This window comes from Syzygium oleosum, unplaced genomic scaffold (genome assembly GCF_021117445.2).
Source record: "Syzygium oleosum isolate NSW1041296 unplaced genomic scaffold, Sole_v2.1 Sole_v2.22, whole genome shotgun sequence".
Classification (NCBI taxonomy): Eukaryota; Viridiplantae; Streptophyta; class Magnoliopsida; order Myrtales; family Myrtaceae; genus Syzygium; species Syzygium oleosum.
The window spans coordinates 3,741,579-4,023,464 of record NW_026607506.1 but is presented as its reverse complement, the minus strand read 5'-3'; the positions used below and the strand labels follow the sequence as shown (position 1 = coordinate 4,023,464).

The 281,886-nt window shown below is 41.8% G+C and overlaps 24 protein-coding genes, 1 long non-coding RNA gene, 2 other non-coding genes and 1 pseudogene across 53 annotated transcripts; 11 read left to right on the top strand and 17 right to left on the bottom strand.

The window, feature by feature from the left end:
• The first annotated feature begins 9,168 nt into the window (after positions 1–9,168).
• On the top strand, positions 9,169–12,013 carry LOC130134534 (probable inorganic phosphate transporter 1-8). Its single transcript, XM_056321372.1, has 4 exons — positions 9,169–9,244; positions 9,414–9,717; positions 9,796–10,101; positions 11,182–12,013. Exons 1-4 carry the CDS (start codon positions 9,169–9,171, stop codon positions 12,011–12,013), a joined length of 1,518 nt encoding a protein of 505 aa, XP_056177347.1.
• Positions 12,014–21,633: 9,620 nt separating this feature from the next.
• LOC115669947 (probable inorganic phosphate transporter 1-8) lies at positions 21,634–23,976 on the top strand. The gene is made up of 4 exons (XM_030591127.2): positions 21,634–21,772; positions 21,966–22,269; positions 22,388–22,693; positions 23,133–23,976. Exons 1-4 carry the CDS (start codon positions 21,697–21,699, stop codon positions 23,974–23,976), a joined length of 1,530 nt encoding a protein of 509 aa, XP_030446987.1. The 5' UTR covers positions 21,634–21,696.
• A 47,727-nt stretch (positions 23,977–71,703) lies between these two features.
• LOC115670072 (probable inorganic phosphate transporter 1-8) lies at positions 71,704–74,360 on the top strand. The gene is made up of 4 exons (XM_030591270.2): positions 71,704–71,943; positions 72,134–72,437; positions 72,545–72,850; positions 73,397–74,360. Exons 1-4 carry the CDS (start codon positions 71,868–71,870, stop codon positions 74,208–74,210), a joined length of 1,500 nt encoding a protein of 499 aa, XP_030447130.1. The 5' UTR covers positions 71,704–71,867; the 3' UTR covers positions 74,211–74,360.
• Positions 74,361–75,437: 1,077 nt separating this feature from the next.
• LOC115670073 (uncharacterized) lies at positions 75,438–77,675 on the bottom strand. Its single transcript, XR_004004470.2, has 2 exons — positions 77,340–77,675; positions 75,438–75,699 (listed from the first exon to the last, which is right to left on the bottom strand). It is a non-coding gene; the product is annotated as an uncharacterized LOC115670073 (long non-coding RNA).
• Positions 77,676–81,969: 4,294 nt separating this feature from the next.
• On the top strand, positions 81,970–88,276 carry LOC115670097 (monosaccharide-sensing protein 2-like). The gene is made up of 6 exons (XM_030591297.2): positions 81,970–82,895; positions 83,157–83,277; positions 83,385–83,945; positions 85,418–86,352; positions 87,079–87,266; positions 87,603–88,276. Exons 2-6 carry the CDS (start codon positions 83,199–83,201, stop codon positions 88,045–88,047), a joined length of 2,208 nt encoding a protein of 735 aa, XP_030447157.1. The 5' UTR covers positions 81,970–82,895; positions 83,157–83,198; the 3' UTR covers positions 88,048–88,276.
• Positions 88,277–92,124: 3,848 nt separating this feature from the next.
• Positions 92,125–92,792, bottom strand: LOC115669946 (RING-H2 finger protein ATL80). Its single transcript, XM_030591126.2, has one exon. The coding sequence runs from the start codon at positions 92,759–92,761 to the stop codon at positions 92,138–92,140; it is 624 nt and encodes a 207-aa protein (XP_030446986.2). The 5' UTR covers positions 92,762–92,792; the 3' UTR covers positions 92,125–92,137.
• Positions 92,793–94,773: 1,981 nt separating this feature from the next.
• Positions 94,774–97,224, bottom strand: LOC115670099 (outer envelope pore protein 21, chloroplastic-like). The gene is made up of 5 exons (XM_030591299.2): positions 96,914–97,224; positions 96,398–96,472; positions 96,133–96,285; positions 95,773–95,871; positions 94,774–95,010 (listed from the first exon to the last, which is right to left on the bottom strand). Exons 1-5 carry the CDS (start codon positions 97,004–97,006, stop codon positions 94,927–94,929), a joined length of 504 nt encoding a protein of 167 aa, XP_030447159.1. The 5' UTR covers positions 97,007–97,224; the 3' UTR covers positions 94,774–94,926.
• Positions 97,225–99,086: 1,862 nt separating this feature from the next.
• Positions 99,087–104,164, bottom strand: LOC115670098 (dolichyl-diphosphooligosaccharide--protein glycosyltransferase subunit 1A). Its single transcript, XM_030591298.2, has 10 exons — positions 104,006–104,164; positions 103,408–103,452; positions 102,554–103,191; positions 102,318–102,465; positions 102,056–102,232; positions 101,363–101,431; positions 101,150–101,239; positions 100,493–100,651; positions 100,185–100,409; positions 99,087–99,485 (listed from the first exon to the last, which is right to left on the bottom strand). The coding sequence occupies exons 1-10, from the start codon at positions 104,138–104,140 to the stop codon at positions 99,294–99,296; spliced, it is 1,878 nt and encodes a 625-aa protein (XP_030447158.1). The 5' UTR covers positions 104,141–104,164; the 3' UTR covers positions 99,087–99,293.
• Positions 104,165–105,194: 1,030 nt separating this feature from the next.
• Positions 105,195–109,265, bottom strand: LOC115670095 (probable LRR receptor-like serine/threonine-protein kinase At3g47570; annotated as a pseudogene).
• Positions 109,266–111,948: 2,683 nt separating this feature from the next.
• On the bottom strand, positions 111,949–114,756 carry LOC115669074 (peptidyl-prolyl cis-trans isomerase FKBP18, chloroplastic). Its single transcript, XM_030590400.2, has 6 exons — positions 114,423–114,756; positions 113,236–113,306; positions 113,066–113,152; positions 112,785–112,934; positions 112,558–112,617; positions 111,949–112,313 (listed from the first exon to the last, which is right to left on the bottom strand). The coding sequence occupies exons 1-6, from the start codon at positions 114,676–114,678 to the stop codon at positions 112,245–112,247; spliced, it is 693 nt and encodes a 230-aa protein (XP_030446260.1). The 5' UTR covers positions 114,679–114,756; the 3' UTR covers positions 111,949–112,244.
• An 835-nt stretch (positions 114,757–115,591) lies between these two features.
• LOC115670076 (uncharacterized) lies at positions 115,592–118,668 on the top strand. Its single transcript, XM_030591272.2, has 5 exons — positions 115,592–115,860; positions 116,763–116,892; positions 117,567–117,663; positions 117,934–118,020; positions 118,310–118,668. Exons 1-5 carry the CDS (start codon positions 115,794–115,796, stop codon positions 118,448–118,450), a joined length of 522 nt encoding a protein of 173 aa, XP_030447132.1. The 5' UTR covers positions 115,592–115,793; the 3' UTR covers positions 118,451–118,668.
• Positions 118,669–119,488: 820 nt separating this feature from the next.
• LOC115669944 (glyceraldehyde-3-phosphate dehydrogenase GAPB, chloroplastic) lies at positions 119,489–122,984 on the top strand. Its single transcript, XM_030591125.2, has 9 exons — positions 119,489–119,716; positions 119,843–119,956; positions 120,946–121,107; positions 121,205–121,372; positions 121,462–121,622; positions 121,705–121,766; positions 121,872–121,921; positions 122,040–122,446; positions 122,563–122,984. The coding sequence occupies exons 1-9, from the start codon at positions 119,615–119,617 to the stop codon at positions 122,699–122,701; spliced, it is 1,365 nt and encodes a 454-aa protein (XP_030446985.1). The 5' UTR covers positions 119,489–119,614; the 3' UTR covers positions 122,702–122,984.
• Positions 122,985–127,654: 4,670 nt separating this feature from the next.
• On the top strand, positions 127,655–130,968 carry LOC115666773 (probable protein phosphatase 2C 27). 2 transcript variants are annotated; one of them, XM_030588433.2, is made up of 4 exons: positions 127,655–128,711; positions 129,065–129,256; positions 129,664–129,869; positions 130,068–130,968. In XM_030588433.2, the coding sequence occupies exons 1-4, from the start codon at positions 128,526–128,528 to the stop codon at positions 130,624–130,626; spliced, it is 1,143 nt and encodes a 380-aa protein (XP_030444293.1). In that variant the 5' UTR covers positions 127,655–128,525; the 3' UTR covers positions 130,627–130,968. The 2 variants fall into 2 exon arrangements, with proteins under 2 accessions (XP_030444293.1, XP_056177396.1); XM_056321421.1 differs by lacking the exon at positions 127,655–128,711 and having other exon boundaries at positions 129,035–129,256.
• A 1,331-nt stretch (positions 130,969–132,299) lies between these two features.
• LOC115669794 (uncharacterized) lies at positions 132,300–136,131 on the bottom strand. The gene is made up of 9 exons (XM_030590922.2): positions 135,933–136,131; positions 135,703–135,729; positions 135,523–135,602; positions 135,216–135,288; positions 134,810–134,867; positions 133,741–133,792; positions 133,514–133,538; positions 133,339–133,430; positions 132,300–132,736 (listed from the first exon to the last, which is right to left on the bottom strand). The coding sequence occupies exons 1-9, from the start codon at positions 136,035–136,037 to the stop codon at positions 132,685–132,687; spliced, it is 564 nt and encodes a 187-aa protein (XP_030446782.1). The 5' UTR covers positions 136,038–136,131; the 3' UTR covers positions 132,300–132,684.
• Positions 136,132–140,041: 3,910 nt separating this feature from the next.
• Positions 140,042–143,015, top strand: LOC115669792 (F-box/kelch-repeat protein At5g42350-like). 2 transcript variants are annotated; one of them, XM_056321430.1, is made up of 3 exons: positions 140,042–140,246; positions 140,577–140,702; positions 140,927–143,015. In XM_056321430.1, the coding sequence occupies exon 3, from the start codon at positions 140,982–140,984 to the stop codon at positions 142,704–142,706; it is 1,725 nt and encodes a 574-aa protein (XP_056177405.1). In that variant the 5' UTR covers positions 140,042–140,246; positions 140,577–140,702; positions 140,927–140,981; the 3' UTR covers positions 142,707–143,015. The 2 variants fall into 2 exon arrangements, with proteins under 2 accessions (XP_056177405.1, XP_030446779.1); XM_030590919.2 differs by lacking the exon at positions 140,577–140,702.
• Positions 143,016–145,068: 2,053 nt separating this feature from the next.
• Positions 145,069–151,436, bottom strand: LOC115669791 (U-box domain-containing protein 44-like). Its single transcript, XM_030590918.2, has 4 exons — positions 151,103–151,436; positions 148,019–148,590; positions 147,605–147,914; positions 145,069–146,916 (listed from the first exon to the last, which is right to left on the bottom strand). The coding sequence occupies exons 2-4, from the start codon at positions 148,571–148,573 to the stop codon at positions 145,343–145,345; spliced, it is 2,439 nt and encodes an 812-aa protein (XP_030446778.1). The 5' UTR covers positions 148,574–148,590; positions 151,103–151,436; the 3' UTR covers positions 145,069–145,342.
• Positions 151,437–153,263: 1,827 nt separating this feature from the next.
• LOC115669793 (uncharacterized protein At5g43822) lies at positions 153,264–156,272 on the bottom strand. 2 transcript variants are annotated; one of them, XM_030590921.2, is made up of 6 exons: positions 155,969–156,270; positions 155,745–155,863; positions 155,093–155,272; positions 154,519–154,575; positions 154,195–154,259; positions 153,264–153,639 (listed from the first exon to the last, which is right to left on the bottom strand). In XM_030590921.2, the coding sequence occupies exons 1-6, from the start codon at positions 156,098–156,100 to the stop codon at positions 153,596–153,598; spliced, it is 597 nt and encodes a 198-aa protein (XP_030446781.1). In that variant the 5' UTR covers positions 156,101–156,270; the 3' UTR covers positions 153,264–153,595. The 2 variants fall into 2 exon arrangements, with proteins under 2 accessions (XP_030446781.1, XP_056177253.1); XM_056321278.1 differs by lacking the exon at positions 154,519–154,575 and having other exon boundaries at positions 155,969–156,272.
• Positions 156,273–158,896: 2,624 nt separating this feature from the next.
• Positions 158,897–168,630, bottom strand: LOC115669790 (uncharacterized). The gene is made up of 13 exons (XM_030590916.2): positions 168,325–168,630; positions 166,589–167,630; positions 165,292–165,510; positions 164,975–165,201; positions 164,279–164,353; positions 163,275–163,346; positions 163,087–163,185; positions 162,213–162,284; positions 162,003–162,117; positions 160,906–160,974; positions 160,431–160,755; positions 160,242–160,317; positions 158,897–159,587 (listed from the first exon to the last, which is right to left on the bottom strand). Exons 1-13 carry the CDS (start codon positions 168,469–168,471, stop codon positions 159,162–159,164), a joined length of 2,964 nt encoding a protein of 987 aa, XP_030446776.1. The 5' UTR covers positions 168,472–168,630; the 3' UTR covers positions 158,897–159,161.
• A 2,786-nt stretch (positions 168,631–171,416) lies between these two features.
• On the bottom strand, positions 171,417–178,555 carry LOC115666373 (putative pentatricopeptide repeat-containing protein At5g43820). 20 transcript variants are annotated; one of them, XM_056321273.1, is made up of 6 exons: positions 177,497–178,555; positions 175,150–177,127; positions 174,956–175,046; positions 173,902–174,271; positions 173,721–173,818; positions 171,417–172,111 (listed from the first exon to the last, which is right to left on the bottom strand). In XM_056321273.1, the coding sequence occupies exon 2, from the start codon at positions 176,942–176,944 to the stop codon at positions 175,238–175,240; it is 1,707 nt and encodes a 568-aa protein (XP_056177248.1). In that variant the 5' UTR covers positions 176,945–177,127; positions 177,497–178,555; the 3' UTR covers positions 171,417–172,111; positions 173,721–173,818; positions 173,902–174,271; positions 174,956–175,046; positions 175,150–175,237. The 20 variants fall into 20 exon arrangements, with proteins under 20 accessions (XP_056177248.1, XP_056177250.1, XP_056177251.1 ...); XM_056321275.1 differs by having other exon boundaries at positions 173,721–173,801; XM_056321276.1 differs by lacking the exon at positions 173,721–173,818 and adding an exon at positions 172,931–172,971.
• On the bottom strand, positions 172,894–172,957 carry LOC115666376 (small nucleolar RNA snoR101). Its single transcript, XR_004003898.1, has one exon. It is a non-coding gene; the product is annotated as a small nucleolar RNA snoR101 (small nucleolar RNA).
• LOC115666375 (small nucleolar RNA snoR101) lies at positions 177,669–177,733 on the bottom strand. The gene has a single exon (XR_004003897.1). It is a non-coding gene; the product is annotated as a small nucleolar RNA snoR101 (small nucleolar RNA).
• A 9,666-nt stretch (positions 178,556–188,221) lies between the features above and the next one.
• LOC115669979 (probable serine/threonine-protein kinase PBL21) lies at positions 188,222–192,159 on the top strand. The gene is made up of 6 exons (XM_030591152.2): positions 188,222–188,508; positions 188,633–188,668; positions 188,773–188,957; positions 189,185–189,374; positions 190,509–190,900; positions 191,547–192,159. Exons 1-6 carry the CDS (start codon positions 188,406–188,408, stop codon positions 191,814–191,816), a joined length of 1,176 nt encoding a protein of 391 aa, XP_030447012.2. The 5' UTR covers positions 188,222–188,405; the 3' UTR covers positions 191,817–192,159.
• Positions 192,160–197,476: 5,317 nt separating this feature from the next.
• LOC115669575 (probable serine/threonine-protein kinase PIX13) lies at positions 197,477–200,968 on the top strand. Its single transcript, XM_030590758.2, has 6 exons — positions 197,477–197,817; positions 198,213–198,604; positions 198,789–198,924; positions 199,648–199,784; positions 199,941–200,064; positions 200,219–200,968. Exons 1-6 carry the CDS (start codon positions 197,745–197,747, stop codon positions 200,698–200,700), a joined length of 1,344 nt encoding a protein of 447 aa, XP_030446618.1. The 5' UTR covers positions 197,477–197,744; the 3' UTR covers positions 200,701–200,968.
• Positions 200,969–222,674: 21,706 nt separating this feature from the next.
• Positions 222,675–243,443, top strand: LOC115669675 (uncharacterized). Of its 2 annotated transcripts, none has more exons than XM_056321208.1 (39): positions 222,675–222,869; positions 223,580–223,655; positions 224,158–224,257; positions 224,597–224,704; positions 224,979–225,095; positions 225,591–225,741; positions 226,755–227,002; positions 227,088–227,270; positions 228,522–228,598; positions 228,677–228,794; positions 228,940–229,023; positions 229,391–229,486; positions 229,601–229,702; positions 230,734–230,802; positions 231,954–232,049; positions 232,158–232,265; positions 232,809–232,922; positions 233,104–233,187; positions 233,313–233,441; positions 235,155–235,353; positions 235,516–235,659; positions 235,826–235,869; positions 237,280–237,363; positions 237,474–237,542; positions 237,627–237,703; positions 238,036–238,105; positions 239,567–239,716; positions 240,119–240,184; positions 240,361–240,505; positions 240,624–240,688; positions 240,783–240,848; positions 240,975–241,068; positions 241,466–241,502; positions 241,629–241,686; positions 241,806–241,916; positions 242,064–242,131; positions 242,593–242,659; positions 242,745–242,813; positions 243,104–243,443. In XM_056321208.1, the coding sequence occupies exons 1-39, from the start codon at positions 222,806–222,808 to the stop codon at positions 243,194–243,196; spliced, it is 3,900 nt and encodes a 1,299-aa protein (XP_056177183.1). In that variant the 5' UTR covers positions 222,675–222,805; the 3' UTR covers positions 243,197–243,443. The 2 variants fall into 2 exon arrangements, with proteins under 2 accessions (XP_056177183.1, XP_056177185.1); XM_056321210.1 differs by lacking the exon at positions 222,675–222,869 and adding an exon at positions 222,954–223,444 and having other exon boundaries at positions 223,579–223,655.
• A 3,606-nt stretch (positions 243,444–247,049) lies between these two features.
• On the bottom strand, positions 247,050–252,988 carry LOC115669975 (protein NLP4-like). Of its 4 annotated transcripts, none has more exons than XM_056321232.1 (6): positions 252,268–252,988; positions 252,167–252,235; positions 250,650–251,622; positions 249,782–249,829; positions 248,733–249,684; positions 247,050–248,247 (listed from the first exon to the last, which is right to left on the bottom strand). In XM_056321232.1, exons 3-6 carry the CDS (start codon positions 251,562–251,564, stop codon positions 247,334–247,336), a joined length of 2,829 nt encoding a protein of 942 aa, XP_056177207.1. In that variant the 5' UTR covers positions 251,565–251,622; positions 252,167–252,235; positions 252,268–252,988; the 3' UTR covers positions 247,050–247,333. The 4 variants fall into 4 exon arrangements, with proteins under 4 accessions (XP_056177207.1, XP_056177206.1, XP_030447005.1 ...); XM_056321231.1 differs by having other exon boundaries at positions 250,650–251,619; XM_030591145.2 differs by having other exon boundaries at positions 252,167–252,988.
• Positions 252,989–256,926: 3,938 nt separating this feature from the next.
• LOC115669899 (catalase isozyme 3-like) lies at positions 256,927–261,471 on the bottom strand. Its single transcript, XM_030591062.2, has 8 exons — positions 261,293–261,471; positions 260,857–260,953; positions 259,387–259,664; positions 258,287–259,063; positions 258,007–258,096; positions 257,446–257,513; positions 257,276–257,369; positions 256,927–257,135 (listed from the first exon to the last, which is right to left on the bottom strand). Exons 1-8 carry the CDS (start codon positions 261,305–261,307, stop codon positions 257,076–257,078), a joined length of 1,479 nt encoding a protein of 492 aa, XP_030446922.1. The 5' UTR covers positions 261,308–261,471; the 3' UTR covers positions 256,927–257,075.
• Positions 261,472–265,166: 3,695 nt separating this feature from the next.
• LOC115669898 (catalase isozyme 3) lies at positions 265,167–270,002 on the bottom strand. Its single transcript, XM_056321239.1, has 8 exons — positions 269,821–270,002; positions 269,393–269,489; positions 267,949–268,226; positions 266,572–267,348; positions 266,276–266,365; positions 265,703–265,770; positions 265,534–265,627; positions 265,167–265,386 (listed from the first exon to the last, which is right to left on the bottom strand). The coding sequence occupies exons 1-8, from the start codon at positions 269,833–269,835 to the stop codon at positions 265,327–265,329; spliced, it is 1,479 nt and encodes a 492-aa protein (XP_056177214.1). The 5' UTR covers positions 269,836–270,002; the 3' UTR covers positions 265,167–265,326.
• Positions 270,003–270,801: 799 nt separating this feature from the next.
• LOC115669900 (catalase isozyme 3-like) lies at positions 270,802–275,397 on the bottom strand. Its single transcript, XM_030591063.2, has 8 exons — positions 275,238–275,397; positions 274,806–274,902; positions 273,620–273,897; positions 272,546–273,322; positions 272,253–272,342; positions 271,401–271,468; positions 271,232–271,325; positions 270,802–271,117 (listed from the first exon to the last, which is right to left on the bottom strand). Exons 1-8 carry the CDS (start codon positions 275,250–275,252, stop codon positions 271,058–271,060), a joined length of 1,479 nt encoding a protein of 492 aa, XP_030446923.1. The 5' UTR covers positions 275,253–275,397; the 3' UTR covers positions 270,802–271,057.
• Positions 275,398–281,886: the final 6,489 nt, after the last annotated feature.

Below are 281,886 nucleotides of genomic sequence, written 5' to 3'. Positions count from 1 at the left end.
TGTTCTGATTATATGTGATGTATGCTACTTATTTATGTGATATTATAACGTGTCGTGTGCAGCAAGTGTGCCAGGACCAGGTAGGGTTGCCTGTGTGTGGATGTGCTTGGTTAATTTATTATGTTATGATTGAGTTGCCAACCTGTATTGTAACTAAGGTAGGGTGCGAGGCGCCTTGCTATTGATCTACCACTGTCATTTAAGCGTGGGAACAAGGGATGCCTGAGGTGAATCAGCGTCCTAATTGGGGATTAGTTAGTTGACTCATTGAGATTTTATCTCACTTCGCGTTGTTTAACATTTTTCAGGACCGTAACGATGAAGGTGCATACGGTCTACTTTATGGAAGCCCCTTTTTGGAGTAGAAGCGTGACGTTAAACCCCTAACTATCAATCCTTTTTTTTTACTGGTTGGTCCTATAGGAAGTACTGTAGTGTTGGTTTGTAAAAATACTAATTTTATGAGGTAATGATGTAAATGCACAAAAGCATTTTGTTGATATGTTTATGGATGGTTGTTTTCCTGCGCTATCCCTGTCTTTTTAATTGTCAGGAGTTTAGTACACGTTTCCGCATGCTAATAATTGAAAGATGAAATGAATAGATCGGCGACGTGTCCTGAGACGTCGCAACATAACGACCGCGGTGAGATATTCGTGTGCCCGTGGGTGCGGGGCGTGACAAAGTCAACTGAAAATACTTTCCGGTCAAGGAAAATATTCATGTATAAAATTAAAAAAGTGAATTCCCTAATCTAAGAAAGTGAAAGCACTTTTCGGAATTGATTATTTTGAATTTGTTAATATTTTTTCTTTTCTTTTCTTTTCTTGTCTTTCTAAGAAGGAAAACATTAACATATTTTCTTTTCTTAATAAAAATAATTTAAAAACAACAAAAAATTAAAATAATTTTAAAATACAAATGTTTTTTGATAATTTTCACCATCAGATTTTCCTCACCAAACAACTGAAAATACTTTCCAAGTCTTTTTTAGGTTTTAGCCAAACACTGACAAATCATGGAAAATATTTTCAAGAAATGGTACATTTTCCGCGGGTGTGTTTGTTTCAGGGAAAGTGTTTTCCGGGAATCAGTAAATTCCCTAATCTAAGAAGGTGAAAATACTTTCTTGGAATTGCTCATCTTGAATTTGCTTATATTTTTTCTTTTCTTTTCTTTTCTTTCTAAGAAAGAAAACATTCATGTATTTTCTTTTCTTAATAAAAATAATTTAAAAAAAATATAAATTTTTTTGATAATTTTAACTATTAGATTTTCCTCACCAAACAACTAAAAACACTTTCCAAATCTTTTTAGGTTTTAGCCAAACATCGAAATGAACTCATTTTCCTAGAAAATGACTTCTTGAAAAGTATTTTCCAAAAATGGTACATTTTTTGCGAAACAAACGCATCCAGTTAGAATTTCAATTTCAAATTAGGTCAGGTTTCTTGTTTCCAATGTTTGTCTTTGACTATGAATGCTTTCCAGTCGTGTCTTGTAAACTTTGAACTTTCTCTACGCACTTTATTGACATCCATTAAGAAGTTTATATTCAATTTCAATAATCGACCAAGCATGAAATCTAAGAATGTAAGCCATTTGTTTAGATTCGCTGAAGTCCCTTGCAATTTCCTTATTTGTTTTCAATTTGCTGTTTACATGTTATTTTAGTGAGGGAATAAATCACCAAAAATTCCAAACTATGTCCATTATGACAAATTTATCCTAAACTTTTTTTGTCACACCAAAAACCCCAAATTGTGCACATTGTGACACATTTACCATTCGTTACAATTCCATCTAAAATCTCCATTAAAAAGTTGACGTGGATCCCACGTGGCACTTTTAAAGACATGTGGCTTTGATGTGGCGCCACGCGAGCGCCACATTGGAAAAAGAAAAAAAAAAGAAAAAAGAAAAAATTGCATTGTTTACTGTCTTCTCCACAACTTCCTGAAGTATTGTTCATTACATTCATCCTCTTCCATGGCTTGGCCAACTCCTCCGATGCTCTTGCTTCGCCGGCCACCGCTACCTAGACCTCCAGCAGCTCTCATTGACGGTTGCCCGATCATCCATGAGCTTCGAAGATGGAGGTCAGACCCTCAAGCCAAGCTTCGAGCTCGAACGGCCATGGCGGCGGTGAGCTTCGAAGCTCGACCTTCAAGCTGCTTCGAAGCTTGGTCTTGGCTGCTTGTGACCACCCGTGAGCTTCGAAGGTTGACCCTCAAGCCAAGCTTCGAGCAAGAGCGGTCATGGTGGCCGCAAGCTTGGAAGCTTGGCCATGGCGGCTTGCGACCACCCACAAGCTTCGAAGCTTGGCCTTGGCTGCTAGCGACCACCTGCGAGCTTCGAAGGTCGAGGTCAAACCCTCAAGCCAAGCTTGGAGCAAGAGCGGTCATGGCGGCCACGAGCTTCGAAGCTTGGCCATAGCGGCTTGCGACCCCCCACGAGCCTCGAATGTCGCGGTCAGACAAGCCAAGCTTCAAGCTAGAGAGGCCATGGTGGCCGCTCAAGCTCGACCTTCTTGAAGCTTCGTTTTCTGGACAAGAAAGTACAGTTCTTCCTCGCGGAGAAGACGATAAACAGTAATTTTAACTTTTAAATATAATAGATTAATGTCATAGAGTGCTTGCAATGTATCTAACTCAAGGACCAAGAACTAATGACAATCCCTGATTTTGATAGGAATAGCATGACTAAAGGTGTGTTTGTTTGAGGAAAGGTGTTTTTCGGGAATCCATTTTTCTAGACTTTCACCCGTTTGATTCGCCGAAAATGGTAAGTCAATTGAAAATACTTTCGGGTCAAGGAAAATATTCATGTATAAAATTAGAAAAGTGAATTCCCTAATCTAAGAATGTGAAAATACTTTCCGGAATTATTCATCTTGAATTTGTTAATATTTTTTCTTTTCTTTTCTTTTTCCTTCTTCCTCCCTATGCATGGCCGGCAACCGGCCACAAGCATAGGCCGGCGTGGCCGAGATCACTAGCCTACGCCCGGGACCATCAAGGCCAGGCTCGAACCCCTCGTGCCCGTACCTAATGCTCCAGCACCCGAACTTGGGTCCACAAAAGCCATGCTCGTTCTCCGACGCTCGAGCTCTAGTTCGGTTCAGAAAGACCATGAATGGGTCCTTAATTAATGAAATTATTCTTATAAATCTTTTTTTAAAAAAATCAAAATTTCAATTATTTTTTATTTTTTTAAAATCGAATTTTTTATTATTTTAAATATTTTATTTTATTTTATTTTATTTTTCTTCTTTCTTTTTTTATTTTATCTTTTCTTTCTTTTCCTTCCTCCTTCTTCCTCCCCCAGTCGCGCGCCTTGGCGACGGCTGGCAACTTGGCGAACGGCCAAGACACAACCCGATGAGCCCGAGCTTGCCAGCCCGAGCTCCGTCGAGGTTGGCGAGTTGCGAGCTCGTTGGCCTCGGCTCGAGCTCGAGCTCGATCTGGTGAGGAGAGCTTGCCCGAGGCCGCGCCAGATCCCGGCGAGCTCGAGCTCACTCGAGGTTAAGGACGAGGCAGCCGAGGTGGACGGAGTCGGCACAGAGGGAGGTGTGGTTGTCAGAGAGCGGCGGGTGAGGTGGAGAGGAGGAAGGAGTGGCGGGTGAGGTGGATAGTAGGGGTGAGCGGTTCTAGGTTCCTTACAGGTTCCATTTGGAACCTGAAACCTACCATCGGGTACAGGTTCCTCATTTTTTGGAATCTGGAACCTACCCGTCGGAACCTAGAATCTGGGACCTATCCTGTCATAGTATCTAGGGTAAGTTCTAAGGTCTAACAAGTTCTTTTTTTTATTTCATTTTTTTTAAACAAAACGAAAATGAACGCAACAATACCAAACAAACTTTTCATTCACTAAAGAAAATACAAAAAACTAGTTTTCCTAGCATTACGATTTAAATAAATACAATTAAAATGAGAAGTCATTGCGTGAATCGATACTAGGGGTGAGCGGTTCCATGTTCCGTACAAGTTTCACCTGAAACCTACTCATGAGATTATGTTCATCATTTTTTGAAACTTGGAACCTACCCTATCACAGGTTCTAGGGTCTACCCAAATTTCACAGATATTATTAATTGAATAATTATAGTAATTCATTACCTTTAATGACCACTACTTGCTGTTGTTATTCACTGACCGCAACTTATATTTAGACGCACGAAGAATATGAAACATTAACAAATGAAAGCTCAGACTAGTGGTTCCACATTATACACTCATCATCTAACGACATGAAACACTACAGAATCACGCGAAGACATAGACCAAGAAAAAACACAAAAAACTTATTTAGGTTTCAGATTTCAGGTTCCACTTACCTAGAACCTGAAACCTATCCGTTGAAACAGGTTCTCCAATTTTTGGAACTCGGAACCTACCCTACATACCTTGAAACTTGAAACCTACAGGTTCCCACCAGTCAGGTTCTTAGGTTCCAGGTTCTACCCTGGAACCATGCTCAATTCTAGTGGAGAGGCCGATGGGAGGAAGAAGAAGGAAAAAGAAAAAAAAAGAGAAACAAGAGAAAAAATAATTTTAAAAATACAGTTTTTTTTTATTTTTTCCTCACCAAACAACTGAAAATACTTTCCAAGTCTTTTTTAGGTTTTAGCCAAATACTGAAAAATGAACTCATTTTCTTGGAAAATGACTTTCCGGAAAGTATTTTCCAAAAATGGTACATTTTCCGCGAAGGTGCGTTTGTTTCGTGAAAAACGAATGATTTGAAAAATAATTTCCGAAAAATGATTACTTATATCATTTAGAAAAAATTAATCAATGAAAAATATTTTCATCATTGATAACAATCTATGCCCGTGAGCGATAAAAAAAAATTTCATTCATTTATTTTTCTAAATGATATAAGAGATCATTTTTCGGAAAATATTTTTCAAATCACTCATTTTTCGCAAATGAATGCACCCTATATGAAGGGGGTCCAATCGGTTAAATAACGAAAGCAACATACTAAACACGCTGTAAAACTAAAAGTCTCTGCCTGATGGCTTGATGGCCACGACGAGAGCCTACTTCGCATGTGCCTCTTGGAGGCTCCCTTCATAGTTCCAGGCACGTCATGGTAGCCATCGATTGTCACCACCTCCGTTTGATCGGGTGGATAAAGAAGATAACAAATTAATCTCTTTGATTATTCCAAACAATTGCTCAATTGAACTTACACGTGTTTTCAAGCTTTTGGCTTTGCAAGTACACACCTTGGTCGTCTCACAGGTACCTTCCAATATGATGTTAGGGTAGTCCTGTTCCTTGACGATTCCACCAGTGGAGACGAAGAACGAGCATGCATAGTCCATGAGACCCTTCTTCTTGAGTTTGACATCCTGGTTAATGGAGATCTATTTACTAGGTAGCTTATAGTAGTAAACGCATCCATCATGAATTTTCTAGCCATACTAGCGCTATAGAGTATTTTATGTGTTGTCTCTAAAAATGTTTAGCCGATCAATTCTACGATCGGTTGTAGTTCATCGACACCAATGCGATGTTCGAGCAGAACTCCATTCTATTGTCAGTTCACACATGCTTTATTATCTTACCAATCTCAGTTTAATATTAACCTTGTGCCTCAGCACAAATACCCAAATACTCCTTAGGTAGTTTTTAACAACTATTAGCATAGATTTGACTTTCTTTTTCGAAGGAAATTGCGATAGCCTACTAACATCTAAGTGAATCAACTCTGTAATCTCTGTGGTTTCTCTGATAGTCGTATTAAACTACACTTTCTATTGTTTGCTTTGGTCATAGCACCTGCATACATTTAGTCGGTTAATAGCATAACCACACACCAGATTCTTTTCACTCAGAACCTTCAAGCTTCTCTTACTAATGTCCCCTAAATGCACAGACTCTCGAACAAATGTATCCAGCGTCTCTGCGGCAAAAGCCATCACTTATCTCACCTTAAAGCTAATATAGGCCACTGTGCTTTATTCTTTTGAGTATCACCCAGACATCTCGAAGGACCTTCGGTACTCTACCTTCTAGGGCACTCAAATCAGGTTCTTCTTTCTGAAAAAAAAAAATCAAGTTCTTTAATTTTTGGAACGTGCCTCACTTCAATCAATGTTCACACCGACATCATCATGCATTCTGATTCTGACATCTCGAACACCCACAGCATTGCAATCAGCATTGTTCCCCAATTGCACTTTGCCATTGTCAGTGTACCGACGAGTAGTAAACCAGTTTCTGTTTGATTTAGCGTGAAACAAATAAACATAATCCATCTAAAATCCATCTGTCAAACAACGAAGTTTTAGAGATAGACAAAACATAATCAACACTATGTAAGACATAGTAAATAATTGTAGCAATATCATCAGTCCGCTCAACTCTAATTTTCTTATCCTTCTTGTTCTTCAGCTTAAGGTAATAACTTTCAAAATCTCATCTATAGCCAAAATTCCAACAAACAGCACCACTAGTCCACTAACTACGTTTGTTCATATTCGTACTACTATTGTTAAACCAGCAGTTAGAGCTTTACCGAATTCTTTTCTATGGATATCCTCACTAAGAATCCAAATACAAACCTCATCAAATGTCAAGTTTCTTAACTCAGAGGAATTACTAACAACGGTAGTAGTACTATTCTAACTATTCGGCAATGATGACAATAGAATCAAAGGATTAACCTCATCATTAAAGTCAAAATGTGTGGACACATACGTGAAATAAACTGAGAGAGACCAAAAATTTAGCTAATAAGTGATGTGTGACCATATGTATATAAAGAACATATAAATCCTACAGCGTAAAAGGTTTTCTGGATGAGGGTATTTCTTTTGGTGTTTTTCTTTTTAGAAAATCTTTTAGTTTTTATTGTACGGAGAATCAAATCGAATGGATATCAATGAACACATCATGTTTGGACAACAACATAAACTTTCCTTTTAAAATTATGCAAATGTAAGGAAGAAATATTTCTCTAAGCTAACATTTTCATTTGATGTGTCTTGTGCAAGACATTACCCATTACATTGATGAACACCTCTCTATCGGTTTGGAAAGGAATATAAACAATTTAATTAAGTTAGACAATGTCCATTGGATCCTCCGACTTAAGACCCCGTGGATTTATCCCATGAAAAAGTAGGACCAGATTATGATATTTGTTTAGTGACACAATGGAAACAAATTCAACATGAATTCATAATAAAATCGATTTCACACACGAGTAAAAGAGAATTGCCAACATGTTGACAAACTATACAAGAACAAAAAAAACAATTTCTTAATCATTGATGTTTGTTTGTAAAACAAACAAATAAGGCTCTTTCCTTATCCCACATGGGAAAGAAATGAAAGTTTTGATCTATTTATAAGTTAAAGTATTATCATTTATTGTAAATGGAGAAAATGGGTGAATGTGTTAGACCCCACAATACCGGGGTGCGCGATTTTAACGCGCACTTAGCACGCATGCACGCCGTGGACCAAAATAAGCCTTCATCGACAATCTATTTTTATTTATTTAATTTTTTTTAACTTATGACTGTTTAGACAAAACTGTCTATTTTAGGACACGAAAAGGTATATCCAAAATTGACAGTTTTCATGCTCGAAGAGTTGTGTCCGAATGGTAGTTTTCAGACACGAAGGGTTATGTCCGAATTGCAATTTTTTTAGCATGAATAGGTGTGTCCGTATTGGCAGTTAGACACCAAGAGGTGTGTTCTATTTGCTTGTATATATTGGACAATTCTGTTCAATTAATAGTATGAACAGAACTCCCTTCCTTTTCGTCTTTCTTAAGAGAAAAACGAAACATCAATTTTCTCAATTGTCTTTGCTGATCAGAATGCTTTAAAAGGTCAACAACTTAGGTATATGACGACTATATCACGTCCAGCATTACCAACTAGACTGATCCAATATACACACGAGAAGAGAGATGCCCGATAAATTAGTTTAAAGAAAACGAGAAGCGCGTCCGTGAAATAATAGCGTCTCTCATTGAAATTAATTAAACATAAACTCACGCTCTTGATTCCTTGATTGAATAGTTTATTTCCTTATTTTTTCAATAATTTTACAATTATGTCAGAATATGAAACAATTCGTTTCAATTTTTGGAAGTTACCTACTTAGATATTTGAGACTCAGTATGATAGTTTCTTGTCCTCGTTAGTTTATCTATTTCCTAATTTAAACTTGGATTTTAGATTTTTTTCTCTGTTATTGCGCAAGTTTGCGTGCTTGCGATTTGCCACTCCGGCTGCGGATTGATCCATCTGTTTTGATCTATCTTTCTATCAGGTCAATTGGTATAAGAGACGGTAAGATTGCTCGAGAGCGTAGCCAGTCTGGGGTTGACAATAATGGTGCAATCCCACTTGATAAATATCGGGGGCGTTGGTCGTCTTGAGGCGTTTAAATGAGCCACGGAGCAGAATTGGCAACGAACTACATGTGCTTAAGGAGCCACTCGGCCGGGGGAAACTCGAAAAGGGTTGATGAACCGGCGCCGGGGCTTAATAACACTCGCGGCCAACTGTTCGAATGATCAGCTTCGGTGGTTTGGAACATATGTTGTCCGGCCTACCTAGAGGAATCTTATTCGAACAGGGACAGGAAGGCTACGGAGACGACTTTGGAAATCAGTAGGAAGGTTGCGGCTTCAGCTATACGAAAAGGAGGATCGATGATCCATTTCCTATACCAACAAGCAGGTGCAAACATTTTTAAGAACGTTAAAAACAAGCCGAGTATAGCTCTTCTTTAAACACTTTGTAAGAGCCTTGTGTGATTGGAGAAGATAATGAAGTTGACCTTGCTAGCTCCTACTCATAACAAATTAAATAATGCTCCAAACGACAAATAGTTATATAGTACGTCCCGAAGTCATAGTCCAATCAGATGACACGATTTCGATCTCGCCAGATCAGAAGCAAAGGAACTGCCAACTTATGCCATTGGCTTCGACTTCGTCCAAAACAACATCGTCAAAGGAAACCACCTTGTTGCTTCCCAGGCATACGCTACGAACAATGACTTCCATCAGTCTGTATTATCTCCGCCATCATCTTTATAACACGACCATAGCTATGACGCAATAAAAGCATTGGATTGCTGCGTTCGAAGGTTGTTTTCTCGAAGAAGAAGAACTTAGTGACGAGCGACCATGCCGCTGAAAGTTCTGTCCGTGCTCGACACCGCCAGGACACGGTACTACCACATCAAGGCCGTCATTGTGGCAGGTAAATTGACATGTGCTTTTCACATCTCAATCACAATAATTAGTACACACGACATGGGTTGCATTATTTCATGAATTCTTTTTATATTCGATTATCTTGTTTCCGAAAAATGCATCATTCTATTTCACTCGATATGATTCCGAATTCGTGTGTCTTGAGCTTGATAAAGGAATGGGGATATTCACCGATGCCTACGACCTCTTTTGTATTCCGCCCATCACGAAACTGCTCGGGCACATATACTACAAAAAACAGGGCAACAGAATCCGGCCTGGCGCGGAAGCAGCCATGCTAGCTGTCGCTCTCCTCGGCACTGTGATCGGTCAAATCGTATTCGGCTGGCTCGGCGATCGTGTTGGGAGGAGGCGTGTGTATGGCCTCACCTTGATGCTCATGTTGGCTGGCTCTATCGGGTGCGGATTCTCCATGGGCACGACACAAGGCCGTGTCCTAGCCAGTCTAGGGTTTTTCAGGTGATTGTAGTGCTAGAATCCTATTCAATTTTTCTGAGTACTCATAACGCACGAGCATCACTCTTTAATTCTTTTCAGGTTCTTGCTAGGGGTAGGGATCGGAGGAGATTACCCGCTCTCGGCGACGATCATGTCAGAGTTTGCGAACAAGAGGACGCGCGGCGCATTCATAGCGGCTGTCTTCTCAATGCAAGGGATTGGGATTCTGGCGAGCTCGATTGTCACCATGGCGGTGTGCAAGATTTTCGGCCGAATTTACCATCCTTCGCAGCAAGATCCCAGGACAGATGAAGCTGATATGGCCTGGAGGTTGATATTGATGCTGGGTGCTGTTCCTACCGCATTAACATATTATTGGCGGATGATGATGCCTGAAACTGCAAGGTATATACATACCTTTCTTTGCTTAATTGATTATTTAAATTGATTAATTAATCGGTCGTCTTATTTTTTTGACAGAGAGTTGTTTAGTCTATGGTATTTTACGGTTATGATCAAGCATGCATCTCTTTGGTTGCTGGAGTTGTGTTAGTCTTCCTAGAGACATTGCCCAGAAAAAGTACAAAAAAAGAAAAAGTCCTAAACCTATTGTATTGGTATCAATTCAGTACTAAACTTTCTAATTTGACAAATTTAATCCTAAACCTTTTGACAATTTGCCAATATAGTCCATCCAGTCAATTTTGGCCGGAAATTGTTAACGTGGATAATATTTTTAAATATGCAATATTTTTTTTGATTCTTTTCTTTTATTTTCTTTGTTATTTTACATATCTGGCCATCGAGGGTCAACCTTGTCGGCCAGAGTTGTAAAAACAACAAAGAAAAGAAATAAAAAAGGAAAAAAAACAAAAAAAGTAATAAAAAATTCAGAAAAATTTTAAAAAATTTAAAACGTCAGCGCTGACTATGCCACGTAGGATGGCCGGCATCCATTTCAGCGATTTTGAGCCAAAATTGGCTGGATGGACTACATTGGTAAATCGTCAAAAGATTTAGCACTAAATTAGTCCAATTAAAATATTTAGGACTGAAGTGCTATCAATGCAATTGATTTAAAACTTTTTCGGTACTTTTCCTGACATTTTCCCCCTAAATTCTTAGGATCAAATTGGTGGGTGCTGCTGAATAGGTTAGCTTACTCGGCCAATGACCGGAAAGACAAAACTAGAGTTTGGCCAGTCGTGCCCAACAATTTGTGTCAACTGTCGAGTTTGTGTTATTTCAAACCTTCACATTTTCGTAGAACATGTTAGAAATAGTGATATATTTAAATTCGTTTTGTTATTGAAAAATTTGCTTGCATCAGCTTCCATATGTCAAAATTGTGCCCCAATTGATTGGTGCCTTTGGAAAATGCTTGCACAAAATGGATTTCGTGAATCATGAAAATCATCATAATTTGTAGTCCTCTACGAGATAGACAGAGCCAATCATTACAATACATTTTTATGGTATAATTAGGTACACCGCTTTGGTGGAGCTAAATGTGCTCAAAGCTGCCCAGGACATGGAGCGAGTCCTAGACGTGTCCTTGAGCCAGATTGTCGAGGACCATCCCTTCCCTCCGAGCCCGCCATCCTACCCTCTCTTCTCCAAGCAGTTCTTCCTCCTTCACGGCCGCGACCTCCTTGCCTGCTCTGCCGCGTGGTTCCTCCTCGACATCGTCTTTTACAGCAACAACCTCTGCCAATCCCACATCTTTGGAAAACATCATAACGCCAGCGAAACGAACACCGCCTTTGAGGCCGCTTTCAAGGTCGCAAAGCTACAGGCCAAAGTGGCTTGCTACTCCACAATCCCCGGCTACTTTGCCGCCATCTTCCTCATTGACCGTCTTGGGCGAGTCAGGATCCAAGTGGTTGGGTTCGTCCTCATGGCCATCCTTTACTTCTCCAGCGCATGCATATATTGGGATCACCAAACGGGCAAGCTTTTCACGATCCTGTACGGCCTGACCTTCTTCTTCGCCAATTGTGGGCCCAACACGACAACATTCATTGTGCCGGCCGAGCTGTTCCCCGCGCGATTCCGGTCGACGTGCCACGGGATTGCCGGCGCCTGGGGGAAGGTCGGGGCAATGATCGGTGCCGTGGGGTTCTTCGTGGTCTCGAAGGATGTCGACCAAGATGGGTATAAGATGACGATGAGAGTTATGCTGATCATATTGGGTGGCATTTGCGTGGTGGGGATGGCGGTGACCATGCTGTTCACGAGGGAGACTATGGGGACATCGCTTGAGGAGAATGAGAATGAGAATGGAGATCAGTCTGTTCAAGGCAAGTGCTTTCCGTAGTTCAGGATTGCGAGACACGATCATGTTGAGTGATTTTGCATAGCCTTATTGTTGACGCAAGGCCGAAAACCAGAGTCCATACATATAAAAATGTTAATGGCTCAATAAATCATGACAAATACAACGTCCATAAAACTCATCAATGGAATGCTAAACAACCTCATCAATCATGAAGGCCATAACAGTACAATCCATAGAATCCATCGATGAAATGACTAAATACCAATCTCAAATACCATAACAGTACATCCCTAAAGCTGATTGATGAAATGCCTAAGTACGCTCATCAATTATGAAGGCCATAACAATACAATTCACAAATACGAACGATGGAATGTTTGATGAACTCACCTATCACGAGTTTTCAACAAAAAAGCGTTTAAGGGAAGTACATGACATGTGGCCATGATTGTGCACATGGGTTAAAGTTTGAGTAAGGGAGAATTGACTGACCGAGGGATAACAGTAACTAAGAAATCAGGAGCCGTTAAAATACATCCTAAAGAAACGCTAAAGTCAAGGTTGTTTAGAGTTTTTCGGGGAAGAAGATCATGATGCATAATGAAATGGCTCGATAAAGATACAGAAGGAATTAAAGTAAATATTACTCCGGATATCCCTTAGGACGTTCAGCTCAGACAAGAAATTACAACCAAGAAACACACAACATGAGTTGAGGCATCATAAATTACGAAAAACCCATCAGAGTTTGAAGTGGAGAAGATTATACGTAACATATCGATTTTGGGATTAAATTCTATCTAAGTTGGAATTTCAAATTTTAAATTAGATCAGGTTTCTTGTTTCCAATGTTTGTCTTTGACAATGAAAGTTTTCCAGTTCCTGTCTTGTAAACTTTGTACTTTCTCTACGCACTTCATTGATATCCATTAAGAAGTTTATGTCCAATTTCAATCATCGACTAAGAATGATCTCTAAGAATATAAGCCGCTTGTTTAGATTCAATGAAATCCTTTGCAATTTCCTTAGTTGTTTTCAATTGGTTGTTTGCATGTTATTTTAGTAATTCACACTTTACAAAGTCCTTGAGGTTTTAAGGCATATTAGAATCCATTCACTTCTAATTCGAAGTCCAATTTAATGCAGTAATCGGCGATCGATCACCCTCGATTGGACATAATTATTGAAACTATTGAGTTACTAGTGACTACAACTTGAAAAAAAGTTTGTAACACCAATTTATAGTTAATCGAATTGGACCAAGTTTAAGTAAGCATTCGACAAGCTAAAAAAACAACTGGATTGTCATAAAGTAATGAAATGACACAAGAAGTGGGAGAAATATAATTTCTCATTAACGAAAATAAGTTCTCAGTTGAGATTAAAAAGAATTTGAAACAGTCATTTGGGCCCTCGTACTTGATAAGTAAACTCAATAAAAAGAAGGTCATTGTTCTTGTCATATACTCAATTAATATATTAAAATCAATTATTTTCTCATTGAATATGTTCGACAAGTTTCTGGAGGACTCTCAATAAGGCCTTTTGTTGTTTCTTTTTTCACTTGGTTCTGATATGATATGAAGCCATCTTATTGATGCCACGTGGATCCCCAGCCTTTCATGTATTCCTCTTCATCCCGATATGTCCCTCTTCCCCCCACTTCGGGCTGCACGAGTTTTCCGTATTGAAGAAACAGCTCAAAGAATTTTGATGATCCCAATACTATTTTTAGTATAATATTTATTATAATATTTACAGATCATGAATCTGTTCCGTTCGTAAACATCATTGACAGACTTAAAGATCAGCTGATGACAATGTGTGTGTCAATGCTAGAGATATTATGTCATTGGTGATGTTCGAGCAACGACCATTCAATTGATTGTTGTAAAAGTTATATATAGCCATTGTTGCCTGGAGATGCGCACCAGAAGAAATGGAAGACATTAGAGTAGCAAAAAGAGACTTTTTGACATAATTGTCAGAGCGATCAGAGATGGGACAATAACAAAAGTTATTTCGAGATAACCTACAAATGTTCAGGATAAATGACTGTATGGGGAGCTTTATCTCTGGACAACAACACCAACGGATCTCTAACGGCTCTTTACCACTCTGAGACATCTTCAACGGGAAAATTGAAGACGCTTCTATAAAAAAGATCTCGAAGGCCATATGTTAGATGCACAATACAAAAAATCCAGAATTCTATTTGAAACTGTGTTCATAGCTTATATCGTTTCATTCTCTTAAGATCTTCACTGTAGCGTTCTTGCTGGTTTATAATTGTGTGAAAAATTAAGTGTACACAAGTGATAGCAACACCTGATTCCTAATAGTGTGATCTATCATTTGATATGATTGGTAATTTTTGGTTGTAATTTGTTTAGCAAATTACCAGTGCAATCCAGCCCGACTTGTAGCTGTTAGTGTGGACAATGAATGTAAGCTTAGAGATAAAACCAAACCACTATATATTATTTTGTGCTTTTGTTTTTGTCACTCTTACTTATATTTATTCATATCTTCTAAAATATCCGTTTGACCTTATCTTTGCGTGATAACTGCCAATTTTCGCAAATTTGTCAAAGTTTATTAAAAGAACCTATTCAACCCCCTCTAGGTTGTATTGTTAGCCTTAACAATTGGTATGAGAGCTTCGTTGTTAGTTATTTGAAGTGTATTTATTCTGAGCATAAAGATCTTCTCTTATGGCTAATTTTGGTGGTATCTTTATAAATGATGCACAAGCTCTAGACAAGGCGTCTTACTTCGATGGAAACAACTATGGCTACTGGAAGCAAATGATGCAGTCCTACATTGAGGCAATAAATCTTGCCATGTGGGAGGTAATCCAAAACGGTCTAGCCATACTTGTTCAAGCTCCTCAAGCTTCTACTCAACAAGAAAGATAAGAAGCTCAAGCTGAAGATGATGTAGCTCGTGTTACTACTGCTGCTCTTGCAGAAGAAGCACAAAGAAGAGCTGCTCATAATGCTAAAGCTAAACATCTCCTGTATTGTGCTTTGTCTCCATCTGAATTTAACAAAATTTCCTCGTGTTATAGCCAAGGAAATTTGGGATTGACTCCCAGTGACATTTGAAGGAACTGATAGAGTGAGGGAGACAAAGATGAACATTCTTCTTGAAAATTATGAGCTCTTCAAAATGAAATCTGACGAGATAGTGACACAAATGTTCATGAGATTCACCGAGATGGTGAACGGTCTGGCAAACCAAGGAAAGATCTTCACCGATGGAGAAAAGGTGAACAAGCTATTGAGAACATTTCCAAAGGAATGGAGTAGCGTGAAAACCTCAGTACGAGAAATAATGAGAATCCAACCCATCTCAATAGACCAGTTGATAGGCACTCTGATGTTCTACGAAGCATAACACTTGAACAAGGAAAGCAATTCAAAAGGTAAGGATGCTATAACATTTAAACCTAACCTTGATGATGCAAGTGAACAAACATCATCAGAAGGTGAAGATGTGATGATGATATGACACTATTGACTAGAAAATTAAAAAAAGCTTCATGAGAAAAGGATGAAACTTCAAAGGCAAAAAGCAAATGAAATTCTCAGAGGATAGAAAGCCATTCAAAAGCAAAGAAGAGGTCAGAGGTAAGGATATCGTCTATTATGAATGCAGGAAACCAAGTCACATACAACCAGATTGCCCATCTCTTAAGAAAAAGAAAGGAAAATACGAAAGGAAGAAACGAGCACTAAAGGCTGAAACATGGAGTGACACTGAATGCGAATCCAGCGATGAAGACGAAGCCAATCTCTACCTTTTGGCTGATTCTGACCATGAAGAAGAAAATGAGGTAAACAATTATAAGCTAACTTATGAAGAATTGCAGGAAATTTTTAGGGAAATGTTTGAAGAATACAAAAAGGCTTCGAAAAGAGTTTATGTTTTAGAGATGATCTATTGGGCTGCGCATGACAACTTGCCAAACAGTGTTTGATTCTGTTCTTTTGTTCCCAGAATCAGTTTGGGAACAGAAATGCGTTTGTTTAATTTTTTGATTCCGGGCACAATTTTGTCAAAAATTGTTCCTGAATCGATTTTGAGAGAATCAAGAATAAAAAAAGCGACTTCTTGATTCGGGAACAATTTTGAGAATCAATTTTTTTTTCTTCTTCCTTTTCTTGGTTTTTAATTTAGCTTCTAATGTCCGCCCCGAGGACCGCCCTCGCCGGATCTAACGAAAATAAAATATTTTAATAAAAAATATTATTAATAAAAAATATTTTACCGGCCATGGCCAGCGACCAGGCCATGGCCATAAAAAAGAAAAATATATATTTTTAATAAAAATATTATTAATAAAAAATATTATTAATAAAAAAAATGTTTTACCTGCCATGGCCGGTGACCAGGCCATGGCAAAAAAAGAAAAAATATATATTTTTAATAAAAAATATTATTAATAAAAAAAATATTTTACCGGCCATGGCCAGCGACCAGGCCATAGCTAAAAAAAATAAAAATGTATATTTTTAATAAAAAATTTTAATAAAAAATATTATTAATAAAAAAAATATTTTACCTGCCATGGCCGGTGACCAGGCCATGGCAAAAAAAGAAAAAATATATATTTTTAATAAAAAATATTATTAATAAAAAAATATTTTACCGGCCATGGCCAGCGACCAGGCCATAGCTAAAAAAAAATAAAAATGTATATTTTTAATAAAAAAATATTAATAAAAAAAATATTTTACAGGCCATGGCCGGCGATCAGGCCATGGCAAAAAAAAAGAAAAAAATATATTTTTAATAAAAATATTTTAATAAAAAAATATTTTACCAGCCATGTCCGGTGACCAGGCCATGGCCAAAAAAAATAAAAATATATTTTTTTAATAAAAATATTTTAATAAAAAATATTTTACCGGCCATAGCCGGCGACCAGGCCATGGCCCAAAAAAATAAAAATGTATATTTTTAATAAAAATATTTTAATAAAAAATATTATTAATAAAAAAAATATTTTACCAGCCATGGCCGGCAACCAGGCCATGGCAAAAAAAAATAAAAATATATATTTTTAATCAAAATATTTTAATAAAAAATATTATTAATAAAAAAAATATTTTACCGGTCATGGCCGGCGACCAGGCCATGGCCAAAAAAAGAAAAAATACTTTTAATAAAAATATTATTAATAAAAAAATATTTTTCCGATCATGGCCGGCGAGCATGCTATGGCCAAGAAGGAGGAAAAGAAAAAAAGAAAAGAAAAAAAAGAAAGAAATATTAAAATATTTAAAAATATTATTAATAAAAAGAAATTTTGTGGCGTTACCAAACGCATTTCTGTTCTTTTTCTATTCCAGGGATGGAATTTTGGGCCGTTAACAAACGCCTTAAAATGCTCAGAATCAATTCCGGGCACAGAATCAAAAAGAATCATTTCTGACCAGAATCTGTTCCCGGGCACAGAATGGTTGTCATGCGCAGCCTTGGAGTTCTTCCGGTCGGATGAACCTAAGAGAAATTCCTTCTATGAAGCATAAAATAATCCTTTGGAGTTCTTCCAGTCGGATGTAGCTAAGAGAAGTTCTTTGGCTTGGTCCTTCCAAGTTCTTCTGGTTGGACACAGTTTTGAGGAGTTATTCCATTGGTGCTGCATAGGCCGTCTAGTCGTCCCGACACCATTCATTCAACACTTCATGGTGTCATTGCTACACTCAATATATTCAATCTTTTCAGATAGATTCCTCAGGGAGTGTAAAATCAATGCTTGACGACTAATCACTGTCAAGATCTTAGCAATGTTTAGAGCAATAAATTGTTTCAGAAGTCAATCATAATTCTGTTTCCATGCAATCATGGATTATTTACGACATTTTCTTTTCATTGTCAAGACTTTTGACTCTAGCAAAGTATTTACCACATTCACAACTTTGACATTCAAACGGAAGGGTAAAAATTCTCCCTGCTTTGGGCGCAGGGTTGCCCTTGCTGATCATGTGTGCTCTTTTGTATGTAAGACGAGATCGAACATGCCATTCCAATTTTAAATTGAACTTATTTAGGAACAATATACATCATTTCACGTCGAAGCGAATGATTCAGCCTCATCATGTTCTCTTGGTAAGAAGTGTTGTCACTAGGGTCAAACAAATCCCTTTATCTGCAAAGTAAGAGATGGAACAAGTCATTTCCATTCCCAGTCAAACTAGTTCGGGAACGATAGACCCTTATGTGTCAAATCATATGATTTTGTCTGATCAAGCCATGTTGGCAAGAGTCATTGCCCTCATAATAGGTTGTACCCCATTAGGGAAATTGCTCCATTGGAGATTATAGTCTACTGAGGAATTTCTGGATATAGAGAGAGGTGATTTGTTACCTCTGAATGAGGCAAAAGTACACCACAAGTGCCATAACTTGTGTACGGCGATCACTTTGGTGCCATAACTTTTTTTCGGATCACTTTGGTGCCAAGTCGGAGCAAAAGAGATCACTTTAGTGCCAATTTGGTCGGAAATCCGACGTGGCATTTTTTATTAATTTTTTACGCCGACGTGGCTTGCCGGAGGCTGAGTCAGCGTGTACAGTCAGCATTTTTAATTTTAAATAATTTTTTTCCTTTTTTTTTTCCTCTTCTTTCCTTTTTCTTTTCTTTTCTTTTTTTTCTTTTCTCCCCTCGCCGGCCGGTTGCCGGTGGCCGGCCACCGGCGAAGCCCGGGAAGGGCTGGGCGAGGGCGGCCTTGCCCATGGCCGGCGAGGGGCGGCCGACCCTCGTCGGCGGCGAGGCGAGGCCGGCCCGAGGCGAGGCCGCCCCTCGCCGGCCCGGAGAGGGCTGCCCTCGCCCGACGCCGGCGAGGGTCGCCCTCGCCGGATCTGGCGAGGGCGACCCTCGCCGGCGTCGGCGAAGGAAGCCCTCGCACTGGGCGGGCTAGGGCGACCGTCGCCGGCGTCGGGCGAGGTCGCCCACGCCCGACTCGAGGCGGGCGACCCTCGCCCGCCCGGCCCTGAGTCGGGCGTGGGCGACCCTCGCCCGGCCAGGCGAGGGCAGCCCTCGCCTGGGCTAGCCTCGCCTGTCGCCGGAGAGGTCGGCCGTCCCTCGCTGGCCATGGGCAAGGCCGCCCTCGCCCAGCCCTTCCAGGGCTTCGCCGGTGGCCGGTCAGCCACCGGCGAGCTACGTCGGCGTAAAAAATTAATAAAAAATGCCACATCGGATTTCCGGCCAAATTGGCACTAAAGTGATCTCTTTTGCTCCGACTTGGCACCAAAGTGATCCGAAAAAAAGTTATGGCACCAAAGTGATCGCCGTACACAAGTTATGGCACTTGTAGTGTACTTTTGCCCTCTGAATGAAGTCAACATGTGTCTAAGACCGAAATACTTCCCTTTTTCTTTATGTCGGGACTCTTTCATTGCATTTCCTCCTATCCTTTGGGTTCTGCAAAACTAATATGCATATGACACTATATGTAAGCATGGCATGCAGACGCAAACAACCAGTTGAAACTCGTGTCACATAAAAGGGCGTTTCTGCGTAATTTTTATTCATGGGAAGTGTCTTTTTCACAAAATCAGCGTTTATTCCACTACCATGCGTTTCAGTCAAATTTATGAAATTCAATCTTTTTTTTCAAACGGGTTTTCAAGGAAGCACTTGTCATGGTTTGAAAACTCATCACAAGTAGGAGTTTGCATGCCAATGTTCAACACATAAATATTTGGTTGATTTCAAACATCGATAAGAAGTTTAGAGAAATGCGAATGTAGATCATCAAATGTACTTTCCAAATCATTCTTGAAAATATTGATCCAGACGGGTTACTCGGGTGTTATCAAATTCACTAGACCTAAGCGAACAACAAAGACGAGGGAACCTGATAGTCCCCATGTCGACTAGGAGGGCGTTGCCTCTCAGGCACCATGCCCCATTTATCATATGCAAAGCAGGACAGAGAACGTGTTATTTCTGCAATCAGTTGGGTGTCATCGAGGAACGATATACACCATTTATGATGAATCTAATGTCTTCGTTTCGTCGCGTTTTCTTGGTGGGGAGGAGAGAGAGATTTGCCTCTACGGACAATTGTACTCAACGATGAATCGGGTGTCTTTGACATTTTTTGCCCCGTCGTGCTTGCTTGACGAATTTATGTTTTATCTGAATACATCCTCTATATAAGTAAAGGGCATGTCATTTTCTTCGCTAAGGAGAATTAAATTTAGGAACGAAATACATCACTTTTTCACCAAATTGAACTATTCCGTCCTCCATCATATATGCTTTGGTGGTGGGAGGAGGGACATTGCCCCTACAATTTGATGTACTCCATGTCAAAAGACTTCGACATATGTTGCTCCGTCATGTCAGTTTGGCAAATCTTTGTTCTATCGGAATCCTTCCTATTCAAAAAGAAAGGATATGTCGTTTCTGCACCAAGCTGAATTAAGCTTAAGATCGAAAAACGTCCTTTTTCTTTAAATCCGATGATCTGGCACTTCGTGCCTCCCGGTCTGTTCCACAACTGTCTATCTTAATCAAGTATTTCCTACACATAACGAAGAAACATGTCATTTGTTCGTATAGAATTAGACCGAAATTAGGAACGAAGTACCCCTTTTTCGTGTTTCGTTATGTTTCGATTGGAAGGTCTCAACATTTGGAGCTCTATCACGTTTGCCCGACGAACCTTTAATCCGTCTCCATTACTCCTACACATAGGAAAAGATGTATCATTTCCATATTAAGGTGAATTAAAGTTAGGAACAAAATACACCCTTATCAAAAATCGGGTGATTGTTCGCTGTTTCCGTTTGTTGCAGTGATGCCCCACTTCATTGTTTGGGAGTCAGCTGCTTTATTTGAATCCTTCTTTAGTCATCTACACGTAAGGAAGTGATATGTTATTTCCGTACTGAATCAAGTTGAGTTAGGGAACATGGTACACCCTTTCCAAGGTTGGATTGCCCTCTGTTTACTTTATCTTATTGACACTCTTCCCCGCTTTATTGCCTTTTCAAAAGAAGGAATAGTGCTAGACGTATTATCAAAGAGGATCAAGATTGAGAATGAGTACTACCTTTTCATCCAAACGTGAGCATGCTCATCTTGTGACCAACTTGATCCGCCACCGGACCGCGTTGCTACACCACCATGTCAACTTTCACTCCATGTCTCTTCCACCAGATCAAGTTGGTCGCGAGATTCCTACCAATTATTGAAATTGCGCGGCAGAAGCTCGAGAGTCCAAGTCCGAGCTCATCAATATATTCATTTGTATCTACATTCACTCAAAATTTAAGTTAATGAGTTATGAGTAAATTATGATATATTAACTGCTCCACATCACACCAATGTTCTAATTTTGGAACTTTTTAACTCAAGTCACATGTACATCTCAACAGACCGAGGTAGCTCCTACTAATAGCAAATTATATAATGCTCAAAGACAAAGTAATAGTCCAACCAAATCACACAATTTTGGTTTGCCATATGAGAAGCAAAGAAACGCTAACTTTGCCATTTGCTTCGACCGCAGCCAAAACATCATTGTCCAAGGAAACCACCTCGTTGCTTCCCGTGCATACACAACGAACAATGACTTCCATTAATTCTCATTATATTTTCCATCATCTTCGTAACCCAACCATCACTATTACACGACAAAAGCAATGGATTGATGTATTCGAAGGTTGTTTCTTGAAGAAGGAAAAATTAGTTAAGAGCGACCATGCCGCTGAGAGTTCTCTCTAGACTCGACACCGCAAGGACACAGTACTACCACTTCAAGGCCATCACTGTGGCAGGTAATCAACTTGTGTATTTTACATCACCATCCCGACAATTGACACACACAACATGGGTTGTATTCTTTCATTAATCCGTTTTAAACAGTTAATTCTGTGTATTATACATTCGATTATCTCGCTTACGGGAAATGGATCGCGTTCGGTTTCCCCCGATATGACTCCAAATTTCTGTATCTTGTGCTTGATAAAGGAATGGGGTTATTCACTGATGCATACGATCTCTTCTGTATCCCGCCGATCATGAAACTGATCGGGCACATATACTACAAGTCTCACAACAACCGAATCCGGCCTGCCGTCGAATCATCCATGCTGGCCGCCACTCTCCTCGGCACCGTGATTGGTCAACTCATCTTCGGCAGGCTCGGTGATCGTGTAGGGAGGAGGGGCGTGTATGGCGTCGCCTTGATGCTCATGATGGTCGGCTCCATTGGGTGTGGATTCTCGATGGGCACGACACCAGGCTGTGTCCTAGCGAGTCTAGGGTTTTTCAGGTGATCGTAGCTGATCGTAGTGCTACAACCCGCCCCACATCCATTGTAAATAATTAGTCTCTATTCAATTTTTCTTAGTACTCATAACATGCAAACAGCACTCTTTTATTCTTTTCAGGTTCTTGCTCGGGGTAGGGATCGGTGGGGATTACCCGCTCTCGGCGACAATCATGTCGGAGTATGCTAACAAGAGGACTCGCGGCGCATTCATAGCGGCTGTCTTCTCGATGCAAGGGTTTGGGATTCTGGTGAGCTCGGTCGTGACGATGGCGGTGTGCAAGATATTTGGCCGAATTTACCCTTCGTCGCCGAAAGATCCGCCACCAAAGGAAGCTGATATTGCCTGGAGGTTGATATTGATGCTGGGTGCTGTTCCTGCCGTGATAACATATCACTGGCGGATGATGATGCCTGAAACTGCAAGGTACGTACGCACCTTGCTTTGCTTAATATATTTTTAAATTGATTAATTAAGTGAATGCTTCATTTTCTTGAAATTTTTTATTTTTGATCTATGGTATATATTACTATGATCAAGCATGTCTCTCCTCAGTCCTTCTAGAAATTCTTAGGGTTTGCTGGGTGCTCTGAATAGGATGACAGAAATGACAAAACCGAAGTTTGGTGAGCTGTGTCAACTCGTCATTTCATAAATTTAAAATTTTGTTGAACATGCTATAAAAGGTGGTACATTTAAACTTGTCTCATTTCCCGTCCCTTTCGAAAATTTGCTAGTTTCAGCTTCTATAAACGAATCAAAATCGTGCCATAATCTGTCCTTCCCTTGAGAAAACACTCGCACAAAATGAATTTCGTGAATCATGTGCATCATTCATCACGACGCATCTTTCGGATCTAATTAGGTACACCGCTTTGGTGGAGCAAAATGTGCTCCAAGCTGCCAGGGACATGGAGCGAGTCCTAGACGTGCCCTTGAGCCAAATAGCCGAGGACCAATCCTTCCGCCCAAGCCTGCCGCCCTACCCTCTCTTCTCCAGGCAGTTCTTCCTCCGCCACGGTCGCGACCTCCTTGCCTGCTCTGCCACGTGGTTCCTCCTTGACATCGTCTTCTACAGCAGCAACCTCTTCCAATCCAAGATCTACCACAAGTACCTGCACGACGAAGACACCGGCGAGGCAGTAACCGCCTTCGAGGCCGCCTTCAAGGTCGCACGCCTCCAGGCCATTGTGGCGTGCTACTCCACAATCCCCGGCTACTTCGCCGCCGTCTTCCTCATCGACCGTGTTGGGCGGGTCAAAATCCAAGCAGTTGGGTTCGTCCTCATGGCCATCGTTTACTTCTCAATCGGAGTGCCGTACAACAAATATTGGAAGGGCCACACCGATAAGCTGTTCATGTTCCTGTACGGCCTGACCTTCTTCTTCGCCAACTGCGGGCCCAACACGACCACGTTCATTGTGCCGGCCGAGCTGTTCCCTGCGCGGTTCAGGACGACATGCCACGGTATTGCTGGGGCCGTGGGTAAGGTTGGGGCGATGATTGGCGCCGTGGGGTTTTTGAAAGCCTCGCATGCGTTGGGCATCGAAGTTACGTTGATCATATTGGGTGGAATTTGCGTGGTGGGGATGGCGTTAACCATGTTGTTCGCAAAGGAAACTATGGGGAGATCGCTTGAGGAGAATGAGAATGAGTCTGTTCAAGGCCAGACTCATTCTCATTCTCATTCTCCTCATAGTTATCAATGAGAATTACATATCAATGAGAATGAGAATTAGCTATTAAGATCGCTTGAGGAGATCGCTTTCCATAGTCCTTAATTAAATAACACGTATTAATATCTAATTGATATGTATTATGAAATTTTTCAGGATAAAAACATCACAAGTGTCACAATTTTCGTACGGTGCTCACTTAAGTATCATAACTTTTTTTCTCGATCACTTAAGTGCCATAATTTTTTAAAAACGTTCGCTTGAGTTCCATCATTCTGAATTGAAAGGTTTAAACTGAATTGACATAAGTGTAATATGTTTATGACTTTTTTGGTAATTTTCCCAACTACTACAACATCTTACGAATGCCAATATGCCAATGTCTACACTCTTACTAAACAAAACAAAATCTTATGAAACAGTGTGAGTTTGACTTGATTCTGATTGACAAGCGTTTGATATTTTAATTTGCCTTTGGGACAATGACACAAATAGTCCATTAACTTTGCCCCAACGTGCAATGTGGTCCCTGAACTTTTAATTTGTTCAATATGGTCCCTCGACTTTTGGTGCATGTTCAAATTAGTCCCCGAACTATATGCAAATTTCAATGTCATCATTCCATTAATTCAAGTTCGGGGACAATATCAAATATTTCCATATAGTCCAGGAACTAGATTGAATATGTATCAAAAGTTCAGGGATCATATTGAACAAATTGAAAGTTCAGGGACTACATTGAACATTGGGCTAAAGTTTATGGATCACATTGAACAAATTAAAAGTCCAGAGACCACATTGTACATTGGGCCAAAATTCAAAGATCATTTGTGTTATTTTTCCTTTGCCCTTTTTGTTTTCTTCTGTTGTCAATTCATCGCTCGCCGCTGTGGTATAAAATATTCCTAACCCATCACCAACTGTCACAAACCGAATTTTTCATGAACATAATTAGTAAACATTCCCTGTCAGGGAAACAGTTGGCATGATGTACTTGGGCATCTTTTTCAACAATTGTTGCATAAAGTAAAGGTGGTACTGTTCGCTCGTTTTGAGACGAGGGATATCTTTCACCGAAACTTTGATTTTCGATTTTTATTAAGATAGGTTATGTGGCTAGATGTCTAGGAGAGTTGTGGCAAAGAAGGAAACAAAGTGGGCACAAGGTTATATGGGACGGATATAATTCGAATGGATTGAAAATGGATCTGAGATTAATAGAGTTCCAAGCTAAGTTACAATACTCCTATGAAAGCTATAAAGAACTTGAAGGCTAACTAATGTTGCAGAAAGCTGTAAATGCAAGAAGTAAAGGTACAGAAGAAACTAAAGTGCAGATAGTCTTGAGTGTTTTTGCATTGTTGTTGGTGTTTCCCTTCCTTCTTTCTTCTAAATATTTGTATCTCCTCATATCCTGCAACTGCTTGTCGGTTACTTCTATGTTTTCAAACTTTGAATTTTGGCACTTCCAATAACTGCATTTTCTAACCACGTTTTTCCAGTTTTATTGTCCGCCAAAACTTGATCTCAACCGCTGGGACGACTTTAAATTTGGACAAGTAACTCCCCACAATATGCTCGTGCTCACTATTTTTGCTTTTTACTCATAACTTCCTGCTATCGTGATTTTCGTGGCTGGGCTGTGATTCATCTTTACCGATTCTCTATAATTTCGGTATATTCCCAAAGTGTAAACTTCCCGAATTTCGGAAAGAGTCAACGTCCCGAGGCATAAACGTTCCAACGCTCTTTATATTCCCGAACTATGACTTTCCATGTTTCGGTAAACATACCGATATTCATCAACTACCGAATTCGGGATATGATGCCATTCACGCTTGCTTCCCAGCGTGTTTCCGAATCTTATCCAAACGTATTTCGGAAGATGGTTGATTTCCATTATACATCAGATTCGGCATTGAAGCCGACTCAGCGTCTATGCCGATTCTTATTTTGGTGTCAACAGATGCCCCCTTTTAAAAGGATTAAAAGAACTTTTAATTCTTTTAAATGCCAGAAAAAAGGTACTTACGTTTTACTCTTGCTGTCGCTTCGTCATCTCGCTTCGCGCGCTTGCCCTTTCGTCTTCAAAACATTTCTTCTAAAAATCGTTCATTTCTTCTTTCTTTTGCATTCTTAACTTTTCGACTCTCTGCAACTCTTCAACCCTTTGCACTCTCTCTCAATATTTGTCTAAACCTAATGGCTTCCAAAGCTTCCAAGGATCAAGCTTTTTCCTTTTCCGCATCAGACGCCCTTGATCGGTACCATTTATTCCGAGATTCCGAGGATTTCAACAAAGAATTTCATCTGCTCTCTGTGGAGAATGACTACGAAGATTCTTACATCCTTGGCCTAGCAGTTCACAATCATTTCTCTATTCCAAAATGTCTATCAAGCCACTTCCCACGTCACCAATTTGAGGTACTTTCAGTCCATGAATCATCTATCTTGGCGTATCAGTGGCATTCTCGTCCCCCTCGCCTTAGGACTTTTTTCGACTTTGAGCCTGATTTCTACCAATGGTACCTTCGACTCCTTCCTTCTAAGGGTCCTCTTTGGGATACTCTTTTAATTCATAATGCTTTGCGTCTTAGCTGTTTCGATTACCATTTGAATCACGAACTGATCAGCGCATTGTCTTGCTTTTGGTCAACTTCCACTAACTGCTTCTTTTTCCCTTTCTCTCCTATGTCGGTAACTTTGCTTGATGTATATTGCCTTACTGGGCTCTCTCCTTTAGGTACAGACCGATCTACCCTGTCTCTCGATTCTCGTTCACTGCTTGGTAAACTGTCTGATTCTGAAATGGCCTATGGGGCATTCATTAAGAAATATTTTAAGAAGGAAAGTATAGTTACCGACGAGGAACACACTGCTTTTCTTTTGTACTGGCTCTGTAAATTCCTTTTCTGCCACCCCATAGTTAGGGTCTCGAATGATTTTGTCGTTGTTGCCTCTGCTTTAGCTTCAGGGACCTCACTTGCTCTAGGCAAAACAATGTTAGCCTTGCTATATCGGGGTTTAGCCCATGCTTCCTCCTCCATTGCTTCAGACGAAGTTAATGGAGTTTTTGGTGGTCCTCTTTGGCTTCTTCAAGCATGGGTAGCTTTCTATTTCCCTGCTTGGTTTTCCATGGATCAAGTCCTCCAACCCCTTTCAGTTTCTATTCCTGACCAACCAGTCTGCCAGACCTTGAGTAGGAAATTGATCCCTGTTTCCAAAGAACCATCTTCTTATTTTCGGTACTTTATTTCTCGAATCTATTCTGTTGAAGAAAACCCATATTCCTTCTCTCCTTTATTTGTTCCTCAATTCAAGTCCTACCTTCCTGCTTTCCAGAAAAATAAAAGTGACTTCTGGCAGACTGTCCTGACCTCTGTTGATCTCCCTGTGAGATTTTCAACAAAAGGCAGATTCGTTGCTGGCTTTGAAATTTACTCTCCCCAGTACTGTGCCAGACAACTTGGGCTGATTGAAGGGGTTCCTATTCCAGCCCTTTATACCTTCTCCTTTGCTTCTTTCGATAAAATATCCTGCAAGCTGAAAGATGATCAACCTTTTACTGAGCTGACCACACTGGTACGGGGTATTTACCGATTGTCGCGTGTTGCCGAATTTACTAGATACCCGGACCGTTCTTCAGCTGATTTCGACCTCTGGTGGGATGGTTATCGAAAGACTGTGTTTTCAGATCCTCTAGATCAGATTCTTTTGAAGATAAGTGATGCTGTTCCTCTTACAGTGCCAAAAGCAATTGAAGCTGCAAATGTCCCTTCAACTAAACTAACAGAGCCTTCTAAAGGTAACTTGATTCTACCTTTCAATATATATATGCATATATATATTTTGTTTGATGCTCAATCTTCAATCTGACTTTTTATTCTTATAGTGAGCAAGAAAAGGAAAGCTTCAGACCACCCGCCTGGGTGGCGCTGCTGGAGCGCGCACTCTTCCTCTCGCAAAAGGTTGAGTGTTCGAATCCCGGGTGCCGCAAGGTGACTTAACCGGTGCACGTGTGTGGTGGCTAGCACGTGTCGCCCCCAGGGTTTACCTCCCGGCTGTCGGCCGTGCGGGGGTTCCCTGGGTCATCAAAAAAAAAAGGAAAGCTTCAGACTCATCTGCTCCAGAAAAAGTACCAGCAAAACGTAGTGTTAGGAGAGTGATTATTCGATCTTCAGAATCATCCCCAGATAGTTCTCCAGCAGTGAATCAATCTCCAGAGCCCACACTTAGAGCTATGATAAAGCCTCGCACTCTGAAAGGTAACTCTCATGCTTTACTTTTGGAGGTTACTAATGTATATATCAGCCCTAACTTGTTTATCTTCTGATTAATCCAGGAACTCTTAAGACCTATTAGTCCAGTGATGTTTCTCCTGTTTCTCTTCCTAGCAAGGCTCCTACCACATCAGCTTCCAATCCTTTACCAGTGATTTTTACTCCTTTGTCAGATGTTAATGCTGAGTTGGTTCAAGAACAACCTTCTATTCCAAATCCTAAAGAGAGCATACCATCAAAGGATACTTCTGCCTATGTTGTAGGATCTGAAAAAGATCTTCCTCCAGCTCTCATCGGTAAATGTTATTACCCTTTGTTTGACTCAAGGTTTTTATGCTGTAGTCTAATATACATATGTCAATATTTGCAGTTACTGATGAACCCACTTCTGTGCCTCAAGAGACTCCAATTCCCGAAGGAGCATCAAGTGTGCCATTACTACCTGCTTCTTATGCAGTTACTGTTTTGCCTCCTTCAACATCTTATGCTGCACCCAGTCCACCTGCCGAGATAGAAATTTTTTCTCAGGCTGAACAGGCAGAAATGGAGAGGATATTAGCAGGTACTCATCCTAGCTCTTCCACAGCTCCTGATTCTTCAGAGTCCCAAGATTTATCAATGTCTGCCGAAATTTCCAAAGAGGTAGCCAAAGCTAAATGGGAACAGCTCCTTAACTTATTGGAACCTGGCTATGGGAAATTGATCAATGACTCTGATAAGGAGTGCCAAGCGAGGATTCTCTTCCAGGAAGTATGTTCTGGTAATCCATCCTTCATATTATCTGAGCCTTTCCAGGACAAGATTGATCTCTTCGTTGTTGGCTTCGTGGATGCTGTGAGCACGATAAGAGTCAACCTTGATCAATTCCCCCATCTTCTCTTTGGGGAAAATCGAGGACTGGCAATCCAAGATGAGTTAGCCCGTAAGCGTGAAGATGCTCGTCTTTTCTACAACAATTTTAAAGTTGAAGAGAACAAACTTCAACGCTTGGAGACCAGAAAGAAGAGCTTGAGGCAGAGCTGAGGATGGTGATTGCCCAATTAGAAGAGCAAAAGCTCACAGTTTCGACCTTCTGTCCTATACTCAGACGCAAGATGAAGCAATGTCGGGAGTTGGAGAAAGAATTTGATGCTACTACTGGAATGGTCAGAGTCCATGAGAAGAAGAGAGCAGAAATTATGGATGAAAACCATAGGCTTGAAACTGAGTTGAGAGATTTTGTAATCGAGGCCAAAGCTCTATTGGCCAAATGGAAATGAATTGAAAGACTCACTTGCTGGATTTTGGTCTTCTTTACATTCACTTAATATCCCAATAATGCAAATTCCCGACGCTGTGCTTTGTCCAAATCAATAATTCAACCCTTTTAACCAAAGGCTAAACCTAATCTCCATCTGGCTCCTTTGACATTTAAACCAACTCAAAGAAAATTGTTCCATTGCCACCTTCATAATTTAAAGGTCGAACAATAACCTTCCTTTTCACTTATCCTCTCTGAAATTACTGACTACCGACTTAATAACTGTTTGTCCATACGCATAAACCACGTTCTGCCTCTATCTCTGTTCCCCGAAAAACTCTGGCGCATTACCACCCACGATCTGCTCCATATCCTTTACCTTTATAATTGCCCAAGCTTACTAAATCTTTCCTAGGAACTTACAGTCCTGTTCATGATGTCTTCATATGGTTCTTCATCTCAATTGCTTCTTTGGTCCCGATCACAAAGACGTCGCATCTCCCATGAAGGTAACTTTCCATTGGACATTACCAGGTTTGAACTTTGACAGCTATTTTTCATTTCCTTTAACATGGACAACTTGTTTATTCTACTACCTATAGGTGATCGATCCTTATGGAAGCGACTACACGAATTGCTGTCCCAAGGACATCATGCTTTATTATTGAATCACAAGCATAAGGTAGAAGTTACCGATTTGACGAACTTCTTCAGATCCAAAGTGTTCTTGTCTGCAGATTCTACCTTTTTGGATCTGGTTTGGGAGCTATGCTCTTTATTCCCTGCTAGCTTTGATGAATTCGAACACAATGTGAGGGAGATTTGGAATTTGGAGCCTATTATTGTGGAAGCTGACGCTCTTCAACTTCAAATTGAGGAGGAGTCTTCCCGATTGCAAAACTCCAAAGAGAAATATGCTCAAGCTCAGGACTCCTGTACTCAAGCTAGAGATGACATTGAAATGACACGTCGACTTCTCAATTTCCTTTCCAATCATCATCGTGTGGAGCGGAGGATACTCAGAGATGAAATTTCTCATGTTAAGTCTATGGTTGAAGTTTCTTCAAACAAGTACAGGCAGTTGCTTCAGGAAGCTTGGGAGAGGTTTGAAATTGTTCGCTTTCATTCTCGTCACATGGAGTATCTCGAGGAGCAACAATCTAAACTCCACCAAGACCTTGCCTTGCATTCTAGTCATGTAGCCCAGAACCTCAAACTTGTTAATGACTTGCAGATCTTTGTAACCAAGATTAGAATGTACTTTCATTTCTAATGAATGGACTAATCTCCTTGTGTTTCCCAAATTGATGGATGATATTTCTTCAAGAATTTCCCATTTATAGAACGTGATAGTTCTTTTCCATTGACATCCATCATTCTGTATGCGTTTCCACTAAGCACTTCGGTAACTAAATATGGGCCTTCCCAATTTGATGACCATTTACCGAATTCCCTGTTTTGGAGATTAAATGGCAAGATTGCTTTCCACACTAAATCCCCCACAACAAACTGTTTGACTTTAACTCTCTTATTAAAAGCTCTAGCTACTCTCCTCTTTTGTGCAATCATCTAATCCAAAGAAGCCGCACGAACTTCATCTACCTCATCCAAATTTATGTGCATCCAATCTCTATAATCTTCAGGCAACATTTTACTCTGCAATTGGACTCTTAAAGATTGTACTGTTATCTCCATAGGTAAAACTGCTTCTTGTCCATATGTAAGCATATAAGAGTTGACACCTGTACTTGATCTTCGTGATGTTCGGTATGCCCACAATACCGTCGACAGTAAAGCATCCCATTCTCTTGGATTTTCCTCTAGATGTTTCTTGATCAGACCAATAACAACCTTATTAGTAGCTTCAGCTTGTCCATTCTCCTGGGGATAATATGGTGTGGAATAGACCATTTTAATTCCTCTTGATCGTGCAAATTCTATTACTTCACCTCCAGTGAACACCGTTCCTTGATCCGCAGTAATCGACTCAGGCAAGCCAAATCGATGAATTATGTTTTCTTCGATAAACTTGATCACAGTCTTTTGTGTAATATTCTTATATGAAATGGCTTCCACCCACTTTGTAAAGTAATTCGTGGCCAATAAAATGTAACTGTGCTTATGAGAAGAAGGTTGTCACGCCCCGTACCCCACGAAGCGCTAACATCCCTACCTTGGTCGATTATGGTGCAACGCTCCCATGAAGCGTCGCCGACCCAACGCCCAACAGAGATCAAGCACAAGCGGAAGAAATAAACAAACCCTGACAATTATAAAATACGAGCCAAAGATAGCCAAGCAATAAACACGATCACAGCAGAAAATATGTACATTCTTACATTACTATAGAAAACCTTTTTACAATATTTGTTTACACCCGGCTCAAAAACCTGCAAACAGCCACACAAGCAAAAAGGATCGGTGGCTAGGGTGAGTCGTCTAATCCTACCAGGGGGATTGCAGACAAAAAGAAACGATCCTCCCTATCAAGCTCTGGCTTCTCTCTACGGCTCCCAATCCGGGTCTGAGGATTCGGTGTGATCATCTGACGACTCCTCAGAGGCCTCCTCACTAGACTCTGACTCCTCCCAGTCCATAGCCTCTGCCGCGATCCTCTCATCCTCTGAATCGAGCTCTAACTCCGGATCTAGGTAAAGACCTAACTCGTCATCTTCATCAGCTCCTATCTCCACATCTGACCCTACCTCAGCTACCTCTCCATGGTCTTCATCAGAATCCAGATCCATGTCCTCCAGCTCGTCTTCTTCCTCGGCAACTTGGTCTTGGTCTTCAGCTATCACCTGTGGTTCTTGTGGCTCCCCATCCATAGGCTCATCAACGCCATCTACATCGTAAACATCCTGAGGATTGATCACCTCGCCATCCGCATATATGGGTTCCATCAATCCATTTTGACCGATTGGCGCATCAAAGGTCCTAAGGGGTTGCCCTAGGTTTCCGTCGGCATCTCTTAGGCACCAAGCCACATACTCCTGAGTCTGATGAAAATACTCTCCCACGTTTACAAACACCATGGATCGGTATCTTATATACGATTCCCCATTTGCTGCGGGGTAGGTACTAGTATACCGGTGTATCTGTACAGGTATTCCAAAAAGCGGGGGGTTCGGCATCTTTACGGCTGGGGGTCTGAAAAGTTTCGGTTTACACAACCGTGAGACGAATCTCAATGAGTTCAACCCCTAAACCTAGGCTAGGCTAGCATGCAATCTCCTGACCGGAAACAAATATTTGAAACCATAATGCAACAACAATCAAATAATTCTGACCCTGCAGGTTAGGCAGTTCAATATATAATAATCACGGCATGTACGTGGCACACATTATCACACGTACGCCAATCACATGCTCATGCACCGAGTCTCACACACTCGCATGCCAGTCCATGCATGCAAATGTTGTCGACATGTCACGTGCATTTCCCGGCCCACTGGCCCACACTGGCAATCGCCCAATTTATTATTTATTACGACTCGAGTCAACAACATTCACGGCCCGGTGCGTCTAGCTCGCTTCAAAGTGCATGAGGCACGACAACCGATCCGGCCCGTCTCTAGCCTCGCTTCAAAGTGCATGAGGCGCAACAGCGATCTCCTTACGAACCGCAGCCTGCTTCAAAGTGCATGAGGATGGTCGTCTTTCGGACGTACCGGGCATTGTCCTGCTTCAAAGTGCATGAGGACGGTATCGATCCGAAGGTCACGACCCGAAGGTCTTTAGGTGATCACACAACTCATTATTATCCGAACCCAGCGTATGACGCTTCAAGGTATTTTAGGTGATCACACACTCATGGCAGGCACGCATTCTCGCACAATTTCCCCACATGCCTCACACTAGGCATACATAATGCGTGTCCATGTTATGCATTGCAATGCAATGCACCATGAGCACCAATGAAATTCAAACACTCAATATCACAACACGTGCTCAATTGACCCAATTAATACCGTGTGGCCCAATGTGCGATTCACAATTCAATAATTAATTGCAAGCCAAACAGTGGCCAGTCGCACTCCACAAAAATCAGCCACCCAACATGCGACATAGCAGTTGTGACATTCCGAATTTCGACCCATTTTTGGAATTTATAAAACGTGTAATTCGTCAGTGTGCTTATAGTAAAATCTCGCTCGGGAACTGATCACTCTCGGTTATCGTTTTTAAAATTGAGATTTCGCTAGAATCGCACTCGATCGAATTTGGCCGTTATTTAGAGCCCGAATTTTGGTGTCAAATTTCTCGGAGTTTCGTGACGAATTTAATTGGACGGTGTCGATATTATTGTGGCCAGCGTCAATATTGCCCGAGATATGCGAAAAGTGAAATTTTGACCGGGTGCGGATTTGGACAAGTAGACCTCCCTCGTAGTGTGTTTTAGTTATTATCTTTTGGCCTTTTTCCTAATTTATAATTAGGGTATTTCGTGGGCCGTTGGATTATTTTCGGATTTGAATGATGGTCGTCGGATCGCACTCAAGTGCGTTTGACTTTCTCTCTCTTCTCTTCTCTCTCTCCTCCCCCACGTCGCCGCTGCCCCACGCCGCTGACTTCCTCCTCTTTCCCCGCTGCCCTCCTCCACGTTGTTGACTCCTCATCTTACGCTGCTCCACCCATGCTTTTGCTTTGCTTCATTTACGCTTCGCTTTGCTCTTTGCTGCCGACTTCTTCCACCAACTCCACCAGCCATCATCACTCCCCCATACTTCAGCTGACTCCCCCACGTTGCTTTGACCTTCCCATGCAGCTGCCATGATGGACTTCCCCGCTCGCCTGGCTGCCGTGTTGCTTCTCTCCGCCCATGCCATTTCGGCTTGCTTCGCTTCGCACCGCTGATTGTTTCGCCTCTGTTTCTGCTGACTTGCTGCTGACTTCTTGCTGCACCTTCACGTGTGCTTTGCTGACCATTGACCCATGCTGTCCCATGCTGCTTCACGTGCTGCTTCTGCCGGAATTGCTGCTGCCGCTGCTTCTTCTTCACTTCTGTTGCTGCTGTTTTCTTCTTCATTTTGCTTCTTTGCTTCTTGCTTTTTCTTGCTGCCGCTCACCAGACCGACCAGCTTCCTTGCTCAGCCACCCTCAGCCACCGTGAGTGCCAGCGCTCGCCCGTCCAGCTACTGTGAGCTCAGCTCACTGCCGGAGTTGCTGCTGCCTCTTCTTCTTGGTTTGCTTGCTTAGGATTCCTAGTAAGTGGCTTCCTAACCCTTGACTAGGCTAAGGGGTGACTAATGGACATGTTAGGGATGGTTTAAGGGCTGTGGATAGTTGGTTTAGTGGCTGGTTGTGCTTGGTTTGCTTGGTGGTGCTTGTTGGTTAATTTCCGGTAAGGTTGCTGCTGCGTCGCTGGATTTTGCTATTTTTACTGTGACTTGTGTGGACCGAATTTGAGGAAGTGTTCTTCATGAAAGTTGTTCATAACATCTTGAAGTTTGACATATATTAAATCTGGAATTTTTAGAGATCATTTAGTTCCATTCGTAAGTCCATTTTTGGACCGAATTCAGTCTGTCGGATTTACTGTTCATCCGACCATCTGGTCTCTCCGATTTTCTACAAATTTTTCCAGACCTCTTTTCAACAAACTTCCTTCATAAAAATTGTTAATAACATTTTTTTCTATGACATATAAAAATTTGAAGGCTTTCCAAAATGATTTGGGTACTGGATGAGATGCATTTTTATGGTCAGGCGGCCTGACCGGACGGGTTGAATTTTGTCTGACTTCAAGTGACAAAAAGAGGTGTTTACAGTAGGAACTGGGTTTCGAGTTCTTCACGGAAAATGTTTATCAAGATATTTTATGCGACATATCCAAATTTCAGAATTTTTGGAGCTGATTTACTATTTATTTTAAAGGAAATTCGGTGACTATGTTACTGCCCAGTTTGGCCCCGATTCTGTGCATACTCGGTTTTTCTCTCTCTCGGGAACTGATCGATGTTACCATGACATTTTGGTGGATTTAGTTGACATTGGGCTAATTTACAAAGATAAGAATTGGTAATGATTGTTGAGGTGTGTGCATGGTCACGACACGTTCCGTCTAGGCGGGAGTTCTAGACGATGCCCGGCGGGAGTTCGAATGCCGTCTAGGCGGGGGTTCTAGACGTTGCCGATCGCGGTAGAGGCCGGATCGATGCTCCTTTGTGGAATGCCGTCTGGGCGGGGGTTCCGGACGTTGCCGTCGCCGAAGTAGCGGGACGATGCCTGGTTACGCCAGAAGACCGGCGGGAATTCGGTGGCCCGAGGGGTCGTTAATAATCTGGACTTAATGAGTGCGATTTGCATTGGGGAATGCTTTGCCTGAGTTAATTGATGAGCACGTCTGGATTATTAACCATGTTATGCTTGATCATGCCATGAATTGCTTTGCGCATGCTTGATGGGCAATTGGCCATGTTATGGCGATATTCTAACGTGCAGGGCTCACGTATGTGCCGAGGCGAGGTAAGGGCACCTGTGATTGTTATGACATGTTGGATGTCGGTATTGCACATTTAGAATTGTTCGGAAGTATGCTTTGGCCTAAGCGAGGCTTAGGTAGTTGCTTATTGAGAAGTGTTCTCATGGTTGTATAACCAAACCATTTCAGACCCGCGACCGTGATTGATCCGGAGACGCTGCCAGGATACTACGGGGATTGAGGATAGGTCGAGTTACCCCGTCTTTTGAGTGCGCCTTTTTGTAGAGGAGTTAAGCTTACCAACCACCCGATCCATGTTGTTGTGCGTGGTTCGTAGATAGTGGCCTCGTAGAAGGCTTGCAAATGTATGTGTTGTAATCGATGTTATGTTTATAAAAGTGTCTTGTTGATGTGTATTCTTTGTCTCTCTACTATCCCGTTGTTTATATGTTGTACGAAGAGTTCGAGGTTGCTTCCGCATGCGTTACTCGTTAGTGTTTCGATTGGGTCGGCGACAAGTCCTGGGATGTCGCGTACATTACGACCACGAAGGGATGATCGCGCGCTCGTAGGGTTCGGGGCGTGACAGCAGTACTCAATCAATCATAATTAAGCACGAATTACATACAATCAGTCAACCCGGACATACCCGGCAATTCCACCAATGAGCTCCTAAATTGGCCAATCAATCCAATTACTCTCCCCAATAAATTCTCATTGATCCACTACATTTTTCCCGATAATAATTCTTACCAATCGGTACACTAATTCCTCTCAGCATGTACTAGTATTCCTAAACCAGTCCAGAAAAATGCACTATCAGTCCTAATCCGGGTTTAGGAATTTTACTCACTTAATCCAAGGTCACGACGACGGGGAACGGTAGCCGATCACTGGTGAACAGTGAAACCGGCGGCAGAATTCCCGGCGACGGCGTACGGACGGCGGCCGGCGGTGTACGGACGGCGACATACGGACCTGTACGGACATTGTACGGACATGGGGAAAAAACTGTGGCCGGCGCTATGGCCGTACGGACGTCAGACCGTACGGACGCTACAGTATCGACCGTACGGGGACAGGTACGGTCGGCGTCGTACAGCGTGGCTGGACGGCTGGGTGGCGACGGAACGGCGATCCGAGCTTCGGCGCGGCGGCGGCGAGGCTCCGGTGCGGCGGCGGTGCTAACCCGGAGAGAAAAAGGGAGAGAAAGAGAGAGAAAGAGAGAGAGAAAGGGGGTCGGACAGAGGCGAGGCTAAGGCTAGGGACTGAGGTGGTCGACGGCGGGGCACGGTGGCCGGCGGCGGTGCTCCGGTGGCCGGCGGCTTGCTCCGGCAAGGCCTAGCCGAGAGAGAAGATGAGAGAAAGAGAGTGGTCGGGAGGAGAGAGAGAGATCTGGCCGAATGGGAGCTGGGAGGAGAGAGAGAGAGAGAGTCAATCCGGTCAAATAGGGTGGGCCAAGGGCACCACGTGTCGCCGATCCAACGGTTTTGACCAAAATGCCCTTAATCCAACGGTCCCGGTTGATCCTATCCAAATAATTGAGGGGCAAAAAGGTAAATAGGGCCAATAATGCAGCTGATAATTAAATTTAATTATCCCAAATAATTTCCCAAAAATTCGGACCCGAAAACGGCCCAGGGGCAAAACGGTCATTTTTCCGGTCCCGGGGCGAAATTCCATTTTTCGCCCGTACCAACCCTCCATGTGCGTGGCCAACATAATGTGGTGTCGGAATCTCGAAAACAGCCCTTTAAGCCTTCGAAAATCGACTGCAAAGTTTCGGGAATAAAATAATATTATTTTTCCAATTTCTGTCGAAATTCCAATTTTTGGCCATAACGACTCCTGCTATGCGTGGCCACCCTAAAATGGCGCCAGCCTCGAAAAATAACCTCATTTGGTCTCTAAAAGCAACGCTGGCGTCCCGAGGGACAAAATCGTAATTTTTCACTCCCGGACCGAATTTCCAATTTTTACTCGTACTAACTCCAAACGTGTGTGGCCAGCATAGTATGACGTCAGATTCCCAAAAATAGTCTCTTAAGCCTTCGAAAATCGGCATCGAAATCCTGGCCCAATTCCATGAACAAAACTCGCTAAACTTTCAATTTCAGGGTCTCTCACTAACGGGCGGCTGTTTAGAGGTTATGCGTATCGACCAAGGGTTATCCGAGTCGTGACGATTCTGATCATTGAGAGAATGAGAAATTATCACTAGTTTCAGAGGTCACGATCGTTCGGTTCACGTTCAGGACTGGTGGGTCACGTGTACTTTCGGTCTTGCAGAATCACCTGCGTCCCTATTGTACATCGTAGGCCTTAGCCAAACCCAATCCATTACCCTTTCCTACGATCGGCCCACGTTGGCTCAAAATATCCCTCAGCGTCTCTCGTGATCGGTGTCCGTTTAACGATAGGGTCCCCGGTCCACGTACCATTTTTTAGTTAGCCATACCCCATTGGTTAGTATCCCGAGAGTGATCAGCTCCGGGCGAGACTTACTAAAATGAAATGCGAATTAATATCAGTTTTATTAATCCCGGAATTATATCGAAATTCGGGCTGTTACAAAGGTGGATAGATCTTACCTATTATGTCCATTGCCCATCCTCTAAATGGCCATGGCTTTATAATAGAATGGAGCTCCATAGCAGGTACATGCTGCAACGGTCCATGTTTTTGACACGAAAGACACGCCTTGGCATAGTTGATACAATCCTGCATCATTGCTGGCCAAAAATATCCATACCTTTTTAATAGCCATCTCATCTTGATTCCTGCTTGATGGGCTCTACATATGCCTTCATGTGCTTCTGCCATAACCAATTTTGCATTATTTTCATCAAGACAACGTAAGAGCAATCCATCTGAGGATTTTCGGTATAATTCTTCTCCTAGTATGACATATTTATGGGCTTGCCTTCTCAACTTTCGATCCCTTGAGTCTGGATTCTTCAAATATTCGATGATAGTTTGTCTCCAATCCTCTTCTCAAACTACCTTGCTAACTACTATCGGTATCTTTCTTTGTTCAGTAGAAGGTACCGACAGTATTATAGTAGTTGTGATGTCTGCCAACTCTTTTGATATTCGGTATCCAGTAGCTACTTGAGCCAACTGGTTAGCCTCGAAATTTGTGTCTCTTTTAACATGGATTATGTCATACTCTCTGAATTGCTCTAATTGCTTCTTAGCCAAATAGGAATAACCAATCAAATTTTCATTTGAACATTGGTATTCTCCCTTTAACTGTTTCACCATCAATTGTGAATCACCAAATACTTTGATAAACTGTACTTTCAACTCAATCAATATTCCCAAGCCAATAATCAGTGCTTCATATTCAGCTTGATTATTTGAACATTCAAAGTCTAACTTACAGACGCACCTTGTAAGTTCCCCATCGGGAGAAATTATTATCAATCCTGCTCCAGCCATACTCTTAGCACGCGATCCATCAAAGTACATAGTCCATGGTAGCACTTGACTAAAGCTCTGCTCATTTTCTTCCATTTGTAAACATGGGTATTCGGTAAGAAAATCGATAATGGCTTGGCCTTTTACTGCTTTGATCAGCACATATATCAAATCAAACTCAGACAAGATAAATGCCCACTTGGCTATACGCCCTTTTATAATAGGTCGGGATAGCATGTATTTTATTATATCAGTCTTGCCGATCACATGCACTATAGTTGGCAATAAGTAATGTCTTAACTTCATACAAGCAAAGTATAAAGATAGACATAATTTTTCAATTGCGGTATATCTTTTTTCAACATCAGTTAGTGTCCTGCTCAAATAATATACCGCTTGTTCTTTTTCCACTTTCATTCTCTTGTGCCAACATACTCCCGATAGTTATATCGGTAGCCGATAAGTACAATTTCAGTGGTTTGCCTGCTTTTGGCAGCATTAATACAAGAGGATTCATTAGATAGGTTTTGATCAAATCAAACGCCTTTTATTGTTTCTCTCCCCATATGAATTCATCCTGATTTTTAAGACGCAGAAGCTGTGTCATCGGCTCCATTTTATCAGACAAATTGGCAATGAATCTTCTAAGAAAGTTTATTTTTCCAATCACCATCTGCAATTGTTTCTTTGACGTAGGATGGGAAAGCTCCATGATAGCCCTTGTTTTGTTCTTGTCAATTTCAATTCCCCTCTGATTGACCAAAAATCCCAAGAAATTTCCTGCTTGTACTCCAAAGGCGCACTTGGTTGGATTCATCTTCAATTTGTACTTCCTCATCCTAATAAATGCCTGCTCGAGATAATCCAGATGATCTTCTTGGGCTGATTTAACCACCACGTCGTCAATATAAACTTCTAAGAATTTACCGATCATATCATGAAAAATAAAGTTCATTGCCCGCTGGTATGTAGCTCCTGCATTCTTCAATCCAAAAGGCATAACTACCCACTGAAAAGTCCCGATCGCATCAGGACATCTAAATGCTGTCTTCGGGACGTCTTCCTTAGCAATAAAAATCTGGTTATAACCCGAATGACCATCCATCAATGATAACATATCATTTCCTGACGCTGAGTCTACTAACATATTTGCCATGAGCATTTGGTATTCATCCTTTAGAGTGGCATTATTTAGATCCCGAAAATCAATACAAACTCTCAGCTTTCCATTCTTCTTTTTCATAGGGACAATATTTGAAAGCCACTCAACATACCTGGCTGTTTCAATAAATTTTGCCTTCAGCAGCCTTTCTATTTCCTCTTTGACTTTATCAACCACATCTTGAGCAAATCTTCTTGCTAACTGTTTTTGCGGACGAAACCCTTTCTTGATTGGAAGACGATGTTCTACAATATCTCTTGACAAACCAAGCATTTCATGATAGTCTCATGCAAAGCAATCTTTGTACTCTTTGATCAGGTTAATCAACTTTTCTTTCATGCCCCCTTGCAAAAGCGTACTTACATACACTGGACGAAAACAACCAGGCTCTCCTATATCAACCTCTAATAATGGATCTTGAGCCTCCATTGTTCTCTCTTCTTTGACTAATAACTCTTCCCATTCATCAATACAATATGAGGCTTCCATATTTTGCTGCGTCATTTCCGCCAAGTATGCGAAGTACCTTTCACAAACTTCTTGCAATACGAACTCGTTTTCCATAAAGAGTGTGTAATTCTTCTAATGCCAAGCTTGACTTGGGGATCCATTCAACTTTCATATCCCCGAAGCGACAATAAGCAAAGGACTGTGGATCTGTCCCTGGTGATTCAACAGCATAGCCATCATGTGGACAGTCTCGATATTCTTGACAAATGTCAGTCCACCCGATTGAAGCATATCCCGAATCTGCCTCAACATATTCCACTTTCTCGCCATTCCAAAATGCCAAGATTTGATGCAAAGTTGAAGGTACACACTGATTAGAGTGTATCCAATCTCTTCCGAGCAACAGATTATATGAACCATCAGACTCTACTACAAAGAAAGTCGTTTTGGACGACTTGAACCCTATAGTTAAATCAAGTACTATTGCCCCCTGGACTTCGGTAACTTCCCCAAGAAAATCAGATAACTGAACATTGGATGGGATAATGTCGTCGTCATCTTTCCCTAATTTCTTGAAGTATTTGTAAGATATGAGGTTCAAAGTAGCTCCAGCATCTACAAAGATTTTACCGACAGACCTACCATTGACCCTGCCTGAAACAACCAAGGACCTTAAATGCTTTGCTTTTTCAGAAGGTACCTTATCAAACTTGATGGCTTCTTTGTCGGGGAACTGAAATTCTGCCATGGCTATCTCCTTTTCTGAAATGTGTTCGATGTCTTCTTCCACTATCAGATTAGTTCCATATTTCGCTGGAAGTTTAGCATAGACCATGTTTATCCGTATTGGAGAACCATATTTCTTTGATATCCTGGAGTAGCCAGTTCGGTAACTTCTGCCATCTTCTTGTGACAATTTAGGATCCAAGTTCTTTTGCTCCACTTTTCTTTGTTGTTTTGGGTTGAGAGCTACGGTGATCTGCCCAAAATTAATTGTCTGTGGAACCTGAGAAACTCCCTTTTTCATTTCAATGCGAGAGCTACTTCCCGAATCACCTGGTTCTGGTTTAATCCGATCTTTTTCATCAGGGTTTCTTTTCCAGACCTAATTACCTTTCCTACTGACAGATGTGAAAGGTAAATTTTGCCTTGCTGTACCTTTAGCTTGACCACTCTCAAAATTCCTTTGTCTGTTTCTCATTCGTTGGAAACGCCTCTTGACGGTTCTGTAAGATGCCTGTCCCGGCACTTTAACTGTTGACCATTTTCCTTCGGGAGGGTCATACGGCACCTTAACTATTTTTCTTTTGTGGACTTCCTGAGAAATTGATGGCGGTGGATCATCAAATTCATCTCCCCAGCCAGTCAGCTCGACTGGCAATGATGGAGGTGGATAATCATCTGTATCTCCATAATAGACCACATAGTCAAATTTCCCACTAGGTTCTCCAAGTAATCCGACTTTGGGATCACCTTCCTTATATCGCTGCCATAAACTCTTTTTCTTTGCAGGCTTTGGTAATGTTTCATTTTCCTCATGAGCTTGCATAACCAATTCCCGAATTGGAGGGGCTAGTTGAGATGACTCAGGGTGGTATTCCTTCCTCTCATACCTATGACCAACATCTTTTCTTTCAAGCGCTTGTGCTGTCTGTCTTGGGTGAATTTCCTCCTCTCTTGCTTGTACCGAAGAGTTTTCGGTAGCTACAATCTCAGGTTTTACCTGTGGTCTACCTATCCTGCGGACAAACGATCCCGATCTGTATCTCCCCCTCGTTCCTCTCATGTATTGGAACCTGGGAAACTCCCGATCTTGCCGAGTCAGCTCTTGGTGACAACGAGTGCAAAGTTGTTTGTTGTCATCGTCTGTCGTCTCTCGTATATTAACCATGCTGATCATGTTCGGGAAAGGGTCTGTGTCTACTTCCATTGGGGCCTTGCCTTTGTCTTCGGAAAATTTAATCTTGCCTTGGCAAATCGCCTCTTGGATAGTCTTCCTAAACACAATGTAATTCACCGTATCATGAGTTGTAGAGTGATGCCATTTGCAATATCTCTTATCTGTTATTTCCTCCTTTGACGGGATTACTTGTCCTTCAGATAATTTGATCATTCCATCTTTCAACAGCAGGTCAAATATTTCATCTAACTTGTAGATATCAAAGGAGTAGTTATTTGTCTCCTTAGCCTTGAACTTGGATACATCTCTCACCCTGGCCGGTTTAAGTGCTGGGCATACATACGGTTTTTCAAGCACCATAGTTGCTACGGCTATTTCATTCTCCTCTTCGGCTGTACCAGCATATTCGGTGCTTTCAGCAAATGCCACTGTCTGCCGATTGTCCTTATTCGGCTTCTTATCTTTCTCCTTCAACAAGTGTTCGTACTTGGAAACCCGAGCGTTTAACTGAAAGAGATCGTCAAAGGCTTGTCCTTCAAATCTTTCCTTAAGGTTAAACCTCAAGCCGTTAAAAGCCAAATCTGTAAACTCCTTCTCAGTGAGTGATGTTAAACATCGGTTCCTGGATTTCTTGAAACGTGCAATAAACTGATATACTGTCTCGGTACTATATTGATACATCCTGGCCAAATCGGCTACCGTTACCTCTGGTACCGTTTGGTAAAATTGAGAATGAAACTGCCTTTCCATCTCGGCCCATGTTTGAATAGAATTCGCAGGCAAATTTGTATACCAAGTGAATGCTGTTTTTGACAAAGACAATGGGAACAACCTTAACCTTAAATACTCATTAGTTCCAGCTTTTCCACATTGTGCCAAGAATCGACCCACATGCTCCACAATTGACTGATCCTCCTCTCCTGTAAATACAGCAAAGTCTGGCATCTTGAAACCCCTTGGATATGGTATGTTATCAACCCAATCGGGATGTGGCTTCCTATATACTGGCCTTGGCAATCCCCTCTCTGCTCCCAATTGTTGCATTACCAATTCTGTCACTCTATCTGGGTTCCATGGTCTTAAATTCTGCTGGCCTAACCAAGGATCTTGACCCCTAGGATCAAACTGCTGAAGTCTATTCACCCCCTGCTGCTCCATGTTGAAATTAACGGGTAGTGGTGGCCTATAAAGAGGATTTTCTATCATATGAGGATATGGTTGAGGCGCAGGTGGTCTGATATGGTCAGCATTAGGCATATTTATTGGTGGAGGCACGTTCAGCACTGGTGGTGCATTTGTGACCATGGGATTAACCAAATTAACATCATTTGGGGCATTTTGAGGGAAATTATAAGGACTAATACCATTCATAAGGTTTATAGGAGTAGGATTCTCTGGCCTTGGTATAATTCTAACAGGAGGTTGAGAATTTGATCCCCCATTACCATTATATCCAACATGAGGAGGTCCCGATGTTGGTGGGAACGATGTTGTCCCAAGAGGATTTGCATAAAAGGGTGGAACTTGAGAAGATAAACCGGGACGCGATATTACCTCATTTATAGCATTGATCACCATGGGCTTTATCACATCAGTCACATGTCGCACTATATGATTGGTAAGGTCGTTCTGCTGTTCCTCAAACATCCTTTTCATCGTGGCTACCAAGGTGTTATCTGGTGCCAACGCGCGGGCTTGTTCTTCAGTTAATTGCCGAGGAATGTCGGCATTCTCCTCTACTTGATTAGCCGCAGAGTGTTCAGAACATGCTTCATCAACTGGATTGTTGACGTTACCGACCGGTATTCCTTCAGATTGCCTAGTTCTCACCATTTCTCCAAATCTTACCACGCGGGTCCCACCGGGCGTGCCAAAAAGATGTTCGCTCGTTTTGAGACGAGGGAAATCTTTCACCGAAACTTTGATTTTCGGTTTTTATTAAGATAGGTTCTGTGGTTAGATGTCTAGGAGAGTTGTGGCAAAGAAGGAAACAAAGTGGGCACAAGGTTATATGGGACGGATATAATTCGAATGGATTGAAAATGGATCTGAGATTAATAGAGTTCCAAGCTAAGTTACAATACTCCTATGAAAGCTATAAAGAACTTGAAGGCTAACTAATGTTGCAGAAAGCTGTAAATGCAGGAAGTAAAGGTACAAAAGAAACTAAAGTGCAGATAGTCTTGAGTGTTTTTGCATTGTTGTTGGTGTTTCCCTTCCTTCTTTCTTCTGAATATTTGTATCTTCTCATATCCTGCAACTGCTTGTCACGCCCCGTACCTCATTGGAACGCAACATCCCGTCACGGTCGATTTTGGTGCGATGCTCCCAGGAAGCATCGCCGACCCAACGCCTAATCAGAGATCAAAAACATGTAGAAGCACGTATATAAATATATATATACACCCTGACAATAAAACACATGAGACCAAGGTAGTACATTAAGTAAACAGCACCTCCGAAAATATGTATACTAGTATTACCATAGGAAACTTTTTACAAAATTCATTTATACAACGGCCGAGAAAACACACAGTCAGCAGCCACTCAGTAAAAAGGGGTTAGCGTATATCACTTCGGGCTCCTCAGCTTCCTCGACCATGGCTGCAGGTCCATCCCCACAAGGGTGCACACTAGATGACCGCTGGATGAATTGTGGTATACCAAAAAGAGGCGCTCTCCTCGGCATCCTACGGCTGGGGGTCTGAAATGTTTCGGTTTACACAACCGTGAGACGAATCTCAGTGAGTTCAACCCCTAAACCTAGGCTAGGCTAGCATGCAATCTCCTGACCGGAAAATAAATATGTGAAACCATAGTGCAACAACAATCAAATAATCCTCCGACCCTGCAGGTTAGGCAGTTCAATATATAATAATCACGGCACGTACGTGGCACATATTATCACACGTACGCCAATCACATGCTCATGCACCGAGGCTCACACACTCGCATGCCAGTCCATGCATGTTCATGCATGCAAATGTCGTCGACATGTCACGTGTATTTCCCGGCCCACTGGTCCACACTGGCACACTGGCAATCGCCCAATTTATTATTTATTACGACTCGAGTCAACAACATTCACGGCCCGGTGCGTCTAGCCTGCTTCAAAGTGCATGAGGCGCAGCAACCGATCTGGCCCAGTGTCTCTAGCCTGCTTCAAAGTGCATGAGGCGCAACATTGTTCTCCTTGCGAACCAGAGCCTACTTCAAAGTGCATGAGGATGGTCGCCTTCCGGACGTACCGGGTATCGTCCTGCTTCAAAGTGCATGAGGACGGTATCGACCCGAAGGTCATGACCCAAAGGTCCTTAGGTGATCACACAACTCATTATTATCTGAACCCAGCGTATAACGCTTCAGGGTATTTTAGGTGATCACATGCTCATGGCAGACACGCATTCTCGCGCAAGTTCATCACATGCCGCACTCTTGGCATACGCAATGCGTGTCCATGTTATGCAATGCAATGCACCACGAGCACCACTATAATTCAGACACCCAATGTCACAACACGTGCTTAATTGGCCCAATTAATACCGTGTGGCCTAACGTGCAATTCACAAATCAGTAAATCATTGTAAACCAAACAATGGCCAATCGCACTCCATAAAAGCAGCCACACCACATACAACATAGCAGCACGAAATCAATTACAATTAAGCACAATTGACGTACAATCAGTCAACCCGGACATACCCGGTAATTTTCTAACGGGCTCCTAAATTGGTCATTTAATCCAATTAATCTCCCCAAATAATTCTCATTAATCCACTAAATTTCCAAATGATAATTTCTACCAATCCGTCCTCAACCCAGTCTGAAATACACACTGATACTATCTAAGCCAGTCCAAATTGTACCGATAATACCTAAACCAGTCCAGAAAAACGCACTAACAGTCCTAATCCGGGTTTAGGAATTTTACTCACTTAATTTCTGGACCACGGCGACGGGGAACGACGGCCGATCACTGATGAACAGTGAAACCGGCGGCGGAATTTCCGGGCGCGCACTGTTCACAGCGTACTGTTCACGCGGTACGGGGACTGTACGGACGGGCGGAAAACGGTGGCCGGCGAAGTGGAGGCGACAGCACGGCGGCCGTACGGTCCGGCGTGAACAGCGATCCGTACGGACGCTATGAACAGTACCGTACGGACACCGTACGGACAGGGCTGGATGGCGACGTACAGGCGGGCTGGACGGCTTGGTGGCGACGGAACGGCGATCAGAGCTCCGGCGAAGCTCCGGCGAGGCTCGGACGCGGCGGCGGTGCTTTACCGGGAGAGAAAAAGAGAGAGAAAGAGAGGGAAAGGGAGAGAGAAAGGGCTGGACAGAGGCGGGGGCAGCTTCGGCTAGTACTGTTCCGGCGTGAACAGTACCAGACGGACAGAATGTAGTCCACGAAGAAGATGAAACAATGAAGAAGAAGAGGAAGAAGGAAGGTCTCGGCAGAATGGCTGGAGGAGAGAGAGAGGGTCTGGTCAAATAGGTCAAAGATTGAATTAGTGGAGTCCAAGTGTCCTAATCTTGGCCAATTGGACAATTTTGCCCTTGATCCAAGGGCTAAGATTAATCCTCATCCAATAATTTAGGGATAAAATGATCATTGATCCTTAACCCAAGCTGACAAGACCTGGTTTAGCCCTAACTCACCTTGGTTAGTCCCCTAATTAAATCCAAAATTCGGAATTACCAAAAATGGGTCCAAGGGCATTTTGGTAATTTTTCGGTCCCGGGTCAAAATTCCAATTTTCGCACATACGCGTTCCATATGTGCGTGGCCAACATAATATGGCGTCGGAATCACGAAATTCACTTTTTAAGTCCTCGAAAACTGACTGCAAAGTTTCGGGAATAAAATAATATTATTTTTTCAATTTTTGTCGAAATTCCAATTTTTGGCCAAAACCACTCTAAATGTACGTGGCCACCCCAAAATAACCTTGGCCGCGAAAAATAACCTCAAACGGCCTCCGAATCCAGCCTCGGTGCCCACAGGGGCAAAACCGTAATTTTTTTACCCCCGGACCGAAATTCCAATTTTCACTTGTACTAACCCCAAACGTGTGTGGACAGCGTAATATGACATCAGATTCCCCAAAATAATCTCTTAAGCCTTCGAAAATCGACCTCGAAATCCGGGTCCAATTCCGTGAACAAAGCTCGCTAAACTTTCAATTTCAAGATCTCTCACTAACGGGCGGCTGTTTAGGGATTACGCGTATCGACCTAGAGTTATCCGAGTCATGACGGTCCCGATCACTCAAAAAATGAGAGGAATTATCGTTAGTTCCAAAGGTCACGATCGTTCGGTTCAAGCTCGGGGTCGGTTGGCCACGTGCACTCTCGGACTTGCGGACTCACTCGCGATCCGTTTGTACATCGTTGGCCTTGGCCAGACCAAACCCGTCACTTTTCCTAAGATCGGCCCACGTTGGCCCAAAATATTCCCTCATCGTTTCTCAAGATCAGTACTCGGTTCGTGATCGGGCCCTTGGTCCATGTACCATTTTCCTAGTTAGCCGTACCCTTTTGGTTAGTATCCCGAGAGTGATCAGCTCTGGGCGAGACTTACTAAAATGAAATGCGAAATATTGTCAATTTTATTGATCCCGGAATTTCGTCGAAATTCGGGCTGTTACAATTCTTCCCCCCTTACAAAAATTTCGTCCTCGAAATTTGCAATCTATCCTTATCTACTCGAATAACTAGGGTGTTGACGTCTCATAGCTTCTTCATTCTCCCACGTGGCACATTCTATTCCATGGTGTTCCCAAACAACTTTGACCATCGGGATCGTCTTGTTACTCAGCACACGCTCTTTTCTATCCTCGATCTTGACTGGTCTTTTCACGTATGACACCTTGTCGTCCACTTCTATCTCCTCATATCGCAAGACATGAGTCGGGTCTGGTTCATACTTTCTTAACATCGACACGTGGAAAACATCGTGTATTTGGGACAAATTGGGCGGCAAGGCAAGCCGGTAAGCCATATCTCCAATCTTTTCCAAAATCTCAAATGGCCCGACATACCTAGGACTCAGTTTTCCCTTCTTGCCGAATCTAGATAGTCCCTTCATAGGCGACATCTTAAGAAACACATGGTCTCCAACTTGAAACTCTAAAGGTCGTCGTCTTCGATCGGCATAACTTTTCTGACGACTTTGCGCCGTTTTGAGTCTACCTCGAATAATCTCAACTGCCTCAACCGTCTGCTGTATCAACTCTGGACCTGTGATACTCCGTTCACCCACTTCATCCCAACATACTGATGTCATGCACGCCCTACCATATAAGGCTTCAAATGGTGCCATCTGAATGCTCTACTGATAGCTATTATTATAAGCAAATTCCACCAAGTATAACTGTTCCTCCCATTTGCCTTGGAAATCTGTCACACAAGCTCTTAGCATATCCTCCAGGGTTTGAATGGTCCTTTCAGATTGACCATCTGTCTGTGGATGATAGGCCGTACTGAACTGTAACTTCGTTCCTAAGGTCGTTTGCAAACTTTTCCAAAAGTTGGCCGTAAATCTCGGATCACGATCCGAAGTGATCGTTACCGGTACTCCATGCAACCTCACGATCTGCCTCACATACTAGTCTGCATATCTTTCCAACTCAAGTCCTTTCGCACAGCCAGAAAGTGCGTTGATTTAGTCAATCTATCCACTATCACCCAAATTGAATCATGTTCTCTCTGGCTTCTCGGCAGTCCCGACACAAAATCCATTGTAATATGTTCCCATTTCCACTCTGGGATTGCTAACGGTCTCAATAGTCCTCCAGGCTTACAATGTTGTGCCTTCACTCGTTGGCACGTCAAACACCTAGCCTTACACTTGACCATATTTACCCTCATTCTATTCCACCAGCAATGTTACCGTAAGTCCTAACACATCTTAGTGCTACTCGGGTGGACACTATACTTACTGCGGAAATTTCCATTCAAATTTTTCCTCCTCGAGTTTCACCTCATCGGGTACACACAATCATTCCTAGAACCTCAAAAATTTCTATCCCCGAATACATGGAAATTCGACTTCCTCTTATCGGCATCCACTTCAATGACTCTTCGTATCTCGTGATCCACATATTGCCATTCCTTGTTCTGGGCCTCGATTTCCAACTAATCCTCAAAGCGGCCAACAAATTCAACATTCGGCTTACCTCAAATTTAACTTCCGAGTCCCTGAGTCTTTCTAACAAGGTTCATTCCTTGATCACCCCATACGTCTCAATCGACTCACAACTTAACGCATCTATTACTCGTTTAGCCCTTCCATGGCGACACCGGTCATTGCAATCAATTCTCCATCGTGCATCAGATAAATCATCTCGTACGGCCTCAACTGGTACGATGCATAATTTGCTACTCTACCGTGTTGCCTCAACACACATCTAAATCTTCTTAGTGAAGCGTCACTATAGACCTCGAATCCTCCCGGTCCGGGTTGAATATTCAACATCGGGGCAATCATCAGCCTACACTTCAACTTTTGGGAACTCTGTTCACAGTGATCATTCCATTCAAACGGATTTCCTTCTCAATCAGTCGTGCCCATAGCACGGTTATCGACGAGAATCTTCCACAAAACGTCAATAATTGTCAGCCAAATCTAAAACACTGTCAACCTCTATTATTGGCATCAATCTTGGCCACTTAGTCATCTCCTCAACCTTAGTCGAGTTCACTGTAATTCCATTTTCCCTAGATTACATGTCCAGGGAACGTTATTCTATTGAGCCAAAATTCGCACTTGCCATACTTGGCATGGAGTACGGGTTCTCTCAAGATTCGCAACACCTCCGTCCAACTTGCTTCTTGTTCCCAGGCTCCTCGAGTCTCCCAATACATTGTCAACTAAAATTGTTACGAACTAATCCCATAATTCTTGGAACACTCGGTTCATTAAATCCACGGAAGTAGCGAGGCATCTCTTAGGTCAATGGGCATTACTATGAATGCGTAGTTCCCATACCTCGTTTGTTAAACTGTCGTAATTATATCTCCCTTTCATATCCTTAACTGAAAACTCCAGTCCGTAACACAATCTTAGGAACATTTTCCTTTCGGAGTCTCCATTAGTGACATCAAGTCTGTGGTTCAATCTCGGAGAACACCGAGGTCCTTACAATTGATTAGATAGACCATCGATCCTCGGTAGTAGGTACTTACTATTTACAATTGACGGTTTCAACTGCCAGTAGTTTACGTACCATCTCGATGTCCCATCCGTTTTCCTCATATATAATACAGGAATTCCCCACGGGGGCACACTAGGGCGAATAAAATTTTACCCACGAGTCCTTACATCTGGACTTTCAATTCCTTTAATTTCCAACAGGGACATTCAACACTATTTCCTCGAAATCAGTTCTACTCCGGGGCCAATTCTTTCACGATTCCACTTCCCGTTCTAGTGACAACCCGACAGTTTCTAAGGAAGGACCTCGAAAGGTTACACACCTCATTTATTCTTCCAACTTTAATTCCGTCATAGTCGGTCAACCACATTCATTAAACGTCCTTCACAACCTTCATCTAATATCTAATCACCTCAAGCAAGGGCATCCAAGGAATCGAGATTCCTCCTCGACTTTCCTGAAATCCAAACCTAAGACATCCATTCGGACTAAACTGGATTACCCTATTATCATAATTCATTATGGCTTTCTGCCTTGTCACGCTCCGAACCCCAACGGGCTCGCGACACCCCTTCCACGGTCGTATTGAACGTGACGTCCCAGGACGCGTCGCCGACCCAAACGAACTACGCAAGCGGAAGCGAAATAAAACAACCCAGACAGTAAAATATGACGAAGGGATAGCACAAAACAATAATTCCAAATACACAACATTAAAACGGAGTAGTGGTTGGATATCCTACTTCGCTATACAAAAGAGGGGCACACAAAAATATGGGGCAACTTGACCCGTACTTGATCTCCGAAATACCCTTGCAGCGTCTCCAGTCACTCATGGTCGCGGATCTGAAATGGTTATATAATAACCGTGAGAACGAGTCTCAATAAGCAACCCCCTATACCCCACGTAGGCCAATGCGTACCCAGACAAGTCGTACATGCAATCTACCCCACAACATATAAAATTCACGTCATTGTACTTACCTCGCCATCAAACGCATGCTCTGCACGTTAGTTAAACGTGACAATGCAATATTAATAGTCTAATAACATATCACAATCACTCAAGCACCAACCACGCTTTCACTCAATCAATCCAACTAATTCAACCAGCCAATTCAATCACACTCAATTCGCATACGTGGCCGAGCAACTTTCTCACGACCTCCCAGGTCCTTTCACACGGCCCGCGTCAACACGCCTCAGGCCAGCCCTCAGATCAAGCCGGGCTCAGTCCCGCGTAACCACGCCTCAGGACATTTCTCTCGACCCGCGTAACCACGCCTCAGGTCATTACTTGCCTTTCTAGCCACACCCGCGTAACCACGCCTCAGGTTGGCAGCCCTCAGATCAAGCCGGGCTCAGTCCCGCGTAACCATGCCTCAGGACATTTCTCTCGACCCGCGTAACCACGCCTCAGGTCATTACTTGCCTTTCTAGCCACACCCGCGTAACCACGCCTCAGGTTGGCAGCCCTCAGATCAAGCCGGGCTCAGTCCCGCGTAACCACGCCTCAGGACATTTCTCTCATGCACATGCACCACCACACAATCTGTCATCTAACACGTCGTACATTTCACAATCAAATTACCAAGCTCACACCAATGTCAATCTGACACACTCTAACAACCACTTTAATTCACACTCCCCACATTGGTCCACCGACCCGACATTCATGTCGGCACATTCAATTAATCCAATTCACCCACAAGCGCCACGACAATTCAATCAGGCATATTTATCTCAGTCAATCACTAAATCAGCCGCACAATTATCGCCACAATAATTCACCAATTAAGCACAATCAGTTTAATTAGCCCACGCCTAATTAAATTCCTAAGCCGGTACTAAATTTCACCCTAAACAAGTCTAAAAATACCCAAAGTACTAGGTAAGGTTTAGGAAGTCACTTACCTAAGTTTGGCCCGGGAAAAGTCGGCTCGGGCCCAAAATGGCCCGGATGAACGATCTCGACTGGCGCGGGCGCGGGCCAACAGCGCGGTGGCCGACCAACGCAGGGCACAATGGCCGATCGGCGTGCCTGCGCGCGCGGCGCGATGGCCGTGGGGCGTGCCGGGCGCACGGGCGAACGGACGGGCGACGCGCTTGGTTGGATGGGCGACAGCGCTGGTCGGACGGGCACGGCGCGCCGGGCGAGCTCGGCCACGGGCGCGGGCACGGGCGTGGCAACGGGCGCGGCACGCGGCTTGGTCGCATGGGCGACGAGCCGGCCACGGCCTGGGGCTGGGCTGGGCGGTCGGGCGGCGACCGGCGCGGCGGCGGCGACGTGGCGGCGACGCGGCGGCGGCGGCGGCGTGGCGGCGACGGCGGCGGCGGCGGCGTGCGGCGGCAGCGCGGCGGCGCGGGCAGCGGCGGCGGCGAGCGGCGGTGACGAGGCGGCACGGCGACCTCGTGGCGGCAACGGGCACGCCGGTCGAGCCGGCGGGCGGCGATCGGCGGCGACGGCGGCGACGAGCGAACGGCGGAAAGCTAAAGGAAGGAGAGGAAGTTGGGCGAGGCGGGTGGTGCGGTTTGGGAGCGCTCGGCGGCGGTGTCGGGGGCGCTCGGGCGTCGGGCCGCGGCCGAGGAGTTGGCCGGCGAGCTGGCCGGCGGCTGGCGGGGTTCGGTCCGCAAGAGATGCTGGCGTGAGGCTGCAGCTTCAGCGCGGAGGAGGAGAGAGAAACGGCCGATCGGGGCGGGGCCGACGGACGGCGCGACGGCGGCCGAGTGGCGGCGGCGATGTCACAAGCGGCGAGCAGAACGGACATGGACGAGCCGGCCGGGCAACGCCGAGAGCCGCGGCAGAGCGGCGACAGGCGAGCTCGCGCGGCTCGGGAGGGGAAGGAGACGGCGTCGAGGCGGCGTTCCCGGGAGACACGGCGGCGCGAGGAGGACGGCAGAGTCGGTGGCTGGTGGGACGGCGTCTAGCAGAGGCAGAGGGGCAGTTGTGTGGCGTTCGGTCGGGCGAGCAGACGCACGAGTAGGACCAGTCGGGCGAAGGAAGAATGAGAAGAAGAAGAAGAAGAAGAAGAAAGAAAAGGAAAAGAAGGAAAGAGGAGAGAGAGAGAGAGAGAGAGAGATTGGTTGCATGGGGAAGGGGGGGAAACGTGCGCATGGCAGGGGGGGTGGGACGTGCGCGGAGGGGACGTGCTCAGCGCGGCAGAGGGAAGAGAGAGAGAGAGAGAGAGAGAGAGAGAGAGAGAGAGAAAGAGAGACAGACGAAATGATGGGGAGGACGTGCGCGGGCAGAGGAGAGAGAGGAGAGAGAACAAAAAGTTAATTTTTTTGTCTTCGAGCGCGATCCAACGGACACGATTCAAATTCGAAAAATGATCTAACGGTCTATGAAAAACCCCAAATAATAATATAGGACAAAGGGTCAAAATAAAATAACTCAAAACACACTACGAGGGAGGTCTACTAGTCCAAATTCGCACCCGGTCAAAAATCCACTTTTCACATATTCCTGATAATCTCGACGCTGGCCACAATAATATCGACACCGTCCAATTTTTTTCGTCCCGAAACTCCCGAAAATCGACTGCCAAGTTCGGGGTCTAAATAACGACCAAATTCGATCGAGTGCGATTCTAGCGAAATCTCTAATTTAAAATGATAACCGGGAGTGATCAGTTCCCGGGCGAGATTTTGCTATAAGCACACTGACAAATTACGCGTTTTATAAAATCCAAAAATGGGCCGAAATTCGGGATGTCACAACTCTTCCCCCCTTACAAAAATTTCGTCCTCGAAATTTACAATCCAAACCCGACTACTCAAACAATTGGGGGTACTGTTGTCGCATCGCCTCCTCGCTTTCCCATGTGGCACCTTCCGTCCCGTGATGTTCCCGGATAACTTTAACCAACGGAATCGTCTTGCTCCTCAAAACATGTTCCTTCCCGTCCTCGATCCGAACGGCTTCTCCACGTACGACACCCTGTCGTCCACGTCTATTACCACATGATTCAGCACGTGGGTCGGATCCGGTTCGTACTTCCTCAACATCGACACGTGGGAGACGTTATGAACTTGCGACAAATTCGACGGCAAGGCGAGACGATAGGCCAACGTCCCAATCCTTTACAAAATCTCGAACGGGCCTATATACCTTGGACTTAGTTTCCATTTCTTGCCAAACCGAGATAGTCCCCTCATTAGCGAGATCTTAAGAAATACATGGTCGCCAATCTGAAACTCTAACGGCCTACGCCTCCGGTCTGCGTAACTTTTCTGATGACTCTGGGCTGTTCTCAACCTTTCCCGGATAGCCTTTACTGTTTTCACCGATTGCTGAACTAACTCTGGACCCGTTATACTTCTTTCCCCCACTTCATCCCAACACAATGGTGTTCTGTACGCCCTGCCATATAGTGCCTCAAACGGTGCCATTCTGATACTCTGCTGGTAGCTATTGTTATAGGCGAATTCGACCAAATGCAGCTGTTCCTCCCACTTGTCCTGAAAATCTAGTACACAAGTCCTCGGCATATCCTTTAGGGTCTGAATAGTCCTCTCAGATTGGCCATCCTTCTGAGGATGATAGGCCGTACTAAATTGCAACTTTGTTCCCATGGCTGATTGCAGACTTTTCCAAAAAAAAATTCGCGGTAAACTGGGGATCACGGTCCGAAATGATGGATACCGGTACTCCATGAAGACGAACTATCTGACGCACATACAATTCTGCCAACCTTTCTAGCTCAAGGTCCTTTCGCACTGCCAGGAAGTGCGCTGACTTGGTCAGTCTGTCCACTATCGCCCAAATAGAGTCGTGTCCCCTCTGGCTCCTTGGCAATCCCGTTACAAAATCCATTGTAATATGTTCCCATTTCCATTCTGGGATTTCCAACGGCTGCAACATCTCACCAGGCTTACAATGCTGTGCCTTCACTTGTTGGCACGACAAACACTTGGCCACATGCTTGGCCACGTCCACTTTCATTCCATTCCACCAGTAGTGCTGTCGGAGATTCTGGTACATCTTAGTGCTGCCCCGGTGAATGCTATAATTGCTCATGTGAGCCTCCGACAAAATCTCTTCCTTAAGTCCCCAATCATCGGGCACGCATAACGTCCTCGAAACTTAAGAACTCCGTCCTCGGACACTTGGAAGTCCGGTTTCCTCTTAGTGCCATCCATCTCCAAAATCTTCTGAATCTCAGGGTCCATAGACTGCAACGCCTTAATCTTGGCTTGCACTTCCGGTTCAATCCTTAATGTCGCCATCAGACTAGAGAGGTGTCCTACCTCGAACTTAAATTCCAAGTTCCGCGCTCCCTCCAATAAAATCCACTCTTTGACCAACAAATGCGCGATGCTCGATTTCCGACTCAAGGCATCCGCTACCCGGTTGGCTTTACCGGGATGATACAATATATCACAATCATAGTCCTTTAGCAATTCCATCCAACGCCTTTGGCTCATATTCAATTCCTGAAAACTCTCTTTGCGCTTTTCCGTCCATTCAAACTTAGTCTCCTTCTTAAGCAACCTTGTCAATGGAGTGGCTATTGCCGAGAATCTTTCCACAAATCGTCTATAGTAACCTGCCAGTCCTAAGAAGCTTCGAACCTCAATAACTGTCGTCGGTCTCGGCCAATCCATCACTGCCTCAATCTTTGCCGGATCCACGGAGATTCCTTCCCCGGAAATTATGTGCCCAAGAAACGCTACACGGTTCAGCCAAAACTCGCACTTGCTAAACTTAGCATACAGTGCATGCTCCCTTAACGTCCGTAGAACTCTTTCCAAATGTACCTCATGTTCCTCGGAACTCTTTGAATACACCAGAATATCATCTATGAACACGATCACAAACTGATCTAAAAATTCCTTGAATACCCGATTCATTAAATCCATGAAAGCAGCGGGAGCATTAGTTAGTCCAAATGGCATTACTGTAAACTCATAGTGCCCATATCTCGTCCTAAATGCCGTTTTCGGTATATCCTCCTTAATCCTCAATTGGTGGTAATCCGTCCTCAAGTCGATCTTTGAAAATATCGATGCACCTTGCAACTGATCAAACATGTCATCTATCCTTGGCAACGGATACTTATTCTTAATGGTCACTTGGTTCAATTGTCTGTAGTCAATGCACAACCTCAAGGATCCATCCTTTTTCCTCACGAACAACACTGGCGCTCCCCATGGAGACGCACTCGGCGAATAAAACCTTTATCCAATAACTCCTGCGTTTGGACCTTCAATTCCTTCAATTCCGACAGTGACATTCTATAGGGCACTTTCAAGATCGGTTCTATCCCTGGGGCTAATTCACCCATAAACTCCACTTCTCTATCAGGTGGCAATTCCGGCAATTCCCGAGGAAAGACATCAGGAAGATTACACACTTCAGCTATGTCCTCTAGCCTTGACTCCTTAACCAACGAGTTAATCACAAGATAGTTATCTTTCCACACCTCAAAGACGAGGCTTAATCCCTCCAATTTCAATCCAACAGTCTCCCAAATTAAATCACCCCGGTTCTTTACAAAATCCGAAATTTCCAAACCACACTTATCATTCCCAACCCGTCCAAGAATATCATCAATAATTCAGAAACCCGTAAACTGATTGCGCCTATTCACCATAAGATTGATTATAAGTCTTACATGACCACTCAAGCGATAACTTCAAAATCATCTTCTATTGTACCCAATACCATCTCATAACGCATCTAGACTTTCAAGGCGCATCATTCACTTCCTTCTCAGCCACAACATACACTTTTCCTTACGTCCTTAGTCGATTCTGATAAATCTGCGAGGCAGCTCTCGCTTAATGTCCTACCTGCGGTCGCTGCGATTGCATTAGTGACCTAACCTGTCGGTTCAACAATTTCTCACTTGGTGACCTTACTGTCCACATCCACAACATGCTCCACTCCTACCTTGGCAATAGTCATTCCTATGCCTCTTTCCATAAGACCGACATGCGGCGTTGGAGTCGTAGTTCGACTTCCCAAAGTTCTTTCTTACTAGAGGAACAAATCTCCGATTCTCTGTCATAGACTTCTTCCCAAGTTCTTATTGTCCCTAACCAGGCGCGTACCACGATCCAGAAGCGACAGCCCTGTCACTCATATCCATTTCAACTATCGAGCCCTCTCATACAGCTCATTGTAATCCCTTAAGACACAAGAGTACTAACTGATTGCAAAGTTCCGATTTCAATCCATCCCAGAACCTCCTTGTTCTATCCACACGATCATTGACTATCCTTGGTGCGTACTTAGACAACCTTACAAACTCGATCTCATACTGATCAACTGACATTCAATTTTAGCGAAGCCGAAGAAACTCTGTCATTTTCTGTTCTCGCGCACTCTCTGAAAGTACCTCCCATTGAAGGCCTCGATAACGACACCCCAGCTTGGAAATATGCTCTCTGAAATATCCCACTTCGGGGCCCTCTTACCAATCCTTTGCATCTCCTTAGTGTTGATATATAGCCAGGGTCACTTTCTCCTCACCAGTGCACCCGAATACCTCCAAAGCAATGTAGCCTCAGGGTCACCTTTACCATCGAACTTCAGAGGTTTCGATTTCAAATATTTTCCAACCAGCTGACGCATCTATCTGACTGCATTAACTTGCCCTTGACCTTGATTCCCAACATTTCCATTAACGGCGACAATAATGGCCTAAGCATCAGTGGCATTAGTCGCATTTTACTGCTCAGTCTGCCTTCCCATTAAAATTCCAACTCCCTCGAGTGCCCTCAAAATTCCATCCACTATGGGATCCTCTGTAACTCTAACTTGCGGACCTACACGACCTCGACCTCTTCCTCGGCTACTCATACTCACAGGGTTCACACCACCCACTTACCTGCTATAATTCCCCTCGGGAATTAAAGACCTAGGCCAACTATATCAGTCTAAAGCCCTAGGCAGTGAATCACAACAATAATTCACTTAGCAGGCAGCCAATCATCCATGACACCAAATCACAACCACAATTCACAAAGCAGGCAGCAAATCACCAACATCACTCAATCACAACCAACAGGTTTCACGCACTTACCTCAAGTCCTGACGCACCTGCACCTCACATAATATTGCATAAAAATCACTCAGCAATCACAATCACACAGTCTGGGATACGCATGGCACACAAGACTCCCTAACTGACTACCCCAAAGTCATCGCTCCTTATTACTCCAGGCTTCGACCATCTTGGTTCGAGCTGACCTTGCTCTGATACCAAATCAACAGGGATGTCACGCCCCGAACCCCAACGGGCTCGCGACACCCCTTCCACGGTCGTATTGAACGCGACGTCCCGGGACGCGTCGCCGACCCAAACGAACTACGCAAGCGGAAGCGAAATAAAACAACCCGGCATAAAATATGACGAAGGGATAGCACAAAACAATAATTCCAAATACACAACATTAAAACGGAGTAGTGGTTGGATATCCTACTTCGCTATACAAAAGAGGGGCACACAAAAATATGGGGCAACTTGACCCGTACTTGATCTCCGAGATACCCTTGCAATCCAGTCACTCATGGTCGCGGATCTCGAAATGGTTATATAATAACCGTGAGAACGAGTCTCAATAAGCAACCCCCTATACCCCACGTAGGCCAATGCGTACCCAGACAAGTCGTACATGCAATCTACCCCACAACATATAAAATTCACGTCATTGTACTTACCTCGCCATCAAACGCATGCTCTGCACGTTAGTTAAACGTGACAATGCAATATTAATAGTCTAATAACATATCACAATCACTCAAGCACCAACCACGCTTTTACTCAATCAATCCAACTAATTCAACCAGCCAATTCAATCACACTCAATTCGCATACGTGGCCGAGCAACTTTCTCACGACCTCCCAGGTCCTTTCACACGGTCCGCGTCAACACGCCTCAGGCCAGCCCTCAGATCAAGCCGGGCTCAGTCCCGCGTAACCACGCCTCAGGACATTTCTCTCGACCCGCGTAACCACGCCTCAGGTCATTACTTGCCTTTCTAGCCACACCCGCGTAACCACGCCTCAGGTTGGCAGCCCTCAGATCAAGCCGGGCTCAGTCCCGCGTAACCACGCCTCAGGACATTTCTCTCGACCCGCGTAACCACGCCTCAGGTCATTACTTGCCTTTCTAGCCACACCCGCGTAACCACGCCTCAGGTTGGCAGCCCTCAGATCAAGCCGGGCTCAATCCCGCGTAACCACGCATCAGGACATTTCTCTCATGCACATGCACCACCACACAATCTGTCATCTAACACGTCGTACATTTCACAATCAAATTACCAAGCTCACACCAATGTCAATCTGACACACTCTAACAACCACTTTAATTCACACTCCCCACATCGGTCCACCGACCCGACATTCATGTCGGCACATTCAATTAATCCAATTCACCCACAAGCGCCACGACAATTCAATCAGGCATATTTATCTCAGTCAATCACTAAATCAGTCGCACAATTATCGCCACAATAATTCACCAATTAAGCACAATCAGTTTAATTAGCCCACGCCTAATTAAATTCCTAAGCCGGTACTAAATTTCACCCTAAACAAGTCTAAAAATACCCAAAGTACTAGGTAAGGTTTAGGAAGTCACTTACCTAAGTTTGGCCCGGGAAAAGTCGGCTCGGGCCCAAAATGGCCCGGATGAACGATCTCGGGATCTAGGGCGCGGGCGCGGGCCAACAGCGCGCGGTGGCCGGCCAACGCGGGCACAATGGCCGATCGGCGTGCCCGGCGCGCGCGCGATGGCCGTGCGGCGTGCAGGGGCGCACGGGCGAACGGACGGGCGACAGCGCCCGGTTGGATGGGCGACGCGCACTGGTCGGACGGGCACGGCGCCGGGCGAGCTCGGCCACGGGCGCGGGCACGGGCGTGGCGACGGGCGCGGGCACGCGGCTTGGTCGCATGGGCGACGAGCCGGCCACGGCAAGGGCTGGTTGGCCGGGCTTTGCTGGTGGTCGGGCGGCGCCGGCCGCGGCAGCGGCGGCTGGCGGCGACGGCGACAGCGGCGGCGGCGATGGCGGCGGCGGCGACAGCGGCGGCGTGGCGGCGGCGCGGCGGCGGCGGCAGCGGCGGCGGCGGCGGCGGTGACGAGGCGGCACGGCGACCTCGTGGCGGCACGGGCACGGCCTGGTCTAGTCGGCGGGCGGCGCGCACGGCGACGGCGGCGACGGCGAGCGGCGAAAGCTAAAGGAAGGAGAGGAAGTTGGGCGAGGCGGGTGGTGCGGTTTAAGGGGGCGCTCGGCGGCGGATGTCGGGGACGCTCGGGCGTCGGGCCGGCGCTGAGGAGTTGGCCGGGCAGCTACGGCCCAGGCCGGCGGGAGTTCGATCGCAATGCAGAATCTGTGCGAGCGAAATAGCTCGCGCGGAGGAGGAGAAGAGAACGGCCCGGTCGGGCGGCGGGCGACGGACAGCGACGGCGGCCGAGTGGGCCGGCGACGTCCAAGCGGCGGAACAACGGGGACGAGCCAGGCCGGGCAACGCCCGAGCCGCGGCAGGCGCAGCGGCGACGAGGCGAGGCTCGCGCGGCTCGGGAGGGAAGGAGACAGCGTCGAGGCGGCGTTCCGGGAGACACGGCGGCGCGAGAGGACGGCAGAAGTCGGTGGGCTGGTGGGACGGCGTCTAGCGAGGGCGGAGAGGCAATCGTGCGGCGTTCGGTCGGGCGAGCAGACGCACGAGTAGGACCAGTCGGGCGAAGGAAGAAGGAGAAGAAGAAGAAGAAGAAAGAAAAGGAAAAGAAGGAAAGAGGAGAGAGAGAGAGAGAGAGAGAGACTGGTTGCATGGGGAAGGGGGGGAAACGTGCGCATGGCAGGGGGGTGGGACGTGCGCGGAGGGGACGTGCTCAGCGCGGCAGAGGGAAGAGAGAGAGAGAGAGAGAGAGAGAAAGAGAGACAGACGAAATGATGGGGAGGACGTGCGCGGGCAGAGGAGAGAGAGGAGAGAGAACAAAAAGTTAATTTTTTTGTCTTCGAGCGCGATCCAACGGACACGATTCAAATTCGAAAAATGATCTAACGGTCTATGAAAAACCCCAAATAATAATGTAGGACAAAGGGTCAAAATAAAATAACTCAAAACACACTACGAGGGAGGTCTACTAGTCCAAATTCGCACCCGGTCAAAAATCCACTTTTCACATATTCCTGATAATCTCGACGCTGGCCACAATAATATCGACACCGTCCAATTTATTTCGTCCCGAAACTCCCGAAAATCGACTGCCAAGTTCGGGGTCTAAATAACGACCAAATTCGATCGAGTGCGATTCTAGCGAAATCTCTAATTTAAAATGATAACCGGGAGTGATCAGTTCCCGGGCGAGATTTTACTATAAGCACACTGACAAATTACGCGTTTTATAAAACCCAAAAATGGGCCGAAATTCGGGATGTCACATGCCTTATGAATCATTCCGTATCAATCTCCACGACAAAATCGTACATGGCCTATACTGCCAAGTCAACACTCCTTTCTCTACTATCAATTACTGTCTCACAGTTAGGACACCTCAACGACACCATCACCTTATCGTTCGAGGAATCGTCACACCAAACGTGACTTAAGTACAACAGACTCAATCCCGTCCAGTTTAACTAGTTGTTCCAACTCCCACTTTCGATGCAAGCCTCAGGACGGCTCATTCAATGGTTCGGCTTTCTGATATCTTCCCTAACCGATGGGATGAACAGTCTATTTCCCCGCCATTTACTTCTTCCTAAAGCAATGATTATCCTTATTCTGAGTATACCACGATCCAGAAGTGGTTGCCTCTTCTCACTAATCTCGCTCTATCACGTGAGCTCATTCAAGCATTTTTACATCATCCCCGATGTTCAATGAAAGCATTAGGTTTCGGAGATCCGACTTCAGTCCATCTTGGAATTTCCGAACCTTGTCCTGTGGATTCCCAACCAGCCAAGCGGACTCCTTTCCATATCGTTCCACAGTCATCTGCCCTCAGTGAAGTCATATAAACTCCGTCAGTTCCCTTTTTGGGCAGTCTCCGGGAAATATTCTCCCATAGGAACTCTTAACAATCATGGCCCAAATCTAAGTTGTACTCATTGGGGATGTCTTATCCCCGGTGGAAGGCCATCTACAGCTGGCATGATTCTGAAACGGATACACCGCCAACTTTACTTTCTTCATCTCGGTGCAACCCAATGTTTCAAAGGCTTTCTCAACTTTCGCTATCAATCCCGGTACAACCTTGGGGTCACCCTTACTATTGAACTTAAGAAAGTTTCACTCGAGAGATTATCCCACCAGTTAATGCACTCGCCTATTGGCCACTATGTGAGCTTAACCCTACTGGCATTATTTCCAATCACAGCAGCAATCGCTGCAGCCTCAACAGCCTAGGCAATAATGGCGCTCCCTTCCTGAGCTTGCCTGCCCACACATTCCCCCTTTCTAATAGGATCTGAGTCACAACCTCGAATCTTAAGTCTCAGCCTCATGGTCTACAACACTCGACTGCTATCGAGTTTCCTTACTCATCACACTGCCATTCTTGACGCCTCACTATACAGCTACCTGCTATAACCCCCCCTAAGGGATTAGAGACTTAAACCAATCTATCACAGTCTAAGTCCTAGGCAAGTATCAAACAACAATCAACACTCAGCATACGGCCTAACATTTATCCAACACATCACCCAAGGGGTTTGCATACTCACCTCAGGTCCTGCCGCACCTGCACTGCAAGGGTCACACCGAACAATCCAAACACAATCAATGCACAATGGTCAGGAGATGCATGTAGCACACGAGGTCACCCTATTGGCTACCTATGGTCTCATCGCTCCTTATCACTCCAGACCTCGACCAAATTGGACCGAGCTGACCTTGCTCTAATACCAAATCAAACGGGGATGTCACGCCCCGTACCCCATTGGAACGCAACATCCCGTCACGGTCGATTTTGGTGCGATGCTCCCAGGAAGCATCGCCGACCCAACGCCCAATCAGAGATCAAACACATGCAGAAGCACGTATATAAATATATATATACACCCTGACAATAAAACACATGAGACCAAGGTAGTATATTAAGTAAACAGCACCTCCGAAAATATGTATACTAGTATTACCATAGGAAACTTTTTACAAAATTCATTTATACAACGGCCGAGAAAACACACAGTCAGCAGCCACTCAGTAAAAAGGGGTTAGCGTATATCACTTCGGGCTCCTCAGCTTCCTCGACCATGGCTGCAGGTCCATCCCCACAAGGGTGCACACTAGATGACCGCTGGATGAATTGCGGTATACCAAAAAGAGGCGCTCTCCTCGGCATCCTACGGCTGGGGGTCTGAAATGTTTCGGTTTACACAACCGTGAGACGAATCTCAGTGAGTTCAACCCCTAAACCTAGGCTAGGCTAGCATGTAATCTCCTGACCGGAAAATAAATATGTGAAACCATAGTGCAACAACAATCAAATAATCCTCCGACCCTGCAGGTTAGGCAGTTCAATATATAATAATCACGGCACGTACGTGGCACATATTATCACACGTACGCCAATCACATGCTCATGCACCGAGGCTCACACACTCGCATGCCAGTCCATGCATGTTCATGCATGCAAATGTCGTCGACATGTCACGTGTATTTCGCGGCCCACTGGCCCACACTGGCAATCGCCCAATTTATTATTTATTACGACTCGAGTCAACAACATTCACGGCCCGGTGCGTCTAGCCTGCTTCAAAGTGCATGAGGCGCAGCAACCGATCTGGCACAGTGTCTCTAGCCTGCTTCAAAGTGCATGAGGCGCAACACTGTTCTCCTTGCGAACCAGAGCCTGCTTCAAAGTGCATGAGGATGGTCGCCTTCCGGACGTACCGGGCATCGTCCTGCTTCAAAGTGCATGAGGACGGTATCGACCCGAAGGTCATGACCCAAAGGTCCTTAGGTGATCACACAATTCATTATTATCTGAACCCAGCGTATAACGCTTCAGGGTATTTTAGGTGATCACATGCTCATGGCAGACACGCATTCTCGCGCAAGTTCATCACATGCCTCACTCTTGGCATACGCAATGCGTGTCCATGTTATGCAATGCAATGCACCACGAGCACCACTATAATTCAGACACCCAATGTCACAACACGTGCTTAATTGGCCCAATTAATACCGTGTGGTCTAACGTGCGATTCACAAATCAGTAAATCATTGTAAACCAAACAATGGCCAATCGCACTCCATAAAATCAGCCACACCACATACAACATAGCAGCACGAAATCAATCACAATTAAGCACAATTGACGTACAATCAGTCAATCCGGACATACCCGGTAATTTTCCAACGGGCTCCTAATTTGGTCATTTAATCCAATTAATCTCCCCAAATAATTCTCATTAATCCTCTAAATTTCCAAATGATAATTTCTACCAATCCGTCATCAACCCAGTCTGAAATACACACTGATACTATCTAAGCCAGTCCAAATTGTACCGATAATACCTAAACCAGTCCAGAAAAATGCACTAACAGTCCTAATCCGGGTTTAGGAATTTTACTCACTTAATTTCTGGACCACGGCGACGGGGAACGGCGGCCGATCACTGATGAACAGTGAAACCGGCGGCGGAATTCCCGGGCGCGACTGTTTCACGCGGCACTGTTAACGGAGTACTGTTCACAGCGTACTGTTCACGCGGTACGGGGATTGTACGGACGGGCGAAAAACGGTGGCCGGCGAAGTGGAGGCGACGGCACGGCGGCCGTACGGTCCAGCGTGAACAGCGATCCGTACGGACGCGATGAACAGTACCGTACGGACAGGGCTGGATGGCGACGTACAGGCGGGCTGGACGGCTTGGTGGCGACGGAACGGCGATCAGAGCTCCGGCGAAGCTCCGGCGAGGCTCGGATGCGGCGGCGATGCTTTACCGGGAGAGAAAAAGAGAGAGAAAGAGAGGGAAAGGGAGAGAAAAAGGGCTGGACAGAGGCGGGAGTGGCTGCTGGTGGTGCTGGCTCGGCGGGGGCAGCTCCGGCTGGTACTGTTCCGGCGTGAACAGTACCAGACGGACATAATGTAGTCCACGAAGAAGATGAAACAATGAAGAAGAAGAGGAAGAAGGGAGGTCTCGGCAGAATGGCTGGAGGAGAGAGAGAGGGTCTGGTCAAATAGGTCAAAGATTGAATTAGTGGAGTCCAAGTGTCCTAATCTTGGCCAATTGGACAATTTTGCCTTTGATCCAAGGGCTAAGATTAATCCTCATCCAATAATTTAGGGATAAAATGGTCATTGATCCTTAACCCAAGCTGACCAGACCTGGTTTAGCCCTAACTCACCTTGGTTAGTCCCCTAATTAAATCCAAAATTCGGAATTACCAAAAATGGGTCCAAGGGCATTTTGGTAATTTTTCGATCCCGGGTCAAAATTCCAATTTTTGCACATTCGCGTTCCATATGTGCGTGGCCAACATAATATGGCGTCGGAATCGCGAAATTCACTTTTTAAGTCCTCGAAAACTGACTGCAAAGTTTCGGGAATAAAATAATATTATTTTTCCATTTTTTGTCGAAATTCCAATTTTTGACCAAAACCACTCTAAATGTGCGTGGCCACCCCAAAATAACCTTGGCCGCGAAAAATAACCTCAAACGGCTTCCGAATCCAGCCTCGGTGCCCACAGGGGCAAAACCGTAATTTTTTTACCCCCGGACCGAAATTCCAATTTTCACTTGTACTAACCCCAAACGTGTGTGGCCAGCGTAATATGACGTCAGATTTTCCAAAATAATCTCTTAAGCCTTCGAAAATCGGCCTCGAAATCCGGGTCCAATTCCGTGAACAAAGCTCGCTAAACTTTCAATTTCAGGATCTCTCACTAACGGGCGGCTGTTTAGGGTTTACGCGTATCGACCTAGAGTTATCCGAGTCATGACGGTCCCAATCACTCAAAGAATGAGAGGAATTATCGTTAGTTCCAAAGGTCACGATCGTTCGGTTCAAGCTCGGGGCCGGTTAGCCACGTGCACTCTCGGACTTGCGGACTCACCCGCGATCCGTTTGTACATCGTTGGCCTTGGCCAGACCAAACCCGTCACTTTTCCTAATATCGGCCCACGTTGGCCCAAAATATTCCCTCATCGTTTCTCAAGATCGGTACTCGGTTCGTGATCGGGCCCTTGGTCCACGTACCATTTTCCTAGTTAGCCGTACCCTTTTGGTTAGTATCCCGAGAGTGATCAGCTCTGGGCGAGACTTACTAAAATGAAATGCGAAATATTGTCAATTTTATTGATCCCGGAATTTCGTCGAAATTCGGGCTGTTACACTGCTTGTCGGTTACTTCTATGTTTTCAAACTTTGAATTTTGGCGCTTCCAATAACTGCCTTTTCTAACCACGTTTTTCCAGTTTTATTGTCCGCCAAAACTTGATCTCAACCGCTGGGACGACTTCAAATTTGGACAAGTAACTCCCCACAATATGCTCGTGCTCACTATTTCCGCTTTTTGCTCATAACTTCCTGCTATCGTGATTTTCGTGGCTGGGCTGTGATTCATCTTTACCGATTCTCTATAATTTCGGTATATTCCCGAAGTGTAAACTTCCCGAATTTCGGAAAGAGTCAACGTCCCGAGGCATAAACGTTCCAACGCTCTTTATATTCCCGAACTATGACTTTCCATGTTTCGGTAAACATACCGATATTCATCAACTACCGAATTCGGGATATGATGCCATTCACGCTTGCTTCCCAGCGTGTTTCCGAATCTTATCCAAACGTATTTCGGAAGATGGTTGATTTCCATTATACATCAGATTCGGCATTGAAGCCGACTCAGCGTCTATGCCGATTCTTATTTTGGTGTCAACAGGTACTATTCCGTAATTACTAACCACCACCATTCAGGTGTGATTGCGCAAGAAGTGTTTTACGACAGCGAAGGACAATCTTATGGCAGCACTTGTGTAGCAGAGAGATGCGATTCGTTTACAAGATACAGCAATGTGGACAAGAACCAATGCAATGAGCATTAAGGCATGGCTAATGCAATAACAAACATATAATGGGGATATCACGTGTCATTCCAGAAATTCATTTACGCGTAAAAGTATGAAAGTAAAAGCCGTCTTTACAAGGGCGACGATGTATGACAGTTTCAACAAGTTTCAGCGTCCCAGTAAAGTTCAGGTAAATCATATACAATCCCCATGAGGAGCAAGTTATACATGAGATAGTGATATTGCATAAAAATGAGCAAGTTAGAAAAGATAGAGACACTGACCTATTCAAATTAGATCGGATCATCGAGTGGAGTATCTTGCCATTGTCTACATGAGAAATATGCTGCAAAATAGAGCCTGCTGCATGATAAACTTCTTGAGAAGCAAGACTACATGACAATTCACTCCTCACAGATTGGGGCTCAATGATATCCATATTTAACACCCTTTTTGAAAACGCATATACCAAAAGGTGTTAGCTCTGATACCAACTGTTAGCGTTAACGTAATTCTTTTATGCGGAAAAATTTTGAAATTCAAAATCTTAGATCTTCATGATTCTTCACAATAAAAGGAATGAAGACGTACTTTTATCCATAACAATGCCGTTGAAGATAATTATTGCAAAAAACGGAAGAGACGAAGAAATTTGATTTCTCTCCCTCAACTCACTTTTATCTTAATGTTTCTTATCTGATGGAGGATAAAATATAATGTTCGTTATCTTGGGTGGAGAGAGAACCAGACTCTATTCATAGAGGCTATCAATTGATGCCTTTCATCAAAACACATTTCACTCTGTAAGAGTCACACATCTTCGGAGGCACTGTAATTTCCCAATAGAATTGCGCATTTTCATCTTTTTCATAACCAATACGTTTTAACATAACTAAACCATTAATTAATAGCATCATGTGGGTCACAATTATTCTCACATAGGAGCTCAAAAAACTAATGCCATTGTTGACACATATTTTTAATTGCCCAATTAAATTGCACAAAATTTAGGAGTTGATTTTCTTTAATTCCTAAAACCAAATTTTTTTTAACTTTAATAGCATTGCATATAGACATTAGGTATTTTTGTGCATTATTAGGGTTTATTATAATTTTTTAAAAAAAATTAGAAAAAATTAATTTAAAAAAAAATCGAATCGGGCCAGGTTGACTCGGCCCTCTCTTCTTTCTCCCCCCTCCCCCCCCCGTGGGCCCAACCCGCTCCTTTTCCTCTCTTCTTCTTTCACGCAAGCTGGGCCCGGCCTAGCCCGCACCTTCTCTTCTCCTTCCTCGGCCCAGCTGTCCCCCCTTCTTTCTCCTCTGTTCTCCCCTGTCTCGACCACCGCCTTGGACTTTGCGAAATACCCGCTCCACCGCACAAAATTGGCCGCGAAAGTCATGGTAGGAGCAGAGGCCGGCGTAGGGCCATTAAAGCGACGACTTCCGGGGCAGAGCAAGTGGCCGGCGGCCCCTATACAAGCAGTGGAAGAGAAAGAGGGGGGGTCAGAAAACAGAGCACACAGAGAGAGAAAGAGAGATTTGTAGAGAGTTTGAACGAGACTGAGAGCAAACGTGAGACTGAGCGTTTGCAGGAACTGAAGAGGAAGCTAACCGACCTCGCCGTTGCCTGGAGACTGATCGGCGACCCCCTAGAATCAACCCCGATCGGCAAGTCCTCCCGGCTCCCCTGTTATCCCTTGTTTTCTTATGCAGGTGGGTTGGGACTCGCGCCGACCGTTTCGCGCGAATCCCGGGCCATACCGTCCTTGATCTCAGTCTAAACTCACCGTCGGAGGCGAGCCGTAGCCACTAGAGTAGACCTTGGCCCCGAAGTAGGTTGAAAACCCCCTGTTTTGTCTATATATGCTAGGTGTTTAAGGAAATGCCTCAGTGAGGCCAGTTTGATTTTGGTCGTTGCTGTCGAGCAGGTAGGCGCTCGGTGAGATAGTGTCCTCGTGATTAGTCTTAAGGTGGTCGTGGGCAACCGATAGTGACCAAAAATTGGTCTGGGTTCGTTGATCTAGCTCCGACCAACGTCTAGGCTTGAATGGCCTGGTCGAAGCTCGGCCGGTGGCCGCCATGGTCAGTCACCTTGGTTGGTCGGAAGGGGGCCGCCCTAGCCCCAGGTGCTGAGGTAACCGAGGCCAATGGCCGGGCAAAATGGCTGGCTAATCGCCGGATCTCACCCAGTCGACGCTCTCGTCTATTTCTACACGCGGGAGCCGGCGTTAGCCGGATTTCCAGGCCAAATAGGATCGGTTCGACCTGGTCGAACTGGCCTTGTTTTGTCCTTTTCCATTGGAGTGGGCCCTAACCGGGCCCGATTCGGTTCACGGCCCGGGTCAGTACCCGGGTTGACCCCGACCCGGTTCGAATCCGGAGATTTGACCCAGGTCAACACATATGGGTCGGGTCCCTTGACCTGGGTCGGTTCCAACCCGACCCGATCGAATATTATATTATTTTTAAATAAAAAAATATTATTTTTAGAAAAATAAAAACTTTTTTTATTTTTCTTTTAAAATTAGGAAATAGTTTAGAAATTAGTACTTTTGAATATTTTTCTAAATTATATGAATTATTTGATTAATGATCATGTTTAAATCGAATAATCCTATAAGGCTATGTGGTAGTATTTTGCATGTTATTTTCACTACTATTGTATTATTATTATACATATTGTTTTAATTAGAATATAATTGCATCAATTGTCATGTTTTGAATATTGTCGCCTTAGTTAGGGTTAGAACCCTAGGCTACATATCTATCTTGACTGCTAATTACTAATGATTGTGCAATCATTTGATTACCTCGCATGTTAGGAGATAGGTCGTAAAATTAATCCAAACTCCCTGACAAATATTTTCTGAAATGAACAGGATGCACTAGTCACTTAACTAGTGTAACCAAGTTCCCAAACTCATTTAATCTCTGGTTTGTAAGAGTAGGGTGATTCTCTCGTCATCTTAGTTGGGTTTCTAATCGACCCACTCCAAATTGATTAGTGGCGACTCCTAGATAAAAACCATTTACAGGTTAAAAACTTAAACCATAAATCGCGATATGGTATGAGCTTGGGAGAACCCAAATTAAGTTCCAGACCTAGACTTAGCGCGTATTAGGCTACGCCACATCTTCCCCCTTCCGAGGAAAAATTCGGCGGGCCGCGACAGCCATATTCAAAACAGGTCCCAAGACTAAAAGGGAGCTCAACTACAGGACAAATCATCAACTGTATTACCCGACATTGACATCCAAGGAGTTGGTAATGACCAACAGATGATCAACATGAAGAGTTGATATCTAACATATAAAATGGAAACCAAATTCTACGGGAGTTCTATATTCATAAAGTGGCATGCTTCAACCAAGACAAGCAAATCTGCTCTGAAGCAAGCATGAAACCAGGTACCATTTTTCAGCATCTTCACATCTTTTTTTATGAACGTCGAAAACAAACCGGCGTGAAACTCTTATTTAAAAAGTTTGTGAGAGTTTATGTGATTGGGGAAGATGATGAACCTGACCTGGCTAGCTCCTACTAATAACACATTATATAATGCTCAAACCCTGTATAGTATGTCACTGATCGCAACAAAGTCTGAAGGGAGGATATGCTTTTAAATTCGAGCCGACGGTCCAACCAAATCGCACGATTTTGGTCTCGCCAAAGGGCACCGAAGAAACGCCAACTGTGTCATTTGCTTCGACTGCATCCCAATTTCCAAACATCATCGTCAAAGGAAACCACCTTGTTGCTTCCCATGCATACGCAACAAACAATGACTTCTATTCGTCTGTATTATCTCCTCCATCACCTTTATGACCCAACCACAACTGTTACACAACAAAAGCATTAGATTGTTGCAATCAAAGGTTGTTCCTTGAAGAAGCAAAAATTAGTTACGAGCGACCATGTCGCTGAGACTTTTCCATAGACTCGACACCGCCAAGACACAGTACTACCACTTCAAGGCTATCATCGTGGCAGGTAATTAACTCGTGTGTTTTGCATCACAATCCCAATAATTGATACAAGCAACATGGGTTGTATTATTTCATGAATCCGTTTTAATTGGTTATTCAGCATATCTTAAATTCGATTATCTTGCTTTCGGAAAAAGCATCGTTCTGTTTCCGTCAATATGATTCCTACTTTCTGTGTGATGTTCTTGATAAAGGGATGGGGTTATTCACCGATGCCTACCATCTCTTCTGTGTCCCACCGATCATGAGCCTGCTCGGACATGTATACTACAAATCCAACGGTTACCAAATCTCACCTGCCGTCGAATCATCCACGCTGGCCGTTGCGCTCCTTGGCACCGTGATTGGTCAACTCATCTTCGGCAGGCTCGGTGATCTTGTAGGGAGGAGGCGCTTGTATGGCCTCGCCTTGATGCTCATGATGGCTGGCTCCTTCGGGTGCGGATTCTCCATGGGCGCTACACGAGGCTGTGTTCTGGCGAGTCTAGGGTTTTTCAGGTGATCGTAGCATTAAAACCCACCGCGTGTCGCATAGTAAAATTACTCTCTGTTCGATTTCTCTTAGTATTCATAACACGCGAACATCACTCTTTCATTCTTTTCAGGTTCGTGCTCGGGGTAGGCATTGGAGGAGATTACCCGCTCTCGGCGACGATGATGTCGGAGTGTGCTAACAAGAGGATGCGTGGTGTATTCATGGCGGCTGTCTTCTCAATGCAAGGGCTTGGGATTCTGGCGAGCTCAGCTGTGACGATGGCGGTGTGCAAGATATTTGGCCGAATTTACCCTTCGTCGCCAAAAGATCCGACACCAAAGGAAGCTGATATGGCCTGGAGGTTGATATTGATTCTGGGTGTTATTCCTGCCGTGATAACGTTTTACTGGCGGATGATGATACCGGAAACGGCAAGGTATGTACGCGCCTTGCTTTCTTTAATAGATTGTTTAAATTGATTAATTAAGTGATTGTTTCATTTGCTTGAGAAAAAGTTGTTTAGTCTATGGTATTTACTGCTATGATCAAGCATGACTTTCTTTGGTTGCTGGGATTATGTTTGTCCTTCTAGAGACATTGTCCGCAGAATTTCTTCGGATCAGTTGCTGGGTTCCGTTGAATAGAAGAACCAAAAAGACAAAATCAGAGTGTGGCCAGTCGTGCCAAATAATGTGTCACTTCAAAACTCTAATTTATGTTGAACATGCTAAAAAGGGTGATGTATTTAAAGTCGTGTCGATTTGTGGCGGTTTCGAAATATTTGCTAGTCTCACCTTCCATAGACAGAGTCCAAAATGTGCCCTAATTTGGCGTTCCCTTGAGAAAACACTTGCACAAAATGGGTTCAGTGAATCATGTGCATTATCCCAACTGTTAAAGAACTTCTATAGTAGCTTATATCTAAACTTGTATGAAAATAGACAGAGTCGATCGTTGTAATATATCTTTTGGGTCTAATTAGGTACACCGCTTTGGTGGAAAAAAATGTCCTCCAAGCTACCAGGGACATGGAACGAGTCCTAGACATGTCTGACGGCCAAATCGCGGAGGGCCATCCCTTACAGCCGAGCCAGTCATCCTACCCTCTCTTCTCCAAGCAATTCTTCCTCCGCCACGGCCGCAACCTCCTTGCCTGCTCCGCCGGATGGTTCCTCCTCGACATCGTCTTCTACAGCAGCACCCTCTTCCAATCCAAGATCTACCACAAGTACCTGCACGAAGAACATGCTGGCAAGGCGGTCACCGCCTTCGAGGCTGCCTTTGAGGTCGCGAGTCTCCAGGCCATTGTGGCATGCTACTCCTTAATCCCCGGCTACATAGCCGCCATCTTCCTCATTGACCATGTCGGGCAGCTTAGCCTCCAAGCCATCGGGTTCGTCTTCATGGCCATCATTTACTTCTCCATCGGAGTGCCATATGACATATATTGGAAGAGCCACACGGACAAGCTGTTCATGTTCCTGTATGGCCTGACCTTCTTCTTTGCCAACTGCGGGCCCAACACGACCACATTCATCTTGCCGGCGGAGCTTTTCCCCGCACGATTCAGGACAACATGCCACGGGATCGCCGGGGCCGTGGGAAAGGTCGGGGCGATAATCGGCGCCGTGGGGTTTTTGATGGCCTCACAGGATGATGACCAAAATGGGTACGAGAAGGCATTGGGGATGAGAGTTACATTGATCATATTGGGAGGGATTTGGGTGTTGGGGATGGCGGTGACCAACTTGTTCACGAAGGAGACTAAGGGAACATCACTTGAGGAGAATGAATGAAGATTAGTCTGTTCGAGGCGAGTGATTTCCCTAGTTCTTAGTTAAATAATCCGTACAAATATATAATTAATCTGTATTTTGGAGTATTTCTGTAATTATATCTTTACATATACTCTGATCGTAATAAATCACTATTGTGAATATACTCAACCCTAATTGGAGTTAAGCCATCATAAATACTCTGTCGTTATTTACTTTCTAGCTCTAAAGATCAACACAATATCAGAGCAGGAAAATGCCTAAAATTCCTCAACATCACTACCCAAATCAATGCTTCCTTTGCTCCTTTTTCTATCTCGGCAATGTTTAATACATCTCCAGTTTTTTCTTCTCTACCATTTCTTTACCCATCATCTAAATTTTGTCCCAGTTTGAATAGCAAATTCGAATTAGAATAGGTCTCCTTTTTCCAGTGTTTGTCTTTCATTATGAAAACTTTCGAGTCGTTTGTAGTAAGCTTTTTCACCTTCTCTACGCCCTCATTGATCTCTATTATATGTTCAAATTTCAGTCATCCAAGAAGCATAACACCCACTTATATAAGCCATCTGTTCTAAATTAATGAAGTTCCTTTCGATTTCCTTATTTGTTTTTTATTTACTCTCTGCCCTTTTTTTTTTTCGTAATTCGAATTTTACAAAATACTTTAGGCTTCATACAATTGATTCGAAGTCCAAATTGATACTTTAGGATGCGTTTGGTAACATTTCTGTTCCCGGAAACAATTACTATTCAGAAATAGTTTTTTCTATTTCCATTCCCAGAACAATTTTCTGAGCAAAAGAACGTGTTTGGTAACTACATAAAATTTCTATTCCTGAAATAAAAAAAGAAAATAAATGCATTTGATATAACCCTAAAAATTTCTCCCAATTTTTTTCATTTAATTATAAAAATATCATTAGAGACTTAACAATTCATGTTTGGATAAAACTGGACTTTTGTATGGACTTAACTAATCAAGATATTCTAAGATGGCCTCAGAAAATCCAACGTAATAGTTAGTCAAAGATGGATGGTTGGAAACGGCAGAAGAGAGTTCCACTGATTTATAATACAATATGATGAGGTTGACAGCAAACCTTTGGGCATTACAATAAACAAGTGCATAGACGACCACACCAGAACTTATGCAGCAAGCACATCACAGCACATACAGTTAAGGTACTCTGCTATCATCGCATTAGCCGCTCAGATATGCTGATTGAAGATGTTGTAACAAAAACATCAAGCAACAAGAAAGATTAACAACTCAGAAATGCGATACCTACACGATATTTGGAATGTCTATGCAATTCATGGTGATCGCAAGCCATCTGAATTATTAAGTGTTATATTACACAGAAATGTGAAGCAAAGTTTTCCAGAACATGAAAAGTCTGCATGATGGCCCGGACCGCCTGCAGTGAAAAGATGCCGAGCCATCAGCCGGAAACACAGCATTCCTCCATCTTCAAAATATCAACCACAGAATGCACACTCCATCCACCTTCATCCATTGAAAAGAACAGGATTATGTAATGCCTACCGTTCAGGTGTAATTGCACAAGAAGTATTATACAACAGAAAAGGACAATAGCAGCGCTGTGTAGCAGAGAGATGCCATTCTTTTATAAAGATACAGCAATGTGGACAAGAACCAATACAATGAGCATTAAAGGCATGGCTACAGCAATAACAAACATATAAGGGGAAATCACAATTAATTGCAGAAATTCATCTATCCGCAAAAGGATGAAAACAAAACCATCTTTAAAAATGTGACAACACTTCCACAAATTTCAGTGTCCCAGAAAAGTTCAGGTAAATGATATACAATCCCCATAGGTGCAAGTTATCCATGAGACAGTGATATTGCATAAAAAAGAGCAAGTTAGAACAGAGAGACAGGGACCCATTCAAATTAGAGATCCTTGCCAATGTTTACACGAGAACATATCGCAAACATAAGCACGCTACTAAAAACTAGACAACCTAAGAAAGAAACATTTTTTATGACACACTCACGCCACATGAGGCTACGTGAAATGAAGTAATGCTACACGATAAACTTTGAGAAGCAAGTGTACGTGACAAATTGCTCCTCATACTAAGGTTGCCTCGCAGATCAGGGCTAAATGATGTCTCTAATTAACATTCTTTTTTAAGGTAAAAGGACCAATTAGGGCAGCAAGGGGGTGCAAACCCATATAAAAAGAGAATGCAAAAAACTAAAGCCGTATATAAAACAGCTCCAAAAACCAAAAGGGAGCTCAAATACAGGACAAATCATCAACTATATAACCCAAGGCATTTACATTCTAAGAGTTGGTAATGAGCAACACGTTGTTGATCTGAAGATTCCATATATTGATGTAAACCAGATTCTACAGTAGTTCTACATTCATAAAGTGGCAGGCTTCAACCCAGACAAGCCAATCTGCTCCGAATCAAATATGGTGCCAGGTTTCAACACTTTCATATCTTCCATCAAACGACAAGGCTATGCGGAACCGAAGATATTCCCCAAAAAATCCACATGTCAATTACCCGAGCCAGGTTACGCAAGCCTCTAAATTGTATCACACACTTCCACTGAGATGAGAGAAGCCGTTCACACATTTAATGAGTAAAATAGGGAACGCTCAAAATACTGAACTCTAATCACCTAAGAGGAACACCATTAACTGAAAGCAAACAAAAGCCACCAATTTTCTGCATCTACAGCCTCATAGTCCTCCCTCACTTCCATTCATCAATCAAAACCTACTTACTGCGACACCGGAATAGAGTACCGATACTTAAACGCTGCAGTTATCATGTTGAGTGCTGAAAATCTCAATCAAACACGCATCGCATTTGCTTCTAATTAGAAAACAAGAAAGCATCGACGCCGTATTCTCCAATCCTCAAACCTTCGCCGAGGAGGAGTCGAAAGAAACAAAAGGAGGAAAAAGGAACCGCGAAACACGACAGGCTTCGCTCCTCCGAAATCTGGGATTTCACGAACTGATAACAATCGACGGATTCATAGTCAGACCTAAAGGAACAACCACATCGCCAATCGGATGCCAAAGGGTTCGATCCGGTGCTCGAATTTAAGAGAGAATCAAAACGCGCGAATATCGAGGCGAAGTCAAGAGCGCAAACCAGCGGAGAAGAGGAGGTCGGATTATTTGGGGGATTTGCCGTGCTTGCCGGAGGAGGAAGCGTAGCCGGGCGGCGAGTAGACGACGGCGGCCGCCATGGCGCCGGGAAGCACCACGTACTTGGCCAACGCCGCGAGCTTCGCGACCAGCGGCTCTCCTCTCGCGAACAACGCCATTTCCTTCTTCTTCTTCTTCTCCTTCAAGATCAATGGCGCTTCTTGATCCGATGTGCTGCTGCTGCTGCTGCTGAATCGCAGAGGGATTTTGAGGTTCGATCGGGTAGAACCGCGGAACGACGACGGCGCATCGTCGTTTTTGGCTCCTGCGCCATCGCCCGTCGCCACGTCACTGGCTGCTCCCAAGCGGCGGCTTTGCGGGCTTTATATTGGGCTTTGAACGGGGGCCCATTAGGCTGCGATCCAGTTTGTGGCGTGAGCGTTTAATTTTTCTCTTGAGCTCTAATGCATTTTAGCATTTCTCCAACACGAAACGCTCGAAACTTTCAATTTTGATATACGATTTCATACAATTTTTTGGGGATAATGAGACAAATAGTCCCTGAACTTTGGCACAATATGTAACGTAGTCCCGAAACTTTTATTTTATTCAATGTAGTCCCTAAACTTTAGCATAATGTCCAATGTAGTACCTCAACTTATAATTTGTTCGATGTAGTCCCTGAACTTTTGATACATGTTCAATATAATCCCCGAATTTGAATAAATTGAATGACCATAATGAACATTTTCATATAGTTCAATGACTAAATTAAACATGTACAAAAAATTCAGAGACCACATTGCACGTTGGGTTAAAATTCACGAACCATATTGAACATATTAAAAGTTCATGAACCACATTGCACATTGGATTAAAGTTCATGTACTGTTCGTGTCATTTTCATAATTTTTTTCGTAATGTTTTGAGATTTAAAAAATACTTAAGGTTGACATTTGTTTCACCAACAACTTCATGATGAAGATAAATATTTTTCATGAAAATCAATTTTAAAAAAAAACGGTTAGTTTTTCATTTGATGGTGTCTCATGGTTGGTAGTAGTGATGGTGAAGACATGTTAATTGTTCTCGTGGGACGGTGGCCGGGCTCGGGCGACTATTTACCAAAAATACAGGTCTTCGATTGTTAGCGGTGGCAATGGCAAGCTACGACTATACAATGGTGGTGGGGGGCAATTGTACGACCAAGGCTGGCTGTCGTTTTGTCAACAAGGGGAAGGCTCATTTTGATAGGGTCATGACTTCTCATCGAATTACTTTTTGGGTTAAAATTGTGAAAAATTCCATACTGGTATATTTATGATAAATTTATCAAAAAAATTAATCCCAAACAAATACATCTGTGACAAATTTATCATCCGTTAGTTTTCGTTAAATTTTATCGTTAAATTGCTGAATTCTATGACACATGACAATTGACGGGTATATTGGATTGGGATTTTACAATGCATTTGTCACAGGTGTACCGGTTTGTGATTTTTCGTGGTATTAATCTAATTTAACGGAAACTGACGGGGGATAAATTTGTTACAAATATATCAGTTTAGGGGTTTTGGTGGTAAAAAAAAATTAATTTTGGGTAAATTTGTCACAAATGTACCAATTTTAGGTTTTTTATTGTCAAAAAATTAGTCTGGAATAAATTTGTCACATGCATACCGATTTGGGATTTTTTGTGGTATTAACCTTTATTTTTTCGTGTCGCTATTCGTATTTCATAACTACCGGGCTCCTCAACTCATGTTCCTGGCCCTTGGACCACCGAGATCTGGAATACTCGGTACTCAGGGTTCGAATCGAACATAGAGTTTACTAGAGCAAGACTCCTATAACAATGGGCAGTCGCTAATGTCGGTCGCCGTTTTCTTCCCGATTCTATGTCCCGCGATAGAAAAACGAATTGCGTATCCCCGATGAATCGACTCCTACGCAGCATCGTGTCAGACACCATGGAAAACGAGGGAAACGTTTTTCTCTACCGCGCCGTACCCGCTCGACATTGCCAACTCCATTCGAGCTATTGACAGACATGCATCACGTCCTTTGCAATGCAGTCGAACTATTCAGCTGACTTCTTTACCACATACATGCCGACCATCAAACTTCAAGATCTCAGGCGACGACAACAACACCGTCACGAGCCTAACGTGAAAAGGCCCGTCAATTAAGGAAAAGAGAAGCACCAAATTTTTCCCCCTCCTCCCACTTGCTCGATCCCCCAAACCGTCGCTCAAGATGATGAAGTGGTCGACTTGTGCATGACAGTTGTTACCTACTACATATCTGTACGCGTTTGATTTTGAACAGGGCAATGTGACGACGAAGATGTCTTCGACATATCGTGATAGTTAGACTCGATTTTCCGTCGGGGTCGGATGTTCGAATGTTCTTATTACGTCGTTTCGATAACATATCGTGTTTGCGATACATCAACAATGATTGGTCACCCTCTTTTTCTATTAAATGTTGAAGCACCCCACGACATAGGACGTGGGAACCATGTCTAGATTTCCAATTTTGTACTTAGCTCCTAGATATATAGCGGTAGACCTCATTGCTGGAGAGAGTGGTCCTAGTCAATTGCGTGTGGATTGTGCTATTTTAAAGGCAATTTTTCTTTTGCCCTCCAAAATTGGGCCTCTTATCGCAATCAACAACGTTGATTTGGATAACTAATCCAAAAAAAAAAAAACATTGATTTGGACAGAGTAATAAAAATTTAAAACAACCGTTTTACAAGACTGCATCCTTGCATAGATTTTATGTGGCTCTGTTTTTATCATTTACTGAGATCATGGCGTGAGATTCGCTAACGATAATAAATTATTAGAAAAAACATAATATTGGATATGATGCCAATTCAAAAATCGACGTGTAGGACCCTCAAAGGTCAGTATGGTTGATCGAGGCATCGAGGATTTCCTGCTCAGACACCTAAGATCACCCATTCAAATCGTGATAACCGCGTGCAAACTGTTTAGGACCGAAAACACCCTCACAGCACGGGCCATAGATCTTAGCTTAATTGGTTCACGAGGCTTACGTGGCATTCTATTAGCAACCCGCAAAATAATCAGGCCTCTGCGCTCGTGTCCTGAGATTACTATAATAAAAAAGAAGAACATCGACACGACCACATAAAAATGGTTGATCAGATACCTAAGTTTGGTATTTCGTATCATATGATCAAAGACATTAATCGGTCACTTGAAAATAATAATCTCGGACTTCGTCTCCATCCTCAACCAAAACATGACCACATCTGCCACAAAGAGAGACATTGCATCTGATTCAGTGTCGGATGGTTGTTTTTTCTTGGGCACCCATTGACCTGGATTCACATGAATCTGCAATGTCCCAAGAAATAAAAATTAGGGGATAGCATCACTTCACGTGTAATTCCAACTTTATAGCTAATGGTCTTTGCTCTTTGCCCTCAGATCTGGTCTCAAAGTCCCTCTTGCCTTCTTCTTCTGCAATGGACCTTTGACGGGTAGCTTTTCGAATTGGAACATTGGAGATCGGATTTTACCATATCAATGAAAGCTACTTTGATTTTAGTACTTTCTTGTTCGGCCCGTTTTTTCTTATTTTGGTAAAGCCCTCCCCAAAAGAGATGGAGTTTCTTTTGTATTGGGCACGGGGGGCGGTTGCTTCTCCCAAATTGCCTCGTGGAGAGGCAGATGCAGAGACGTTTTGCTGTCTCTGTCTGTGTTCCACAGCATCAACCGGGTTTATTATAACCGGTGAAACCATGTCAATGAATTGTTCTTGCAATTCCAAATTGCCAAAGAAAAGTAATAGGTAGTTGCAATTCCAAACTCCAAACTGGTACACCCATGATAAATTTATCCCAAACTAATTTTTTGACTACCAAAAATCCCAAACTTGTGTACTTGCGATAAATATACCTCAAACTAATTTTTTGACCACCAAAAACCTGAAACTGATACATTTGTGACAAATTTACCCTTTATTAGTTTCCGTTGAATTGGATTAATAACACGAAAAATCACAAACCGGTACACTTATAATAAACGGAGAATAAAACCCCAAACTGATACACTCGTCAACAGTCACGCGTCATCCAACTCAACAATTTGACAGTAAAATTAACGGAAACTAACGAGGATAAATTTATCACAGGTATACCAGTTTGAGGTTTTTGGTGGTATTAATCCAATTATTTTTGTAATTTCAACTTCATATCTTTCGTGAAAATTCTATTGGGTCTATTTCTTCCTTGAAAAAAATCAAGGAATCCCCCCGAACAGACCTCTGGTTGAAAGACAATTGCTGCTTAGAAATTTGGGCAAATACCATGGATGAAGATCAGCCATTGTTCTATTGAGTGCAAAGACAAATGATGGAAGGCCACACCTCCAATTCTTATTCGTGCATTGTGCCTAGACTCTGGTATCCTTCCAGTCCCATTTGACTTGTCCTTTAGTGGATCCTCTGCTTGTCTCTTGGTGACCCTTGGAAGCTTTGTGAAACAACCAGAGCGGAAATTTTGATATTCAATTATTGGACAGATTTCAAGGGTCGCTTTCCACTCGAAACTCACAGAAAAATGAAGTAGAAAGAAACGGGTCGGAAAACGAAGAAGGGCCCTTTCCAGATCTTCTCTTTCCTGGGTAGATTCGGGCGTGGGGCGGTGTCGAGATGGTAGTTAATATTTGCAAAGTACAAGAAGCTTGACTCGCTTCAATTAATTAATAAGAAGTTTCGGATACCCACACCACTAACCTTTCGTTCTTGATTGATTGGACTGTTTGGAAGTTCTTGGGCTCCCACTCTCTCTGTCTCTCTCTCCCTAACGTGCCTCGCTGAAACAATTATTATAGTCTTCATTCATCTTGCCACCACCACCATCTTTTATTGACTTCTGCAGCAGTATTTCAGTGTGCAGCCCGTCTGCATTTACTGAAGAGTCCTTCCTCCTTGGTGTTTTCTTGAACTTTGTCGTTGGTTTTGCTTCTGGGTCTTTGCGGAACTGGTCCCTGAAGTCATCCTTCTCCTGTGTTTTGCTTGAAAAAAAGGATAAATGGGCTGATTTCAAGAAAGGTAACTGAGTTGGCGAGCGAGTTTCGGTTTGACTCTGAATCAGTGTGTGCGGATTGCGGTGACGGTGTTGAAGGGTGGTTGGGCAAGCAAAGCTTGGATCTTTCGGTTTCTTCCGAGCACTTCTCGTTTTCTTAATCTGGCAACAAATAATTATTAATCTCGCTCTCAAATCTCAATTTCGGAACTCTTCTTTCTATCTCTCATTACAATACCAAAAGATTCCACCCCAAAGCCAGTTCATCACGGACTGAAACAGTGCGAGAGATACAAATATGGAATAAATACACAAGGCAAGATCACAGATAGCACAGAGCTGTGCATTTAACGGTCACTGATTGCTCTCTTCAAATCTGACCAAACCCTTTTCTTGCTCTGCTCTCTGCTCTGCCGTGTATTAGTATTAGCATTTCCATCCAGATTCAGTCTCTTTCTGGGTCTTCCAAGAACTGACCATTGGGCTCTCAATACAGAGGTAAATACTCTTTCTTGTGTGCCTGTGTTGATTGGTTTTCCTTAGTTTCTTCATTCGTCTATGAAAGGATGTTTATCAATTGATTGGTTTTAGCGGTCTCTGCATTTACTTGTTTTTTGAACTGACAAAACTAGCGGTTTCCTAAGAACAAGTAGGAAGATGCAATCTTATACGTGAATATGATGTATTGATGAGTGTTGTTCGATCTGTGTTCTGATGTAATTTGTCTCGTCTATTGTTTTCTAATTGGGGATGCAATAGAGCCTGATTGGAGATTTGGGATTTGGTTCATAAGTAATCAAGATGAAAGGAGCTGTCTTGGTGGCCATTGCTGCCTCAATAGGAAACTTTTTGCAAGGATGGGATAATGCCACCATTGCAGGTAAATCTTACCGAAAAATGTGCTGGATCGTTTGTTTTGCCTCTTCATTTATGTCGTGATTTGTGATTGAGCGAGTGCGCTGACTCATATTCCATTGTATCTTGAAGGGGGCATCATCTACATAAAGGAGGACCTCGACTTGGGAACGACGGTCGAAGGTCTCGTGGTGGCAATGTCACTTATTGGCGCCACGGTCATTACGACCTGCTCGGGAGCCATATCAGATTGGGTCGGTCGACGTCCAATGCTGATTCTATCATCGCTTCTGTACTTTATCAGTGGTTTGGTAATGCTATGGTCACCCAATGTGTATGTCCTATGCATAGCTCGGCTACTAGATGGATTCGGGATCGGTTTGGCTGTTACCCTTGTTCCGATTTATATATCCGAGACTGCCCCATCAGAGATAAGGGGTCTGCTGAATACCCTTCCACAGTTCACCGGTTCTGGTGGAATGTTTTTGTCATATTGCATGATATTTGGGATGTCATTGTTGGCGTCGCCGAGCTGGAGGTTGATGCTTGGGGTTCTATCAATTCCCTCGGTTATTTATTTTGTACTCACGGTTTTTTACTTGCCTGAGTCGCCAAGATGGCTTGTGAGCAAAGGGAAGATGGTTGAGGCAAAACAGGTTCTCCAGAGACTGCGTGGGATTGAGGATGTCTCAGGTTTGTCCCTGACCTCTTCCTGTTCAGTACTAAGTACACCTTTTCCATTTCATGTTCCATTGCTTCTCCAAGGTATTTCAGCCAATGGAAGGCTGCGAGCAGAATGCCAATTGGTATGGTGAAGACTCAGATATATAATAGAAAAAGTGAATACTAATGTGCATTTCCTCAGTAAATTTTTTGCCGGGCAACGGCCTAAAGAAATTATGAAAAAATGTAACCTGATGTGAAACTTATGTTTCGATGCCTGCTAATGTTCCATCAAGTTGACGATACTTCTTGGAGAACAAAAGAGGTTTTGGCCGTCTATAATGAGTTTGTAGTGTGCTTGTAACGTATTTGTACACCAGGCCTGGAGTTCACATTAGCTTTGTGTAAACTAAGCAGGAAAGCATGAATCTATTATCTTGTTATTAATGCTTGATTCTTTTGTCCGGTATGTCATGAGGATGGGCAGCAAGCAAAGTAGGTGATTACTCTGGTTTTGTGTGCTATCAGGCTGTTCATTGTTAGAAACCACGTGTCTGTTTAAGTTGCTTTGCTTCTTTAGTCAATGGTAATTGCTAGTACCAACCGGTAAAGAGACAGGGGCATTCCTTTAGTGGGAGATAGTTGGGTTATGCAAAGAAGTTGTGCATCTTTATGTCGCTTGCAGAAGTTTCCGGTGTTCATAGAAAGGTGCCAGTGCAATAACAAGTGAAGCTAGATTACGAAATGTCACAGTGCAAACGTCCTTGGCATTTTGCTTCGTCAGTTTCCATGTCAAGTATCTGTAGCTTTTGAAGTTCTCGTCGACTGTTAACTAAGGATCTGAATTCTTATGGCAACTTCGGCGTAACCTAGTCTGCTTCCACAGCCTTATTTTTAACTACTTTGTATATGGGTCCTGAATCTGTATTTAGTTCGTTAAAGTTTTTCCCCATCATCTTCTGATTCCCTGCAAAATTTATAGTTCCAGAGCAGCAGTGTATCCAAAAACATGAGTAATGCATTACGTTACTAAATTGGAGCATATGTTGGAGGTTTTTTAATAAACCTGATTTAAGTGATGAAAAATCTTATCTTTTCACATGGCTTTCCACTAGAAAAGAAATGGTTCTTTAAATTCCCTCACTTAGCTCAACTTTTGTCCGTACAACATTGTCTTAAGTGCTCCTTTGATTTTACATGCATTAACTTTGCCATTTAGAATACTCCATCATGAACAACTGTGGTCCTAGGGACTGTATGATTGATCATCCATCATGTTGGTTATCATATCTGTACGTTGCATTTTACTTTTTGTTGTTTATTTGTGAATTGTCAAGGCAGCAAATGAATGAAGATTACCCTCTACAACAATTGCTATGCACTTTAAACTTTCATGACTTCTGTGACCGAGTTTGGGCTTTATAGCTTCTCCATGTTTAGTAAACTAGCTAAAGAGAAAAGCTGATTCTTCTTGCTCCTGCTGAAAATCATCTTGTTCGCAGGTGAGATGGCTTTGCTTGTTGAAGGGCTTGGAATTGGGGGTGAAACATCCATTGAAGAGTATATAATAGGGCCAGCTGATGAACTTGCAGATGGCCACGACCCAGATTCTGACAAAGACAGGATCAAACTATATGGACCTGAGCAAGGCCTGTCCTGGGTTGCCAAGCCCGTCCCCGGACAGAGTTCTCTTGCCTTAGTCTCCCGTCACGGAAGCATGGCGAACCAAAGCATGCCTCTCATGGACCCACTTGTGACTTTATTCGGCAGCGTCCATGAAAAGCTCCCGGACACAGGAAGCATGAGAAGCATGCTCTTTCCCAATTTTGGTAGCATGTTCAGTACCGCAGACCCTCATGGTAAAGAGGAAAGGTGGGACGAAGAGAGCCTCCAAAGGGAAGGTGAGGGTTATGCGTCCGAGGCTGCAGGAGGAGATTCTGATGACAATTTACATAGTCCATTAATCTCTAGGCAGGCAACAAGCATGGAGAAGGAAATGGCCCATGGTAGTGCTCTGAGCATGAGACGCCACAGCAGCCTCATGCAAGGAGCTGGAGAGCAAGGCGGAGCTACGGGCATCGGTGGTGGTTGGCAGTTGGCATGGAAATGGTCAGAGAGAGAAGGTGAGGATGGGAAGAAGGAAGGGGGATTCAAGAGAATTTATTTGCATGAGGAAGGTGTTCCGGGATCGAGACGTGGGTCTATTGTTTCGCTTCCCGGGGCCGATCTTCCGCCGGTTGGAGAGTATGTTCAGGCCGCTGCCTTGGTTAGTCAGCCTGCTCTCTATTCAAAGGAGCTCCAGGATCAGCACCCCATTGGGCCGGCCATGGTTCATCCTTCTCAAACCGCCTCGAAGGGGCCAATCTGGGCTGCTCTTCTTGAACCAGGAGTGAAACATGCATTGATTGTTGGAATTGGAATTCAAATACTTCAGCAGGTACTCATGCCGTTACATTTTTTTCATGGCCATTATTCTAGTCTTGGCAAATCTTGGTACAACCCTGTAATGTCAATGTCAAGTCTTCATGGATTTCCCTTATCATCTGATTACTTTCTCTCGCGAGATCACAATACTCTATGCATGTGGAACTGTCTTCGAAACAAATTTTTGGCGTATCTATTTGAGGTTTTGGGCAGGGATAGTTGGATTTGAGGTGCACAAAATAGAGAATGAAATGCAGGAACGGGGAAAGTATTCCAAACCTACCTAAGTACGAAACGCTTTTCTCATAAATATCTTTATCTTTGCACTTTCCTAGCCAGAATGCAAAGACACATTCAAAAGTTTGCATCTCATAAACCTTTCAATCCGCTTTCTCTGATATGACTGTGTAGTGTCTGTCTTGAGTTCTCAGAAACTTGAAAAGCCTCGAGTCATTATACCTGCAAATATTATAGAATTTTTTTTTGGTCATAAAATGTTATAGAATTTAGACGGTTAGTCCCTACAAATTGATGCCCATGTTATTTCTTGCCTCAATACCTTTTACCAGTTAATTCTTCAACTTCAAGCACTAAGTCATTGATTGCGACTCATACAAGGTGGCAGATCACTCCATGGTTTTATTGGCATTTCAATTCATCTCGTGTTTATTTCCAAATTGCCATACCATGCACTTTTCTATGAAAAATCCTCACTCTATTCGGTTAATGAAACATGCAGTTCTCGGGCATAAACGGGGTCCTTTATTACACTCCTCAAATTCTTGAAGACGCTGGAGTCGAAGTTCTTCTTTCGAGCATGGGCCTCAGTTCAAACTCTGCTTCGTTCCTTATCAGTGCGTTCACAACCTTCCTGATGCTTCCTTGTATAGGCGTTGGCATGAGGCTTATGGATACATCTGGAAGAAGGTACGTTCTAGTTCTGTTACTGTTCTGCACCGTTTTCATTTCCACAGCTGGAAGCTCTGTTTCTACTCTTTATAAATCAGATTTCTTGTTTTAGATAACTAAACCACCTGTTTGGGCTAGTTCACCTATCAGTTTACTATAGCCCAATCATCTTGAAAATTATATGCAATAGATTTTGCCTAGCTATATTTGCTATCATTTGTATGGTTTTGGAGTATCTGTTGATGACTGGTTGTCAACTCAAGGCAAGATTTACGGGAACCAAAATGTTATTGAAGGAAATGTAAGCATGGCCTGGTTTTGATTTATCTGTGACACATTGGAACATTTTTGCAGGACGCTGCTGCTCACTACGATTCCAGTGCTCATCGTGACGCTGGTGGTTCTGGTCATCTTTGAACTGGTGACCATAAGTACGGTTGTGAATGCAGTGATTTCGACCGCTTGTGTCATAATTTACTTCTGCTGCTTTGTGATGGCGTACGGGCCTATTCCTAACATCCTCTGCTCCGAGATCTTCCCCACGAGGGTCCGTGGCCTTTGCATCGCCATATGCGCGCTTGTTTACTGGATATGTGACATCATCGTCACCTACACTCTACCCGTGATGCTCTCTGCCTTTGGCCTGGCGGGTATCTTTGGCAGTTATGCGGTTGTCTGTGTAATTTCATGGGTCTTCGTCTTCTTGAAGGTCCCCGAGACCAAAGGCATGCCCCTTGAAGTCATCACAGAGTTCTTCTCCGTCGGAGCGAGACAGGTTGAGGCTGCCAAGAACGAGTGACCAAATGTTTGTTGGGTATGCTCTCATCCCTACTCAGGTTAACATTCTCAAGAAGCCGATCAAGTTTGGGTTCGATTCTGACCAAAAAAAAAGTTTGGGTTCGGAAAATTTTGCAGATTATCCTTGTATTCAAGTTCTCACCATGCCTTCCAATTCAAAAACGATTATTTTGTTTTTATCCTGATGATCTTGCTCAGAAAGCAATGAAATTCCATCATTTAAGAGCACAGCATGAAGAAGCATACTTCTAGCCAATTTCCCTTACTTACTTCACAAGAAAACAGTCACCCTCATTCATTTAATTTGATCAACAACTGGATGACACTCTCCAAAATATTTTCCTGAGATGCACTTTTTCGACCATGCGGCCGACACAACAAGAGTGATTCAAAGATGTTCTGGTTCGTCGCAGCCTTGATAGCAATAAGATCTATGTAGGTACGAGTTTTTTAAAGAGAATGGAGACCATATAGAGACCATAAAAGTCTATTTCCACCTTTTCTCTTTGCCTTGGAAAATTAAGGGTGCCTTTGGTGGTGGAAACTTTTTCAGTATTCTGTCTACAACTCCTTAGAAATTTAGAAAACCGGTCGACAAAACCTCGAAAGTAGTTGCCGTCCGGCATACAAATAGTCGAAGCTTATTGTTATAAACTGAAAATGTTGCTTTCCTTGGTTCCCAAGTTTTTGCAGTGCCATTTCTCTCCACCTAAATTGGGATCAAGATTCATCGAGACATCACTAAACCCTAGGAGCCCCAAATGAACGAGAATAGGAAATTGGCTTCCTAATTTGAACTTACCTCCCACGACAAGTTGGGCCTGAGACAAGCCCACTCCTCCCTGGACTTGGGCCTGTCCGGCCCATTTCAGCCATCGCGGTGGGCCATTCCAGACCCCGTCGCTTCGCCCGACCAAAATGCATTTCACCTCTTACTTTCCCTCTCTTCCGTCTCCGGCAAACAAAAGGCTTCGCGCGAGCCATTGGGAAATTGCAGTTGCAAAACATGCATCGTGCATGAACTACCAGCACTCGAAGGATCTCTTGGCATGAACCGTTTCTTGCACGCAGCGAGCACGTACTGCCGACTCCCGACCGGGTGGGCCCGACACCATCCGAAGGGCAAAAGGGTCGATTACTCCGGCGCACGTGCATTCCGGCATAACACCCAAATATATATACATATATAGGAAACACGTCCTCGTCTCTCTCGGGGTCAAGCCCCAATCCTCCATGAGATCCCGGATTACTTCGCCGCGAGAAGAAATCCGAACCATGCGGCCGTGCTCGCCACAGGGACGTGCCTGACTCGGTCCCTAACGGTGTGTCGTTAGCCCCTTTTAAAGATGCTGATGATTCAAAAGGCAAAGAACGTACACCACACGAGAGATGCCCACGGAGTCCCAAACGGGGTCAACATCTTGACTCTTTGGAGTGTCACAAACATAACATAATATAATATATGGTATTGGACGGCTCCTGAGTGGAAGGAATATGGTCGTCGCCCCACTAATCTAATGGTCTCCATTGCGTGATTAGGAAGGCGTAAACAGTCCGAGAACCATCTTCAATGGGGGAGAGAAAGAAGGCCGGCATATTCTTGGGATGACCATTTCTTAATAATATCTTTGGGACAATATTTTATTAATTCATGTCGTTTCCACTAAATTTGAGGTTTCGGATAGTGGCTTGCGTGGAATTTCTGCCGTCAAAATATTAGCAAAAAATATTATTAAAAAAAAAGGGGGGGAAAAAAGAAAGATTTATTTTGTTGTTTGTTTATTATCACAGCCAAACCAAACCCCATTACCTTTTCAGCGAACCAACAACGGCCATGTGCGCACCGTGACATTTCCAGCTCTTGAGGCACGAAAGGTACACAAGAGCAGCACTCGCATTCTGGTATCATCCTTAGTTTGGGTCACGAGCCCTTGTTAGCTGCTTAATCGAAACGGAGTCGACGCACGTGACGAGGGCTCGATTTCGATCAGCGAAGACGCGCACCGGCGTTTCGTCGTCGGGTTTTCCACTGGCGACGTGGGCGACGACGTGATGGAATAGTCCTTCGCCGCCTTCCGAGAAAAAGGCCACTCGTACCATCGATAAACAAATGGATTAACAGAACCCAACTGATTTGCGAAATTTGTCCCCCCTGTAAATCGAGATTCATGTGAAGTACGGACAGAAGATCGAGAAGAAATGACAAGGGGCGTCGTCAGATTTACAGATCGGATGTCTCGCCGATAATTTCGATAAATAGGTCGAGAAAGATTTTAACTTTATTCTTTTATTGTCGCACCAAATTACGGGTGGTTTTTATGTGGACGATCCATGTCACTATGAAGTCTCCGTTCCGCTGCACTTATGGAGAAAATTGTTTGAACAATCATAGTGCTGTATAAATCAAATGGTTGGTTTTTTTTTTTAATATATAATTCCCACCGAAGAAAACGTAAGGAGATGGAATTCTCCGAGCAGAAGGAAGAAAGGGTTGACTCGAGGCACAATTTTTCTACACAGCGCCACTCAGTCAACGGGTGTGCTAGTTATCGATTGCACAATTTTCTTTTTTATTTTTTGGTTGGTCAGTCAAATCACTCAATTTGCTTAACTCAGCTATTCGCTTTCTTCCTTGATTTTCACTCTTTATATAAGCAAGTGTCCCCGTCAAGAACAAACTTTGAAAACCCGGTGACCCAATTCGCCATAAAGATGAACTCGAAAATCGTAATACTTAGGATTTGCTTGAGGCACCTTTTGTTTCGCGAGAAATGTGACATTTCTGAAAAATATTTTTTAAGAAGTCATTTTTCATGAAAGTGACAATATTTTTCGTTGTTTGGCTAAATCCTGAAAATAAACTAAAAAATATTTTCCGCCGTTTGATACGGAAAATCTTATTTGATTTTCTTGAGAAAAATTACAGAAAATTTCGAATTTTTATATTTATTTTTCTTTTCTTTCTTTTTTCTTTTTTCTTCTTCCTCGGTCGGTCACCGGCACGGCTGACGATCGGCCACAAGGCGAGGGACAAGCTCACCCAAGGCTGACGAGGCTCCACCTCGCCTAATCTGACAATCTTGACCTTGCCTCATCCGATTTGGCGAGCTCAACCAGGCCAAAGACTTGGGCGCCGAGATACACATTGTGACAAGTCTTCACTATATGCACCATATCCGGGCATTTACCAAAATATATGAAGACATCTTTTCATAATCCGAACAAATTTTCAATTTCCCCATATCGGAGCCTATCTCGATAGATCCATGTCCGGACAATCATTCGCAGACTCCGGGAGGGAATAAAGACATCCCACATCCGTTAGCGGCTGAAAGTTGGTCCTCAACAGCAAAAAGCAAATCAAAGGGAAAAGGAAAGAACTGCAAAGAAGACAAAACTTGGAGGATCAATGGAGTTGAAACGGCTCAATCTTGACAGCTTCTCTCTCTCTCTCTCTCTCTCTCCACCCAAACAGAGAGATTCTTTCCTTCAACATTTGGTGGACATGAACTCTCTCTCTCTCTCTCTCTCTCTCTCTCTTTCTTCCTTCATTTTAATTTGTCCCCCAAAAAAGAAAAATGGGTCCTCTCTGGTTCTGTTTTTTCTTTGATTCCATTGGCCCAGCTGTCAAATAGATCAAAGCTCTCTCTCTCTATCTCTCTCTCTCTCTCTCACTCCACCCAGCCATGGATCCCACCCAAGCTCATTGAACACCCAACGCTAGGAGGACACCTGGACCAGACAGGAGGAGCCAGCCCGACAGGAGGAGCAGCCGCCATTGATGGCTTGCTTAGGCACTGAGTAATGCCCTCCGCTCGGAGTCAGGAAAGCGAAGGTCGTCAATGGCGACACCCATCAACCAGCCCATTCGATCAAAGAAGAGAAAACAGAGGCAGAAGCACCTAATCTCCATGAATTTCCATTGAAATTAAGCTTGGGATTCAACCCTTTTTCAGGCGTGATATGATGATTCCTGTGAACCATATGGGCACTAACCTAACGTATACTGAGACCAATGAACATCATCTTCGTACTAAAGCTAAGCAATCTAAAACCGACCGCCCAAGAGAAAAAAAGAGGAAGAATTCGTGTTACGGCAAGAACCCGCCGCTGTCGTGATCTTCTCTTTGCTTCATTCTGGACTCCTCCTCGGCTGTGCCGGAGATCGAGCTCGAGCCCGGGGTCGCCGCCGGCAAATTTCCGCACTTGTCGCACACCGCGGTGGCGGCCACCAGAATCCGGCGGCAGGACGGGCAGGAGGAGTGCGATCCGAGCCACGGGTCGATGCAGGCCACGTGGAACGCGTGCCCGCAGTGGGGCAGCACCCGGATTTCGTCCCCGTCGGCGAACTCCGCGAGACAGATGGTGCAGTCGGAGAACCGGGCGGCGGAGTCCGGGGTGAAGGTGAGCTTGGGGAGGGAGCGGAGGATCTTCTTCTTGAGGCCCTTGTTGGCCTTGGAGGGCGGCGGAGGGGGCGCCGGGGGGGGAGGGCGTGGGGCGCCGGCGGCGAAGGAGGAGGGGGAGGCGAGGCGGCGGAGCCAGGCGCAGCGGGCGACGGCGACGAGGCCGAGGACGCATATGAGGGCGCAGAGGAGGGCGGCGAGGATGACGACGTAGTCGGAGTCGACGGGGACGGCGGCCTGGGGAGGGCCGGCGGCTGCGGCCGCGGCCGACGAGTTGGCGGCGGCGCCGCCGAGGAAGCGGTGGCGAGTCATGAGAGAGGCAGAGGGAGAGGGAGAGAACGGAGTTCGGTTTATGTTGTCCGAAAGGAGGAGGAGGGAGATGTGGGTAAAAACAACTAACAACTAACCTCCTCACCCGCTGATTTTTGCTCGGCTCGGCTCGGCTCGGCTCGGCTCGGCTCGGCTCGGCTCGAAGGGTGGGGTGCTTGGGTGAAATTACTTTTACAGAATTGTCCTCGCCTCCATAAGAATATCCATGATTTGTGGCCCTCCCGCGGATTATATGCCTTTTGCCCAATTTGCCATGATTATTGATGATGTTCAAAGGTTGGGGTTTGGCATCACTGATTACACTTTCACTTTTACCCTTTTTCTTTTCTCTTTTTTTCAGTTTTAACTTGGTTAAAATTTGACTTTCATCCAATGCGAAACACTATATTTATAATTCTCAACAAACTCAAAAAAAAAAAGGGTGCCCTTAAAAGTCATGTGAGATATCTTCGTAACTTTTTTAAATTTTATAGTTGTTCTATTTTTAGGGAAAACTCCTTTTACAATTTTCGCGGCGCGTTTCGCGTGCGCGCATGCATAGCAAGCATGTTCAGCATCAAGCATTATTGCATGCGCCCGCTGCATGCAAATCCACTCTATCTCAGCTATCGATCGCACGGGCTCCACATAGGGGTCACAACATTTAATGGTCGAGATAGAATCGACTCGATTCGAGCAAAGGTGGTGGTTGAGTGCCAACTTTGTATGCCGAGAAAAGCTTACATGGCGGGAAACAGGCAACATGCGAAAGGAGTTTGTCCTTGCTTTTTTCAGGAACACTGCCCTCCCTTGCCTCTACGGATAATACATTCCAACCGGCATCTTGCTTATAAAATTACTCACGGAGTTTGGCTCAACAACACAATTCACCTACTTTCAGAAGGAAGAAAATGCGTCTCGAATATGAAATTCCGCGACTTCAGATCACATCTACATGAGAGCTAAGAAGCCTCTCAACACTCCTGACCTCATCCTCTTCATCCGCACCAGAATGTCACGGATAGTAATTTACTTCTTCTATTTTCATATAGAGAGAAACTTCAAAACGGGGCAGTACCTTACTGGCCGGATGTCCATCGCCTCACCGACCGGATAGCCAGTGGTAGGGTAGGGTAAGCTTGATGACTCCGATTGTTTGTGCTCGTCGAATTACTTAATTTGCACTTTAAGTTTCTTTATCTCTGTCCACTGCTCTATTTGATGAGTAAATTGGTGAGAGTGAGGGTTCAAGGAGTCCAGCAGACGCTCGAATTCGTCCAATAAGCTCAGTTGTTTAATGTTTTGAATGCGACTGGTGTAAATTGCTGAACTACAAGTAAACTTTCCTTTCACTCAAAAGTTTTGTCATCCACGCCGGTCGTCATTTGGAAAGTATTTCGGAAAGTGCACACTATCGTAAATGAGATGGAAAACTTTGTCTCTAGACCTATTTTTGACACTGGCATGGTGGACAGAGCCAATGTTTAGGGTTTGTGTCTTTTCAGTAGAGGCCAGTCCCAGATCTTATCATTAATTTCTTTCAGTGTGATTGACTAGGTCTGCTTGAACGAGTTTAGGCAACATCTTTTCCACTCTAGGTTTATGATTGCTTTCTTGAGAACAGTATGCTGTTTTCTTAGTTATCATTTTTAAGAGTTATTTCAAGAAAAATACATGTAGGAGTCAAACTTGCAAGATATCCAATGGAAATGATGCACATATCGAGCAAGAGTAGTATATGCTAATCAGACTTCTCGTAACGCATCTTCATTCGAGTATGCAAGTAGCAATTCGAGGTCCTGCTCGAGGATAAAAAAGCGATGCCGCGACAAATGGGCACTCTTTAAATGATGGGCCCTCCTAGAAACAGAGGGCAACATGCTTCACTGAGCATGAAACGGGCCGTTTTCCATCTGCGCAATCTCAATTGAGCCTGGCTTAACAATGGAACCTCAGCACAACATCTAACTCAAATTCGTAAACCTGACTGCCTCCAGACCCAAATAAACAACACATGAAGTAAATAAACCGCATTTATTAAAGAGCTGATCATCTACTCGTTGACTAATGTAGCTCACTGGGTATCCAACAATACAGAAAACCAAAGGATGTGACATCCGGAGTAACATATCTTAAAAAAGAATAGATCCAGTTCCGCTCCTTCATAATCATAGGTCGTACCTCACATTCCACCTACCATTGGTATCTGCATTGAAGGTCCAGTTGTTTTCCTTAACCTGCAGATATGGCACCTGGAAAGGTTTTCGCAATCAGAGTCAACAACCGCACATAATTTTGAATTTGTTTAAGAGCATTAGGTTAAATGCGGTGATGGGCCAGCCGCCAGTCCTTATGTGACCTTATGCTGATTACAGAGCACTTCTCAGTAGCAACACAGATGCACATGTACACATTTAAATAAGGACATATACCAATAAAATGGTTAATTAGAGCGGAGAGGGTGAATGGAAATGCCCGACTATTGCGTTATGTTTTGTTAAGTTCATGAAGGCGTTATCTATCCTATAAGAATCACTTTTCCCCACCACACCCGAGATCCACAACTCGTCCCTTACCCCTCCACTTCCAAACAACATAGATGCCATTGAAGCGACATCTATTTGGGTAGCAAGGTTCAGTTCTCAGAGCAAAAGTACTTTCTAGTTAGACAATCAAACATCCATAGCGACATCTATCTTAAGGAACTACAGTATCAAACTACGACCACTTCTTTAACCCAAAGGGGGAAAAACTATCAAAATTACTCCAGCATTAACTTGAAAAGAGAACCCAGTCACAAGCCTTGTACTCAGAAAGGCATGCTGCATATCAACGTTTAAAGGAGCCATCAAATAAACTGTTATAGATGTCACGAATTGCACAGACTCAATCTTACCCAAGATTTTTCCATCCACCAACTGCAATTTAAGATTATGCTGAAAGGTCACAAAAAAAATAAGCAACACTGGAAAACCAAACAACACCAAATAGGTACATGACTCCATGGTTCATACCTGGTCGAACATTTCAATGCCTAGTTTGAGTCTAACGTCTTGGTCCTTCTGAAAATTGAAAATGCTCCAAGAAAATTCAGCACCTCCCCTGGACTTCCACTGTTATCATAATAAACATGAGTTGCAGTGAGAATATGTAAAAGGCATAAAATTCTCACGTTGACTAACATGATTGCAGAGCAGAACAGGTGAAGCAGGAAAGCCCGATAAAATAGTAGGAAACCGTTAGTGCATTAAGCTCCGAATTCGTTTTAAGGTGTTTAGACATCAAGAGGATAATGAATCGATCAACTAGGGACATCTTACCCCATATTTAATCACACTACACCAAATACAAGGCAAATGAAGAATTTCACGAACCTGCTTAAACTCTTTGTCAACATCACACCGTCCTTTCACATTAAAGCTCAATAGTCTATCAGTAGTCACAGGAAACGCTTTCTTTGCACGTACATTATAGCGGAGCTTCCCATTTTTATCAAACTGCACTCCTACGCCGAGGCTAGCGGATAGCTACAGGACAATGGTGCAGATGAAGCAAACAAATGTATAAGAAGCATCCCAATGTGCCATGAGAGATGTTGAGATAGGAGAACGATAAAGTCATGCAGAATAAATCACTCACATCCGGATAGAAGTGGCGTATCATCGCGCTAAAATAACCCGGAGCCCCCAATCTCGTGTCGAGCTCTCCATGAAGCTGACATACAACAGGGGAGAGAGAACGTCAGCCTAGATCATGTAAAGCAGCAACCTTTCAAGTAGCAATTGAGCATGAACTTCGAGGGTTCTCGTCTCATGCTAACACCAGCTCAAGCTATGCTAACTACGGGGACATCTTCGTCCTCATAACAGCACCAGTGTCTGCTCATGCCAAAAATCAATTAAGAGAACCCGGAAAGGTCGGATACATTTCCCCTCAAACTCAGCCTATCTTCACGCTCTCTTCTCTCTTCTCTACGCTGCACTAATTCCTTCCCGTGGATTCAACAGACCCGGCACTTCGCTTATCAGACATTCGACCATCTCGCGCGAACTCTCTTGACACTCTAGCAGACCAATTTCAAGCGAGAACGTCGAGGCGCAGGTAATACCCAATTGAATACCAACCCAGAACCAGAGCAGAGAAGAGAGATTGCACCTGCAAGAAGGTCTTGGAATCGATGGGAACCTTCTCTTTGGCGTGGATTTTGAGAGACTTGGCATCGCCCCAGTACCTTAGAGACGTCTCCATTTGGCGAAGAAACGCGAGGTTATCGGCGGGGATGCGAGCGCGAAGACGATAAAACCCTAGGCTGCAAGGTCGGTGGCCACCTGCTAGTCGCCGTTCGCACGTCGCCGGTAGCCGGTCGCCGGAGGATGTGGCGTCGTGCTAGCGGTATCTCGGAACGCTCGGGGAGTTTTCACGCCTCCGCCGAGGGAATGTTTATATACTCGCGGGGAGAATCGCGTCTCGCCTTTGGTCCTCCAATGAGAAGGAGATAACGTGTCCCGTTCGGCCATGGGCTTCTGGGCCTCCGTACGCTTCCATCTCGTGGTGGGGCGCAACGGGTGCGCCGTTCCTCAGGAGAGGGAGATTCATGGGACAGTTCGTTACGGCCGGCGACACGTGAAATCAGATAGAAATTCATGACATGTGAGCGACCGTGATCGATCAATTGCGTTTTATCATCGCCGTCGCGTGGTGGATCCGGGAGACGGAAATATTTTCTCGTCCGTCGCACCGATGAATAGCTCGGGGGACATGCACGGGATGTGTAGGGTACTTAATCGATGTCCGAGCAACGATGCTCGACTCGAATGGTGGGTCTCCCACGATTGGGATGGTCTCCTCGTGTTTGGTGTATCGGGTCTCGGGGTTAATGTAATTTTTGTTTTTCTACTTCGAAGATTGTCGGAATAGGATTTATGCTCAAGATTGTCTTTCGGACTAACTAGTTATGGCTTGTGTTAAAAATGAGAGCATGTATCAAATCTTGGGAGGATATGTGATACATGGAACATCTACCATCAATGCCATAATTGATTTTATTCATGTAACGTCCATCACACGATCAATAGTTTTACGGTTTGGTGGAGTAACAAAGAATGAAATGATATATGCATTGCAATTCTTGTGTTAGTTTGTTGCGAAGGAATGAGATAGAAAGAATTTGGCGATTCCTTTTCTAGCGTTCGGAAGACTTTGGAATGGAAAACACTAGTATCGAAATGTCTAAAATGTCCTAAAAAAATGTAACAAAGCGACGAAAAAATTGTGTGATAATTATTTTAATAATTTTGTCGATGAGCATTACATCTTTTGAAAGAAACAAACAAGAAACTGAATCGCAACCCTAATTAACGGATCCATTACAAGACATATACGTCCATGTCACAGGAATGAGCTTAAGATAAGAGATGGATCATCGAGTATCCTTGCAATTTCTTCCATGATAAACTTTCGACACCTTTGAAAAAAAGAAAAAAAAAACTTTCGACACCAGCATCGAATTTCATATGTATGGAGAGGAAAAAAAAAGCATATGAGCAAATCGTTGTGCATTTTTCGAAGATGCTTGAAGGATTGCGTTAAAAGTGTCTCAGATGTAAGAAGTTATGCTTTCCTTGGGTGATCCAAAAGTCATGTTATTAAGTGTCTCAGATGTAAGAAGTTATGCTTTTCTTAGATGATTCAAAAGTCATGTTATTAATATCTCATATATCATATACCGAAAAAAAAAGTCTCATTTATAAAAGATTGTACTATTTTTAGAGCCCAAGTAAACCGTTGTGCATTTTTCTACTTTGGAAAACACCGCTTTCCATCTCAAATAGAATCACACAGCAGAAATGACCAAATTGCCCAAACTTCAGAAAATATAACTCCGCCCCAACTCTCAATTCACCCAACATAAACTCTAGCTTCCGGGGAATGGTGGCGGATCCTCGGTTACCAAAAAAAAAAAAAAAACTCTAGCCTCCTTTCCGACCCACCATATGAGCTATAACTTCAGCCTCCTCCATCCACCCTGACCCACCACCGGCAGGCACAATTGTGGCAGCCGAATGGAGCCATCGGCCCGCTCTTGGCTACCCGGTGCCCACAGGGCGGTTGGGTTAAAAAATTTTAATCAGGGTTTTGCTTTGGAAGGTCGGGGGAATTTAGAGGATGTGCAAGGGTGATTTGGAAAGAAAATTGGTGGGTCCAACATGAAAGCAAAAGATGCAAAATGGTATTATAAATAGTAGAGGATGGAGAATTGGAGATATTGGCCGATCTACTTTTTGAAAAGAGCAAGTAATAAAAGGAGAATTAAGAGAAACGCTAGCAGTAAGACGTAAGAACACAGAAGACATTGTAAGGGAAAGAAACTTTCTGAGTTAAAATTCCCTAGATCACAACAAAATTTCTCCACCGTTCTTAAATATTGCTAATCAGGCCCAAGCGAACAGAAAAAGGTAAGTCTCCCACCTTCTTACTATGGATGTCGAAGAGAAGCCGTAATGATGAGTGATGGACAATAGTAGCGACCGGGATGTCATAATTCATCTATGAAGTCCAGAAGATCATCAACCTCCTGTCTCAGTGCAGTTATCTTGTTCTGCTGCGAAGCTATCCGGTTCTCAATTTCACGTCCCGAAAGCTTCTTCTCATAACAGTCTACCACGGTTGTGTGCTTAACCATCAGCTTGTCTTGCAACTCTCTCTCCTTGACCACCAGTTCTTCCACCTACATACAGAAAATCAGGATATATTCCTCATAATGCGACCAGTCAGTTTCCCATCAAGAAACACACTGGACATTCTTCATCTAATAGATTACAACTATGATCATGTATATACAGGACAGCTTTGTTTTCTCATCATATGTTCTTTTCTCTTTTTTATCAAATCTCTCATCCTATGTTCAAGAGACAAGTAATTAAGAAAGAAACTTGATTTGCTTGAACCATGTCTAACACAAACTTATCAGATCTGAAGATCCAGATCCGATTTTTCTCTTGATATTCCCAACCGCTTAGGTCACCCTAACTGTACACCCAGCCCAATGGGACTCTCCTGAGAGTCCAACCACAGGAAACCCCTTTTCAAACCATGACAGCGTGTCAATTTAATGGCTCAACCATTACTCAAACTAGTTCAAGCGGTCTCAGTCAGTCGGTGTCCAGCTCTGTAAAAACATTCTGTTGCTAAAATTTGTTTTTTTTGGCTTGCGGGGGGTTTTAAGCTCCTGGACAGCCTCTACAACAGAATATGATCCATCAACCAAATGTACAAACAAATTCACCCAATTCTGATAGCTGCAGCAGAATACCAATATTCTGCCGATAAAAGCAAAAGGCCGCAATAAATTAAACGGTGAAACTGTAGCGGATTAGTCCTGAATTTTCTTGCCATAACAGGTATGAGAAGGAATGGCATATCTAACCTTGGGCAATATCTGAGCAGCCTGGGGAGAATTTTGCAAGAATGACAGCAAGGGCTTTAATTCCTTAGAGAGCTCTTTCAACAGACCATCTGCATGTTTGCGTGCTGCCTTACAAGCTTGAACATCACCCATCCTAGAAAGATCACGCAGAGATGCATCCAGCTTGTCATGTACCATTAAGCATCGGTTAACAAGATTGTCAACTTGCTGAATCACAGATTGGACCTGCAATAAAGAGACTGAAGTCTTCATTCCATGCACTCTCTTGCATTGCAAACAAAAGCACGAACCAGAGGCAAACTCCTTACCTCTTCCCATTGAAGCTTTGCCAAATATGATGCAGACGACTTGGAGATTGACAAGTCAGCATGCACGTATACAATGCAAGCAACAAAAAGGAGAAAAAATCCAGAAATCAACATCATTGGCTCCCTGAACATTGAAATACTGTTAAACTTGTAATAAACCTGCAAGCAATTGGAACAATAACTCATTAGATGGACATTCCAAATAATTCCACTATTTTGTCTAGATGCTCAAGAACCCAAAGAAAGCAATGCTTGAAACAAGGAAATCATTCATTGCAACTCTCACTATTCACTGCACTAATATTTTGATGAGACCTCTCCTGAAAGAAGAAAATGCATTGAGTTCCCTATAGTCCATGAGAAGGAGAGACTTATTTGACACAATTGAATAATCCGCATGTCCAAAGTAAAGGATTTACAACTGTACTACTGCTGATTTTGCTCTCCCTCACCACAGTAATCTCATAACTCAAAAACCTGTTCCAGTGGCAAAATCTAAATCTTAATCAATGGAAATAGACTGCTATGCTGACATAATGACCTGAAAAATACATATGCACCATTACTTAGCATTCTGACTTCTACGTGCGTGAGACGGTGTTATATTAAAAATATCAGCTTCGGGCAATTCATTATCTCGGGAAGATGTAAGCGTACCTGGAAATACTGATCAAGCTCCGGCACAACTTTACTCTTTTCCAATGCTATTACTGGTCTGCCAATAACATCCAAGTGGGAAAATTTTGTCTGCATAAAAACATACTTTATCTTTTATTTAAGGATCCAGAATGAGAGAACCATAGCAATCAGAAACATAGGAAAACTACAGAATAAAGAAGGAACAAAGGGTGACAACTTAGAAAGTAATACCTCTTGCCATTGCTTAACAGGAAATGGTGCAGAAACAGATATATCTCGAGAACCTTCAGGCAAAACAACCTGTACTTCACAACAATTTAAGGACTTATAAGAATATCGATGGATGTGTCCATAGATTATCTTATATCTATCATTAGGTGAAATATCAAGAGATGTACTCCTTAATCAAAATGTATGTGTCCATGTGCGGACCTACGACTCTACGAGACTGTGACTTCAGAGGAAGGGAGACAGAAAGAGGGAGCAACAGAGTTTCCTGAAACAGGAATCCCATTTAAGTACTCCAGACACTAGAAGATCCATATATCCCAGGTCCCACTTATTCCTGCCATTATGCTAACTACCTTCTGCATGTTCATTTGCTTGTGCTTTGTAATGCAAGCTAAGTATGAAACTAGCTTCTTCGATGACTAGTATCAGTAGGCTTTCTATTTGTCCAACCTCTATCACCATTCTCAACTACTGTTATTAAGTGCAGAACTAAGAGCAACAACCAATTTCACCTTTCCAAGTCAGTTTTACTTCGTGCTCTTGCTGCCGTCTTTTTCTTTTCGACAGTTGGGGATGGTCTCAATTAGTTGCAGACCCAAGGACTTCCAAAAACTAACTCATTTATATTGCCATTTTCACATATATGGACTTTTTGTTGACTATTTAAGAAAAAGTGAAATAAAAACAACTTACCTTCACAATGAGGGTGTCAATAATGATTTCATTTATAGGAGAGCCAAAGGTGATATTGAGGAAGCGTTTTCCATCTAATTCAAACAAAAAATCCTGAAGAGGCAAGCCATAACCAATTGTGAACGCAGTTCTCCAACCACCAAACATCGGGTACCTAGGTTCAATTTCCAGCTCTGTCTGTACCCATGATGAAAAATGTGTGAAAATCTCAAATTACACGAGAAATTATGGAAGCAAATATTGTGAAAATCAGATTGTCTACCTTTCTAGAATCACCCCAAAGATGAGAAGTTGAAATGTTGCCAATTGCATCCCTGTAATAGACAGAATGAGCTCTTGGAGGCAATTTTGCCACGAGATTTTTGAAAGCTGATGCGCCTCTAATGTGTGGTCTGGCCTGGTAATCAAGCCTGCAGGATGAAGGAAGTAGCTTATGATAGGCACAGATGCCAAACTTGAGAAAAAAACTAAAGGAGCACACGAAAAGCATAATCATACCTAGAGAATTCTCCCTTAATTTGAGAACCGCCATGAACAAGGTTATAGTTTTCAGTAACCTGCACATTACCCCAGTGGGAAACTTCTATTTCTCGCACCAATTCTCGAGCAACAACAAAGGGTTGGTTGCTCTCAAAATGAACAACTATAGGTGAGTATGAAAAGGGAGCAAGATTCTCGTAAGGACCATATTTGATCTCTGAACCTTGAACCTTAGTGTTTTCTAGTTTCGTGTAAGATTCAACTCTTGGATGAGGCAGTTTAACAGTGAGAGACTGGACCTTGACAGCATAAGGTGAGAGAAAGTACGCACTTTCTTCAAATACAAGCAGCTGAGTATCAGCCTGAGTAATTTTTTCAGGAAAAGGCAGTAGTGAATGAGTAAACACAGCTGACACGTCAAAAGTCAAGCTCGCCCCCTTCCCTAGTCCACCCTCGGGTAATGACACTGAATAGGCAACCAAGGCCGGAGGCAATCCTTCACTGTTGAAATTTTCAACAGGAAGATTGACAGCAGAAGCTTTTGCTTTCCCTTTCCCCGGGCTAGATGCAGCCATCAAGTATGCCAAGTTTTTTGCCTGGCGTTCAGGAAAGACCAACAGAACCTCTGATACTGAATCCTTTCCCGTGTTCTCGACCTTCATTAAACAGCGAAAAAATTCAAGTAAGAGAAATCGATTAATCGAGGTACTAACAAGTTCAACATGATCATTTGCCCAAATCTAATAGCTTAAGATAAGGAGTTTCACAAATACCAAGGAAGTCAGAGCAACTCTCTACTGATGAGATCTAGAAGAGAAAGAGCAAAAATGTAGAAAACATAACAATGGCAACACAATTGGAAGTGACCGCACCTTCAGTGTCGAGACAATCCGCACGATGTGAGATGTCAAATCAACCTGCAAGAGAACACGAACATCATTAGCCCGCTAAAGATTGTGAAATAAGAGAACTAAACCAAGAAGCCACATTTCCACTTTCTCGGGTTGCGCAGACATCATATTTAAACCCAACAAAACCCATCGGAGCTTTCGACAAGCAGAAATCCTTTAGATTTCCAGCAGCCCATCCACATATCGTAATCTCTCATCATCCTCAGGACAAGAAGATCGTTAAAACCGACCACTCAAGTGAAAAACCCACTACCATACGGCCAAACCACCCAACACGAGTCCAAATCCTCCAAAATGCAAACCAACTCAAAACCTACACATCCTCAGAACCCGCCCCTGTCGCATCTGATTCAAACACCAAGGCCTTCACAGCGCCATCTCCATACTCAAAATTCGCGAATCGGACATCAACGATCTCAATAACCTCAAGGAGACAAACACCCCCCCCCCCACCTAAACCTGCTCGATACGAGCCGGATCAACGAGTAACAGCAGCCAAAGAGCTCGCAGGGAGGACGAAGGAGGAGGAGGAGAAGAGAAGAGAGAGAGAGCGACTCACGCGCCGATCGACCCTGGTCAACACCAGATCGGAGAGCGCCGGCGTCGAGAGCAGGGCCACCGCGAGGACCAGCAGGTCGAACCTAAACCCCATCTTCGTGCGCGAGGAGGAGTCGATCGTCTCTCGGACTGGCATGTGAATTTGTGAAGCAAGTGCGGACTCTCTATCGTGTGTGTCGAGACTTTTGCGGTCTGGACTTATGGGGGATGATTGCATCTTGGCCCCTGGGTTTTTGGGATTTTTGCAATTTGGCCCCCCGGGTATCTCGATTTTTTGCAATATCCACCCCCCAACACTTTGAAAATCAGTTACGATGAAGTCCCTGTAGCTACATCTCAATGTTTTTTTTTTTTTTGGCCGGAAGTCACATCTCAATGTGAATAGTAACTTTCTAAGAGGAACATCACATTTGGCCTATTAATAGTTTTTATTTTTTCTCCATGTGATTGATAACTTTCGTATGAAATTCGGGCATGTGGTTGTACTAAGTAGTGAACTCGGAGTCATGCTCTGGCAAGAAAGGGCGTGCCTCGTCGTCGCCGGCGAGGCTCGAGCCCTCGCCAAAAGCCGTGAGGTCAAGGTATTTGCATTTCAACAACCACTAATTTTGTAGTAGTGTAAAGTAACTTCACTTTCATAATTATTAAGAATTTAGTAACTTCTCTCCGCTTAATGGTTACTTTTTTAGAGAAGTAAGTTTGAGCATATTTTTTGGCTAGTAATTTATTGATGTAGTTACTAGTTTTTACCTTTGTAAGTTGCTTATCCACATGATTAACGAATACTAAAAAATTACCAAAAAAATCCTAAACATATCACACGATCGGTTGTGCAATAAAATTTCGAAAAAAATTATAAAAATTGTCCATGATAGCGTCGGCCGTGCCACGTAAAATAATCGGCATCCACATCAGCGATTTCCCATAAGAATTGGCTGGAAGGACTCAATCGACAAATTGTCAAAAAATTTATGATACAATTATCACAATTGAAAGCTTTAGAGTTGAATTGGTATGAATGTAATAGATTTATGGCTTTTTTGGTGATTTTTCCTATATAAAAAAAGTGAATATCAATATATCTATAGTAAGATTTTATGAAAAAAAAATAGTAAGCTTTTATGGATACGTGATTAGGTGCTTTCCAAAAAAAAACAGAAGAAGAAGAAGAGAAGTGTAACTTTTCTAAATTGCGAAAATAAAAGGGAATGACATTGGTAAACTTCAGAAATAGCAGTGCTGGAGAATTTGCACTTGCATCCCTAGAAAAATACAGTACACGCTTTACATTACATTGTTCTTACTAAAGCATTGTCGGATGATTCCTCCTCGAATTACTGCATGGTTGGATGGTGAATCCTGAACATAGCTTCAGGAACATAGTTCAATTCCTGACATCAGGTTATTCCAAACACAGCAACGGCAACAGCAACAGGCAACAGCAAGCCCATTCCTAGCCGATCTGCAGAAACCAAGCCTTCTCCTTTACATAAGATTTCCAATAGCTAATTGATTGCAATTCGTCTTAATGACATCAATATCATACAAATGAAAAGATTAAAAGAAGCAAGACAACCTATCTTTGATTCATTTTTTGTATAATATGGCACCAAATCAGAGTTTTAAGTAAACTGAAAGTACTGAAGATTGTGTGTGCACCCAAGGCCTTCTGCAAGTTCAGATATGTACTGATGCAACTGATGAATAATCATCAACTAGAAAAAGAATAATTGATTCTCTCTTCAGTTATTGAATCTACCTGTCTGCTTCCATTTGCCTAAACAACGCGAAATGTACAACAGCTAAGTAGAAACTGTCGGTACTTCATCTTGTTCATGTAAACCCAATGCAAAGAGTTTCTCCCTGATCTGATGCAGCTGATTTACAACTCCACCGATGCTCATTCGTCTTCCTGGCACTTCGTTCGAACAAGCAACTCCAATATTATACACCATAACCAAACACTCTTGAAATATGCCTTCGCTTTTGGAAGGCCAATGCTGGGGACTGTAGGGGCCAAAATGGCTCTCTCTTTCTTGAAGCAGAATACTATCCGTAATTTCGAGCACTCGTTCAGGCAAAGCTTTTGCGACAAAGCCATGAAGAGTTAAATTATCTCTGAACATGTCATCGATTGGACTTAATCCTGTGAACATCTCTAGTAAGAGAATGCCATAACTATAGACGTCACCTTCTCTTGAAACATTGCATCCCATTGCATATTCTGCAACACATTTAAATCATAGTGCAGGTCAAATTTGATGCACGGATCATCAATCATTATCTATTATGCATAAGACCATAAGAGTCAATATTTGCTACCAAGTTTCGCATAGGAAGACCCATCAATTACTTTGTTGGGTAAATAAACTTTCTTGGAGAGAGAGAGATTACCTGGTGGAGCATAACCGATTGTCCCTCTAAAACCCACAGAGCTCACTGCAGTATCAAGGGATGATTCAATAAGGAATTTCGCCAATCCAAAGTCGCCAACATGTGCGACCATCTCAGCATCTAAGAGGATATTGCTTGGCTTTAAATCACAATGAACGATGGGGATGTGGCACTGGTGATGAAGATAATCCAGTGCTGAAGCAACACCAATAGCAATATTTATCCTTCGAATGAAATTCAACTTCTTTGCAAGCTCATTGCAATGAGATGATGTTACACTAGGGTGCAGCCACCGTTCTAGGCTTCCATTGTCCATGAATTCATAGACTAAGGCCTTAAAATCATTTCCTTGATAATCACTACCCGAACAAACTGTCAATATCTTCAAAAGATTTCGATGTTTGATGTTCTTTAATGCCTCGCACTCGACTTTGAAGCTCTTTAGAGCACCGTGACGAACTAAATGAAGAACCTTCACGGCAACAGTAATTCCACTAACCTCTAGTATACCCCTATAAACAGAACCAAAGCTTCCACCACCGATCAAATTCGTTGAAGAAAAACCGTCTGTTGCTTTTAGGAGTATTCCGTAAGATACATTTGGACATGAATCATCCCTTGAAATTGAAACCGGTTTCATTAGTGTCTTCTTCAACCAACAAAGATATATGAAAGTTAGAATAAGAGCTATTCCAAGAACTCCGAAAATAATTGAAGTGGACAATACCACTAAATTGATCTTTTTGCTCTTGGAGCTTTTGGAGATGCAGTTGGGGAGGTGAAATTCTGGTAGCCCACCACATAGCTCATCGTTCCCAATAATAGAAGTACCGGTAGCATTCCTAAAGACTCCTTCACTTGGTAGCATGCCTTCATACTTATTGTAGGATAAATTCAAAAGTTTCAAGGAACGAAAATATTGTTAAGAATTTTGGAATTTGAGCCGACAAATTGTTGCATGAAAGATCTAGTTCTTCAATGCCTCCTAACGATCTAATTGATTGAGGAATCGACCCATGGAAGAAGTTGCCTCTCATCCTCAATGATGTCAATGCAGTGCAATCACCTAAACTACTTGGGATTTCACCTACTAACAAATTGTTTGAGATGTCCAACGCAGTCAAAGTTCTCAAGTCGCCAACTTCTGTGGGTAGAATCCCAGTCAAATGGTTTCGAGATAAGTTCAGAATGATTGTTAATGATGAGAGACTCAAAAGTTGCAAGGGAATAATACCACTAAGATTGTTTTTGGACAGATCGAGCAAATTAAGAGACCGGCAATTTGATAGACTTGAAGGAATTTGCCCATGAAAGTTGTTCCCACCGAGATGTAGGCTAATCAACTTGGTTAGATTTCCTAAAGAAGATGGGATAATCCCTCCCGAGTTGTTATCGCTTAATTCCACAGTGGATAGATTTTGTAAATACCCCAAATTGGGGGGGATAACACCTGAAAGCTGGTTGAGATTCATAAACAATAATTCCATATTGACTAAATTCCCAATTTCTTTAGGAATGTCACCAGATATTTGATTCTCATTTACTGAAAATAATATGAGATTGGTGGAAAAATTACCTATGCATTTAGGTAATGCCCCGCCAAACTTGTTCCTGTCAATACCCATGTACTCTAATTTGGTGCTATTAGTTAACGAGCAAAGGAAGCTCAAGTCTTCAGGTTTTCCACTGCCAAGCTGATCAGCAAAGATTTGAAGCCAACTAAGCTCATACAAATTTTCCGAAGAAGGTACTTTCCCGGAAAATCTATTACCTCCAAGTTGAAGCCTATCAAGCTTTGTGCAATTCGATATAGACAGAGGAATCGGTCCCTCAAGTTGGTTCCCACGAACGCTAAAAGATACAAGATTGGGAGTTTGAGGCCTATGCCTGCAGGAAGAATCCCCTGTATCTGGTTGTCTCCAGCATCAAACGTAGTTAGGGAAGAGAGATTGAGTAACGACGATGGAATCGTACCCAACAATCCGTTTGCTCCTATGCCCATGAATTGAAGTTTGTAAGGTGGCCTAGAACTTCAGGAATGCTCCCGTCCAAGTTGTTCATGGTTAAAAAAAGGATCTGTAGGGAAGATAAGTTCCCAATGGAGGAAGGGATACTCCCAGTTAGATTATTAGCATACAAAGCGAACTCTTGTAGCTTCAGCAATTACTCGAGCTCTCCAGGAATTTCTCCAGTTAGTTCGTTGTTCCCAAGCTCGAGGATGACCAGATCTGAGCAACCCGATATGTTTTTGGGAATTTCGCCAACCAAAGAATTGATGGTCAATCTTAGGATACGCAGGCGGCGCAACTGGCCGAGCTGTGGAGGGATTTCTTGATTAAAACTGTTGTTTTGCAGCCACATTTCCCTCAAGAAGCTGAGGTTTCCGATATGAGGAGAGATTGATCCGAACAGTCCTTGTGATCGCAAGTTCAGGATCGTGACCCTCTGGTGCCTCCGGCCACATGTGACACCGTACCACTTGCAAAACCCAACGCTATTGTTCCAAGAGTCGAGCACCCCGAAAGGATCTTCGGATATTCCGGCCTTAAATGCGAGCAGCGCAAGTCTGTCTGTTTCATTGGTGGTGGAGGAGACTAGGTTAAAGCACAGTGCAAGAGCAAGAGCAATACCAAGGAGCAAGTGGCATGATCGAAGCTCTGCAAAACTAAGGCTTACGGGTTTCATGACTCGAAGCCGAAGGTAGCGGGTAGCTATGAAAGCAAAGGCAAGAAGGAATAAGAGGCTGGCCAATCCCATCTTCAGAATAATGAAGAGATCGCTCAAGTAAACGATCTGCACTCGGTAGTCATTGAACAGCGAAGCCGGCCAATCCCATCTTCTACCATTGATTCTGACTCTGGAAAAGGACCTTGTCTGGCCATATATGCATGAGAGTCAATCTGATGTGCACACGTTGCAGACTTTTTTACCGACACATAAGAAATAGGAATGCGTGTTTCTTTATGATTTCGCCTTTGAATTAGTCAACATAATCAGTAATCACCTCCTTATATATATTACATGAACCAAAATTAAAATATTTTATAAGGATCATCAATGCTGAATAAGTAATTTAAGTGGAGGAGAATGCAGCCTCGAGATAATTATGGCTCGACCACAAAGCTTCATTCTATCCAACTTTAGTATCGTTGATCTCGAGACCGTTAATGAATTGTTGATGCTTTCAGTTGCCGGAGTAGATCAGCCCTTATCGATGTTCCTGGCCATTCTTGGATGCTCTGACTAACATTCGGAAAAAGAGAACCGTTTCAGGATGGTATAGACTCGTGCCTCCAAACAAACAGAAGTCCGAACTATGTTACATTCAGAGGGACCACTTGGGTCAAATATGTTCACTGAAAATGAGAGGATCTGTCAACTTCCTGCAACATACATAGCCACATATGCATGACGAATAACAGAGTCCTAAACGAGTTAGCTCACGAACTGATCTGTCAATCCATGGTTTGAGCTATGGTTTGGGAGACGTAGTAGAACTGCCTGCATCTGCCGCCGCACTAAAATCACGGGGTGAGAGGACCCTTATAGTTTCATTCTCAAAATTGTCCAAAGACAAGCTCGTCTGAAGACGCGGCTTTTGATTGAAAACATCCATACGGCGGGCTGGAGTGGCAGGACCACAATGGACAAGTAAGCTAGGAGTGAGCTGTGACTCCTCATTATAATGCGGGAAAATTTCAATTTGGTACCCAAAGTGAGTCATTTTCTCAAAAAGGGGTCCAAAGTAGACAAAGTATAAAATAAGGGCCTAAAGTGCCCAATCAGTCTCAAATAGGGGCCCAAAGTACCCAATTAGTCTCAAATAAGGGCCTAGGTTCGCCGGCCGGTCAAATACTCACCGGCCGGCGAGCACGTCACAGTTCCGACGATCGGAACAGGAGCAATTTCGTCTTTTACTTCTTCTTTTTTTCTCTTTTCCTTTTGCTTTTCTTCTTCTTCTTTTTTTTCTCTTTTCCCTCCGCCGGCCATAGCCGAGGCCGGCAAAGGCCGCCCGACACCGGCGAGGGAAACCCAGGGTCGGCCCTCGTCGGCATCCGGCTCGGGCGAGGGTTGCCCTCGCCCGACGCCGGCGAGGGCCGACCCTGGGTTTCCCTCGCCGGCGTCGGGTGGCCCTCGCCCGATGCCGGCGAGGGCAGCCTCCGCCCGAGGCTGGCCACCTCCGCCGGCCCCGGCTATGACCGGCGGAGGGAAAAGAGAAAAAAAAAAAGAAGAAAAGAAAAGGAAAAGAGAAAAAAAATAAAATAATAAAAGACGAAATTGCCCCTATTCCGATTGCCGGAACAATGACGTGCTCGCCGACCGGTGAGCATTTGACTAGTCGACGAACCCAGGCTCTCATTTGAGACTAATTGGGCACTTCGGGCCCCTATTTGAAACTGATTGGGCACTTCATGCCCTTATTTGACATTTTGTCCACTTTGGACCCTTTTTTGAGAAAATGACCCCAGTTTGAGTACCAAATTAAAATTTTCCCTTATAATGCACTACTCACTGTTGGAATCTGACTTGACCCTTCTGCTTCCATTTCTAAATCCTTCCCTGGTCTTCTCGTCCTCTACTGATTTTGGCTTGGGTTTATCCTCCAAGTATTACTTGGTCAGCAATGCTCGAGATGCATTTTGCGGGTACACTTTCTCGTCAACGATTTGGCTTCAATTAACGACACTTACTGTACAAGATAGACATGATTTTCCTTGTGGACCATTGACAGTTGCTCGGAGTTACGGTTCTCCATCAGTGGAAAGTGGTCTTTCATCCTTAGGAGAATGGAAGTAAAATCAGACACAATTCCATCACCAGAGTTAACTAAGACTAATTCTATTAAACCATTGTTGGACCGCCCCTGACGCGGAAATAAACCTTCTAAATATGCCACACAAGAAAGTTGAATCCAGAAAGTTGGTTTTGTATTCCAGAGTATCCCCATCTTTGTTCCGAAACAGAAGAAAATTCCTCATTTAGGAAGCTTGTAACTAACTTAACTTTGCTTTACTGCAACATTAACGATATCCAGTTACTGCACACAACAGACTGGGATGGACTTTGGATGACCTAAAAATTAGTTTGGGATAAATTTGTCACATGTGTACAAGTTTGAGGGTTTTTGCTAACCCAAAAATTAGTTTTAGGTAAATTTGTCACATGTGTATTAGTTTGAGGTTTTTCGTGGTATTAACCATTTACTTATTGAACAAACTGGAATCTCATAAATCACACCCATCCATTTATCAAGGATGCATGAGTCAAATATAATATAAAATGCTGTTTTTCTTTTTGCTAGAAAAGTAAAAAAAAGTTCATTCAAAAGAAAATGTACATGTTTCCTAAAACAAAGTGACAAGATTTATCTCCATTGCATGTTTGCATGTTTGATTGTTTCACACAATCAGATGTGAGCAACAACATGTTTGCATACTGTTTTGGCTCCCGTGCAACTTCCACAAGATTATAAACCAGATAGGTGCTGATCTTCTTTTCCTTCAAGAGTATGGGAGAGAAGTTTCAATATTGTTAGTGTCTCAACTCATGTGGTCAACATTCTCATTTATACAATACCAACAATATCAGTGAATTCTGCAGCATTGAGGAAGCAAGAATATCGGCCTGAGATTACAGTGTTCTGCTTCATCATGCTTTGTAGTGGAAGAAGAAGAAGAAAAAGAAGAAGATATACAGAAAACCTAGCGAGTCGCGCATTCAATCTGACTTATCACTCCGCACATAATGATCCCTCAGCTGACTTATCTGCCTTCTATTAGAAGAAAAGGAGACAAAATTTCGGCATCACATCAACTCCATTGCCTCAAGGCCCTCCTCACCCAATGCTAAGTCTGCTTTCCTTCAGGCGGTTCTACTTGCAGAAGCTCGATATTCAGTTCAAAGGTGGCCCCTGGCTGGAAAAGGAAAACACGAGTACTCTCAGGAATGCATCGTAATTAACTCTCAAGCACATGTAATGACATGCTTAGAGGCACCACATGCAAATAGATTGAAAACCTCACTTAGGAATGGAGTTGAAATTATAGAAGAGGCATAAAAAATTTCAGGCAAGCTCTCAGAACCAGGCATTTGATGGTATGATCAGCTCCTAAACACAGAGTGGGATAATTCCCAATGAATCAATAATACAAAGAATACCGGTATCTCGTTCATTCCCTTCTGACCATAGCCAGCCTCTGGAGGAACGATCACCGTTCTCTGAAAAAGGACGAATGTTCAAGAACAATAAGGCCATTAAAGACTAGAGAGAAGATGGGACGAGGAAAATACAAAAGCACTAGCTTAAGTGTTAGCAATTCATTTACTGAGTGACAAATTAGCCACATTGACGAACATTTACTGCCGATAGGAGTCGAGATGATCACCTTTCCACCCACTTTCATCCCTTCTGTTATCGAGTACATAGCAGGTGGTGGCTTGGGAGAAGCCTGTGCTGAAAATAATCCATTTGGATTATCTACAAATTCACGCTTGCGTTCCTTTCCTGGAGGAGATCCTACCTTGAATTCATATGGCTAATAATGCCAAGTAAGCTTGCGCATTAGCAAAGCGTTGGTCCACACAAGGCACAAGTCAAAATGAGGAGAATTTGTCTGAACCGGAAATAGCAATATGAAACGAGAAAAGAAAATCGAAAGTATAAGACCTGAGCAATAATGCGATTTCCAGCTAAAAGCTTAGATTCTCGACTTGATATAGCTGTAATACCGCGATAAAGACAGTCAAAATGCACCTGCAAAAGAGGATTCAACACAGAATATTACTGGCTCATATATTGCTTGAGGAAATATAAACAGAAAATCGACATCAACAAACCTGGACTGTTGATCCTTTTTCAGCTACTGGACCATTTCCCTCGATGATATCATAGTATTTCACTCCATCAGCTGTTTCAAGGATTGGAATTGCTTACTAAAACAAAACGGACAGCAAGCTAAAATGCAACTTTCTCTTGTGAAACACGAGAACCTTTTTTCCTCACAAATCTGGCAGCCTAGAATTCAATTCTTTTCTGCTCTGTATGGGGAATAGGAATTAACTTTTAGTTTGAGCATCTATTGGCAGGAAACGAAATAATCTTTAGTAAATACTTGAAACTGACCACATGGGTTATAGAGGCAGTACATGGGAAAGACGGGTGGGAGTGAAAGAAAGACTAAGCTAGGTCCTACGAGATGATGTGATAAAGGGAAGCATTCCTCCTGCATTCCATCAGGTACGACGACAAAGAGAAGCAGCACAAAGAGTCGAGGTAGACTCCATGATCTTAGCTTAAGCAGAATAAAATGACAAAGCCACAGAATCCATTCGAATTGCGGACCAAGACTCGAACTAGTAATTACTACCCGCTCCGATGCTTTCAACTATGAATATTCTAGTCATCCCTAAGGACATTATGCGACAGAATCGCATCCTTAATGCCTATCTTATTCACTTCAACTGCACTATCATAGCAAGTGGCACAGCTTCTAAAATGTCGACGCTACATCCATAAAAGGCAAGTCACAGAAGCACAATCACACACTACTACCACCCCTCCAACTTTCTGCCGATGAACGAAACTGCCGGAACTATCTCACTGTAACTACACATGGGACTAGAACCCACACAAAGAAAAAGACTGTGGCTCCAACAAGTAACATAGCAGACCCCTTTTATTGCAATTTGACTCGATTACTTCCTTAAACCACTTGCATTATCATAGCAACGGGCAGCTTTGAACTTGCACGAACAATGTGCCTGTCATTGCACTTACTCAAACTACATGCTTTGCTCACTCAATCACAAAAACGAATGAAGCACGCATTTCAATTCTCAAATACCCCGTCCAATATCGAATTCGGTTGCGCATTTGTGCTGAATAATCGCATTGCAACTGCCACAAGGGGAAAATGCAAACATCTCCCGGCATGCGCGACAGAACGCGCGAGCGCAAAAATTCACGCTCTCGACGAAACGAAAGGACGACGATCGAGAGAGAACGGAGGGCTCGGGAGACTCACGGCTCGTGGTGTATTCCTCGAGCGGGATGGCCTTCCGGTTGCGCCTCTCCCTGGCCTCCGACGGCCGAGGCAGCGAGGCGAGCGCGAGCGGCAGCGGCAGCGAGGAGATCAGGATCGCGAGCCTCCTCGAAGCGCGACCCGGAGGAGCGAGCCGCCTCGCGGCGTCCGGCGGCTGGTCCGAGGCGGCGGCGGCTCTGGGTCGGAGGAGACGACGATCGTCGACGGCCGGTTTGTGGAAGCTCCGGGCGGAAGCCATGGCCGTTGGGCTTTTTCCTTTTTGCGGTTTTGCAGATGATGATGCGCCAGCTCTCGGAGGAACCGCTAAAAAAAAAAAATCGCATCCTCTTCCTCCTATCCTTTCCCCGCCAAATTTACACCTTTGTCCCTCCTTTTGTAAAGACGAGAATTACTATGGTGAGATCGATTTTTACATAGTTGGTCAATAATTTTAAGTAATTTAAATAAGTGGGATATAAAAATATGAATAGAATAAAGTTAGAATATCCTGCGAAATCGATTTGTTGTTAAGAGATGTGGAGGATTCACTCGATTTCTTTAATAAGTCGTACTTGCTTAGCTACAAACCCCTGCGCTCGATGATGGTGCCATTGCTCGCCAACATCGAGCAAGCGTTCGTAGACCTTGCACAGTGCAAGCAGCATAACGGCATCATCGACACCAACTCTCTCTTTCACTTGTGGATTTTACAAAACGAGTTGGATTGTCATATTAACTAAATAAGCGTTCGTAAACCAATTTCGACATTTACAAAACCCGTATACTAAATTATATGACAGATCGTTATTGCTGATTGAATATGACTCGTTTATTTAATCGGCCATTTGTATTTTGCCGCGTCATTTAACCTTTAATTAGCATTTGAATAAGATACACTTGTTTAAGTAATTATTTACAATCCGTCACACAATGCTCATTTCGCATTGTCCCTTTTATCAAAAATTGTCAATGTCACTCTTAAAAGTCTCAATTCATCTTTCTTCTTCATCCTTTTATTTATTTATTTTTCCCTCAAATTCTTCTCAAACGCTCGGCCAATACGCCGGCTGAAAATCATTGGTCCGCGATCAACAGCCACGCACGCGCGCGGGATCTTGCTTAAACGATCGAATCAACGGCCGTAAAAGTCCTTGATCTCAATGCTAATCACCTAAAGCGCGAAGCAGGCGATTGCGCCCGCCCTTCATCTCTTCGGCTGTGTCGCTCCAAGCGAGCGAACCTGCATCGATACAATCGAACACCAGAACGGATCATCGCCCCCTCTTTATCCCCTCCTTCCATCCTCATTTCCTCCCTCAAATCGAACACCTCTGCCCCTCCGATCGTTCAGCCTCTCTCTCGCGCTTCACGCCGATGGAGATGAGCGCGGTCTCGAGTTCCCTGGCTCCGGTGCGAAGTCCCCGACCGCGGCTCTTGTCGGGTAACGATCTCCTCCGATTCCGTCCTTCCGTTCGATGTGTTTCTCGCAGCGTTTTCGCGCTGATCGTCAGCTTTCGGTTCGCGTTCGATCCTGAGAACAGCTGAATTGGACGGTGCTTTTTTTGGTGAACCGCGAGATGAAGGGAAAGCCAAATGCCTGTACATCGGCGTTACTAACTCTTGTACCAGTGTGCGTGGGTCTCTACAGTTGCATTGAGCGGCGTGCGATGAGTTTGGCGAGCTCGAGACTCGTGATTGAATGCTTAATCACAGCGGAAAGTCCCGAGTGTTTGCGGCCGTCGGCCTTATGTATTGCTTTTAGTCTCGTAAAGCTTTCACATTGTGCGGCTTCCTATGGGTGTTGTCGCCTGCCGCGTGATTCTGATGATTAGCGGTCTTACGTGGGGAAAGTCTTTCGCCTGATAGATATATCATATGACATGTGGGCGCGGTGCTCGTTTTTCTCGATGCGTGCGCAAGAACTTGCGACGAAAACAAGACAAGACTACTTGATGGGTCTGTGCTACCACATTAGCACGGCTCATGGTGTAATTTTCACAAAAGGTTCATCTTTGTCATGTGGGAATGAATCTGTCCAATTGCTGAGCAGTGGCTTTGTGCATCCTCTATTTAGACATCGGGATATTTCTCCCTTTCTCGATTCGGATGATACGATGCACGAGTTATGACTAAAGCACCTTTCCTTGGGTTCGGATATGATAGGACGTCATTCTACCTTCTATGGTTTACGTTGCCAAAGTCTGACTGCTAGATTTTAGAAGAATTTTGTTTCTTCTCTCATGCTTGACCGGCAGTGGATATTTAAGGCTCGTTGTGTTTAGAGCCTCGACTTTTCATGCAGTTAAGTGTACTTATGCTATTTATTCTGGAACATACTGCCAGGTTGCCCGCTTAAGCCATCAGTCCAATGCCTGGGGAGCGTACGCCGTACAAACTTGTTGTTTGCTAAAAATCAAACTGGAATGCTGCAGCTCCGCTCTTCAAGGCAACTCACTGTTAGTGCTGAGTATAGGTACTGCCAAGTATTGCAACTTTGTTGTGATCTAATTTTGAGGTGCTAAATTTGAATGCAATTTCTAAGTGGAAGCTTAATCAGCAGTCAATTTTTCTTCTTTTACTATCCCGTTTTCTTAGCATTAGGCTGTATTACCTGCTCAGACCCGTATAGACCTTATGTTCTTGTCATGAATTGACAAATTTGTTACATGTTGTGGGAGGCGGAGAGGGAAAGGAAAAAATTGAGGGAAAAGGGGCCGGGGAAGGAGAGAAAGAGAGAGCCAGAACATATTTTCTTGCAGTATTTCCTGGTCCTGTTTCTCTATTCCTGGCTTCCTTTGGTTGATGTGCAGACATAGTTTAGTTGCTCTAAACTTGTATATCTAATCAGCATGGAAATTGTTTTTCTAAATCTATTTGGCCAAGGATGGATCAGGAAGATTTGTGCAGTAAAGGCAAACGTATTCCGCAATTCTTAATATACCAACGATATTCCTTCCAATAATAAGTTATTTTGTTTTATGCTTGAAATGTTAGATGGGTCAGCTAACAACAAGTAATTACTGTTCTTTATATCAAACTCATTTCCTGCGTGTATAATCTTTCGTAAAATTTTCATAACTCTGTCAAATTTCCCTAGTTGTGATTGTATGTACCCAATGTTAGTCTTTTGTTTGTTTTCTAATGCAGAGACGGTGGAAGGCCGAGCAGTGCAAGCATCTTTGTTGGTGGTTTTGTCTTAGGAGGAATTATAGTTGGTGCCCTTGGTTGTGTATATGCACCTCAGGTACTGACATTATCTGTAATACCCTACCTATGGTGTAGGAATCCACCTTCATTTGGTTAGCGTTTGTTTGAATTATTGAACATTTGATGTTCAATATTCTTTTCTGATAATTTTAGTTCAAGCAGTTCATGTAATTGTTGATGAATATCATAAGTATGGTGGTTCAGCTGAATACATTTTCAGTTCCATTATTCCATGTGATAGTCCTGCGGATCTACATGTGGAAGCCCTTTCCCCTGAATTGAGTTTTTCCTTTTATCATCCCGGTAGATCAGCAAGGCACTGGCTGGAACTGACAGGAAGGATTTGATGAGGAAATTACCGAAATTCATCTATGATGAAGAGAAGGCTTTGGAGGTGACCTGTCCTTGACTTATCTTTAATGTTAAATTTTCCAATGTACGACACCTTATAGTACTTACTGTGCCATGATGAAAATGATTTTCTGATCCTGGATTGTCGTGAGTAGAACAGTTTTTGTACCTGCGTTTAATTTGATAAGCAACTGCTGACATGTTTGTATATGAAGTCCAACGTATGCTTGCTATGACCTGCTTCATGTATGCTGTGAAGAGACTGTAGCAGTAACATGGCATCGTGGCCATCTGTGAAATATGTATTCACCTTAAAATATGATGATTTCCAGAAAACGAGGAAGGTGCTTGCCGAGAAGATTGCACAGCTCAATTCAGCCATAGATGATGTATCTTCTCAGCTCCGAACTGAAGACTCATCAGATGAGATTGCCGTTGCCCCTGCCCCTGATGAAATCGAAGCTGCTGTTTGATAGCCCACACCTCCCAGGCCTAAGATCATGGTCATCCTCTGTTTTGGTACAATTGGCTCACCCTTTTTGGCAGCCTCCGTATAACAGAATAATGGTTCCTCTTGTAAAATCTTCTGTTTATTTCTGAAGACCAATGCACTCGGTTTCTTTTGACATGATCATCTCGATTGAGGAAATGCATCATTCGTGGTATATCTGTGCAGAATACCGTTTATCTCGGGAGACTTCGAGTATTATATCATCACAGTTTCCCTTCTTGTGTATGTATAAATCTATTCGTTCATTGAAAGTGATCGCCATTACATTTTGGATAATGTGTGCCATCAGATGGTATGACGACTAGTGTGGTTGACACGGTGTCAACTTGAAAGCCAATCGTCAACAATGGTACTTAATGCCTGATTGGCAGATGGTCAGTATGAGATTTTGCTCTAGAATGGCAAAGCAAGGGTAAGTTATGGTGAATCAAATGATCTACGAACCATCCTAGCTAGCTGTGTGATGACACACTGAAGTTCTATTGAACTAAACCAGTTATGGATGATATGGGAGGAGAAACTTGAGAAATCTATCAAATATTGTTTGGAGTGGTTGGCCCTGTTGGGCAAAACTTTTGTCACAGGCGGATACTTCGAATTCGGATGTATTATTCCCCGACTGTCGCCTGTCCCGGAAAGGCAAGGCGGATGTTATCTTCCGAACGATGTCCACCATCAACTCCACATCGATCTCTAAGCCAGAAATATACACGCCCCAATTTTTTTTTTTTAAATATCCATGAAATGGGACATATACGATTATGTATGCCCTCGTGCATGTTTTACCCATAAGCTCTTTCAACAAAAATCTGGCTCGTGTTTTAACGGAGAAATTCATGAATCATTGAAGGAGTGGCCTTCAGGGGAAGAGAGATGGATGGGTGGTTAAAATCAGTCTGTGGCTCACATTTATGCCTTGGAGATCCCCAATAGGAACCTTATCCCATTGTACATCCCCGCAACACCATATTCACCACTCGTTCCCTTCTAATTGTCTTCCAACCATAATTCACAGATGCAAATGTAGTGACCAATTGAAAAAGGAAGAAAAAAACAAACTTTCAAAGCTAGTGTGGTATAAATAAGCTGCGGAAGCAAGTCTCTTGACCTTTAGTTTTAGTCAGCCATGGCTACTCACGCAGCTCTTGCTCCCACAACCCTCCCAACCAATGCCAAGTTCTCTAGCAAGAGCTCCTCTCACTCCTTCCCCACTCAATGCTTCTCCAAGGTCTCTCTCTGATCCTCTCTTTTCTTTTGTGTGCGAGTGTTGTGTGACGTGTGTTTCGATGTTTCAGCCGCATAAGTGCTGATCACCCGCGTTCTTTGGAATGTTTTTTTTCTCCCCTATGTTCAGAGGCTCGAGGCGGCGGAATTCTCGGGCCTTCGTGCTGGCTCGTGCGTGACTTACGCAAAGAATGGCGGGGAAGGATCCTTCTTTGATGCTGTGGCTGCTCAGCTCACTCCCAAGGTCAGCTGATCAAATGGACTATCGCTACTTATTTTTTCTCTGCATTGAATGTTCTGGAGTAAGTTTGTTAGTTATATTCGAACCAATCATTGTTCATTTTGATGGTTGATTTAAGTTCCTGGAAACATACCAGCCTTTTCAAGGAAAGATGTTTTCTGGACATCATGTGATCGGTCATCGTTCATGGGAAATAGCATGATCATTTGTATATTTTACAATTTTCCTGCAAATTAAGAGGTACTCCTTAAGTAACTACTAGTCATCCTTGTGTTCTTTACTTGACTAATAACCATATCCGGCTAAATTCCCAAGGAAATCTCAGACTGCAAGAATACCCGTAATTAACCAGAACACTGGACTATAGCACAAAGTTTGATGGTACAGTCTTAGCCACGGGTAAGCCAACTGTCTAGAGAATCAATAGAGGGAAACAAATTAATCTGGACCTTATAATCATTTCTTGCTAAGTTCTTGGAGGTTGTCTGAGGGCTGTCAGCGGATGGAGTATGGCAGGAAACTTGAGGAAATATTGTCATATGAAGTTAAGCAAGGGAAGAGGAGGACTCTTCTTAATGTCAAACTTGAGCGAGCGATAAGACCTGCAATAACGACCAAGGAATTCGATTTTGTGGGATGTGTATGATATTATTTGTAACTCTGTATAAACAAAGCACTTGTCTTATATGGAGAGCTACTACTGCATGCTCTGTTGGCGACAATTGACCAAAAGTGAGAGAAGTAGAAAATTGCAGAAGTTGATTTGTCTCAAGGAGGCAGCTAAGAGTGTGTGAATTGCGTTGGCAAACTTTTAGTAGACCAGCTAAAATATTTAAAGACTGAGTCGCTGTCATTGAGAAGAGCGCGAAGCAACCTAGTATAAATATCTCAACATATATCAGCATCTTGCGACTCTTAACATGATATCTGTTTGCAGCATAGTCGATCTTTCTAGGTAACCTACTCACAATTCCTGTCAATGGTGAAAACAGACTTCAGCACCAGCTCCAGCTAAGGGAGAGACCGTTGCTAAATTGAAGGTGGCAATCAATGGTTTCGGTCGCATTGGTCGGAACTTCCTTAGATGCTGGCACGGAAGAAAGAACTCGCCCCTCGATGTCATTGTTGTCAATGACAGCGGTGGTGTGAAAAATGTGAGTAAGATTTCGTGACTAGTGAGCTTCCGTAATTTTTTTGGAGATGCCCATTACCTCATTTTTTATCTGACAAGTAAGCTTATTTGCAAGACAGGCTTCACATTTGCTGAAGTATGATTCCATGTTGGGGACTTTCAACGCTGATGTGAAAATCGTGGACAACGAGACCATCAGCGTCGATGGGAAGCACATTAAGGTCGTCTCTAACCGGGACCCTCTCAAGCTCCCATGGGCTGAGCTTGGCATCGACATTGTTATTGAGGTAAGCCAAATAATTATGAACTAACCATGTGAATTGATCAAATTATTGTAGAACTTGTCCTCAACATGGCTTGCTAATATGAATTACAGGGAACTGGAGTCTTCGTGGACGGCCCTGGTGCTGGAAAACATATCCAAGCTGGTGCCAAGAAAGTTATCATCACCGCACCAGCAAAAGGTGCTGATATACCCACCTACGTCTATGGTGTGAACGAGAAAGATTATTCCCATGAAGTTGCTGACATAGTCAGGTCAGAATTTTTCTTGAAAGAACTAAGTTAAGATTCTGTTGATCATAATGGATTAAACCCATGAGCTTCTGGCTGATTTCAGCAATGCTTCTTGCACCACTAACTGCCTCGCTCCTTTTGTGAAAGTGATCGATGAAAAGTTCGGTAAGGCTTCATCCCCGATCTTTGACCACCTCTTTTTTTCCCTAATGTGTGACTTACCTGTCTGGTTCCTGACTAGTTTCTGAACTCTCATGATCACTTTCGTAGGCATTGTGAAGGGTACAATGACAACCACACACTCTTATACAGGTGACCAGGTAATTGAACAAAGTATCAAGAAATTGTCTTTATGTGCATGCTGTCCGAACTTACTGGGGCATTTAAGGTTTTGCTCAAGTCTGAGTATAATCGTTTCTTTTACCCCGTATGGTTCAGAGGCTCTTGGATGCTTCCCACCGTGACTTGCGGAGAGCCAGAGCCGCAGCGCTCAACATCGTCCCAACAAGCACTGGGGCTGCAAAGGCAGTGTCTCTTGTGCTTCCCCAGCTCAAGGGCAAGCTCAATGGGATCGCCCTCCGTGTGCCAACGCCAAACGTCTCCATCGTCGACCTTGTTGTGAATGTTGAGAAGAAGGGCCTTACCGCCGAGGACGTCAATGCAGCCTTCAGAGAGGCAGCCGAAGGGCCGCTGAAGGGCATATTGGCCGTGTGCGATGAGCCTCTCGTCTCGGTGGATTTCCGATGCTCCGATGTCTCTTCAACCATCGATTCTTCACTGTCCATGGTCATGGGAGACGATATGGTGAAGGTGGTCGCTTGGTACGACAATGAATGGGGTTATAGGTGAGAATATTTCGCTCATTTTTAAAGTACTAAGGGAAGAAGGCTCCAAATTTGAAGTCACCTCTTCCGTTTCTTGTTTCGGATGTATGATGTGTTCTATCTCCTCAATCTTTCAGCCAAAGGGTCGTCGACTTGGCACATTTAGTAGCAGTCAAGTGGCCAGGCATAGAGATACCGGGATCGACCGGAGACCCATTGGAAGATTTCTGCAAGAAGAACCCCGCTGATGAGGAGTGCAAAGTCTACGAGAATTAGTTCGTCGCATTCCTTTTCCCAATTCCTGGTGGATCGTGCAAGGCAAGGTTTTTCTTTATCTTTATCTTTTTCAGTATTGACTTCCGCCGAGTGCATAGACTATGGTGATAGTCGAGAGGAGCAAGCTGATGTGCAAGAAGCATAGGATGTGTTGATGAGACAGCATCTGAGATTTGGAATAATCAAATCAGAATGGTTTTTGTTCTGTTAAGTTTCATGTGAAGCTACTCCTTTTATTAAATTTACTTGTGGTGAATGGATGAAACTGAGAAAGTTTAGCGTCTCTGCTATGGCGTCCGCATTTCCATTCCTAGACCGAATGAATAAATTTTCCAGATAAGCTTTCGGACTGCGAACCATCCGAGCCTGTGCTGGAATCAGAATATTTCTGTTCGCCTTGAGCTCTGTCACCCCTTTCTGAAGAATCATCGTCTAACGTCCTCCTCCTACATCAAGCTGACGAAGATTCCCCTGAGATCTATGAAAGAAGACATCGACTTCTTCAATATGATGCTTTTGCGCGCTGCGTCAGAAATGTTCCTGGCAATATGCAATTGGCAGTCATAAGTCTGATACTTAGAAAGTAATTCACAGTGACTTACATCCTTCTTATGAAGTTCAATGCTCATTCATTTTATCAGTCTGAGCCGTGAGGGACATATATAACAAGATCTATTCGCCGGACATGTTCAAGCAAGTTGAACAAGTAGTCCCCACAGAAGCATAGGATGCTACACATAAAGAGGAAAAGAATCTGAAAGCTGCAACCGTAGGGATCTCTCTCTCATGTTCTGCAATATTCATAAATGAAACACTCGTCGTTGGCTTAATTAAGGATGTGAAGTATGACAAAAAATGATGGGATAAGTGCGTCGGAAGTCTTAAAACTTATCACGAAAATGCTATTGATTCCTAAAATTTTGAAAAAGCACAATCAAGTCCTAAAACTTGTCAAAAAAGTACAATCAAGTTCTAAAACTTATCAAAAAAGTGCAATCAAGTCTTAAAACTTTTCACGAAAGTACAATTGAATTCTATAACTTTAAAAAAGTGCAATCAATGGAAAGATTTGATTGGATCGATTTGATTGAATCGATTTGACAAGTTTTAGAATTTAATCACATTTTTTGAAAGTTTTAGGACTTAATCGTACTTTCGTGACAAATTTAGAACTTAATTGTAATTTTGATAGTTTTATGACTCAATTGCACTTTCGTAATAAGTTTTAGGACTTTCAAAATACTTATCCAAAAAAAATTAAGGATGTGAAGATATAATTGAGAATCGTAATTCCAAACGCTATGGATGGGATTCACCTTTGAAAGTGTGGAAGTCAGGGTCGCTTCCAATGAGTCGTGGTAAAACTATTGAACTCTTCCCAAGCCGGCATCAGTGCGTGACATATTAATGCCCTGCTTACAAGAACTAGTACGCGAAACTTTTATTCGATGTGAATTATTTTAGTGTTTTCAGATCAAGGTTCCATCCTCTTAGTCGCTTTGAATTGTTCGAGCATAAGGTTCGATGACACCCACCTTACATTATGCACTGTATAGATAGCCTATCGTTTTTTCTTGGGATATTGACATCCTTACATTCTGGCTCAATATGCAATCTGATCCCTAAACTTTTAATTTATCCAATGTGATCATTAAACTTTTGGTACATGTTCAAACTAGTTCAAGGATCACATTGCATATTGGGTTAAAGTTCAAGAACCACATTACACATCCGACCAAAGTTCGATGATCATTTATGTCATTTTCCTTTTTTTCTTTAGTATAATTACCAAATCAATATTGAACATATTGTACGAATATCAATTCAACCCTAAATTTTTCCATTTTGCCATTGTAATCCCTTGAGCCAATTACTGCCGGAAAATCGCTAATGCAACGTCTAGTCATCACTGACTGTTTAACGTGGCACACCGTCATAAACAACTTTAATTGAAACGATATCCTATGTGAATCGCCACATCAGCGATTTCCAGTAGCAATTGGCTGAAATGGCTGCATTGGAATTTCACACAGAGGTTTAGGACTACATCGGCAAAATTAAAAAGTTAAGGGCTGAATCAGCATTCGTACAATAAGTTTAGGACTAGATTAACATTCGTATATATATTTTTATAGATTAACATCTTTATAGAAACAAAATCGAGGATTTTATTTTTGATTTTGTTTGAGATAATTACTATGCTTATAAAAAAAATGGTGTATATTGAGAATATCTTATAGATGTGATAATAAAACAGATTGTTGATCTATTTGTACATTCACTTGTTCATTTATTTATTGTTATTATTATTTAGGGAAAAAACCACCAAAAATCCCAAACTTTACCATCTGTGACACATTTACCCCGAACTTTTTTTTGTGACACCAAAAACCCCGAACTTTGATTTTTGTGACACATTTACCCAAATGTATTTAGTCCATGGGCATTTTCGTCTTTTTTGCTTTTTCTTTTTTTTTCCTTTCCGGCGAGGGGGGGCCTCGCGGATCCGGCGAGGGGGGCCCTCGCTCGCCCAAGCGAGGGCGACCCTCGCCGGCGTCGGGCGAGGTCCGCCCTCGCACAGAGCGAGGGCGGCCCTCGCCCGATCTCGGCGAGGTTGACCCTCGCCGACGCCGAGCAAGGGCCGCCGGCGAGGGTCGACCTCGCCCGAGTCGGGCGAGGGCCGCCCTCGCTCGCCCGTGCAAGGGCGAACCTCGCCGACGCCGGCGAGGGCCGCCCTCGCTCGACGCCGGCGAAGGCCCCCGCCGGGATCCGGCGAGGGCGCCTCACCCGACGCGGCGAGGCCCCTAGCCGGAAGGAAAAAAAAAAAAAAGCAAAAAGACGAAAATGCCCATGGACTAAATACATTGGGGTAAATGTGTCACAAAAAGCAAAGTTCGGGGTTTTTGGTGTCACAAAAAAAAAGTTCGGGGTAAATGTGTCACAGACGGTAAAGTTTGGGGTTTTTGGTGGTTTTTTCCCTATTATTTATTACTCTATTTGAGTGAAAGGTTGTGTCTCTCAAGGACATGCCTTTTGACCGTTTACCACTGAGTTTTACGTTCTGAAGGGATTATGACTGGTAGTTGTATTAAGGGATGAAAGACATAAATAGTTTCTTAACTTTGGCCCAATATACAATATGTTTTATGTGTGGTTCCTAAACTTTTAATTTGTTCAACATAGTCCTTGAATTTTTTGTATATGTTCAAACTAATCCACGAATTATATGAAAATGTTCAGTGTAGTTCCTGAACTTAAATTTATGGAAAGACATAATCCATGAACTAGTTTGAACATGTACTAAAAGTTTAGGGAGCACATTGAACAAATTAAAAGTTTAGGGACCGCATTGCACATTGGGTTAAAGTTCAAAGATAACATTGAACAAATTGAAAATCAAGGGACCACATTGCACATTGAGGCAAAAGCTTAGGGACAATTTGTTTCATTTTCCCTTGTATTAATTAGCAATCATGAAAGTTCCCTACTAGTTCGTCTTCCCTCTGTGTTTGTTTCGGGGTAAATTTCATTATTATGAAATTTATTTTCTTAACTTTAAGTATGTATATTTTCTTTTACCCTAAATAATGCTCTATTAACATATTAGCAAATTAAACGTGTGAAAGTTTAGAAAACTGATTCGCGGAGGATTCTCACATTCAAATAAACACACCCTAAGAAAAGAACATATGAGTGTGAGCATTCTATTTTGGAGAAAGAATTTTCATCGCAGCAAACCGTTGTTGCTTTACAATCTATTGACGAAAATCATCGCCTTTGAGATTGCCCTACTTTCGTTTTCTAACGTGACGTAATTTTCAGCTCTTTTGTTCTAGCTCTCTTGAGGACACTTTTCACCCTTGATGCGAATAGTAACGATAAGCGGCTCGTCTTTTTTTTTCTTCAACATCTCGTCTTGACGCAGCAATACAATGGGAAAAAAAATTCAAGTTGATATTCCTGGTAAAAATAAAATCGATACGATACAAAAAGAAAAGTAAGTTCTTAAACTACTTCATCTAAATTCCGGAACGTAAAATTAAAGAGTAATCTCTGGACGTTGGAAGAAAAACTATTTTTCAACGGGAAGAATGGGCGTGCGGGCACCGTCATGTTAAATAAGGAAAGCAGCACTGTCAGCTCGCCAACTGTATACACCTGAATAGGCGGGACGGTTCCACTCGGAAGGGATAGCTTCCGCTACTTACTTTGGCGAGGGATTTCGGTAACCACAGCAAAGGATGCAAAGTGGGCTTCCACGTAAAAATAAAATCAATACGATACAAATAGAAAAGGCAGGTATGGAGTAGCTTTGGATCTCCACCTTGAGCAATACTTGTACATTCCCATTACGCATGAGCCCAGTTGTTATCAGCCATCGGATCAAAGGCCTCATGCGAGACCCCGCACGACTGGGCGGTTCAGATCAACTGAGCGGTGGTGGATCCGGGAGCAGCTTAACAATAACTCTTCGCTTCACTTATCCGAAGCCGCAAAACAAAAATCGCAAATTCCCCCACCACTCACGCGCCGACACGTATGAGCCCCCGGGGAAAGCGTCCGAACCTTCCCGTCACCGACCGTACCCCCCTCCGCACCCCAAAAGGGGCAAGTCCAGGAAAGGACGGGATCCCCACCGTACGTGTCCGCCACCCGCGAGATCCGACGGCTGGGAGCCAGTTGCAGCGCCGAGAAGGAACCCCTCCGTAAAAAAAAAAATAAATAAATAAATAAAGGAAAGAAAAGACGAAAGGGAAGGGGAAGGAAAGAGAGCCACCTGCCCGGGGGCGGCAGATCCGCCAACCGCGGCGCGACACGTGTCTGTGCACCGTTCCCCCATTTGCCGCCCACCCCCCCTACCCCCCGCGGTTGACAGCTAGGCGGGCCCATGCGATTTTACCTGGAATCGCCGGTCGCCAACCATATCTCAACAAGTCCCCCCTCTCTCTCTCTCTCTCTCTTGCTAAATTTGGCATACGATTCTCTCTCTATCTCTCTCTTCTCTCTCCTCGAAAAGTCTCTCCCATCTTAGGGTTTTCTTCTAATGGTCGATGATCGCTGATTCATTGGAGTCGTCGCCGATCGCGTGATTAGGGATCAGATATTCCTCCTCGACTTCGTGCATCAAGTTCGAGTTTTTCCCGGGCGATCGGAATCTCCGGGGCGGGTGGTCGATTTCGGGTCGTTTCGTGGGCGGGATTCGCTTCCCGTTGGCTGAAGCGGGTTGGAGGCTTCTTGATCTGGGAAGCGGCGCGGCCGGAGGCGGAGGCGGAGGGGGATTGTTTGCGGTTGTTCCGATTCGGAAACGGAACGGCGGGCGCGGCCGGTTTTGCCGGGGGTGGGGTTTTGCTTCTGATTAGTTGAGAGGCGGTTTGATCGGGTTGTTTGGGGGGTAGTTCGGGGGCGGTGAGCTGATTTGGGGGTTCGTTACTGTTGGGAGATTGAATTTTAGGGGCGGTTGATTTGGTGTCGAACTCAGGGAATCCGGGGCTGATTTGAAGCGGTTTAGACTTTGCATGATTTTTTGGGTCGTTTAGTTTTGCCCAGAGGAAACGAGTTGGGAGCTTTTGGGTTTGCTTGCTGGACGTCCTCTGAAGCGTTACTTGATAATTCGAGGTATTTCCTTCTAAAGGGTGAGAGGTCGGTGGCTTTGGCGCCTGAGAGCGAAGGTTATTTTGGGCTCGTTCCTTTGGGATTTTGGGAAATTCATTGGGGGCGCTTGCGTGAAGTGCGTAAGGGAATCTGAAGTTGAATTGTGAAGCGAGGGCTTGTGGGTTAAGAGAGCCTTTCTTGGGTTGGTTTGATCTATGATTTTGGAGGAAATATGGCTGCTGGTGCAGATTTATCTCGTCCGTTCACGGTGTTAGAAGGCGGTTACAATAGGGAGGATATGGCTGAAGATGAGAATTTGGAGAACGCGAGACAGTTGGCAAATGGGAAGCCTCCGAGGCACCTCTCGGTAATGCGGCATTCTGTGAGCTCTGCAAGGTTTCTTGCTGCGTCTGACTTTGTAAGTCAAATATTGGTACTTGAACTGATGGAATTTGAGATCTATGATCATAGTTTTACAGTAAAATCTTTTCCCTAGGGATGACTTATCCAGTTTTACGACAATGACAACAAGATCACGTGATGCATTTTTCCTATTCTGTTGTCTTATTTTAGTTTCTGAATCAACTGTGGAATAGCTTGACCTCTTATGGTCTGTGAAGATTGCGACCAAGCTACTAATTTTCTTTGTCATTAATTTGTTTGGTTTCCTGCTGCTGGAGTTTATATCTGGATATACTGCTTACGATAGGAAGTTTGTTTGCGACAAAGTTTCAAACATATGTTTTAACCGAGCTCATGGCACTTTTGAAGGAATCCGATGTGGGCATTTTTGGAAGCAAGTCTCCTGATGAAAAATCAGAATTTGTACCTGTATTCCGCTCTGGAAGTTGTGCTGAAAGAGGGCCTAAACAATACATGGAAGATGAACACATTTGCATAGATAACCTAGCTGAACATTGTGGGACAATGGCGGGCTGCCCCACTTCTGGAGCTTGTTATGGGGTGAGTTATGTGTAAAATCTTTTCCTTGCACGTTTTGCACTCATGCTTCTTTGATAGGTTGGAGGAAGCATATTAGGCCATTTTCTGTCAAAACTAAATTTAGGATTTATACTATCTGGCTTAGACTTTAGTTGCAAACATTTTAGAATAGGCTGTATTGCATGCTTGACATTAATTAGGCACTGGATACATAGTCTAATGCGATTGTGGTGCTGCTTCCTGTGGACTTTAGGGGGTGATGACTAGTTACTTTCCACAGGCAAAGGGAAGAGAACTTAGTCTCAAGCCAAAAATCGTATAATGCTGCTATGCAATTATTTATCAGCTGAGTCTGAGGTTCCTGTTATGGTGGAATGGTCACCTTTTGTGACACTTTCGAAAGCTCATATATCAGCATGTTCATGCAGGTATTTGATGGTCACGGAGGTACTGATGCAGCATTGTTTGTTCGGGATAACATCCTACGATTCATAGTTGAGGATTTGCATTTTCCAGCCAGTGTGGAGAATGCCATTAAAAGTGCCTTTCTGAAAGCAGATTATGAGTTTGCTGATGCCAGTTCATTGGATATCTCTTCTGGCACCACGGCTCTCACTGCTCTTATTTTTGGACGGTAACTTGTTGACAGACTTGTATGGTTTTCTTTGTACATTAGCTCTAGAAGTTGATTGTGATCAGACCCCTCATTTGAAAGATTGATTTTAGAGCTCGCTTTGAGTATATATCTCTTGTGTGAACAACTGTGGTTATAGATGCGGCATTTAAATACCTGTCTTTTGACCTTCCCGTAACATGAATTTTCTATTTACAGAACTATGTTTGTTGCCAATGCTGGGGATTGTCGAGCTGTTCTTGGGAAAAGAGGGAGAGCTATTGAGCTGTCCAAGGACCACAAGCCCAATTGCACATCTGAAAGGCTAAGGATTGAGAAACTCGGAGGGGTTGTTTATGATGGCTATCTCAATGGCCAATTGTCTGTGTCACGTGCCCTTGGAGATTGGCACATGAAGGGCCCAAAAGGTTCTGCTTGTCCTCTCAGCGCGGAGCCGGAGTTGCAGGAGACCCACTTGACCGAAGACGATGAGTTCTTAATCATGGGCTGTGATGGCCTGTGGGATGTGATGAGCAGCCAGTGTGCTGTTACGATAGCAAGGAAAGAACTGATGTTGCACAATGATCCCGAAAGGTGCTCAAGAGAGCTGGTCCGAGAGGCACTGAAGCGTAATAGTTGCGACAATTTAACTGTCATAACCGTTTGTTTCTCCGAAGATCCTCCACCACGGATTGAGATTCCTCCATCTCGAGTCCGAAGGAGCATATCAGCAGAAGGTCTGAATTTGCTGAAGGGTGCACTGGATTGTAATGCGTGAGCAACAGGAATCTGCCAAAAGCAAGAACATCTGCAGCAGCCACTGAGGGGGGGTCATGGTCCCTACTTTCACCACGGACGACGCACTGCAACCTGCACCAGTTAGTGTGACTGACATGAGTCCCCCTCAGAAACGAGCGAGATGATCCCTCCGAGTCACGATTCAATTCTTCAGGATCTTGAGAGTTGCCGCTCGTATGTGATTATTTATGTTGTAACGATTTGAATTCTTTTTCCCCTCCCATTTATGTGGTTGCCTGAACCACAATGGATGTTCACGATTCGAGCATTGTAAATAGTTGTTAGTCGAAAATCATGATGGCTCTGTTTTTCTCGTCTTCAATTTTTCGGTAACCCATCTCTTCATGATCCTTGCGAGGGCTCATAGATTTTGATGCAGTTCACTTTCGGTGTTATATAGATTGTGGTAAGCTTTGCACCAGCGAGATCTCCGAGTTGACAATACATTACATTCTCCTGGGTTGCGCACAGCGTCAACGGATATCGTTTTGCATAACCAGGCTTAAGCTGGTGTACAATAGTGATCATCGTAGTCAATTTGCCCATTTGTCATCTGGGGGAGTGAACTGCAACCTATAATGTTCCAGATCACGGATCGTTACACCATTCACTGGACGCTGCTACATTATCTGCGCGCTGGCCATCGATCCAATTGTTCGTGTTGCCTGCCAGATGAAGCCAATGGATTTATCTCAATTACATCAGGCAAGGTCCAAGGGAAGCTTTCCTCGATTCATGTTAATTCACTCTGCGATGCCTAGTGCTTAATAATCTTTGGCCCCGTTTGGTTTAGCATTTGGAATACTCATTTGAGCTCTAAAGTCCCTTGGCCAAATGCAAATGGTGTTTGATAACTTTTTTTACTCAATTTAAGGAAATGCAATTGCATTTGAAATACTCTTCAAGGGACTTTTGACCAATGCAAGGGTGAAGGTGCTTTGAGAAGTTGCATTTTCGGAATGCAACTTGCGCTGTTCATCTTTCCCCAGACCGAGGTCCGGCGGCCGGCGACCGCCGCTTGGGGGTCGCGCGACCCCGGCGACCGCCGCCTGGGTCGCCGGACCTCATGTGTCGCCGAGGTCGAGCGACCCAGGCCAGGCCAAGCGTTGCTTGGGTCGCGCGACCCCTGCGACGCCCGAGGTTCGGCAACCCCAAGCGGCGGTCACCGGTTGGCCTGGGTCGCGCGACCCAGGCAACGCTTGGCCTGGGTCGCGCGACCCCAGGCGGTGATGGCTGACAACCAGATCTGGCCAGCGGCGGTGACCGATGGTTAAGCTCCACCGGAGCTTTTTTTTTTTTTTTTAAATGTTAGCAAAAGTCCTTTAGCCTAAATTGATTTTAAAAAACACTTACTAAACACTACTTGCATTTCCAAAAATCCTTTTAACCCAATGATATTTGCATTCCCTCAAATGCATTCCCCCAAAGTAGAACCGAACCAAACGGGCCTTTACATGTTAGACGCTTCAGAATAAATCCATGAAAGTTCATGCCAAATTTCATTAACAAGCATGGAATCGATCCCATACACGAGTCATCACATGCCTTCCATCCTTACTCAGACACAGGACCGATATCTGGTCCTTTTTGTAGTTGGACCATGAGCGGTCCAACTGATCGCTACAAGAACAACCGAGAGAAGATGATGAATCATGCACTAAACAAGCGTTGGTAGTTGATCCATTTCTGAAACATATTATAGTGGTAAACAACATCCGATTCGAAGCCTGTGACATGGCTTTGTCAGTGGATGATGAGGGCAACCCGGAGAGGGTTTCCTCAGTAGTGTACTGATGTCTCTGGTAAGCCACAGGAATAATTAGTTAGTCCAGCATGTAATGTTGAAAAGACAGCTGTTGAACACAATCCAAGATGAAAGCAAAATTTGTGTTACAAAGGAGAAAGAATTCTCGCAATCCCACTTTGGGAGCAGCTCGCTCATTCGGTTACGATCCCATTTTCCTTTCTAATTGTCGTTCAGTTGTACAGTATCTGTTCTCATAGATCTGAAAGACGAGATTTGTCTCGTCATGTTGAATCAGAGTTCTTCCTTAGCATCATCAGCCGGGCCATCCCCATCATGAAAACCACTGCAGAGTAAAACAAGGATTGAGTTGCCTAGCATAAGAAAGAACTATGAAACACCCTAAGTAGATATGGCCATATGCGAATCACAGGTCTGTCTGAGAAAACGAATTCTTTAAAGCTCCAGACATTTCAATTTCACTTAGTACAGAAGCACGCCTGAACATGCTTGTGCAAAGTTGATGTAGATAGAGAACACTCTCCATAAAAATAGTTAGAAAAGAGAAACTCAGTTGATGGAAGAAGGGAGTGAAGGGATGAGACAACTACAACCAGAACGGAAAAGATTTTCCAGAAAAAAATCACTTAAAAGAGAGATTTTGTAATGAGGACAATTTATGGAAGGCAATCTTTGAGAATTAAAACTACCACCTCTTTCTCTAATATACGTTAGAGACGAGATCTTTGCAAGTGTTTTTATTCAAAATTTGACGTTAAAAAGATTGAGATTCGGAAAAACAAAGGTTTAACTTCACAGTTGAGGATGTAATAAATTATCTTCAGCTATTCTCTTGATGATTATAAGCGCTAGTCAACATATATCATGTTTTTACTCACAGCACAATCCCCATGGTCCCACCTGGGGCTGACATTACTTAAAGGATACCTTGTCTGGCTGCAGTGCTTGCTCAAATCTTGACACACAACCTTGGTTACACCTCCAACTTTCACAGCACCTTGTCTTATAAGTTTCGCCAACTGCAACAGACATTAACAGGAATTCTAAATGACCTGTGAAAATACATGTAGAAATGGATAAGAAGTAGCATGTACAATCTCACCTCATCTTCTGTCTCCTCAAGTAACCTGCAATGTTACATAAAAGATATTAGGCTCGTGGATTGATAATTCAAAGGCACTCTCTATTACAAATAAAAGGATAACTTGGGATTGTCATTATAATGAAGCTCACCACGCAACAGCACAAAAAAGAATTCCTACAACTTATTTTCTTTTTGTTTCCTTCAGTGCATTTTTTTTTACGGGGTGGACCTCCTGATATACTCACCTTCCACAATAAGTTGATATAGCTTTGGAATGTGCTCTAGCTTCCTGTTTGTCTAACAACACAACAGAAAGAGACCATTTCAATTTCAGAACTCAATGTACAATATCCTAGAGACTTGTGAGAATTTGAGAGACATAGGTACCAGGACTTGCTAATACAGAATCAACCATATTCAAGAAAGACATAAAATGATTTGAATCAACATCAGTAGACTCCAAAGGACCTCCAAGTTTATTGGGATGGATAATCCTACGGTAAACTACTTGGTCAATTCAAGGAGAGTCATCATCATCATTCATCTTTATCAGAAACTTTTAAATAACACCCATAATGCTGATATAACAGTCAATCCGCATATATAATTGCCAATCTGAACAATATTATGTGTTATAGAAGCTTCTGTAATAGTCATATGCATTTTAGCTGATATCATCGGTTGGACATTGGCGTTCGTAAATGAACCATCAGTAACCAATTAGTTGATAACCCTGTTTTACTTTAAGATTTATGAACCTTATTTGATACTTCTATTGATCGATTCAAGAAGAGGGACATATAATCCACAGGAGTACATGCCATGGACCAATTCATTAATCCCAAGAAATTAGTTCCAAACATTCACAAGATTAAAATTCGCACTTAAGCATATAAAGTAAATCTACGGAATGAAATATTTAAATAAAGCAAGGTATCAGGGTTCAGCATATATCTTTTTAGAATCTTGAAAGGGTAACTTCATCTTCATATATAGATTCTTTATCGTTAAATATTGTTATAAAGAGATTCAATGGTTTCACTCGTTAACTCTTTCTTCCAAGCATGCACTGAATTGAAACGTACATGCACTAATACAAGGTCACAAAGTGCTGCTGGTAATATTTATATATTAGAATGCTTTCGCTCTCTCTGGAGGTAATTCTTGATAATAAGTTCCCTACCGAAATAAATCATCTATTCGACACAGATTTTCTCAGTTATTGTTAAATATCAATTATAAAATTATGAGCTGCACTCAAACAAACAAAAAATGCACAATAAAGCCACTATACACCAAACTTAGAATACATACTGGTCTTCAATTGATCCCAGTCATCTACTTTCACCCATTCTAGTTGGGTAGAATCCCTCTGCAAAAATGAGCAATGAAGCACTTCAGTTCAGATGACCTCAGACAGGCATACAGAAAATTTATACATCTGGAGAGATCGACTGAGTGGATATACAGCTTTCTAACGGTTAACCAAAGCAGGACTGATCTTACTTATTCAAACTGCTAATTACGACATCCTGCGAAAAATCAAACTGGGATGTTCCTATTTGGAACTGCTGCTTTAACTTTAGTAACAATGAAAATAAAAAGCTTGAGTAGTTTTGCCACCTTGTATTACTGCATCAAGAATGAGCCAAGTGAGGCACCCCCTTGGTGCCTCATAGTGAATTTCTCATTAGTTATCAAAAACAAACATGAGAATTACCTTCTCGAGAGTATAATCTTGCATCTCTTCACATAGTCCATCCAGAAGCTCGACCACTCTCAGCTCGCTGACCCTGTTTGATATTATTACAGGTAGCACATAACCATCAGCCAAATCTAATATAAACTTGACAATCACATGACGCAACTGGCCTCTCTAACAAAGAAAGATATGGGTTCAGGAAAACCAAGTCAGACTATAATCACAGAATGCATCTCCTCCAACAACATAAACATCATGGGCATAGCCTTATAAGCGAACTTGTATCATCGTACAAAAGAATAGGCAAAAAAACGACAAGCATTACCTATAATCAATGAGCTTTCCTTCACGCTGACCTCTAGAATCCAAGCGATGCCTCATATCCAAATGATTCCTCGGCTTTTCCTGGACAGAACCAAAACAAGGGAGGAAATACGAAACCTTTTAACACGGACTCATCTGCAGCTAGTCGAATTCGTACAGGAAACAACGTGCGCTCACTCACATTGGAAAGACCGATTTCCAGCTCTCCCTGCCAAAAAAACCATCGGCACCGAAGTTAGATCGTCGACCAACTCGAACTCGCAAAAACTCGAAACGAAAAAACGAGAAATCGATTCCCCCGTGAGAAGCGAGATTCGCCGATACAACAGTAGTATAATAAACCAAGACGAAGTTTTAGGAAACGATCTCTGTAAAATCTTCGCCGCCGGACTGAGCCACGGAACGACGTACCGCGACGGCATTGCAGGCGGCGCACTTGTCGTCGATGCAGTGAGCGAGGGAGAACGCGGCGAGCATCGCGAGCATCCACGCCGCGGCGGTGACGGACTCCGCCATCTTCTCCTGCTCCTCCTCCGACGACGGCGACGACGATCGCTCCCTCAGAGTCTCCGGTCAGCTCACAATTATAAGCGGTCCGTCAAGGAAGTCTTGATCGGTTCAGTCGTCGGGATTCTAGAAATTTCGCCTCTCGAATAACACGATGGGCCCGAGCGAGCCCAATTCACTTGGGCCCAAGAGAGCCCAATTCCGTTGTTGGGCCTCGAAGCGGCCCACATCATGGAGATGACTGACCGCAGATGGGCCCATTCTTACTCCTCCGTTCATCTCTTTGAATTGACACGACGCTGCCGCTGCCGCTGCCACCTACTCAGAAAATCGAACTCACGGTCGACCGAAAAGGCCATTACGACGAGAAAAAAAAAAACAGAATCCACCGTGACGGCCGAATCGCGCCGGTCTCACTGGCTCACGCGGGATCCTTCACAATCTTACAGGTCAGGGGGACGAGCCAGGGGCGGCTCTGTGTCTTTCGACGGCGATCACCATGCCGACAACCCCGGCGACGACAATGTCCGGCACGACAGAATATATAAGACGATGATTCGTGGGTGTCTTTGTGTAATTGCAAACATCTTGTAGTCGACCCATGAAAGGGAGAGGCACAAGGGTCTTGTGTGTTTTGTTACCGTGTTGGGACCACTCCAAAGCCTAAAAACTTCCAATGATTATGGATCATGTGGTACCTCGAAAAGCTACTTCTGAGATTCATGAGACAACCTGGTCGTGTGGTCCAATCTCAATACGATTTCTCGATCTATACGAACCCCTGTCCCTTGATTATTCGAATGACTCGAGACTAATGATACGATAACTCCACCTATCCGAATGTCATCTTATGCCCCTCGACACGACATACAAAAGTAGGCCTAATACCCTAAAAGTCTCCAACTTCAAATTCTGTCCCAATTTTACTCTCTATCTTATTAAAAACCTTTCACTTTAGGTCGTGTCTCAATTCTACCATAACTGTTTTCGTCTCATAAAAAACACTTAACTTTGGGTTTAGTACTAATTTTATCCTAAACTTCTTTTTTGTCTCATAAGAAAATCCCAGCTTTAGGTCCAGTTTTAATTTCACTCTAATTTGTTTGTCTCATAAAACATTGACAACTTTTACTTGAGTTCCAAATCTGCTCTCCTTTAACCCTTAGTCAAAATCTACCGTAGTGATTTTGAGCTCATCGACCTTTCGTGCCTAGGAATGTTCCATCTCTCGCAGTCGGAGAGCTCGCGCTTGGGACGCTAAGCAGCTCGTGCTTGGTCGAAGAGCTCACAGCTCGGGATAATCGAGCAGCTCATGCTTGGGAGGTTTCCATATCTCGATTATCAACGAGAAATTTCGGACGGAGGGTTAATGAGGGCAGATTTGTAACTCAAGTAAAAGTTTGTAGTTTTTCATGAAACTGTAAAAATTTTAGGGTAAAATTGGGATAAGACACGACCTAAAGTTGGGGATTTTTCATAGAATAAAAAAAGGTTTAGGGTAAAATTGGGACATGACCTAAAGTTGAAGGTTTTTTATGGAACAAAAAAACTTATGGTAAAATTAGGACTTGACCTAAAGTTTGAGGTTTTTTAGGATATTAGGCCCACAAAAGTATGTGAATTTGCCATTTTTTTTTTTTGGATTGTTTTCCTCCTTTCGCTTTTCTTATAATGTAGGGCTAAGGCTCAGCAACTAGGTCCATTTGTTTGAAGGAAAACTGTTTCTAGAAATTTATTTTCCAATTTTCTGGTGTGTAAATGACGGAAAACTAATCGATGTGGAATTCATTTTCAAGGAAAAGGTTATTGTCTTCAGTTCATAGAAAATGTTTTCAGTACATTGATTAGTTTTTCTTCATCCAAATACCGGAAAATCGGAAAACAAATTTTCGAAAACAATTTTCCTTCAAACAAACCGATTCTAAAATCGTATTTTTTTCCTCATACAAATTATACGGGTTCATGCTATCCATTAGCTCAGAATGAGAAATTGAAATTATCATTACATTCATAATAGGAAAGGATAAGTGCATTGGAAGATCTAAAACTTATTACAAAAATGCAATTTAGTCCTAAAACTTTTAAAAAGTTCAATTAAGTCCTAAAACTTATCACGAAAATACAATTGTCCTAAAACTTTAAAAAAGTGTGATCAAGTTCTAAAACTTGTCAAATTTGTCCAATGAAGTCATTTCGTTGATTGCATTTTTTTTTTAAAGTTTTATGACTCGATTACATTTTCGTAGCAAGTTTCAGGACCCGATTGCACTTTTGTGACAAGTTTTAGGATTTAATTGCACTTTTTAAAATTTTTAGGACTTGATTATATTTTCATGATAAATTTTAAGACTTTCATTGCATAGGAATTTAGCCTTTTTTCACTTAATAAGAAAAGAGAGAAAAACCGATTTCTTTTTATTCACCAAAACAAGGGAAAAAAAAAGGGCTCTAATTGCCAACCACCCCACTCAACTCTGTAGTGGTTGGACAGCACAATTTAATATATTTTTATAAATAATAATAATAATAATAATAATCACCTTCAGGACTGAATTCAGGCGATGGGCCCCACTATTTCCCGATCATTCCGCTTTTCCGCCGCTTCATCTCGCACGTGCCGCAGTCCCCGCACGTACTAAATGCTCCCGCTCACCTACACCGCCCGTCTGTTATTTTTAAGCAAAAGTTGAAAAGCTTATGTACTGCCCCATCGAAATTGAAGATATTATTCAACTCCCAGAAAATTATAAATCAATTGTATTGCGAATTTTGCTGATCGACATTTGTATATTGTGAAAGTTTCGGATATTTTGAGTTAAAAGAAAAGAGTAAAAATGCATCCGTCGCAGGATTATGATTGCGTAGAGAAAAAAAAACACTCGAAAGCTTTTTTAGAGAGCGATTTTAATGGAAGGAACCAACCGTCACAAAGAAAAAAAAATCACCCATTCATATTCAGAGAACGACCAATTTAGATTTTACAAGTTTGCCTCGTCAATCATCTAGACGGGACGGGACGCGATGGGATGGGGAGAGAGACCTATGTCTTCGAATACTAAATTTCATTTGCGAGATGCACCAAATCAGAATTCTAATAAAAACGTCCGCCTAAAATGGACGTACCTCGATGACAGAATCGTGGGATCTTCACCGTACTTAGATAGGAATACCTAGATGCGGGTGCTTTAATGAATATCTAGGATCCTGATAGGGAAACTAAGCAATTAGATTTTACTATTGTCAACAAAATGGTGATTGAGAGAAGACAAGTCTTCTTCTTTTCTTTTTGAAAAAAAAATCATAAAAAATCTTCAAATTATACGCACCACCGTAACAACTTTTTATCGTGACATCAAGCATCCCAAACTATACCCATTGTAACACATTTACCTTATAAAAAACCCAAAACTTATACTTATGTGATGTATTTACCCTCCCGTTAAGGTTTCGTTAAATGATTTTTCAGTTAAAATAACGTCGTTTTATTTCACCTAAATCATACGAGCGCCGTGTCAACACTGTAATTATACGAGCGCCATGTCAACACTGTATGTTTTTATGGTGTTCATGCGGGCAAGTTTTTCACGGTCATCATTATCAAAACTTTGACGGAGGGTAAACGTGTCACACAGATATAAATTTGGGATTTTCGGCACGAAATAAAAAAGTTTGGATAAACATATCATAATGCGCATAATTTAGGGTTTTTTGGTGGCGCTTCGCTTTTTTTTTTTTTTTTTTTTTTTTGGGACACAGGGAGTAAAACAAATTGTAGAGTGAAAGAGAAGGGGGCCGAAAAGGAGGAGAGGAGGTGGGGAGTCGCTTTAGTGCAGCGATGCCGCGTCGCTTTTTGCTAATTCCACTCCGACCCACGACACGACCTTCGTTTTCTGTTCGGATTATATAGCAAAGCTTCGAGTTTAAAGATCGAGTACACTCTCTGTTTCTCTCTCTTCCTCCTGTCCGAACGATCAATCACTTTCCCATTTCAAGAACTCCCCCCCCCCCCCTCCCCCCCACACACACACACACACACACACACACCCACAAGTCACAGAGGCACACCCACCTTCTTCGTCTCTTCTCTCTCTCTCGAAAAGCAAGAGCCTTTGAGCCAAGCCCACATTCACCCATTTTGGATTGTGGCCTCTCCGTCGCCTCCCCGATGCTCCCCGAGGGACACCGCGTTCTGGGTCTCTCGAGCGACGTCTCTTTCAGGTGATTTGAAGCTTGCTTTTTGTCCTTTTTTTTTCTTTTGAAATAGCTTGATGGGCTCGATCTAGTGTGAGGGATCGCTCCGCTGTTGTCGCTTCCTCCTGTCGTTGTGATCCGGAGGACCCTCTTTATTCCCCTGTGTTCTTGGGTTGGAGTTTGTCCGTAGCGAGTCGCTTGGTTATGACTGGTCTCCCACGTGGGTCGGGTTTGATTCGTTGCTTTGTTCCGGATGGATCTGGGGATCTGGTTTTCGGTGGTATTTATGGGACGTCTGTTCCTGCATTTCACTCTTCTTGCTTTGTGTTAAATTTCAAATTTTTTTTTCATCGGTAGTAATTAACGAGGTCGTCCAGTTGCTGGGAGATAAAAAATGAAAATTTGCTATGAAAGGATGAAGAATTTGAACTGTTGTTGTCATTTCTGGATTTAATGCCCGAGGTGATCTCGTACCGACATAAGGTACTTCATCACCCGAGCTTTGAGTGAGTATAGTTTTCGATGTTGTTTATGCAGTGTGAGGTGTATGCGGTTGCTGCATTATCGAGACTGATATGATTAGTCTTCTCCCGTGATAGTGGCTGTGATTGATTCTTCAAAGTATTTCTTTTGAGCTTAATTTGTTCGTGCTTTGCTTTTGGATGGTGGTAGATGTTATAACGTGAATGGATCGTCATGTGATACAGTGAGACGATGATTGCTTCGACCTGCAAAACGACTGGAGATCAGCATGCTGAGTAGATGGCAGACGACAACTGTTTGCGTCAAGATTTTGAGGCCTTGAGTGTATCAAAACGTCTCATGAGGAGTGTCAGTCACAAATTGAGGAAGAAGAGCCTCAAAAGTGAAGATGAAGACGTTAATGCTATAAGGGTTTCGTTGAGATGTCTAACTTTATATGGCAGAGGTGGAGGTTGCAAGGTGGGTGCTGACACAAGCGAGGAATATGGGGACCCAAGTAGTAGGAGAAGGTCGAGTGCCAGCGAAGAAGGCAGAGGATACGGTACCATATGCGGTACCGAAGAAACTGGAGTGGACTGCTTCTCGTATGGAGTGAAAGAGAGATTTTGGAAGAAAAATACCAGAAAGGATTTAGAACTTGAAGAACCAACCTATAACAGCAGAATGCACATTTTTCTTCCAGATGATATTCTAGAGATGTGCTTGGTGAGGCTGCCTCTAACCAGCCTCATGAATGCACGCCTTGTGTGCAAGAAATGGAGAAACTTGACTTCTACTTCACGCTTCCTTCAGATGAGACGAGAAGGCTTGCATCATTATCCATGGCTGTTCTTGTTTGGTGCAGTGAAAGATGGCTATTGCTCGGCTGAAATACATGCGCTGGATGTGTATCAGGATCAATGGCACAAGATAGAAGCTGACAACCTAAAAGGAAGGTTCATGTTTTCTGTTGCCAATATCCTGGAAGATGTATATATTGTAGGGGGTTGCTCTAGCTTGACCAATTTCGGCAGAGTGGATAAAAGCTCATTCAAGACGCACAAAGGAGCCTTGGTTTTCAGTCCATTGACTAAATCTTGGCGTAAAATTGCTTCTATGAAATATGGCAGGTCGATGCCTATCTTGGGAGCTTCTGAGGTCCATCCAGATTTTTCAGCTACTCAGGGCCATCAAATCCGGCAAGAGAGGCGTTTTAATAGGTCAAGGACGGGTGGTGGATTGGATGTTTATGAGGATCCTCACAGGCTTTCTCTAAGACGTCAACAGAGAAACACTTTTGACGAGAATGATTTGTCGTTTTCCTCTGCTAGAAAGCCACACAAGTTGGTCAGGCAAAAGATTGATCAATCAAGCACAAAGAGCTCTAGAAGGTTCGTGGTTATTGCTGTAGGAGGACTTGGCTCATGGGACGAGCCATTGGATTCTGGAGAAATATATGACTCTTTATCTAATAAGTGGACAGAAATCCAGAAGCTGCCAACAGATTTTGGGATTGTTTGCTCTGGAACTGTTTGTAATGGCATTTTTTATGTCTATTCGGAGAGTGACAAGCTTGCAGGATATGACATAGAAAGGGGATATTGGATTGGGATACAGACTAGCCCATTTCCTCCACGTGTTCACGAGTATTACCCAAAACTTGTTTCTTGTGATGGCCGGCTTTTTATGCTCTCAGTGTCTTGGTGTGAGGGGGATGGTCAAATCGGCAGGAGAAACAAGGCTGTGAGAAAATTGTGGGAGTTAGATCTCATGTATCTTGATTGGAGTGAGGTGTCTGTACATCCCGATGCTCCAATGGACTGGAACGCCACCTTTGTGGCCGACAGGAACTCCATATTTGGAGTCGAAATGTTCAAAATATTTGGTCAGGTGTTGGATTTCATGACAATGTGTGATGTGTCAGAAAAGGGCCCCAACTGGCGTCATATATCAAGGAATCAGATGGCTCATGAACTTGATGCTTCATCTTGCACGACCAAGTCTCTGGCTGTGGTTTATTTGTGAAATCCGCCTAATGAAGTTGCTACTCACCCAGATAGTTTCTGATTTCTATTTATCATTGTGCAGAGCTTTTGAGCATGCATTGCAGATGCAACATTGGGTCCTGCATTTAATTCTTTGATGAAAATGATTTTTGCATGGATGACTGCCTCCTGGTATGTCTCTCATCACTGTTTCCTTTTGTGCTGTGTTTCTCACACCGATTGTACTGGAGGTGCGTCTCTCCCATGTAACTTTTGATGTAAAATTTCATTTCTCCAGTATCAGACTAATCTTGTACTTCAATTTCATTTGCTCTCCATTGCTTCTTCACTTTGGTCGTGCTAGTTCCCTAATTGCCTACTTGACCTGTGACAACCTCATGCCAATTTATTTTACCAAAAGGCTAGTCCAGTATTGATGCTAGTAAGTCCATCTGATAGAACACTGAAATGGGGTATATTTCTAATCTGAGTGCCTGTGGCTGTAATCAGTGAGTTGCTCTTTGTACTTGTTTCCATGTTGGCAGAAATGGGGACAAAGAGGAGTGATTATGCCGACTTACCGGCTACATAGTACTATTGTTCATGTTGTTTCCATTGCTACATGGATTAGTAGCCTACAGCACTTGTTGAAACAGTCAGCAACTTGTTTATTGAATGTACAGTGAAGGTGTGCCATACTCGGTCCATTTCCAAACAAGTGAACAGAGTGTCTAATGGAGCCACCACAGGCATATTCGTTAAACGAGTAATTCAACTATGTTGGAATGCTTTAGCCTGCAACTTTTCTGTTCAGACTTCAGATTGAATGGGAACTTTCTCCGGCATACTTGATTTTTCTCTTAGGAGGCTAGGAGCCATACAAACCAAGGACTCGTAGTTCAGTTTCAGCACCAAGCCTTGTAAGACACATTTGCCTGCGCAGCTATCGACCAAGCTTCTCCTATTCGTCCTTTTTTTGTTAGTGTTTACGTGTTGTTTGATGCAGAGAGCAGTAATTCGGCTCTGAGATTCACGATATCCATATGTCTGCTAGTATCATCTATTACAAAAGTGCTACTCCTTGCCGATACCTTAACCTTTATCCAGAACTATCCAGACAACATTTAGGTGTGAAGAATGCAATAGGCAATATTAAACAGATATCACCAAGTGAGGGGTAAATCTCTAGATACAAATCCACAATACCAATTGTCAAGTGGGTTACATACACTCAAGTTAGATGGCCACAAATTGTACTTAAAGATAAAAAAAAAAAAAAAGCAGCCCTAGGGGAGGATCAACTGAATTCAGCATGATATTTGGGAATATACCCTTTTTCCATTCTGCACTTTGTAAAGATATAACAAACATTTGGCGATGTTGCCAACCGGTATCACTGAGTTGTAAGTGAAGGACTTGAGAGCAGGAATAATTCATCCATCAAGACTGTTAGCTGACTAAAGCCAATCAGAACTTGAGAACACGCAATGCCTACAGTTCATATAAAGAAGAAACAGGATGTACGATGTGGCATGCTCATGCCATGATCAGTATGTGTTGCTGTGTAGGTGAGAAGTTTCTTTCCTCGTTACGTCGCTAGGAAATAGTGACTTCCACGGTCATTTGACTAGTGGACAATTCTGTCTTCACGTCAAAATCCTTCTAGACAATTCCCGAAATCGAAACCCTGCTAGTTTCGACTCTTCGGGGCTATACGCCGGATGATCAGGCTCGAAACAGTCCTTGTATTAGGTGGGATCGAACTTACTGACGGGAATGCACACTTATGAGCACTAATCACATGCTCTACGTCTTGCTGTCGTGTCTGAGAGAAGGAAACAGAGAGAAACCACGGCACAGATGAAAGTACATCATTCTCCAGATGCAGCCAAACTAACTTCTTCTCTGACGACAACCAGAAAGAGGAACAAGAAAGGTCACTACAATCCGTCTTTACTTTGCACGCTGCTTCTCATCACGACTTATATAATGATAAGCCAACATGCAGGATGACCATATAGATTTTCGGAACTTCCAGGAAACGTAGGCTTCTGTTATTCGCCGGTTACACTATAAACTGTCGTGGTAGTGAGAGAGGATGGGGATATATCCAAAGGAGAAAAACCCAATCTTGCGTATGAGCAGTTGACATATAATTCCCAAGAAAGATTAGAACAGTAAATTTACGGCCACAACTTTTCCAAGAGACTCCACAATCAACACACTTCCTCGAGGTCTTGTTATAAACGGTGGACCATCTTTCTGGAAAGCCACGGATTGGAGCTATTTGATCAGACGTCATTTGCGAAGCAATCTACAGCTTAAGATTCGAGAGGAATAGACTTTTACAGAGAGCAAAAAAGGCAATCCAATCATGCAGATACATCCCCTGTTACTCGTAATTAATCTCCAAAGTCAAATCATATATATAAAACATTGACATTATGTTGATACAACAAATGCAGGTCATGTGAGAAAACAGAGGATCGACAGAAGTGGCAATATAAAAGACGAAAGGAAAGATCTAAAAACCCTCAAAGAATTCTGTATAACACTGCCATATACTAACGAGTAACGATCACAACCAATACACTGGACCTCAAAATTGAAAGGCAGCAAAGGAATTTACATAAAAGGTTGGAGAGTGTTGATCTCATGGGAAGTATCTAAATAGGCCTATCCCATGTTCGGGAAGATTCCTGAGAAGTTGGGTATCTTGTCGACATGCTTCAAGGCCCTCTCAGCAATCTGCCTTGTTCGGTAATCAGCATGTTGGAAAGCATCAACTAGTGCTGTACTCACATTAAGATCGCCAGATACTTCGTATGCGATATCCTCAGTCCGTAAGAGCCTCTCAACTGCCCAAACGGCCCATCTCCTCAGGCTATCTGTTCTTTTCTCCATTAACACATTTAAAATAGGTTTAATTCCTTCCACCTCGCACAAGATGGTAACCCCTTGCTCAATATCAACCCCATCCTCTAACAATGTGGATATTGCTGCCAGTGCTGCCTCGACCACTTTCTCATTCGTGTGGTCTAAAAGCGCCACCAATTTCTCTACAGCTTGTCCTTCATAAAGACAAAATGTTTCTCTCAGCGAACATGTTCCTCGGTGAAGCCGACACAATCCTGTTATGACAGGCTGTTTACTAAAACATGGAAAGATTGAAGAACAAAATCCTGGTGGGGGCAATTCTGGCAACCTTGTTAAGTTTCGGGATTCTCTAGACAAGTTCTCCAAGGCCATGGCAGAAACCACCTGTACATTGTCAAGTCCATTGGACTGAAGCAATTCAATGAACAGTGCGGCAACATTGTGCTCGCGGCAGAGTTGAATGGCGCCCGGTTCATCAGGTAGAATAAAAGTGATCCTTGCTAGGATTCGAACAAGCCCTTCTTGATAGGGTGTCACAAAGCGGATGCCTCTTGTCTCTCCCTGTCGTATCCTTCGCACTCTGTAAATGATCTGCTGAAAGGCACCATCGTCTAGCATCTGCCGTGTGAGGCCCAAATCCCTCTCTGGGAGCTCAGCTAAAAGTCCAGCAGCTGCTGCTTGCTCTTCAGTTATGCCTATATTTTCTGTAACTACTCTCATTAAGCTCCCAAGCTGGCCAACTGTGCCACGAAGGGCATCTGCTAACTCCTGGTCCATATGCGGGGAAAGGTGCTGCAGAAGTTTAACAGAAGCTAGACGCAAATCTCTCTGCGGAGCCTCAATAAACTGAACCAAACTGATAATAGCACCAGAGCTTTTGATGGCAGCTACGACACTCAGAACAGTAGCAGGAGAAATGGCGAGCCCAACAAGAACCTGAAGAAGCTTACACTCAATTGCCGGACCAGTATTGCTAATAAGGTGGAGCAGATTATGGATTATGTCTTCTGAGACTAAAGTCCGATGGTCTGATCCCACAGGTATGCCATCAAAATCAATGCCTGAGTTGACAATGTGGGCGAGAATTGTTGCAGACACCTCTTTCAAGCGCATTGGAAGTTGATTTGCACCGACAGTGAAGAGATCTTTGACAAGAGGAGGAAGAATATCAGCATCTACCAACACTTTGGCACTTGCTTCACAGGAAATCTGGTTTAGAGCTTTTAAAGCAGCTTCTCTTGACTGAATGCTGCCGCTTTTCATTAAATTGATCAGTGCAGAGCCCACCCTTCTAGCTACAAGGACCTTGACATCATTGTTAAGAGCCAGCTCACCAAGAAAACTAGCCATGGAAAGTTTAGTCTCTTGAGACCCTGCATCCACAAATCAACAGCATATACGTCTCTCCCATTAAAATGGTAAAAGAGGATCATAGTTGCTAATGCAAGACAATAAAGCTCAAGCTTGCAGTAACAATTGATTAAGCAGATGCACAGTTCGAATCTGTCATAACAACCCTAGTCAGATTAACTTAAAGCAGAAAATTTTAGACAGAAACTCCATTAGGAGCAGGACCGTCAGCTCATTAACACAGTCGCGGTCACATGAGACACCGAAAGCAGGCATTGGATATATTCTGTGAAAATATCTTAGACAGGAGAATGCAAATGGTCATGTCTCCACCAGAATTTCTGCACTTAATTTCATCGAAAAACTAGACTGACCCTCATGGAAGTTATCTTGTTCTAATAATGTCCAAACTTCCACACCTTGTTGTCTCTGATCTCTCAGAAACCTAATGCTTATTTCAGCTGGGAGTTAGGAGAGACTAAGGATCATTAGACATTATTTCATGCACCTCAAAATGGAGAGTACGAACTGCCTTAAAAACAACATACCATCATTTGATTTTTTGTTCGGGTAAAACACAAAACTAATGCTTAAGAATCTCTGCCAATTTTAATGGGAAATTTGGTTCACAACTTCTTCAAGAAGCATCATCTTGTTTGATCAACAAAGAAACAAAGGCATTCATGTAAGTGCGAGTATCCAGAAAAGCACCTTCAAGCAGTTTTGTCAGAAGAGGCTGCAGTCTACCATTCTCAGCCATCTGCCGCACATTGTTCTCGCAACTCTCCAGATTCTCTAGCGTCTTCTCAGCCTTCTCAACAGTCAAAACATTTTCCGATTTGCTGCTAGACATTCCAACCAAAATGAGGATAGCCCCATTTACTGAGCCAATCTTTTCACACAAGGACTCGGATTTGGAGAGCTCATACAGCAAAGAAACAGCTTCTTCCCTCTCCTTAGACTGCTCATGAGACAAGAATTTAACTATTGTGCGAACAGTGTCCCCCTCAGCAATTATTTCCTGCAAGACATCAGACAGGCAATGAAAATAGGCAACAAATCAACAAGCCATTAATTGTACTTGCTATTCCTAAAAGTCAACCAGTAATATGAAAGATTCAAAACCTTAACATCTTCATCTTCCTCCACCGCAATTCGAAGGGTATCAAGAGCTTTGCACCGGACTCGACGACTACCACCCTTCAACAATTCAACAATCATAGGTACGAGAGCTGCATTGCGCACTACATGCTTGTTTATTCGGCTTTTTTGACAAATGTGCTGAATATACTTTAGCGCCTGCACAATGTCACTTTCTGAACTACCCAAATTTAATGACCTGCGTGCCATATCAAGTTGAGCAGTTTCATTTCTAGCAGTCCATTCCTCAATTGTGTTCCTCAAAGCTATACTAGGTTTAAGCTCTGTGCTTCTCAATTCCTTTTGTGTAAGTGGGCAAACCAACTTTCTTCCGTTCTCTCTGCATTCTTTAAACCAATTCTCGATGGCCTCACGTTCAAAAGTTTGTCCATTCTCTAACGTCACAGGATCACGCATGACTTGTTTTGTCAAAGGGCATATGAATGCATCATAGAGGGGCTCAATATGCAGTCTGTCAAACTGATGGCTTTCATCTGACTGGCTGCCAGTATCATGGCTTCCATCGCAACTTCCTGCCATCTGATCCAGATCTCTGACTGCGAAATGATAATCAGAGAAAGGCTGCATGTTAATTTCTTTGACAATGAATAAGAGTAACAAGATTGTCACCAAATAAGATCCATAAGGAGATAAATCCTGTTAAAGACAAATGTGCAATAACCACACGTGCAAATAAAATGTCAGTGATTCAATACCACCATTTCTTCCCATAAATGCAGCAACACTTGCTAAGAGAAAACTCATGCATGGATGAACACCATATGGGTGGCTAATTGTAAGTCCAGCAGCCAGAGGTGTCATGGTCGCATAGGCAAAACAGACACGAATAGTAAGTCTCTGGTTTGAGAGGTGCAAAACATGAGCTGCCAGATGTATAGTTAATAATCGCATGCATCAAATAATTTATTCGGATAAGTTATACAAGCTGCTTAACGCTGGTATTAAACTATTTTGCCCATTGCAGTTATGCTATTCCTAAGTCGTGCATACACGTTGATGTGGACACAATTGCAGAAAAGTTCCTGAAGCGGTACAAGGAGGCAGAATTCAAGGAAACAGGCCTGGAAGTAAGATGTGTCTACTATGGAGTGAACAGCTCATAACTTTTGATCCGGAAGGAGTTTCAGGTTCCATAAGGTAACCTCCTGGATCGTTTGTAAATTAAGCCTCATACAAATAAGATTCCCCCAAATGACCTCATGTATATTATTTTTAGTACGCGATCAAGTTCAAAACAAATAATATCTACTATGCTTCCGTTGCGACTCTAATCAGGATCTCGATCCCCCTATTCTCCCTAGCTAAACAAGCCTGGAAACACTATAACTCAGCCTCATAGCTGAGTAAGCGATTGTCGACTGAACAAGTAACCCACCACCTTAGATTAGGATCAAGCATGATAAGAAAGATACAAATCATAAACAGTACAAGAGTGAATCGTACATGGTAAACTATATTTATACCACAGTCTAGTCACCATATACACTATCTGCACACCTTGATGCCACATCAATCGTTCCATTGAGCCTATCACATGTCTGAAACGACTACAGGGATTCACATGCTAGTACAATTTAGACTCTGTGTGTTCATATAAACTAACATATGTCTCTTTGTGTATAATCTCGCTTGCTACCCAATCAAGTATAGTCAACATTCCAATCATACTTTTTATACCAAACCAATTTAAATGGTCGTAGAATGCACGATCATGATGTTTATGAAAAACACTGGAAGAGGGGTGAATCGCTTACACTACAGCCACATGCATGAACCATCGAGATTTGATTCAAAACTTATTCCTCGTGTTCTTCATTTGTCGTTCCTCCATTAACTAAATTCTCTCCTTCCCTCCCTCCACCAATACTCCTATTCTTACACCAAACTCAGGTCATGATTCATAAAGTCTAGGTATCACACAATACCTATCTGAGAAGCTTGTCAGGAGCGTCATATTGTGGTGAAATCAGAAAACCTTTTGCGGTCATTTTAGGATCTCAAAATCCATTTCCTCAAAATGTTTCGGGGCAATTTTTATTTTTGGGCTTGTTGTCAGCATTTTTATTGTTTAGACTCTATTCTCGAATAATTAGGGTTTCAAGTGTATTTTTATTTTCGTTATTTTGTTCAGTTTAATCATCTGGTCGCCTCTTTACGAAAATGCTGATTTTGAGAATTCTCTTGGTTCCAATTTTGTTTGCGTGGACCTATGAGTGTGCGTGTGAGTTTCCATGGCGTCACACCTGGTCAGCCCAGATAAATCATCAAGAGATAACAACTAACGATTCTTTCATAGACTTCCACATAAACATAAGAAAACCAATATGCAACCGCAATCCGATGCCCTTGCCACGGGGATGATGATCATCATCAATGAATGGTCGTTTCTTTTTCTGGGGGTACCGTGCGTTTACAACGATTTCGCAGGACTTTCGGCACGTTAGGCACAAAAGGGTATAAAGATAGGATAATGGTAAGAATCCATTCATGACATCCAATTGTGTAGGGTTTGACGTGAAAAACCCCCAGAAAAGGGACAGATGTGCGGCCTCTTAGAAGGAGAACCAATATGGAATGAGTTGAACCCAGCTACCAACAAGCCAAGGAAGGGGGAAAAAAAAACCCCAATACAAGCCAACTGCCAAGAAATCAGCTCGGCCTATCCATGGTCAGGCGTGTATATCGCGGCCGAATCACCGCTCGCCAAAGCTAGAACTGAAAATACAGTCGAGTCAAGAAACTACCCTCTACCCCCCCTTCTAGCTCAGGCAATTATCAATTATTAACTTTCCTCATCCGCGATTGCCGATCATTAATGGGCACGACTTCGATCGCCGCCGCACAGCTCAGGGTAAAAAAGATTTGCTTGTCTACTGGGACCAGTATATAACCGTCGCGAAAGACGATCCACTTCCCAATTCCAGTACGGTGGAGATGATTAAAACCAAAAACCCACTTTTCAATCACATCGTTACCGCCGAAAAAGAAGAAGAAGGAGAAGAAGAAACTAGACGACTCGAGAGGACCGAAGAGCGGGAATGCGATTACCTCGCTGCGGATCCCACCGGAGAGCGTCTCGGAAACCCTATTCCCAGCTCGATGACGCCATCGCGCGGTCCTCGGGATAGGAACCCGCCGCGTGCAAAAGCGCCGGGATCGCCGCGGCTCGTGCCGGACGGACCGGCGGCGTAGTCAAAAATAGGAGGGCGAAGAAGACGGCGACGGCGGCGGCGGCGGCGGCGGCGGCGAGCTGAAGTAGTAATGGCTCCGATGGCGGTGGATGCTCGCAATCAATGAGACGACGTACGGAAGAGAGAGAGAGAGAGACGGGGTGGGGGAAGGATGGGAGGTGCGCACAGTGGTTGAAGAAGAAAAGCGAAACGAAGCTTAGAATCGGAGAGAGAGGAAGAGGATGAAATATATAATTAGAAAGAACAAAAAAACAGAGTAATCCCAATTTGACCGAGGATGGAGCCAGCCAGCCAGCGAGAGAGAAAGAAGGTTGACCCCGCAGCGAATAGTCGTCGGTCGTCACAAGCCCCTCCCGCGACCAAACCCCGACCAGAAGGACCGGCAGACGGAGAACCGGACAGGCCGGGTGGGCCGGGTGGGCCGGGCGTGGGGGGGATGGTGGCTGCTCTGCTCGACCTGACCTGGCGATAGGGTTCTGTTCTCGTCTTCTTCCTCTCCTTCTTTTCGCTTACGAGGATAACGACACGAACAATTTCGAAACTAATGGCATCAATATGTAACGTGATTCATGAATTTTTAATTTGTTCAATGTGATCTTTGAAATTTTAACCCGATGTTCAATATGATCTCTAAACTTTCAATTTGTTTAACGTGATTCCTGAACTTTTTTGGCACATGTTCACTATAGTATATGAACTATACGAAAATGTTCGATGCAGTCCATAGACTTGAATTAATGAGAGAACTACATCGAACATTTTCAAATAGTTCAGGGACTAAATTGAACATGTACCAAAAGTTCGGGGACGATATTGAACAAATTAAAAAGTTCTTGGACCACATTATACATTGGGCCAAAGTTCGAGAGCTGTTTGTGCCATTTTCGCTTCCTTTAACAACGACAGAGAGAAAGAGAAATCAAACAACCAAGAACCAACCGTCCATGGGGACCATGATGCCCCATCACCCTGTGGAGGTCGCTAATTTACAAATCTTTACCCCCCCCTCCGGCAAAACCACCGTCGAGTGCTCGAGCCTCGCCGGTGCTTCTTGATATGAGGGGATCGCGAGGAAACGGCATTTGGGTACGATGCGTCGCGACCGCGAATTGCTCTCTCGCGACCGTGAATCGGTCTTTCGAGAGACCCATAAGAGTCGCGGCACGGGTCCGCTCCGAATGGGTGGGTCGGGAGGTAAAATGGAATGGGGCCGGGACCCATTAATGGGGTCGTTGCGTAGGAACAGGGGTCGCGTACAAGTCGGCTCGTGTATATTAATTAGCCTTAGGACTTTGCGATCGTACGGATAGGCCGACGATGGGATTTCTCATTGGAAGCTCCTAACGAATTTAGCTCCATTTAATGACCCATTATCACTTTGGTCTCTGAATAAACCCATCTTGTAAATCGGATTAACCTCTGACACAAGAAGCATTTTTCATCAAAATCCGGGTGTTTCAATGACAGCAAGCTTGGTTTTTTCCCCATGTTATTCAAGCGTTAGTACTGAAGTTTATTGGGGATAATTGTCCAATAAATACTAAACCTGTTGTACGACGGTCAGTCCTAAATTTCTCGATTGTGTCAATTTAGTTTTAAACCTATTGTACGTCGGCCAACTTAGTCCTAAACCTTTTAACAATTTGCAAATGTAATCCTTCCGAGTAATTTTGGTTGAAAATTGCCAAAAGGACGACATTGACAAATCGTTAAAAGATTTAGAACTAAATTGATAAACTGTCAAAAGATTTAAGACTAAATTGACACGATTGAAATGTTTAGAACTGAATTGATCGCCGCAAATTAAGTTTAGGATTGAATTGGAACAATTTAAAGGTTTAGAAATGAATTGGCTGCCGTACAACAAATTTAAGATTTATTGGACAATTATCCCAGTATATCTGTCAGGGTCTGCTACATTTGTCGCGAAGAGAGAGAGCTAAAGTTCTGCGGCAATATGCTCTCGCGAGAATGAATGTGGTGTGCCATGTGCTGAGAATGCAAGCACTGTGCATAAGTGATCTCAAAACTTGGTTATATCTGTGTATTACGAATTCAAAATCCGTCAGCCCGGTGACTAACTTATAGAACTGAAAACGGACGTACCGGTACAAAATTGAACCCCGAAACATCATCTTCCACGCGCTCGCTTTTGTCGGAGGCTTCAAGAAATTAGAATTAAGCCAAGTACTCCTTTAGGTAGTCAAATGGGTTGAAGGGAGAACCTCAACAGAAGTTCTCGAAGATCCGAACAAAAAACCCGTCTTTTCCCAGAATCTCGAAGAGCATTCCACAAGGGAAACCGCTCGAACCAGTGGATATACAGCATGTGACCACATCATACTGGGCATCAGCAGATTTCTTCGGCAAATATGATGTCATAGATGAATTGCACTGCAAAAAAGAAATGAAAGAAAACAGACACCTTGAGTGCATAGTAATGAGCAGAAAGTTTAGGCATGTTGACGACAGAACAGCATACAAATAGACCAACTGCAAGCAATGGCAAGTGAAAATCTTAATAGCCATTCGAAAAGGTAAGTGAAAATCCTAATGCTAACTAAATCAGAAGTTCAAGCTCAATGAAGCAAAAGGATTTAGAAGCTGGAAAGACCATTATCGTTATCATTCTCGTCGATCACACCGCAAGTTCTGTAGGTCGAGCATCAGCTCATATGCCTTACTAACATGAAAATCAACAAACCTAGTTTCCCAGTCAAGGGAGAACTGGTTCCCAAATCTTACACGTAAACAGCGATGGAAACTTGAAGAACATCGAAATCTCAATCATTTAAGAAATGGAGGCCAACCAATGCCGACATGATTCAATACTGTCAATAGCAGCTTTTCAGTTTAATTTCTCTGTAGTGTTTGAAATCACCAAGAGGATCAGCATAAGATAGCTCACTGTTCAAGACAGTCGTTCATACACCCAACATGAATACGTACCTTCCTCTTTGGGAATGTTAGGCTGATCAACCAAAAGTTGCTGGAGTGCATGCAGGTCACTCGCACTGCAGTGTGAACCGTACAAGAACAAATTATTTAAAAGTGTGCATATCAAGAACCTGTATGGTAATTGCAAACTCTACATATTCCTTGGAAACCAAGAGTGAACATGAACAAGTATACATCAATATCCCTGAATGGAGATCATGGAAGAGGAATGAATGGCCAAATTATTGAGATTATCAATGTAAAAATACAATTATACAAACTCAAGATGATACAATACTCATTGCAGCCTCACCCATTAGAGACAGTTTCAAGTACCTTGGTTTCAAGACCAGAGTTGAAAGTGCCGATACAACTGACGATTTCAAAAAATACCTAGCAAAACAAAGGAAGATGTTCTAAAAAACATATCAACTTCAAATTGCATATACTTTGATGCGGGGGACCGTAGGCTATGCTATTGGAGCATGTGAAGAAAGCCAAATGCTAGGACAGAGAAAATTATAAGAACTAAAAGAACCTCAGAAATGAACAAATGCAAGCATCTGATAAAATCATCTAGATGGGGAAAAAGTCATTGTGGTTGTTCAAGTGACTAATGCTGTGCTAGATTCATACGAAAACTCATTCTAGTTGAAGCACCATATGGGTGAACAACCGTCTTCCCAAGTTCGAAACTCATTTGCAACTTGCTTTATTCATGGAAATACAACAACCCTGGCCCTGGAGGCTGGAACAAAATCCTGGGCTGCAGATTTTAGATAAATTCAACCTCCGACCGCTTTGCTCATTGAAAACCTCAAGCATTTCTCCTAAAAGAAGATCTCTCCAGTCCACAAACTAGGCATCAGCGAGGAAAAAGGTCGTCTTTCCAAAAAGAGAAGTTGCATACTCTGAGCAGTGCATCTCATAGAGAATCATAAGCCCATCCAAGCAATCTTGAAGACATGGTTTCACTCCCACTCGCTGCTGCAGATGCTTGACACTGGGCTGCCGAGATCCCCCTTTAACAAGTTGCTTGCCGTCTCGATGGATCTTTTCAAGAGACATGACAACACCATGGAACTCCTCCCTGAAAAATTTCACCAATCCAATGACATACAGCCAAATGAAAGTCACAACCAAAAGTATCTCTTGTCCTACATCTCTATGGCTTGGTGGAAGCAAAGAGATTTTCATGAATTCTTTCATCTTTTTTGAAAGCTAAAAAAAGATCGGGAGGGGTGAATAGCGCTTACGACCCCCTCTAGGTGTTACCACAAGGGTCTCACACCTCTATGTAACATTCGGTTTGAGCCATACTACTCCGCACCACATTTCAACCCGAAAGTCTGAGGTTATGCTAGCAGACAGAAAGTCTCTTCACACGAGGCATGCCGCGACTAGACAACGCAGCACAAGCCCGCTCAAACATTCGCTCACGAAGTAAATCAAACTCTTGAACAAGTGACCCCTTACCCACTAGACCAACTACCTAGCGGTGGAAGTGCTGAAACCCGCACAGGAATTTTGCCAAACATTTGGTGCGCATTGTCTAGGCTTACATGGTCTTCCTCATTGAGAGCAAAGTGGCTTCCAATGACTCCATCTGCTTAGTCCAAACAGCTTCACCAATCCCACCAACAGATTTCAGGGTACCGTAGTTTTTACCATCCCGAATCACCTAACAGCGAGATTACCAGTTCAATTTGACTGTAAAAAAACAACAAAAAGGGAAAAACAAAACAAGAAACATTGAATTCGACAGAACAAAATCCAACGACGATACCTGCAATCTGTCCATGATCGAAGAGGCGTTTCTGAACTGCGAGACCAAACGAACCTGAAGCTCCCCCCAACGATCCATCTCCTCCCGGACTCTCTTGAATTTCTGCTGGAATTTTCTTACCTCCGCCTCCATTCTTCTCTCGAGTGTCGAAGTTTTAAGACGCGCCGATCGACCGTGTATGGAATTTGCCAAAAAGAAGATGTTCACAGCAATTCTCGGAGGTTGGTCCAGGTTCTTGTCATGTTTGAGCTGTGTTCAAATGTCTTCTTGACCATAAATTTCTGTGTCAGTTACACAGTAATTTAGATTTGATAACGGGTTAATACCACGAAAAACCCTAAACTGGTACATTTGTGACACATTTATCTCAAATTATTTTTTTGACCATAAAAAACCCCAAACTGGTACACTGTGACAATTTTACCCCGAACATACCACAAAAAATCCCAAACTGGTACACATGTGACAATTTTACCCCAACTAATTTTTAATATTTTTTTGAATTTTTTCTTTTTTCTTTTCTTTTCTTTTTTTTTTCTTCACTTCAACCTCTGGCCGGTCGCCGGTCCGGCGACCGGCCAGAAGTGGAAGCCGGCGAGGGCCGCCCTCGGTAGCCGCTGGCGAGGGCCGCCCTCGGTAGCCGCTGGCGAGGGCCGCCCTCGCTCAACTCGCCAAGAAGGCGACCCTCGCCGGATCTAGCGAGGGCGGCCGCCGCGCCGAGCGAGGGCCGTCCTCGCCGACGCCGGCGAGGGCCGCCCCTCGCCCGACTCAGGCAAGGGTCGTCCTCGCCCGCCCAGGCGAAGGCTGCCTCGCCCGAAGCCAGCGAGGGCAGCCCTCGCTCAACGCAGGCGAGGGTCGCCCTCGCCTGAGTCGGACGAGGGTCGCCCTTGCCTCGGGCGGGCAAGGATGCCCCTCGCCCGACGCCGGCGAGGGCGCCCGACGCCGGCGAGGGTAGCCGACGCCGGCGAGGGCAACCCTTGCCGACGCAGCGAGGTCGCCCGCGCAGATCCGGCGAGGCGCCCCTCGCCGATACCGGCGAGGGCGCCTCGCTCGAGCCTGGCGAGGATCGCCTTGCCCGACGCCGGCGAGGGCGGCCTCGCCGACGCAGCGAGGGTTGCCTCGCCGGATCTGGCGAGGACGCCCTCGCCCGACGCCGCCGAGGGCGGCCTCGCCGACGCCGGCGAGGGCCGCCGCCGCCTGCTCACTGGCCGACGGGACGGCGACCGCCGAGGTTGAAGATAAAGAAAAAAAAATAAAAGGAAATAAATAAAAATAATAAATAAAAATTCGAAAAAAATAAAAAATAATATTAAAATTTTAATTCAGGGTAAAATTGTCACATATGTACCAGTTTGGAGTTTTTTGTGGTAAGTTCAGGATAAAATTATCACAGATGTACCAGTTTGGGGTTTTTGATGGTCAAAAAAATAGTTCGGGGTAAAATTGTCACAGGTGTACCAGTTTGGGGTTTTTTATGGTAAAAAAAATAGTTTTGGGTAAATGTGTCACAAGTGTACCAGTTTAGGGTTTTTCGTGGTATTAACCCTTTGATAATCACCAATGTCTATGAAAATCTACAGGTACACAGTGTTACGTACTAATGCGAAAATTACCATGAATTAAAATTGATATGAACAAAACAATACACAAAATTTACTTGAAAAACTCTTGCGGGAAAAACACAAAAGGTGGCTCGAAAAACCTTAAAACCCTTTCTGTCTTTGCTTAAAACCTAATTACTTGAGAAAAATAATATTTATATCCCGCTACCAACACTAAATCTCGACTTTCTTTTTCTCAAGTCGGATCGCCGCAAATTTCAATTCAGGTATCAAAACTCAAATTGGGTCGAATGCCCGAAATAGAATTCAAAACATATTCAAAGGTTAGGATATCATGGTTTGGGAGTTGGCAAACTACTGTTATGTATGAATTTTTTATTTAGAGTAAAAAAAAAATAATTACTAATGCCTATTTGTTTTTTTTTTTTGGTCTAAAATGCCTATTTGAACATACTATAAAAAATACATTGAACTTTTTGGACCAATTCATGTTTTTGTTTTACTGGTATCAATCATACATAACATATATTTTTATCTATATATATATATATATATATATATGTTATATATATACACACACTCAAAATGAGTTTGGCAATTATATGTTTTATTTCTCAAATGAGTACGGAAATTTACCGATATTTATTTGATAAAATAACACCGACTCGAGGCACTAATATTAAGTTGAAATGCTACAACAAAAACTGTGTAGTCCGCTAAGTGCTCGTAGATGTATCCGGAGTTATGGTTATTATGATTGGTACTTTCAATTTCGGACCGGGTTAGTAATTTTTTCAAAATTTTATATTAAAAGAATGTTGTTTTGCCTGCTTGATGTGAAAATCGAAATCAATGTGTATCAGCAAATTGATAGAACACTTAATAATCTCCAAATTTAAGGCTACATAGCTAGTTAGTAAATTGACGAAGACAGTCATAAATTTCTTTTCTCAACAATGGCCAGTGCCCATTTGACATTCTCATCAAGTGAGACATTTGCGTGATAAGTTAATTAAAGAAGGGAAAAATTAATTTATTCTCTGGAAAGATATCTAACGATAATTAGAATATCTTCGACCAAAAAAAAAAGAAAATTAGAATATCAACAATTATGTTACTAAAAGTGTCGATACTATCTTTCTATATTAGGTAAAAAGAGCAATAAGATTTTTATTAGACTTCCGCTTGTAAAAACTTCTTTTTTTACTTCAGTTCATGAAGGTTGTTGACATATTTACACAAAGGACCCTCCCACTGCTCAGTCCACCAGCAAGCACAAATCACACTGTAAGCAGGATGCAATGAGCTTGACATAACAGAGCAAAACCACACCGAGCCGGGTAGCAAGGGAAGACAGATCGGAATATACATCACAAGAGTCTGTATGAATAGTATTAGACACGCGAAAGAAAAGCAATCTCTCTTCTCGTCTCGGCGTCCTACAAGAATGAATACATCGTCCCCTGCGAAAATACAAGGCCACATCGAATCACATTACAAAAACCCAGCTCTGTTTTCCTGCTATACAGCATGCAAAACAAAAAAATTGGCTTACATAACAAACTAAAAAGGGCAAACCCGGGGAAAAAAGGCAAGGAACATTTTGTAGCAAACAGGACAGAAATGGCCGGCTAGAAGGCGTTCCAGTTGTCTGAACTTTTCTTCGAAGTCTGACTCTCCGAAGAAACCTTAAATGGACCGGAAGTACCAAATGGATCTGAATCATCGAAAGAAGAGAATCCACGACTGTGGCCAAAGTCCTTGGTGCTATTAATGGAGTCAAACCTAGTAAGCCTCTCAGGTTGTTGGGGATAAAATCCGCTGTCGTGGGTTCTGAAGGAATCGAACCTCGAGAAGTTGTCAAAGTATTGATCCCCTGCTTCGCTGTATCTTGGCGAGGAGTTGCCAAATCTGGATATAGGAGTGGCTGGGACAGAATCATCGAAAGCGAAACCACTCCTGGTTTGGAAAGCATTATCTGCTCGTGGGGAGCCTGTTTGTCTCGGGTTTACTCCAAAGTCACTCGATGCAAAGGAATAATCACCATGTTTCGAGTCCTGCAATTCGTCAACACAGGATAACAATTAAAAGAGAAGATTTTTCTTTTTTCGTGTAAAAGCGAGAAGAATTGTTAATGAGTCAAGCAGGATGAGAGGTGCATAACGAAGAACCTCCATCTACAAAACACGCACACAATGTCTGCAAGCAGAACAAACCAGCAAAAGCCAAGAATTACAATCAGAGATACAAATTATATCTTCTTTCTAAAAAAGTGCGATGACTTTGCACATCCAGAAAGGTCATGCCAAAATAAATCTTGAGAAAACACATCAATTGAAGATGTCAGCTAGGTTGGACAAGCATAGTGCTAAGCACTAGAGATCAAGATCCCCCCTCCCCTCGTTAGGTATCATAAGATTGTGAAGGGCTATCCTATTATGTATTCTAGTCGCTTCACAGAGTGTTGAAATTGTTTTGGAAGGACTCTCTTGTACGTGTCCAAGAAAAGCAATAGGGATCGGGATGTCAAAGGGAATATATACAGAAGAAATAACATCGGGTTCTGACAAGGTGTTTGCTCGTTCCAATATATACATTTTCATAAGAAAGCCATCTTTAACCATGTTGATTCAACAAGCATTCAATGGACATTAGGCTAAACACTTAATGCACAACCAAACAGAAACATCCACCAGTTAGCACCGTCTCACCTTGGTACTAAATCCCCAGACTGAGTCCACGTCATCGTTATTGTCAAAGGCACCCCAGGTTGATTCATCAAAACTTCTGCTCCAGCAATTTAAGATATTCCCAGATCATCATGGGGCCAAATAGAAGGTTCAGTATTAGGTTGGTAAGGCGTGACAGAATTGTGAGGAAGAGAAAAATAGACAACATACCTGTGTGTTTCAGCATCTGCTTCAGGACTCTTTTCAAAATGCGCATCTGAAAATACTTGAGATGGACTCCCTACAGAAGTTCTACCTACCGGACTTTCATGAGGGCTTCTTGCTGATTCATCTTCACTATGGGCGTATTGATATTCATTATCAAAAGCATGTTCCATGGTACCCAAAGAGTTCTGAGGCTTTTCATCAGGATTAGAGATAGAATCATGGTCGAAACCATTCTCGGTAGAAGCATTCTCTCTCTCGACAGATGCTGATTTTGTTTTTGAAGGGACAGAGACGTTCTTCCCATCCAGATTCAAGTCATTGACAAAGCCTGAAGGAGAAAACTATAATCCTTAGTCCAAATGCTACTTAACCCCACTATTCAATGATTAAAAGAGCCCAAAATCAGTCACTGAAGGAGAAGCAGACACTGCTGGAAGATTTAAAAGAACAAAGTCACAATCGAAAACCAATATGGCACCTTCATCTTCAAACTTGTCCCAGTCTTCATCCCAAACAGCAGCTCCCTCCTGAATCCCAGGCTGCCAGCCTGAAACATTATTGCAAATAAAATAGTGATAACACACTCTTGGTCAATAATTTCAGTATGAACAAAAACATTCAAAGAAAATAGAGCTAGTATAGAGATGGACGATTTAAATAGCAATCAGGGGTCCCATGATGCTTGCTTTGAGGTTGTCATGCAAGTGAGATGAGAAGGACATCGTATGAAAAGCCACAGGTTGTCATGCAACTGTATCTATGAAATTGTCTGAAATATATATTGTTTAAACTGTTTACTTTCATCGATTAAAGGAAACAATAAATCTTCTAATACTGGTCCGGTTAGTACAGACCCATCCAAGAAGCATGTTCTGCATTTAATGTAGAAAGAAAGGAAGTTCTTCAACACGTGAAAATATCAAGGTGCTCACAGACTCAGCATTGACAGAGAGAAAGCTAAAAACTTCATATACATAAAAAAAAATGACCAACTTTGCTCGTTATAGTGGTGATCTGACATGAAAGCAAAAAGGTAATAAACCTTGCAAGCCCAATGCAAGTATTTAACACTAAACCTTAACTAGGGTAATTATTTAATTAAACATCATGCTGAAGTAGTAATACTATACTTTGTAGTGCATTTCATTTATGAAACTGCTAGCTTTACCAGGCTACCAGCTCCTTCAGCATCAAATTTAAAAAGGAAGTGTGAACTTTCTAAACATCCTTAAAAACCAGAACAGATTATTTTTAGACCATAGAATGAAAATAGGAACAGAAGGCAAGATCAGAGGGGAAAAAAATCCAAACAAGTGAATCAATTAAGTAAAACATCATAGAAGTTAAACCTATTAGTTACTTCCTGACGTAAACAACTCAAAGCTCTCTTGCTGAGTGGGTTCTCTTTCATTAAGCATACATGAAGGGACCCCCTTAATTTCTTTGATAAACAACACCGTCCAATGGATGAATCCAAGTAAAACAAAGGGAACAGATAAATCTCTATGGAAAAAAGTAAACCAAATCTCCAATGTGAGAGATTCGAAACAGTGAAGCACAGAGCTTAAAAAGTACCATTTGGAAGCTCAAATAGTGCAGTTGATTTGACATCTAGACCATGCTTCTTGCAACGTTCTGTCAAAGCCTTCATAAGCTCGTCAATATCTGATTGGATGCGATCAGCTCGGACCTAATATGAAATGCTAAAGTGTTAGTAGAAAAGTTGCAGAGTATCCACAGAGAAAAAGCTAAAAGGAAACAGCTTGCAAGTATAAAAACATGTACCTGAAGAAGGCCATCTGCACTGCCACCTTGTTCCACTGTGACAATGGCCTTATGCAACTCCATTTTCCTTTCCTGTAAGTGCAACAGATCAGACACATGAAAATAAGGAAAAATAAATATTTCCTCCTACAATATTTAATGGGATTCAGGTACCAACGGTCATAAAAAAGAAAGATGCAGATTTTCAAGGAGGGTGGAGGAGTGATGCTTACAAATTTATATAAGGGACCTTACTCGTGATAAAGTAAATCCAACACAAAAAAGAGAACATAAGTAAAGTTAAAACACCACAAAAGAATATTTTTCAGCAATCAGAAAGTAAAAAGGGCATTTTATTTAGAGAAAAGTCAAAGGGTCAATTGTGTATTAACGCCATTTGCCAGAGAATTGTTAAAGCAGAAAGCAGAAACTACAGCTGTAATCTGCGAAAGATGTGGAACAGTAGTCATGAATACATTATACATATTACCATAAAGGGGGGAAAACAATCGTGACTACATGCACTAAAAAGTAAATCGATCACAGTGAATTCTACAAACCATATATAAATTGTTATAGAAATCTTATCAGAACAGCAAAGGACATGTGGGCAGATTAGAGTAAAGATTAGAGCATCTATTTACAAGAATTACACAATTGTAAAGATCTTGAACCCATTTTCTTTAGAGAGGACTTATAATTTTACTTTAGAAGAAAACTTGAAAAGTATAGTAGTCAGAGAGCAACCATTTATGTTTATCATGAAACCTCATATTGGTTTGCAAAAGTATGCAAGGGGAAAAACAACGTCATCATATATTAACTATTCCACAGGACAGAGGACAGAGATGCAACCACCACCGCATTCCCTGATACTCAGTAGCAAGTAAACTACCTGAAGATCACGAAAGGTTGCCTCCTCGATGGTTAACTTAGATGCTATTTCTGCGACTTGCTTGTACTTCTCTTCATACTTTTTGCCAAGTAACTCAGCCTAAAAAGTTACTCAAAAAGCACAAACTAAATTTATTCAAAGAAAACGATAATAGAGGAAAGTAGTGTACAACTGAGTGGAGAAAGTACCTCACGCTTATCTGCAGATGCCCTTTCTGAGATCTCATTCAGTTTATTATCACATCTAGTTTTATATAAAACCTGAGGAACGAAGAGCAAACATCAACAAAAAAAAAAAAGCATAGGAACAAAAGAAAAGGGATGAAAAAATAAAGAAAGACCACATAAAAAAAGCGCTCAGACACTCGAGAATCACCATGACCTTTGCAGCACACGCAAGCAATCATTTTTCGCCAACCAAAACATGCAAAAACTTGACCGCTGAATTTCCTCATATAGAATTGGTAACAGAACATTGACTAGATGATGAATTGTGATGCTCTTATCAGATAAAGTGTCCAGATTGCTTAGTGCAAAGTGTTTTGCTAATGTTGGGACCTCATCACACAGAACTGACGCAAGAGAAACAGGAATCTGTGTGAGACTTAAAGCAGATCCTTCTTTCCATCAAAATCATAAATGTGTCCTTTCTTAATCACTTATCGATTTGATGACCACATATTGGTGTCAAACTGTACTCTGGAAAAAGGGGAAATGATGCCCACAAACTCTGTGACAGCAAGGCTTTTGCCACAGTATTTGTATTAAATATCATATTTTGCCAGCACCCTTCTCATAATAGGCAAAGAAATCAGCACAAACTTGAGCAAACAACGTGCAACCAAAAGATTTCAAAAATGTTCTTGTTTCTTACTTAAGATGAGTTCATGCAATATTACAGCAGCAATTTGTCTTGTGATGCCTGTAAAATGAGTTTTGAGAAAGAGAAAACTGTAAGGAAAGAAAAAAAAACCCACTGCGTTCCATGCTTCTGCCTTCTAGTTCACTGAACGATACATATTACTTGATAAACTAAATTATGAGTAATTCAAAAATATAAAGTCGATACTAAGCAAATCATCTAACGGGGGCAAATATAGAATGAACAATGCAATAACCTCTGCATGATTCCAAACCATTACGCCTGTCAATTTCTCCATCTCATTAGCAAAATATGCACAGAAAATACTCACAAGGTCTTGCATTTTTGTGCGGTAAAACTCTATCTTCTCCTTTGAATCCAATATCACTTTCTCCTTTTCTTCCACCTGCAATCAGGAAAAGAGTATTCCCTTTACTTCTAGAGAACAACAAATGGCCAAATCAATTCAAATCTGAAAAAAATTTGAATGAAAGAAGGATGTAAAAAGCCTCGTAGTCAATATTTCGATATCACATCATAATCCTTCTAAAGTTAAACTTTCAACCAAGTATGTAAGTTTATTTGAGCAACGTAGTTTATAAGATTACATTTGCTCTATCAAGACAAATCTATTAGCATTGTGGAGAAATTAAAATACGATGCATCTATTCTTACATCGACTGTAATTAAGAGACAAACACAACAATAAACAGGACACACTCGTGATGATCTGTTATCTCGCGCTCTACTTTGTGTCAGCCATTTCAAAAGCAGAACATTTAGAAGAAACTGAAAAGGGACAGACATTCGACGAATCATCTTTTCTTCTGAAAGAGCATCTAGAAAAGATCGAGATTTTTTTAACACATCCAGCAACATCTTATTTTTCCTTCAATGTTTCAGCAACATCCCATACTTAAAATTAAGAATAAAAAATGAAGACGCGTGTCAAAGCACCAAAGAAATGACAGGCAGTCGGCAAAAGTAAAAAAAAGATGACGAGTGCAACAAGAAATAATGTGTATGCCTTTTTCCCCCTAGTTGTTGCCTCTTGAGGTGCTGAACCAACTGAATTTTGTTCAACGTTGCCAACTACGTTTGCAAATGGATCCCCTAAAGCTGGTCCTCTCAAGTCTTGCTGATTGGTTTGCTTCGCAGCGTCTACCTTAGGGGTAGGAACCTGCATTCCTGGCCTCAAGCCAGTTGCAGGAACCAATGGTCGAGCACCTGGCATTCCTTGCTGTGGCCTAAAACCTAATTTAGAAGCCACCAAACACTTTATCATCACATGCCTTGTCCAAGAAAGGACCATCTCTAAAATAAGAAGGAAAATATGGACAATACCCGAACTGGCACCCCAAGCAGCATTTCCATAAGCAACATTTGGTAAACCTGTCATTGACAATAGTGTTTCATCGTACATGACATTACTAGGAAGAGCTGTGGGAAGAGGACGACCCTCCCTATGTCGCTCCATCAAATATAGGGCAAAGCAAAACTCCCTCAATGAAAGCATGCTGTCACTATCCTGATCAGACAAGTCCCACACCTGCTTTAAAACATCTGTCACCACAAGGAGATCACATATCATCTAGATGATACAAGACAATCAGAATCCAAAGAGAAGCATCAGAGCTTATACAAGATCTCAGTGCAAAAAGCATGTATAAAGATTTCTATGAATGCAAGGCTGATGATAGTTTATAGAAATATATTCTCTAACTTGACGTTTAGCCTGCATTTAACTAAAAGATTAACAACAACTGCAACCGACCTTCCTCAAGATATGGCGGTTAAAATATAACGAACATGGACAAAGCAAGAGTGTGAACAGTTTAAGCTTCTAAATTATAACGATGTGACACCGCATCAGTCTTAAGCTTATACTTGCGCTTAAGCAACTGATACTGCCTCTTAGTGATCATGCTGATTCACATGATGACGTAACAGACACGGGTGATCATGCTGCCTAACATGATGGAGTAACATATATGAATATACTAGTGTGATGAAACAGAAGAGAAAAAGGGAAGGGGGAAGTACTTTTCAATTTTATCTTTTGCTGTCATATTCAAAATACTTATTAAAAAACAGAGAAAGGAAAAAAAGGCGTAACAAATGACTAATCGACAGACTCAACCATTTTGATACCAAAAAAAAAAAAAAATCAGACTCAATTACCAAAAGGTAGTTTCCTGAGGGCCCAACCATATTACGGTTCCAATTATCATAAGACCAAGGGATATGATGGTATCATGGCATGGACTCCATAGTTTCACCACGGGCAAAGGGATTCGAAAAATTCAGCAAGCGAACAATTCTTTGGAAAATAAGGGAGAGCTGCAAGATTGGACATTATAGAGATTTAGCAAGAGGAAAGTCAACTGCCCCATGGATTCTGCAACCTAAGGAAACTTATCCTTCATATTCCCTGTGGGTGTTCCCTTCCAGATAGAAACGCCTTTCAGGCTCTTGTTTTGGTTTTGAACCATAAAAGACATTTTGATGATATCACCATACGTATGGCGGCACAACATCAAATGGAAAGTCCAACACGACAGTATCATAGGCACCAAAACTAGCAAACCAAGACTAACAAAATAAACCAGCACGGAGAATGCAATACACGATATAGATTTACCTCTTGGTAACCTCCAACTCAGAAATAAGTTGCGAGCCTGCTCGCCAGTAATCTTCCCATCTCTGTCCGTGTCTACTTCCATAAAAACCTTCGTGTATTTTTGAACATCAGACGGCTTCATCTTTGGCCAATTAAGTTGATTATCACTGGAAGAAGAATTAGCTGCCCCAACTGAAATTCCGGGCGATGAGAATGAGGAAGAACCTAGTGATGGAACCTGCCCTCGTGGGTTCGAAGGCATAGGAGGACGCTGCACCTGAGTGCTAGAAGAAAGCTTAGAGAATGAAGTCTGCAAAGCATCCAGTGCATTGGGCTTTGCAGAAGGTTGGCCTCCAGAAACAGAAGTTATAGCAGAGGAGAGAGGTGCGCTGACAGTGGGATTAGTCAGTGCAGAAGATTCTTGTTTAGATGGAGAGGGTTTTGCAGAAAATAAATCACCTCCAAAAAAAGAATCTGAAGAAGATCCATTTCCAGACGCAACTAGTGCTTTAGAAGCACTGGCCATTGTCTGTGGAGATAAAGAAGGTGGAGTTTGTGGTTTTGACAAAGCTGACAGAACCGAAGAATTAGCATCTCTGGATCCCACTGACGCTCCAACGCTCCTTCCACTGGTCCAATCACTTGAAATGTTTGCGTTTGGAACACCGGGACCCATTAAACCACTCCCCATCGGAAATTGTGAAACTGTATTGGCCTGTGGCGCACGGAAAGCAGTAGGAGCAGGCATAGGTTGAGGCGGTCTAACAGGTTGTTGTTGTTGTGAAGGGAATCCAAAGCCAACACTCTGAGATGCTGGTTGAGCTGTCGGTCTCATCTGCGGGGTTGCCGCAACAGCCATAGTGCTCGCATGCGGTGCAGGTATGGCAGCAAGATTGATTTGTGGAGGGGGTATTTTAGCAGCAGCGGGGCCATATAAGGCAGCCTTGACTATATCTGCCGTTAATTCCCTCTTACTCTGTGCTACTGTGACAAGCTTCAGAGCATTGTAAAATTCAGCCCGACCAAGGAAACCAGTACGGGCATGATCGGCATACATCCAAATCTGTGGCAATGGTAACATCACAATGAGTATCCTTCAGCATCAATGCAAAGCTCAATGAGTTCCTTGACAAAACAAATGCTAGCTAATAACACTAACAAACTAATAATTGGAACAATCAGCTCTGACTCAGGCAGAACGGGTAAACAAAACAAGGAACCTCGTTCTTGACTGTGGATCATAAAATAGATGGATCCCTGACTGCCTCGTTTCAAATGTGTATCACGAATTCTCCAGAATTTGAGTGTATTTTCCGCAATATAATCTATTACTCCGACACGGAAGAAGCTCGAGCGAACTTTGACCATCTGACCTAAAGGAAACGCCCATAACTTAACGAGCTCATAATCCCTCACTGCTAGGTTGTCCTATCGTCATCAATCAACTAAGTTCCAGCATCAACACAAGAGAGTTCGCAGATTAATCAAACGACCAGACAATCCAGGCCCAATGACAGTGATTCGAATCGAACGAAACCGGAGTTTCACCCTCGACCATCCGGATTCATCTCCTAATCCATCGACTCACAACAAATCCAGAAGAAGGACATCGCCAAAGACTCCCCCCGGAACAATGAAGCGAATCGCAACACGAACTAAGGAAGGACCGACCCCAATGGGGGGAAAAAATTCCAGTTTGACCACACGGACGCGCACAGCGAAAGACACAGAGGGGAGGAAGGGAGGGAGTGACCGACCTGAGCGAGGACGTGCTGCGGCAAGTTGGATCCCTGGAAGAAGGAGACGGCTTCCACCCCGCTGATCCTACCGTCCCCGTCCAAATCCGCCCTCCTGAAGTACGCCTCGAACTGCTCCGTGCCCGCCCCTTGGCCCTGCCCCGCCATTTCCCCGGCCCAACTCGAGCCCCGCCCCCCGAACCAAATCCCAATCGAATCGAGCACGCGAACGATCGCGGATTCCCGAGAACGGAGGAGCGATCGGATTGGGCGGCGGTGGCGGGCGGCGGGGCGGGGCGTGGCTGGTCAGATCGAGGGGCGAGGCGAGGCGAGACGGGTCGCCGGGATTAGGGAAGCGCGAATCGGAGTTCTCGGGGAACGATCGAGGGAGGAAATGGTGGTGGGAAGATGGAGATCGTCGGACGGAGCAACTGCGGACGGGAGGGCAGGGGGCGAAGCCTTTACCGATAAGAAGTTCGATGGAAATCGTTAACGAGATGGAGAGGGAGACGACTCTAGAGCAGATAAAAAAAATACTCTATAGTTCGATCTAAAAAGGCCGTCTAGAAAATACGAAAAATTTGGCTAAGTTATGAAACACATTTGTAATCAAGTTAGATCCGCTCTCTTTTTTTCTTTTTCTTTTTTTGGCTTTTTTGCGATGTAGCGGAAAAGGGAAAATCCGAACATTTTTTTAGGTCGGGTAAGTAAGGCACAAGTTAGGTGACGGGCGACTTCTTTTTTTCTTTTTCGAAAAGATAGATTAAATGACCGAATTAAAGTAAAGTAGATCGAAGTTGATCGATGATTTAATGGGGTTAGGGGGTGTTTGGTTCAGCTTTGGGAAAGGGTTTTGAGCCCCGAAAGCCCATTCCCAAAATGCTGGAGTGTTTGGTTCAGCATTTTACCTAGCATTGGCCAAACGCTAGCATTCCACGAATGCTACTGTTCACCAATATTTTTTTTTTTTTTTAGTTTGAAGCTGTTCTTCACCAGGCAACCGGCGAGGGTGGCCGGCGAGGGAGAAGAGCCGGCGAGGTCGGGCGACCACCGGCGAGCCAAATCTGCCGCCGCCGCCGGTCGCCCGAGGCTAGGCGACCCTCGGCGGGGGTCGCACGACCCAGGCGACGGTCGCTGGGTCGCGCGACCTCAGGCGGCCGTCGCCCGGGTCGCGCGACCTCGGCGGCCGTCGCCCGGGTCGCGCGACCTCGGGCGGCCGTCGCTTGAGGTCGCGCGACCTCAAGCGGCCGATTGTCGCCTGGGTCGTGCGACCCCCGCCGAGGGTCGCCTGGCCTCGGGCGACCGCCGGCGGTGGCAGATCTGGCTCGCCGGTGGTCGCCCGACCTCGGGCGACGGCCGCCGGCGCCAGATCTATCTCGCCGGCGGTCGGCTCCGGCGATGGTAGGTTTTTTTTTTTTTTTAATAAATAAAATAATTCTCAAAGTTCATTTGCAAAAAAAATTTACCAAACACTATATTTTGGCCAAAGTAGCTTTACAAAATATTTTTACCAAACACCATTTGCATTTCCCCAATGGGCTTTCACCCAAAGGTATTTACATTCCCTCAAGTAGCATTTTCAAAGTTGAACCAAACATGCCCTTAATCGGCGTTGGAAAGCCTTTTAAGCATTTGGGTTAATACCATGAAAAACCCTAAACTGGTACATTTGTGACACGTTTACCCCAAACTATTTTTTTGACCATAAAAAACCCCAAACTGGTACACCTGTGATAATTTTACCCTGAATTATTTTTTTGACCACCAAAAACTCCAAACTGGTATACTTGTGACAATTTTACCCTGAACTATTTTTTTGACCACCAAAAACCCCAAACTGGTACACTTGTGACAATTTTACCCCAAACATACCACAAAAAATTCTAAACTGGTCCACATGTGACAATTTTACCTCGACCTAATTTTTAATATTATTTTATTAAATTTTTTCTTTTTTTTTTCCTTCACCTTCAACCTTCGCGGTCGGCCGCGACGGCGGCAGGCGGCTGCGAGGAGGGCCACCCTTGCCGGCGTCGGGCGGCCCTCGCCCGACGTCGGATCTGGCGAGGGTGACCCTCGCCTGCGTCGGGCGAGGGCCGACCTCGCCTACCCAGGGCAAGGGCGGCCCTCGCACGATACCGGCGAGGGTTGCCCGACGCCGGCGAGGGCGGCCCTCACCGGCTTTCGCCTCTGGCCGGTCGCCGAATCGGCGACCGGCCAGGGTTTGAAGATGAAAAAAAAAAAAGAATAAAAAATAAATAAAAATTCGAAAAAAAATAATATAATATTAACATTTTAATTCAGGGTAAAATTGTCACATATGTACCAGTTTGGGGTTTTTTGTGGTAAGTTCAGGGTAAAATTGTCACAGGTGTACCAGTTTGGGGTTTTTGGTGATCAAAAAAATAGTTCTGGGTAAAATTATCACAGGTGTACCAGTTTGGGGTTTTTTATGGTCAGAAAAATAGTTTGGGGTAAATGTGTCACAAGTGTACCAGTTTACCACCCGCCTGGGTGGCACTGCTGGAAAGGGCACTCTTCCTCTCGCAAAAGGTTGAGTGTTCGAATCCCGGGCGCCGCAGGGTGACGTAACCGGTGCACGTGTGTGATGGCTAGCACGTGTCGCCCCCAGGGTTTACCTCCCGGCTATCGGCCGTGCGGGAGTTCCCTGGGTTACCAAAAAAAAAAAAAAAACCCTAAGCATTTATGGCAATTTGGCATTTGCACATTTGCAATCAAGTTAGATCCTCTCTGGTTTTTTTTTTCCTTTTTTTGCGACATAGCAGAAACGGCAAAGTCCGAACTTTTTAACTCGGGTAAGCAAGGCATGGCGATCGTTTTTTTCTTTTTTGGCAAAGATAAAAATTAAATGACCTGGTTAGAGTAAAGTCGATCTGACGGCTTGATAGGGTTAATCGGTGTTGGAAAATCTTTTAAGTGTTTATGGCAATTTGGCCTTCGAGAAACCGAGCACGAACGACCGGACATCGCCCCGGCAGTCGAGCAGATATATCCTAGCCCCGTGGATTGGAACGGCACTCGAAAAAAGAATAAAAGCCCTGATAGGATAAAAAATTATATGCAGAGTTCCCGATTCAAACATCGTAGTACTCTTGAGAGTGGATCATGTGATATCGCATGATTCTCTGATGCTTTTCGAAACCAAGCAGATTGTTATTGTCCTTGAGAAAGCATGGTCAGTCCAAACCTCAACGGACGAATAACTGAAGCATCAAAGCAACTGCATATCGTGTTTCTAAACTCGCGGTTCCTGCTCTAAAATTCCGAAGCAAAACCGGAAACCCGATATCATATATGTCCGGCAAGTGCAGGTGTGTCCTAAAGTAAACACACATGCTTTTCCAACTACTGGGGATATGTTTGTGTAGAAGAAGTGGACCCAGATTTCAACATGAAAATGACACCAAGCCCCGAATGTTTTGTTGCCATAAACACGTTCTCGTTTCGTGTTCGTCTCTTCTTGGGACTCGGTTTCGGCTTATGCCTCCTCATCTGGTTCAGCTTCGGCCACTGGCAAAAGCAACTGCCTGTCATTTCAAACTAGACAGAGCTATCATTTAGTACCCGTCACAGATGTCGCTGTTTGCATGTTTCAGGTCTTGTACTCCCGGCTCCGAGTCCTCTCGTTGAGGATGAAAACTTGCTAGACAATCTGAAGCTGAACCAATCATTGAGTGCACATCGGCTATCTTTGCACGCCCAGTCATGACCATTGGATCTTCTGCTGCTGGCTCGAGTCCCTGGTTGTCGATGAAGATTTCCCGCTGGTTTAAGGGCCCAATGATACCTTAAAGTCACCAAAATTTCACACAGATGTCAATATAAATCAAAAATCTTAATTTGTGTAGGCAAACTAGGCGATTACAAAGTAATGAACTTGCTCAAATCATGATAAATTGCGTGGCAAGTACCTCATGTGAAGAGAAAGGCCACGCTAAGCAGGCATTAACTCTAGTTATTCAAGAAAAAGAGCAGTGACAATGCAGTCCAACAAAGAAGGGTAAATAGAAATTAGCATAAATTGCTCCACGGAAAATATTAACACTTGGTCTACAATACCCACATGGCAAGCCATGAAGACATCTAGTTAGGAATTTCGGCCCTAACAGGGGAATTAGTGCATATTTCCAAACAAGTACTCAAGGGGTGCACCCACAATTCCCTACTACAGGTCAATGGCAGATGAAATTGAGGTACTAAATTCACGCTTCCAAAAAGGATACCAATTTGAGAAAACCATGTCAACACATTAGAAAGAGGTTGAATCTTGTTGAAATCACAGTTTTCAATGGCCGCCCGTTAAATTTGTAGATGCAAGACAATCAGCAACAGTTGGTCTTTTCAATTCCCCCTAAATGTTCAAAGCATAAGCCAGACAAAATTTAGCCTTGCCGCTACTAACCTTCCTAACCATGCAAATGATCTTTGCTAGGCATTTACATAAGTCAAAGCTTCTATATTCCACCCTTCACTTGTTTTGTCTTTTTCTTCCTCCGTTTGCTACTAATTTGAGCAAACAGAGGCCGCGAAATGACCATATGAACTTCTCACAAGGGTGCAAAGACACAAGGCATCAGCATGTAAACTTGTCAAACATGCGACTTACCTGAAGTTCAGAGATCAAGTGTAAACCATCATATGCCCAATCTTTGCACCATAGAAAAAAATCGCTAATAAATTCAGGAACACAGAAAAGTCCACACAGCAATAGAAAACACTAAACAGAAAAGAACAAGGATGATGGATGCAAGAAAATACCATAAAAGAATATTTTCAGCAATCAGAAGTAAAAAGGCCATTTCCTTTATAAAAAATTTTTAACCACGCAAAAAAATTAAAGAAAAGTCAAATGAACAATTGCGTATTAATGCCATTTGCCAGAGAATAGCTAGAGCAGGAAGCCGAAACAACAGATGTAATCTGGGAAACGATGTGGACAAGTAGTCATGCATACATATTACCATAAAGGGGGGGAAACAGCTGTGACGACATGCAACGAAAAGTAAATCGATCACAGTGAATTCTACATAAAAAATATAAATTGAATTAGAAATCATATCAGAATGGCAAAGGACAAATGGGCAGATTAGTAGAGTAAATATTAGAGCATCTATTTACAAGCATTATACAATATGTAAAGATCTTGGACCTGTTTCGTTCAGAGAGGGCAATAAGATAAGAGTACTTTAGAAGCAAACTTGAAATTTATAGTATTCTGGGAGCAACCATTTATGTTTACCATGAAAACTCATATTCGTTTGCAAAAAATATCCAGGGGCAAAAACCGCATCGTTGCATATTTGTTTGGGTTATTCTACAGGATAGAGACGCAACCACCACCGAATCCCCAATTCTCAGTAAGTAAACTACCTGAAGTTCTCTGAAAAAAAAACTACCTAAAGTTCACGAAAGGTTGCCTCCTCAATTGTTAACAAGATGCTATCTCTGCAACTTGCTTGTACTTCTCTTCATATTCTCTGCCAAGTAACTCGGCCTATAACTTTATTAGACACATAAAACCGCCTGAAGGGAAACGGTAATAAAGGAAAGTACTGTACAATTGAGTAGAGAAAGTACCTTACATCTATCCTCAGATACCTCTTGGTAGCTTCCAACTCAGAAATAAGTTGCAAGCCTGCTAGCCAGTAATCTTCCCATCTCTGTCAATGTCTACTTCCATAAACACTTTCATGTACTTTTTAACATCAGAAGGCTTCATCTTTGGCCAAGGAAGCTGATTATCACTGGAAGAAGAATTAGCTACCCCAACTGAAGTTCCAGGCGATGCAAATGAGGAAGAACCTAGAGATGGAACCTGATGGAACCTGCTCTCATGGGTTTGAAAGCATATAGGGACGTTGAACCTCACTGCTAGAAGAAAGTATAGAGAATGACCTCCGCAAAGCATTCAGTGCATTGGGCCTCACATAAGGTTGGCTTTCAGAAACTAAAGTTACAGCAGAGGAGAGAGGGGCGTTAACAGTTGGATTAGTTAGTGCAGAAGATTCTTCTTTAGATGGAGAGGGTTTTGCAGAAAATAAACAACCTCCAAAAAATGAATTTGAAGAAGATCCATTTCCTCAAACAACAATTTGGGGACTAACAGGGGAACCAGTGCATATTTCCAAACAACAACTCAAGAGGTGCACCCACAATTCCCTAGATTTAAAAGGAAAATTTTGTCGAACACCTCCGACTCCAAGCCTCAACACCTCAAGTACGCTGTTTGCTAATCAACTTATGTCTAACACAAAGACAACGAAGAATTATTCTACACTCAGCATTCTACTTGTTCCAAAGCATGCTCCAATGAAAAATCACGTCATATAGACTGAATAAAATGTGGAATATAAGCTCAAAAGAAAGGAAAGGAACAATCATCCTGCTCATTTCTCTCTGATAAAGAAACCACAACAAACATTTGCACGCTTGTCAGTGAGCAAAGGAAAAAACAGCATGTGACTTAGGCTAGGTGAGTGTCCTTCACCATCTTCTCATTCTTTTCAGCCTTTTCTTGTCCAAAAGAGTCTAGAATAATGCAAATAAATCCCAATCACCCAAAAAAGGTGATGATAATAACTAAATGGAGATATGTATTCTATTTATGTCATAAACGGACATATATACTCACATGGTAATATAGAGCAGAAAGCTGCAATATTGATGTACTTTGTTTGATCTCTCAGGATGTTGACCCAACCATGCCAGAAAATTTAAGCATTCTGTGAAGGTATACTGTGCATCAGGTGCTAGACTAAATTATAGGAAGGTTAAAAGGGTTGTGGATTGTTGCATTTTTTAGGAAGAGAGTTACGAGATGATTACCTGGACAATAATCTCCTTCCCATTGACAAGAATCTGCCTGAGAAGCAAAAGGAAGTATTGTTCTGGTACACCTAAACCATAAGCAAACTCAAAAATGCCATCCCTTAGAACGCCAGTATCTTCTTGCATTATCATGGAGGCGAGCATCTTTAATCTTCAAAAACAGCTTGTAAGCTTTCTCTACACTGTTTGAAACCAATAATTTAGTGTTTAGTTTGCTATAAATACGCCTGCAAGGGAAAAAACCCTTGCGGAGACACTCCTCCATGACAAGCACTGCATTTTCCAGCTGTCCTATGTTGCAGAGCCCATTGACAATGTACTCATAAACTTCCGCATCCAATAAATGACCAGCCTCTTGCATTTCATCCCATATAGTCAACAGCATTCCACATTTACCGAATCTAGAAAGCCGCATGAGTAGCAACTTGTAAGCCCTCAGAGACACCATGCATCCGGCTTTCCTTGCCTTCTTATAGATCGTCACTGCAGCATAAGGTGGACCATAACCACACAGAGGTTCAATAAATGAGGTTACCATCCCAGTAGTGGGAACAAGCCCTCTACTCAACATCTCATCAAATATTTCCAGAGCATCAGCCACTTTTCGAAACTTAAGAAAGGAATTGATCAAACTTTTGTATGTGTCCAAATCAGGATTGCATCTTTCACTCAGCATGCTCCTATAATACTTGATGCATGCATCAAAATCCCCAATGATTGCAAAATTATAAATCATGGCATTGTAGACACTCACATCAGGATCATAACCTTTCTCTTTCAATCCATCAAAAATATGGACGGCATCATCAATCTGACCAACTCTCCCCAAACCCTGAATGAGATGTCCAAAAGTCAAACAATTCGGTGCAAATCCATCTGCTGCCATTGCCTCCAAATTCTTGTCAATGTCACCGACTCTACCCATCCTTGACCACCCACGTATGATAGTATTGTAAGTTGTCGTGTCAAATGGTACCTTCCCCTTCACAGAATTCAAAAGCGAGTTGGCAGCACCCACATGGGAGCGTTGGCATAGCGTTTGCAAAAGCACATTTAAAGACTCTGTATCACGTTCCAATCCAAACTCCTCCAGCTTGCCAAAAAGTTCTATTGCTTTGTTCACTCGATGAGCACGCACAAAACTGTCCATTACAATTGAAAGAGTCTCTAAGGTGGCAGTTGTACCATTTGATTTCATTTCATGCATCATCTCCTCCATAAAACCAAAGTATTTCCTTCTTCCGAGTGCTTTCAGAATCACATTATAGCTATGAGTGTCCGCACTAATTGTAGGCTGTTTAAGCGCCCATTTGAAAAACACTGTCATAGCTTTTCCTCCTAAGTTCCCTCGATTCACAACTCTAGCGACAATGTCAATATTCAAATCAGTAGGAACATTTGTCAAAGCATGTTCCACGGCAGTTTTGCCTCTCAGCTTTTGAAGAAAAACCCCCCGGAATTTCTCTTCAGGGGATAAGAAGCCATGATGCTCTCTGCTTCCCATCTTATTCTTTACATGATCATCATTACACACATTGGAAACAGCATTAGGCCAACTTATTGGCAACAAATCAGATAGTTCATTGAGAATGTTATTCTCATCGGCAGGGCAGCGATGCTTCGCTTTATAACTATTACATAATTCGTTATGGTAGTGATTCAAAGGACCACCAGGCGTTATACTAGAAAATGATGCTATAGAGGAAAACAGGTGTGGCATGCGAACATGTCTTCCACCATTATAATGCACCCGAAGTAACACAAGCTGATGAGACCAAAATTGAAATGCCATGTGAACAGCGTTTAGCTTGCAAAGCTACACTGTGCCCTACAATGCTTTCATATGATTAGAAATTATCTTATGGGGCATCACTGGATCCATGTTGCTGTTGTGGAAAGGTCATCTACTGCATATCCCATCCCATGCTGCTTTCCTACCATTTGCTGAAGGGGACATAAGTCAATTCTGTTGAACCTAATGAAACGTTCTTTTGTCAAAACCCATAGCAACTTCACAAAAATCCAAAATTAAAGGACCAATATTTCATAATGGCTTAGTATTCAGAAAGCAATAGAAACAAAAGCAAGCAAGCCATCTACAAGTTGTAGAACTTGATAAATCTAAACGTACAGGTTGACCGCAGATGAAATTGAGGTATTAAATTCATGTTATTTTGAGTTCCACTACACTCTAGAAAGAAGTTGAATCTTGTCGCAATCACAGTTTTCAATGGCCACCCGTTAAATTTGTACATGCAAGACAATCAGCAACAGTTGGCCTTTTCAATTACACTAAATGTTCAAAACATCAGACCAGAAAACATTTAGCCATTCCACAACTAACCTTCCTAAGCATTCAAATGATCTTTTGTTAGACAAGAAATATAGGTCAAAGCTTCTCCATTCCACCCTTTACTTGTTTTCTCTATTTCTTCCTCTGTTTGCTACTGATTCGAGCAAAACAGAATCGGCAAAATGATCCAAATTGAGCTCCTCACGAAGGTGCAAAGACGCAAAGCATCAGCATGTAAACTTGTCAAACATGCGAACTTACCTGAAGTTCAGAGATCAAGTGTAAACCATCATATGCCCAATCTTTGCACCATAGAAACAAAATCTCCGAAAAATTCATGAAAGCGGCAAAGTCCATATAGCAATAGAAAACAGAAAAGAAAAAACATGGTGGATGCAAGAAAATGCCAACTGTTGCCAGAACTAACAAGTTGAACAATCAAGAGCACCACGATAGACTACACGCTCGAGCCCAATTCCGACACAGTAAAGACCCTTATACAGGAGACAAAAGGACCAAGCACGAGCTCCGAAAGAGATATAAATCAAAGAAGAACGGAAACTAAAGAACAAAACCCAGAAATGTAAACAGAGATTCGAGTATAATGCAGCTCGGAACATACACGCACGGGCAATGTCTTCAAGTTTGAATCGCCATGACAGGGAAACATACATGGCGTTGAGGCTTTGACCCACAACATTCGCAGGAAGCTCCCCGGCTATTTCAACTTAGAAAATGTGCCGATGATTTCTGGAATTCGTCCAGATAGCCGACAGGTTCTCAAAGATCTGTTGCCTGGTAAGTCGGCGCATAAAGAACGAAAAACGCACGTACCCAGAAGAGAAGATGGGCACTTGCCGATTTCCTGGGGAGTTTCGTAGGTGCTATGGGCTGCGCTGAACGGCGTCCGTCCGTCCGTCCGTCCTATTGTTGCTTGCTCGCCGCCGCTGCTCGTCTCCCGCTCACGCGGCCTTCGGGGGTGGCGGTGGAATGGCGGAGCGGCGGCGATCTTCCCGGCGGCGCCGCGGTGGTGTGACGGCGGCGGATTGGGGGAGAGGGAGGATGACTTCAGTGGGCGTGTGAATTTGAGGATCGAGGGCATTAGAGGGACTGAGGCCCTGAGGGTTTGTGGTTTTTCTTATTTATTTCAATTTTTTTCAGAAAATAATGATTAAAAATTGTTTTTTTAAAAATAATTATATATATTACTTGAAATAATTAATTTATAAAAAATATTTTATTATCAAAACTAATTTGTAAACATTTTTATGGATATTTTACAGATTTAGTTTTGTAGGCTCCGTTCGTTTGGCGGAAAATATTCTCCCAGAAAATATTTTCCGGGATTTCCGGTGTTCGGGGGGCAGAAAACGTTTTCCGTGGGAAAATATTTTCCTTCCCCCCCTCACAAAATAAATTAGTTTATGGAAAATGACTTCCGCTTCTTCAAAAGCGGAAATCATTTTCCTGAGCTTCTTCTTCTTCTTTTTCACTAAGGTCGCCGGCCGCCGCCGCCGGCTTGCCTCCTCGTCGGCGCCGGCCGCCGTGCCGCGGTCGCGGCACGGCCACGGGAAAAATATTTTCCGAAACTTTTTCATATTGATCACCGAACATCGGAAAATTATGTTCCGGGAAAACATTTTCCAAGAAAATGACTTCCAGGAAAATATTTTCCAAAAGGAGAATATTTTCCGCCAAACGAACGGAGCCTAAAATTCAAATCATTCGCTTTTTACGGAACAAATGAAATCTTAACATTTTTGAAGTCTTCCAAGTTAGACTGGCCCAAACTTAACTTTGGCCCGATGGCCCAACTCAAGGCAATCCTAGTCCCAAAGATCTGTCCGCCGTTTGTGGGTTCCAAGGCTTTATTGCATAATCCTCGTATTTGGTCACTCGAACATAGATTGATCGAATGGGATATACTAACTCATATCCAATATTTTGTTTTGTATAATTTGGATTACGACGGATAATGTCTGATGAATCTAGAATAGAAGTGAATAAAAAAATAAAAATTTCAAATAAATTACTCAAAATGGAAAAAAAAAAACTGGATCTCCAATATCGGAACGACGACAACCGCCACAACGGGGCTATTTAGAGGAGGCAGCCACTGTGGGTTGGTTGCACGTGTTTAGCAACCACCGCTAAAGCAAGAAGGATGAAGTCCGTCAGGTTGTATGGGTCTAGAGTCACTTTTGCAGCCAACCCAAAGTCACGGGAGCTCAATGGTGGCACGGCTAATGCAAGAGCGCATGACGGCATATTGCTTTATCGTTGATCACAAATATGCAAATTAATATGATGTGTGAGAGAGAGTAAGAGAGTAGGAGGTGGTGGCCACCATGCTTGCCGGGGCGTACATCTACAACTCCCATCGCCATGGCAGCGCCTGAGATGACGACTACTTTGTTGTCACCTTTCACGGCCATAAGCCACCGTTTTCTCTCCTCTCTTCTTTCTCTCCGGCGGTTTCAAATTAGCCATTTTTTTTTTTAAATTATACTAGGATGATAGATATCCTCTCCTCGTACCTCAATCCCCAAATGGAAATCCTCGATCTAGATTACATCCAAAGGTATATCAAAACACAATCGTATTTCATGTTACCCCGAAAGCTAGACAAAGCAAAAGTTCATCTTATTGTAAAATTATATGTGATCCACGCAACATAGCCTATGTATGCCTGTGGGACACCATGGACCTACACTTCTTCAATGTGATTCAAGCACATGTATGCACATTCCATCTCGAGCTTCGTAGCCAGAAAATACAAGACCCCGCTCGATCCACGCGAGAACCCCACGCAGGAGACACGAAGAGAATATAAGTGGATGGGCGAGCGGCGGGGGTGGCTAAAAGGGGTCCCCCTTTATGCGTGCCATGTGAACGGTGGTGAAGCCCTATCTTTTCTCCTTTGTTGCCCCCCCCAAAGGACGGGCCAAAAGCAATCATTGCCCCCCGCATTTGCATGCATTTTCCCTCCCAAGTCGCATCTTGATGCCCCATCTTGTCTTCGAAAAGCATACCGATAAACAGTTAACGCACTGTTCAATATAAAAAATTTTGATTGCATTACATGCATAGGAGCCCAATTATACACGCGGTTAAATTAGGTGGATGCGAGCCGGGCTCATGTGAGCCGGGTGCATCTAGCGGTTGCTCTTTCTCGAACTCCTAATTAATGTTAGCTGTTAATGAGGATTTGATTTTGTGAGCTTTTGATTTTGCCAATTTCATCCGCTTGCGTTTATTCTAGCGGGAACCCAAATAGCACAAGTAACTCCTTATTAAATAATTCACGAAAAATTTTAAAGAGGTTTTACCGAGGATAGTCGATAAAACCGACTTTACTGTTTATAATATATCAATTGTTCTATCGTATGTTTGATCCGCTCTTTAAAAATCGAATTAATTAAAATTAGCTATGACAGGACTCAATCTTTTTTTATCAACATTTAACGAGTTCGTAGGAGAATTTGCACCTTGGATCCCTCCGGATGTATTTTTTTTCTGTTTTAAGTGTATTTTAAAGTCTTGCCGAAAATGTTGAACATGTATATCCTACATATTCTTCACTCCTGGTACAGTAGCTCGTGGCACAACCCTACGCCATAGTGCTCCACAAGGATAGGAACGGGCCATAGACTCCTCGCCTTGTACGGCGCAGGGGCTAGTGATAGGAGATAAGGGTGATCAATTTTAAGGTGAGTCGATTCTTACCTTAGAACCTAAAACTAGATCGAAAGTGTCGATTCCCAGTTTATGAAATCGGGGACCGGCCCACGTGGTCCCGGAACCGATAACCGGTCAACCCAGTCTTGGAACCGGTCAATCCGATCCGATACCCGGGTGGTTCCTGGAATCGATATCTTTCTTTTGTGTTTTTTTTCCTATTCCTTGTAAGACTGCAAGTGCTGTTGCAGAGTCTAAAACTCTCGTTATTTAATAATTCGGATCTTTAATCAATGAAAATCTAGATGGATGGAAAGACGCTAAAGGTGTGATAAAATATAATCAAGTATCATTAACTTTCTAATAAAAAAAAACTATCGGTCTGATCCGGGCAATGCTGTCCTCACCCGGAACTGGGAATCGGACAAACAATCACCTGTTCCAAATTTAGGAACCGGACTGATTCTTGGTTCTGTCCAGTTCCAGTGCTCACCCCTAATAGGAGAAAGCACACATGGCGGCCAAATGGGGACAATGTGACTTTTGGAATTTTCTATATTAGTTCATAATATTTAGGATATAAAGATGATAATCCACTTGGATTGTTTATTGCCATGTGTGAAATAACAATCGGGTCATAAATTTTGTAAGATGTGAAAATTCGAAAAATACTTTTCGTGTCCGTGGTCTTCTTGAGTGTGATTTCGCTAAGGGCAATAAAATTACTAGGAGTTATAATTCAACGAGATAAATTTAAAATGTGTGTTTGCTAGTTTCAATATACCTAAATTAATAGACATTCATATATATATTGATAAATAAATGACGATGAAATTTTTATTGCCATAGTAATTGTCGAGCTCTGAGTTATGTATAAGATAATTATCAAAGTTAAAATTTATTGAATTGAGATTTCTCTAGCGTCCGATAGCTTTTGCTAATAATTTTTTGATGGGTTTAAAATAATTTATTACTTTCTAGTATCCAGAACGGACACCAAGTTCCAAATAACATCTTAATATCAATTACCATCATTAAATTATCTAAAGTATGCCATTTGTCACTCATTTACTTGTACACTCTTCTTCATTTTTCACCTCAAGGTTTAGCTCCTAAACGAGATCATCCATGACTTATCGCACCATCAACTTCATATTTTGTTTCCCCTTCCAATTTCTTACAAAAAAGAAAGCAAAAGTTCCAACTCAAACGTCATGAACTAGCCTCCAAAATCTATGCAATTGAGTTGTTTGAGTTTTTAATCTCACATATCAAGCGTTTACAATGTAGTAGATTATTATGGTTTCAAGTGTTAACTAGTGGATTATTAAGTTAGACCAATTAAAGGAAATTAAACCAGTTCAATATAACTAGTCTTGAAACTTTAAATGCAAATCTGTAATTTTACCAAGTTAGGGGACTACTTTGCTCAAACTGAAAATTCTAGGGGCTGATCATAGACTTGAAACCCTGTGATGATATATTGTTACGTTAATTTTAGAAATAATTACGTAATTAATTTTTAAAAAGGAGACGCTTCGTTAATTTTATAATATTTGCAGCGTGCTTATAGGGTAAATAAAATATGCATATATCTTAGATGACAAATGAGTGGCTTGGGTACTTGATTAGGTGAAAAGTGGAAGTTATGGCTAAAAATTGAAAAAACGAGAAATTTTATTGGGGAAATTCTGTAATTTTATAATGTGAAATTATAGGAAATTAGTTTTAATTTTGATGATTAAAGTGAATTTAATAAAGGCCCTGTCTTAGATATGCAAATTAATTGCTTACTTAAATTATAGAAGAATTGATCGTCTAAGGAAAATTCATCTCGATGATTTATGAATTTGTAAGAGTTATCTATTAAATGATGATGGCACGGTGAAAGAGGATGAAGGTTTATATGTTGAAATGCATGCAATTATTTGATTACCAATATTTACGCCAAAAATGCTTGTGTTATTACTTGCAATTGTGCTTATCGAAAGAAACACGTGACGTTTATCATGTAATGATGAATTGTATACGAATGATGCCACGTACCAAACACCTATGCCATAGCCAATCGCTAGTGAGCGAACTCCCATGTAAAAGCATGTGCACAAGACTTATGAGAAAAGACAGATGTTCTACTATTTAAGGGGGGTCCCTACAGGATCGAGGGGACACCGATGATTTCTTACATGTGATGGGCTCGCGACTCACGTACACGACATACGATATGGTTTGAGTAGCCGGTTATGAGATAGTCATTGTCACGAGTGTAGAGTGACTTATTTATCTTCTCTGACCCATGATGGATGAGTTGAGACATGGCTCTATGAGTTTATGATTCCGTCCCCCATGAATTGGCTACGACAATGTCTCATTCACCGAGTTAAGTCCTAACTAGACACGAGTAGGGCTAGAGACACTCGCCTTTGTATTTCGGTGAGCTGCTATGTGTTAATAGCTCATCGTGAAATAATATACCGTATGCTTGCATTTGAATGAATAATTTATATCATATCGATGAGTTATTTTCATTTGCACGCGCCATGGTAGAATGCTCATGCAGTTATCCATCTTCGTTTTGTATATGCAAATATTTTAAAGTTGCCTTGAATTCATGTTATTGTATTTGATACGGTTTCAAGTGGGGAGATGATCTTCTACCTTAAACGTAGAGATTTCTTTTACTATGCTTACGATCACCCCAAAATATTTTACAGATTGGTCGAGTTCGGACTTTAGGAAAATTTGGATTAAGCACTTCCGAAGATATCTTTAAGGACACGATGAGAGTGCATATCATAAGTAGGGGTGTATCTCCGTGCCTCGAGTTTTGATTACGTACTTCTGTACATCATTCTAGACTAAGTTATTTACTCTGTCGAGGTTCAAATTGTATCGACAAACTGAGATCATGACGGACGGGGAGAGCACACTCACCGGTCTCGCCTCTTCCGTGTTTTCCCTAATGTCGAATTTCGAATTGGACGGTATCGATCGGCCCGTGATTGACGCGGGGGGCCTCTAACACTATAATTGGCTAGGAATTTTTGCCCTCCTCTATGGGTGGATTCAGATTGACGATAAGCTGTCATTGCACCAAAACATCTGATTGGGGGATGCCTTGTTGACCATTTCTTCTGTTGTGTTCGTTTGCCAACTCGAGAAAAAAAAAAAGAGCAAATGGAGCTGAAATTGCCATCCAGCTCAGTGCTTGCGGAAGGAGAACTGTAATTACCTTCCAAGGTCAAGGGCATTTTCGTCACCGTAATTCCATACAGGCGTAGATCTGGGGGGAGGGGGTCCACTAACTTAAGTGGTGAAACCTTCTGGTCATCATTAATCCCATCGTAAAGTGAAGTGAACACAGCCGAAAGCCCACTAACATATTAAAAATTAATGGGCCAGCTACTAACGATGGTCATTAATGGAAATTAACAAATTTAAGGATACGTTTATTTCGCGAAAAATGAACGGTTTAGAAAATATATTTCTGTAAATGATCGCTTGTCTCGCTCGTAAAATAAATAGACAAAAAAAATTTGATCGTCTCCGAAAAAGGTTTAGACATAAATTTTTGTCGACAATGAAAATAATTTTTATTGACTAATTATATCAAGTAATGCGGGTGATCATTTTTAGAAATTGTTTTTTTTTTTTTTGATAACCCAGGAAACCCCCGCACGGCCGACAGCCGGAGGGGTAAACCTGCGGTGACGCTAGCGCAGGATCCACCACCACGGCGCCACACTTAAGAATCCCTAACGCCTACGCTGGGGTTCGAACTCCGATCCCTTCGTGGGGGGACAAGAGCGCAAGCCAACGCAATCGCTGCGGGCGGTGATCATTTTTTTTTTTTTTTCATTTTTAGAAATTGTTCGTTTTTCATGAAACAAACGAATCCCAAATCCTTATTCTTTATCTTCGCCAAATTACTTCTCTTCTTTAGCGGAAAAACTTGATTGCACTATACTCTTTATTCCTACATGGTGCTGCACTTTCTTTTTTCAAGCTCATCGATAGGTTCATCCTTTCATTGACAAGGGTAATGATATAAATAGTTCCTAGATATTCACTCAATGCTCAATATCATTTCTGAATTCTTTGTTGTTTAAATTAGTCACCAGATGATTTGAATTTCGCACAACGTAGTGCCTCTGTAGAAAAACCAACGTCGGTACCAAAGCCGGTAACTTGCCGTTAAATTATGCATGGCAACATCCGTTATGTAGCCGCCAAAGAGCGACCACCAGAAGCGCGTGGTCTCTCTCTCTCTCTCTCTCTCTGAATCCACCAAAGACCGATCACCGGCTGCAATCACTCTCTCTCTCTAGAATCGAAATCACCGGCGACATGGCCACCAATTGTGGCCGAGGACGGATGGAGGAGGGAGAGGGGCAAAATCCGTGTAAGCCCTAACCCTAATTTCAAAAGTATACTTCTACAATAGTAGATTTAGAACACAGGGAACACTTTATAAAGAGTACTTTAATCTGATTAGAATTTGATTTTGTTTTCTCCTACTCTCAATCTTCTTCGTCCTTTTCCTTATCTGTATTTGGGAAATTTAACATAGTAAAATTACCCTGGATCTTTTTATTTGTCTAATGCTAATCGGTTAGTCATATGATTTATTCAAAATTTTCTTGTATTTATGCATATCAAAATTTTCATGCCTACTATTTAGAGCAACATAATTTTTCTTTTGCCCGACCTACTTTTAACTCCCCCTCAGACTTTTACTTCGCCTCCTTACAAAGCGCGGGATTTGAAACCCATATCTGAAACTAAATATCCATATCCTTAATCTCCCTCGAGAAAGTGGGGGATCGAACTCCTCACCTCCCTCTTCCCAAGTAAATGCGTCGGAAATGCGTGCAAGAATATCTCTCTCGCTCGCTCGATCGGACATAAAAAGATCACCTGAAAACCCCTTTTACCGCAATTTCTCATTCTGTTTCCTTTTTTTTTTTTTTGCGAGGGGCCGGAATTTTTTAAAAAAAAATTCCACGTCGGGGGTAATAAGCAAACAAATAAATAAATAATGCCAAAAGTTAATACTTAATACCTGACTCATTCACAGGGCGAGATCTCTCGTCAAAGAAAGGACAAAAGAAAAGGGGAAAAAGGGGGACATGATGATGATGGGCTTAGACCGATCCCTCCCCCGATTTAGAAGACCTTAAACAATCCAAAATTAAGTCCAAACCTCTCTCGTGTCTTTTGGTCTCCGCCGAAGTCAATATCGGAATCCCAGACAATGCCACCCCGCTCCCTCTCTCTCTCTCTCTAGAATTTAAGACTAGACTACTACTACTTTGTTCGACGAAATCCCCCAATCACGCGATGGATCACGGCGCACGTCACCGCATCCCCACCTGCTCTCTCGACTGGCTCGCATCAATCGCTCCTTATTTTGTCCTTAATTTAAAACGAAGCCTTCGCCGGAGGGGCCCCCGATCTAATTTGCAGGCTTCGCCTGTTTCGCGAAAAATGAATAATTCGATAAATATTTTCTCCGGACACGATCGGTTGCGCGATTTGAGATGATTGGTCAGTTGAGATTATTGGCGATGTTCATTGATTTCTGTAAGCGATATATACGATCACTTTTAAGAAAATATTTTTTGAGATTAGAGAGTTTATGAACAACATTAAACATATTTATACATTCCGTAGACTAAATTGAACATGTACTAAAAGTTCATGGGCCGCATTGAACAAATCGAAAGTGCACAGACGGCGCTGCACAAATGACGCTGCATAGATGGCGTTGCACTTTAGGTTAAAGTATAAGGACAATATTCAATAAATTTAAAGTTTAGAGACCACAAAGTGAAATCAGCCGAGAAAAATGGTTTCAAAATCGATTTTTTTAATTTATTTCTCGGCACGATCTTCTTCAGCAATGCCGTCGCGAGGCAATTTCTTTACCAAAATTCGCAAAGACTTTCGTTTGACACGAGATCTAAAAAAAAAAGAAGCATCAAAATGGTCCGAGGAAAAAAACAAAAGAGGGTCACATCGAAATATTTTAATCGCGAGAAGCGGCGACCAATCATCAGCCGACACCTGTCGTAGATTACCCGATCCCCACCCAGCCATCGCCGCGCATAACGTTTAAATGCCCAAGGAAAGAAAGACTTCAGAGAGAGAGAGAGAGAGAGTTTGAAAAAAAAAAAAAAAAAAACGAGAAAAGGAAGGACGGGGTGAGCAGGACGGAGAGCGACATGCAACGATCTGGCGCACATCCCACACAGGGAAACATAAATGCGAGAGAGAGAGAGAGAGAGAGAGAGAGAGAGAAAGTGGGTTATGGGAGGAAGAGGGAGAGAGGCCCCACACCCGCGCATTCCCGCATTTCGCTGCCTTTACGATGTCCAGCTGCGAACCGGAACAAACGGAGAGAGAGCGCGCGAGAACCTCATTCCCTTCTCGAGTCGTCGTCGTCGTCGTGGGTTGTGCAGGACGCTGCTGTTGTTGTTCGATGATGACGAGGGAGGAGGATGCGATGCTCGTCATTCTGAGTCACGAGCGCTAAATGTGGCGGTACCCCTCCTCTGTCCTTCCGTGTGTCCGCCGTGTGTTTGCTCTGTGCGCGCGTGTTGGGGGACGCTCGCTCGCTCGCTCGCCCGCTCGTCGATCCAAATTTAGCCCCCCCCCCCCCCCCGCGTCCGTGATTTTCTCGCTTTTGCCCCTTCCCACCCCCCATTGCGGTTTTCGGTTTCTTGTCTTGTTTTCTCGGGGCGAATGATGTCTGGTTTTCTCTTTTGATTATTAGTATATTCGGCGCGTTTGGACTTCTTGTGCGCAGGATTATTATTATAATAACGCGGGGGCTTTTACTGCGTTTCCTTTCCTTGTGGGGTCGGTTTCTAATTTTCTTTTCCGGTTTGCTCCTTTTTGGGCATACGGGATTTTCTCTCCCGGCCGTGTGTGTCCCTTGTTCAGTGAGTTCCTAAAGGCCGAGCTTTCTCTCGCCCGACGTTTCGATTTCCCTTTAGGGTTTCGCGTCTCGATCTCTCCTCTTCGCCGGGGGGGTGGTGGGAAACGGAGCTTCCCCATCGTGTTCGGAACTGGGGCGCTGCTCGATTTCTCTTTTGCTTTTTTGGCTCGGAATTCCCGTTGGTTTCTTCCTCGTGAATCCCCCCCCGCTTGCTTGAATCATGAGGCCCCGTCGCGATCGCGAGTGATCCCCGTTTTTGGACTGGCAATTCGGGAGCTTCTTGCGGCTTCGGTGGCGTTTGCTCCGTGTCGATACAATTTGTTCATAGGCCTGTGGAAAGAGATGAGCTGCTTCTCGTGTCTCAGCTCTCGCCGTAAAGACGGTAGCAGGATTGAAATCGATAATGGCATTCGATCTAACTCTCGCTACTCGGCCGATACCTCAGGTTCGCTCTGGTCTGTTTCGGTTTCCCATTTAATATCTTGTACCTTCTGGATGTGATTGAAACGTAAATGGCCCGAGTGGGATTCGCTTTCTCGTGTTGAATTTGAATGGTCGATGATTTGCAGGAAGCGGCAAGCGCAAAGCTAATTATGATGATGATGGTATGATTTGGATACCCATTTGAGAAAATTCAATACCTTTGCTTTTAAACCGTTCAAGATCTTATTTTTGCGTGTTGCTGTTAATTATGTGGTTATATATGTAGGGAGTGGAAGGAGAAAAGGATCTAGAAATGGCAAGAACAAGGATGGCAGTAGTCCAAAAGGCAATGCAGCACGGAGCTTCACGTTTCGTGAATTGGCGACGGCGACGAGAAACTTTAAGGAAGTAAACTTAATTGGTGAAGGGGGGTTTGGCAAGGTTTACAAGGGACGGTTGGAAACAGGCGAGGCAAGTTGCATCACATTATGAGTCTCTTTGATCTCGAAATCTTTGATTGTGTTGTGCTTGAGGTTTGTGTCCACTGCAGCTTGCTGAGGCTGCATGAACACTTTTACTGCCATTCGAATGTGGGAATGGTTCTTCTCGTGTCACTTATTAAGTCGCTGTATCAGGTCGACCTGGATTAAATTGGTATCATCATTGGTTGACACAGATCCTTTATTTCTTGAGAGCAGGTGGTTGCAATAAAACAACTCAATCATGATGGTCTTCAGGGATTTCAGGAGTTCATTGTGGAGGTTCTTATGTTGAGCCTATTGCACCATTCCAATCTAGTGACTCTGTTTGGATATTGTACTGATGGAGATCAAAGACTATTGGTTTACGAGTACATGCCAATGGGTAGCTTGGAAGATCATCTATTCGGTAAAGTTCTGTCTTGCACTTTCGTGTGCTTCTTCCATTATCTGCGATTTTTCGTAAACTCTACATTGAATGTAACCTCGATGTTTCAGCAGAAAGTGCTGTTCCTGCTGTATAATGCTACTCTTCTTTTCAACTCCTATAGGGAAATTCTGTTCTAAAAATGTCCATAAGAAGGGGAAAATGTAGAAAATATGTCTGCTTGTTTGAGCAATGGAATGATTTCAGTTGCCTTCAAGAGCGCAGAGTCTAAGAATAATCTTCTGTTTGGGTATTTGATGTTACTAGTAGATGGCTTGAGCTTTCTGCACAGATGGAGATTTAATTAACCAGTAGACAATTGCAAATAAGTCTCAAGGAGGTTAGGCGTTGCTGTTGCTGGATGACTGGCAATACAACAATATATATTTCTTCTACTTCTTTTGAGTTGCATGTCGTCTATCTTTGGTAATTGGATGAATTGCTGTCGCAATTACAAGTTCCCAAAGTTTAGGTGTGTTGCACTAACTCATCGAACTTATTTGATCTAAACATTTGGCATGCTTGGCAAAATGAATATGTTGAGGTTAGTGCCTGTGGATCAATATTCTAAAATTAATTATAGGTTATATTCAACATAGCTGGAAGAAGCATGGGAATGAGCAAATTCTTACTGTAAATTGAAGAGCAATGTTGTGGCAATGTGACAAGCTGGTCCTAGTGAATTAACAGTTATATGGTTTCCTGTTTAAGTAGAAAAGTCTGATTTTGGCAACTAAAAAGAATGATGATCCTGTAACTCGTGTATTTCCCTGGAAGCTTTTTAATAAAGAATATATAGCATAGAACGTGATAAGGTGTTGTAAGTAACATAGAAGCCATAGAATCAAATTTGTGGATGTTTTTTCGGTATTGGCCAGACTTGGTAGGCACTGTTTCAAAACTGTAAACTATGGCAGGCTAATGAATAATTGCATAAAATTTTAGCAAGAGTGTTAGTGTGTTCGAGATTTAGTGCACTATACGGTCAAATTCATTGACGTATTCAAGGCATGGGCAGCATATTGATACACTGCTTTACCATCTAGTGTATCATGCGAAATTAACCTATTTTGGTTAATAACCTGACTGAGTCGGATAATGTACGTTTTTTTGTAGATCTCGATCCTGGTAAAGCACCTCTTAATTGGAGCTCAAGGATGAAGATTGCTGTAGGTGCAGCAAGGGGCCTTGAGTATCTACACTGCAAAGCAAATCCTCCTGTTATTTACAGGGACTTGAAGTCAGCAAATATCTTGCTTGACAATGATTTTAATCCAAAGTTGTCAGATTTTGGGCTGGCTAAATTAGGTCCTGTTGGTGATAATACTCATGTTTCGACGAGAGTGATGGGAACATATGGATACTGTGCTCCAGAGTATGCTATGAGCGGCAAATTGACTCTTAAATCTGATATCTATAGCTTTGGTGTGGTTCTTTTGGAGATCATTTCTGGACGAAAGGCAATAGATATCACCAAGAAGCAGGGAGAACAAAATCTGATCGCCTGGGTGAGTCCATAGTGCTTGTATTTTCTTTTTTTCAGTTTGCTCGTGATACTTTAGCTGCTGCTAGTCAAAGGTGTCTCTATACTAATCAATGGTTACTTGTGAATTATCCATGCGGTCATGATATTGATAGGGCGAAGCATGTAGGGTAAAGAATGTACTCTGTTCTGTCTATCAATTTTTAGTACTCCATATTCTGTGGCATAGGCTCTATTTTTTCAACTGGACATAAAAGTGGATTGAGAGATCAATTATGTCTTATTCTTTGCTCCGTTGTCACGATCTGTTGTTGCAAGTGAGATTTTTTTGCCTTTCTCTGTTACAATAGCATTGATATAGGAAGTGTGATGCGTCATCAGTTCTGGACAAATTCGGAATTGTTATGTTGTCAGCTGTCTTGCGTTTTTCTTTAGTTCATCTGTTTCATAGAATGTGTCTATTACTGTTGTATTTGATAATTGAGGATGATTCCGTTCCTCTACCATGTTATCAAAGTGATCGAAGACAGTTTGTATAATTGGCCATAAATACACAGAAAAGGACAATTCAGCTCAACTAGGCCTTAAATTTTTAGACACAACAGAACATCTTGCTGCTTGCTGCTTACTGCTTAACCGTTGATTCGTTTTCCCTTTTCTTCCTTTTGCAGTCTAGGCCGTATCTGAAGGACCGAAGGAAGTTTTCCCAATTGGCCGATCCTCTACTACAAGGACGCTTTCCTGTACGCTGTCTTCATCACGCGATTGCCATCACCGCAATGTGTCTCCAGGAACAGCCTAATTTCCGTCCACTCATTGGCGACATCGTCGTCGCACTCGAGTACCTGGCGACTCAAAGTAGCAGTAGCGGGGCTCACAGTCCATCCTCTCAATCGCCTGGTAGAAGATTGGATTCCAGAACTAGTTCAATAGCGGTTTGACAGGTCACGAGCTGCTGTCATGTATGACAACTGCATGTACATTTGTTTCATATCTTGTCTTCCTCTTGGGCTTGATAATACTCGCTCGCCGCCGACCGAGGGAATGGAGTTAGTGGAGCACCGTAGTTGATGGTTGCTGAAGCATACGGCAGAGGGGCTTCCTGATGTGTTATTGCATGGAAAAAAGATTTGTGGAGAAGATAGGGCAAAAGATGACGGGTCGTTCATATCCCTTTCATTTTTCAATTAATGTTTATATAGTGGCCTTTAGTTATATGGAATACTTGTGAATTCTTGCTTTCATGTCTTCATGAGTAACATTTAGGTTGAGTTCTTGCATCAACTTTATCAAGAATCGAGCGCAGAAAAAGAGCAAACAAGCAGTTGTGAACTACAAAAAGCAAGGGTGGCAACGGATCGCCAATCCCTCGATAGCCGTCGAATGTAAAAATGGTAAATCTCGCCCATTGATTGTAAGATCTATATGTTTCGTGGTTTTCTGCTAAGAGAGACGGAGGAGTAGAGCTAAGCATCGTGGGCATGTTGACTTGACTATTTGTCCTGTAACTTTGCTTGTGCTTTTCGTACGCAAGTCATGATAGGGTGTCGACAAAAGTTGGACACTAGAGAAGGAAAAGAAACAAAGGAAGCCCCTTTTCGGACGCTGAAGATGACTTTCGAAGATGGGTGATGTGATACTTCAATGCTAATCGAGCATACCGTATAACATTACAAGCGCATCGTATCCTAACGTATCGTCGTGATCAAATACAAAAATGAAAGTATCGCGACAGCAAGTCAATGAGGTAAGATTATCGCGGTAATTAAGTACAAAAACATCGCAATGGCGAGAGTCAATAAAGTGAGATGAGGGTAAAGTAAAGGACGGATGTTTCTCTGGAGGGGGGTCGCCTCTAATCTGTCTGTTTCTGTCGGTGGATAAGAAAAAGTCTTGAGAATTCGTGTGTGATTGAAAGTATCTTGTCGTGGATGGATATTGCCCTTTTTCTGTGGGGGAGAAAAAGTCGTGATTTTTAAGAGATTGTCATTGGGTGATGTTGCTTTTTTCTCTCTTTGCTTGTCGGGACATATTTGGATTTTATACGCCATTGAGCCCCTCCAATCCCTGAAAATTACCGGCTTGCTCCCATTTGAGATCATTCAAATCACAAAGAGGAGGTTCAGAAATTCCTTATTTTAAGTTTATATGAGAAAGAGCTAGAATGGTTGGAGTGGGGAGACACACAGCTCTTCCAATGAGAAAGAGCTTAAATTCCACATCTGCCCCTACATAATAAGCAAATTTGTGTTTTCGCCCCCGATGGGAAAATTGCCCAAGATGTCCCGGACCTATTGTACGGCGATCAATTCAGTTTTGAATATTTTAATTGTGTCAATTAATCATAAATCTTCGATTTGTCATTTTGTCCTAAACTTTTTAATTGTTTCAATTTAGCCTCCGGCGAGTCGGCATGGGTCAAGTTTAGAACTAAATTCACAATCGTCAAAAGGTTTAAGACTAAATCGGCACAACTGAAAGATTTATGACTGACTTGGCCGCCGTGCAAAAAATTTAGAGGTTTTTGGACAATTTTTCCTAATCCCAACTATTCTCACTCTCGATCTCCCCTTCATACAATGATCTTTCATATGGGTAGTTGGTCCAATCGTCGATTCCTTTGGGACATTAGCTTTTCTTGTGAGCGTCATTGGTTCAAATCATTCGAGTGCTTAGAAGATCTCTAAGCATTTTAGCTCGGGATTCGTGCGCTTTTTAGCAAGATCGCGTGTTTGAGCCATAGCACTCATGAATATTCGACCGGCTCCCACAGGGATTTCTCGCCTTCCAGGCACATCGATGGAGTTAATGGCGATGAGCTCGCCGGCTTCGCACTTTCTTCTTCGAATCACAGGTGGATTGAGCAGTTATGACTCAGACCATACGGCTCAGGGTATATGGCTCTTGCAATAATGCACATGGTTAAATTACCTGCGTTGCCCGCATTTTCCCGACACATAGCTAAGGAAAAAGATTGTCCAAAGTAAAGTGAGATTTCTTGCTCGTCACTTCTTGTTCCTCAACAACTCCGTGGCCATTTCAATCCAACTCTTGGGGGCACACTTTTGGCCTATGTTCTTGTTCATATCTACTGGCCGAAAAGGTGCTTTCCTTTGTATTTAAACTAGCGAGTCTAAAGGTAAGCACAAATTGTCTTTATTTGCGTGTCCTCATATGTAAATTAATTGTACGTTATAGCTACTATTCGTGGAGAAGGGCAAAAGCACGTACTTACCCTTTCTTGACCCAATCGACCAGTTATCTTTCGAGAGTTTTAAGCATCTTTCGGGATCGAATCATCAACTTGTTAATGAGGGGTGAGTATGATTGTAGGATAGAACTTGGAACCTGATAATCGGATCGTGAAAATATGTCTTGTTTCAGGTTCCAAGATATGCATGGTAGGTCCAGGTTCGATAAATTGGGGAACCTATTTTGATGGGTAGGTTCTAGGTTATAGGTTCTAGATAGGTGAAACCTGAAACCTAAAATAAGTTTTTGTGTTTTTCTTGGTCTATGTCTTCGCATGATCCTGTAATATTTCATAGCATCCGATAATTTAGAATCACTAATATGAGCTTCCGTTTTATGATTGAGCTTTTACTTTGTTAATATTTCATATTCTTCGTATGTCTAAATATAAGTTGTAGTCAGTAGATTGTAGCAGCAAGTGGTGGTCGTTAAAAGTGATGATTCACTACAATACAGATGGAACCTAGGTAAACCCTAGAACCGACCCTAGAATTTGTGATAGGATAGGTTCCAGGTTCCAGAGTATGTAGGGTAGATTTCAGGTTCCAAAAAACGAGAAACATGTTCCAACGGGTAGATGTTTCAGTGGAACCTGTAGGGAACCTGAAACCGCTCACTCCTACTATTAGGGTGCGCATGGAATGCATTCCGGAATAAAAATTCTGTTCCGGAATGCATTCCAGAATAAAAATTCTGTTCCAGAATGCATTCTGGAGCAATTTTTGCATTCTGAAATAAAAATGCGTTTGTTAAAAATACTTGATTCCAGAATGCATTCTTGATTCCGGAATGCATTTTTGATTCCAGAATGAGTTTTTGGCAAGAAAAAGAGAAGCTACTTTTTATAGCTTCTTGATTCCGGAATGCATTCTCCTTATTTTCTCATAATTTTTTTTTTCAGAAAATGCATAAAAATTGAAAAATTCTAGAAAAAATCATAAAAATTTCCAGAAAATAAAAAAAAGTCAGATTTCGGGAAAATATGAAATTTGGTGAATTTTTTTTTTAAAAATAAAAAAAATCAAAATTTTCAAAACTTCACAGAATAACTTAAAATACCCGTGGCCACCCACTTTGAGTGAAATTTAAATTTTTTGAGGTGTCCAAAAAAAAGAAAAATAATAATAAAATAAAAATTTTCAAAACTTCACAAAATGGCTTAAAATACCTGCACACCCACTTTGAGTGAAATTTAAATTTTTGAGGTGCCAAAAAATAATAAAAATTTCAAAACTTCACAGAATGGCTTAGAATACCATGACCACCCACTTTGAGTGAAATTTAAATTTTTTGAGGTGCCCAAAAAAAATAAAAAATAATAAAAAAATGCAAAACTTCACAAAATGGCTTAGAATAACTGTGGCCACCCAATTTGAGTGAAATTTAAATTTTTTTAGGTGCCCAAAAAAATTTTAAAAAATCAAAAATTTCAAAACATTATAGAATGGCTTATAATACCTGTGGCCACCCACTTTGAGTAAAATTTAAATTTTTTTAGGTGCAAAAAAAATCAACAAATCAAAACAGATTGCCCGTAAATCAATTTCTGGAGCGAGATTAGTCATGTTTTACCAAACAGATTTTCTCTTCCGTAAATCAATTTCTGGCAAGAATTTGATTTCTGGAGCAGAATGGTTACCATTCGCACCCTTAATGACCATCGAATAGAAAAAAAAGGGAAAATTCTCGCATGTTAATCGCAGAACCTTCGAATTTTTTATGCAACATGACATTCTATTTGGAGTCAAAGAGAACATGTAAGAAGTTACGAAAAATTACAATAGAAGGACTTCCATACTGTAATTTGTACTTATATTTGTTCTTGAATGAATAATGTATAAAGGGAAACTGACAGAAACAGTCCCTGAATTTTAGCCTAACGTGTAATTTGGTCCATAAACTTTTAATTTGTTTAATGTAATTATGAACAAATTATAAAAGTTTGCATTTTTCAAAGAGCCGAAGGAGACCCGGTCAAGGATTCCGAGTACCAGGTCAGCCCTTTCCCCTTAAATGCTTAGGAAATACATGTCGCTTTGACTTGCACATCTTAAATTGAACCTACTAGTGCGTGCAAATAATTATAGCCTGAAGCATATTTTGGTCAGTCTAGTTTTCCATCAACATTAGACCATCATTAACAATTGATTAAGGTATCATGCCGCGATTAAATACTTTAAAGACGAGGCGATGCCGGAAGAAAAATATTCTGCGAATCGCCGAGATTATTTAGTATTGGCGCCTCCCTTTTTTCCGCACCAATTCTGGATAAATTACAGCATAAATTTCAAGAAATTATAGGAAAAATAAATCTAATTGTCTATATTTATATAAGGTGAGATCCGCATGAAGCAAAGAGTACAAATAAATAGGGTTAACACCACGAAAAACCCCAAACCGGTATGCATGTAACAAATTTACCCTAAACTAACTTCTTGACCACCAAAAACCTCAAACCGGTATACTTATGACAAATTTACCCTCTGTTAGTTTTCGTTAAATTTTACTGTCAATTTGCTGAGTTTGATGACATGGTACGGTTGACGGGTATACAAGTTTGGGGTTTTACCCTTCGTTTGTCACAAGTGTACTGGTTTGGGATTTTTCGTGGTGCTAATCCAATTTAACGAAAACTAACAGAGGGTAAATTTGTTAGAGGTGTACTGGTTTGGGGTTTTTTGCTGTCAAAAAGTTAATTTGAGATTTTTCGTGGTCAAAAAACTAATTTAAGGTAAATTTGTGGTAGTTTAAGGTTTTCCGTGGTATTAACTAAAAAATAAAAAAATAAAAAAAGGCGTGAAATTAGTTGGAGAGGAGAATGAGCAAACGATGGGAGGGAGGGATGGTGGGAACGGAGGGGAAGGCTGTTAGTCCACGGTCAACGTGGCAGGTGGGTCGATGTACGTGGGGCCCCATACCGGGGGGGACCCACGTCGGGTGTCCTGTCCAGCTCGGAGGGGATTCCCCCACGCGCGCGTGCGATTCGCCCATCAAGAAAACAAAATGAATTTCTGCGACAGCTTACGCGGCCATTGACTTTCTCTCCGTCTCACCATCTCCATCATCTCAAGAGCTTTTCAGCTTGAATCGTACACCAAAATATCAGCTCGATTCGTGGGGCGAGGGACGAAAGGGGAAGGAGGGTATTTAATGAGACGCATTGGACTTCCATAAAGAATACTAATTCAGCAACACCTCGACTTCGGCAGCCGCAGCAAGAAGAAGAAGGAAGAAGAAGTCCACGCGCTGGTCTCCTACTTCTCTTCCCCGCGCTTTCGTCCCCCGGAGCTTGCAGAAACGCATTGGACTTCCATAAAGAATACAAATTCAGCAACACCTCGACTTCAGCAGCCGCAGCAAGAAGAAGAAGGGAGAAGAAGAAGGAGGGAGAAGAAAGAAGCAGTCCACGCGCTGGTCTCCTACTTCTCTTCCCCGCGCTTTCGTCCCCCGGAGCTTGCAGTCAAAACTTTCAAGCGTCGTGCATGGAACAACTCCCTCCTCCATACATCGCTTAAGCCTCTCTCTCTCTCTCTCTCTCTCTCTCTCGCTAAAACGCCAGAACCCAGAAGAAGCCCGGATAGATAGAGAGAGAGAGAGCGCGCGTCTCTTGATCGAGGATGGGGAATTGCTGGGGAGATTCGTCGGCGGAAGAAAGCCACGCCCCCCATAAGCGACCTCCGCATCCTCCAGGTATAATTCTTGATCGATGCGTCGTCGCTCGGAACCCCCCCGTTTTCGGGGTCTCTTGAATCGGTTCTTGGTTTGCGTTCGAGCTCTGCTGTTGAGCAGTTCCTTTCGGATCTTTTTGAAACGCGTTCATACTGTGTTCTCTCGACGATCGCGTGCCAAGTGCGGGAAAGTCAACGCTCGGCATGATGATGATGATGATGATCAAATGATTATCATTGCGCTTAACCCTAAGCCTCGTGCCCATCTGTTTTAGCTGCACTGATTAAATAAATCGCGTTCATATTGTGTTCTTGGGAGATGGACGCTGTTCAAGTTGCTTCGAAAGAACTTTGTCTTTCTTCCTCATCGTTCAAGCTTTAATCTGTTCGACCCGATTCGATACGCGAATGTTGCAGAATCGAGGAAGAGCAACTCCAACCACAACAAGCAGGACGCATTTCTGAGAAAAAAAGCCGGCGACGGCGGCAATAGCAGCCACAACGGCGCCCTCAGGAACGGCGGCGGCAGCGGCGGGGAGAACGAGCAGAAGACCCCGCCATCGGCCCCCATCCCCGTCCCCGCCTCGAAGGCATTACTGCCGAACTTGAAGATGTTCACGTTCGCGGAGCTGAGGAGCGCGACCCGGAACTTTCGGCCCGACACGGTGCTCGGGGAGGGCGGCTTCGGGAGGGTGTTCAAGGGCTGGGTCGAGGAGGGGACGTACAAGCCGTCGAGGGTCGGGGTCGGGATACCGGTCGCCGTCAAGAAGTCGAGTCCTGATAGCCCCCAAGGTCTGCAAGAATGGCAGGTACATCTCTATCCATCTATTTTGAATTATCAACTTGATGGAGTATCTTCAAACATGATGGGCGCCGATTTGTTCATATTCAACGTCAAAGCCTGGAGAGATAGAGATGTTTTGTTCTTGGTTTTTTTTTATAAAGAGTCAAAATATGAATTGATTCTTGAAATTTTTTGGGTGGTTTTTGTAGGCAGAAGTGAAGTTCTTGGGCAAATATTCACACCAAAACTTGGTCAAATTGATTGGTTACTGTTGGGAAGACACACAGTTCCTCCTCGTATATGAATACATGCAGAAAGGGAGCTTGGAACACCACCTCTTCAAAAGTAAGACATCCTCTGTTTAATCTCATGTTGTTAATAATGATTCCCATTTCGATTTAGCCAAGAAATATGTTCACGCGCTCATATGTAGAAGTAGCTATTATTAGCTAAGGGTGATGGGTTCCGGATTTGATCGGTTCGGTTTCCAATTCAAAAAATTTGAAATTGGGGAGTTACTGGATCGGGTCACCCTTAGTTGCTAGCTATCAAACCGGCTGGTTTTAATCCAGTTTCCGATTTAACCCAAGATCCGGCTTGCCTTTTTTGTGTAAAAATTAAATTCTTATAATGAGATTTGCACCATTTCATTGTAAAAACATATGTTGGTCAAGTGGTTATATTGTTAAAAAAAAGTGGTTATGATGTTGTTTCTTCATTATGAAAACTATGGTTTTCAAAATGGTTGCAATGTATTTTTTTTGTCCCTAAAAGAGGCTTTTAAAATCTATTTAGAACTGATTCTTTTCGGAAATCGTTTGAAAACAGGAACAGAACCGATTCTCTCAAGAACCGGTCAATCTAGGCCAGTTAGGTTTGGCTCCCGAGTCAAACCGGACCCGATGCTCCACCATACTATTAGCTAATAACTTATATGAATGTTAAAATAAACGTACTTAACCAAAAAAGAAAATGCCGTAAGTGTCGCTATTCAAAAGCCGAATTGCAAAGATTTTATCCTTTAATTCCGCTTACGTACTAATTCAAAAATTTCCTACTCCATTGCAGGGGGTGCGGAACCGTTGCCTTGGGATGTCCGGCTGAAAATCGCGATCGGAGCGGCGCGAGGGCTCGCCTTCCTTCACACCTCGGAGAAATCCGTGATCTACCGCGATTTCAAGGCCTCCAACATTTTGCTGGATGGGGTAAACATTTTTATCTATCGTTATGTTATGAGTAGAAAAGACTTAGAGAGCAATCGTCCCTTTTAATAAAACAATTAAAAATAAAAAATTGAACCGGTTTAATTTTCTTTTATTTAATCCGAGTCTTAATTAGGCCTTTGATTTTTCATTTTCCAGGAATTTAATGCAAAGCTTTCGGATTTTGGGCTAGCAAAGTTGGGCCCAACAGATGGCAATACCCATGTCTCCACTCGTATAATGGGCACCTATGGCTACGCAGCCCCCGAATATATGGCCACAGGTAACCAGCGAGTTGCTAATTATCGACCACGACGTTCGGCTCGGTTCGCCCGAACGATCGTGGGATCCATCAGATTCAACGGTTGTGTCGGATTTAGGTTTTCGGCTGACGAACATGATGATGACGCTTGCGATTTCGATTTCTTTTTGGCCAGGTCATCTCTACATAAACAGTGACGTGTACGGCTTCGGAGTGGTGCTCCTGGAATTGCTGACGGGCCTACAGGCCCTGGACTCGAAGCGGCCCAGCAGCCAGCACAATCTGGTGGAATGGGCCAAGCCGTCCTTGTCCGAGAAGAGGAAGCTCAAGAAGATCGTCGACCCGAGGCTCGACAACGAGTACCCGTCGAAAGCCGCGGCCCAAGTGGCCAAGCTCATCCTCAAGTGCCTCGAGGGCGACCCGCGGAAACGGCCCTCCATGGAAGACGTCCTGGCGACCCTGGAGCTGGTCAACACGATCAAGTCGAAGCCCAGGGAAGTCCGGCCCAGGTCGGAGCAGCTCGCGTCGAGACACGGCGACCAACGGTCGCCGTTGCATCACCGCCACCGCCACAACCACCACCGCCACCAACACCGGTCGCCATTGCACCGCCGGGAAGGTCAGGAGGGCGGGTCTTCCTCGGCGAGATCGCTCTAGACATGGAGAGAGCGAGAGCGGATGTACTAATTTTGGCGTCACTTCCATTCAATTTCTATAGAGGTGTAGTTTATTGTGTATCGGGTCGTATCGGCGCTCAATAAAGTGATACGATGTACGATGTATGATTACATGTATAGCGAAACAATTCATTCGGAGACTCCGGTCTCTCCTTAGCAAGAAAAGGCACGGCCCTAGTGTCTTTCCGGATCAGTCCCTTCCTAATGCAAAGCTTCCTATACATACTTTGGGGTCTATCTTAGAAACTTTGGATCCGCTCGAACCAAGACTCCTTGTACCCATTCAAGCAATTGAGCTCATCTTTTATCCTACTTTGCTAGAGCGGTTCAATCGCAGCCGGGTCGTACCGAATTTAGGTTTGCGAAATTGCAATCCCCGACGAAATAGACGCTATACCAAACACCCTCTTAACGCGTCCTCAAATTTTAGCGACGCTGCTCAGCGGACTCGAGACTCGGGGCACCAGATGCTCGGCACGGTTCTATCAGTGAGGCTCGCGCGGATCACACCCGATCGATCGGTGGGCTACCATGGCCGGTCCGCTCGGTCAATGTGCGGGCTGGCTTTGGGCTTGCTGGGGGGGTGGTCTTGAGACCTTGCTCTCGAGCCCGTGCGTGCTTCTCTCCAATTTGGGTGGTTTGGACTTCATCGTTCAGCGCTCCACCATGACCTAAAGCTACTCAGAGACCGTGGGTGAACGGTGAAATCCATCAGATTTTCTTGGATTTGATTGGGCCCTTGGCACACAATCTTGTCTTGGCCTTGTTCATCATTGCTAAAGCATAATCACACTTGCTTAGCTGTTCAGATAACGGAACGATTTAGTGCGAGATCATCCCTCCCAGAGGCTCCGAAGCATCCAATCCAAGCGCCTGATTATTTAATGAGAAAAAACCTCAGATTATGCTTACTGCAATAGACTTACCTTTAAGTTTTTTACAAACTTATACATGTGTGACCCATTTATCCTACATAAATAATATCTACCTAGTGTCACGGACCGTGATTCTCCCGTACTCTCTTACCCTTGTAAGTGGAACTTGGTGCCGTCGGGGAGTAAATGATGCAGAGAGGATGATACAACTGGTTTGTAGAAGTGAAGTCGGGGTGGTTTGTGCTATGAGTTCTAGGTTAGAATGAATAATCCTTAGGAGCTCGGGAGGTGAGGTTGGCCTCCCGTGCACAAATTGGTTAGAAGTTGATACTGCTCTCCCGATGAGGTCATGGCAAATCAAAACTAGTTATTGTACTTAAAGTGTTATGTGTATCTCACTCAAGGGATTTGATGTATGAGTTAAACTGGTCGTGATACGATCCAATACGAGGATGCTATTCGCCGTATTGTTCTTAGGAATAACTATAGAATGAAGGCTGCCCCTATTCTTCTCGATCGCTAGGCGCCGCACGAGCTATTCCGCGACCAAAAAACTATCGGCCTGTGATAAATGGTACCAGAGCAGGGATCTCTTCAGTAGGTGGGTGATTTGGGATAAACCTATGGTCTTCCTAGTCCTATGAGAACGAAGAGTGAATCGCCAGGGCTTAGAGGGCTCGGACAATGTGCGGCTCTCATCTAACTTCTATGATGGCAATAGGGGCATAGGGAGGAATCAAATTATTCACTGAATGAGGATAACGTTCCTAAATCAATTGGAGAATCTTAAGAAGAGGTATGTTATCATGTTCCGATAATGGGAGAACCCTCCATTGGCTTGCTAAGATCAGGAGAAGTTGGGTAGGTGAAAGAAAGTGATGCCAAGGGAGCACAAGTCACTGGAGATTCGCGAATAGCTTTGATCAAGGGAAGCTACTAGTGGAATTGAGTGGTCTATTCAGTTGGGTGTGCGTTGCCATTTATGTAAGTCCCGGGGAGTGGCGTTGATGGTTGGGAAATGTGGGGGAGCGACATGATAGCCCACAATGAAGGCGTTGCGGATTGAGTGGCGGATAATGTCACAGACAGTGATTCTCATATACTCTCGTACTCTCGTCTAGGTAAAAATTGAGTGATGCAGAGGGGATAATATAACTGATTCGTGGAAATGGCGTCAAGGTGGTTTATGTTAGGAGTTCTAGGTTAGAATGAATATAACCTTAGGAGCTCTGAAAGTGGAGTTGTCCTCCCGTACATAAACTTGTCGAGAGTTCATGCCGCTTTCCTGATAAACCAGTTGTTGTACCTAAAGCGTTTTGTGTATCCGCTCAAGGGATTGAATGCCCGAGCTAATCTGGACGTGGTACGATTCGATACGAAGATACTATTCACCGTACTGTTCTTAGAAACAATTATAAAATGAAGGCTGGCCCGGGTTCTTCTCGATCGCCGAGCGTCGCACGAGTTATTTCGCGGCCAAAGAACTGTCGACTCGTGACATTAGGCGAACTATATCGACACGACGTGGCTTAAGCGAAACAAAAACGACGTCATTTTGATTGAAAAATCATCTGGCTGGATCTTAATAGAAGGTAAAACGTGTCACGCGCGTATAGATTTGGGATTTTTTTAATGTCGCGAGAACAAAATTTAGGAAAAACAAGAAAAAGAAAAAGAGGCATGCCGTCGAGTGCATAATCCAGGTGCCCCTACACGTGAAGAACCTACTTGCATGTAAAAAAACCTTATTAAAAAAAATATATATATATATAATAATAAAAAAGTACACGATAATAACAATAATATCTTAATTAAAGCACAGTAACACATGGGATAAGAATATAAGCATGCAATATGATTCCACATGCGGCACGCTGCCCAGTGCGGTCGTTGTTTTTCCCCACCTCGCTTTTCCTCCGTCGCTTTTCCTCTCCGGTCACAAATCGGCGTGATCCTGAAGTGCCAACCACGATCATCATTGCTAGTATCAATCAATCAATGGCCTTCTTCATTCATGGCCCAAATTTTTTTTTTTTAAAAATAAATTTAAAAAAATGAGAAGGAAAAAAATGAAAAGGTGTCGATGGCGGTCATTAGATTCCCTTCCGTCCGACGTTCCATTGACTCGAGAGGCTTCTCTTTTTTTTTTTTTTTTCTCTCCTTCTAATTTCGGTATTCATTTCGCCTTAATAATGTGCTTAAAAATGTGGGGGATTTTTTCTTTTGGGGTCATGATGGAATGCGTGTTGTGATTGGGTTCGGAATTTTAGGTTGGCGAGTGGTTGGTGTGACTTCCACGCTTCAATTGAAAACTATCATGGCACTCAACCGAAAACGAATGCGAGGAAGGATCGAACACGAATTTTTTTTAGTGTTCTTTTTTTTTTTTGGGGTCGAGCAAATAAATTTGGGCTCGTTTTATTTTTATCTTTTTTTCCACTTTCGTTGGAAACCGCTAAGTAAAAGAATTTGGACGTAACTTTAAAGTTCTAGATAAATGCATCTCTTTTCCAAAAAGCAACTCGAAAACGCTACGAATCTGGATGTACTCACGCGATCTGATTAGATGGGTTTGATTATATTCTTGAAGAAAAAGAAATTTGAAAAAGAAAAAATGACACAAATGTTCCTCCGAATTTTGGCCCAACGTGTAACGTCATTCTTGAACTCTTAATTTGTTCAACGTGGCCCGTGAATTATTGGTAAATATTCAATGTAGCCGTTTCGTTTGCTTGACAACAAATCGGACGTTATCTGATGATATGGATTATTATATGCTCGATTGGATTTTGGAAAATGACGAGTCGATGTCCATCTTTTTATCCTTCTACTCTAAAAAGGAAAAAAAAAATAAGTTAGGGCGTTAACATGTCCATCGTTATTTGAGAACATGTATTATCATATCCCGTTTTGAGATGATATACTATTTGAATAAACCACGTGTAACTTTTTTTTTTGTCCCCTGTTCAATCTTAACGAATTAAAAGTCACATCAATAAATTCCGTTAACTTGAATCATCGGAAGGACGACACCGAATATATTCATTTGTTCCATAGCCCAGATTGAATATTTACTAATAAAATTTCATAGACGATACTACACATTAAATCAGAATTCATGGACCATTCACGTCCATTTCCCGAGAATTTTAAATGGTCGAGCCGTTTTGTCGTAATGTTGTGAATTGAAGTGCTAATTTAGCCGGTCGATCGCGCTAACTTTTATGGACTGTTTTGGCAATCTCCGTTGAATTTAGACTTGAAAGTTGAAGATTGGAGGGCAACAGGACAAAACGCATTCTCCAAAAGGAAGCATTTTTTATATTTGGCCAGCTCGCAAGGCGACATGCCAAAAAAAAAACTCAGTCGGGGTAATAATTGTTTCAAAGAAAACGACCCCGAGGCCTGTTGATTCGCTGATTAATTATGACAAATCACCTAATTAATAATCATAAATCATGGCAAAAGTGGACCCTTTTATCCCCGCCCTTTTTCGTTTTAGGTAAAAGAAAAGCTGAAGAGAATAGAAGCCTACTTGATAGTCCTAGGAGCTCTAGTTCCTTGGATCTCTCAAAAGGAAATGCCTTTTCAATCTTTGTTTCGGAGCTCTTATGATAAAAAAAAATAAATTCAATACTAAAACTTTCGATAAAGCAGTTGTAGGTGGACGCGACGTGATAAGTCTACAGGATTAGGAAAAATTATTAACGACTCGTAAATTTATTGTATGAATACAAATGGGGCAAATTCATTTCTAAATATTTTTCATTTATGTCAATTGAGTCTATCCAATTAATTTTTGACCGAAAATCGCTAATGTGAACGTTAGCCGGTCTATGTGGCATGAGCAGCTCTGATGTAAATAATTTTTAATAATATTTTAAAAATTTGACTTTTCAGTCTTTTTTCTTTCTTTTTTTTTGCCTTTCATTTTGGTTGTGTGAGGGTCGCCTCGCCCCCAGTCAACAAGGCCCTTGCCAAATCTAGGCGAAAGCCACCTCACTAGCCCTCGCCTAGTGGCTGGTGACCCTCGCAAGCCAAAAATGAAAGGAAAAAAAACAAAAAAATTATAAAAAAATTGAAAATATTATTACAAGTATCCACGTCAGCGCTGGTCGTTGCGTCAGCGATTTCCAAGCAAAATTGGCCGAATGGATGCAATTGGCACAAATACAAAAGGTTTGAGATAAAATTAGCCCAATTGCGTAAAAAAAAATTAGCTCAATTGAAAGGTTCAATACTGAAATGGTATAAATAGAATAGGTTTACGAGTTTTTTGTACATTCCCATACAGGATTTATATACTCTTTATATATACGCAATCTCTCTCCATAAATATAAGCTTTCGGGTTTGACTTATTAATAAGATATCAAAGTAAAATTCCGCCTCGGTTTATTTCGCATGTGCGCTCCCCTGTTCCTACTATCCCTTGAGGAATCCCGTATAATTTACCTACGGAATTTATATGCTCTTTACGTGCCACCCGGTTTTCCTCCATTTACAAACTTACAGAATCAAATTGCCACTTATTTCCATTTCCATCCACGCCGACAATTTGAAAAAGTTGTAATTTAAAGAAAAAAAATTGGAATGGGGACTTCCAATTCAAGGGTGAGCTCCATGCGGACATGAAGGCCTATGATTGAATAGTTTTGTCGCATGCTCCGTTCATCATGTGCCCGATGAAGTAACGTCGTTCTCGTCATTGACAATGGATAAGAAATCGATTAATCGGTAATATCACGTTAGAACATTAGATTAGAAGTTTATGTGTTTTCCCCCCTTGTAATTTAACAACTATATATTTTTATTCTTCGTACATTAAAACATGCATATTATTTGAGCATAAAGAAAACGATTTCTCTCGGCCATCACGTGCGTTTGGTTTCTGAAAATGATCAGTCAACGAAAAATCATCCATAGTTAAAGAAAATATGCATGTTTGTTAGGAAAATGAATTCCCTAATTTGGAAAGACGAAAACATTTTCCTTTATCATGAAATTTTTTACGAAACAAACACTGTTTCGCTGAAAATGAACGATTTTGAAAACATTTTCCTAAAATTGATTGCTTGTATCACGTTAAAAAATAAATAGGCGAAAACTATTTTCATCGTCCATAAAAAATATTTAGACATAATTTGGTGTCGATAATGAAAATATTTTCCATTGATCAGTTATTTCAAAAGCTACAAGAGAGTATTTTTAGGCAAAATATTTTTCAAATCATTAATTTTTCTCAAAACAAACGGAGTTAGCATTCCGATTTTTCTTGCTATGCATATTATCAATGTTTTGAAAGTTTGGAAATCGAGAAGGCGTTGATTTTGGTGGCAGAGGAGTTTGCTAATCTTCTTATGAGTTTACCTCCTAAGTAAGATGTTAAATTGCTTGGGTTCGAGCCTCGTGACGAGAACTCCAAAGATAATCATCTCGAATCTAGGCCGATGCAGACGAGTGCCCGAGCCACTTGCTAAAAAACCAATTAAAGAAATATTACAATTTTCGAGGTAATGCCTGGACCATACTTACATATTAGCTGCCCAAAAAGAAAATTCAGAGGGACAATAATTCACACCGAGATTAATTGACTGTCTTCTCTTCGTCGTGGTTCAGTGACCGCCGATGGCACTCGATGCGATATGCATTGATGTTCTTGGCGTTCTAGATCTGGTGGTTGAGCTGCTTTAAATGTTGTTCATAGTTTTTCGCATAGGAAAAAAGTTGAAAGTGTTTTTGCTCTCTAGGAAAAAGTAAGTGCAACACGCTTAATAAGGGATAATGATACAAATAGTTCCTGAACTTTGATCCAATATGTAATTTGATCCCGGAACTTTTAATTTATTCAATGTGGTCTCTAAACTTAAAGCTAATGTTCAATGTGGTCCCTGAACTTTTATTTTGTTCAATGTCATCTCTGAACTTTTGGTACATGTTCAATTCAGTCATTGGACTATATAAAAATATTCAATGCAGTCGTTTCCATTAATTGAAGTTCAAGGACTACATTGAACATTTTCATATAGTTCAGGGACTGAATTGACCATGTACCAAAAGTTCAGGGATGATATTGAACAAATTAAAAGTTCAGAGACCACATTGCACATCGGGTTAAAGTTTAGAGATTACATTGAACAAATTAAAAGTTCAAGGACCAAATTGCATATTGGGCCAAAGTTCAGGGACTGTTTGTGTTATTTTGCCGCTTAATAACAGATATTTCACTTTTGAAAATATAGATTGTGTATAATACGAAAAAAATTGAGGAATAATTCTATGAGATAGTAGAAAGAACAGTTGACAACATATTCTCCTTACTTATTTTTGTGAATTTCGCCTTTGCACACAATCATTCCCCCGCTAGTATACATATTCTAGGGGTGATCAATTCTCGAGTTGGGCCGATTGCACTCTAGAACTGGGAACCGGATTGGTTGGTTCAATTCAGTTCCGGATTGGACCGGTCCGGTTTAGGGTTTTGGCAATTTACTTTTTTTTACTCTTTAAAAGAAAAGCAAAATTTTTTATAAAAAAAAAACATATCGGTCATGTCCGGGTGGTTTGGTTCCACACCTGAAATCGAGAATTGGACCAATTATTCTCGATTCAAAAATTTAAAATCAGAAACCGCCCCGAACCGGCTGGTTCGATTCCCATGCACACCCCTAATAGATTTTGTGCAGCTATCTGTCCAATATGTAATCAGTTGGTAATTATAGTGCAAAATCGAATTATAAACTATTCTTTTCCTGATATTCGACCTTTTTCTATGCTATGATATCATTTTAGGAAACCCTTTTTTCTTATTGCTTGGTTCATCTTTGATTCTCAAAAAAGTAGAAGATAACTTTTTCGAACTTTCTCATTGCAATTCAAAATATTATTTGAAGTCGATAGAATATAGAATTATATATGCAAATCTACACGTCGGCATCTGTATGATGTGAAAACTTTGGTATTCCGAATTAAATAGATTACAAAGTGCACGAGTCGCATGATTTCAAATATATATAGAAAATTTTAAAAGGAAAAAGTCAATTGAAACGCACCTAATTGTTATTGACTAAGGGAATCCTAATGAATCGACTAATTGAGAACATATTTTTTCTTGGTCGAACTTGAATTGAATCCTTTTGGATGAACGGCTAATTTACTTAATTCAGAAAGGAGAGGGATTATTTCATTAGCCACTTTGATGGTGGATTTGATAATGGGGACTTAGGAAACGAAATTATCATAATACTTGGTTGGAATCTTTGGCCCCTATCTCTATAGTTAACCGTCTTAATCACTTTACTCAATATCGCCCTTTGAAAAATCGAGTACACTAGAGTAAGAAAAAAAAAATTCTATTCTTTTTGTGGAAGTTAGGTTGAGAAGTGACATTTGTTTCAATGGCGACATAGAAAAATTGCAATTTTCAACCGCAATGATTTTTATCGTGACATCTATCGATCAAATGTAACAAAAGAAAAGGCACGAACTTATTCCCTCAGAGCAAATATAGTTTTAACTTTTTGAGAGACCCAGAAAAAGCATAACTTTGCTCGAGGGACAAAAATATTCACCAAATCCCAAAAAAAAGCGCGAACTTATACTATCGGGACAAGCGTGAAGTTTTTTGTTAAGGTTTAAAAATCCACTATGTTAGAATATTTAAATATTAAACCACACATTTATTTAGCAATTAAAATTTTTTAAATGGTTGGCAGTGGTCCCACAAAATCTTGCATGCTATCAAAACAGAAGATCCCGAATTTAAATACTAAACCAATTGAAACTTTTGGAATAATTGGCAAATGGTCCCAAATAATGTTGTTTCGCTTGAATTATAATGGATGATATGCAAGTTTTGGTTCATAATCGATGATTTGAAACCCTAATTTGCAAACTCCATACCTAAACTAAGCTTCGTGACATGCTTTGACTACACAAAATTGCTGGAAATCAACAAGATCGAACTCGATCTGGGGCGAAGCCCTAGCCATCCAATTTCCCAACTCAATTTGGAGCTAAGCTTTTTCCCCCTTGATTAACAGAAAAGAGCAGCCAAAATTCCACTCAAACAATGTCATTTTCGTTCGAAAATACACGCCGTCGGTCCGGTCTAGCCAACATTTTCCATCGAACGTGTCATCGCCGTTAACCATGTCAAGGGTCACATAAACTTCTTTCGCCAGAAAAGTACGGTGGATATTTTTGTCAATTCCAGCAAAAGTTTATTTATTCTTTGGTTGTTTGAAAAGTGGGATTATTTTTTTTTATCTCGAGAATAAAAAATAGTGTTCCTCCTCCTTCTTCTTCTTCTTTTTCCCTTTGGCTGGTACATACCATCGATAGTTTTAGAAATCAAATATTTCCTTCTTTAAGTCACTTCCCACTGATGGTGGTGATCTGCTCGTACGGGTTGGATCACGAGATAAATGATGGCAGTGCATGATGTACTTTACTACCTCTGTTGTGTGAATGGTTTTCTAGACGACCAGCATCCTCTTTAAGTCCGCACCGACAGGCTCGTCCATCGTAGGTCACATGTGGCGTTGAGTAAATCGATGCTTGAATTTAACATTACCTAACGAGAACGATACCTTGATGATAAGACTTACCTATGATTGTTTTGTAAAATGAACCGACTTGAAAAACATCTTTCTAGAAATGATTATTTGTATAATTCAAAATAATTAGGAGAAAAAATATCAAAAAAATCATAAATATATTGTATTGATATTAATTGAGTCATAAGCCTTTCAATTGGATTAATTTAATCCTAAACCTTTTCGCATAGGTACCAATTGAGTTCATCCGGCTAATTTAGGCTAAAAATTGCCGAAATCAACGTCGGCCGTCCCATGTGGAACAATTGATGCTGGTGTAGATATTTATAAAAAAATTTTAATAATTGTTTGATTTTTAAATTTTTTTTCTCTTTCTTTTCCTTCCGTGACTTGTGTCGTGGAAGAAAAAGAAATAAAAAAGAATAAAAATTCAATAAAATTATTAACAAATATTCACGTCAGCACCAGTTGTACCACGTAGGATGGGTGACGTCCACATCAATAGTTTTCGGCCTAAATTGGCCGAATGGACTCGATTGGTACCGATGTGAAAAGATTTATGACTAAATTGATTAAATTGAAAAGTTTAAAACTGAATTTGTATCAATACAATAGGTTTATGAATTTTTTTTTTGGTACTTTCCCCGGTAATTAGTTAGTACAAAAAGTTTTCACTTATTTTTATAAACGACAAGAAAGATAATTTTTAGAAAAATATTTATCGCGATACACTTTTCGGAAAAGAACCGGATTATTAATCAACATACTTGTAAAGCCATGATGGAATATAGCTCCATACGTTTTGGGCATATGAGGTTCCAAACAATGATTAGCGCTCGTCGTTATCCCCCTTTCTTCCGATGCAAAACGGAATGAAATTGACCCCCGGGAGGATTTGAGATTTAGATCCGCAGCCGCACAGCGAGACAGCAAAAAGGCTTCATCTTTTCACGACTCTCCATCATGATTAGACGAACAGTCCAAAAAGCATTGTATGCTTCTGTCAATCCACATTCTCCCCCCTACACTTTTCCCCGTTCTTTTCCCCCCCCCCCCCCCCCCGGACTTTCAAAACGTCGCGCTTTTCGCTAATCCCACCGCGCCCTATGTTGTTCTGTAGATTCACTAGAGTAGTTGTAGATCTAATTTGATTAAATTTAATCGATTAATTAATTGATGATTAGAAGTAAAATTCGCACGAGGAAAAGAGGAAAAATTGCGGAATATTAGATTAACTAGATAGGTTAATCGAGATTATGCCGACTAAGTAAAAGGAGGGAGCGCGGCGCTTGGATTGATTAAAGTTTTGTTTGGTTTGCCTTCGCTGAAACGCATTGATTAAAGAAAGGGAAATTACACGAAAAAATTCTTAATTATGGGCACTGTAACGTATTTATCCTTAATTTTTTTGTGGCATTAAAAACCCAAAACTATCATGCTATGCCATATTTACCCTAAATTTTTTCTTATGACTTATGTGACATATTTACCCCCCTCGTGATTTTCCAGCCAAAATAGCGTCTTTTTTAACCGTTTGCTTTTTGGTATCCATGCAGGCAGATTTTTAACGGTGCTAATTGACGAAGAGCAAATATGCCGCCTATATACAAGTTTGAGATTTTTGGTATCACGGAAAAAAATTTATAGTAAATGTATCACGATGAACATAATTTGTAACTTAAGGTAACGTTTTCCCTTAAAGAAAAGAGATGAAGGCATTTTTCTATCGATTCTAACATCGTGTCCCTCATATGGTTAGGGCTCATGGCTAGCATATATTGAAAATAGAAGATTTGCAAATAATAACTTTCTTAACAAAAAGGGTTGTGTCGAGTACAAGTTAAATCGGGTCCTTCACAATTCGCTATGAACATCGTCTGTTTAAGCGACGAATATTTTGTATGTAAGACTGTAAAAAAAGATTGATCTGAATCGACCCGAACTGAAAATTTCGGTTCTATTCGGATTGGGAAAAAGCTTACAAATTCGAGCATTGGTATTGTTTCGGTTCACCCGAACTTAATCGAAACATAGTTGAAACCCTACCCTCTATTGTTTTCGTAGCCCCGAATGAAGCGGTTGTGCTGCTCGCAATGACTAAATTGTACACAAATTCTTCTGCGTTTTCATTAATAGATAAATTGAGCAGATTTACCATGAATTCGCTTCTTGGTGTCCTCGGCAACGTCGGCCCATCTACCCACATCTTCGCCGTCAGAAAATCAACCTCGATCGCTTCCCTCTCGTCCCACGCCCCTCGTCTTCTTCGCCAGCACTCAAAATGGGACAGTGGATCCACATGTTACGTCACAATCAATCAGTTTATTTTGCTTTGCACATAAGCTTTGATTATTGGCTTTAGTTTAGAGGTGATTTTATTACAACGTGAATATATACTGTATTTACTAATAATAATAATTACGATTGGTTTTTAATTCGCAACTGTAGCTGATTATGCATTTTGAAATTTAATAGATTTTTCCAATGACATTAACGGTCTTTTTAAGCTCGTGATGATATTTTTCTACTTACGGCTATGAATGTTTCTATACTTAATTTTCTCCGAAGTAATCTTTTTCCTTACGATGTGGTTTCTTCTTGGATTAATACCACGAAAAATGTCAAACTGGTACATTTGTGATAAGTTTACACTAAACTAATTTTTTTACCACAAAAAATCCAAAATCGGTACACCCTTGATAATTTTACCCAAAACTAATTTTTTAAACACAAAAAACCCCAAAGTATAAATTTACCCTCTGTTGAATTTGATAATACCACAAAAAATTATAAATTGGTAAACCTCAAACTGGTATACCCATCGACTGTCACGTGTCATCTAACTCAGTAATTTGATAGTAAAATTTAATGGAAACTAACATAGGATATATTTGTCATAAGTGTACCAATTTGGAGATTTTAGTTTGGGGTACAACTATATCAATTTGAGATTTTTTGTGGTATCAATCTTTATTCATGTGCGGGATTCGAGGAAATTCGGTTGAATGAGACTTTTTCACTTTTTAAATGTTTTTTTCAAGGAGACCGGTAACGCAAGCTAACGGATTTTCTTTAGAAAAAGAAAATTTGAGGCGGACAAGTAACCGAAGTAATCTTTTTCTACTTATGGCTATGAATGTTTCTATACTTAATTTTCTCCGAAGTAATCTTTTTCCTTACGATGTGGTTTCTTCTTGGATTAATACCCTGAAAAATGTCAAACTGGTACACTTATGATAAGTTTATGTTGAACTAATTTTTTTACCACAAAAAATCTAAAATCGGTACACCCTTGATAATTTTACCCAAAACTAATTTTTTGACTACAAAAAACCTCAAAGTGTAAATTTACCCTCCGTTGAATTTGATTAATACAGCGAAAAATTATAAATTGATGAACTTGTAAACCCCAAATTAGTACACCCGTCAATTGTCACGTATCATCCAACTCAGTAATTTGACAGTAAAATTTAACTGAAACTATCATAGGGTATATTTGTCACAGGTATACAAGTTTGGAGATTTTGATTTTGGGTAAATTTATCACAAATATATCAATTCGGGATTTTTCGTGATATTAATTATTTATTCATGTGCGGGATTCGAGGAAATCCGGTTGAATGAGACTTTTTCACTTTTTAAATGTTTTTTTCAAGGAGACCGGTAACGCAAGCTAACGGATTTTCTTTAGAAAAAGAAAATTTGAGGCGGACAAGTAACCGAAGTAATCTTTTTCTACTTATGGCTATGAATGTTTCTATACTTAATTTTCTCCAAAGTAATCTTTTTCCTTACGATGTGGTTTCTTCTTGGATTAATACCCTGAAAAATGTCAAACTGGTACACTTGTGATAAGTTTATGTTGAACTAATTTTTTTACCACAAAAAATCTAAAATCGGTACACCCTTGACAATTTTACCCAAAACTAATTTTTTTACCACAAAAAATCTCAAAGTGTAAATTTACCCTCTGTTGAATTGGATTAATACCGCGAAAAATTATAAATTGATGAACATGTAAACCCCAAATTAGTACACCTGTCAATTGTCACGTATCATCCAACTCAGTAATTTGATGGTAAAATTTAACTGAAACTATCATAGGGTATATTTGTCACAGGTATACAAGTTTGGAGATTTTGATTTTGGGTAAATTTATCACAAATATATCAATTCGGGATTTTTCGTGATATTAATTATTTATTCATGTGCGGGATTCGAGGAAATCCGATTGAATGAGACTTTTTCACTTTTTAAATCTTTTTTTCAAGGAGACCGGTAACGCAAGCTAACGGATTTTCTTTAAAAAAAGAAAATTTGAGGCGGACAAGTAACCGAAGTAATCTTTTTCTACTTATGGCTATGAATGTTTCTATACTTAATTTTCTCCGAAGTAATCTTTTTTCTTACGATGTGGTTTCTTCTTGGATTAATACCCTGAAAAATGTCAAACTGGTACACTTATGATAAGTTTACGTTGAACTAATTTTTTTACCACAAAAAATCTAAAATCGGTACACCCTTGACAATTTTACCCAAAACTAATTTTTTGACCACAAAAAACCTCAAAGTGTAAATTTACCCTCCGTTGAATTGGATTAATACCGCGAAAAATTATAAATTGATGAACTTGTAAACCCCAAATTAGTACACCTATCAATTGTCACGTATCATCCAACTCAGTAATTTGACGGTAAAATTTAACCGAAACTATCATAGGGTATATTTGTCACAGGTATACCTGTTTGGAGATTTTGATTTGGGGTAAATTTATCACAAATATATCAATTCGGGATTTTTCGTGATATTAATTATTTATTCATGTGCGGGATTCGAGGAAATCCGGTTGAATGAGACTTTTTCACTTTTTAAATTTTTTTTTCAAGGAGACCGGTAACGCAAGCTAACGGATTTTCTTTAGAAAAAGAAAATTTGAGGCGGACAAGTAACCGAAGTAATCTTTTTCTACTTATGGCTATGAATGTTTCTATACTTAATTTTCTCCGAAGTAATCTTTTTCCTTACGATGTGGTTTCTTCTTGGATTAATACCCTGAAAAATGTCAAACTGGTGCACTTATGATAAGTTTACGTTGAACTAATTTTTTTACCACAAAAAATCTAAAATCGGTACACCCTTGACAATTTTACCCAAAACTAATTTTTTGACCACAAAAAACCTCAAAGTATAAATTTACCCTCTGTTGAATTGGATTAATACCGCGAAAAATTATAAATTGATGAACTTGTAAACCCCAAATTAGTACACCTGTCAATTGTCACGTATCATCCAACTCAGTAATTTGACGGTAAAATTTAACTGAAACTATCATAGGGTATATTTATCACAGGTATACCTGTTTGGAGATTTTGATTTGGTGTAAATTTATCACAAATATATCAATTCGGGATTTTTCGTGATATTAATTATTTATTCATGTGCGGGATTCGAGGAAATCCGGTTGAATGAGACTTTTTCACTTTTTAAATTTTTTTTTCAAGGAGACCGGTAACGCAAGCTAACTGATTTTCTTTAGAAAAAGAAAATTTGAGGCGGACAAGCTAACCGATCCTTTTAAGAACAGACTACGGGTGTGAGAGCTAACTCTGTCGTGTCTCTCTATCCGTCTTTCCCCAAACACAAAAGTCTGCCACGTGGAAATTACAGAGGCCGTTTGAAATATCCACCTGGCTTGGTTCCACACGCTATATGACTCCCTTTGGGAACTGCCTTACCAATGGACTTTGATGCTTTACCAATGGAAATTAATCTCCCTTTGTCCTCGTTGTGCCTTCATGATTCCGGAAAAATGTCCCTACCTCACTCGACGTCACTAGCGAGTCTCGGGCCGCTAGAAAGACTCCGGGCAAGGTGACCCTAGGCGACGGTCGCGTGAGGTCGTGGAACCTCAGGCCGTGCACGACCTTAGATGAGGCTACTGACGCCAGATCTGGCTTATAGGCAGCCAGAGATGGCCTCGCCGAAGTCTTGCCGGCTGCTGATTTCGAGTTTTTTTTTTTTTAAGCAAAAGTGTTTTACAGAGTGTGATTTTTATGAACACCATTTAAAGCAAGAGTTGTTTTCAAATGCACTTTTAAAATACAATTTACCAAACATCACTCGCACTTCGAAAGACCCGTTTAATCTAAAGGCTTTTGAATTTTCCGAATAAATTTTATCAAAATTGAACCAAACGCACCTTATATCATTGATAAATCATTTCTCATCCAAATTATTAATCAGTATTCGACCAAAAAAATTTTAAATTAACAGATTATGGGAAATTCTATAAAGGTAACACGTGTTATGATATATTCAACAAGATTATACGAATGCCCGCAAAATATCTGCACGTCTGGAAGTCTTGTTAGCCACTGATTTCGAGTTTTTTTTTAAGCAAAAGTGTTTTACAGAGTGTGATTTTTCTGAACACCATTTAAAGCAAGAGTTGTTTTCCAATGCACTTTTAAAATACAATTTACCAAACATCGCTCGCACTTCGGAAGACTCGTTTAATCTAAAGGCTTTTGAATTTTCCCAAAAAATTTTATCAAAATTGAACCAAACGCACCTTATGTCATTGATAAATCATTTCTCATCCAAATTATTTTTTTTTTGTTTTTTTTTATTTTTTTGATAACCCAGGAACCCCCCGCACGGCCGACAGCCGGAAGGGTAAACCTGGGGTGACGCTAGCGCAGGACCCACCACCACGGCGCCACACTTAAGAATCCCTAACGACTACGCTGGGGTTCGAACTCTGATCCCTTCGTGGGGGGACTAGAGCGCAAGCCAACGCAGCCGTTGCGGGCGGTGGTTCTCATCCAAATTATTAATCATCATTCGACCAAAAAAAAATTCAGATTAACAGATTATGGGAAATTCTGTAAAGGTTACACGTGTTATGATATATTCAACAAGATTATACAAATGCCTGCAAAATATCTGCATGTCCGGAAGAATTATTAGAATAATCAGTTAATGAAAAATGTTTTCATTATTGATAGTAATTTTTATCCTAATTTTTTTCGTTCTTGTTGCATATTATTCCAAAAAAAAAAAGTATTTTTTAAATTATTTATTTTTCACGTTCGTAAAAAGAACAGCGGTAGCAGAAGTGAAAACAAACATAAAAAGGCGATTTTTCCCTATCTGCCGACCGCGAGATTGAAGGCCCGTCTGGATTTTGTTTTCATTTTTACTCGCGAGGCTTTACACGACCGTCGATAGATCTTGCGATACTTGACAGCGAGCGAGCCGGACTGAGCCCTGAGGAGGGCGAGAATGCCCCTGCGCGCCACGTGGCCCTCAAAAAATAGATAGGGAGAATAAATATAAATACAAATATAAATATAAAATGTTAATGTAGATGAAATAAAAGGGCAAGGGGGTGGGGGAGGGGGGGGGAGATAATGATTACGTCAGAGGGCGGGCAATGATGACGCTCACTGCTGCTGGTGGGTCCCCACCCCCTCTCACCCATCACTCCTCCCATCATTAATCCCACTCCCCCCCCCCCCCTCCCCCTTCAGTCCCATCTCCCCCAACGATCTCTGTCTCCGCCATTAAATACTCCCGTTTAAAAAACTCATTCCCCTTCCCCCCCCCCCCCCTTTTTCTTTTTTTCACTAATTTGCCCCTGTTCTCCCATCGTTTTCCCCGTTAGGGCTGGTTTTAGGAAAAAAAAAAGAAAAATTTCTGAAAAGAATATTGGGTTAATACCACGAAAAACTCCAAACTAGTACACCTGTGATAACTTTACTCGAAACTAATTTTTTTGATCACGAAAAATCCCAAACCGGTACACCCGTGACGGATTTACTCCCAGTTTGTTTCCGTTAAAATTTTACCGTTAAATTGCTTTGTTGAATGGCACGCGGCAGTTGAATGATATGCCGGTTTTATGTTTTTACCCTCCGTTTGTCACAGGTATAGTAGTTTGCGATTTTTTTTGTATTGATCCAATTTAATTGAAGTTAATGGATGGTAAAATTTGTCATAAATGCACCGGTTTAAGGTTTTTAGTGATCAAAATATTAGTTTTGGGTAAATTTATCACGGATGTACCGGTTTGGGGTTTTTTGTGATCAATAAATTAGTTTAGGGTAAAATTGTCACAGGTGTACCAATTTTGGATTTTTCGTGATATTAACCCAAAAATATTTTCATTGGCTATAATTTACCGTCGATAATGAGAAATTTTCATTCTGCTAATTATTTTAAGCGATTATTTTTAGAAAAATATTTTTTAATAATTTATTTTCTACTAAACAAACGGAGCCTAGATGAACAAAAAGCCACATTTCGGAATTTTTTTCCTTGTGAAAATAATATCTTGTTCCATATATAAGATTGTTCTCGAAAAATTATGTGGATTCAAAATAATATCGTCCAAGAAAAGTTATCGGAGCCTTCTTAAACTCAATGCAACATGTCAAATAGCCGGAGACACGCTCTAATAGCATGGTTGCCGCTATTTTCGAGAAACTTATATAGATAAATGAACGAAATATATTTCCACTGCCTACGAAAATGTTTAGGCATAAATTATTATCGATAATAAAAAAGTTTTTTTATAGGCTAATTATTTCGAGCAATATAACCAATCTCCTTTGAAAAAATGCTTTTCAAATGTTTCATTTTCCCTCAAACACAAGCAAATCCTAAGTTGCACCTTGAGTCTTGCTTAAAAACCACATCTTGAGACTTTCCGGTGATAGTTAAAAATAAATTAAATTTATTAAAATTTTAAGGGCAGGTCTAGCCTTCATTCTTTTATCATCCAAATCTCATGTAATCTCGACTTTCTTCTTACAATGCAGCGCCTGATCTCAGCACGTATAGCTTCTTCTTCTTCTTTTTTTCCAATCGATAAAATAGAACGACCTAGAAAAGAGATCACATCGAGTATGAATATAGAAATCCCCATCCATATCATCTAGCAAAACAGAAGGGGGTCCCCTCATATGTTCTTCAAGCTTGCTCAAAGTACGAGTACATCCTTTCTCGTTTAATTTTTGGATTGAAACTGCGTAGTCGGCTCATCCTCTAGAGCACATCTATGGAGTAAAGATCCGTGTTTTACGCTCCGACGGGTGTGGAACTTTAGGGAGCCACCATATATGGACGCGAATGCCATATACAAAAGCCAATGAATCGGGCACTATGATTTTAAGTATAGTATCATTTACTTATACTCTTCGAAAGATTGGAACCGCCAAAATTACGATTTCAAAACCCACCAAATTTTTTAAAAAAAGATCTCGAAAGTTTGAATGCAAAGTGCACGCCAAATACCCACGCTTTGAAAAGGGTTGACCAATCTTCCACAGGAATTGACCTCGAGTTTGCCCCAACTTTGACTTTCGGACATCATTCTTCCAATTTGCTCAACGAACCCCCGGGGGGTCCCAATCTGGGACAAATACAATCAAGTCAAAAGGCATATTGCATCGTATCGCGTAACGAGGAAGCAAAATTTTTTTTTTTTCTTGCTCTTTTCGATAATCATGTTTTTGTTGGGCCTCGCTTGCTAAATTGCCAATGAGTACAAAGTTCATGCATGCGAAATCATACACAAAACGCATAAAAAAATTTGGCCACTTTTGGCCGGACCATCATAACGATGCAAGGGCCTCATGCAATTTCAAATTGCAGGGGCACGCGTCCCTTTTTCTTGGCTAAGCAAAGCCTAAAGCATGCATGATTCATGCGTATCCTACTCAGTTGCCTAGGTAGGTGGTCGCCGCTCGGCGCTCGCCGGAGGGGAGGGGGGGTCGGGGGTTCGATACCTATCGGCACTTTGACCCGCGAGTATGAAGAATGTTCCACGTTTCTTGTGTTTCTTTTGCGTGCTTGCATGGACTATGGAGCATATAAGGGGACTTTTATGTAATGTAGATATCCGTTTCTCGTTTTCAAGATGCAAAACCGCATTGGAATCTATCCTTTTTTTTTTATATATTTTTCATGTTTTTGATAACGAACAATATCTTGAACCTTTTCCTGCTATGGAGGTAGCTCTTGACGTCATGGATTTTATCGGTTCCATTTGGGGCGAGTTTGTTTTGGAAAAAATAAATATTTTAAAAAATGTTCTCTAAATTTGTACGATTTACAAAAAATGAATAAATAAAAAATATTCTCATCGTTCATGAAAATTTTTATATATAACTTATTGTCGGTAATGAAAATATCTTTCATTCATTAATTGTTTCAAGCGATATAAGCAATTATTTTCGGAAAAATATTTTTCAAATCATTTATTTTCCGAGAAACAAACGGAGCCATAGTTTTTATTAATTTAGACTCCGTTTGTTTGCGCTGATTTGAAATATATTTTTCTAGAAATGATCGTTTACATTGTCTAAAAAAATGAATGAACGAAAAATATTTTCATCATCCATGGAAATATTTCATGGGTTTAATTGGTTTCGCGGAAAAATAGATGATTTGGAAACATTTTCCTGAAAAAGATCGCTCGTATTGCTTAAAAAAAATAAATGAACAAAAACTATTTTCGTCATTCACGAAAATATTTATACATAAATTGACATCGATAATAATTTTTTTTCTATCGACTAAATTATTCAAGCTATACAAGCAATCGATTTTAGGCAAACCATTAAAATGGAGCCTTGGTAAGTAGTCATCTCTCGAGGTGCATCTAGAATTGATACTGCTCTTTGCAAACGATACGAAATCAAGTTGCAAATTATAGATCCATTGATCGGATTCCTTCTAAGTTAAAATGATCACGACAATGGACCATCGTTACCCATATAGCTCATTGGCTCATCCATGCGTGCCAGTTCGATCCGATTTTCTTCGCACTAATGATCACCCCATCGAGACGATAACGCGGTACTCGATCGCTACCAATTTTTCCTTGTACTCTAGCGATCGAACATCCCTCCAATCAAAATCGGAATGATTCATTTATCTCGAATTAAATTGTTTAATGAATTCAATGCAAACGTCGCTCTCGTTTACCAAACTCTATACCTTGAATTTAAAGCCACATCAACTCCCACATTCTGCAAATCAAGGGTCGGATTCTGTGCACCGACTTTTGCGGCACTAGATTTTCTAGAAAAGTGGGGGGAAATCCAAATAACACGATTTAGCACTGAGAATGTCAAAACAACCGCAGACAGCCGCAAAAAATACAGTGGCAAAAAAAAAAAAATTTAGGGTCTCTTTGGTAAGTGTCCACTGAAAATTTTGTTTATTGAAAAGAAATAAAAGTTCCAATTTAAAGCGACACGTATATTTTTTTTAAGAGTTTGTTACCATTAGAAATCCGAAAATAGTACTCCTTCATAGAATTACCTCAATCTAATTTGATTTCACGAAAAAATCTCAAACCTATATCTCGCGACACGTTTATCCCGAATAAGATTTTCTTCTAACAAAAAAGAAAAGAAAAGCAAACTGGTACGTCGACCCAAATCTATTCTTTGTTATCATTGCTCCGATATCCCGTTTTAAATGTACACGTGTTAGTATTAGTACATGTTGCGAACTACTACAGGGAAGATATGATGTGGAGAACGACAAATTGAGCGTGGAAAACTCACTTGTATTGACACGCACGTATTTTAATGGAGGACAGAGTTGGGTTAGGGAAACTGGCTTGGGATTTTTCTGTCGGGACGAAAATATAGTAATATCGATTTGGAATTTTTCGCGAGGCGAAAATTAGTTTGGGAGATAATGATACAAATGGTTCATGAACTTTGGCTCCATGTACAATGTGATCCCTGGACTTTTAATTTGTTCGATATGATCCATGAACTTCAATTTAATGTGCAATGTCGTCTCTGAACTTTTAATTCGTTTGATGTGAACCCTGAACTTTCAGTACATGTTCAACGTAGTCCTTAAACCATATGGAAAATGTTCAATGTAATCCTTGAACCATATGAAAATGTTCAATGTAGTCCTTCCACTAATTCAAGATCATGGACAGCATTAAACATTTTCATATAATCTAGAGACTAATTTGAACGTGCATAAAAAATTCAGGGATTACATTGAACAAATTAAAAGTTCATGAATCTTATTGCACATCAGGTCAAAATTCAAGGATCATTTATGTCATTTTCTCCCAGTTTGGCAGGAATATGCCACGAATACTGGTTCGAGAATTTTAACGGCATTAATTTTTTTTCCCTGTTTTTTTTTGGGCGAGCGTCTCGTGGATAATTCAAGCCCGCTTGGCTGAGAAAAATCGAAATGCGTGGAAGCGGTGGAACAGAGATATTCGCACCCGACAAACCAACCGAAAGCAAAAGGGGGGCATACCTGTAAATAAACGCCAAAACCGGGGGCGTAGTAGCACTCGAGCGATTCATAATAATCTCTCTCTCCTCGGCCCGTTGAATCGGGAAAAGCGAGCTGCTACGACGAGACGAGCCTCGCCTCTGCACTGGCAAGGCAAACTGAGTCCGGCTCAGTTCAGCAACTATAAATACCCGCTTTTGACTCGCTTTCTCTCTCTCTCTCTCCCTCTCTGCTCGCTGCTGCTGCTGCTGCTGCTCTCTCTCTCTCTCTCTCTCCCTCTCCTCGACCTGAAGGCGCGGTTCGCGTTCCGTCGTATGCGGCGGAGGAGGAGAAGCTCGCGAGGCGGCGGCGGCGACGGCGGCAACGGCAATGGCGGCAGTGGCGGCAGCTCTTCCCCCGAGGCTCCTTCTCGCGCTCGTCTCTCTGTTTCAGGAAATCCCTCTCGTTCCCGTCGCTTCTCTTTGTCGTTTTTCTCTGCTCTCTCTCTCTCGAGTTTTTTTTTTTGGTTCGGTTTTCGCTTCTAGCGGCGCGAGTTTTGTCGCGTTCGGATTCGGATTGCTTCTTCTTCTTTCTTCCTTTTTTTACGAGGAGGAAGTACCCCGTCGAATATGCGATCGTGCGATGTGCGTGCATTCGTCGGTTGCGGCGAATTCGCGTTCTGAATCCGGAAAATCGATTGTCGACTGCCTGTTCGTCTGAAGCTCGCTCTCTCTCTCTCTCTCTCTCTCTCTCTCTCTCTCTCGCTCGCTGCCTCACTCACTCGTCCGTCAGCGTAGAAGATGGTTTGGGCGAGAAGTAGTCGAGCTGAGTTCGGATTTCGCCTGAAAGAGCGAGCGTGGCGGCGAGGCGTCAGTCGTTTGGTTTCTCTCCTCCGTTTTTTTCGTCTGTCGAACGCATAGGACAGCTTGGAATTCAGAGGTTATGAGTTAAATTTCGAAACTTGCTCGCGGGAGTTAGGAATTTCAAGGAGTGTTGTTGCATGGCTTGTGGGGAGGTGACGAAGCGTTGGTGTGTCTGCGTATCTAATGGGTTCTCGCTTCTGTGGGCTTTGGCCTTTACAATTCTAAGTTACAGGATTGAAGAGAATTAAAAAAACACGTCAGTCGGAGGTGACTGAATTCCCTTGTTCTGTTCAAGTGCAGGTTTTATTCGCGGCATTTGCAGTCGGCGCGGCCAAGCCCGAGGCGCGGTTGCTTTTGACATCAGATGCGACATCTGGGTGAGACTTTAGTGCTCATTTGCTGGGTACTATTTCGGTTTACCGGGAACAAGGCTCTGATACGGCTAGGTTGACTTGTAAAAATAATCAGCGAGCTTCTTTTGGCACTTAAATAATGATTGGAACTCGATTTCTTCAATTCTCCCATTCGTGGAAGTTTTGTGTCTTTCAGTTGTCCACTGCTCACGATGCGAGTGTTCTTTGTCTTGTTATTTGGACGATGAACAGTTGATATCAATTTTCAGTCAATGCAGCCCAGTTGAAAATTTTCTGTCTGATGTTTAAGTAATCTGTGTTGTTGATTCATGATGCCTGATGTTGAAACACATATAATTTTCCTTCTTATTGCCGGCATCACTGAGGAGGGCAGCTCCTCAACACAGTGCAGGCATCTGAACATTTCTTCACTCGTTTCTGCCGTATTTTGCATGGTTGTGACGGCCCATTTTGCCTTGATTCTATCCAGAGCGGAAATTGTTGTTAACCACATGCACTTGTTCAGGGCACGACACTCTGAAGAATATTGTGCTATGTATGACATCTGTGGAGCTCGATCAGATGGAAAAGTTCTAAACTGCCCTTATGGCTCTCCATCTGTCAAGGTATTTTGAAGAATGTTGAAGCTGAATTTCTGAATCAATTCGGCATTTCCACGAATTAAGATTTTTGTATTTCTTGATGATTTCATTCGCAATCCTCACTAATATTTTTGTCATTGAAATTTGCATTAACTTTTCATATTCACTTCACGGTCTTATATCTTGCTCATGTACCTGGGTTAGTTGATTATGATTACGCAGGCAATCAGGTATATCTTAGGTTCTGGTTCAATTAAATAGTAAGGTCGTCCGTTAGTTAGGATGTCACCTTGTCTTTCTGGAGCAGTAACTTAGCTTCACTGGTTTTAATGCCTCCTATGACTTAAATGCATTTCATTTCAGCCAGATGATCTGCTCTCATCGAAGATACAAAGTCTCTGTCCGACAATTACTGGGAATGTTTGTTGCACAGAAGCTCAGTTTAACACACTACGGGCACAAGTCCAACAAGTAAGAGCCGTTCTTCTTCATAATGAACTCAGACAATCGTCTGAGAAATGAGAGTCGTTATCTCAATTCTGTATCTCTCCTTTGCTCGAATACGTCAAAACCATTAATTATGGCCACAACATTTGTTTCCAGCAAAATAAAAAAGAGCAACATTACTGCTGCTGCAGTTGACATTCTTCAACTATATTCACTTCTTTATTTTGGTTATTTGTTGCCTTTTTAAATAAGGATGGGAAGTATGTATAAATGTTAATTCTTCTACGCTACTTGGCAGGCGATTCCTTTTCTTGTAGGCTGCCCTGCATGTTTGAGGAACTTTCTGAATCTCTTCTGCGAACTTACCTGCTCTCCAAATCAAAGCCGTTTCATCAATGTGACTTCTATTTCAAAGGTGAGGAAATCCTACTCATTCTTCTGATTATATCTTAGGCGTGGTCTACCCCCTGCCCCGGTTTTGTTTTCCACGGCGAGGGACTGGTCTTTGTCTAAGTTCAGTTTTATTTATGGAAAGGACATGGAATATATTGTTTTTCAAGTTTCTTAGAAGGTTTTTGATCTGTGTCTAATCCCCACAACAACACTTGGATTGTGGATGCTTGTCAAGGGTGACTGCATCATGAATGCACTGCTTTATGGTTTTCTCCAAGTATATAAGTGTAGATAGGGTGGTGGACAGTAGGTGCTATACTAAGTATCGTTTATGTTTCATCTTCTTTTCCTACTCTTAACTTTCGGTTTCTCTTTTTGAAAGTCAAACTCCAAATTTGCTATTTTGAAGTGGAAATGTTAGGTTCACAGAAATCCTCGGTGTGGTTGTTGGTTTCATATACATAATTGCAATATGTAGGGAGTAAACATTCCATTCCTAATTTTCAATTTTTTTCAGGTTAATAACAATTTGACCGTGGATGGGATTGACTTTTATATAACTGACGCTTTTGGTGAAGGGTTATACGACTCTTGTAAGGATGTGAAATTTGGTACGATGAACACTCGAGCTATAGAGTTTATTGGTGCTGGGGCTCAGAATTTTAGAGGTACGTTATGTAAAGAAGTCATGCCTAAGTCTGTACGCTTGTGCGTGCATTTGCGTGTGCGCGTGCGTGTTCATTACAGATGTCCTAAAGCTAAATGTTTCCAAGTAGAGTAAAAGAGCAAGATGTTGGCACATGAAATTTGCTTGAGAAAAAATTAGGCGGAAAAGGAGTTAGTTTGTCGGTGAACAAGCTGCCTCAACTGCGTCAAAAAACTTTTTCCACCCATGGATATTGACTTGCATCTTTAGGAGAACATTATATTCACGTTTTTTTCTCGCAAGCATGACAGATGCTTCTGGAATTTGTGCCATGTACTTCACTCTGTTAGCTATTGGTAATTAATTCTGCTTCTTAATGACTTTGTCAAATGTCAGGGGAGTTAATTTGATGCGTTTGATAATTGACATTATCACGTCCAATGTATCCTTGGCACTTTATCTTGTACAATCGATTACACAGTGGATGGTTTTCCAAATGGAATTTTATCGAGTAAGATAAATTGGGGGGAGCTCTCTCATGTTTAGTAGGTGCTAATTATTATTTCAAGAAATGTCTCTCTTCGTACCATCAACTAATTGACAAAATTTAGTCGAGGCAATTTGGTAGGAGGGTTACCATGGCAAGGACTTCAACTTTGCTGGGATGCAGAGATTGCCAGATTGGTTTATGGAACCTATCTTGATGTTGAAAGTGTCTTTAGGGGGTGGAGTTCCTTCTATATTTTATGAGAATGAGGTTGAAGAAGAATACTGATGAAGATAATATGCTGTTGAACATGACTGCCTACATCCTAATCCAATGAGAAAATTTGCTTTTAAATGCTGATGACGTGCTTATTTACTTTTTATCTGAATCAGACTTAACTTTGAATGGCGTTGAGGGCAATGCTTGTCTGTTTTTGGTATATAACATGCAGGATGCCAATTATCTGTTGAAGGATAAACACGAACTATTTACAAATGCTATGCTTTTCTCCTCGAATTCTCGCGCTTATATGCAGTTAATTTTGGCAGAATGGTTTGCTTTTATTGGAAGACGAGCAGGCCTTACTGTTCCTGGTTCACCTTATGCCATTACGTTCAGGCCAAATGTGACAGAATCTTCTGGAATGAAGCCTATGAATGTATCTACTTATTCTTGCGGTGATATCTCACTTGGCTGTTCTTGCGGCGATTGCCCCTCTTCGGCTGTCTGCTCAAATTCGGCTTCTCCTACCTCACCTAAAGAAGGATCTTGTTCAGTGAGAATTGGATCTCTTAAGGTGAGAGAATGACACACACATACTATCATTTTGGTGCGTAAGACTTCAATTGCACAAACTTACTTTCATGTATCCAACAATACAGGCCAAATGTATTGACCTATCCCTGACAATACTGTACATCATTTTAGTCTCTGGGTTTTTTGGTTGGGGATATTTCCATCGAAGAAGAGAACGGAACACAGCTATGAGGAAAGCATTGTCAAATGTCACAGATGACCGGTATCAAAATACAGGTCGGCAAAAGAATGAGAACCTTCCCATGGAGGTGGGTCACTCTGCGTTCCACTAAATATCGAATTTTTGTTACATCTTGATAATACATTTTAGTTTTTGTTTTGCATTACTAGTTCCTATGATCAGTTGAGGCAACTCATTCTCTCCTGTGCTTTGCCACTTGCTTCGCTATGTCCTATATACTATTGACTTTTGATTAGTGAACATGTTTTCAATTGGCCTGCTATGGTATTTTCAGATATTTCCATAATCTAACCATTGAAGGTGGTTCAACCGACAGATTATCTGCTTAGTTTTTCTTGTAGTTTGTTTAGAAGAGTACAACCTATAAGATTAAGTAAGATGTTTTGGACCTGTTTTCTTGTAGTTTGTTAAGAAGAGTACGACCTATAAGATTCAAGTAAGCTGTTTTGAACCTCTATGCTTAGAGAGGATAGTAAACAGGGAAGAATACAGAGCTAATCCATCGTCCATTTAATTCCTTGACTTCCCGTCCATTATGCCCTTTTTCCATTGTGAGAGTGTTTCATGCCTGGTTTTGTAAATTGTTGCCAGTCTGATATAGTTACTTGTGGGTATTGTGATGAGGGTGTAATTCGCACAGGTTATTGTATATTACTTGTGGGTATTGTGAAGACAGAGCCATTTGATATTGTTAGAAAATGGCCATCGAGCACCATGCACAATCCAATCAAAATAAGCCCTCCAACTGCTGAATTAGTTATTTTATGTTAAGGGTGAAAGATAGTGATTGTTTAGCTAGAAGATAGTGTAGCACTGTGAAGTTTAGGGTGGTCTTTCAATATTCTGTTTTGGATTTTCCTATTTGTTCTCATTTTGACTTAGAGAAGGTGGTCAATGTTTAAACCTCAATGTGCACTCGGGACCAACGCTACAGCCATTTAGTTGCTTCTTTGTTTCAAAGATGTTACTATGCTATAAATAATTGTTTGATGGCTGGCTGATGACTAAGGTGGGTTGGTTTGTTTGTGTGGCTGCACCCTAATGATGTTTAAGGTCTTTCAGTGTACTTTTGCATAAACTTGACACTAGTTCCTGATTTTTAATTTCATCATCGCTTTTTGTCCAATTACGTTTTCCTTGTGTCTTGATGTACTTTGCAATCTTATTGAGTGGTACTTATATGTCATCGTTTTATCCATGTGGTCCAGTAGGTTTGAGATTGGCTTCTGTGCTTTTTGGAAGATCCTGTTATTGGTATCCCCTCTTTCATTCTAGGCGAATTTAAGAATGGTGTTAATACTTTATTGTTTATTGTCAGATGCTTGAGGATGCTCCCCACATAAGAAACGGGGTGCGACTTTCATTAGTGCAAGGATACTTGTCGAAGTTTTACAGGTTTTTTTCTATGCCACTAATGAATTTAGGCTTCTGCACTCAACGACTTTGAATTTCTGAGTGAGAGTTTGATTTCAGGAAATACGGAACATGGGTTGCTAGAAATCCCATCTTTGTATTATTTACATCACTGGCTGCAGTCCTTCTACTTTGTTTAGGTCTAATACGGTTCAAGGTGGAGACAAGGCCTGAGAAGGTGTGTATTAAGAATTCTCTGGTTCTTATTAATAAGATTCTGAGTTTCAACCGTTTTCTCTTCTATTGTAACTTTTGCGTCTTTCTTTGGTTGCTATAATACTCCTTATTTTCATGTTTATCTTCCTTATTCTTGCTTCTTTCAGCTATGGGTAGGGCCTGGAAGCAGAGCTGCAGCAGAGAAACAATTCTTTGACAACCATTTAGCTCCATTTTACAGGATTGAACAGGTTCTCACTGCTATTTAGACTGAGGGTTCTGCCTTCGAACTTTGCATTTGGTTTCTGTGAAGTGACTATATCGGCTGCACCTGATTGGCGAAAGCTGCTTCTTGTAAATTGATGTCACATAGTTTACTTATTACACAGATATAAAACAAACTTTAATAAGCGTGTTTTTGTTATGCTGCTTAGACTTTCTATTTTAATTCTAATGAAACGATAGGTTACACTGTCATCCTCAGAGATTTACATTCAGTGTGCAATTTTTTCTTATCTGGTTCTTTGATTTGACTGGCCTGGCGTAAAACTGCTCTTTTATTTAGCCTAACTATGTTTGAGGCTGAAGGAACTGATTGTCCTGTATTTTTTTGCCCAGCTCGTCTTAGCAACTGTTCCAGATGGCGTGCATGAAAAATCTCCAAGTATCCTTACAGATGACAACATTAAGTTACTTTTTGAAATACAGAAGAAGGTATTTATTTCCTTGAAGAGTGCATTTGTCTCTTGCCAATTAGTTGATCATATCTTTAGTTTTTTGATTTGCTTTTTCCATTAGAATTTTCATTTATTTTGTTGACCTTTCCAGATTGATGGTATTCGCGCCAATTATTCTGGATCCATGATATCCTTGACTGATATCTGCATGAAGCCACTAGGCCAAGATTGCGCCACTCAAAGTGTTCTGCAGGTACACTTCGTTATTGGTGTACTCAAGGGAATGTCTCCTATTTTTGATTCCTGCCACATTGTACCGAAAGAAAAAATCATATCGAATACAGTTCATCTCATAAGTTAACTATAATTAACCAGTTAAGATTAAATCCGGCAAAAAATCAGTAAGTATTACTGACTTCTTTAGGAAATAAATGATTTAAAAGCTTGATGACGCTTCGAAACTGGAAGCAAACGACTTGCATCATTTGTTGAACTAACAATATTTGACTTGCTATTGCTTGCTGTAGCCTCTGTGTGGTAATGGATTGATTCTCTATGTCCTCATTATTGGTTTTCTTATACCATCTGATGTTTGTATATTGCTGTGTATGGATGTCGGGGATGTAAGCAGGTGTATGTATGTGAAAGACAGGTTAGTTTGTTGACTTTTGTTGTTGTTGATACAATGGAAATTTAAATCAATTAGATAATGCACTCCAATTCTGAAATTGTTGACATTTGATGGGCTCAATGCCTCTTGAAAGACCCCTGGGTCTGGGCCAAATCATTGAATTTAATGAGCTGGTTACTCCTACAAAGATTGTGTCCAGAAAACCACGTGGTCCTACACTCAGGATTTAGGAGTTCAAATTTTTGACAATCTTGCAGGTTTCTCATGAGAATATGTACGTGACCATCATGTGGGTGGTTAAATTTGGCTGAATTGCATCTTTCACGATGCTTGTGCTACTTTTCTGGCCAGCTTTTTGCCTTCAAGCTGAAACTTCAATATAGCCACGCCATCAGTGGACATACTGAACTTGCATCAACAAGTTGTTATGGGTGTCGTCATTGTTGTAGCACAGACAAATACTGACAATACTAATCATTAGTGTCAACATAATGGAATTTGATGTTCTTATCAGTAGTTACCACTCATGGAACCTGTTGCTGACGGTGGCAACTTGCTTAAAATTGCTCACTTAAGTGTTTCTCGACTTAACTTGCCTTGTGGTCTTGATGATATTTGATGAAAGTTTGTATTTCTTCTTTACTGGCATACAGTATTTCAAGATGGATGCAGAAAATTACGATAGTTATGGAGGAGTTGATCATGTTAGCTACTGTTTTCAGGTACTTTCACCTGTTTTCCAAGCTAAAGAAATTGTTTTTAAACCCTTAATCATAAGGTTGGATGAATTATATTAAGATATCCTTGAGGTTTCCTTCACTTCCTTTGTCGGTACTTGGGGGTAATTATCCATTCTCAAATATCGAAAGTTTTTGGATTTTCTGCACAAGTTTACTGAACTTGATGAACTATTCATGTTGATGAGTGATGTGGACTTTCTTTTTTGTTTGATTTTAGTTAGTACAAGTAGTGCATATGAAGTCGACAAAAAGTAATGGTATAGTGATTGCACTCAATGGAACTTGACTGGACTGGCTGGTTCAACTGGCATGAACAAAACCTGAGCCAGACTGGTTATTCTGCAAAACCAGTTGCACTCGCTTGCTGTTATTTGGGCTGTTAGGCAACAAGTACCAAGAAGCCCACCCTCAAAGCAAATGCCTACCACGATTCCAACTATGGGCCCGGGGAACGAGAAAATACATATCTGCCACCAATGGTGGTCAATCAGCTGATGCATTATATGATTTATTTCAAAATTGTTAGGCCCCCAAATTCAAATCTGGCAGGAATAGTAGAAAACTGTAGTCATGTATTTCATGAGTACTGCATTTTATTAGACAAGATTTTTGTCACCATTTGTGAAGGTCAGAGGTTGTGTAAATAGGCAAACAAAAGATTTACTGTCTGATAGTTGACCCCTGATAGAACTTTTTACATGGACCCTCTCACCTGACCATTAGGATTACTCACTTGGTTTTCAAAATGCTAGATTTTCTCGTGGAACCAGCTAACGATTTGACGAACTTTCTTTTTTTCTCTTGTTCCAAAAAATTTGTGGATTACTAGTTATAGGAATTCGTGAGATAGCTATCAACTGTGGAGAAAAATTATGCCTGCTCAGCATTAAATTTAAAACATTCTAATTCCTGCATTAGCTCTTTATACTTAGATTGTACACTCGTTTCTGATCTTATAGCAGGCGTAGGTTTGGAGCTCGCTCATAATTTTCAAGTGTTTACTATAACCATTTGAGTATTCTGGCATATGCAAACCATTTTACTTAAAGCATGATGTATATATTTTCATAGGTATTATTGATCGCTGAATGCAAAATTTGAAAACCTTTTGACATTTATGGGCTGTCTTTCAGCATTTTACATCTGCAGATGCATGCATGAGCGCCTTTAAAGCTCCCCTGGATCCAAGCACTGCTTTAGGTGGTTTCTCTGGGAATAACTATTCAGAGGTAAGATTTGATTCTTTAAATGAGTTGAACACCCTATTCATTGGTCAGGGTAAAAGAAGGAAAAAAAATGGGAATCAATGTAACACTTTAACAATGTCTTTGGAACAGGCCTCTGCATTTATAGTAACTTATCCAGTGAACAATGTACTGGATAAAGAAGGCAATGAAACTGGAAAAGCAGTAGCTTGGGAGAAGGCCTTCATCCAGCTAGCACAGGTTTTCTTTCATCTAATGAAAACTGAAAGGAACCTTTTTCTCTATTTTGTGTTGGACATGCATTGTCGACATTGCATGCTCTGATTGATACTATCGGGTCAGAAGATATGTTATGATGGCAAATCTTGATATGAGCTGTTTGTTATGTCTCTTAGAAAATGTACGCATGGCTTATATGAGTACTGAACCTTAGTGGAATAACAAGGTTCACTAGTTTTTGCTGAAATTTTCTATCACTGGTAGTTTTGGCATATCAAATAGAACAGCACAGAAATTCGCTCGAAAGTTTCTAAGCATCTTTTCATCTGTAAGCACTCAACTAGTATATGGAATGTGGGTCATGGTAAGTCATCAGAGATCTGACAGTTCTAGTAACAAAACTCTTCTCCTTTATTATGCATCTGGAGAAATTCACTAAAAAAAGGCCATCCTTTTTACCCAGTTGGATAACTAATAAATTTATATCGTTTTCATTTTAACTGCCACTTAAGAGTTTAGAACTCTGTCTTCATTTTTTTCATCTTCTTTTCCGTTGCATGGCAGGATGAGTTGTTGCAGATGGTGCAGTCCAAAAATCTGACCCTCTCTTTTTCATCTGAAAGCTCCATAGAAGAAGAATTAAAAAGAGAAAGTACAGCAGATGCCATAACTATACTGGTGAAGTTTTTTCTCCTAATAGAAACAAAACTGAATGTGATAATAATTCCTTTTCGTTTTACTTTGTGGACCACACGGCCTGTTTTCACTTAATTTTATCACTGCCTTTGAATAGTCCATTCTCAAATCAAGCGGTTGAATTTATGCTTCACTAATTTTTGTCATGTACCTTTTGTGTCAGATAAGCTATCTTGTTATGTTTGCATACATATCTCTGACTCTCGGAGATGCACCTCGATTGTCCTCTTTCTACATCTCATCCAAGGTATTTCTTGTTTGTTGTACCAATTATTGGTATAAATTGCAACATTAGAAGCATCTAATTTTAGTTTTGATGATACTAAGTTACAGCTAATAACTTGTAATTTTTCATATTATTTGTTGGATCAGGTATTACTTGGTTTTTCTGGGGTGGTTCTTGTGATGCTCTCTGTTCTTGGATCAGTGGGATTTTTCAGTATATTAGGGGTGAAATCAACATTGATCATCATGGAAGTCATTCCTTTTTTGGTCCTTGCTGTAAGTCCTATTCTTCACATCTTTTTTAATTTATGATGCTTCTGAATAGAACTCAACATTTGGATTGAATAATGTATCTTAAACTTAAGTATTAAGGTGAATCTTCGATTGAAAAAAGAACAAGTGCAATGATTCGACATTTTAAGTACAATTGTACTCATTAAGGCTGATACTTGCTAACATTAGCTACTGCATTAAGGTAGGCATTTTTAGCATCAGAATGTGTCAGTACAAGGACCTCTTTGCATACGTGCATATCTAGACGATGTGATCGCTTCATCTTTCTGAATTTCCAATATTTGTTTCTACTGCCGAACACTGTAGTAGAGCATCCTGGCACCCTCTTCACTAGCTTCTGTGAAACTTTTGTCATTGACACACTTGTTTCAAGTCTGCATGACACTACTCAATTGCTGCTGAGCCCCATAATGCATGGTTCGGAAGCTGAATTCTGCTTCCTCTGTTTCTTTCACCGAGAATTTCTATGCCCAAATATGTCCTGCTTAAACAAGCACCAAGAAATTTTGACCAAAAAAAAAAAAAAAACACCAAGAAAAGATGAACATTCTCAAAATGCATAACAGTTTAAAGGTCTCTGGACTGTGAAAACTTTTATGATCACTACAACCACCAAGAGGTGTGTCATCCCACATCATTTGAATATACAGTTTCAATGGATATTAATGTAGTCATCCTCCACCTAATGGCATTAGCTTTTGGTTTGGACTTCTTAACATGTTATCAAAGTATATTTTCGCATCTTTCATACTCCATTTTAAGTTTATTCTGCTTGTAGTTCCCTGTTTTTCAACTCCACATGTGTTTTTCATATGATTTCAGTTCAGTTTGCACATGAGAGGGGGTGTTAAGTGTTATCTCACATTGTGGATGTTAAGTGTTATCTCACATTGTTCAAATACAGGTTTCAATGGGCCTTATATGCATGTAGTCTTCCTCCATATGGCTTAAGTTTTTAATTTAGACTTTATAGCGATCAAATTTTTGTAGGGGCAATTTCTTCAAGTTCCATAACATTTTTTTACTTACATATCCATATCTCAAGCTCTATCGTTATATAGGCTACTTGCAGATTGTTGATATCATTTTTATGGTACGATATAGTAATTTTTTCCCTAAAAAGTTGACATACAACTTGCATATTGGGTAAGATCTTATTCATCCATCTATCGTGTATAGGTTCATTACTTACCTACTATTGACTCTAGGTTATAAGAAGGGAAAACACTATTCTCTCAATCACACTTTGCAATCTCCTTGATATTTGGGTTGTGTTTGTTTCATGGAAAATCAATGATTGGGAAAGACTTCCTGAAAATGATTGTTTGTACCGCTTAGAAAAAGTAGTCAATGTGAAATTCTTCCATTATCAGCGACTATCTCTGCCTAAACATTTTCATTGATGATGATAATATTTTTTTTGTATTAATCTTTGTAAGGAATACAACGATCACTTTTATGAAGACATTTTCTAAATCATTGATTTGTGCGAAACAAACACACCCTTGGTTCTACTTAAGGAACTTAAATAAAAGAAAGTATTATGACAATTGATGGAATGCAACATATAATTGAAAGGAATTTAACAAAAAGACCGCTTTCTTTTCTTTTCCTCCTCATTATAACTCAAGGTAGATAGTCACTCATGTGACCAGTTTTTTGGCTTTGCTGAAGCTCATCCTTACTCCGTTTCAGGTGGGGGTGGATAATATGTGCATTTTGGTTCACGCTGTGAAGCGGCAGCCACTGGAATTGCCATTAGAAGGACGAATCAGCAATGCACTCGTTGAAGTTGGTCCTTCAATAACGCTGGCTAGTCTGTCTGAGGTGCTAGCATTTGCTGTTGGGAGCTTTATCCCAATGCCAGCATGCCGTGTGTTTTCCATGTTTGCAGGTTCTCTTTGATTTATAACCTATATTTTTTTGGGCATATTTATAACCTATATTGAGTAGCACTAGACTAGAGTGATTTTTCTCCAAATACTTGACTAGATTAGCTTTTCTCCACTTTGTTAGACCTAAAGCAGTTCAATCTCCGAAATATGTTCTTTTGCAGCATTGGCGGTTCTCTTGGACTTTCTATTGCAAGTTACTGCCTTTGTCGCATTGATAGTTTTTGATTTTTTGAGAGCTGAGGACAAGAGGGTTGATTGTTTTCCTTGTATAAAGGTTTCTTCATCATATGCTGACTCTGATAAAGGTAACGTCTGTTCCATCATTATCGTTATTGGATATTTGGGTGCTAAAATTAATTGCACCTATGAATTTTTACTTACCTTCGTAAGCACTAGTTTTGTCTTTCTATGTTTTTTTTCCTCTGAAATTTTGGTATGAAGTTTGATTGAATCAATATAATGGAAGTGTAGGAATTGGGAGAAAAAAGATAGGATTGCTGGCCCGATACATGAAGGTAAATATCTGTTTAATCATGGTATCCATATTTTTTAAAGGCTGCTGTCCTGCTTTACTATTGCAACTGCGTTAATTTATTATTTACTTCCCCTAACCCTCAATTAGGGGAAAAATAACTTTTGGAGTAAACGTGGACTTTCTTAAGTTCCACAAATATGACATTGAGGGTTGGAGGGGTAGTCCTATTACCCATTTAGGGGACTGGTGTGAAACGTGTACCTTACTTTTCATCAGCCACGAGATGCTTACTATTACACAATATTCATCCTTGTCTGCCGATTCTTGTCTTAGAACAGCTCTTAAATTATTTATTCACTTAGTAGATCAACTTATTTTTCCCCTTAGTACATATTGTCTATGTTTAGTGGGTCCTTTCTCAAAAGGTGCATTATGTATTAAAACGAATGTCTGGTTCTCTCAAAGGCAATAGTATATGTGGTCAGCAACGTGAACACAACCACAGACTGCTTCTCTCTGAAATCTGAACATGTCTTCAGTATGGGGAGGAAGTTAAAATTTTTCATTTATTAGCTAGGCATATTTTCAAAATGTCAGTTATGACTTGCCTGGCCATTATTACTATAGCCATCACGAGCATTCACTAGAAGTCTCTATTGCATCTTGCATTGAGACAAATGTAGTGTGAGAACTTTTCTATGATGATTTATGAGCTCATACATTGCCTACACTAGATATCTGAATAGTTTCATGTTTATCTCAGCATGCTTACATAAGCTAAACCGAGATAGATTTTTCGCTAGTGTGCCTTCATGTCAAACATAAATTTTTTTAACAAGATATGTCGAGCATAACTTGCCAAAGCTCTTTTCTTCTTTTTGCACAAACATATGAAGTTCACAGAAGAAGGTCCTCTCTCTCATGTTTATGAAGCTGGAATGTCTTATAGTGATGATACTTGAGGCCCTCGAGGCAGAACTTTTGAGCAGAGAGGACTATGCTCCCAACAAACTTTTCTCTCTACTGACAAGTTACTCTCAAATTTCGCCTATCTTGATTATTCAAGATAATTCTATGTTCTTAATTGATCGGAACTTTCATAAGACATTAAATGGATTAGTTTACACCTGTCAATGGTAGTGTTCTCTTGCAAGTCCTATGTTCAATTGGATGTTGCATATGATACTCTTGATTGTTCTATATGCAGTGTCGATGTCTTTCTCAATCTCTTCCTGGGGAGGAAATGGTTTTTCTTTAATGCAAAATGTGGATACAATGATTTACTGGTTAACAGGATTTGGTCTTAGCAATGTTTATATTAGTGTTTACCTATTTGAATGAGCAATTGATGGAGCTCCATAAGCATTGAGTAAAGCTAGTCATGCTTCAAAGGTTCCTCTTCATACCTGCTATGCCATGTTTCTCTGATAACTATTAAATTGTTCTGCAGGAGGTCCATGTTCCTATTCTCAGTCTTTGGGGAGTTAAATTTCTGGTTATCTCAGTTTTCGTTGCTTTTGCAGTAGCTAGTATTGTGAGTAGCTCTGTTCAATCACGCAACTCTTTTTCGTCCTTCTGGATTTTTGCCTTTGTATATGTAATGTAGTCTTACATGTATAGCATAACTTTTTTCCTCCTCTACAGGCATTGTGTACGAGGATTGAACCTGGTTTGGAACAGAAGATTGTTCTTCCCCGAGATTCATACCTTCAGGTTTGACTTGTCAAAAAAAATTTGATGCAGATAACTTGCCATAATGTGGTGTCTGATATCTCAATCTTTTTTTATGCCCCACAGGGATACTTCAATAACATCTCGGAGTATTTAAGGATTGGTCCACCTCTATATTTTGTTGTAAAGAACTACAATTACAGGTATCTCAACAAGCGCTGACAATTTGTGCACAAGTCATTATGAATTATTAGCTTTGCAATTCTTAGTATGTGGGTCAATGGATGTTGCATCCCTAAAATAGATGGATATCATACTTACTACAACCTTAGTTGTCAGCTTTGCTGGACTAGATTATCGTCATTTACTTTATGTTTTTTTTTTGTTGCTAAAATCGTCATTTACTTTATGTGTGCACCAATACTTACGATAAGGCTATTCTTTATTGCATACTTTGCATGTTAAAATCCTTAAACAAATTTTGGATGCTTCATGTCAGAGATCAATCCTTTTTTGATTTTGCTCAACTTTTCAGCTCAGAGTCAAGACAAACAAACCAGTTGTGCTCCATCAGCCAATGTGATTCTAACTCTCTTTTAAATGAGGTAGAGGTTTTTTTCTTCCGCTTATATGCTAGTTTGGTAGTTGCTGATTATACTTCGCTTTACATATTACGTTCCTCTTTTTATCCTTATTCCATGCTGGTCTCTTTCCTAATGCTTAAAATCATCTCCAAATTATCTTTTGGCTGCAAGATCTTCACATTCTTTCACAGGGGAGTTTCTTGTCTTTCTTTTCTTATTCTTGTTTGGGTTTTCCCGTTCTTCTTGTCACACTATCCTTTGTTGGTTTTCTTCCCACCATTGGAGATCAGGTGGCTGTATAATCTAGTACCGTCTTTGGTGCCCAAGTCCTTTCAAGAGTCATTTTGTGTATCATACAACAACAAAAAACTAAGGTTTATCCCTCTAAGTGGGGTCAGCTGGAGGAATGAATTTTATCCCATAGCATGTGATTCAAGTCTCCTGTAAGCTCCAAGCGCTCCATATATCTTTTTGTATCAACTCCTTCCATGTCCTTTTAGGTCTTCCGCATCTTACCCATGATTCAAGACACATCTACTTTTTCATGGATAGATTAATTTCCAATCCCTACTTTTCTAGCGTGTCTGCATATCCTATGAAACATTATCTCCGCAACGCCCATTTTGTACACATGTTGGTGTTTAACTTCCCAACATTCTGGGCCAAAAGCACGGTCTTATTGCCGTCCTATAGAATTTTCCCTTAAGCTTAAGTGCCTTCGATTATCGCACGGACATGAGATGCACTTATCACTTTATCAGTCCGCTTGTTGTACTCCATGGATGAGATCTCTATTGATTTCTCCATCCCATGGCAAAATTGATCCAAGATATCGAAGTGTTCACTTTTTAGGAAGTTCGAGTCTTCAATTTTCACTAAGGTGTCATTTGAACTTCTATTCTTCCTGAACTTATCACTCCACATATTTGTCTTTGCCTAACTTAAATGAAAACCTTTACATGTTGTTACTGTATGATATAGTAAACCATCTATCATATGATGTTCCTATTTTTTCTTCACTCTCTTGCATTTGAAGAAAGTTTATAGGAAGTTTATTTCATTTATAGACATGATATGCTAAAAGGTGCATGGACTTATGCATACGAAGTTGCATATACTCATAGGTACGCGGAGGAAATTATGTCCCTGAAATTACAAAACATTTCATAAGACTGCTAATTGCATTGATTACGATTCAAATTTTTCTTCAGTTTGATGTCACTGTTGCCATCAGAATTTAGTCAAAAAGTCATGGAAAAGGGTTGTGATTATTGGGATAAGAGATGTTCAAGGGAAAGACTATATGCTGCATGGAATTCAGATTTTTAGGACACATAAGAGATATTCTGCAAATTATGTAATTGGCAGTCAAAATTTTCTTTGCAGCAACCTCAAGTCTTCCATTAGTCTTTTGATCACTCTCTAGATTGATGGCATTTACTTAAGTTTCAAAATTTAATTCTCTCTGGTTTTTTGCTGTAGATTGCTAGGGCATCCTTAGAACCAGAATCAAGCTACATTGCAAAGCCAGCTGCTTCATGGCTTGATGATTTTCTCGTTTGGATGTCACCAGAAGCTTTTGGTTGCTGTCGGAAGTTTACAAATGGGAGCTATTGTCCCCCAGATGATCAGGTCGCTGACTATAACAAGCACTTCATATGACTAGTTTGGCAATGGATGTATATTGTATAAAGGGGTCTTATAAGTAGTTTACTATATAATGTAGGGTTGTGATTTCCATGAGTTGGGCAATTCATAGGAATCCTACATTCTTCTGTTTATGGAACCATAGTCCGCTACTATGAATGATCATCTATGTAACAGAAGTCATTTGGAGATGCGATGTGGAGTTTCATTATACCAAGGGTTGAATAATTGGTCGAATCTAAGTTTTGATTTAGACCTGGTAGTACTTTATGGGGGTTGAAAATATCATTTTTCTTATCATTCTTAGATTTATCTGTACTTTTGTAGCATTAATATGCTGTTCATTGCTAGATATAGCTCTATTTACACGAAGTATTTTTTTTCCAGCCACCTTGCTGTCCCTCTGGTCAAGCTTCCTGTGCTGCAAATGGACTATGCAAAGACTGTACAACGGTAATGCAGGCCACATCTTGTAATTGGAGATTATTCTTATTTTATGTTTGGTTTTGACATTTTTAATTACGCAATAATGAAGGTGATAGGCAATTGGCATATCATACTCAAAATAAATGAAGTGGCATTTGCTCGTTTGATATGTGTAGTTGATAGCTATCTTCTGATGTTTTCAGTGCTTCCGTCACTCAGATCTTCAGAATGACCGGCCATCAACGTCACAATTTAAAGAGAAGCTTCCTTGGTTCCTTAGTGCATTACCTTCAGCTGATTGTTCTAAAGGAGGACATGGAGCTTATACTACCAGTGTGGAATTATTAGGTCTGTAGTCTGTAAAGCTAGACGTGGCCCTCAAGATAAACAATTAAGCATGGCTGCAGAGTGAAACCATCAATATGTGCTTAGTGAAAATAACTGGCTATTAACATGTTTCTTTTAGGATACGAAAATGGAGTTATCCAAGCATCTTCATTCCGCACATACCACACCCCCCTCAATAAGCAGGTTTTAATTTGCCACAACAGTTTCTAGTGCAGGATCTTTCCAGTTGTCTTTGCTTTTATAATGGAATCTGAATCTGTATTATTATCTATTGCAGGTTGACTATGTGAATTCGATGAGAGCTGCAAGAGATTTCAGTTCAAGAGTTTCTGACTCTTTGAAGGTAACAACATGCACAGCAACAATCAAATGACATTGGCTGTGGCAGCCCAGAGAGCTCCATGTCTAAGAGTTCCATACTAGCAGCTCTAATCTGATCTGTTATGACTAATATTCTTTCTCTGTGCAGATTGAGATTTTCCCATATTCAGTCTTCTATATGTTTTTCGAGCAGTACCTCAACATTTGGAAGACGGCATTGATTAACCTCGCTATAGCTGTTGGTCAGTATATTCAATGAACTCTACAATCAAAGCTTCTATATGCGTGCCTTCTTTCATGTGTAACCCTTTGACGGTCTTTATGACAAAGTCCATTTATCTGTTATTGAAGCATTTTATCTGACCAGTTTTCACACTACCCTTACTTGATGCTTGTTTATTTTGGGTTTCATTGTTGGTGCCTTTAGATATATCTGATTCTTGCACCGATCCGGAACGTGTCAAGATGGTGATAACCAAATATTCCGCATTATGCATTTTTTCGAAAATGGAATTAGACCAAGTCAAATATGACACTGTTGAGACTTCCCCCTTTGTGCTGTATTAGGCATAGTTATTTTACCTCTAATTATTTCTGCTTTGAACCTAATACCGATAAAATCTGCAATTCTTTTGACAGGTGCAGTATTCGTAGTGTGTTTAGTTATAACTTGCAGGTAAATTATCGGCTCTTCGTTAAATAGTTTCCTTTGTCCTCTAGGTTAAAAGGAGGGTTGTGACCAAACCATAGTTGTAGACTTGTGATTCTTTACACAAACTGCTAAATCTGACTCTATGTGCAGTTTATGGAGTTCAGCGATCATCCTACTGGTGCTAGCAATGATTGTAATTGATCTTTTGGTACTATCTCTCTTCAGTATAAATTTCTTCATCTGTGCGAAACAGTGTTAACCCATTAAGCATAGTTGTGTTTATTATGTTTTTATCGCCAGAAGCACTTATGAGATGGAAATCTGCAGGGGGTGATGGCAATTCTGAAAATCCAGTTGAATGCTGTCTCTGTTGTTAATTTGATAATGTCAGTTGGCATTGCTGTCGAGTTCTGCGTGCACATTACTCATGCTTTCTCGGTTAGCATCTTCCCTTCTCCATCTGTACATTCCTATCAATTACTGATAGTTACTTATCTTCCTTAGAGAAGGATTTGCACTGCCTCTGCTAGGCAAAGAAAATTTAATTTCTCCGACTTGATTACGGACAGAGCCCTTATGTTGCAGGTGAGCAGTGGAGATAAAGACCAACGCATGAAGGAGGCTCTAGTTACAATGGGAGCTTCTGTTTTTAGGTTCTCTTTCTTTTCTCTCCAAATGGATCCACCTACATTTAAAACAACAACCCCCTTCCCCCCAAAAGCTGCTTTCGCTGAATCCTGAACCTGACTGCAAAAGAAAAAGAAAAGACCATTGACATACTGGATCTGAATGTTCATTCACTTGCTTGGAGCCTTATACTGGAATGTAGATGAATTTATCCAAGCAGAAGGAAAAAAACAGACGAGGCATAAGGAGGAAGAAATGCTTAAGTTGCAACTTCTTGGATATGTGATGCCTCTATAGATTGTTAAATAGGTCATTCTTTCTATCTATAGCTTGGCCCTGTGTCTGATCCCGCTTTAGGCAATTCTTACGACTTATTTCTTGAACCGAAGAATAATTTGCAGTCCTACATTGGCATGGGTTTACAAGATAATCTTGGTTTGCTTTAAAGTAAGCACTACACCTTATGTTGTGAAACGTTCGTCTGCAGTGGAATCACGCTAACGAAGCTGGTTGGGGTCCTTGTACTTTGCTTCTCAAGGACTGAAGTTTTCGTGGTCAGTAAATGTTGTTGAGTTTTCCAATATGACTGATCTGTCAAGATTTTGGAGGATTTTCTCATGTTAGCTAGCATCTTCACAGGTATACTACTTCCAGATGTACCTTGCACTGGTCCTCCTGGGTTTCCTGCATGGGCTTGTTTTTCTACCTGTGAGTTTTTTTTTTCATCGGTTTTAAATGCTTTAGAAATCCGCTTCCTTTTTGATGATTGCCGGGCTTATCCATATGGCTTGCTAGGGAGAACAAGGAATTTATGCCCTCATTTAGAAATTTCTAATTAGTGTTGCGGCATATAGGCAGAAATTATCTTTTTCTCTTGCACACTGTCAGATCTGAGCTTTATAATGTCTTCCAATGGAAGGTGAAATGACTGCTGGTATTTACCTCCTTAAGAGGAACCTTGCGTAACTTCCTTGAGCAACTGCACCTTCTATTTGCAGGTGGTTTTGAGCATATTCGGTCCACCTTCTAGATGTGTGCTTGTGGAGAAGCAAGAAGGTCGGCCCTCGATTCAATCACTGTTCAGAACTTGATACAATTGACTGCGACCGCCACTCCTCTTTTTGTTTTTTTTTTTTGCAGCGATTACGTCATTCTTTTTCTTTCAATACATTTGAGTTTTTCGGTGTATCATTAGCGATGAAAAGTCAGATATCTTCCAAAAATGTAAATTATGTTGGAAAAAATGTCCCCACATGAAAAGGAACAGAGAAATGTATAGTCCTGCAGATAGTACTTGAAAGTCTCGGTTAATGCATTGTGCAAGGCAAGCCTTCTTTACCTTTGCTGGTAATGTCATCAGTTGTCCTATCTCTTCAAAGTATCCGGCGAGTTTACAAAACAGCCGGTTCAAAACTTCTTGCTGCAATAGAATGTCGGAAAGAAGTGTCCTCATGGTAATGCGCACATATAAGCGGACCCTTCCAACATGGAGGATTTTATAGCCGGTTGTATGAAAAGCGTTGGACTTAGGCGGCACGGAGAATCCAACGGTTGGCAGGAACCGATTAGACACGGTCCGAATTCGGTTATGCAAACATAAACACGGTCTATTTTGAAGTGCCTCTGATGTTTTGAGTGCTGTGTCGGCTTCTTTCCAGGACAGTCACGGAAGGACATAAAATATTGCAAGTCACTCACATCAAAATAGTCAAATTAGCGAAGCAGGATCCACGTTGCTTTCTTAAAGCGTGAAGGAGAGATTGACCTGAACGAAGGACAACCAACAAAACTCCAGGTTATGTAAGTGTAGAACACCTCGAGAGATGCCGGTACTTGTCGCGACCTACCCTCAGGTGCACAATCTAGGGGTTTGGCTAATGGATTACTAAGTCTAAATTTAGACCAGGCTCTCCCAAGCACATATTAATTCGCGTCTTAAAGTTCAAGTTTTTAACATGCAAGATCATTTCAATTAGGAATTGCCACTAATCTAATTTTGGTGGGTCGATTAAAAACCCAAATAAAGTATCGGGAGTTTTACTTTACTTCTACGAATCAGAGATTATGAATTCATGGACTTGGTTATACTAGATTAACCTAATGCCATTTCGGTACCTTTTCTCTTTTATTCAAAAAAAATATTTAGCAGGCGGCTTAAATTGATTTTAAGCTATCCACTAACATGCATGCAGGAGGTGATCATGCGGGTGTGCAACCATTAATGTAACACTCAAGGAAAAGCAAAGCAACAAATAGCAAGAAAGACATTGAAAATCACACATCACTAAACAAACAATTATTTTTGGGGTTTTTTTTTATCTTTAAATAAAGTCTAATCTATCTAAGGTACAATTTCCTAACATGCAAGCTATATGACATGCATATGATATTTTTGGCATTTTTATTAAAATTCGAAATTAATAAAGATCCTAATTAAGCTGCCAAAAAAGAATAGTTATCTAATCTAATTTAGGAATTAATTCGAACAACACCCTATCCCATGTTGGAAAACTATCTAAAACATGCAATATTATTAAACATGCAAGCGTTATCTTAAAAAACAAACTATCTATTAAGGAAAATCATATCTAAAATCTATTCTAATTCTAGAATTTATCCTAATATGCAATCTATTTAAACAAGCAATGTTATCTAACAATCTTATTAAATCTAAGAAGCAATTTTTGTATTTGTTTAACGGGAAACAAATCAATTCCAATCCACAAAAGTAGGAAGAGACAACATCAAATCACCCAAGATATCCACCAAGATTCAAATAAAAGATTACGATATCCGAAAAAATAATCCGTCGTCGTCTCACGGCTCAAATTAGTAATTAGATTTGATTTCATAAGCAGTAATATCCTAGTTTGATAATGCCCTGATCACTCAAAATCACATTAGCATCAAATAATCAAAATCACATTAGCATCAAATAACCCAATTTAGGTAAATGAAATATGGAGACCAAATTTGGCTCGAGAAAATGACCTAGTTAGGATGATTCGCTTCCGAAACAGGACCGGCGGATGATGGCCGACTTGATGGTGGCTTCACTGCGAGGACACTTGCGAATTTGCTGGATGTTGCTGGAGTTCACACGAAATTGTTGACTTCACTGGTCAACCTGCAAATAATTTACCAAGGAATTCAAAGAATTTGTCCCGGGTTTGGTGGAGTATCACCCGGAGCCGTACACGATGAAACATAGCGCTGCAAACGCTGCAAAGGTGTAGAATAGCAGCTTGGGTGAAGTGGGTGATGCTCAATGGCTTCGCGGCACAGCAAATTCGTCACCGTTGGCTCAAACTGTTGCGGAACGGAGCAGCGGGTTCCCGACTGATTACTGGAGCAGAGACGTCATCGAGCGGCTAGGACTGGACGTAGTCATTGGCTGGTCACGGTAGTGCAGAGGCGTCGGCGAACGGGATCAACGGCGACACGACAAGAAAGGCAGCTCGTGATGGAACGAAGCAGCAAAGCAGCGTTGTCGGTGCAGATGGCAACAACACTATCTGGTCATGGAATTGGGAGGAAGAAGACGACTCTCTTTCACTCTCTCTTTCACCTTTTTGGCTGTGTCTTCTATGGTCAAAACCCCCACCGTTCTTGTCTATAGAAAGGTAGCTTTTATACTGTCTGCCTTTGCATTTTAGAAGAGGAAGTATGGTTTTATGAAAGAAAAGCCATCTACCGACTTCCTTCTTCATGAATAACAAATATTGTCAAAAAGATATACTGCTTAATAATAATAAGATCAAATACACGTCCCACGTGCAATATTATCTCTTATTCAATATTTCTTATCTGTGGATAGTGCTAAATATCTTCTCTTACCTTCCTTTTATTCCCTTTGTCCGCACAGCACCAACTCAGCCAAATATTTTCTTTTCTTCTTTGTATTATTCATCCACTTGTCCCCCTTACGTGCAAAGATGATACGTGCCCTGCACGCCATTCCTTCCTTTCTTTAGAGAATGCAATTAATTTCCCTCCCTCTTAGTCTCGTATTTGGCCGAAAATGTAATATTTCCCTGTTGCCTCTGATTTCAACAAGATAATGCAATTTTCGCTCGAATAAAAGGTGAACTCCAGCCACAGTGATTTTGGGCTTCAGAAAGATATTTCAATATATTACGCCCTTTTCCATGTGAATATTATTATCTTGTGCCCAAATCCTTCGTTCTTCATTTATATGATCATACCGTGGAGAAGAATCATCCAAATCCACCAAACTTTCGGCCATAGCATGGGCTTTTGGCCAATTTCTTTTGCTCACGCGGACTTCAATTAACTTAATTAAGCACAGAACTATCCATTTAAGTTTGTTCACTGTAGGCCCAATTTCTATGCTCTTAAAACTATATGCTATGTAATTTAACTTTAATATTTTTGTCAGGGGCTAAAATTTAATCCCTAAGTTTCTATGCAATTAATCATTAAATGGTTAGTTAAAATTTAGGTGTCAATAGTACTTATAGTGCATAACGAGTAATCGCCATTATTTATTCCAGGTTGCCCAAAACTAGTACTTTCTAGATCGATGATTTGAGGGGAGAAATATATGATGCCAACACCATCAAGATGACAAGTTGATCTCTCCATCACCACCCCCATTTGAATAGTCAAAAGATGGGAAGAAAATCTCATTTCTTTTTTTTTTTCTTGAGTTAATACCACAAAAAATCTCAACCTTACCGTGACATAAATACTCTAAATCTTTTTTTGTCACTAAAAACCTTAAACTTGTCCATTGTGACACAAAAATTATAAAAAAAACCCGAACTTATACCAGTGTGACAAATATAACCCGGATGAAACTGGAATATAAGATATATATATCACACATGTATAAGTTTGAATTTTTCCGTGACACAAAAAAAATTGAGGTATTTGTGTTACCATAATTTTGGAGTTTTTTTTTTTTGTAATAGTCGCCCTTAATTCTTTGGTGGCCAGAAGAGAAAACTTCATTTTCATTCCCATGTAAGAATGATGGCAGTTGAAAGAACATACTATTTGAAACGAACAGAAAAACGCCCTTACGGGAAATGCCACTGAAACGTCTGTCCTAAAATATTCCCACGCACATCCAAAATGAGAAGTCTCTTTCTCTAGCTGATTGTCCTGTGTACCAATCCACTCAGTACAAAACTTTACAATTCTTCTCCCGCGAGATCTTCGCGAATACACATGGAAAGAGGTTCTTGAAACCATTCAGGCATATATTAAACCGTGCAGCGGCAACCTCGACCGCAGACTCGGGAAGCATCACACATCTGTGGAGGGCCACTGCTGCCCAAAGAACTCCCTACTAGACGACGATGATGATGGGACTTTTGGACCGAGAGTTTGACCGTGCTACCCGGGGATGATCTGCTGACATCTATGCACTCGTCCAAGTCTGCATCGCATGTCAGCAGCACCCACTCAGAGTCGTCGTCCAAGTACTTGAGGTCGAACTTGCTCGTGTCCACTATGCTAAACCGCCTCGCAATTTCTCCCCACAAGTCCTTTAGATCCCAATGCTTCTGCAAGCGGAAGCGGATATTCTCGTCTGCATACCCCACTTTTACTCTCAGAGGATCCCCCTCTCGCGATGCCTGGCAATCGTGTTTCTGTGACGGCAGCGGATTCTCCATGTTGGGGTCCAAAGATCTATGGCTCTGGGATCTCGTCAGTAGCTTTTGCTCTTCCTGGCTCGAGCCTTGTAATTCCACATGACTTTGGACCCTTGTTAAAGGACTAACGTTCGCACTGTTTTCTGAAACTAAAGGATCTCCTTCGGCGACGAGGTCCACTATGGACTGATGCTGCTTTCTCCCACTGGAACAGCACTGACTGGAACTGGAACTGTGACTGCACGACGATGACGCCGACTTCGACACATCGGCCTGGGAATCCAAGATCAGGGCTCCAGGTTGCATGCTCAGGGGTTGCTGATGATCGCCGTGGTTTGAAGAGGCCAGATCTGGGAAGTTTGTGTAGAAAGAACCGATTTGCAAAGAACCCGGCGCACCTTGGACAGTGTCCATTACAAGTTGAAGTTTCTGTAAGGAGTGACCGACCTTCTTGATTTTTCGAGACGGCCAACGCTTGATCCCATGTTGCCTGCATATCCTTTTCAAGGTTGTGGGGCAAACTGAAATTCAGAAAGAGAAAGCAGGCAAAAACATCAGCCAATGGCAAAATTGAATGTTAAGAGAGGATGGAATGCATATCCATGAATGCCAATAGCTCGAGTTCACGACTATCGGAAGCAATTCAATGAGTGAATTGTTCTGTCGAAACTCACTTAATACATGTGCAAATGCCAAAAGTAAGTCCCCAAACATGTGAAAAAGGAAACAACACAATGCTCATATTTTCATTCAGGAAGTGACGAGACACGAATATCAAGTGATGGTGTTGATAGTATCTATCTTTTTCCTAAGTGCAAGCGGAAAAAGACTGTAATTTGCAGTGAAGAGAATGCATAGAGCAGAGCAACACTCCCAGTCAATTAACTGATAAAGTCTCCCATCATATTCACATAAATCTTGAGAGAAAGAGAGTGAGTCCCTAGGGCTTAAATAGTTTCTAAGCCTAGAAAATCATATCTTATGAAGCATATGGTGGCAGTCTTACCACCAAGACTTTTTGCAGCATCTTTAAGACTACCGGCAAAGTACTGACGAAGGACTTGCAAGGTGATGGCTTTCTCCGCCTTCGTACGTTTCTTATCTCCTGTTTTTCCCCTGGCCGCATTGGAGCAGTTTCCTTCACCATAGAAAGAGCAATCTTCACCACGTTCAGTACTCGAGTCTTGAAATTGCCTGAAATCGAGAGATTTCTCAACCAATAATTCCCCCGCTCTGGCCTTTTGGGTCGCTGAGGCAACTGTATCACTCTGCCGAACTTTTTCAACATGAGCGCTCCAGGATGAATCTTCTTCAGAGCACCTCTCCAAATGATTACCGTCCACCTTCAGTGACTGTTCGCCTTGAGGCCTGCCTTCTGAAGGCACTGGAATTTCTGGCAAGACAGTTTTCTCCTCGATTTCCTCCTCAGTAATGACCCGCAAACTCTGACAAACCTGTTGAATAATGATGGAGAGCGAACCAAGCATCTTTTTCTGTTCGTCGTGATCCTTACACTCCACAGGTAAGAAGAACTCCAGCACAAAATCAGCTGTACCAGTGTGGATGCTCCTTAGACGGATAGCAACAGCAGCACGCAACCCAAACATTCTTGCGTGGTGAGAGAGAGGGTATTCAGTTTTTCCCAAAGAAGTTATGTCTGATGAAAAGCATGGTTGGTTAGTTAGAAACGCCCTCCCAGCAACCCCCTGACCTTTTAGCAAGTGATGCTCAGAACAAGCCTCGTGAAATGGTTGGATGCGAGGATCAGCCACATGGCAAGCATGGTCAATGGTAGAAACGCACTTAACATAATTCTCATCGGAGTGCCTACGACCTCCTTTACCTTGTTGGCTACACGGGACCCACGTCTGGGCTAATGGTAATCCGTGCGTCTCGCAGGCGGATCTTAAGACTTCACGAATCTCAGGTATTGCGGCTTCATAAGATTTCGAGCGGGACTGAATGGAAGAGAACAAAAGGTGCTCAACCACGGTGTCAAGAGAAAACTGTATTGTCTCATCAAGAAGATTACTACGTTTGAAATCATCCAATTACCTCTTCATTGTGATTGCCGAAGACTTCAGAGCTTCTAAGATCAAAAGCCTGAGGTGGAAACAATTATTCCAGTAAGAAATGGTTAACAGGAAAAGATCAATAGTTCTGGAATGACTCCGATTACCAATATAATATCATGAAGTGGATATAGTTCTGAACAATCTAACTAATGGAATAAGAAACCGGGCAATAGTGGAAAAGAGGATTTGCTCTTATATTCTTGTATGAGATGCAAATCAAAACACAAACCAAGTAAAATTGCTGTTTCAAAGGAAATCGACTGGTAAGGTAATGACAGAATATCCTGGTTTTTCTTTTACTATATAAAACTGAACTCGTGACTCACAACTTATGAAAGCCAAGATTTCCAAAACGAATACTGAATTTTAAGGTCCAGAACGTCTGCAGTTGGAATTTAGATAGCCATTAGTGTAAAGATCAGCAAAGTCTATCAACCACAACTCCCTTTTGAGAAATGAAAATACCAAGTTTTATAATTAGAATCTACCCGACACCGACAGAAGATAGTTCTTTTTCTAAATGGAGTGCAGCTTCCTTTAATTGATCTGTAATCTCAAATAGCACTATCTGTCTGGCCAAGAAAAAACCATATTCGATAAGCGTATGAAACATTACTCCATGCAACGTAGTTAAAAAATATCTAAGCAAACATGATAGAAGATGCCTATCGATGGATTCATGTAGCTAAACAGGGATCTTTGCTATCAGAGAAAGCCTCTTCAAATTCATAATGAAACCAGTGGATTTGAATCTGTGCAAAAAGCAACTAGGAGAGACCCTTGGTGATCTTCATTTAATCAGTGCACAATGAAAATTTAGGCAATGCAAGGAAAAAGATTTGACAAACCTCTAGTGCCTTGCAAACGCTTTCAATTTCAGGCCGATACTGGATTTTCTGGGTCGTCATCACAACTTCAATAACACCCAAGCAAGTCCTGCTCCCTTGTTCAAAGACAGGAAGGGCAAGTGTTCCCCGGACATCGAAATGCTGAGCATGATCAACCCTGGCATACTCGTCGCTTCTGAAGAAGCGGACATCGGGAGTCCATTCAGGAACCTTCCCCAAAAATACGCGACTGGGTAATCCCATCAATTCCTTGGAATCCTCCTCCACTGAAAACTGATAATTCACTGATATTTCCCTGTACTTCGAAAGTCTCCTGCTGCTAGGATTAAGTGAAAAGGGCTGGTCGTTGGTTGTGAGAAAACGTCTATCGCCTCTATTTACAGGCACCCATATCTGGATGAGGACATCCTTATCTTTCGTTAAATCTTGAATGTGATCAAGAGCACGGATCAACCTATCCATCACAGAACTTGTTGAACCCGAACTCACCCTCGGCCCAATCCACCATCTTCTTCTTAAGTCAGATCCTTCGTTGACATGTTTATCTGACCGACTAGAACACTCAACAACACTCAGAGACTGAGAATTATCGAGAGGTTTTGCTTGGCCTTCTTCCATAGGAGAATCTCCGGGAAGCAATGGTGTTTGCATATCCTCTTGGTTGTTCTTTTGAAGCTGGTTGGCGCTGGAATTGCACTCAATATTCTCTAGAGCAGGCCATTGAAATGGAGAGTCAAAGAAGGCACTAAAACTGGGAGGGCTCTGTTGGAGGAATTCAGATCCATTCATAGTCTCCATCCAGCATCCTTCTAGCAACAGTTCATCCATGAAGTCGATGTCCATGGCTGAATCCAGGGCTGTGCCGGGCATGGAGATTGGTGATAAGACAGTGTCTTCCATTTTATTTTCCGTCATCAACTGAAAGATATCTGGATGCTATTCCATCTGAAACGCGCAGGAAATCGCCTTTCTGCTAAAATAAGCCCAAGAACATGCAATGTCAACAGATTGGTAGCTTGAATTTACCAACTGAACGAACATAAATTGGACAATCCAACTCCAAAACCAAGAAAAGAAAAGATTCTTAGATCCATCGAATTAAGACAAATCCATGCTTCTATCTTATGCATATGCAATGGGAGTCAAGTTGAGGAGAACCATGAATAAAAGCAGCTGTTGTTGAGAAGGAAAAAACTTGGGTTCATAAAGTGTTTGGACAATTACAACGTTCAAGCTGCGAATCACAAGGATTGCAAAGAAACGAGAAGATGAGGCCATTTTTCCACATATTCTCCGGAAGTAATCCGCTGATTTACTATCATTTGATTCAAGCTCTATTCATCAACAAGAGAGATTCATTTTTCCTGCCCTCCAAAAACATCATTGAGGACTCAGATAACCAAAGCAGACACATCACCAACCATCAGCCCCACGAATCCGAGCCACGTAAATTACAACATAAACAGACTCGACAGCTAAAACAGAAGAAGGAAATGAAACAGAAAGAAGCAACTCACACTATGAAAGAAAGATTCCAGGAGATTCTCACAGGGGCGACTTAAAAATTCTCTTCGATTTTTTTCCTGCTCTCCTCCTCAAGTACCCACAAGCAAGAAACTTTTGCGAAATCAAGATCTCATCTGATTGAAAAGGAGGAAAAGATAAAGAGCTCCAAAGAAAGCCGGGTGCCTCAAGTTCCGATATGCCCTGCACAAGAAAGAACCTCCCTTCTGGCCATAGTAATTATCTGCGTCTCCAAACGCTCAACGAATTCTTCGATATTGTGCGAGCCCAAGATTCTCCTAGCTCCTGAGGTGCGACCCCACACAAGAAACAAGGCCTCTTTGGACTTTGGAGTACCCGCTACTTAGTCAACTCACAGCCCCCCAGAGAGAGAGAGAGACAGAGAGAGCGAGAGAGGATGAACATCATCTGGTTTGATGCTGGTGGATTGCTATTTTCATATGGCGGAATCAGAATGCTCCAAAAAAGAAGTGGCTTTGGAGGAGGTGCGCCAGCTTATATCCCAACTTCGGCAGCTAAACACAAAACCATTTATACCTACGAGAGAGAGAGAGAGAATGTGTGTGTAATAGGGAACATGTACTAGCTGCAAGGTCTTCCTTCAAACAGGATCTGTGTTTTCTTTTTTCCAAATTCTTTTGTTCCCCTGTTTCGGAAAGCTTCTTATCTGAAAATCTTGATCAATCCTTCTTCACACACAACAATCATCATCAACGAGGACGGACGGATAAAGATTGAAGAAAGAGTGTTCAAACTTCAAACCCATCTTTTCCACCACCGGAATTCGACAAAGATGGAATCTTTATCGTTAGTCAGCCATCAGACCCAGACTTTACACCGATTTGGTTAAAAGAAGAAAGGTCCTTCAATTGTCCTTGAAGAAGAAGGAAAAAGAAAAAAGGAGGTGTTGACAATGACTGAGTGCAACCTCAAAGATGACCGATGGTACTTTCCTTTTTCCTAGTCTGGAAATGTCAAAGAATACAGGGTTAATATCACGAAAAACCTTAAACTGATACATTTGTGACACATTTACCTCAAATTATTTTTTTGACCATAAAAAACTCCAAACTGGTATATCTGTGACAATTTTACCCCAAACATACCACAAAAAACCCTAAACTGGTACACATATGACAATTTTATCCCGAACTAATTTTTAATATTATTTTTTATTTTTTTGAATTTTTTCTTTTTTCTTTTCTTTTCTTTTCTTTTTTTTTTCCTTCACCTACAACCTCTGGCCGGTCGCCGGTCCGGCGACCGGCCAGAGGCGGAAGCCAGCGAGGGCCGCCCTCGCCGGCGTCGGGCGAGGGCCGCCCTCGCCGGTATCCCTCGCTGCGTCGGGCGAGGGGCGACCCTCGCTGCGTCGGGCGAGGGCGCCTCGCCGGATCCGGCGAGGGCGTCTCGCCGACGCCGGCGAGGGTCGCCCGGCGCGGATTCGGCGAGGACAACCCTCGCCCAACGCCGGCGAGGGCCTCCCTCGCTGGCTTCTGCCTCTGGCCGGTCGCCGGACCGGCGACCGGCCAGAGTTTGAAGATGAAAAAAAAAAGAAAAGAAAAGAATAAAAAATAATATTAAAATTTTAATTCATGGTAAAATTGTCACATATGTACCAGTTTGGGGTTTTTTGTGATAAGTTCGGGGTAAAATTGTCACAAGTGTACCAGTTTGGGGTTTTTGGTGGTCAAAAAAATAGTTCAGGGTAAAATTATCACAGGTGTGCCAGTTTGGGGTTTTTTATGGTCAAAAAAATAGTTTAGGGTAAATGTGTCACAAGTGTACCAGTTTAGGGTTTTTCGTGGTATTAACCCAAGAATATAATGTCATCTTGTTAAAGATGTCCGAAGTGACTGATCCGTGTCCACTCATTCAACTTAGAATTATGGCTCGTTTGGCAACTTGTCAAATAGTAAAAATTTCTGTTCTTTTATTCTTAAAATCAATTTTGAAATAAAAATTTGTTTGGTAAACTTTTTGTTCCCGGGCACAAATTTACAAAAAATTATTTCCAGAATCAGTTTTGGAACAGAATCAAGAAGCAAAAAAAAAGTAACTTTTTGATTATGAGAATGAGAATCGGAATTGGAAAAGAAATAATTTTTTCTTCTTCTTCTTTCCCATTCTTCTTCTTCTTCATTCTTTTTGCCTGGCTGGCCACCGGCCACACAAGCGAGGGCCGCCCTCATCGGATATGGCGAGGGCTGGATTTTCGCCGCCGCCCTCGCCCAGGCCGTGAGCCTCGAGGGCGGCCCTCGCCGGCTCGGGTGAGGGCTGGAAAAGGCCGACGAGGGGGACCCTTGCCTGTGGTCGACGAGGGCCGTGATGCCCTCACCGGCCCCGGCCTGCGGCTGGTCGCCGGCCATCCATGGCCAAGAAGGAGGAGAAGAAAAAAGAAAGAAAGAAATATTAAATATTTAAAAATATTATTAATAAAAAGAAATTTTGTACCGTTACCAAACCCATTTCTGTTCTTTTTCTATTCCAGAAAATGGAAATTTTGGGCCGTTACCAAACGCCTTCAAATGCTCAGAATCAGTTTCTGGGCACCGAATAAAAAAAATCATTTCTGAGCAAAATCAGTTCCTAAGTACAAAATCGTTGCCATGTGTACCCTTAGTGTGCAATACTACGACACTAATTCTTTACATCTCGGTGTGACCTCGTGATTACGGACAACATTTCCCCAATGAAATGCAATCTTCTACATCCGGTGATTCGATATTGATTTTATCGCTCTCCCGTCGATGAAAATCGATCACCTTTTGAGAATTAAATATGCAGAAACGCATCTTATCCTTCGGAGAAACGATGAAAGCAAAAGGGTGCTGATCAAGAAAAGTTTCATTGACTAGAAACAAAATCAATAATGGGACTTAAGAGGCAAGTTGTGCATAATCAAATCGCAAAGATGAAGAATTGGATCATTGATGGATTCTTTTTGGTTAACCAATCCATCAAGTGGGCCTTAATTTTTCTTGACAATGGTGGTGAAAAATGAAGGAATAATGACACAAATGATTTCTGAACTTTGGCCCAATGTGCAATGTGGTTCATGAATTTTTAATTTGTTTAATATGGTCCATGAATTTTTAGTGCATATTCAACTCCGTCCCTTTATTATATGATAATGTTTAATATTGTCCTTCCAGTAATTCAAATTCATGGACAACATCAAACATTTTCATATAGAACACAACCAAAAAAACATGGCCCATATTGAACAAATTGAAAAAAGTGTAGGGATCATATTGTACATTGGCTAAAGTTTAGGGATCACACTGAATAAATTAAAAATTTATGGAACATATTGCATATTAGGCTAAAATGTAAATAATATTTCTGTCATTTTCCCAAAAACAAAAAATGAAAAGGGAAAATAGTGGATTTGATTTTCGATGTACATCAACATTCTCTTTTTAAGTGGGTAGGGTAGGGTAGGGTAGGGTAGGGCAGGGTCTAAAGCAATTCTGTGTTATTTAATTCTTTGCCTGGTGGGGTTGAACATTCTCTCCAGTTCCAATCCTCATGTTTCAGGGCTGATGATGCAATAATGCTCCTTTTCCGGTGCTTTTCCTTTATTAATACATGAACAAATGCGGCCAGGAATCAAATCACAGGACCAGACAAACAAGAAAGACATTGTGGAGTTCCCGAGTGATCCCTTAGACGGCGGGGGATTTCGATTCATCCGTTGTTTTCCCATAAAAAGCAGAAAGTTTTTGGCCGATTTTTGTGTTCTCGACTTACCACAACCGTTGTTTAAGCGAGTTCCATACAAAATTTATATGTTGATGCTCATCGGGATGGGTGGTAATTTTTGCCACGAAATGATAAGCCGACACAAGAAATTAATGGATTTTGATTGAGGCTAACCCTGTTGGGATTAGTTTGGTATTAACCAATGAGACATGATTAGTAATTGTGCCGCATTTGAATTCACCCACTTAGGCATGAAATTTACCCGAACAGCTCGTTTAAATTAACGGGTTAATGTTGTATGCGACTCGTTTATACACCACTAGCTAAAAAGACTATTGTTTCCCCATATTTTTCACCGTTGAAATATTAAGTTGATGAAGTTTTACTAATTATGAACATGTTTAATTTGATATGATGATATTTCTTAACAGATTATTGCAACTTAAAGATGAACATAGAAAAGAGAAAAGAAGAAACAAAAAAGAAAAGTTCAAATTAATTTAGAAAAGTATGCAAAATGACATGGTTTTGCTAAAATTTCACATCAGACGCCAATGGTGTCACGTAAAATTGCCAGCATTGATTGGACCTCTACATCGGCATTTCTGATCAAAATTAGTTAGAATGACTATATGGAAAAATTATCACAAGGTTCCTGATTAAATTGGCAAAATTGAAAAATTTATAATTGAAATTGGGATCCACATAACAGGTTTTAAGAATTTTTTTTGGTAATTTCTTCCTTGTTTATTTAGTTAGGCAAAGTATAAATTTATGTATATAGTCTAGAATCTCCCAAGCATATATGCATAGTATATTTTGATTCCCCCATAAAGAACATCCTATAAATCACATACTAATACCGTCAGAAGATTCAATAATTTCCCAGCTAGTTGACAGATCAACGAAGTAATCGTTCGATGAAGTATCGAACAGGGAGAGACATGTTGCTATTCCGACTCAAGTTCATATTAGCCAATAATGAAATTGGAGTTCAGAGGCAATAAGCTAGCAAGTAAAATGGCAGCCATTTTTTTTTTCAGTCAAAAAAAAAATGGCAGCCTTTATTGGATTAGAAACCTCAGGTCAGAGTTGCATGACAAGTTCTCCTCTGGTATTATTACGATACATCACAGCAGACAAGCATGTCAACACTTCGCTTGTTATGCTCCTTCCGAAGTAGCGACAAGCTCTCTACATTCACATACTTGGTCGGGCATTGAGACAAGAAGCTAGCTTCTGACCAAATGATTTGTCAGCCTGTAGCAGAGGTGCATCATAGGCCATCAGCATACTATCGTAGAGCATGTTTTAGAAAGACGTTCTCAATTTCCAGGTAAACACTGAACAAATTTCTGTAGAATCAGAGAAAGCAAAACCGGCGAATAATTATAGCTCACCTGAGCCCAGTAAGAGATCCAGATGGAGCGGAGCTCATGGGTAACACGGGGGTCAGATAAGGCCTCAACCCAGCGGCCAAAAAACCGCTCTTGCCTAGTGACAAAGTTGGAACACATTTGAGTGTCCAGTAAACTACACATCTACTAAGGAAACAATGGTCGAAAGGTACCTGTCTGGTGCCCAGGATCGGTATCTCTCTCCCGGTTGCTTGAAGTTGTTCACCTTCTCAATAATGCACTGCATAACCAATAAGTTCACTGATCAATGAACACAATAGCACACATATCCAATCCAAGGCAAACCCCAAGAACTACATTTTTCTAGCATCAAGTTCTCTTTTCTAGTTTTAACTTCTTTCCTTCCTCATTTCTTAGTTTTTAGCTTAGTCGAAAATTTAATGGTGCTACTACACTCCCCCTCCAGTTCGATAATGTGGTCATAGTAAAGAGTTGTCATTATACTGCGGATGAGTAGCGACAATCTCAAAGGTAGCAGAAGAAAAGGCCCAATTTGGAATCATTAGCTAATCAATTGTATCCAGTGGCACCTTTTGAAGTAACAGAAAGAAAAGCAACGACTGTATCGCCATAATCACTACAACAACACATCAGAAATTGAATACAAACAATTTTATCTGAAGACCAAACAGAGGCACCACATCAGTATCCTGGAGGCTAGAACATGTTTCAAGAGCCAAAATAAATGCACAGGGTTAATCCAGAAACTTTACCCTATCTCGCTTTCCATTCAAGACTGGAGGAGGTAGGGGGAACCTTTCTGCATGACGAACACGATCAAAACTTGAAGGGAAATAATTTATCTGCAAATCAGCATCGTGGATACACCACGTCATTAGTTCTTCCTTCTAAAGGAAAAACAAATTGATTCGAGTGTGGTATTATAGACAATCCAATTCACTGTACAACCAGCTAAAAATATTTATGAGGTCATGCCTGTGACATGTTCAGCCTCAGGCTGCAATTGAGCAAACAGAAGATAAACATCATTACCTCTTCATCCCTGCACATGAAATTCATGAAACCTTCATGGTGATTGTTGTGATAAGCACACTTGGGAGCATTAACAGGGAGTTGAAGATAGTTTGGTCCAAGGCGGTGTCTCTGAGTATCAGCATAGGCGAAAATCCGAGTTTGGAGCAGCTTATCATCAGAGTAATAGATACCAGGGACCACAATTGCAGGGGAAAAGGCAAGCTGTTCATTTTCTGCAAAGAAGTTATCGATGTTCTTATTCAACACCAAGCGACCTACTGGTTGCAGAGGAAAGATGTCCTCAGGCCAGCTTCTTGTCACATCAAGTGGATCGAAGTCAAATCTGTCTTCATGATCAGGATCTATAACTTGGATGTAGAGTTTCCACTCTGGGTAATTGCCGGCAGCAATCGAATCATAAAGATCCTTAGTCGCATGACTGTGATTTGATCCTCCAACATGAATTGCCTCCTCTTCCAGCAAACACTTCACTCCACAAGTTGGTTTCCAGTGAAATTTCACATAATGTGCCTTCCCAGCTTTGTTAATTAAGGTGTAAGTATTAACCCCAAAGCCTTCCATGTGTCTGTAGTCTTGAGGAACACCAACATCATCGAAGGTGAAGGTAAACATGTGCAAACTCTCAGGATGGTGGGAGAAGAAGTCAACTATTCTCCATTTCTCCGGGATGTTAGACTTTGGGTTGGGCTTAAGAGCATGGATCATGTCTGGGAATTTCATTCCATCACGAATAAAGAAGACAGGGAAACTGTTTCCCACCATATCAAAGTTACCCTGCATTCAGAAAAAAAGGAATGGTCAAAGAAAAGAAAAGAAACGCGAAACAACGTAAAGAGATACTGCTTGTTCTATTTCACTTCTCTTTTGTTTCAACAAACCTTTCTATTCAACTAGTCATGTTGAAGTGTAAAAATAAAATCCATTATCACATGGTTAAGAACTGCATAGATTTAGAGTATTGACACCCAACACTCAGTCATATTACATATGCCAAGTACAGTATCTGGATAATCAGTTAAATAAATACATTTCTGGCCAAAAAGATAAGTTTGAATAAAACAAATTTGCAGATACTAAAGCATGGAATCATCTCATACCTCTCTGGTGTAAAACTTCACTGCAAAACCTCGAGGACCTCTAAGGGTTTCAGGGCTGCCACGCTCAGGGATGACAGTGGAGAAACGGACAATAACTGGTGTCTGAACTCCAGGAGATCGAAGAAAATCGGCACATGTCAACTGAGAGATATCGTGAGTGACCTCGAAAAATCCTTTTGCACTAGCTCCCCTAGCATGGACCACCCGCTCAGGAATTCTCTCTCTATCAAAATTAGCAAGTTTCTCCACCAGATGATAATCCTCGAGGAGAACTGGACCTGTAATAGATGAATCTTTTAGAAGCTATTAAGCTTTGTGTCTTCAATAAGATGTTCGGAAAGCACAAGGAGGACCAAAAAAAAACTTCTGTGACGAGCTAAACAACTATATCATTTTTCTGCTCTAGGTCAAGGCTATCTGCACTGGCAAAAAAGGCTGGACTTAATCGGTCCACTTGCAGGGCAGGTAGCCGGGTCTCCACAATCGAGCCTCTGGTTTATTAAAAAGAATGCAGCATTTTCTATCATGTTTTTGTACGCATTTTTAGCTTGATCACATCTACGCCTCAATTGGTATGCATGGATCCTAGAAATGTAGAATAGCTATGGAAAAATCTTGTGCACCACTCATATGCCGTGAAACTTTCCATTTGGGTGGTGCAAACAGAAAAATAGATGAAAAAACAGAGTCTGATATCGGGAAGAATGCAAAAAAATGCTTGGCCCTGCAATTGCACCTCGACATTATTCAATGAATAATCATTTACGTTGAATAGAGAAAGATGGTGCCTTTCTAAGAATGCCTATAGTGTTTCTCAAAGGTAATAATTACTATAGCAGTAAACTAAAGTACAGCCAGAAGAACTGTCTAGTGGAAAGGGAAGAAACAAATCAAATTCTCCCAAACTGCTTCTTGTCGCCCATTTCTTAGACAAAAATGAAAATGATCACATGATATGTTTCCATGCTGTTATAAGGTGCTAAAGAACTCAAAAGAGAAAGATTATAGACTCACAGATTAGATTATAGACTTTCTGTTAAAAACCTAAAATTTTAGATTCGTTGAAGGAATATATACAGGACCGCAGTAAACACCTTGACCTCATCAAAACACAAAAAATAAAAAGAACCAATTGATGCAGTCAAGATACTCTAGCCCATTAACTGCAAACTTAAAGAAACAAGATAAAATGTCCAGAGCTAACCGTGCAGTCAGTCAAAATGTTCAATGGTTTAGCACTTACAGGACATAAAAGTTTGCCTTACTCAAATGATTAACTCAAGACTATAATAAAACCACAAACCATGTATTAATCACACGGATAGAGCGAAAACGGAAGGTCAACAAAAGTTCCAACAAAAAGGAAACCAATTCCCACCCTCAAGTGCAAGTACTATCCATGGACGAACGACTAGCATAGAACTATCATATCTTTGGTAAAGAAAACTACTCCGACATCAATTGTGGTACCTCTAGTTCCAACAGTCAGTGATGAGTTATTGTTCCACACAGGAGCACCGGAGTTGGTTGTCCAAAAGCTGGAATCGTAGGCGCTCGACGGACGATACTGCGACATCCACAATTTCCCAGCAAAAACATCAACAATTTGCTAGGCCGCACGCAATTGTTAAGATCAAAAGAGCCATAGCATGAACAATTCCTAAATTCGTATCGCAACAGAGAGCATTCCTCTCCTACTTCTCAGAAACTACAAAACGAATACAGCTTCACAAACGGGAAATGAAGAGAGAGAAAACAAGCGCCGCGGAAATTTCGGTTCGATTGACGAGAATCAGCATGATCAACACCGATCGGGAAACGAAAGGAAAAAAAAAAAACGAACTCACTCCGCCACTGCGAAGATCGAGGTTCAACGACCGAAGCAGAAAAAGATGAATCGAGATACCTTGTACGGATCCATGGCGCGAGACGGAGGGAAGCGGATCGACAAGCGAGCTTACCTGCGAGAGTCAGAGCTTCGCTTCGAAGTTAATGATGGCGCGAGACCGAGAGGCGTGCGTCAATTCGCCTCTCCATTTCCATGACTACGAACAGTGCCATGACTTCGCGCGGACACCAACAATGCATAAAATATTCTTCTCCTTTTTCCTGTTCTCCACCCTTTACTCTCTCTCTCTCTCTGCTCTCGCTTTCTTTTTCTTCTTCTTCTTCTTCTTCTTCTTCTTCTTCTTCCTCCACCATCAGCGACGACCCGAGCAAGAAGCTCGTCCGGAAGGAACCGGCAGCAACGGACTCCGACCGTCAAGGGATGCGACGGCGACCCCGGGCTGCGATTCGACCCGGCGGAAATCTCCCTCCGGGACTGCGACCACGTCTTCCGGCGCGCCGGTCTGATCCGCGAGGGCGCGATGTTCGGCGGCGAGGTCCGCGCGCCGCCCATGGATTTAACCGAGCAAGGGGGGGGGGGGGGGGTGGGGGCGGAGCGCACGGGAGGGGCGAGGCCGACGGCGGCGACTGCCGGCGATCGGAACCTGCACCGGGCACGGGCACGATGAATCCTCCTCGGGCGAAGGCGGAGCCTCCGCTTCGGCAAATCAACCTTCGTGCCCCAGAAATTCAGTTATTCAGTGGTTGATTTGCAGAGTGCATGGAGATGAAACCTAGAGACACAGCCAACGGTAGAAGAAAGAAAGAAAGAAGGATAAGAAAATTCAAAATTTCTGGAGAGCGCGGGCCTCTCTTATATACCGACGTGGCACTTCTCGATCGCCCGTTAGCTTTTTCCCAATAATAAAGGAAAATACTTTTTCGGAAAGTATTTTTTCGGAATATAATTAGTTTTCCTATGATCGAAACCGTTTTCTAATGTTTGAATTTTATTGGAAAATGATTTCAATCTCATAACTTTATCTCAAGCAAAAAGAAATCCGATTTTTTTAATGATTTTTTTTTATTATTTTTTAAAAATTTTGAATTTTTATTTTTTTTATAAATAGCTTTTAATTATTTTTAAATTTTCTTTTTTTCTTTTCTTTCCTTTCCTTTTTTCTCCTTCCTCCACCGCAACCGGTTGGCGACAGCCACAGGCGAGCTCGAGCTCGCCGGCCTCGGCTGAGCTTGAGCTTGCTTGGATCTGGCGAGCTGCGAGCTTGGGCTCACTTGGATTGGCTAAGCCTCGAGCTCGTCGGCCTGCGTCTTGGCCGATTGCCGGGCTTATCGGCCGTCGCCAATGCACGCGGTCGGCGAAGGAAGGAAAATAGAGAAAAGAGAAAAGAAAAAGAAAGAAGAAAAAAAGAAAAAGAAAGAAAGAATAAAATAAAATAAAATAATTAGATTTTAAAAAAATAAAAATAATTAAAATTTCAATTTTTTTAAAGGAATAATATTATTAACCAAGGACCCAAGCCTGAGCGCCGAGGACTCGCACACGGTCTTTGTGGACCCAGGCCTAAGGGTTGGGACTAGAGCTCGAGCGTCGAGGACCAAGCATGGCCTTTATGGACCTGAGATCAGGTGCCAGAGCATTGGGTACGGCCATTAGGGGTTCAGGCCCCGCCTCACGAGTCCTGGTGTGAGTGTCGGGGGCATAGGCCGGAGCACCATGGTCCCAGGCCTAGCCTCGATGGACCGGGGCCCTGTCGTCAGAGACCTAATCCTGAATGCAAGGGACACGGGAACTAATGTTAGAGTTTCTGTACCTAAGCGTAGAGTTTTGGGTTCAAGTTATTTCGGAAAACATTTTCCGATTCTTTTAAAAAGGAAATCATTTTCCTGAATTTTGAGCTTTAATAGGAAAACCTTTTTTATTGACTAGGAAAATATTTTTCGTCGACTGATTTTTCTAGGCAAACCAAATGTAAAAAATATTTTTCGCGAAACAAATGAACCCTTAATTTCACAAACGTCTTGGTTGCAACAGGATGAGACGGATCATGTAAGCTAGTTTTTATATGGAAGAAGAAAAATAAAAATTTAAAAAGGAGATAATAGGTGAAGTAATAATAGAGGTCGTCATGAGCTCATGTATCCTTATCCTTAAAATCGGGTATTCAGCTCGGACAAGCGAAGGATATTTATACGGACATGACACGTGAACACGAGATCTTCGAAGGGCACGAAGCTAGCATTATCAATCCATTAACATTCGGGAGGTATTTGCGTCATGTAGGTCGACACGATTAGCTCATGTTTTGATTGGGTCCTTATACTGACATCACACAAATCGACCTCTGAACACGAATTGCCAATCATACTCAAGGTAGAAGAGAAGAGAGTGGTGAATAGTAAAGGTAAGCGGTTTCAAGTTCCTTACAGGTTTAACTTGGAACATGAAATTTACCCTCGGGTACAGGTTCCTCATTTTTTGGAATCTGAAACTTATCCATCGGAACATGGAACCTACCCTGTCATAGGTTCCGGGGTCTAAAATGTTCTTTTTTTAAAATTTCATTTTTAGTTAAACAAAACGAAAATGAACGCAACAATACTGAACAAGCTTGTTATTCACCAAACAGAATACAAAAGACTAGTTTTTCTGGCATTATGATTCCAATAAATACAATTAAAATGAAAAATCACTGCGTGAATCGATACTAGGGGTGAATGGTTCCATGTACCATACAAGTTCCACCTAAAACCTACCCATGAGAATAGGTTCTTATTTTTTGGAATCTGAAACCTACCCTATGATAGGTTCCAGGTCGGTTCTAAGATCTACCTAGGTTCCACATGTATTATTAATTGAACAATTGCAATGAATCATCACTTTTAATGATCGCAATTTGTAGCTATGATTCACTGACGATAACTTATATTTAGACACACGAAAAATATGAAATATTAACAAGTCATGAAATGAAAGTTCAGACTAATAGTTTTAGATTATATACTCACTATCTAACGACATGAAACACCATAGGATCACGTAAAGATATAGATCAAGAAAAAACACAAAAAACTTGTTTAGATTTCAGGTTTCAGGTTCTACCTACCTAGAACCTGGAACTTACCGTCGAAACAGGTTCCCCAATTTTTGAAATCTGTAACATACTTTGCATACCTTGGAACCTGAAACCTACAGGGTTCTCAGGTTCTAGGGTAGAACCGGGAACCATGCTCACCCCTAGTGAATAGCATGTAAAGTGGGCCTTCCATGAAATTGACATTTTAATGCATAAGGATGTTTTTGGGGACAATCCATACATATTAATGCTATGTTTATTTCGCGAAAAATAGGCATTTGAAAAATATTTTTTTAAAAATAATCGTTTGTATCACTTAAAATAATTAGTCAATGAAAATGTTTCATTACTGACAACAATTTATGTCTAAATATTTTCGTAAACAGTGAAAATATTTTTGTTCATTCTTTTTTGTAAGCAATAAAAATGATCATTTTTAGAAAAATATTTGCAATCATTTTTCGCGAAACAAATGAAACCTAACAAAGAAGAAGTTAGCATCCCACAGGGCCACGGCTAATTACCTCATGCTCATGATCATTACCAGTCCAACCAAGTGTAAGATCAGATTTCACGCTTAAAGAAAGTTGCCCATCACTATCACGAAACGTCTCTCTCTTTACTTCTTCTTCTTACTTGTTTATTGATTAGGCAAAGTATAATTTTACACATATATACTCTAGAATCGCCCAAGCATGCATAGAATATTTTGATACCTCCTTAAAGAAGCCCATGAATCATATGATGACGATGTCGAAGATTCAGCAGTTTCCCTTCTAATTGACAAATTAAGGAAGCAATCATTCAACGAAGAGGGAGAGACATGTTGCCAAGAAATTGAAGTTCATAGGCAACGAGCTACCAAGTAAAACAGCAGAGCCTTTATTGAATTAGAAACATCTGATCAAAGAGTTGCATGACAAGTTCTCCTCTAGTATTACAGTATAGCACAGCAAACAAACATGCTAACACTTCAGTTTTTATGCTCCTTCAAAAGTCGAATCACCCCCCTTCGCTTTCACATACTTGGCCTCGCATTGAGACGAGAAGCTAGCTTCTGACCAAGCACTTTGTCAGCCTGTCGAAAAGATGCATCAAAAGCCATCAGCAATCAGCATATCATCGTTTGAGCATGTTCTAGACAGACGTTCTCAATATCCAGGTAAAGCTCAACAAATTTCGGTAGCATTGGATAAACCAAAATGGGCAAATAGTTAAAGCTCACCCGAGTCCAGTAAGAGATCCAGATGGAGCGGAGTTCATGGGTAACCCGGGGGTCAGATAATGCCTCAACCCAGCGGCAAATAAACCGCTCTTGCCTGGTGACAAAGTTGAAACACATTGAGTGAACAGTAAATTACACATATACTCAGGAGACAATGGCCGAAAGGTACCTGTCCGGTGCCCAGGATCGGTATCTCTCTCCCGGTTGCTTGAAGTTGTTCTCCTTCTCAATAATGCACTGCATAACCAGTAAGTGCACATATAGATGAATACCAGCAGCAGAGATATCCAATCCAAGGCAAACCCTGAGAACTACATTTTTCTAGCCAGAGAATCTCTTTTCTAGTTATAACATGTTCCTTCCTCATTTCTTAGTTTTAAGCTTAGTCTGAAAATTTAGTGGTGCTACTACACTCCCCCTCATTTCGGCAATGTGGTCGTAGTAAAGAGTCATCATTGCACTGAGGACAGGTGGAGACAATCTCAAAGGCAATGTTGTACATGACAGACTACCAGAAGAAAATGCAATGATCATCACAACAGCACACCAGAATTTGAATTAAATCAATTTTATTTAAAGTCCAAACAGAAACACCATTACCACAATGCCTTTCAATTTACCACAGATTAACCATAGTAATGCATGACTTAACTGCAAGTGTGTAATTATTTCTCCAAGAGGCTGGAACATGTTTTAAGACTCAAAGTTGATATAAATTGACAGGGTGAGTCCAGAAACTTACCCTATCTCGCTTTCCATTCAAGACTGTAGGAGGTATGGGAAACCTTTCTGCATGACGTACAGGATCAAACCTTGAAGGGAAATAATTTACCTACAAATCAGCATCAAGGATACACCACATCATTAGTTCTTCATTTTAGAAAAAACAAACTGATTCAACTGGGTGTGTTATACCGATAGGCTACTGTAGCCAATTCAATTCTCTGTACAACGAGCTAAAAATATGTTATAAGGTCATGCTTGTGACATGTTCATTCTCAGCCCGTTATTGAGTAAACAGAAATTAAAGATCATTACCTCTTCATCCCTGTGCATGAAATTCATAAAACCTTCATGGTGATTGTTGTGATGAGCGCACTTGGGAGCATTAACAGGGAGTTGAAGATAGTTTGGTCCAAGGCGGTGTCTCTGAGTATCAGCATAGGAGAAAATCCGAGTTTGGAGAAGCTTATCATCAGAGTAATAGATACCAGGGACCACAATAGCAGGGCAAAATGCTAGCTGTTCATTTTCTGCAAAGAAGTTATCGATGTTCTTATTCAACACCATGCGGCCTACTGGTTGCAGAGGCACAATGTCCTCAGGCCATATTTTTGTTACATCAAGTGGATCGAAGTCAAATCTATCTTCATGATCAGGATCTATTATTTGGATGTAGAGTTTCCACTCTGGGTAATTGCCGGCAGCAATCGAGTCATAAAGATCCTTAGTTGCATGACTGTGATTTGATCCTCCAACACGAATTGCCTCCTCCTCCAGCAAACACTTCACTCCACAAGTTGGTTTCCAGTGAAATTTCACATAATGTGCCTTCCCAGACTTGTTAATTAAGGTGTAAGTATTAACCCCAAATCCTTCCATGTGTCTGTAGTCTTGAGGAACACCAACATCATCGAAGAGAAAGGAAAACATGTGCAAACTCTCAGGATGGTGGGAGAAGAAGTCAACTATTCTCCAGTGCTCCTGGATGTGAGACTTCGGGTTGGGTTTAAGAGCATGGACCATGTCTGGAAATTTCATTCCATCGCGAACAAAGAAGACAGGGAAATTGTTTCCCACCAGATCAAAGTTTCCCTGCATTCAGAAAAAACGAATGGTCAAAGAAAAGGAGAAATGCGAAACCATGCAATTACATGAAGAGGCACTACTTATTCTATTTTGATGTTCTGACTTCTCTTTTAGGCTCCGTTTGTTTCGCGGAAAATAAATGATTTGGAAAACATTTTCCTAAAAATGATCGCTTGTATTGAATACAAAAATGAACAAACGAAAAATATTTTCATAGTCTACGAAAAAATCGAGATATAAATTATTGTCGATAATGAAAACATTTCTTGTTGAATAATTATTTCAAGCAATATAAGCAATCAGTTTTAGAAAAATGTTTTCCAAATCATCCATTTTCCGCGAAACAAATGGAGCCTAAAATAAAGGTTTATGACAGCTCCTTGATAAAGTCATCTTCAACTAGTCATGTTGAAGTGTCAAAATAAAATTCATCATCACATGGTGAAAAACTGCATAGATTTAGAGCATAGACACCAACACTCAGCCGAATTCCAAATGCCAAGTACAGTATCTGGATAGTCAGTAAACTAAATACACTTCAGGCAAAAAAAAAGAAAGTTGAAAACAATAAATTTGCAGATTCTAAAGCATGTAATCATTTCATACCTCTCTGGTGTAAAACTTCACTGCAAAACCTCGAGGATCCCTAAGAGTTTCAGGGCTGCCACGCTCATGGATGACAGTGGAGAAACGGACAATAACAGGTGTCTGAACTCCAGTAGCTCGAAGAAAATCAGCACATGTCAACTGAGAGATATCGTGAGTGACCTCGAAAAATCCTTTTGCACTAGCTCCCCTGGCATGGACCACCCGCTCAGGAATCCTCTCTCTATCAAAATTGGCAAGTTTCTCCACCAGATGATAATCCTCGAGGAGAATTGGACCTGTAAATAAAAGAAAATTTCCTTTAGAAGCTGTTAAGCTTTGTGTCTTGAAAAAAGATGTTCAGAAGGCACAAGGAGAACAAAAAAGATGCTTCTGCGATGAGCAAAATAACTAAAACATTTTTCCGTTCTGGGTGGGGGACACATACATAGGCCAAAGAGGCCTGCACTTAACCGGTTCACTTGCAGGGCAGGTAGCTGAGTGTCCACGACAGTGTCTCTGTAAAAACTACTGCATTTTCTAGCATATTTTTCTATGCATTGTTAGCTTGATCACATCTAGGCCTCAAGGTTTACATGGACCCTAGCAAAATCTTGTATGCCACTCATGCGCCATGACACTTGGGCTTTTTTTTTTTTTTGGGGGGGGGGAGGGGAGTGTAAATGAAAAAATAAAGCTGAAAAAGCAGAGTCTTGTATCAGCAAGAATGCAAAAAATGCTGGGCCTAGCAATTGCCCACGCCATAACCCTTAGGAGCAATTGCACCTCATTCTTCTATGTACAGTCATTTACGTTGAATAGAGAAAGATGGTGCCTTTCTAAGAATGCCAATAGTGTTTCTCAATGGTAATAATAACTATAATAGAAAACAAAAGTACAGCCGGAAAAACTGAACACAGCCGAAAGGAAAGAGTCATTTTCGCCAAACTGCTTGTTGCCCTAGAAATGAAAATGATCACATAATATGTTTCCTTTCTGTTATACGCTGCTGAAGAACTCAAAAGAGAAAAATTACATAATTAAACCTTAATTTAAAGTGTAAAAAACTTAGATTCATTGGAGTAGAGTATACAGCACTGCAGCAAACACCTTGACTTCACCAAAAAAAAAAAACAAACACAAAAATAAAAAGAACAATTGATGCAGTCGAGACACTCTATAGCAAATTAACTGCAGACCCAAAGAAACAAAATAAAATGTCCAGAGTTAACCGCGCACGCTTACAAGACACAAAAGTTTGCATTTTTTCTATAATAACGTGCTCGAATAATTAAAAATCAATGCTAAAAAGACCACAAACCATGAATTCATCACAGTTCAACGAGAAAAGAGAAACCAATCCCCCTTCAAGCGCAAAGTACTACCCATACACGCACGGTTAGCATAGAATTACCATATTTTTGGGAAAAGAACACGACCGTGAGATCCGTAATGGTAATCGTACCTCTGGTTCCAACGGTCAGGGACGAGTTGTTGTTCCAAACAGGAGCACCGGAGTTGGTCGTCCAGAAGCTGGAATCGTGAGCGCTCGACGGACGATACTGCGAAAATCCAAAAATTCGCAGCGAGAAAAAGAATCAACGTTTTGCGCAACGGTCGCACGCCATCGATAGATAAAAAGATCGGACTGATCAACGAAACAGATCCCCTAAGCACGAACAAAATCCCTAATTCATAGTCCCCACAGAGACCACTCTTCTTCCTTAATTCTCGGAAAACCAGAACACGAATCGAGCTTGCAGACAGGGAGGAGGGCAAAAGGAAAAAACGCGGGAAACTAAAAAGCCGCGGCGGCGAAATTCCGGTTCGATCAGCGCGACGATCGGCACGATCGAGGCGGGAGAAAGAGGAGAAGGCGGGATCGTCGGGTACCTTGTACGGGTCCATGGCGGGAGACGGCGGCGGCGGCGGCGACGGCCGAGGCGACGGTTCCGAGATCGGCTTCGAGGCTAACGATGGCGACTTCGAGGGGGGCGTGTGCCGATCAAACTACTCCGTCGTCTCCATTTACGAGTCGTATATAACTCTCTCTCCCTCTCTCTCTCTCTTACTGCTCATCGTTATCTTCAATTTTTTTCTAATTATGAAAATAATGATTTTTTCTTTTCTCTTTTTTTGGTCGAAATGAAAATAATGATTATAGCACGATATGTTTTTCTATAGTTATCCTTTCCGAATATAGTAAAATATCTATTATCCTTCGGTAACTGTTGAAATTACATTAAGATAACATGCGGAACCTTCTCGATGAAACCTTCCTTAATCGAGTATGATGCTGCCAAAACATCGCCATAGTGAAAATGTTTCCTTTTAATTTCGAGATTGCGCCTTTTTTAACGACGTGAAAGCCGTTCCAAACTCTATAATATTTCCTTTTCTTTCGTATCTGTTCTAAACGATTTTCTCTTTTTCGAAAAAGAGAGAGATTAATCAAATGGGCTTCAGAAAAAAAGGGTTCGTAACATCATAAAAAAAGCAGAACACCGAAATAAAATAAAAAAAAAGTTTCAAATTTCCCTCCCCCAATCTGGCACAAAAATTCCGAAATTTTATGATCTCTTCTCGAAATTTTTCGGTCAAAATTAGTGCACTAATGTACGTATTATTAAAAGTCAAAATTCTTTTAATCCCTCACGCTTAATTTTCGGTCAAAATTAAAAGTATTATTCGAATTTTAGAGTATACTAAAAAGAATTATGCACTAATGTACACGTCAACATTTGAATTGAGCGAAGATTTCTGGAAAGAAAGAATTTTCTGCTATAATTGACAGAACAACGAAGCAATCGTTCCATGAACAGGGAGAGGCATGCTGCTATAATGAAAATTGAAGTTCATAGGCAGTAAGGTAGAGCATAGTAAAATGGCAGGCCTTTATTGGAGTAGAAACATCAGGTAAAAGAGTACAGAACGGCAGACAAACATGCCTGCACTTAAAAAGCTTTTATGCTCCTTCCAAAGCAGCAATTTACAAGCATTCCCACACAAGATACCTCTTAGTATGTATTACAGCATAGCACAGCAAACAGACATGCCAACACTTAGCTTTTCATGCTTCTTCCAGCTCCGCATTCGCACGCTCGTGCTGGAATCGGCCCCCTCATCACGTTCACATGCTCGGTCGCGCACTGAGACGAGAAGCTAGCTTCTGGCCGAGCGATTTGTCAGCCTGCAGCAAGGATATGCATCATAGGCCATCAGTATACCATCGTTGAGTATGGGAGGAAGCTAGCGAATCTGGCGAATAGTTATAAAGCGAATCGGGCGAATAGTTATAGCTCACCTGAGTCCAGTAAGAGATCCAGATGGAGCGATGCTCGTGGGTAACACGGGGGTCGGACAATGCCTTGATCCAGCGGCTGATGAAACGGTCTTGCCTGGCAACAAAGTTGAAAGACATTGAGTGACCGATAAATTACGCGTCTACTCAGGAAACAATGGTTGAAAGGTACCTGTCCGGTTCCCAGGATCGGTATCTCTCTCCTGGCTGCTTGAAGTTGTTCTCCTTCTCAATAATGCACTGCATAACCAATAAGTTCACAAATAGATGAATACAAGCAGCATAAATATCCAATCCAAGGCAAACCCCGAGGACTACATTTTTCTAGCCACAAAAACATTAACTTCTCTTCTCTAGTTTTTAACTTATTCCCTTCCTCATTTGTAAGTTTTTAGCTTTAATCTGAAAATTTAGCGGTATTACTAAACTCCCCCTCCATTTCGATAATGCGGCAATAGTAAAGGGTTGGACATAACAAACTAGCACAAGAAAATGCCTAAGATCATATCACCATAATCTTCATAACAGCACACCAGAAATTGAGTTACATCAATTTTATCTAAAGTCCAAACAGAAGCACCACTACCGCAATGCCTTTCAACTTGCCACAGATTAACCATTATTATTGATGCGTTTACCGCAAGTGTGTAATTATTTCCTCTGGCATTCTCTGCCGAGTCTGAACTGCTGTAACTTTTACCGAGCCCGCCCTCAATCATCGACACAAAATAGATGTAGTAATACCATGCATACAATTCCCGTTCTTACTCGGTATCCTGGTTGCTGGAACATGTTTTAAGAGTCAATGCCTTCCAACTTGCCACAGATTAACCATTATTATTAATGCGTTTAGCGCAAGTGTGTATTTATATCTTCTGGCATTCTCTGCCGAGTCTGAACTGCTTTAACCTTTACCGAGCCCCGCCCTCAATCATCGACACAAAATAGATGTGGTAATACCATGCATACAATTCCCGTTTTAAGAGTCAATTCTGATATAAATGCATAGAGTCCAGAAACTCACCTTTTCTCGCTTTCCAGTCAAGACTCGAGTCGGTATTGGGAACCTTTCTGCATGGCGAACAGGATCAAATTTTGAAGGGAAATAATTTACCTGCAAATCAGCATCATGAATAAATCACATCGTTAGTTCTTCCTTTTTATCAAAAAACAAGCTGATTCGAGTCGAGTGTTGCATCAATAGACTACTATAGCCATTTCAATTCTCTGTACAACCAGCAAGAATTATGTTATTAGGTCATGCTAGAGGCATGTTCATCCTCAGCCCGTTAATTGAGAAAACAGAAAGATCATTACCTCTTCATCCCTGTGCATGAAATTCATGAAACCATCCCAGTGATTGTTGTGATGAGCACACTTGGGAGCATTAACAGGGAGTTGAAGGTAGTTTGGTCCAAGGCGATACCTCTGAGTATCAGAATAGGCGAAAATCCGAGCTTGGAGAAGCTTATCATCAGAGAAATAGATACCGGGGACCACATATGCAGGGTTAAATGCAAGCTGTTCGTTTTCATTAAAGAAGCTATCGATGTTCTTATTCAACACCAAGCGGCCTACTAGTTGCAGAGGCAAGATGTCCTCGGGCCATATTTTTGTCATATCAAGTGGATCGAAGTCAAAACTGTCTTCATCTGCAGGATCCATTACTTGGATGTAGAGTTTCCACTCAGGGTAGTTGCCAGCAGCTATCGAGTCATAAAGATCCTTAGTCGCATGACTGTGATTTGATCCTCCAACACGAATCGCCTCCTCCTCCAGCAAATTCTTCACCCCACAAGTTGGTTTCCAGTGAAATTTCACGTAGTGCGACTGTCCAGCCTTGTTGAAAAAGGTAAAAGCATGGACCCCAAATCCTTCCATGTGCCTGTAGTCCTGAGGAATACCAACATCATCATAGAACCACGCAAACGTGGACAAACTCTCAGGCTGGTGGGAGAAGAAGTCAATTATCCTCCAGTTCTCCTGGATGTTAGACTTCGGGTTGGGTTTAAAAGCATGGATCGCGTCCGGGAATTTCATTGCATCGCGAACAAAGAAGACAGGGAAATTGTTCCCCACCAGATCAAAGTTTCCCTGCATTCAGAAAATAAAACACGAATGGTGAAATAAAAGAAGAGAAACGCGAGATAACGCAATTACGTGAACAGATACTACTTGTTGCATTTCTATTACAGCCCTTTAATAAAGTCATCTTCATCTAGTGATGTCGAAGTGTCAAAATAAAACCCATTATCACATGGTTAAGAACTGCATAATAGACTTAGAGCATCCACGCCCAAGATACTGCAGAATCACAAATTTCAAGCACAGTATCTGGATAGTTAAATAAAAATAGATCTGCAGATTCCAAAGCTCGTGATCATCTCATACCTCTCTGGTGTAAAACTTCACAGCAAAACCTCGAGGGTCCCTAAGGGTTTCAGGGCTGCCGCGCTCATGGATGACAGTGGAGAAACGGACAATAACAGGTGTCTGAACTCCAGGAGCACGAAGGAAATCAGCACATGTCAAATGAGAGATGTCGTGGGTGACCTCGAAGAACCCTTTTGCACTAGCTCCCCGTGCATGGACCACCCGCTCAGGAATTCTCTCTCTCTCAAAAGTGGCGAGTTTCTCCACCAGATGATAATCCTCGAGGAGGATCGGACCTGTAAATTAAAGAAAAATTTCTCTTAGGTTAGGATGTGTTTATTTCGCGAAGAATGAATAATCTAAAAAATATTTTTCAAAAAACGATCGTTTATATAACTTAAAATAATTAGTTAATGAAAAATATTTTCTTTATCGATAATAATTCATGTTTAACTATTTTCGTAAACGATAAAAAAAATTTCGTTTATTATTTTTATAAGAGATACGAGTGAGATTTTTTAGAAAATATTTTTTAAATTATTTATTTTTGTAAAATAAACGCAATCTTAGATGTTGTCAGCTGTGTGTCTTCACTGCGATGTTCGTATAGCGCAAGAAGAACCAAAAAAATATACTTCTGTGATGAGCTAAGACAACTAGAACATTATCCTGTCGTGGGTCGCGGCCACGGCACGGGCCAAAAAAGGCCATCACATAAACAGTTCGCTTTCAGGGTAGGTAGTCGAGTCTCTACGACTGCCTCTAGATTATCAAAAAAAAGAAAACTACAACATGCTTCCTTTTACGTTATAAGCTGCTGAAGAACTCGAGAGCGAAAAACTATAGATCTATACTTTCATATTTAAAGTGTTGCAAAACCCAAAAATTCAAGATCCGTTGAAGGAGTGTACACAGGACTGCAGCAAACACCTTGACCTCAACAAAACACAAAAGTAAAAAGAACCCATTCATGCAGTCGAGAGACTCTTGCACATTTTCTATAAGAACGTACTCAAATGATCATATCAAGAACAAAAAGACCACAAACCATGTATTAATCACACTGATAAAGCAAAACAGAAAGGCAACGAAAGAAATATTCCACTTCAAGTGCAAGTAACCATCTCTGCATGCAAGACGTGCGTGAATTATCATAATTTTTTAGTGAAGAAAACGACTCAGAGATCCGTAATGGTGATAGTACCTCTAGTTCCAATAGTCAGCGAGGAGTCATTGTTCCAGACAGGAATACCGGCGTTGGTTGTCCAGAAGCTGGAATCGTAAGCGCTCGACGGACGATGCTGCGACATCCACAGTCGGCAGCAAAAATACATCAACATTCGATGAGTTTCGCATGCTATCGATAAGATAAATCAACGAAACAGAAGCCATAGCATGAACATCCCAACAGGCGGTTACTCTCCTTCTACTTCTCATACACTACCTAATGAACCCTGCTTACCAAACAGGAAATGAAGCGAAAAAAGAAACAAGCATTGCGGAAAATTTCGGTTCCATTAACGAAACTCGGTATGATCTATACGGATCGGAAAACCGAAAGGGAAAATTATTCCTGCCGCTGCGAAGATGGAAGAAGATCGAGGATCAAAGCAGAAGGGATGAATCAATCCAGTACCTTGTAAGGATCCATGGCAAGTGACAGAGACGACGAAGCGAGCTTGAGTCGGAGCTTTGGCTTGGAAGCTTAATGGTGGCGAGACTGAACTGGGTGTGTGCCCATCTATCACTTCGTCTCTCCATTTTCCGAGTTATATAATGTATGATCTCTCTGGCGGGACTCAGTACGTCCAGCTCAGTATCATTCTATGACTTTTCAAACAACCATTTTTCGTCTTGTACCGTAAATACGTCATATACCCATTTCTTAATCGATATTTAATAAATTAACTTATTATATAGATGAGTTATATTTAGTAAATAAATCATGAATGAGTTTAGAATGGTAAAATTTAGAATAATATAAATATTAAATGAATTCACAATTTACTTAGATCCAATTCACCTTTATGAGTCTCTCTTTATGCTCTTTCGCCTTCACTCGATCTTGCGCTCGCTCGATCTCGTGCTAGCTCACTCTGTGCTTTCACCTCAATTTGAATATGAATTTTCCCTATAGAAATATTTTAACAATATGGATTGAATCGGATATGAGTTAAATTGGATATGAGTTATTAGATTTGTATTGCATGAAAATTGATCAAAACAAGTTCAATAGATCAATTTGAGTCGGATCATTTTAATCCGACCGCATCCGTTCGACGGTCCACAACTCTCTCTCTCTCTCCCCCATCGTTAGCTTCATTATCAAGGCCGGCGTTTTCCGAGGTATGACTACTAACAGTGTCGTAAGTAGAGTGTTCCGTGCTGTGACTACTAACTACGAACACTGTCGTGACTTACGGGAATCGATACGTCCTGTTCGCTATCGTTTCATGACTTTTCAAGCCATTATTTAACGTCCTCTTCGCTACGATCTGTCTCTCCATCGTCATCTTCAATAATTCGTTTGATTAATTGAACCACGACTGGCGTGTTCCCAGCTGTGACTACCAACAGTGTCGATCCGATCCACTTGCTTCGTGCCTCCGAAGCTATCTTCAATGGTTCGTTTGATTAGTTGGATAGAGACGCTGTTCCACTGGAGTTTGTCGGGCTCTTTCCACGCCTTCGGATGGAGACGTCCACTTGAATCTTCACAGGCTCGTCGTATTCTTTTCCTTAAATAATATACCCTTCTCGAATTTAACGAAACGTGATAATACAAAAATCTTACGACAATGCCCATCCTTTCTTATCGTGATTTCCGGCAATAGTGTTTCGATATTGATCGAGTACGATGAAATAGCAACGTTGGAATAATGTTTGACATGCCATATTTCGTATAATCATCTCTGCAGATGAAATGAAGTGCTTCTACGATTTTTCCATAGCTATCAACCTTCAATAAAAGCTTTCTTGTCAAATACGATTTTAACAAAATGTGTCTCGTCAGAAATCAAAATGTTTTCGTTTCAGTTTTTTTTTGTGTGTTTTCTTATCTGCATTTTCTTTTAATTTTTTTTGGACAAAGTTTTCTTTCGCACCATTTTATAACGTGAGCACCCTATGGAAGCCATATATTTCCTTTTCTTTTATATCTGTTCCAAATGACTTCTTCTGAAGAAAAAAAATAAATATATGGGATTTATTCTCCGTTTGGAATATTATAGAAAAGGAAAAATAGAAAATTAGAAAGATTTTATGATTTTTGGGAAAAGTACCAAAAGAAATTGTAAATCTATTATACTTGTGCCAATTCAGTTCTAAATTTGTCAATTTTGCCAATTGAGACCTAAATCTTTTGACGATTTGCCAATGTAGTCCATCCGGCTAATTTTGGTTGGTAATTACTGACATGAACGACAGTTGTGCTACTTGGCACGACAAGCGCTGATACGAACAAAATTTTAATATTTTCTGAATTTTTATTTTTTTATTTTTTGCTTTCTTTCTTTTCTTTTTTTTACAATTCTGGGTCAGCGAGGGCCAATGACCTTAGCCTGGTTTGGGTGAGGGCGTCAAGCCCTCGTCCATATCTAGGCTGGGCTGGGCGAGGGCGAATCGATAGGCCAGGGTTGGAACCCTCTCCTAGATAGGCCCTCGCCTATGGCCGACTTTGTTGACCCACAATTGGAAAAAAAAAACAAAGGGAAGAAAAGAAAAAGAATAAAAAAAATTAAAAATTTTGTCCGTATCAGCATGTTGACCATGTCGCGTGGGGTGACCGCGCGTCTATAACAGTAATTTACGGTCATAATTGACTGAATTGGCTACATTGGCAAATCTTTAAAATGTTAAGAACTGAATTAATACAAATGCAATAAGATTAATACTTTTTTTTTTGGTTTTTTTTCCCGAAGTTCCGCCAACCCCCCCCCCCCCCCCCCCCCGGTCTCTCGAAAGAGTTTCAAAAAGCTTATAAAAGTTCTCGAATTTTCATTTCCCCCTCTCTCTCTCTCTCTCTCTCCTTTTTCTACTATATGCTCGGTCGAACTCGACCAAAACCTTTCATAAAAAAAATAGTTGAATTTTAGAATATCATCAGAAAATTACACGAGAATCAAAGTGTTAACACCCGAGCTTTGCAAAGTTGCAATAATATCGGAGCCGCCGCCGCCGTCGCCGTCGCCGTCGCCCCGTCGGGACGGCGTCGCAACAGAAAATCCAACAGGATAGGATAGAAAAGGAAAAGAAAATTCAAAAGACAGCGAAAGCTGAACTAAAGTGGAAAGAAACAGACAAACAAAACAAGCACGTGCTACGACCGACAGACACCGAGCACGACAAAGGACAACCTCCCGCGGGCCCCACGCCACGTAAGCTGTCTTTCTCGAATCGAAAGTAAGTACCAACCCAAAAATCTTATCCTGGAAATCGGGAAATCCAGTGGCGGGCCCCGCCTCGCGACCACCCACCGCACCGCACGGCATAAAAACAGAGCACGTGAAGTTGCACCAGTAGGAGCGCGCCACGTGGACGCGAGATATTTTCCCCGAATGCCGTGCCCGTCCTGGGGAATCTTGGCGCGTTTCCGGAGCGGCGCGGTGGGCCCGGAGGGCCGGAGCCGAGCTTTAGCCACAGCACTGTCTTTCTGGGTCCCACTTCGGCGTGATCGGTCCATGTTATTTTGGGATTATTATATTCATGGATTTTTTAGTAATCGATTATCGTGTGGGATCGTGAGAGGATTTTGATATCTTTGTTCCGGACAAGGATTAGGATTATCATAAAAGAGAAAAATAAGAATTAGGGATACATAATTTTCTTGATGTTCCTATTTAAGTCGCGGTCGTTTCGCGAAGAACAAATAATTTTAGAATATATTTTTTTTCCTAAAAATAATCGCTCATATCAGTTACGAAAACTCAATAAATGAAAATTATTTTTATCGTTAACAAAATTATTTAGATATGAATTACTGTCGATGGTGAAAATATTTTTCGCTGGCTGATTTTTCGAATAATTCGTTTTTCGCAAAATGAACGGACCTTGGTATCTTGTGACGTGAGGATCTATGGTGCGGGGCAGAGAGAAGCGGATCGATAGAGATGATGGGGCGAGCTTATCGGCGAGAGTCTGAGCTTGGCTCTTGAGGTTAATGGATGGGCGAGATAGTAGAAGGGTGTGTGTCGATCGACTGCTCTGTGTTTCCATCGTTATCCTTGATATTTCGTTTGTTTAATTGGATAGAGACGTCCACCAGAGTTCCTCGGAGTATTTCCATATACGGCGAAAAGGAAGATATTTAGGACAATAGCTCATGCAGTCATACTTGCGGATTTTTTTTTTCGAGAAAAGGGCGTAATGAGGCCGTTTATAGCCATAAACATTTGGGGTTCGGAGATGTTATTGAAGTGAGTTAAGCAAAGCCATTGATGAGCTAATGTGTGATTGAACAGGATAATTTAGATCGGTTGTAACGATCTCTAATGCTACAAATTAGGGGTGTTCGGTTCCTACCTTAAAACCGGACTAGATAAGGTTGATTTTCATTTTGTGGAATCGAAAACTGACCGACTTGGTCGTGGAATAGGACCAACCTATCCGACTCTAAGGTCAATCTCGGAATCGGTGATTTTTTTTTATTTCTTCTATTCCCTATACAAGTGGGAGTTTCCAACATTAAAATAAAAAATAATAATTTACTAATTAGGGTTTGCTTCAAAGTAAGAAAAAGAAAATTTTGGCCAATCTGTCAGTCCCCTTAAAAATCGCCCAAGACTGGTTGATCTGATTCCCAGATTGGACCGACCGACGCACATCCCTACTACAAACTCCGTTTGACGAGTAGATAGCTCTATTTTGAGGTTGAAACGGAATTGTCCGTGATCAGTGCTGCTTTCGATGAAGTATCTTTTCAATGGTCCAAAAAAAAATGAAAATAACACCAGCTACAACTTGGCCACAAAAGATTTCCCAACCTTATCTTCACGTACAACTTGATCACAGGAGGCAAATGCTTACCGGTTTAACAAAATTTGAGGAGCATGTTAGCAAATACTAATCGTTTTGCAATTCTATCACGATGATGTTGAACCCTTTCGACGTACTTTTAAGGTAAAGTGCGATGTACACTCGTCCCCGTATCCCATACTCACAATTTCTGTCCCCTTGTATCACTAGTTCTTGGCCAATAGATTGAAACAGCTCTTTACCTAACATTATAAGCAATGACGCGTTTGTTTGAGGGAAGAAACGATCTCTGATAATCTCACTTCTTGCCTATGAATTGGTAGAAAATTCACCACAAGGGCTGGCATTTCTTGTAGGGGAATGATCAGAGCTGATGCTGTTATGGATATATCCGACGCTATTGGAGAGGGGATATGCTCTTTTGAGGTGGCAAGCATCATCGATGTCCATGACCAACTTGTGTCCTGGATTTATAATAATTGAGAGGAGAGAGAGAGACAAAGAGGGGAACAAGGCAAGAGACGTAATAATTGAGAGAGAGAGAGAGGGAGAGAAGAGACAAGACGAGAGAGAGGGTAGGAGAGCAGTCAAGCATGGAGAATGGAGTGGAGGACCAGAGAAAGATAGAGAGACGTGATAGGGAGAGAGATGTCGACAGAAATCCAATAGGAGAGGAGAGAGGGAGTCTCCGTCGGGAGAGGCCACGGGACAAGGCAAAAAAATAAAAGAAGAAGAAGTGAGATTCGAATATCCGACGACTCGGATTAACTCCGTTTCGTGAAACTTGGTAAAGATCTTCATCGATTTTTTTTTTATCGTAATTAAGCTTATTTTTTTTTTGGTTTGAAAAAAATTTGTATCCATGACTCAAAACGATAAATTGAAAAGTAAGTAAACTTTCATGGAAAAGCAAATCAAAATAGAACAAATCCCAAAATATAACAAAATAAATCTAAATCCAGAAAATAAAAAGGATTATCATAGAATCTGGAGGGTTAAGACAGTGTTTAAGTGCGAGAACACAGCTTGAAGATGAATCCGTAAAAATGTGCATTTGGCATAACAGTAGGAAACTTCCGGAAGTTCTTAGTGCACAACAGAGGGGTTGAAATTGACAAGAAGAAATCCAGGGCAATCGAGGAAGCGCCTCCCTCTAGAACCAAAAAGGAGTTGTGGCGCTTGATCGGACAGATCAATTTCCCCGGCGGCTCATCTCCAATTTTTGCACGGAAAATCCAGCCTTTCGCCCCCCACTTCTCAAGACAACAGAGGATGAAGAGTTTTTTTTTCAGGACGAGAGCCATGGCCCGGTCTTGTAACGAGTCAAAAAATGACCTCGCTGAGGCACCAATTAGAATACCTTCTCGGGCTAGAGAACCGCTACAGCTATACGTATCATATCATCAGCCTCAAACGAGTCGTTGGGAGCATTCTTATCACAGAAGAACGGAGATGGTGACGAACACGCAGGATATTATTTGAGCAGGGTCCTGCGATGACCGGGGAATAGATCACTGCGTCGCGTATCATCGTCACCGACGAGCACACGCCAGAAAATTTCTTCTCCAATACGCTTAGTTTAGTCGAGACTTAATTAAGATAGTATTTAATTGACATTTAATATACACCTTTCCTCTTAAGAAATCTTCAATTGAGATCCTTGCGTAGATTTGCAATCAAGCTTCGCACAAAGACCGATAATAAATTCATTTCTTTTCCGATTTCCACGTTCTTGGATCCCTTCTTCTTGGTAGAATCCAGATAGGATATCTTTCTAAATGCCCAATGATTCTTTTCATTGTCTCATCTTGATAGGGCACTTAAAGAAAGATTACCATGCTAATCATACGTACAATCAAATAATATTTCCTTTTAAAAAGATTCTCATTTTGCAGCACATGGCATAAAACGAGATTTATAAAATCCTTGAGTTGCTGTCCAATAATCTGAATTATTTATTTCCAAAGCAAGATATCAATCAATCTGTTTTATTCTATTGATCCCATCTCAGAAACCACCAAATTGCATCAAACTTTCATATACTTAAATGATATTTCTCGAATAACCAACTACGTAAAATTATAGAACTCGCCTTATCGAGATAAATAATGCGTGAATGAAATGAAGCACAAAATGGAGATATAAAACATCAAGTACACTGAGAATTTGTATGTAAAAAAATAAGTTAAATTAAGTTTTTCATCTAAAAAAAGGGTTTTTCGCAATTTTTTAAAATTTCATCCTTAAGAGAAAACACTTTCCTTTTTGAAGAAGATTTAGTTCGTTTTAACCAAAGTAAGTTCCTTCCCTAG

Excerpts from the sequence above, each read along its gene's own strand:
- LOC115669790 (XM_030590916.2), bottom strand. The coding sequence starts at position 168,471 with ATGGCGGGGCAGGGCCAAGGGGCGGGCACGGAGCAGTTCGAGGCGTAC. Across the intron at positions 165,202-165,291 it reads TGCTTGGGGTGCCAGTTCGG|GTTTTAGGCCACAGCAAGGA; the intron begins GTATTGTCCATA and ends CTTCTAAATTAG. Across the intron at positions 162,118-162,212 it reads GTGCAGATGGCCTTCTTCAG|GTCCGAGCTGATCGCATCCA; the intron begins GTACATGTTTTT and ends ATTTCATATTAG.
- LOC115670099 (XM_030591299.2), bottom strand. The coding sequence starts at position 97,006 with ATGGAGACGTCTCTAAGGTACTGGGGCGATGCCAAGTCTCTCAAAATC. Across the intron at positions 96,286-96,397 it reads TACGCCACTTCTATCCGGAT|CTATCCGCTAGCCTCGGCGT; the intron begins GTGAGTGATTTA and ends ATTGTCCTGTAG. Across the intron at positions 95,011-95,772 it reads GCATTGAAATGTTCGACCAG|GTGCCATATCTGCAGGTTAA; the intron begins GTATGAACCATG and ends AAACCTTTCCAG.
- LOC115666773 (XM_030588433.2), top strand. The coding sequence starts at position 128,526 with ATGGCTGCTGGTGCAGATTTATCTCGTCCGTTCACGGTGTTAGAAGGC. Across the intron at positions 128,712-129,064 it reads TTCTTGCTGCGTCTGACTTT|GAATCCGATGTGGGCATTTT; the intron begins GTAAGTCAAATA and ends GCACTTTTGAAG. Across the intron at positions 129,257-129,663 it reads CTTCTGGAGCTTGTTATGGG|GTATTTGATGGTCACGGAGG; the intron begins GTGAGTTATGTG and ends ATGTTCATGCAG.
- LOC115669946 (XM_030591126.2), bottom strand. The coding sequence starts at position 92,761 with ATGACTCGCCACCGCTTCCTCGGCGGCGCCGCCGCCAACTCGTCGGCC.
- LOC115669944 (XM_030591125.2), top strand. The coding sequence starts at position 119,615 with ATGGCTACTCACGCAGCTCTTGCTCCCACAACCCTCCCAACCAATGCC. Across the intron at positions 121,373-121,461 it reads GCATCGACATTGTTATTGAG|GGAACTGGAGTCTTCGTGGA; the intron begins GTAAGCCAAATA and ends TATGAATTACAG. Across the intron at positions 121,623-121,704 it reads GAAGTTGCTGACATAGTCAG|CAATGCTTCTTGCACCACTA; the intron begins GTCAGAATTTTT and ends GGCTGATTTCAG.
- LOC115670076 (XM_030591272.2), top strand. The coding sequence starts at position 115,794 with ATGGAGATGAGCGCGGTCTCGAGTTCCCTGGCTCCGGTGCGAAGTCCC. Across the intron at positions 117,664-117,933 it reads GTTGTGTATATGCACCTCAG|ATCAGCAAGGCACTGGCTGG; the intron begins GTACTGACATTA and ends TCATCCCGGTAG. Across the intron at positions 118,021-118,309 it reads ATGAAGAGAAGGCTTTGGAG|AAAACGAGGAAGGTGCTTGC; the intron begins GTGACCTGTCCT and ends GATGATTTCCAG.
- LOC115669794 (XM_030590922.2), bottom strand. The coding sequence starts at position 136,037 with ATGGCGGAGTCCGTCACCGCCGCGGCGTGGATGCTCGCGATGCTCGCC. Across the intron at positions 135,603-135,702 it reads TGGAAATCGGTCTTTCCAAT|GAAAAGCCGAGGAATCATTT; the intron begins GTGAGTGAGCGC and ends GGTTCTGTCCAG. Across the intron at positions 133,793-134,809 it reads CTGGGATCAATTGAAGACCA|ACAAACAGGAAGCTAGAGCA; the intron begins GTATGTATTCTA and ends TTGTGTTGTTAG.
- LOC115669900 (XM_030591063.2), bottom strand. Across the intron at positions 273,323-273,619 it reads TGAAGTTTTACACCAGAGAG|GGAAACTTTGATCTGGTGGG; the intron begins GTATGAGATGAT and ends TTCTGAATGCAG. Across the intron at positions 271,326-271,400 it reads CGATCCTGGGAACCGGACAG|GCAAGACCGTTTCATCAGCC; the intron begins GTACCTTTCAAC and ends CTTTGTTGCCAG.
- LOC115669791 (XM_030590918.2), bottom strand. The coding sequence starts at position 148,573 with ATGGCAGGAAGTTGCGATGGAAGCCATGATACTGGCAGCCAGTCAGAT. Across the intron at positions 147,915-148,018 it reads AGGAAGATGAAGATGTTAAG|GAAATAATTGCTGAGGGGGA; the intron begins GTTTTGAATCTT and ends GATGTCTTGCAG. Across the intron at positions 146,917-147,604 it reads TCTGACAAAACTGCTTGAAG|GGTCTCAAGAGACTAAACTT; the intron begins GTGCTTTTCTGG and ends TTGTGGATGCAG.
- LOC115670097 (XM_030591297.2), top strand. The coding sequence starts at position 83,199 with ATGAAAGGAGCTGTCTTGGTGGCCATTGCTGCCTCAATAGGAAACTTT. Across the intron at positions 83,946-85,417 it reads TGGGATTGAGGATGTCTCAG|GTGAGATGGCTTTGCTTGTT; the intron begins GTTTGTCCCTGA and ends TCTTGTTCGCAG. Across the intron at positions 86,353-87,078 it reads GAATTCAAATACTTCAGCAG|TTCTCGGGCATAAACGGGGT; the intron begins GTACTCATGCCG and ends TGAAACATGCAG.
- LOC130134534 (XM_056321372.1), top strand. The coding sequence starts at position 9,169 with ATGCCGCTGAAAGTTCTGTCCGTGCTCGACACCGCCAGGACACGGTAC. Across the intron at positions 9,718-9,795 it reads GCCAGTCTAGGGTTTTTCAG|GTTCTTGCTAGGGGTAGGGA; the intron begins GTGATTGTAGTG and ends AATTCTTTTCAG. Across the intron at positions 10,102-11,181 it reads ATGATGCCTGAAACTGCAAG|GTACACCGCTTTGGTGGAGC; the intron begins GTATATACATAC and ends TGGTATAATTAG.
- LOC115670098 (XM_030591298.2), bottom strand. The coding sequence starts at position 104,140 with ATGCCAGTCCGAGAGACGATCGACTCCTCCTCGCGCACGAAGATGGGG. Across the intron at positions 103,453-104,005 it reads TGACCAGGGTCGATCGGCGC|GTTGATTTGACATCTCACAT; the intron begins GTGAGTCGCTCT and ends GTTCTCTTGCAG. Across the intron at positions 102,233-102,317 it reads TTTGGGGTGATTCTAGAAAG|ACAGAGCTGGAAATTGAACC; the intron begins GTAGACAATCTG and ends TCATGGGTACAG.
- LOC115669979 (XM_030591152.2), top strand. The coding sequence starts at position 188,406 with ATGAGCTGCTTCTCGTGTCTCAGCTCTCGCCGTAAAGACGGTAGCAGG. Across the intron at positions 188,669-188,772 it reads AGCTAATTATGATGATGATG|GGAGTGGAAGGAGAAAAGGA; the intron begins GTATGATTTGGA and ends TTATATATGTAG. Across the intron at positions 189,375-190,508 it reads CTTGGAAGATCATCTATTCG|ATCTCGATCCTGGTAAAGCA; the intron begins GTAAAGTTCTGT and ends GTTTTTTTGTAG.
- LOC115666373 (XM_056321262.1), bottom strand. The coding sequence starts at position 176,944 with ATGGCATTTCAATTTTGGTCTCATCAGCTTGTGTTACTTCGGGTGCAT.
- LOC115669792 (XM_030590919.2), top strand. The coding sequence starts at position 140,982 with ATGGCAGACGACAACTGTTTGCGTCAAGATTTTGAGGCCTTGAGTGTA.
- LOC115669575 (XM_030590758.2), top strand. The coding sequence starts at position 197,745 with ATGGGGAATTGCTGGGGAGATTCGTCGGCGGAAGAAAGCCACGCCCCC. Across the intron at positions 197,818-198,212 it reads GCGACCTCCGCATCCTCCAG|AATCGAGGAAGAGCAACTCC; the intron begins GTATAATTCTTG and ends CGAATGTTGCAG. Across the intron at positions 198,605-198,788 it reads AAGGTCTGCAAGAATGGCAG|GCAGAAGTGAAGTTCTTGGG; the intron begins GTACATCTCTAT and ends TGGTTTTTGTAG.
- LOC115669898 (XM_056321239.1), bottom strand. Across the intron at positions 265,628-265,702 it reads CGATCCTGGGCACCGGACAG|GCAAGAGCGGTTTATTTGCC; the intron begins GTACCTTTCGGC and ends CTTTGTCACCAG. Across the intron at positions 265,387-265,533 it reads GGATCTCTTACTGGACTCGG|GCTGACAAAGTGCTTGGTCA; the intron begins GTGAGCTTTAAC and ends TCTTTTCGACAG.
- LOC115669793 (XM_030590921.2), bottom strand. The coding sequence starts at position 156,100 with ATGGAGGCGGAGGTAAGAAAATTCCAGCAGAAATTCAAGAGAGTCCGG. Across the intron at positions 154,576-155,092 it reads TATGAGATGCACTGCTCAGA|GTATTTTTTGAAATCGTCAG; the intron begins GTATGCAACTTC and ends TTGTTTTGCTAG. Across the intron at positions 154,260-154,518 it reads ACTCTGGTCTTGAAACCAAG|TGCGAGTGACCTGCATGCAC; the intron begins GTACTTGAAACT and ends TTCACACTGCAG.
- LOC115670072 (XM_030591270.2), top strand. The coding sequence starts at position 71,868 with ATGTCGCTGAGACTTTTCCATAGACTCGACACCGCCAAGACACAGTAC. Across the intron at positions 71,944-72,133 it reads CAAGGCTATCATCGTGGCAG|GGATGGGGTTATTCACCGAT; the intron begins GTAATTAACTCG and ends TTCTTGATAAAG. Across the intron at positions 72,438-72,544 it reads GCGAGTCTAGGGTTTTTCAG|GTTCGTGCTCGGGGTAGGCA; the intron begins GTGATCGTAGCA and ends CATTCTTTTCAG.
- LOC115669899 (XM_030591062.2), bottom strand. Across the intron at positions 257,514-258,006 it reads TGAATGGAAAGCGAGATAGG|TGCATTATTGAGAAGGTGAA; the intron begins GTAAAGTTTCTG and ends TTGGTTATGCAG. Across the intron at positions 257,136-257,275 it reads GGATCTCTTACTGGGCTCAG|GCTGACAAATCATTTGGTCA; the intron begins GTGAGCTATAAT and ends CCTCTGCTACAG.
- LOC115669975 (XM_030591145.2), bottom strand. The coding sequence starts at position 251,564 with ATGACGGAAAATAAAATGGAAGACACTGTCTTATCACCAATCTCCATG. Across the intron at positions 249,830-250,649 it reads GCGTTTGCAAGGCACTAGAG|GCTTTTGATCTTAGAAGCTC; the intron begins GTTTGTCAAATC and ends TTTCCACCTCAG. Across the intron at positions 248,248-248,732 it reads TGCTGCAAAAAGTCTTGGTG|TTTGCCCCACAACCTTGAAA; the intron begins GTAAGACTGCCA and ends TCTGAATTTCAG.
- LOC115669947 (XM_030591127.2), top strand. The coding sequence starts at position 21,697 with ATGCCGCTGAGAGTTCTCTCTAGACTCGACACCGCAAGGACACAGTAC. Across the intron at positions 21,773-21,965 it reads CAAGGCCATCACTGTGGCAG|GAATGGGGTTATTCACTGAT; the intron begins GTAATCAACTTG and ends TGCTTGATAAAG. Across the intron at positions 22,270-22,387 it reads GCGAGTCTAGGGTTTTTCAG|GTTCTTGCTCGGGGTAGGGA; the intron begins GTGATCGTAGCT and ends TATTCTTTTCAG.
- LOC115669074 (XM_030590400.2), bottom strand. The coding sequence starts at position 114,678 with ATGGCTTCCGCCCGGAGCTTCCACAAACCGGCCGTCGACGATCGTCGT. Across the intron at positions 113,307-114,422 it reads CGAGGAATACACCACGAGCC|CTGATGGAGTGAAATACTAT; the intron begins GTGAGTCTCCCG and ends TCCTTGAAACAG. Across the intron at positions 113,153-113,235 it reads AAAAAGGATCAACAGTCCAG|GTGCATTTTGACTGTCTTTA; the intron begins GTTTGTTGATGT and ends CCTCTTTTGCAG.
- LOC115669675 (XM_056321208.1), top strand. The coding sequence starts at position 222,806 with ATGGCGGCAGTGGCGGCAGCTCTTCCCCCGAGGCTCCTTCTCGCGCTC. Across the intron at positions 232,266-232,808 it reads CCTTCATCCAGCTAGCACAG|GATGAGTTGTTGCAGATGGT; the intron begins GTTTTCTTTCAT and ends GTTGCATGGCAG. Across the intron at positions 237,704-238,035 it reads GTAAAGAACTACAATTACAG|CTCAGAGTCAAGACAAACAA; the intron begins GTATCTCAACAA and ends TCAACTTTTCAG.